Source organism: Thunnus maccoyii, chromosome 19 (genome assembly GCF_910596095.1).
Source record: "Thunnus maccoyii chromosome 19, fThuMac1.1, whole genome shotgun sequence".
NCBI lineage: Eukaryota > Metazoa > Chordata > Actinopteri > Scombriformes > Scombridae > Thunnus > Thunnus maccoyii.
Genome location: NC_056551.1, coordinates 19,327,309 through 19,615,666, shown reverse-complemented (window position 1 = coordinate 19,615,666; position 288,358 = coordinate 19,327,309). Strand labels below are relative to the sequence as shown.

General features: G+C 39.3%; 10 protein-coding genes across 26 annotated transcripts; 2 read left to right on the top strand and 8 right to left on the bottom strand.

The window, feature by feature from the left end:
* Positions 1–1,017: 1,017 nt before the first annotated feature.
* Positions 1,018–8,488, bottom strand: zgc:73226 (uncharacterized protein LOC402792 homolog). Its single transcript, XM_042395431.1, has 6 exons — positions 8,256–8,488; positions 5,003–5,153; positions 4,675–4,756; positions 3,964–4,037; positions 2,970–3,116; positions 1,018–1,777 (listed from the first exon to the last, which is right to left on the bottom strand). Exons 1-6 carry the CDS (start codon positions 8,296–8,298, stop codon positions 1,729–1,731), a joined length of 546 nt encoding a protein of 181 aa, XP_042251365.1. The 5' UTR covers positions 8,299–8,488; the 3' UTR covers positions 1,018–1,728.
* A 61,444-nt stretch (positions 8,489–69,932) lies between these two features.
* pcsk5a (proprotein convertase subtilisin/kexin type 5a) lies at positions 69,933–102,466 on the top strand. Its single transcript, XM_042395658.1, has 37 exons — positions 69,933–70,379; positions 72,004–72,108; positions 73,178–73,351; positions 73,496–73,639; positions 73,931–74,007; positions 74,265–74,353; positions 74,471–74,643; positions 77,131–77,337; positions 80,850–80,950; positions 81,039–81,142; positions 82,139–82,259; positions 82,531–82,719; positions 83,803–83,939; positions 84,072–84,194; positions 84,386–84,488; positions 84,740–84,930; positions 85,817–85,901; positions 86,359–86,462; positions 86,628–86,766; positions 87,011–87,126; positions 87,552–87,654; positions 88,227–88,363; positions 90,172–90,372; positions 90,525–90,593; positions 90,760–90,802; positions 91,073–91,215; positions 92,525–92,725; positions 93,715–93,798; positions 94,841–95,039; positions 95,821–96,035; positions 96,848–97,090; positions 97,893–98,129; positions 98,254–98,431; positions 99,049–99,266; positions 99,508–99,608; positions 100,045–100,264; positions 101,614–102,466. The coding sequence occupies exons 1-37, from the start codon at positions 70,230–70,232 to the stop codon at positions 102,081–102,083; spliced, it is 5,694 nt and encodes a 1,897-aa protein (XP_042251592.1). The 5' UTR covers positions 69,933–70,229; the 3' UTR covers positions 102,084–102,466.
* Positions 102,467–102,734: 268 nt separating this feature from the next.
* On the bottom strand, positions 102,735–113,229 carry prune2 (prune homolog 2 with BCH domain). Of its 2 annotated transcripts, none has more exons than XM_042395659.1 (11): positions 113,057–113,229; positions 111,266–111,332; positions 110,988–111,188; positions 110,623–110,799; positions 108,248–108,350; positions 105,225–105,356; positions 104,994–105,080; positions 104,676–104,774; positions 104,521–104,559; positions 104,010–104,060; positions 102,735–103,886 (listed from the first exon to the last, which is right to left on the bottom strand). In XM_042395659.1, exons 2-11 carry the CDS (start codon positions 111,318–111,320, stop codon positions 103,853–103,855), a joined length of 978 nt encoding a protein of 325 aa, XP_042251593.1. In that variant the 5' UTR covers positions 111,321–111,332; positions 113,057–113,229; the 3' UTR covers positions 102,735–103,852. The 2 variants fall into 2 exon arrangements, with proteins under 2 accessions (XP_042251593.1, XP_042251594.1); XM_042395660.1 differs by having other exon boundaries at positions 102,735–103,883.
* An 837-nt stretch (positions 113,230–114,066) lies between these two features.
* LOC121885316 (guanine nucleotide-binding protein subunit alpha-14-like) lies at positions 114,067–121,459 on the bottom strand. The gene is made up of 8 exons (XM_042394669.1): positions 120,828–121,459; positions 120,610–120,744; positions 117,650–117,834; positions 116,740–116,894; positions 116,374–116,502; positions 115,475–115,604; positions 115,141–115,294; positions 114,067–114,899 (listed from the first exon to the last, which is right to left on the bottom strand). The coding sequence occupies exons 1-8, from the start codon at positions 120,880–120,882 to the stop codon at positions 114,709–114,711; spliced, it is 1,134 nt and encodes a 377-aa protein (XP_042250603.1). The 5' UTR covers positions 120,883–121,459; the 3' UTR covers positions 114,067–114,708.
* Positions 121,460–124,626: 3,167 nt separating this feature from the next.
* On the bottom strand, positions 124,627–136,890 carry LOC121885317 (guanine nucleotide-binding protein G(q) subunit alpha-like). The gene is made up of 7 exons (XM_042394670.1): positions 136,310–136,890; positions 132,706–132,890; positions 130,650–130,804; positions 129,231–129,359; positions 126,880–127,009; positions 126,221–126,374; positions 124,627–125,434 (listed from the first exon to the last, which is right to left on the bottom strand). Exons 1-7 carry the CDS (start codon positions 136,470–136,472, stop codon positions 125,244–125,246), a joined length of 1,107 nt encoding a protein of 368 aa, XP_042250604.1. The 5' UTR covers positions 136,473–136,890; the 3' UTR covers positions 124,627–125,243.
* A 5,212-nt stretch (positions 136,891–142,102) lies between these two features.
* On the bottom strand, positions 142,103–160,358 carry LOC121885318 (guanine nucleotide-binding protein G(q) subunit alpha-like). 3 transcript variants are annotated; one of them, XM_042394671.1, is made up of 9 exons: positions 160,275–160,354; positions 158,597–158,871; positions 158,267–158,423; positions 154,717–154,901; positions 148,626–148,780; positions 148,286–148,414; positions 146,179–146,308; positions 144,149–144,302; positions 142,103–143,645 (listed from the first exon to the last, which is right to left on the bottom strand). In XM_042394671.1, the coding sequence occupies exons 3-9, from the start codon at positions 158,400–158,402 to the stop codon at positions 143,455–143,457; spliced, it is 1,080 nt and encodes a 359-aa protein (XP_042250605.1). In that variant the 5' UTR covers positions 158,403–158,423; positions 158,597–158,871; positions 160,275–160,354; the 3' UTR covers positions 142,103–143,454. The 3 variants fall into 3 exon arrangements, with proteins under 3 accessions (XP_042250605.1, XP_042250607.1, XP_042250608.1); XM_042394673.1 differs by having other exon boundaries at positions 158,668–158,871; XM_042394674.1 differs by lacking the exon at positions 158,597–158,871 and having other exon boundaries at positions 160,275–160,358.
* On the bottom strand, positions 159,961–174,782 carry hnrpkl (heterogeneous nuclear ribonucleoprotein K, like). Of its 8 annotated transcripts, XR_006092527.1 has the most exons (17): positions 174,642–174,781; positions 173,299–173,408; positions 172,506–172,603; positions 172,338–172,394; positions 171,320–171,363; positions 169,920–169,992; positions 168,168–168,281; positions 167,692–167,820; positions 166,585–166,892; positions 166,444–166,497; positions 166,149–166,185; positions 164,116–164,131; positions 163,111–163,143; positions 162,928–162,995; positions 162,648–162,817; positions 160,760–161,814; positions 159,961–160,334 (listed from the first exon to the last, which is right to left on the bottom strand). XR_006092527.1 is itself a non-coding variant. In XM_042394666.1 (16 exons), exons 2-16 carry the CDS (start codon positions 173,357–173,359, stop codon positions 161,784–161,786), a joined length of 1,290 nt encoding a protein of 429 aa, XP_042250600.1. In that variant the 5' UTR covers positions 173,360–173,408; positions 174,642–174,782; the 3' UTR covers positions 159,961–161,783. The 8 variants fall into 8 exon arrangements, 7 of the variants coding, with proteins under 7 accessions (XP_042250600.1, XP_042250597.1, XP_042250596.1 ...); XM_042394666.1 differs by having other exon boundaries at positions 159,961–161,814; positions 162,928–162,992; positions 174,642–174,782; XM_042394663.1 differs by having other exon boundaries at positions 159,961–161,814; positions 173,299–173,405; positions 174,642–174,782.
* Positions 173,421–197,399, top strand: ntrk2b (neurotrophic tyrosine kinase, receptor, type 2b). Of its 6 annotated transcripts, XM_042394656.1 has the most exons (19): positions 173,421–174,070; positions 176,361–176,427; positions 181,906–181,980; positions 182,062–182,133; positions 182,223–182,291; positions 182,383–182,534; positions 182,704–182,840; positions 184,923–185,055; positions 185,558–185,863; positions 185,970–185,987; positions 186,141–186,149; positions 186,289–186,323; positions 186,766–186,865; positions 187,948–188,136; positions 189,376–189,506; positions 189,647–189,819; positions 190,691–190,931; positions 192,752–192,910; positions 194,279–197,399. In XM_042394656.1, the coding sequence occupies exons 2-19, from the start codon at positions 176,381–176,383 to the stop codon at positions 194,462–194,464; spliced, it is 2,232 nt and encodes a 743-aa protein (XP_042250590.1). In that variant the 5' UTR covers positions 173,421–174,070; positions 176,361–176,380; the 3' UTR covers positions 194,465–197,399. The 6 variants fall into 6 exon arrangements, with proteins under 6 accessions (XP_042250590.1, XP_042250593.1, XP_042250589.1 ...); XM_042394659.1 differs by lacking the exon at positions 176,361–176,427; XM_042394655.1 differs by lacking the exons at positions 173,421–174,070; positions 176,361–176,427 and adding an exon at positions 179,117–179,772.
* Positions 197,400–199,149: 1,750 nt separating this feature from the next.
* Positions 199,150–208,227, bottom strand: kcmf1 (potassium channel modulatory factor 1). 2 transcript variants are annotated; one of them, XM_042396110.1, is made up of 8 exons: positions 208,027–208,227; positions 205,651–205,818; positions 205,276–205,415; positions 203,653–203,754; positions 203,327–203,510; positions 201,837–202,131; positions 200,488–200,793; positions 199,150–200,194 (listed from the first exon to the last, which is right to left on the bottom strand). In XM_042396110.1, exons 1-7 carry the CDS (start codon positions 208,040–208,042, stop codon positions 200,529–200,531), a joined length of 1,170 nt encoding a protein of 389 aa, XP_042252044.1. In that variant the 5' UTR covers positions 208,043–208,227; the 3' UTR covers positions 199,150–200,194; positions 200,488–200,528. The 2 variants fall into 2 exon arrangements, with proteins under 2 accessions (XP_042252044.1, XP_042252042.1); XM_042396108.1 differs by lacking the exon at positions 199,150–200,194 and having other exon boundaries at positions 200,317–200,793; positions 208,027–208,226.
* Positions 208,228–209,816: 1,589 nt separating this feature from the next.
* On the bottom strand, positions 209,817–265,611 carry itga1 (integrin, alpha 1). The gene is made up of 30 exons (XM_042395600.1): positions 265,280–265,611; positions 240,767–240,887; positions 235,757–235,866; positions 232,719–232,807; positions 231,525–231,639; positions 230,159–230,286; positions 229,262–229,410; positions 228,118–228,268; positions 227,455–227,629; positions 227,079–227,152; positions 223,829–223,976; positions 223,010–223,155; positions 222,553–222,696; positions 222,151–222,402; positions 221,925–222,055; positions 221,123–221,298; positions 220,861–221,012; positions 218,615–218,725; positions 217,073–217,149; positions 216,297–216,423; positions 216,013–216,090; positions 215,474–215,550; positions 215,230–215,319; positions 214,005–214,110; positions 213,771–213,884; positions 213,583–213,681; positions 213,381–213,488; positions 213,141–213,236; positions 212,933–213,046; positions 209,817–212,093 (listed from the first exon to the last, which is right to left on the bottom strand). Exons 1-30 carry the CDS (start codon positions 265,326–265,328, stop codon positions 212,037–212,039), a joined length of 3,564 nt encoding a protein of 1,187 aa, XP_042251534.1. The 5' UTR covers positions 265,329–265,611; the 3' UTR covers positions 209,817–212,036.
* Positions 265,612–288,358: the final 22,747 nt, after the last annotated feature.

The window sequence follows — 288,358 nt, the reverse complement described above, 5'->3', positions numbered from 1 at the left end:
ATGATGAATGGGCATTTCTGAAGCACATGTAATCATTTCATCTACCAACAAAGTGCTTCTGTTTGTTCCTTGTTGTGTAAAATTGATGCCAAAACACGTACTAGTAACTAGGCATAGTTTTCATGTGTGCGTGTGGGTGTGTTACGTGTGGATGTCTGTGAATGGAAACCAGGTGCTTGTACTCTGCCAAGGCAGGCTTGTTGTTGCATCGTCAGCTTGGTGTGTCTAGAGGTAGCTTAACAAGCTCAACAGGACCCCTCACATCAAACACTCCGCTAATGGCTGATAAACTCATTGGGCTCGGTCAGGCCGGACAACAAATGGGCACGTTTACGTTCAAAGCAGCACAGCAAAACCTCAGTGTGCTACTCAGGCCCTCCATTCAAAATCCAGGCCAGCTATTCATGAGATGTTAAGAGGAAACGGGTCCCTGGTTTATGGGAAAGCAATAAAATGTCAAGTCCTTGACTGGTCAAAGCAGCAGCTTGTTAAAAAAAAAGACAAAAGGAAGACTTATATGTGAGGTAAGGAATGAAAAAGGCAGATGGAAAGAGACAGGCTGCTTTGATGCCATAACATTTCTGCAAGGGTTCGGTTAGACAACAGGAAGAGTCATCAATGATAGAGACAGTTGAAAAAACAATGATGAAACACACACCAGGGGGCTTATCAGGACAAATCAACAAAGTGATTAGGAGTGATTCACCTCTTATGGAAAGACAAATAAATTTCAAACAGATGGTTCATTTGCAGGTTGTTAACAACACAGTAGGTTGTAAAAGTCTTCCCTTGTAGTATTCAATGATTGCCTATAAATAATCTCCATTGTAAAGTAGCCCGAAACTATAAATATATATTGAAACAGTATAAATTACAGCCTACTTCAGCAAATCTTTGTGCTTTGGTGGCTGAAAATACTTCACTTTCTCTGCATTTCCAAAATGAGACGAACATGTGTCCAACAAACACTGGCAGAATGCGTGTGGAAGAGAAAGAATAAAAGACCCAAGAGGCACATTAAGGTTTTTGAGGAGTGAAGTTTAATGGGATCATGATTGTCTCTGTCGGAGGTCAAATATTTAATTGGTTTATGGGACAAGCACAACCAGAGCCACTCCTACATTCACTCAGCCAACTAAAACTTTCTACTTTAGATACACCGTCAGAACAGAAATACCCCACGAACCACTTTCAGCAGCTCAGTCTCACAGAGGATTGTTACTTTTGACAAATGACAGACTTTTTGCTTTTTAAAAGTTTGGGGCGAAAGGCTACCACATATTATCTTTCTCATTTCATCTGAGCACACTGTTCCCAACTAACTGTTTTCATCTCCTCCTATCAAAGGAATGTATTGTTCTAGCCAGGTAAAACACTCTTTCTCTCCTTTCTCTTGGGCAATCTCCCTGATTATGCTTTAGCTGGTTGAGATCAGTGTTACTCTCTGGGAGAGTAAAAGTGACCTCAGCCTGACTCATCGGTCGGCATCCATCCGCTCCCCCGGGCCCTACGACATGCACAGACTGATAGAGAGGCTGACAGAAGGACAGACTGGCAAAGTGCTGCTGGGTAGACAGACGTACAGATGAACAGAGAGACAGATAGCCTACAGACAGGCAGGGTGCTATGGTTGCCCCATGACGAAGAAGGAAGGAGGCAATTTAGAGAGGGTGTGACCTTACTGGCCAGACTGTTAGCGAATGGGGGCAATGGACTATAAAACCGACGTCACAGCGTGCTGGTTGTGGAGGCAGCTAATCGCTTTCCTATGTAGATCCTAAAAAGAGAAAAGAGAAACAAATTGTTAATTTACTATTTACAAAATGATGTTTGTCATCATAATCACAATCAAATCTAAACATCTTAAACTAGGCACAGCAGGTCTGTCAAGCTTTGGATTTCTCAAAATGTTGAAGCAGTGCAAGAGTGATACTCTGTATATAAAGAGGGAGGGTGGCCTTTCCAAAAGCAAAAACAAAAGTGCAAAAGTGTAAGAAATGGATTAAACATGTTTATTTACTCTAACGTAACCTGCAAGCATGCAGTAGTAACTGGTCGTTACTTCCAAGGCCAAGGAGCACGTCAATAACTAACTACATAAGTTTGTGAGGTTACAGGTTATGTTAAAAAAAACCTTCTCGACTAGCAAAATCCACCGTGTAGTATTTTCTTACTGTGTGGAAGTTGGCCCTTGAAGCTACCAGAGTTTAGGCTAATGTCAGCAGGTCTGGCCTGCTCTATAATGGATTTGGAGAAGTTTATACAAACCCAGCTGTCGTAACCCAAAATAGAGTTATGTTTATGAAAAATATCAGTTAAAAGTAAAAACATACTTGTTAAAAATATGTAAGCTAAGCAGCTAAATAGGGTTATGTTAGAACAAAATAACAGTGATCTTACATTTTTCCTTATAACTATTTCTACACTGCAATAGAAGATTGATGCTATTCCTTTATTTACATGTCTTATATGGGTCATCAACTGGTGAGGCCACTGACTTTTGCCTGGAACTGGCAGAGAGATATCATGTATGTGGCCAATGTGCATATTTAAAACCCCATTTATAGAATTTTCTTTTTTAAAATAAGTCAGCTGGAAACATTAAAAAGTCAGCCACAGATGGTTTTAAACCAACTCAGGGAGCTAATGTTTAATTAGCTTGATTAAAGGTTAGCTTTACACTTAATACTATAATCTGGCAGTTGTTATTTCAGATGAAAGAAATGACCGTCTGCTTTTGTTTACTTCTGTCTGAAATCGAAGACGCATTATTTAAAGATTACCGAGAATTTCAAGTGGTAACTCTGGCACCGTTATCATTGTTAACTGCGTATGTGTTGTCTGAGAGCTGAAATCTTGACAGGCGTATAGCAACAGTAACTAAGGCCATGGGGCTACTTCATATAAAATTGCAAAAGGTGAGTCTATGCATGTGTTAGTACGTGTGAGTGTATAAATAAGTGTCTCACCCGACTCCAAGTGTGAGCAGGTGTGAAGCCAGCAGTGAGGGAACAAGGATGAGGAGAACATCGGAGGAGAAGATGCCTCTCTTCATCACCTCTGTCTTCCTAACGCTGAGGGAGCCCTGCTGCTTCGGGTGCTGAAACACAAACTCTCTGCAGAGAGAGAAGAGAGAGATGAGAGACGCAGGGAGAGGGAAGATAGAAAGGGGGAGGGGGGAAATAAACAGAGATAATGAGAACACAAGGGAGAAGACTGAGAATGCAAGAAAGGTAGTTGGAGACCATGAAGACCAAATACCTGTCATGTAGACTTATTATATTGCAGAAGATTAAAAAGGCTTAAAAAAGTACTGCAGATTATTGCAGGTTATTCACATATTTCTCAACACTCAAAGGTATAATCCATATTTTTTTTTACATTTGTTATCATTGTTGTTTTACATTATTGACACATTGATATCTGCTGTATGTTTTTTTTAGTTAAATATGTACATTTTTTAGATTTTTTCACAAACAGCAATAAGACTGTGCTGTTTTTTTTTTTTTTTTTTTAGCAAGTTTACAGGAAGAACACAGGAACTGACTGCATCTGGCTGTTGTTAACCAAGAAATAGTGACGTCACACAATGTGTTGTTTTTACATTTCTGTTTGTGTAGAGATTAAAGACACAAGATAATACTTGATAATTTACAGGTGCCGGTTGGTGGATTTTTGGACTTTGTGCAGAGCTAGGCTAGCTGTTTCTCCCTGCTTTAAGTCTGTTATGCTAAGCTAAGATAATCACCACCTGGCTCCAGCTTCATATTTAAAAGACAAACATGCAGGTGGCATCAATCTTTGACAATTTCATGTAATGTAACTGTTAAATATCTATACCTATATAACTATCTATATCTTTGAAAGTACGTGCTTCCAAGTACTCCAAAAAGCTATGGATATAATATATAGGCCTACATACTGTACATAGTAAAAAGGAACTTTCAAAGGAGCTGGTCTTACTTTGGTGGCATATTTTCAGGTCTACTGGACCAATCCCACACCCAGTCAGTGTCCCCTCGCCGATCACTTTCCTCCTGTGCACAGCATGAGGAAGAGATTAGATGATGTGTCACAGTAAGAAAATAAAGAAAGAAAAGTAGACAAACAAGAGAAAATCAGGACAGAGACAGTGAAGTGTTAACCAGATATTCACAAACATCTTGAGTCATGTAAATATTTAGAGGAAATCTCAAACAGAACAGCGTTTAGTAAGAAGAAGAAACTGCCCAAAAAGAGAAAAAAATTTCTCTTGGATGTCAGGGAGGGCAAATTGTCCCCACTGTACCAGCGTAAGCTAATTCAACTCAAATATACATATTATAACTGCAAAAAATGTTCAACCTATCTCAAGCAAGTCTCATGTCTCTGCCTGTTGATTTTTAAACTGTACTGAAATAAATGGAAATGAGTGACTGACTGAAAAGTGAAACATCAGTATAATAATCACTGTGTGCTTTGGTTAATGATCAGCAACAATGTAAAATGTACTGCAGTGTAAGTACATGGGATTTGTAGATAATTGGACTTAAAGAATAAACCATAGGTCATTTAACAACGAAATTAAATGCCTGAACTGATATTTTCACATGTATCTGTTTTGCATATATTCAAGTAAGAGCGTAAATAATCTGATGGACATAAACTTCATATGTAGTTCCAGTGAAGGTGTACCTGTATGGTGACACAATCACTGTCCTGCTCACTAGAGGGTCTTGGGGAACCAGTGGACCTTGGAGTCACCACCTGTGGGGGACTGTGGATGACAAGCAGACAATTAAAATGTGCCTTCAGTCTCACGATATGGACAGCCTGCACAACACTACAATTCAGACACAAACAACAAAGCAGAGAAAGTAAACACAACCAAAGTTCAACCGAGCACAGAACGAAACTCATTACCGTGCGAATGATTTATTTTTTTTTACACCTCTCTGTGTAGCTCAAACCCCAAGACCCCTGAACCAAACGAAGAATACACACAAACAAATTGCATCATTACCTGTCTTTACTCCTCTCACACTCGAGCTGTGCCTCCAGAAGGATTCTCTCCAGCTCCCCCTGCAGGGCGGAGGAGATGCTGTCCTGCGGTCCTGACAGACTCTCCCTGCGGCTCACGGCTGCGATCAGCTCCTCCAGCTCGACCCAGGAGCCTGATGAGGAAACAATACAAGCAGCAGAGTTTGTAATGATGACCAGGCAGGAAGCAAGAATTCAAGACAACGGTACGGCTTCATAAATATACTATCCTGTAGTGAGCCAGAGAGGAGTCCTGATGGAGAAAGGAAACATATTGACTATTTATATTGCCATGACGAAAGTCACTTCATTTGACTGGGCAGTTTTTCAGTATTACTGCCTTTCAGTTGAATCATATTGTGAGGATATTTACTGAGAGGTTCTTGAATGTGATTTCACTATATTCAGTATGATCTGAAGTAATGTGTTGCAGTTCTTATACAAAAATGCCCTTTTAACTTATTTTTGATGCTCTGGGGAGCAATTATGACATTAGGTATCTACAGATTTTATAAGTTACATTTGCATGTATTTTTGATGGATTTCTCTTTTACACTGAGTAAAAAAACATAGTTTTAAAAGGCCAAGTTAATTTAAATAGCTTACTTTGATTAGGCTTTGCTTTTGTTTCAAACAAAACAAAATAAACATTTCTTTTTAATTATGTCACGATTTCTACATTTTAATGAGAGGTTTATGACTAAATGAAAGTTTAGTCTTCACTAATCACATAAGCTAGTAGCATTATTTGAGAACTAACTGATTTAATGGATACATGTTGTAATGTTTTAGTTTTTTCAGAAATCATGGTATTTGTATTTGGTTTGTTTTTCCTTTTTTTACAGATCAATAAAAATCAGACCACATATAAAAATATAGCGATGGTAGAGAGATAAACCATTTGCCTCAAACCAAAATCTTTTTAAATACCAGGAAATCTGTTTTATATTTTGCTCCAAACTTACGAATGGTTCTTCTCATGAGTCTCCTCATTAGATTACCAAAATGTTTTTTCTGAGTCTTTCTTAGAAACAGATCCTTAGAAACAAACAAATAAAAAATGAAATAAAGTTAAAATGTGTTGCTGTGCAGAATTCCAAAACATAAGAAGTACGGACATTTACAAATAACAGCCCTTAATGCATGTAGACAACACATGAACATGAGCTGGCATTTGTTGGTGTTGGGCTGGGTGTCTTTCCCCATTCTTCATAATACAATAAATATACTAGATAAATATATTTATTAATGGCTGAAAATGCATGAAATTTTCTCTTAATCATGCAATTCACTGCTCACCTCTTCAGTTTATTCATTAGATTATTCAATTAATCGAGTGTTTTTTGACTTTTAGTACAAATTATTGGTGTTTTTTTTTAAATCATACCAACTCATTTCAATTATTTCTTTGTTTTTTCTAGAAATTACTGATTAACTGTAGTTTTTACTGTCCCCAAGTCTCTCATCCTATTCCCATTCTGAGCCTCAGAATGATGCATGTAAGCAACCTCACTTCTCTCAATACCTGATTGTTTTTGCCAGAAAGATTTTAATATTGTGATCTTGGTTTCAACCATATCACAGAGCCCTAAAAGAGACAGATGTGTGAGAAAGGTAGACTTTTTTCTTTCTAAAATGTTATTGCTTTGGTGTGGAGTGCACAAGTGTGTTGTTGTTGTGTGCTGACGTATGGTGACTTAAAAGCTGCATCACAAAGGTCCTGACATGACATTAGATGACGTGGGCGATGTTGAATGCAGGTTGAACAACAAGCTTATAAACACTGACTGAGCACTTCATTAGGTACACCTGTGCAATCTAATGCAATCCAATACAACAGCTCTGCCATAAACTCTACTCTAAAGGTGATAATTCTCCTTTATGTTTATTATTGAGGTTGTAGTGGGTGGTGGTGGTGGTGTACTGGAGTGCATTATATTTTGTCCACCACCTTAACAAACATGAAGGGGGAGAAAGAAAAAAGAATGAGAGCTATCATGAGTTCAGAAAACAGACACAGCAGATAAATGAATGGACACACAGGTTCACTGGGTACATAAGCAGAAAGATATTTACACATGCACACACAAAAACACATGCACATTGCCGTGTATGGTGTGCATGGCGTGCATGGCGTGCACACACCCACAGCCAAACAGTAGGGCAGGGCTAACTCAGGCTGACAGCATGCTCGCTTACGTAAGATCTTATTTCTGTTAGAGATTAGCCATTCACCCTCTCACTCCTCCCCTTGTTTCTGCCTCTCTTGTCATGTTGTCTCTGACACAGGCAGCATTTACAAAATATCACCACCTCATCTGCTCACTATAGTATCCTTCCCTCTCATCTGACCTCTTTAATCTTCACTTTTACGCAGGTTTATGACACTGTGTAATCACACAAACAGCAGCAGGGGGTAGAGACATGAGTGGGCACAGTGCTGGAGGGAGGGAGGGAGGGCAGAGTGGGGAAACTGTGCCATTGCCCTAGTTATTTTTCTACAGAGGGGAGTTATGACATAACAACTGCCTGACTTATCTATCCGTCGCCATTCTGCAGCACTAAATCAGTTTCTATGCTGCAATCCTGTACACGTTCATCAATGCCACACTGCCAAATCAGCTTTATGTAATGTAGACAGGAGCTGGATGCCAAATGTCTCCATGAACTGCTGCACAACAGATTTCCTTTTTGTGTCCAGCTCCCCATAACACTGTCCCCACATGTTTTACCCAGCATCCTATGTGCCAAGCAATGTGCATACATCATACTGGAGCTATAAGCGTCAGGAAATCTCCACAGCTTAATTGGCTTACAGTGATACAAACAGGTGAGTCAGGGAATCCATTAAACTGGCAGTGCTTGTTTCTATCTGTGGCGTCCTCTCACACCTGTTTTAAGTCTGACAATGCTGTTAGTATCATGTCTCCACAGATGCTCCACAGATGAGCAGCTGTGGATATCTGCACATCAGCCCTGGAAACACACTCAGCGAATGAATGGGGTCATTGCTTTCATTGTTTACATAGGTGATGGGGTGTTTGCATAAGCTTACAAAACTAGGATATAAGTCAATCTATGCACGCACAGCTTTAATCATGATTTACGTTAGCTGTCTAATAGCTACACGTGAGCAAAGATCATCTACGTCATTGCTGGAAAGGCACATAAATAAATAAATGTCATGAGATAGAGTAGCACAACAACGGCCTGGTCCCTGTACAACCGTCACTCACCGTAAAGTCCGTCCTCTGGTGTCTGCGAGCCGGACAGAGACATGCTTGGACGCCGGGGGGGCTGGGGCTGGAGCTCGGAGAGATGCTGACACTGACCGAGGAGGACAAGCAGGTGGAAATGAGTCTCAGCCCTGTACGTTTTTCTCTCAATCACTCTTGTGTTTGTTGTAGTCTAAATAAGGACATCGGGCACCGACGCTGCGCTAATCCTCCTCCCCTCCCCTCTCTCCTCGCATCACCTCCTCCCCTCTCCTCCCCCCCTCCCTCCCCACGTGTCAGGAGGGAAGAGGTAAACAAAACAAGCCGAGAGCTCAGCAGGTAAAAAGCCATTCCAACAACGAGCAGCAGCGGGTGTGTGTGCCCTGAAAAAAATGTCCTTTATCACAATTTTTTTTTGTAAAGTGGACATGAAACAAGCACATCAATAAATACTCACTTCTGATAAAAATAAAAAAAAAAGTTGTCCATTTAGATGCTTTGCTTATGTAAGAAACTTAGGCTTACACTGTAATACATTTTTGTAATACACAATTTGACAAGACACTACACAAACACCAAAGCAAAATTTAAGTCCTAGCTATACCTACCCCAAATGTTCTCCCAGCTGACTGTTGAAGATGTTACATCATCTATTTGGAGCTATTACAAAATAGGAGTTACAGTAAGGAGGTCATTTGATTTAAAGATATAGAGAGGTATATCTTTCTAATAAGGCACCACCTAGAAGGGGTTTGTAAGTTGGCTTTATTGGTGCTTAATAAATAATTTACTTGTAATTACATTAATTATGGCAACTTAAGGGTTCAGATGGTTTATAAAAATCCTTTTGGCCAGGGTAAAGATCAAAGGGATGTGGTAAAAATGCAGTTATAAAAGTTGGTATTCCTTTAATAAATGCTTATGGATTTCAGACTCCAAGTCTTGCATTACACATGTTAATAAATTGTTAATAAATTGATTTTTAGATGCTCTGCAGGCTTTTACAGAAGGTTATCATCGTGATTGTGTCAATCAACATCAACTGGCAAGTCACAGAAAAATACCGAGGACATGAACTTGGTGTCCTCAATAACAACTACAGCCCTGAACATATCCCACAGATGAGGTTACTTAATTACATCATCATTGTTCTGCAAGCTAATTGCAATTGCATAGCATTAAATTCTCTGATAATAATTTGCACAAATTACCCCTCCTTTTGCAACACAATACTTTATTAGATGCCTCAACAGCCACGTCTGTGAAGATTCTCAGTCATCGAAATCATGGTTATCCAAGGAGGGTTGAATTGAGGGCGACTGGACTTGGTTGAAGATACTTGAAGATGTTTCATCTCTCATCCAAGGGGCTTCTTCAGTTCTAGCTGACAGGTTGAAATGGTTAAATGGTTGTTAAATCTCTGGGAAGGGATGAAAGGACAGCTTGTAGGTGGGGGATAAGTGGTGTCGTAGACCTCCTCCTCTGTTGAGAAATGGTGTCTCTGCTTTGATGTAGATAGCCTCCTTCATTCCTCTTTCAAACCATCTGTCCTCCCTATCCAAAATATGTATGTTGTTGTCCTTGAAAGAGTGTCCCTTATCTTTCAGGTGTTGGGAAACTGCTGAGTCTTGACCTGAGGAGTTGGTCCGCCTGTGTTGAGCCATGCGTTTGTTTGATGGTTATTTAGTTTACCCGATATACAAGTCTGTGCATTTCTCACTGCATTGGACTGCATACACTAAATTGCTTTTCTTGTGTTTGGGTGTGCGTTGTTGTTGCGTTTATTTTCCTTTTCTTTACCACCCACAGTGTTGTTGTTCTTCCTGGATCCTGTGGCTGTTGTCACAAAGGTCCAGTTAGGGTAACCGCATCCTTCAGATGTTTGTGCTCCTTCTCTTGGGCCTGAGCACTTGTTGGCACATCATCAGCTTGGTGGTGTCGGGTTCTATAACTCCTAGCTTATGCTGCAGTGGGTGGTGACAGTCAAAGAGTAAGTATTTGTCTGTGTGTGGGTTTCCTGTATACTCAAATGTGGAAACTCCAAAAAGGCCAACCTGATCTGACACACAGACCAATATTGTACTCTGACGCAGGTATATACACACTGAAAGACAGCAGATTTATAAAGTGACCTGCAAGCAGCCAACCCCACAAAAATTAAGTGTATGTGCCCCCGAGACAGCTGTCCGAAAACAGCTGACACTAACCGCATGGTCACAACACTACAAAAGAAAGAAAGAAAAAAGAAAGAAAGAAAGAAAAGCAACCCAAAGGGGAAACGTTTCTACAGCCAAAAGGGGAAAACTCTGTATTAAAGTGTATCAAAACAGCAACACTTACATAATGAAAGGCACATGGAAATCCGGTCAGAACCAAACGTTTCCTGCAGAAAAACACATGGTGTATCTCCCAAAAACCAGAGCTAAACCAAAGCAAAATCAAAGACCGAAACAGCCCTAGCCACAAAACACGCAGCCCAAAAGCCAGCAAATCACCTAATTAGCTATGCAATCACACCATACACCCAACTGCTACCTGAGGCACAAAACAAACTTTCTAACAATCTAACTGTAATGGATGTGCCCCCATTTGTTATGACCTGGCTTCAGTGGCCACAACAAAAGGGAGACACGCTATGTCAAAGTCTCACAAAAGATAATTTATTAAATCAAATGAAACAAATTAACTAAATATTTATAATATGGGGTATGTATGTCAGTATAATCAGTTGTGCATGAGTGGTAGATGTGTGTGTGGGTGTTGTTCGTGCATAAAAGCAAAGTACAACAAAACTAAAGGAAGCCAAAATGGATAACTGGAGGGGAGAGCAGAGAGCTGCAGAGAGCTGCAATCAGCAGCAGCAACAACGAGCAGTCAGAGGAGAGTGAGAGAAGCTGCTTTCTGCGGCCAGGCTTTATGACCTGGAGTAGATAGATTTTTTTATCTTAAAGGGGACTTATTATGCTTTTCCTTATTTTCATATATATATATATGTATAATATATATATAATGTTAAAATTAAACATGGCCAATGTGTCAAATAATGAGGTAAATGTATGTAGAAGTAATCCCTGTGAGCAAAAAGCACCGGCTTCAGACTGCTCTGAACACTTGGTTTCCAAAAGTTTTTTCTACTTTTAGCCTGAGCCGACGTAGGCTCATGACAGATTTATATATATGGTTATCTGCTCGTTTTGGAAGTCATTGGAATTGTAGCCACACCGAGCCATGATTTGAGCTGCTATGCTGTGTAATATTTTTCCATTACTGTGTAATGTTTGTATAACGTTTTTTCCATTACACAGCACAGCAAAGTAAAATAACTTGTTTACCTGTTGGAGGTGTTCTGGTCATCTGCAGCTCTTCATCAAACATCAGCATTGTGGCTGTTTCTGCTTGTGCTATTCCTCCCTGCATTATTCCAGCTCCAAATATCTCCATATGTTGTTGTGTCAACTGGTAACGGAGTTCTGCTAATTTGGTCATTGTTGCCAGGTATTGCAAGAGAAACAAGCAATCAAGTCTATGGAAACTTGTACTTTCGCATTTTTCTTTTTAACTCTAAAGAAGTTGAAACAAAGCCAATTGGCCAACAAAAAAAATGAGGAATGAATGAATGAAAATGAAAGTGAAGAAGTTGCATAACTGGCCAAGTTATTATGTCAGTGAAGGCTAAACAAAGATATCTTGTTGGCCTTTTAAACAATCATTAAAAAATACACATACTGGGCCTTTCACTGACAATTAATCTCAATTAATGTATGGAAAAAAACTTGTCTATTGTCCTTGTCCTCCTTTTCTTGTCATCCTCTGTAGTTCCTCTGTGACACACTTTAATAAATTTTAGCCTAGTTTGTTTCCTATTTGTTTAATCCAAAAAAAAAAGACAGAAAAAAAGGTATCTACTACTACTATTGTGCGTTTAAATAACATATCGAAAACATCTGCTAAGGAGTTTTTCTTTTAAAGATGACATATTTAAGGCATTTTCACTTTATTAGACATTCATAGTGGAGAGAGACAGGAAGGATGGGACATAGAGATATGCAGCAAAGTGTCTGGGTCGGAATCGAAACTCAGCTGCTGTGGCTGGTACTCATCCTAATGGAATACATGGAATGTGCACTAACCAGTGAAGCACTGGGGTGCAGCTAAGGATTTTAATGTTGACCAGCACATGCTTGTTTCTGACAGCAGGCAGCAATATTTGACAACTTAGTTTGAGCTCAGTCAAACTGTCTTTAATGTGAGGCATATAGGGAACAAGCCCGAATAAGCAACTACACTAAACATGCCCCAAAAAAACGCAACCCACGACTACCAATATTTGTAAGTGACTTTTCAGAAAAACAAGCCCAAAGTCGCTTATAATAAGTTGACTTGGTAACTGTGATTTGGTGAGGAGCACATTTAATTTCCTGTAAATTCTTTACGATGAAAGTCTCCTGTTATTTAGTCTTTCAAAAATCTTTTAATATGAAGCGGTAAAGCAGTAAATGTTGGGTTTTCATCAGCAGTAACTTGACACGACTCTGATGCGGCTGCCTTTCAGCAGGGCTTCCACAAAGCTGACTAGTCAGAACAGAGTGGGCTCATTGGGCCTTAAAGAGACAAGAGGTAAGACTGCCTGTTAAGAGACAGAGGCTGAACTCAGGGGCTGCATAAAGGGCCAGTGTAAATAAGGAGTTTTTTTAATGAGCATAACAGGTCCCCTTTAAATGTCGATGAACAGATTTTTCATGTGGAAGTAGGAATTATGGTCTGATGGCAGCACAGCAGGTACAGTTCACAAAACATTAATATTTCATTGTCTTTATTTGGATATTCACTGCAAATTTAACATAAAATCAGCTTTTTTGTGTGTTTTGAGACCTCATTATAGACCAAATTGTTTGTCAAGGTTGACAGTAACTATGTTTACATGCACAAAATATTCCGGTTTTTGCCCTTTTTCCGAAAAAAGGCGTTATTCCTACGAAGCTGTTTACATGGCTAATGAAAATGAATATTTCACTAATATTCCCATTTACATGCAGGGGGTTTTCAGGGTTTCCCTCTGCTCCAGTGGGAAAGGGAATCACAAGATCTCTGCAGGCAGTGAGGTAAACCAATGAGGTGAAAAACATGCGTGAGCCTGATATTTATAATTTATATTGATGTGACTGATATTATAAATTTATAGTTACAGGCACATCCAGTACCTAGGTTGTCCCATGATGTTTACTACACTGCTGAGTGTTTTTGGTGCATTACACCAAGTCATCATCATCATCATCAACCAATCCCCTCTGTCCCCATCGTGAAGAAGGCATGCTCTGTTTTTCCAGCCCGCCCTGAACAGATCTCCACTCTGCACTCATTCCTCTCCTCTGTCTGCCTTCCTGTTCCAGTATATGTCATTTTGCCTGCACAGGGGTAAACAGGCAAGAGGGCCGTATGTTGCAAACTGCAGTAAAAACCCCAATTGAAATGCATATTCTGAATGCACTGTATACATGTCCGAAGAATGCTCCTAAAACCCAAATAATATCGGTTTATCCCACGTCTTAATCAGAAAATGCTACATTTGGAATAACGCCTAATTCGGAATATCCAAACAAAATATACTGTTTACATGACCGTATCAAATTCGGAATGTTGTCATTGTTGGAATAATAGTGGAATATTAGTGTGCATGTGCCAATTTCATGGAAATCCGTTGTCAAGATATCTCTCTCTGTACCAGAATGGGAGAAAAAAACACCAGATATCTTCTGTTTTCTGCAGAAGCCTGTAACACACATGTTCTACTGTAAGTGTTGGGTGCAAAGTTTCCGCTGCCGTGAGAACGATGGATTGACAGGAAAACTGCGCTGTTGTAGATTTGGAGTTACACGTGTATTTTATGTTATATCTCGACGCAAATCACATGTGCATTGTAAGCTACAATATAAACCTGTACTTTTTGGCTCAACTAATTCATAGCAAAATTAAATATTGTTTTGCTTGGTTATAGGAGATTAAGGATGGCTTGCTTGAGGCTGGGAACAAGCGCTTCAAATTCCTCTCTAAATTCCCCATTTATATAACAGTTACTCTGCTGTAGAGCAGTACACGTCATTTATTTGTTAGATTCATGGATGGATTATGAGACAATGGGCCCCTGGGCACATGCATGTAAAAGGTCCCCCTCATGGAGCTCTGCTTTGCAGGAAAAATTAAATAAAAATATAACAAAAGTGATTGGACTTGACATAGAAAGATACCCAATGTTATTGTTAAATAAACTTCATATAAAAGCTTTGGCATAGTGGCACCCTGATTACCTGCAATATAAATGTGTCTATGAGTATGCAATGACAACATTTTTACCTGTTTCCTTATGTAATGTTTGTGTGTTGCATCGACAATTTATGCTGTAGAAGTCCCCAGGGCTTCAAGATGTGGGAGGATTGTGATGATTTTTGTGTTGCCTTTTGATGGTGTTTGCTTCTCTAACTGCATAGTAGCACTTTGTAAACTAGTTTGATCATGAAAGGAATTTTCATGCTGAGATTTTTGCTGAGAGATGGATGAGAAGATTGACAGCACTTCATGTCTGTCCATTTTGAGCTGCAACAATTATTTGACTGACAGAAAATTAATCACCAACCATTTTGAAAATCGATTAAATGTTTTGAGTCATTTTTAAGAAAAAATGCATAAATTCTCTGGTTCCAGCTTCTTAAATGTGCGTATTTTCCATCTTCTTGAGTCTTCTATGAAGGTTAACTGAATGTCGTTTGATTTTGGACTATTGCTCAGGACAAAATATGACATTTTAGATTGCATAATGGGCATTTGGAAACACTGATCGACATTTTTCACCATTCTCTGACATTTTAAAGACCAAATGACTAATTGAGAAAATAGTCGACAGATTAATTGTTAATGAAAATAATCGTTAGTTGCAGCCCTATGTCCATTAAATAGAAACTAAAGCCAGCAGCCAATTAGCTTAGCTCCATGCAGTTTCATATTTACCATACAGACATCTAACTCTAATGCGAATGAACATATTTCCCAAAATGTATTGCTTTATAATAATAATAATAACAATAATAATGAAGTTTACAAAGTGCTTTGACAGACAAGCCTATAGCAGGATACTCAGAAGGCAATATAATAACAGAAAACCAAACAGTAAGGCTAAACAAAAGCAAGACAAAATTAAGTTAAAATTAAAACAAGAAGACAAAAGATACAGAGATATAGCAGAAGTATGATGAAAGATAAAGACAGTAAATTGTTTTTATGACTCAATATGTTTTTAATGACTGGTTGAAATGAAGAAGAGGACTTTATATAAGTCCTCTAGGCTTCTTTCCCCTCTTGCACAATTAATATAACTTTTTTTTTACTGTGTAATATTTTATTGTAACCTTTGTGTAAATAAATAAACTGAACTAAACTAAAAGAGATAAAAGACAATAAAACATCAAAAGATATAAATATAAATCAATACAAATAAAAAGGATAAAAGCAATAAAAAAAGACAACATCACATAAAAGCAAGTCTAAAAAAATGGGTTTTAAGAAGTGATTTAAAAGAAGTAATTGATTCTGTGAGCCTTATCTCCTCAGGCAGGTCGTTCCCAGGTCGTTCTGGCCCTGATGGCAAAAGCACGGTCACCTTTAGATTTAGCCTTGACTTTGACCCCAGCTGAGGCTGCACACTGGCTCATATGGGGTCAACATATCTGTTATGTAGCTTGGGGCCAGACCCAGACTTGCTTTAAAAGTGATCAGTAAAATCTTAAAATCAATTCTAAATGAAACAGGGAGCCAAAGGACAGAAGCAAGGATCGATGGGATGTGATGTCTTCTGTTCAAACCAGTAAGAAGCAGAGCTGCTTTATTCTGAACTAGTTGGAGGCGAGAGAGTGACTTTTGGTTTATACCAGAGAGGAGGGAGTTATAGTAGTCAAGTCTAGAGAAAATAAGTGTGTGAATCACTTTTTCCAGGTCAGAGTGTGAGAGCATTGGTTTAATTTTGGAGATTGTTCTTATTTAAAGGAATCAGGACTGGACAATTTTTTGATCTGTGGTTCAAAGCTTAAATCTGGACCAAATTGTATTCCCAAATTTCTGGCAGCAGGCTTTATATAAGCAGACAATTGGGACAAAGCCAACTCTCAACGAGACAGCTAGGGTTTGGGGGGGACTAAACAATATGATTTCTGATTGTGAGTAACTGAGTTGAAGAAAATTTTATGCCATCCAACAGTTGACATCACTGAGACAATCTATCTAACAGCAGCTAGGCTTTTTGAGTCACCAGGTCTCAGGGGAAGGTATCTGTGTCGTCTACGTAGCAATGAAAAGAGACACTGTGACCTTGGATGATTTGGCCGAGTGGAAGCATGTAGAAAGAAAATAAAATTGGACCTAAAATTGAGGGTAATTTGTTGCCTTATATCCTTCACTCTCATTTTTTTAAAGATTTAAAAATGTCTCACATATCTCTCGTGTGGTGTTGGTAAAATGACAGGGGGAGGGGTTGATGACCGAGTCTATTACCTTGAATAAAATTAAATAAATAAAGAAGGATGCTTTTGCTTTTTTCTTTCCAGATCTCATAAAATACATGTAAACCCATTTCCCCCCCATTTTGTTCCCTCCTCCTACTGTCTCTCTTTAATTCCTGGGTGGATTCGTTTAGTCCGGGCTGCGGTGTTCTGTTTGACTTTTGTAGGGGGTGACAGAGTCCAGGACAATCTGACAGGTGTGATTAAAAAGGGAGACCAGCTCCTCTGTGTTAGAATGTGGATCAAAGGAAGTTAAAGAAGCAGCAGTAAAAAGCTCAGAAAACTTGCTAGCAGATATAGAGTTAAAAACCTGGCAGCGGACAGATGTATTATGATTAATATGTAGTTGGGATAAAACCGAACTGGTTCTTGTATTGCCTGAATGAGGTTAAAATATTCCAAAGTATCCATAAAATCAGTGACTAAAGTCTTAGAGGGGCAGCAGACATGTATGTTACAGTCACTTAAAATAAGAATTTTGATATAAAATAAGATAATAACTCAGCAAGATCTTGAATAAAAACATTGTTTGGCCTGTAGATTATTAAAATTATCACTGGATCTTTAGAATTTACATTTCATTTTACATTACATTTTAACACTAAAATGTTCAAATGATGCAAAACTACTATGTAAAATGGGAGAGCAAATCGTTTGCTTTTAAGAATTTACACAGATCATAGAACATGTTTTTTGTTTTTTTTATTCATCAAACTACATTTACATATTCAAAAATTGTTTAGCAGCTCAAGGTCACTTTGGCCTCAAAGTTTCAACGCTCAATGCATTTTCATTTTTCCACCTGACATCATGCATTTTGTTTCCACAGCTGAGCATTTTGTCACTTGTAGCTAATAACACCCGCAGTGCATTTGACAGTCACAGACATGAGTTATTTTTATGATTTCAACCCAGTTACTATTGTGAAATTAGTTTCATACTGTTATTAGAGTGGGTTTCAGGTTAAGGTTATTGCCAAAACCTAGAAAAATATCAAAAAGCACTCGTATTACACTTTATTGAGCTGCATAAGCTGGAGAATACGCTTTGATGTGTGCCTTAAAAACATCAAATGAAATGGATTCCAGTGGAGGGAAGGCAGATTGGGATGTTCATGGTTGCCGCATCATTTTATCAGCATCACATACCTGGAAAACATATGAGAACACAGTGCTATTTTTAAGCAAATTTTAATGAATTAGATCAAGAATGTGTTTCAAATTGTTCTATTTGTATCCGTAACGAAAGAGCCCTGTAGCCAGTGATTCATCTATTTCTGTGACATTTTTTCCTTTAAGACGCTTTGGCATCAGTGACATCAGCGGCGCACAGACTCAGTGCTGGATTTCATTCATGTCGCCAAGAGCAAACTGAAATGACAGAAGAGGAGGCACACTACTCTCAAAAACAGTGTTAATCATCATGCGTTTAGCCATTTACACTCATACTTATTAATAATTAACAATTCAGGGAACACAAAATCAATCATTTAGGGTCAAATGAGTAAACAACATTTATGGGAAATAGATTTTTTTTTTCTTTCATGAATCATTTGAAAAGTATTGTAATGCAACCTTGCCCGACACTTTAAGAACAACATCACCACCTGGTGGAGAGAGCTTCTAAAAAGCACCATGTCCTGAAACAATTTTATTTACCTGCATCAAAATGAAACTGTCATATGTTATTCATCTCAATGCTGATTGAACTACAACTGGTTTTGAATCTCACTGTTTTTTTTAAATCAGTTTCTAAGTCTTATTTGATTGTAGACAAAAAGACCAAGCATTAAGAATGATGTAATGTATTGTTAGTGCCTTCTGGTACGTAGCAAAAGCCAGAAACCTCTTTACTTTCACAGTCTATCTTCTTACCCATTTATTATGTTGCCATGTAGCATTTCTCTCCTGACCTCCAGCCTTGTTTCTAGACAAGAGGACAGACACAGAAAGTCATTATTTGGCCCAGAAACAAAGCAGAAAAAGTTCCCTCATCCATCAAAGGAACTTAAGATCTTTGACAATGTCCTGGGCTCGGCTCGGATCAAAGACCGAGATGCCAGCTGTGCTCAGGTCCAGCAAATGACTGCCCACCATGTTCATCCATCATGCTTGAAACTGAGATAGCAAAATATTAAAATGTTTTCAGGTAATGGCCACAGTTAGATCTCACCATTAGGCACGTCCCCTATCCTACAACCTTGTATTGGGCTATGATTGATGACTTGATCAGAGTGTACATTAAAGGATCTGCTTAAAATTCGCTTTTTTTGTAGCCAGGCAGCCACGGAGGCAGATTAATGAGGGCCAGTGAAACGAGTAGTGTTTTTTTTTTTTCTTTTGGTGGCTCTGTAGGCACTGTGAAACCATGATCTGATTAGCTATATATGCAGGCAGCCTTTGGATTAATTTGATAAATAATAATTACAGTTCCTGGGCTCACCCCGAGAGGATGGTAACTGACTCTTGTGGAAAATACAAAGCCAAAGAAAGAGAGAGGGAGTCATATAGAGAGAAAAAAACGATTTAAAACAGCAGTGATACTTTTACTATGACTTTTTCCTGGGATAAAAATATGTTTATGTGAGTATTTTCTACGCTCTGAAGATCCAAGTACACTGATATCAATAAAATTATATTACAGAGATAATGGCAGTGCTATCAGCATATTGTCACTGTCCCGTAAAAAAAATAATGTATCTCCGACAACACCAAGTTTTCTCTCGCCCAACAAAACAGTTCTGTTTTCAGCTTTGTGACAAGACAATTTATCTGTTTTTTGTTTTTTTTGTTATCTTACAGTCCCCCCTCTACTCAGAAATGTATTTTGCTTACTGTTGTTACAGTTGAATGTTTGAGCTTCACTGTGCAGAATGATGGATGTGCAGAGTTTGACACCAGAAGGCTGTTTTCACATTCATCTCCTGAAAGGGGGAAAGTTTCTCTGTGCTCATTGAAAATCTGAGTTTAAAGGCGTGTACGTACAAGCAATATTTGTGATGTCACAGCTAGTTTGGAGCCATTCCAAGTGTGTAATGTGGAAACTTGAAACCTTCAGTGCACAAACACTGAGAATTGACTTCACAGTGAAGTAGGAGACATCTCGTGTCCAGCAGTTAAACTTTTGAAATGAAAAATATTTGCATATTCATAGCTTCTGGAACTTTTAATGAGGGAGAAGAAGATGTTATTTTAAGGATTTTAACAAGATAATTTAGCTTTTCTTTCTGGAAAAACATATTAGACACAAATTACTATTCAAAGTAGAGTATTTTATACTGTACACATTTTAAAACATATCTGGAGGGGATCTTTAAGAAATAGGAATATTTCCTCAATCCATTAAGAAACTCAATTTTTCAGTTTATCTCAAAAGTTAAAAATCACCAAATACGGAGATACACGGTTTTCACTGGACAGCCACAATATGCAGTAGGCTATATGCAATATACATCTGTAAAAAATTAGGATATTTCCATAAAACTAATATTATTTTTAAAGGGTCATTAAGTATTGTTTGCATTGTTTTTCTGTTTAAATGCAACCACATCAACAGTCTACTGTGGCCTATTAGCTTTCTTATTTTTGTTTTTCATTCTGTTTCATTTCACAGAGTGCAGACAACTACTGCATCTGTGCCTGTTGGTCTCTAAAACTATAAAGAACTGCTTTTTTAGCTCTCCCATGATGCCTCTTTTGTAATCACCATTGGGACAGTTGAGATGGCATCGTCAAAATATCAAGGACAACAAACTAAACACCACCTATAAACACTGCCAACAAAAGCTCTTTGTCATCTTTAAGCTCAAGGTCCTCTCTGCAGCCGATAGACTGCTCCTCCTGTTAGGGAGCCTCATAGAGTCTGTCCTCCTTTCATTATCCTCCATCTGCTGCTTCACCACGCTGACAATGTCCGACAGCCACAAACATATACTGATCCCAGCATCACTGGTCTTTCAGCTCTCACAGACGTCAAAGTCGCTGCAGTCGTCCAAAGCAAAGCTCTTGTGGCACATAATCCTGAATACCCCTTCAACCTATGCGTCACTCTGGTTCAGTCCAGCTGCAGGTGCAGATCCTGGGGCTTGTTCCTGACTTATCGGAATAACTGATTTTTAGTCAATGTTTTAGATTTAACAGGGTTCCTGGTTTTACTCAGCAAAGATATCCAGATATCTCAGTAATCCTGCTTCTTGTGACAGGCTAATGGATCTGCAATCAATCAATCAATCAATCAGTTATACAGTATATGAATTTTATAGGATATGTTATTTTAATCTATTCTTAAGGTACTTAAGAATAGATTAAAATGTAGCTATGCTAGCAGCATGAGTCAATGGACGGCAATGTTGCTTGGTCAGTCTTCCAATTTGGTCCAGACTGAAATATATCAACAACTATCGGATTCGATGCCATAAAATTTGAAAGAGACATTTACATTTCCTAGACAACGTATCTTATTGACTTTGGTGATCCCCTGACTTATCCTTGTGACTTTGTGCCACCATGAGATTCATATTTGTGGTTTTGAGTGAAATATCTTGACAACTATTGGATGAATTGGCATTAAATTCGATACAGACATTCATGTTCCCCTCTGGATTAATTGTAATAACTTTGTTGATCCCTTAACGTTTCCTCCAGTCAAAAATTTAATTTGTCTAATATTTTGATTAATGACCAAATACCTGGAAAACAGATAGACCTAACATTCCCTTCAGCCTCAGCTGTACTTTGTATTTAGTACTAATTTGCATAATGTTAGCACGCTAACACACTAAATTTAAATGGTTAACATACCTGCTAAACATCAGCATTGTGTCATTGTGAATGCTGAATGTTTCCAAGGTCAAACATGAACTTTCATTCTCAGAGATGATTACAAGTGAAGAGTGAAGAGTCCCATTAAACTCTCTTAATATTTATTTTGATCACTCTGTACTGCGAAAGGACCAAAAAATCCTGCACACTGTCGATCACTTGTACTTTATTAACAACGATTTGGTCCTCATACCTGCATCACGAACTGTTAATTTCACATCGTTAATATGTTAATAAAATGAGTACAAGTGGGTGTGCAGGATTTTTTAACAGTGCAACAGATCCAACGCACCTGCACACAAGATTTTCTGGAGTGCAAGAACTGTGTGTGTTACTTGATCACTGTGTACTATTTACCACCATAAATATAGAATGCATGATGGTAGATACAGTGGCACAATAAAATATATTTAAAATATATGTGTACGTTAAAGTGGTGCATGTACTGTATGGAGTATTTTCAAAAGCTGAAAGTCTTGACTCCATATTCATACTGTATTTGTTCTCATGTTCTCCATACATGACCATAATATCCCATTATGTATCAGTGTTGCATGTCCATCCAGCTCCTATGACTGTAAATTCTGTGGGAGTAATTGTGCTCTTTCCATGAAATTGTATTTCAAATTAATTCAAATGATGATTCCCAGAAACGGGGTCTGTGTATAAAAGTAGAAAATCTGAGAGATATTAAGACAAGATCCACGGGAATGTTAATATAAGTCTGATAGTGAGAGAGGAGATAGGACAAGATAAGTGATCAGAGCTGATAAAATGGGTTGAGATGTCTCAGCCCTAAAGGCATTTAGGTGTACACTTTATCTCTCTATCTCCGCTCTATAGAGTGGTTTCCACTAAAGCAGCCTCAGGTGACAACAGCCAGTGCAGTGATGATGGGGTCGATATGCAGCAATAAGAAAAAAAAAGGAAAAAAAGAAGAAATCAATTTGTTCTGGTCATCAAGCCTGGATAAAAACATCATGTTCCCCAAGTTGAGAACTTCACAGAGACGACAACCTGAGCATATCTGAATAAGAATATATTTAAAAAAGACATGATTAATTTAATATGGATTGGTGTTTTCTCGTTTAATTTGCATGCACACATGCAAACACTTACGCATGTTAATTTAGAGACAGGCCTGAAAACACTGGAGCGCTTTAACCTTCGATGACTGTGGATCTGCCTCTGCTTCAGAGGGCCATTGTCCATGTGTCTCTATTATCCTGCTGGTCACGGTTCCCCGGCTCTGCCCCCGCTCATATGGGAGATATCTGTAGAATAATTCTACCTGTCTGTTCCTATCTCCTTCTCCCTCCTTCTCTCCCCCACTTCTTCCCCCCTCCCTCTCTCTATGTATGACCTTTCTGCATTCCTCTCCAGCTGACCTTGCTGTCCTGTCAGCTCTCTCCTTTTCTCCACCTCACACTAGTAGCCACTCTCATACCCCCCCTCCATCCCCCAAACCACCTCGTGCCCCTCATTTCCACCCCCTACTGACTGCTTCTTCCTTCCCTGTCCCTCGGTTCCACCCCCTGGATCACTTTGCTCCCCTCTCTCCTCCTCTTGCTGTCTCTCTCCTTGCTCTCTGCAGCTGTACATACTCTGCTTTTTAATTAGAAGGACTCACTAGCTCCACCTCCCTCTGCCTTTTACTCTCCATCCCACACTCCTCCCCCCTCCTCTCCCTCCCTTTGCTTACAAGGATAGAAGGGCTTGCATGGCGACACCGAGAGGAGGTCATGATGGAGAGACGCAGAGAGAAAGGGGGAGAGAGGAAAAAGGAGCGACACTGGGAGAACTGAGAGGAGCATCTGAGAGGATAACTGCCTGTTTGCTCACCCTTGTCTTCTTGCTCCCCCTCCTGTCCATTCACTTTCACTCACAGCACAAACGCTCAGACAGCTAGGTAGGCACAGCGGAGCTCAGAGCTCTGAGGGATGGATAAAAAGGTTCCCACGTGAAAGGCATGAATCTACGGCAGAAGAGGAGGGTGAGATAGAAGAAGACATAACCAGAGAGAGACAGGAGAAAGAGGTGAGGAGGAGAGGAAAGAGTGAGACAGAGGAGCAGATGGACTCTACACAGAGGGAAGGAAACGGTGTGAAGCTCACCGAGCAGCAGTGACAGAGAGGTGGGAAATAAAAGCAAACATGAACGCCAGAGGGATGGAAGAATGGGAAGAGGAGACGTGAAGGAATAGCAGAGAAGAGGAGCGAGCGTTTGTGGGAGAAAGAGACAACACAGAGGGGAAACAGGAAGAGAGAGATGTGGTATGTGTGACTCAGTTCTGTGTCCTGATGGAAGATAGTACAGCAATCTCCCCATCAGCCTTCTCTCAGCATCACCATAGAGATAACGAAGTGAGAAAGATCAGAGCTGAGGACAGATTTAAAAGCATCATACATGTATCTGTTTGTATTTTGTGCAGTGGACATTGGAACATTACTTGCTGTTTTGTTTTGGCTCTTTTTGCATCCAGCAGAATTGTGCAATGGCAAGAAAAGCAGAGTGTGTCCCTGCATGCGTGCACACACGTGCATGCATACATTTTGTTTATATGTTTAGCAAGTGTGTGTGTGTGTGTGTGTATGTGTGTGTGCACATATTTATTCTGACAAAGGGGGTGTGTTCATGTGATCACAGTGTGCCTGTGTTTGTTTGTGTGTGAAATCAAGTGAAATGGGATTGTACGTGTGTGTGTGTGTATGCGTGTGTGTGTGTGTGTGTGTGTGTGTGTGTGTGTTTGGATACTGGGATTTGCTTTACTGCAGGTGTGGGAGTTATTTTCCGAGATTGTGCAGCTTTATGAGAAGCTTTAAAGAGTGAGGAGCTTAGATTGGTCTGTCAGTGATGTAGCTTTGCAGATTCCAGCAGCGTGCTTTCATTGCATATTTGTCATGAGCAGGACTGTGTGTATGTGTGTTGTGTGTGTGTGTGTGTGCGTGTGTGTGTTGGGGGGGTGTACGCAGAAAGTTTAAGGAGGAGGAGGAGGCATAGAGTGAGGGAATTCCATTTGTATGGATCTGTGTGTGTGTGTGCGTGTATGCAAGGTCCAACGCATGCTGTTCTGGCTTCATGAGTATTTAATTTTGCAGTTTCAGTAACGTGTCAAACTGTTCATGCATTTCAATAATATTACTGTGATTTAAAATTATGAGAATACATTTGGGATGTTCATGTTTCTCAATTAACTCATCTCATAGTAATCTTGTCAATGACATGCATACAAATGTAATTGCCCATGCACTCTCATATGCATGCATGCACACCGTCACATACACATGTGTGCACACACAGGTGCACACACACACACGCGCGCACACACTTTTATCTTATCTCATCAGCATGTCTTTTAAAGAGTCAGCTATCTCCATCTCTTAGCTTCCTCATTTTAATCTACCACTTAATCCTTTTCTCACATTGCTTATAAATCAGTCCTCAGTCTCCGCCACTTACATCTCTCTCTTTACCCAACAGAAGTTAATATGCTTTTCTCTTATTCTTATTCACTTTCATTTTCTTTCTCTGCGCTCTGAGAATGTGTCTGTTCGCTGGCCAGGTGTTTTCGTTAGACTGACAGCGACTTGGCTTTATAGGTAACACACTATGATGTACTCTTGGTACATTAGTTTGGACAGGGACATTGCAGCATGGCAGCCCAGCAGAGAGTAACCCCCAGGGAGCGGACTGCGCTGTATATACCTACATGTAGCGTGTTGCCGTGCACTGGACATGTCAGTCATGCCCACCTGTTCTGCTTTGTTGCTGATAATTCACACAGAGACCTTTGGAACATTTAGACTCTCTGAATCCCTTGGCCGAGTGAGGGAGAGAGACACAAAGGCTTGAGAATAAAGGGACTAACCAACCAGAGAACAAGACAATTAGGCTGCCGAATGAGTGCAAGAAAGAAAACAATGTTTACTCTGGATTTCTTTCACAGATACCCAAACATTCTCACATTTGCTCACAGTTGGTTAAGTATGCTTATCACAATCCATTGGCCTACATATAGGGATTTCATATTAGGCAGAGGATTTAGAGGGCAGATGGAACAAATCATTTCCAGCACTCACACTCTAAAAGTTAGAAGTAAACCGGCCATCCTTCAAGGAAACTGGAACAAACAGGGTGGCTGCACTGTCCTCTTTATTAATGAGCTGGCCAGTGACTTTGTAAGCGAACATTTGCGTATGACTGTGCAAGTGAGTATAATCTTGAAATAGTTGTATCCTGTGCTGTTACATGAATAAAGTGTTATATCGACAATACTGACAAATTTAGCAGTTTTGGGATTATAAAGGTCTGATGCTATAGAGCAGTCCTGCGATACCGATCATCAAAGTTTTCACATCCCGGCTGACAAAGTTAAGATCAGACATTTCATTTTTTGTGTTAATTCTGAAGATGTTTTTAGTGTAACACAGATCCCAGATTTCCAGTCAAAGTGAAGCGTAAGGGGGTGAACAGAAAATCAAAGACTCATCTGTACAACTGTAAATCAAAATAAACCAGCATGGAGTGTGCAAACCTTTAATGAAGACATGAACCTCTTTAGTCTGGTTGTAGACCTCTGAATGGCCATCCACATCTCTAATTTTTTCAGTAATCCAAATGGATATATAAACAAATTGAGGCATTCAAGCTGAGAAGGAAATTTTTCAGCCACGGCAACCTCCGGGGCTGAAAAATGAAGCTAAAAAACTGCAGTTCCTTGAATAGCCATTTGAGGCTGACTCCACAAGGAAGTCAATCCCCATAGACCCCCATGTTAAAATGCCCAACTTTACAGCAGATACGTTTTTTCCCCATTCATGACAACTGTATGTGGGGTCAATTTTTTTTTATAACTTACCTGTTTAAATTTTATTAAGGCTTAAAGTTTGCATAATTAAGAACGTGGACACTTTAAGTGACAGATGGCTAGCCCCTAGGTTGCTTGTTTCAGCAACCAGGCTTCATTCGGCCCGCCTCAGCTCCTCCCCAGCTCCACACTCTTGTCCAAATGTGGTCACTTCTCATCACTTCTGGCTCTAAAAAACCAAGATGGCTACAATCAAAATGCCAAACCCGAGGCTTTAATCCATTAGGTGATGTCATAGTGGCTACGTCCATTATTTTTATCCAGTCTATGCTAAAAACTTGCAATAACTGATTTTTTGCCCACTTGGGAGCAGCGGAAACAAGCTGTAAACATAACACTGTCATATTATCATGTCAATATGGTGAACTTGTTAGCAAACAGTTGCCTATTTAGACGTACAGCAGATGCAGAGCAACATTATCAGTCATTTGGAGTTGTGTTTCTGGCAACTTGATGAATGTAAGTCCAATATTCACTTCCTCTACCAATTCCTGAGGGAAATATTTGGCTTCTTAGCTGCTCCACTGTGTTCATCAGTTAGCTGCTACTATAATATCTTTTCTATTGTTGGTGACTAGAGCTGCAAAATTCAAATAGGCATGTATTTCTGTAGGAACTCAAAGAATATAAAGAACGCTAACAGCTAATGGTGACTCTTAGACTGTTCCTTGTCCTCACAGAATAAGAAATACATTAAACACTTGGCAACAACAGACTATCTCATGTGATTATCACCACGTATAGGCAGTAAAAAACGTGACAAACTTTTGATTTCAAGCTCTCTTTTTGTGGACGTGGGTGCTTTTTCAAAACTTATGCTGCAGCCGGTGCCTGGTGAAATATGGCTTGCTGTGATGGCTGAATGTAACTGGCCAAATTGGATGCCAGTACACAGTCATAAACAAACAAACCAGCATTTACATCTTGCAGCTATTACACAGGCGTCTGACAGGAATAACAATGGTGGTGTTCACTGTGTCGCCTCGGATATATAATTTAATTTGTGTTTGTTTGCGTAATTTAATTTGTTGTTAAGCATGATCAGGCTTAAGATTTCATCAGTCAGAGGCAACTACACTGGAGGAACACTGTTTCCTGCTCCTGGTATCAATGAAGGATTTTTTTTCATAGATTCTCAAGGGCAGATCCCAGACCAGAGAAGAAGATGCCTTTACTTGCGTGCTGTGCTCTCCTTTACATATGTCTAATAACATTTTGTTAAAGCTGCACAGTCCTAGATTGTTGTTGACTTCTGCTTCAGCATTTCTTATGTATGCATGCGGATCTGTTTAGATACAAATCTGTGCCTGTTTCTTTGTGCCTGCTATGTCCTTTATGGGCTTACATCTGCAATTTTTTTAATGTGCTTGCTGGCTTTTATTGTTTCAAATAAAACAAAACACCCCCCTCTAAGACACTGCTGTACTGTGCTACACACAAAATCCTAATCTACAAGCAACTCTCACTGAGTTGCTCTCTAATGTGAGATCTCTTCGAACAACAGTACAAACAGCACAAAGGCTCATGCACTTTGCATCTGTTCTGTGAGCTGACTGTGTCGTAAATTCGTCTGACAGAGCACAGGTATAACTCTTACCCTTCCTTGTGCTCACAGGGCCAATAACTGATCATATAGCTTTTCTTAGTTCCTCTCCAGTTCCCCCTTAAATGCCCTGACACACTGATGCTCCTGATTTACCACTTCACTGAACCCTAACCATGACATTTCCTCTGCTGCCAGGGGTTGTTCCCTCCTGCTTTGCTCCCTGTCCCCCTACCTCTGCCTGTCTGTCTCCCTCCGCCTCTTCTCCCTCCTACTTATTCAGATTCCTACTCCTCTCAGTTTGCTATGTGTCTCATAGCATCTCTAAATATAACCAAGCATGTCTACCTCCTCTCCTTCCTCTTCCTCTCTCTGCCTCCTCTTCATCTCGGTCCTGTCTGACAAATTTAAGCGTGCCTAGACAATCTGATCTGACATGCTTTTACATAACAATTCAATCCACAGCACCTTACACCTCCTCAGCACAGTGAGACCCAAAGGTGTCTTATTGGCATGGATGCAATTTCTAACATCCCTGAAAGGCTCAGAATATTATTAGATCTGCGCAACCAGAATCTTGGCCTCTTGTATTTTAAATGCATCAGATATGTTTCTCAGAGTCAGCACAGCTTTGCACAGGGAGATCAGATGTGACCTTAGAATTATCATCACACGCCGCCATAAAACCACACACGCAGGAAAGAAGATAGAGGCCTATATTCACAGTAAGCTTTCTCAGAGAGGTAGGGTGCTAGCAAGGAGGCTGTAGTAAATCTTAAATAATAACTGCAAAGAGTTATGACCCTTGCTGGCATTATGCCGTTGCACACCTTCTTCCTCCTGCCTGGTGATTTATCTCTTGTCTGCCAATAAAGCTCAACATGAAAATGTCACATGTGGGAAAGGGCTGGCCTCAGCCACAGGAGTGAGCCCATGCAGCATTAAGAGGGTCTGGATTCATTAAACTGTCAACGTAAATTGTGATCCGAGGGTAGTTTGCAGACTGAGAGGGAGGAACTGTGTTGAGGAGGTGTATGTGGGACAAAAGGAGGCAGCGGGAGAGATTGCAGCGGAGCAAGTAGTGGCGAAAGAAGGAAGAAAGATGCGAGTGACAAGGGTGAAAAGAGAAAAGGAGAGGGCCCAGATGGAAGAAAGATAGAAAGAAGGTAGGATCAGGATGACACCCTGTAGAGTGAATAAGGGTAATGGCTCTGCGACTGGTGGATGAAACTCAGAGGAAAATCTGTCAGGGTGAAGGTTGAAAGTAGAGTGCTTTTTACAAGAAATGGGTAGGAAGACTGACGACCGGAGTGAAATGGGATATTACAGTAATGAATAGGAGGAGTGGAAACCAGATTTTTTCTGGGGAGAATTAAGATAGGAAATCACCATCAAGGACAAATGGACAGTGTATATCAAAGCAGGTTAACATCCCTAAGCTTTGGAATAGTCTTCCAACAAGCTTAAGGTCCTTGGATAATGTAGACTCTTTTAAAAAGCAGCTAAAAACCCATTTGTTCAGACAGGCATTCGGATAGTATGTGCTATTTTATCTTAATTTGTCTATTTTATCTTCTCTCCTCGTATATTTTATCTGGTGTCTTTGTTTTTTGTTTATTCTGATTTTATTTTATTTTATTTTATTTTATTTTATTTTATTTTATTTTATTTCTTTGACTGTGAAGCACTTTGTAAATGGTGTTTGTGAAAGGTGCTATAAAAATAAACTTTGCTTGCTTGCTTGCGTACTGTATGCTATACATATACCTTTGCTTTTGTTTTTTTAGCCCTTGTAGTGCAGGATTCAGTCTTCCATGCCTGCGCAAATGTGTAGCTATCATTACCCAGAGTGATTTGGTCATTCCGTCTGAATCATAGTTAAGCAGCTCATCTGTATACACTGCAGCGATAAGAAAGTCAAATGAGCAGGAATCCTGTCGTTTGTTTCAGAAAACATTAATATATCTGAGTGTATATGGTTGATATTTCCCCTCAAGGCTCTGTCTGCTGTGACTTTAGTCATAATTAATCCTAATAACCATGTTTTTAGAGGGGTTGTGACAAAGCTCCTCCTCTTCAGAGCTAGAGAAAGAAAGAGAGAAAACAGTGGACGTAAATAAAAGTGGCAGCCCCTCGGGTATCTCTCTCCCTAAATAACCTGGGAGCTGTGAAGGAGTCACTAATTACCCCTCCCACAGACGAGAGGGGAACAGAGTAACGGCCAGTCACACTCGCACACAGAATTAGCCCAGGCCTGTCAGTGTCAGAGGCTATCAGAGGGAGATAACAAGGCACAGATCCATAGAAGTGTAAGTCGAACGACAGCATTACGCCTGACTGCCAGTGGCGCAGACAGGAAATGGAAGTGATATATATATATACGTATCAAGGCAATAGATCGTCAAAAACAGACCACAGAATCAGAGTGACGAGAACATACTACTAACTACAGCATGGCGGACAGACTGTCACACAGTGACCAGATGAATCAGAAAGGATGTCACCATGGCAGATCATCAAAGACTGATAACAGGGCCACAGACTGTTAAACATGGCGGAAAAGAAAAATCTGTAAGACACACGCATGTGAGGAATATGATAACAGTCACACTGTGTGCTCATGAGCAGGAGTAAAATTGAACACCACCAGTACTACTGTTGCTGTTGCTATAAGTATCCCCTTCAGCCAGTGTGAATGGGCCTTAATTACAATCTCGATTTTCACTTGTTTTGGGTGGATATTCCGCTATTGCTGATGATATACCCAGCGTTTTTCCTACACTCTGCTTTTCTTCTGCCACCTCCATCCTTTCATTACTTTTTCTGAATTGATGTCTTCTTTCTCCATTCTGTGTTGACCCTGCTCTCATGCATTTTTAAAATAGTTGCCTATCTTATATCTTCCTCATTATCCCGGAGAACAAGCACATTGTGTTTCAATGCAAATGCAATAGTATGGAAACAATTACAATCTCTTACACCTCTTCTTCCTGTCTTTGTCTTTCTGCTCTGTTTAGGAGCTCATGCTGTCTTCAACCATGAGAGAATGAGTCACCGAGAGAAGAGCTGAGAAAAGAAAGAAAGATTGAAAGAGAGCGATAAAAGGAAGGGAGTGAGAGTCAAAAAAAAGTTGAGATAGGCTATTATGGGGAAGCATGCAGGCCCAGTCCATACTTTGGCCATCCAATCCCCTGAGGGCCCAGGGGACAAAGCAGGTGGAGAAGGAGGGGCCACCAAATAGACAAGCCAATGTGATGGAAACATGGATGGATGGGTGGATGGACAGGCTGCAAGCCCTTCCTCCCTGCTTACTTGCCGGTAACCTCTACGGCTCCATCAAGAGTTAATTTCTCTGGAAAGTTACAGAAAAATGGGAATAAGGAGCAAAAGTGCACAACTTCAGAAAACACAGAACAGTTTGGACACTTCTCACATGCTCATTTTAAAGAATATTTGATGCTGCATATATTTATTTTTGTACGAGTATAAGAGTAGAGACCCATAAGGTTCTTTGGGTTGGCATTTATCACAGTGATCTATACTTAATTTTTACTTGCTGTGCTTAATATTACTACACCTTGAACTGTGAATATGGTAATCCATCTCTTCCTGAGGACAATCTTAGTTGCAAAGGAAGTCCTTGGTGTATACATCTGAGATAACCTGCGCAGCTGCACACAATCCAATAAAGAGACGACTATATCCCCAGTGTGTTCTGTGATGAAACTGGGACTCAGTCAATCCATTGTACAGATCTCTCACTGTTATAATGAATATACAGTAAAAGGGAGATCACTTTCTTTGTTGACGCACTAACACAACTAGGCCTTCACAACATCAAACTGCCTGCAGAACCTGTGGATGTTGGGGGAGCGAGAGAGAGAAGAGAAATGGTGAGCAAAGAGCCCAGCCACTTGCTCACAGGCCAAACCAACGGCAAGAGCACCTTGGCGGACAAGCTGCCTGGGACAATGACTGTGCGCTCTGTGCTGCTCAACCGAGACTCTCCAGATATCGAGAGCCGCCTCAAGCGACGCCGCAACCGCACCCACCAGGTTCGCTTTAAAGACCTGGAGGATGGCAGCAGCAGCAGTGGCAACAGTGGAACCGGAGAAAACAATAGCCATCAGAGGCCTGCCACAAATTGTGACAGCCCACATCCTCTTCGCAAACACAGCAGCAGGTCACCCCAGCCATGGACTGACAGGGATGGGCCACGGACTGAGGGTCTACCTGGTCAAACCTCTGTGGTGGGGGCTGTGCGTGGGGACATGGCAAGTACTATAGAGGTGGTGGCTGCTTTCTTAGCCAGAGCCCCTCCTCATCCATTGACTCCAGGTCCTACACGTCGATGCTGGGCACCACCACAGACTAACTCCCTAACCTTGCCAATGACACGTAAGCCCAGTACCAGCACCAGCACAGCCATCCAGACCTCCCCATGCCTGAAAAAACCCCAGTCCCTCTCTTCCTCCCACAAACGTAGCCACAGCCTTGGGGACTCTGTTGGCGTGGATGGGGATGATGAACATGACTCTCAAGATGAGTACCTTACGCACAACCATGTGTTGCTGCCTGGGACCAAGGATCAGAATGGTCCTCCAGGGCCTGCAGATCGAACTGTGGTGGAAAGGAGGTCTAAAGCCTCCAGGACAGACATTAAGTCAGCTGTTGCTGTGGTAAAAAACTCAAGGCACAGCTGTCCTCCTTCAGTCCTTCACAACACTGAGCCATGTCACTGTTCCTCTGTACCCTGCCGAGATGGCCCCAAGCGCCAGGGAAGCAGCACTCCCTCAGCGGTCAGGAGGAGAAAGCGGCTGAATAGGACAACAAGTGATCCTGGAAAGGAAGTGCACTACTGCACCACTCCCACTCAGACTGAAAGCCCCAGTCCATCCCCGCCTCCCGCAAATACCAAACTCTGTACCACTCAAGTTCAAACTGAGAGCCCCTGCCCACCTCTAAATTCAAAGTATTGCACCGCCCAAAGTCAAACTGAGAGTAGAAATCAATCTCCACCTTTGAGTGACAAAAAATGCACAACCCAAATTGAAAATGCCACCTCTCATCCAACCCTACCTCCAAATGTTGAACAGTGCACCACTCAAATACAAACAGACTCTCCCTGTCAATCTCCTCCAAATCCTCAATCTTGCACTAGCCAGACAGAAACTTACAGACCCTGTGCTTCCCCACCACTGACAGTATCAACCAATTCAATGCAAATTCAATCTGAGAGTCCAGTATCCCCAACTGTGATTCAAGACCCTTCCGCCACCCAAACAACTACTGTGCCTTACTGTACCTCTCCCCCACCTACAAGTGCACCAACACAGACCCCTGAACACTGCGCTAAACCACCTTGCTCCTCTCCAACCAAGCCAGCTTGTACCACCCCACCTCCGCCCATAGCATTGTCCATTCCTTGCTCTACTTCTGCACCTACTGTTATCCAACACCCTATTCCCTATTATACTGTTGTGTCGCCACCAACAACCCCCAGCACAGCTGTTGTCTGCTCCAGTCCTTCCTCAACTGCACCGCCATGCCCCACCCAAAACTGCACCTCCCCTATCTCAAACATAGTATCATCCACTCCTCTTACTTGTTCCACCCCTACCCCAACTGTAACCCTCAATGTGACTCCTCTTGAGCCCACCAGACATCCAACCACTGCCCCAAACATAACGCATCAACCACCACACAATGCATCAAACGCTACACCTCCTACAAATTTAACACCCTGTACGTTTGTAACTCAAACCGCCCTGTCTTGCACCTCCATATCATATTACACCACCACACATCCAGTTGGTCCACATGCTCCTCATCACACTTCTGGTTCACCTTCTTATGCCACTCTGATACAAACTGTATCTCATTGTAACATCCCATGTCAAGCTCTGCAAAATACCTCTTCTGCCAACACAGGCATACCACCCTACTCTTCCCCAGTCCCAAAACTAAAATCTTGCACTTCTCCACTTCCGCTTGTGAAAACATATGTGTCCACTCTTCCAAATGCACAACCTTGTGCAACTCCAACTAAAGCTGTTCCTCTGTACTCATCTACATTTCGTGCCGCACCACCATACACACCCCCCTCTCAGGCCCCCTACAACACTCAGGATAAGAGGGGCATTCGACTTCCACCTCCTCCCCCACCACCTCCACCCTATACACCACGCAAAAAGGGAAGTGATCCACCAGGTCTTGCAATCCGAACACCCATGCTCAGGGCAGACAGCAAGGCCAACGAGAAAGATAAAAACAGGGAGAAGGAAAAAAAGGAAGCTATAAAATGTACAGACTCACCCAAGCTCTGTGAGAGAGCCAGCTCTCTGAAGCACAGAGCTCAAACCCCCCCAGTTGCTGTGATGAAGGGAGAGAAGCAGTCCTCCTCCTCCTCCTCCTCCTCTCCTGCCAAGGCCTGTTTTAAACCCAGCTGTCTCAGCTCAGCCCAGGCTCAGCTTGGGGCACTACACAAAATGCTCTGCTCAGGAGCCAACGCCAGGCCCAACACCCCCAACAGCCAACACCCTCTCCCTCCAAGCCAGCAGGGTTGCTCTGGAGCCAGAGGCTGCTCTGCTTCTGGGGAGCGGCCTACAGCTGGACCCCTGACTGCTACCCAGGCTGACACACTAAGACAAGTCCAGGAAATTCTAGGAGGGTTGGTGTCTGGTGCAAGGTGTAAATTGGACCCGGCTAGGGTGACAGAGAAGCTCCTGAGTCCCAATGGACCCCTGCATGATATTCGTAGCCTGCAGAACCAGCTCCATAGCCTGGAGGGTGTCCTGGAGACCAGCCAGAACACCATTAAGGTCCTGCTGGATGTCATTCAAGACCTTGAGAAGAAGGAAGCTGAGCGAGACGGGTGAGGCAATATTTACAGTTATTTCGGTGGTTTACATTATAAGAGTGAAAAGGTAATGCCTGCACACTGACTCCAAGCTACACACCTATTTAATCAACAATGTTCTGAGCTCTATTAGACCTTTGTGAGATCATAATGTTTACATTACAGCATGCTTACCTCATTATTATAAGATTAACAACAGCCACATGCTGACATTAGTTTCTCTAAAGGTTTTTCACACTTGCATTTAATTAGCTCTGGGTTAACCTAATCTCTAAGCCTTTAGAAAGGCTAATTTAACTTTGTTTCAATAGTTTGTTTCAGATGTTCAGAAAGACAAATAAAAAACAAGAAAAAAACCTCAGCAGGGTTCTGATGCACAAGGCTCCAGCAAAAAAACGCAGTGTCATTTGGCAAAAAAGTTTAACGTGGCTCAACTTTTGCTGCAATGCAATGCAGTGTTGGCCAATCAAATACATGCAAGCACTATTCCCTATAGATTACTTTGCAATGTGAACATCATATTTATATAGTTTACAGCAGTCCTCACAACAAAAGATAAATGACTGCCACCATGATAACTTTCCAGTTAGTTAAAAAAGTTAACAGTTAAAGAGTCCTGTCTCATACTATTATACACTGCTGTGCAGTGTTTTGGTGTCTGGTAAGCCTTCAAACTCTTACTCAAAATGGACTTCCTGGTTCGTATTTCATTGTCTCACCTCTACCTGAAACAACACACCCCACCAAAGTAGCATGTTGTGTTGTTTTAATGCAGGGCTGTTTTCCAGGATTGACACTGACTGTTTTGTTTACTGTGTTCAGGGCTCACTGCACACAATTTAGACATGCATCTGTAACAATTTGATTGGAGAATGAAAGTGCCATCTTCACTGAATTGATGTGAGAACTGTTCTAACCTCAATTCACACAAAAATGATCTTAACCATGTGTTTTGGGGGCTAAAGGCAGGGATAACCCTGCTCTGGAGTGGGGCTAAAAATGAGGCTTCTCTCTCGCATTGTGCTAGCCCAAGTGTTAACTTGGGTTAGAGTATTCCTGGGTCAACTTTTATGTCTTAAATGTTCAAAATTTACTCCAGGTCAATTTTAGGGTTCCCCATCATACAGTAGATGACACAGAATCACCTTATTTGTTCTTTACACCACATGTCCAAGGTGCTGTTCAAAGGTAGTATTAACAGAAGTGTGAAATGTTGCATAGCCCAGGGTCGAATCAAGGGTTTGAAAAAGGGGTTTGTCTGGGTTTAAATGTACTGTGAAAGCCCTTGGCCAAACGAGGAGCTATCCCACATTTGAAGTTGTAAATGTGAAATGACTGGAAGCCTCAGGCTGAGCTGTAAACCCAGGGCTAACGGGGGCTCTCCGCCCAGGGCCAAGTGTAGTGTGAAGAGCCATCTGGTAATCTGAAGCCAACTTTTACATTCTGTCTTCTGTTATTAAATTGAAAAAGCTGCTTAGATAGATAGATAGATAGATAGATAGATAGATAGATAGATAGATAGATAGATAGACAAAGAACAAAGGGAATGAAAGAAGAAAGAGCAGTGGGACTGTGTAAATGATGAGTTGCTGTTATTTTTGAGACCTGCAAAGTAAATGTCAGCATGTTGCCTAAATACCTGCTGTTTTATTCCAAGACAGTTAATTTCTCAAGTAAGAATCTGCTCTCCACACAAAAACAAATGATGGGCAGGCATCATATTGTGAATATAGTTTTGCATTAAAAGATTGTCTCTTCACTCCAGGAATGGAGCCGAAAAGTGGGTTGTTGTGGGCATATTATTCTCCTCCAAAAAGGGAATATCCACAACCCAGCGGTAACAACCTCCCTGCATCATGTGCTATGAATATTACAGATAGATGGTTGTTGTGCCTAAGCTTTGCTGTGATGCAGTTCCTCTATTTATAGCCAATCCCAGCATTGTAAGCATTGTAAATACTTTGGCAACAAAGCTGTGTGGACAGAACACAATGTAAATTTGGTAAGAATGAGAAGGCAAGAAACCGAAAACAGCAGGGTGAGCAACAGAAAAAAACAAAAACCAGATTAAAAGCGATACAGAAGGCAGGGTAGTTATTTTTATGAAGTCTCATGTCAGTCATGCAAGTCTCAACTCTTGATATGCTAAAGAATTCATGTCATGTCAGACCACAGGGCGCCTTTTGGGAGACTGGTTGCACCTATTTTGCAGCAGCTCTTTCTTCATGCATGTATGCAGCAGGCGGGGATAGATAAAAATCTGCATTTGGCTATCATCGTGTTGGTGGTTTCATATGCTCCATGCCTCTTAGTGTAAACCCTTTACCATTCTCATCAAGTCTTTAATTAATCTGCTTCCTTCATTGTAAGCTGCTTAGTAATTTCTCCCGCCTTATCAAACCAAAATAGTACATGATGAGGAAAACTCTAGGATAGGAGACGATGGATGTGTGTCTATGAATCCATGGAGAGGCTTGACTGATATCTGAGCAGCGTAATCCAAATCACACCGTTAACACTAATGCCAATAGTATACTTTGCAAATGTTTGAACATGTGACAGCATGGCCATCTGTCTCATGAAGTGACATATCTTGCGTGTTCCAGTATAAGAATTCAGTGATGGAGCTAAGTCTAATGCATGCAGACTTGACTTTTACCTCATAAGCATTATTTTATGCCTGGAGTGATATAGTGACTCATGGTTTACGTAACAGCCTGAGCCAGTTGAAAGGGGTATCGTTCATTAAAAAATGATCAGGGGTGATTTCAGAGAGGAGATTGGTATATCTGCAGGGGTGCGTGTGCCAAAAAATCGGTTCAACAAGGGAGACAGTAACCTGAATATATCTTTATGGGCACGCACAGACACACACACACACAACATTACTATTTTACCCCTGATATGTCATCTCTTTGCTTTTCAACAGAAGACATTCATACAGAACCGGACAGGACATTGAGAACTGTGGGACCTGCAGGGACTGTGCCTGCATCATCTACAGGTATATGGCTGCATGTGTGTGTTAATCTTTTTCTGCATATTTACAGCTTGTTTTACATGTTAGCACTGAGAGCACAGTGCGTGTCTCGGTGCACAGTTATGTGCATCATGCTGTCGTTTTGAATCACATCAGTTTTGGGGAATTCAGTTTTATGGCTTGGTAGGATTGTCGTTCTGTTCTGTGTGACAGCACAGCCGGATACAGCACTTTGAGTATGGCCAGTCGTTGCACAAACACCGCTGCAGGTTTGATCACTGAACACAGTTATGAGAGATTTATTAAGACCTATCACGCACACACTCTCATGCTCTCCCTCTCAAATTTAATGAGGTGAACAACACAACAACACAGACTTAAGTCGTGCACCCGTGTGCCCACTTTGTTTCCTCACTCCTCCTCTACTCCTCTCATTTTTCTACTCTCCTTATCTCTCTTTTACACACACAGATGCACATGGGCAAATACACAAACACACACACGCGCGTGCAGAGTTACTGCATAATCATTCCGTTCTGAGATTTGAATTGAAATCAATCAATTAACAAACAGGATTTCACAGTTTACAGGAGGGTGAAGAAAGGCAAAAAGAAAAGTGTGGATTGCTATGAAATTGAAATCCCTGTCTCTTAGTTGTAAGTGTCAAAATTGCAAAAAAAAAAAAAAAAAGAGGGTTATTAGTAGGAGAAGCAAATCTGGCGGAGGGAGAGGAGAAATGAAACAGTGAAGAGAGAGGAGGGATGACTTTCAGAGTGCTTACATGCACAAATATAATTTCATTATGACTGGATTAAGGCAGCACTCTGATTATTAAAACTTTCATGTAAACACCTTAGAGGGGTTATGTAAGTCAAATTATGTCATAAATCTGAGAAAGCATAACCCGATTAACAGACCAACATTCATCATCAATCTTTTTAATTGTAAATTGGAGCTGCGAAATGTGGAGGGGATACACCTTAGCGATCGCTTTCAGTGATTTGATTCTGTGTACTCATCTACTCACTATTATTTATTATTCTGTAGCGCTAATAAGATATTTCCTGTAACTACAACGCATCCTCGACATCAACCTGATTATCAAACAAATTGTATTACTGCTGAAGTTGAGTTACTGTAAACCAGATAAATGATTCAATCATACTATTATCATAATCTGGTTATTGTCAGTAATTTATTTATACTGTGTATGCAAACCTCCTCAATCAGCGAACAGAAGAGGAAGAAGAAGAAAGCCAGTTAAGGATAAGAGAAAGAAAGGAAAAGATCTGAGGGAAAAGATCAGAGATTTAGAAATGGAACAAGAGAGAAAGAGAAGAGGGAGAGGAGGCCCATAGAAAATTATTCATTCAGAAACTAAATACAGCTTCATCTTGAAAGATTATAATATTACAGTGGGGGTTATTGCACAGGAATGACAGTATGGAGCAGAGAGTTACAGTAGCTCCTTATCTTGATGAAAGGGAATAGGAAATACAGATGCGGACTGTACAGAGAGGAAACGTGACAGAAGATAAGTGTGTTATGTTGCGCAATCTTGTGTTTCTTTCCCGAGTGGCTGCTATAAAATATTACATCCCAAGCCACTGTTTTACGGTCAGATGAGGACTTATCACTCAATCGTCTGTCAACTCTACACGCTTCTTTCATGTGTGACAAGAGGATTTTCCCACTTTGAAAGGAGAGGAGATTTTCTTTTCTTTGAGGCTCAAGTTGAGCAGAGTCTAAAAAGACAATTTGGCAGCGGTGGAGAAAAAGGTGTGGGGAGAAAGAGAAAGATAAAGTGAAGGCTAAAAAAGAGTGAGTGATGGAAAAGCCATAAAATCTGACAAGACAGACTCTATCAATTAAAAAGCTTCTTGAAGGAGTCTTAAGTCCTCAAAGAAAAGCGCAGCTCAGCACACAATATCAATCTAGATGAAAAGCTCACACAGGGATGTATTTAGAGGAATGTGAATAATTTCAGATTTCAATGCAGGAATATTTGTCCTCCTCACCCAATAAGCCACTAATAAATTCTCTAAAAACCAACTGTACACTACACGCTCAGCTTTAAATGGCAAACAGACAAAGTTAGCAACTAGCTGGTGAAAACAGTGGGGTATTTAGCAGCTAAAGAGCCAGATATTTCCCTCAGGATTTGGTGCAGACCAAAACAGAGCTCAGAGGAGAGTGAATATTGGACTCCAAATAAATGCTTGATGTGTAAGTAGACATCTGGTCAGCCATTTTAGCTTCATCAAGTAATGTCAGTGTTGTGTTTACAGTTTGTTGTGCTGTTTCCAAGTGGCAAAAAAGAAATAAAAATCAATGAATGGAGTATTAGATCAACTGATTTATTTTTTTTTGGCCATTTGGGGCAGTGGAAACAAGTTGTGAACACAGCATTGACAAAGCGTCACCACCTATGTTGAACAGTTGCCTCTTTATACCATCGACTGTGTATAAATATGGACGTCATGACAGCTCCCCCAAAGTGGAGCCAAAACATCTCGATCGCCCCCTTGGTGGCTGGCTGCAGTACAGGTCATAAATCCCGCCCCCTCCATGTTAGCGGATAGGACATGTGCCAAACAAAAAATTCAAAGTACATGTGAAATAAGATGATTTCTGTCATTTTAGGTAGTTCTTATCACACTGATGTTTGTCCAAGTGCTAATTTTTTTGATAAGTTTGACAATATAAAAAGCGGGTGTGATGTCATGATTGACACCTGTGACAGCTACTCTCAAACCTCCGTCAGGTGGCAGGACGATAAGGGTGTCCCTGCAGTCTCACAGACTTACCCTAACCCTACACAACACACCTACTTTACTACATGACACTTTAACATAGCGGAAATGGAGACGCGTCGTCCATATTTACATACAGTCAATGCTTTACACATCCAGCAGTTTTCATCATCATTCATTTAGTCGTGTTTCTGTCCACCTGGTGAATGTAAGTCCAATATTCACTCTCTTATAGCTCTGTTTTCAGTCGCTATCAACTTTGAAGGATAATATCTGGCTCTTTAGCTGCTAAATGCTCCACTATGTTCACCAGCTAGTCGCTAACTTGTTGTTTAGTGCTGAGCAGGTAGTGTCCAGTGGGTTTTTAGAGATTGTCTGTGACCGAAAACAACGTTATACAAGCGGTGAGAGTGAAATTAAAAAAGTAGATTTGCAGGCCAGACCGCTAACAACAACGAGCTGAAACTCTGTAAAGCATGGCGGGCTCTGTGGAAGAGGACCCTCTCCCTATGTAGATATAAAGGGTTCATTCTAAGGTGACAAAAACACGATTCGTATTTTCAGGTGATTATACACTAATTAAAACATACTTATGAATATTATATTCCATTTCTGCCAAGTCTGTTCTGCTAGATGCCACTAAATTCTTAACACTGCACCTTTAAGTCCTGGATTATGGCAAATTCATATATGAGACTGTCATACAGTACAGTGTGGATTTTTTTTTTTTTTTATTTAAAGAACCTTAATGAAAAAATTAAGAGAGAAATCAAAAGTATTTATTGTACTCCAGAAGTGGTAAATGGCAGGAAATAGTGAACATTTCTTAAAACATACACAAAAATACAACAAAAATATGAATATGCTAAATATAAAAACTATTATGATGACACTTTTCCATATTTTCACCTGAAATTTAAAACATAAAACACACACAAACACAAAACAAACAAACAAAAATGCACATTTAAACACAGTGTTACGCATAAAATTGAAGCATGACACAGGATAAAAATACACATGTGTTTAAGTGTATTTTTGTACACAGTTTTGTTCTCCAGTTACTCTGGACATCTTTCAGGGCAACGCTTATATAAAAATGCAAATGACACTTTAAGCATGCAAATGTAGATACTAGTGGCTACAGAACATTTTGTACCCAACCAAGGCTCATACAGTAAATAAGCGCTTCATTTGTTCTGCTTTTTAGGGGTCTCACATTACAGGAAGAATAATGCATGATGTATTTGACGTTATTTATCCAGCACCAGTGGCACATTAACTGCATATTAATATGTGAATCCGATTGTGTGGCCGTGCAGGAGTGTTAATTAGCGAGTGGAGTTGTGATTTATTCTTTTCGCTAATGGCGTATGGTGCCTGTATGGAACAAAGTAAGTAGGGAGGTCTAACAAGGAACTGTTGTGCTTAATCCCCGTGGAGTGTGTGGAGACAGCAGCCTAATCAGATCTGCACTCTGCTACTTTATCTCTGCTACTGCTCTGTCTGTTGCTCGATCACGCATTTCGCTGGAGGAGCTCGATGGGCTGCTACTCTGAGATGGATTAATGACTCTCTGGACCATACGTTTTCAGCTGAACTACAAGTCCACTAAGAGTTTTTTTTTCAAAGACAATCCGTCATCGCCTTCGCTGAACAGCAGATAATTGAGAAAAGGGTTGCTGAGGAAGCATTCTTGCTCTTTCCTGCTAGCTGACTGTTATCTGTGGGGATGCCACTCATGCTTTTTTGATATCTGTACTGTGGCCTCATTTCACTCATATTGTTTTCTCCCCTATTCCTCTCATTTACAGTTTGGGCTGACTCTGTAAGTGTTCCTATTTGTCAATGAATGCCTCCTCACATCATTGGTATGCATATGTGGTGATAGGGTGGAGGATTCCTCTGCTGAGGCTCTAATACTCGTAGGACGAAGGCTGTAGACTCACAATCATCCATTGGGAGGTACTTGAGATGAACATTTTGTGACAGCGCCTACAGTAACAACTCATCACTCGCCATTCTCACCACACACCCATCATGAATCAGCGCTTCCTGACGCACATCTCCACTGACACAACATCGCATGACAGGACTGGATACTCGCACGCTGCCCTTCGATCGCGATAGACCAGAGAGTGAGTTGGTGGAGCATAAGAGACTGTGGAGACTGGGCAGCAGGAAGGAAACTGGGATGACTCATCATGCATCTCAATATCTCCAACTTTTTTTTTCTCTCACCATGTATCCCTCACTCACTCTCCGTACCCTCTCTCTCTCTCTCTCTCTCTCTCTTTTTTTAAACAAATGCTTAACTCTAGTGTGCAGTGAAATATTCATCCACATTAAAAATTAATCACAGCGGCTTTAAAAGATTTTAAAAAGTAATAATAGTGTTAAAGGAGACCTGGAGACAGCTCTCCGTTGGCCCGGTACGGGTGAAAGATGGCTGCCAGACACGTTCGTCCAATAGATCCCCATGATGGAGCAGGGCTGCATGTCTTGCATGGTTAAGCAGCCAGTATAATGCAGTCTGATGAGTTTCAGAGAGAATTAATTCCTGGGGGGGGGGGGGGCTTTTTGTGCATGTGAGTCAAATTGTGGAGGGCTACAGAGAGAAACAAGGGAAGACGGTAAACTGAGAGAGTGCTGCGAAGTGGAGACTCTAGTAAGAGCGATGTATAGTGTCTTTGCTGCCACTCAAGGCAACGTTAAGAGCTGTGGGCTGTGGTGCATGCAGCCCTCATTCTCACTACTCCTGCCCTCTATAATGTGCTTCTATCTACTTCCCCGTCTCCAGAGTGCCACTTCTCAGCTTGGGCTCACGTTTCCTTTCACAAGCTTTGATTCACTTTCTCATGTGGCCCAGAAGGGCATAGCAGTCCAATTCTAATATTCTCCACATGGTCCCAACACTGGCCCATAGCTACTGACAGTTTCTCATTGTCCTGGCTTTATCCAAAGAAATATGGCATTTTACAGACATCAGAAAAATACGCCTTTTCCACTAGATTGCTTGTGTCACTTCCTCCGCTTGCTCCCCACCCCCCTCCGTGTTTCTGCGCTTTGAATATAAATACATTTCACACCTAAATGGGGATGAGGAGAAGTGGTGCAAACTCACAGCTCTGGAATGGGTATAGGAGCAGCAGGAAAGAGGGGTGAGAGGAGCGTTAGAGAGGAGGTGAGCAGGAAAGATTGCCTCTGCAGCTACTTACAGCTTAGCTTTTCCCTTCCACAGCCAAATGAACCAGAACCCGAGGTGTTTCTGTGCACAGTTTATTCAGGGAAACCAACATCTGCACTACAGATACAAATGAACAGAAACTTGTCCAAAATAAATCTGTGTCTCAGTGTGTGCACATTCAGCTGAGTTCCTCTGAAACACAGTGATGTGTTAGCAAATTATAGATGAACTTCTCATGTTCATGGTCACAAGGATATTTTTGAACCTGTATCCAGCCTCCAGCCATTCATTAAACATTGACAATTCTCTGCCATTATCATAACAGGGAGTGAAAAGACCTGACTGAATAGAATATAAAATGAATTCATGGGAAAATACAGAGGTTAAGAGGAAGCAGGAGAAGGAAAGTGCATCTGTATTTGAAAAAGCAATGAAGCAAAGAGAGAGACTGAAAATAGAGATAATATACATTTTAAAGGCAACTTTGAAAAAAAGTCTCTTTCAGGTACAAATCAAGCAGCTCAGTTTCCTGGGAATTACATTCATATAGGTCTATTACGCACCTCAGGATATACATCAAATGCTAAGGTTCAGTGTCAATGCCGTAAATAGTGTGCTCATTATGTACCGAGGCAGATAGTGAACGTGTGGAGGTCAAAGTGGTGAATGAGAATATAGGAAGTCCAACTTTTACGCAGGAGACAAGAGTTTGCATCCTGTCCAAGTGGAAAGTACCAAGAAGCCAATGTGGATGTACATTAAAGTGAAATGTCACACGACAGCTGCTAGTTGCTGGCTTAAAAAAATCCCTGGCTCCAAATGACTCCCATTCAAAAAGTGTCAATTCTCTCTAGAAATACTAAAGTCATTATGGTCTCAATTAGGGCTGAACAACTGATCGAAATTTTTTCGCAATATGTCCTACTGCAATTTTCAAATTGCAGGAGGTGCAATATTTGTTAAAGATATGAAGAAGAAATGTGTCAAAATACCATTTTAAATTAAATATTGTCACGTTGCAGAGATGTCCTGGCCTACACATCACATTCAACATTCTACAGGCTTAAGAAAACATCTTTGTTTGGTACAGATCCCTGCAAAAATCATGCCATAATCATATTAATATGTATTCAATGAAAATGAGAATAATGGTATAAAAATGATCATTTGCTCTAATATTGCAAATCATATCGCAATTGAAATATCAGTCAAAATAATCACAATAACATTTTTTTCCAAAATTGTTCAGCCCTAGTCTCAATTGTTAAATTCTGTCCCACTGATAAGTGTGCTGGTGGTCATTTTGGAAGTTATTGCTCTGTTAATAAGATTTAAATACTTTTGATGTCTGCATCTAGGCATTGATTGACAGCTTTGATTGACAGTTGATACACCTTCATTGATCAGCCCAGTTAGCATAATTTAGCTACAGCAGCTAACATTAGCTCAAGTATGCACTGCTTGATGTTCACAGTAAGGTAGCGTTCGCTTCAGTCCAAGGTAACCGGGCATGTTTCTAGAGCGTCCCACGATCACAAACTTAAACCAAATGCTGTGAGTGCCCAAACATAACCATAAAAAAGTTTAACATTTTATTTGCTACAAGTGGATAATGTATTGCAAGAGTGGATATTGTAGGGAAGACAAATGAAATACGCTGACAATTAATGTTTTACTGATACGTTTGACATTGACATTTTGTGACTTGTTAGATTTAACAAAGTTACATTATATTAAAAGTTAATCAGGGCAGAATAACGTTTGCTTCAAAATATGTTTGTTACTGCAAATTAGTACTACATGACTGTACTTTCAAGGAGACACGGTTGCATTTCCTGTGAATCCCTTGTATGTGGGTACACAATCCCACACAGGAAAGGTGGACTCTGCCAGTACTAATGAAAGGCACCGTTTAGAGAGGCAATTCCAGAGTGAAATTGCCTTTTCAATTGAAAATATATACCAATCAGTCAATAATACACCTATTGATCCCTGAGGTTAAGTCCCTGCAGCCAATCAAAATCAGGATAATCCTCTGACTGCAGAGCCTGGATTAGTTCCTCTCTGATTTTTTAAATGCCCGGGTTTGTCCATATCTGACAGGACATTGATCCAACACGAACAGATTTCTTCCTTGCCGTATATCTTAAACCAAAAATAGAGAGAGGGAGAAACAGCGAGAGACAGAGATAAATAGAAACCAATAGAAAGACAACAAGAGAGAAAAATAAGAGCTGCTGTACTTTCCATATAACTGGATATGAGAGGTTTTCGTTTCTCTAAAGAAAGATTTGTCAGATTCTTGTCTCTGACCTTTTGCTAACAAGCCTGTCAGAGCTTTCAGACCTGTGTGTGTGCTTGCATGTGTGTGTGTGTTTGTGTGCGTGTGTGTGTGTGTGTGTGCACACGCACACCGCTTCCCCTGTAGATGAGGCTGATAATGGAGAAGTGGTGTGTGTGAAATATGTAAAGGGCAGGGCAGGCGGTTCTTCTGCAGTAATCCATCTTTACTTCAGGGCTGAGCCGAGGAGCAACAGGCGTCTCACAGGGGAGAAGGAGAAAATACACTGTAGGCATCAACCTCATTCATATGAATCTGCACAGAGGAAATGTTCAGCCAGCAGGAGGACAAGATTTACACAGCAAGAAAACAAGAAAATAGAAATGAAGAGTATTATTTGTCCTATGTACTCTGTTTTTCTCTTGCATCACTGACAGCACTACAAAGAAACTGGCACAGTGGGATGTGCAGTGTTAGCAGTTATACATCTAAAAACTGCTCTCCTCTCAGACCATTCACCAGAGATATAAAATTGTTATATGTCCTCACAAACGTGTATCCATCCACTCATGAGTTTATTTGTGTGAGGAAATGACAGATATAGGGCTGGGTGTGAAACGGATAGAAAGGGAGTGAGAGACACACAGAGAGAAGAGGGAGAGCGAGAATCCTTGTTCGTGCCGTTTGGCAATAATTACAGATTCAAACTTGTGCCAACAGTGAGTGCCAGATGGTGCCCATCACCATTGTGCCATGTCTTTGAAACAGGGAGGAGAGAGAAAGATCAAGAGTGGCATGTGGAACAGGGAAGCACTGCCTAATGTGGATGATGTGTCATATAAATATTAATCAAGCTAGAATCACACCCACAGCTAAATTAGATCCCTAAAGCACTTTCAGTCGCACCCACTATCAATCTTCTCCCTGCTTTGGCACTGCGCTTACGTCTTTATCAGAGATGATCAATAGATTAGATATTAAATGCTAAATGCTAATGTGAGAAATATTTTTCCACTTAGTCCTTGTCTCTAATAGTATTTATGGGTACCCATTATAAAAACACTCTTCATAATGGGCCTGAAATTGTAACTAATTGCTTTATTAATGGATAATAAATCATTTGTTACTTTATAGATTGATTATAAGCATTGTTTTCTGTTGCCAGGCTGTAAAAAATCCCTTTGGCTGGTGTCTTTCTTCCATCATAAAGGTCACAGTATGCTCGAAACAAACTTGTTTTTTACGACATGTCATCCCACCTCGTCTGTTTATAGCTTTTCTGGAAAGCCGCACTCGAGATGAGATGAAAAGCCCATAAATGTGATTATTGTTAAAATGAGGATACACTCTCAGTGAGTGTTTCCTCAAAGACATAGAGTTTGTACACACGAAAAGTGACAGAAGTAATGGTGCAAAAAATGAAAAAAAGAGAGCTTGAGAAAGATGTTCAAACTACTTTCTTGTTACGCACACCTGCATGAAGTTTGTGCCTGTTGGATTGTCAGTTTCGGAGAGAAATGTGTGGAGGAGAGGGTTTAAGATGTTGTCTGACCATCTGACAAACACTTCTGTTGAAGCATATTGACATCTTCACACTTTTTGGCTACTGTAGCTCTTTAGTTCGTCAGGAAGATCTCTCCGATAGACCGTTCGACCACTTACATCCTGGAAGAGCGCTGTAGGGCATCCTGACTACAATCTGTTTGTTAACAAACTATTAACATCTAAAACTGTAAACATGATGGATTATTGTATGAACCTTTTATAAATGATTTGTTAACATTTATAATTGCAGATGACTTACTGCTATTTGCTTATGGCTTATTTAAAAGTGAGTAACTCTTTACTAATGCTGCACTAACATTTATAAATTATCCTTTTACTGATATATAAAGCATTCGTTACTGATTTATTAATATTATTAAGGCTATTAGTTAAACCCTTTATAAAAGGTTTAACTGATAGCTTACTAGAAAGTGGAAGAACCATTATATACAACAAAACTAAATACATTTATGTTGTATTTACTCCAGAGTTTGACTAAAAAAAACATCTCAACTCGATGTTTTACTTTTTTTACTAAGCTTTTTTCCAAGCGTTTTCAACCACATCTCACATTTTCATCAGTAGACGGAGTTTCCTCAGTGTATTTACACCTCTATTTAACTGTACGTACATAATTTGCATACAGATATGGTTTAAAATCACCCAATTTGATTTGTTTATCCACTCTATGAACCTCTTGTATACAATATAAACACAACTGCATTAAAAGATCTCCAAACCCAAAATAACACTTCTTAGCAGAAGTAATAAAATGAATCTAATCAAAGCAAAACATTGTTATTCTGTTAACGCCGTCAAATATTCTCCTCTTCAGTCATCCAAAAAAATATATTTAAGGGGAAATAAAGAGATAAAAATAGTTGTTAATCTGCTCTCTATTTTCTGCATCTGTGCACATATCACACAGCTCACATTAGCCTTGAATCTTCATTACCCCTAGAGACCGTCTTATCTGTCCCACCTCCAAATGCTAGAGAGGTGAAACGAAAACCACACCCCCGTCTCACACAAAGAAAACTGTGAAGAAAGCTTCAACGTGTTAGTGTTTGTTTATGAATGGGTGCGACACAGATAAAGATGGATGGATCCTCACTGCTCGTTGTTGTTGTTTTTTTCATGTGGCACACTGCCACCCTGCCGTCACACCTCTCTCTCTCAGATTTCCACAATAGCCACTCATCCATCAGAGCCTTCCGCTCCAGCAGCTATCACTCAATACCTCAGTGGTGCTGAGGACAAACAGGTACTGCGTGCAACCAGCCATCACCCTTTGCCTTTTAATTCACCTTAGCTGACTTACTCTACAGTTCCTTTGTCATGATACTAGGTGAACAAATAATGACTTACAAAAATTTCCCAGTAGTGAGGGAGCAGCACTTCTACCCATTGCTGAACATTGGATACAAATCCACTGCGGGCGGATGCTGAGTAAAAATCCTGGCTTGAATGTTAGGACAGACTGGGTAAGCACACCTCATCACATATGTTGCACTAAATTTGGCCCACAACAGCCCCAGGAGGCAGAATTGAGATTTTGGTCCAATTTTCTTAATACCAGCACTCAGCTAACGCCGACACAGACCCACACTTGGGTTTAACTGCACTAAAACTGTGCTTTTGCTCAGACTTACAGTTCAACTAAATTGAGATGACATGTTCAGCAGTTGATGGCCCACAATAACAGCGATGGTTAACCATGGTAGTTCAAAATTTCCTGCACAGCAGTTCAGAAACAGACAAACTGCAGACATATGAAAGTTTTACCGTTACAGTTGTGGAAAGTGTGGGGAGATTACCCACTTAATATCCTCTCAAATTTCAGTTGGGATTCAATGTTTTATTCTTCATCCTCCTCCTTTTTTAAAGCTGCTATATTCAATATTTTTGGTCCTACTTGACGCCCGCGCCTACTACTGTTATTATTAGTCATATTTTTATCATCATAGTTGTTATTGTTATTATTGTTGTTGCTGTGCATCACTGTGACTCTCTCCCTCTCTCTCACTTTCGACCCCACCCACCTAGAGCCCAGTTCTGTTTGAGGTTTCTTCCCATTAAAGGGGAGTCGCCGCCGTCGCCAAGTGCTTGCTCTTGGGAGAATGTTGGGTCTCTGTAAATTAAAGAGTGCGGTCTAGACTTGCCCCATGTGAAAAGTGCCCTGACACCACTTCTGTTGTGATTTGCAGCTATATGAATAAAATTGACTTGACTTGACAAATGACTACGTGTAATGTGAAGAGCCCACAGAGAATTAAACTGTTCCCCTTAGCTCTACCAAAGTTTTTAACATGTTTCAGCTCTTTGTTTTGGTTCAGTCTCAGGCTCTTATCATTGTATCTTATCATTTCCAACAGCAGCAGGCAGCTGTTTTTGTCAGGCTCGAAATAATCACAAGAGTGGTAGGGCGATGTATCCTCAGTGAGAGCGTTTGCTTGAGTGAGGAAAATACCGCGATTTTCCCCCCAAGTATGTGGGTGGAGACAGAAGCAATTGATCTCAGGCTATGCAGATCACTGACACTAACTAACAATACAGGATAAAATGAACAAGTTGAATTGAATAAATGACCCCTTTTAATCTACTATTTTTACTGTTTTTAAAAACAATATTAATTTTTATGAATTGCTTCTCAGATATTTCCCTCAGGAGACTGTGAACAGCAAAACAGAGCTAAAAGGAGAATTAATATTGGACTTTAATACAGCAGGTGTCTTAAAAACATAGTTACAAATGAATGCTAATGAGGCTGTGTCTGCTCCATTTGTAACCAAGTATTTGCTATCAACTTTGCTTGTTTCTGCTGTAGTTTTAAGAGTTACTGTAACTAAATTCAGTTTTCTTGTATCTTAGTTCTTTGATTCTTGAACTGAACCCTCAGATGTCTACACCCCCCACTATAGTACCTTTCAGACACCACATTTACTAATCAGGTTGCTCAAAGCAGCTACTAACAGATGCAGTTAGGCAACAGCAGCATGCACAAACTGAACTCCCAAAGAAAACCAGTAATGAGTGTGAATTCACAGCAAGCAACTTTTTTTCCCCATGGAGCAGATCCTGGATGCTCAGGCCTACCAGCCTTGCCCTTGGCTGCAGGTTCAGTGTATGTAAGCTCTCATTTATTCACTTTGTAAAGCATCTTCCCATGGTGCAATGAGCTCTGTAGAGTAAACAAAGCACGGAGACAACAATAGCAGGTCAAGTCTTAAGCTGGTACAGGCTATCTCTGATGGGACTGTAAGCTCCTGGCCTACATCTGCTTTTATTTCCTCATCCCTAGCTTACATTTCCCCAGTAATCAATCTTAACCTCACTTGCTCTTTATTTAGGCAGCTACTCGATGCAAAGGATTTTCAATGATCTTAAACCTTCCAGGTTCTTCGTCTGGTCTCTTCAATAAACATTTTGTGTTATTTATTCATGCACATGGAGAGAAATACAAACAAGTGTGCAATTTCTCTCTCTGGCTGTGCTGTGGGTTTTTGAAAAACAAAGCACCATGGACAGTGTCAGAGGTCAATAATAAGGTCATATTAGTAAAATCTATGTGGGTAATTGCTGTAAAAATGTAAATATTAGGCACTCATTATCACAAAATGGGAAAAGACGCAAGAAAAGGAAAAGAGAAGGAGGGAGAGACAGTAAAGCTACACAAGGTTACGTTATTCAAAATCATCTGCAACAGGTTCCTCTTTGTTTATTTTGAATTGCTGCCAAGCACTTGAGCACTTAGTTATGAAGCCAAATATATTGACCTTGAAAAAGGCCCGGATAGTTTCAATACAATATATTGTTCTGTCTTGTGCTAAGAGGTGTTGTGGCGTAATGTGATCTGACTGCTGCTGGTGTTGTGCATTTGTGCTTTTAGCATCCTATGATTAGCATAAATTATATCAAGTGGATAGCATAAATCATATGATGATGTGTCCCAGAGGTATTAGTCGTGTTTACAATGTCAGCTTCTTTCTTTTCTTGCTCAGTCACACAATCCGCTCCCAGCAATACTAACTAAAATGATGCTTTGCCTCACCCTTCTCCGCCTATTGTCAATTGTTTGTTGCCTGAGTCTTCTATCATGTTAGTGAAGCCTTCTTCATCTTCAGTTTTTTATGAGATTTTCTCCAAAACTCTGTGATGAGTGGAGGTTTAAATATGCAAGATTACTGATTTCTGTCTAATACGTGTTTTGAGTTAAGTCACATATTATCAGGCTAACACTAATCTAAGGTCGTGAACATAGTAAAAATTATACCTGCTAAATATCAGCATGTTAGCATTGCCATTGCGGTTATGTTAGCACACTTATGTTAGCATTTAGCTCTAAGTATGGCTATGCCTAATACAGCCCTACAGAGCTGCTAGCATGGATGTATGCTTAGTCTTGGGGTTTTTTGTGGTTGCTTTTGCAGTTGTTTGTTGCACATACTGTCCAGTGTTTCTAAGTGATGGTTACCGAGTTTCTGCAAGCTGTGTTTTTTTTCTGCTTGTCACAGACTTCACCTGACTGCATTGAATGAATAGGCTACTGATCAATGCTATACACCCCCTCTGTCACACACATCTATTTTTCCAAAGGCATCATATAATGACTTGCACTATGGCTACACTTGGTTACATTAAAAATATATACAGTACATAGAGACATACAAAAACAACTGAGGCGGTCCATTAATCAGTATTTGAGGAAGGTCTTTATTCCAAAGCATTTTTATATCATACTGCTTCGGAGTTTTTGAGATTAGTTTAATCAAAATTATACCCAGTTGGATAAATTACCATCTTGTGCAAGAATATCAAATATTAGATTAAGAAAATGCAGACTTGGACTCTGTGGCATTCTTTTTAAAGGGACACTTCACCACTGTGAATATGATGATTTCTTAAAACTAGGTCACCTGTGTAGTAGAAATGTGCAATTATTTTTGAAATTGGTGCCCTGTGACTAGAAAACACTGAGAAACAGGCTGTAGATTCCCCATATTGCTCTTAAGAGGGAATCCTACAACAACCAGAATGCTTTGCATGCAGTCCCGTCCAATCCTCTATTGATGGTGTGTTTACAGAAGGCAGGTGGGTTTCCCAGCAGAGCTGCTATTGTATCTCTTTACTGAGGCTTATTTTCATTTACAAAATGTTGTTCCTCATCGAGTCTGGATATATTGTATCAGTATGCAAGAATCATAAAACAAACGGTGTGCTGGAGTCAGGTATGCAGATCATTGCAAACTTACCGGGAGCTGTACACAAGCCAGAATGCTGTCAGAGCTGCTGGAGGACAGTCAAAAAACCTCAGAGTCTGCCGTCTTCATTTCAGCTTGGTTTAGGAAACAATCGTGGACGAAGGAGTGAAAAACTGCAAGCGAACACTGTTTCTTTTATTTTTTGGACGACGAGGAATGGGGACCTAAGTGCTCAAGCTGAATGCAGCCAAGTAACACAGTTGCTGATGTGCTGTTTTGTAATTAGAGTTGGCAAAGTCTGATACAATATTCTGTGAGAAAATAAAGCCAGCTTTACCACCATGAAGTTTGTTGCTGCGCAGAGTTTTCAGTTCTGTCTCTGCTCTCTCTGACGATCTTCACCGGGCACCAGTTGATGCTACAAAGCTACCCCGACTTCAACGCTCCAGTGGTCACTTTCTCCTCTATACTCTGTTTTGTCTGATTCCGCATAAGTTGAAATAGTAACGCCACATCTCTGCTCCAACATTATATTGTAAAGCTAATTGTTTTTTTGTGTCAGATTCAGCTTTTCTGTCCACCATAGGCTCAAAATTCTCTGGTTCGTTGGGTTGATGTCGGTGGAATCGAGGAGAAACTCAGCAGCTGAAATTTTTGTGTCAGGCTGTGGCTGTAACGTAGCTCACAGTGCGATATTCAGCCTCATATCATGAAACTAGTTTTCTTCCAAATGTGCTAATGTTTTAAAGTATTTAGTAGTATGATATTTCAGTGTCTGCTTTTCCCTTTCACTAGCGTAACATGGTAGATGGAGTGTTATGGGAGACCCACCTTTGATAGTCCTTGAAGGCACCATTACAGAAAATGAGGAAACATAGTTTATAGTCTAAGGCAGGTCTCCAAAGTCTGCCAGATGATGCATTTTGCATCACCAGACTTTTGCAGCTGGATGAAGAGGGATATTTTATTATAAGGAAGACAGGAAAGTTTAATGTCATTCATATATATGTACTACCCACATTAGAACCACAGGAATCAACTTGAAAATCGGTGAAGTCGTCCTTTAAATTACATACATCTCATCACACACACCACACTCCCAAATCAGTGCTATTTGGATGTTAATGCAGGTATCAAAGAAGGATCTTTTAAAGCCGGGACACAGTTTGGGACACTCTGACAGCCAAGCAGCTGGTGGGACCCTCTCAGAATAATAGTCCGAGGAGTTTGTAATACCTCAGGGAACAGCCTGTTCTCTAGACTGGTAATAGGAAGGCTGGTGTGTAGATATGTGTGTAGATGTTGAGGAGTTGGGGGGTTACAGGAGGTGGTGGAGCGTCTGCACATTTATCTGTTGTATTGTATGATGGGCACGCGCTTGTGGGTGTGGTACCTCAACTCAGATGAACACCGATCTCTTCAGAGATTGACTGCTCATGTAATTGCTGAAATAAAATGTTCTCTTTTTTAAGCATATTCAGCCTTTAGGAGAGAAAATTGCAAAGATATTTCGAGTTGATTGCCTTTGCACTGCTACATTTCTGCTGAAAATCTCTCCTCTACCACTCAGCAAAAGCACAGAGGAGGAGTGATGGAGGAGAAATGATGATCTCCTGCTGGTGCTGTTGTATGAATGTTTTATAGATGGAATGATAAAAAAGAGATGAAGCCCTGCTCAACCTCTATGCTTATATTATTTTAAAATACTGTTTAGAAATATTGTTTGCAGCTTGTCACGGTTTTAGCCCATATGCAATCTGACTGCACTTAACATCCGCATTTACAGACTGTGCCTGTCGTGACCAACAGCACACATGTAAGTTCATCTGCCTGCAGTTAAAGCTACAACACTACAGACAGAAATATGAGAATTGCAAGTACTAGTGCTATTATTGATAGTATTTCAAATGTTACTCGTAATTGTATCTGATTGTTTCAAATGTCAGCTGTGAGTAACCTTGAATTCCAGGCAAATGATGTGGTAACTACAAATCTGCTGATTCAATCCCCTCTGGAGATGCACTGGGGGTAGCGCTCTTGGGCAAGGTCGCTCTCTCCCAAACTGAATGATTAAAAATCAGGAGATTTATACGGTAAATCTCTGAGGATGGAATAACGGGTGCAAAGTAAGGTCACACAGTGGGAATGGATGGGAACTTTTAATGTTAACTTTTACAACTGATGTATAGTTGACTTTGGAGTCACTTTGATCCTCCCACTGAGACTCTGAGGTCGTAGTTGTTATCATCACAAAGATAAAGAGGTATCATGCAATTAGATCCATGTACACTAGGGGCACAAAGGCATAAAAAAACCCATAAAAATACTCTGGTTTTAGCACAACAAAGTTAAATTACCTCATTAAAAATTCTCAAAATTACCTCTACTCAATCCAGATTCTATGAATATGCAAATGTTCATCTCAAAACTTTAACTGCTGGACACAAGATGTCTCCTGCTTCCAAGAAAAGTCCAGTGTTTGTGCACTGGAGGCTTCAAGTTTCCACATCACACTTGTGTAAGTTGGCTTCCAAACTAGTTGTGATGTCACAAAATTATGCCCGTATTTCCACGTTTTTTAACTCATATTTAAGGCGAACCTTCAGTAGATGAATGTGAAATGTGAACTAACAGCGTTCTAGTGTCAAACTGCATATACATCAAAATGAAGTAACAATTAACAAATTTTTGAGTGGAGGGGACCTTATAAGTTTCCAAACCCATATGATTTTTGTTGAATTCAGAACATGAGGTTTACAATGAATACGTAACAGTATTTACTGTGAACCAACTAACTGTCAACTAACAATGATTTTTTTATCAGTTAATCTGACAATTATTTTCTTGATTCATTGATTTATCTTTTATCTTTCTTAAAATGGCATCACAATTTTCCAAAACCTAAGTGAGCATATTCAAAAGTGTTGTTTTATTCAACTAAAAGTTCAAAACCAAAAATATTCCGTTTTTCTCTTCTTCATATATGACAAACAAAAGCGTCAAATAGTCACATTTCACAGTGAAATTTTGGCATTTTTGGTGGAAAAATGACAGTTATTTGATTATCAAAGTCATAGTTGCCCATTAATTTTCTGACAATTGACTAATTGATTAATTGTTTTAGCTCTTGTTACACTACTGTTAAGATAAGATTGCAACCTTACCATAATGCACTGCCTGTACCTATAAGCTCCAGTCATCACACTAGCACAATTGTTCTGTCCACACTCCACAAACCCACTATACAGTATATTGCAGAAAACATTATTTGGCATCTCAACCACAGCTCTGACCATTCTGAAATATGGCCTGCATCACATATAAAAGGCAACTAATTTGTACACAGGCGGGACCTGAGGTGGGGTGCAGTAAGTAGCTAAAAAAGCATAGATGTGAGCAAAGGACAGAAGAGGAGCAGCGGGAAGAGCTGTGTTAGGTTCCCAGCTTCCTGCCTGCCACAGTTTGTGGGCTCAGTGTGCAGATAATTAAGGTTGAGGGTGGACAGCTCCCTACAGCGCCAATGTGGCTTGATCACGCAGAGCTGTGGACCGGGGCTATTCATTTTCACAAAGAGGGAACACAGCAGATGTAAGGCAGAGTCACTGGGGAGCTCTATAGGGAGCTGAGCTATATGGTGGCACAAATAAGGAGGCTGTGAAGATGGAAGGAATGGAGTACTTTATTTACTCTATTCATTTCAAGGTGGTAGAACAGCAGACTCCATCACTTACTTGCTTACTGACTAGTGCCTCATTTTACGCAGCTTTGGAGGTTTGTTTCAAACTGTGAAGCAGTCCCAGCTGCCACAAAGAGGTTTAGTTAAAGTGGCTTTTTTCCTACCTGCTGTAAATATTGTGGAGGGAAGAAATCCTCTCCACTGCTTTTGTACCCACTCACTTTTCACTGTTTACTCTGTCCGTGCCCGGTGCCCGCACAGTGCTCCTGTCTGGAGTTTGATGTTTCATTTGGGGTTTTTTGTGCATTAGAATACCAGTAGGCATCCAGAGTGAAGTGGTTGTGAGACTGAGGGTGTGGGAGTATTGAAGCCAGATGGATATGAATGTGAGAGTCCTCATTGTTCTTGCCTGAAAACTCCAGGCCCTACTGCTGCTGCTGCTGCTGCTGCTACTGCTGCTGCTGCTGCTGCTGCTGAGCTCGGTCCTCCTTGCTTCCTCTGCAGCACTTCTCCCCTCGTATCCTCAACCAAGGGAGTCCTCTTTATTTCCAGCATCTGTGCTGTGATGTGAAACACCAGCTAACTAGGCCACTGCATAATAAGCAAGAATAGCACCAAAGTAAAATGAATAAAAAAAAGAAAAGAGGGGAAAAAAAGAGAATAAGTTCACAAGGGGGAAAGCAAACCCAACATGTAACTGCTGACAAAAGTAATTCAGCAAGCAAATATTGTCCTTATAGGTTATTTCTTTATTGCAGATGCATTCATTTATTATTGCTTACCTTTACCTACAGCCTCTGCAGAGGTGCATCAGAGTTCACATCTCATTTCGGCAGTGAAGCCCCTAAGCGATACTGTCATGTGACTGACAATGCACCTTGCTGACTTTTCATTTGGTGTGTGTGTCAACTGCAGTCCTGATATCCCTCCTGGTGCTGCAATATTTCTGTGATACTCAGCATTTTAGCTCTTGATTCACTTTGTCAATGGCTTCATTGTTGTCTACTAGGAAGTGGCAGATGCAGAAGTCTTCACTGCTTCACTTCTTTGCTTGTAACCCACACTTATTTTTTTTTTACACTTGTAATTCTTCTACATTTCTGTGAAGTTTATACGCACCATAACTGACTATTTCCCACACTGTCTCTCTTCTTCTCTTTCTCTTTCTAGCGTAGAGCATGACTTTCGTCTGCAGGAAGGGCAGGTGGTACGCACATGGAAAGTAGACCCTCCTGAGGGCTCACCACAGACCGCCACTCCCCAGCCCACCACACCCCACCAACAAGACTCCCCTCAACCGGTGCGACCCCCTGCCACCACCAAGAAGAACAGGAAGAAATGCTTCTGGTTCCTCTGAGTGCGAGAGGATGAAGCAAAAGACATTTTGATACTGTAATGCACTGCATACCCTTCTTAAGAGAAATACAAATGATCAACTGTGGAGATCTGATTTAAAAACAAGCATGGAGTGAACTGGTGAATTAAAATGCAAACATAAAAACTGTGGGAGGAGAAAGAGTTGCAAAGGTTGTGAATTTAGCTGTTGCTGGTGGAGATGATGAGAATGGTTTGACTGGGGCGCACATGTTGTTACAGCTCTTAAAATGCCTCTTCAGCACTTACAGGTTTGATGCTGGTGCAGGGAAGTAAAAGTGCTGAAGTCAAATAAAAGCAAAAGTTCAGTCCACAATATGACTCACAGTTAGGAAGCAATTAGGAGATATAAAGAGAATATATAGCGGGTGGAAGGGGGCAAGGGGCACAGTATAAGAGGCAATATAGCGGAGAGGATGGAGCTGTTTATACGAGATGAAATGAACAGAATTTATAGGAAAAGACAGAAAAAGACATCATCTTCATTAATGGACTAATGAGGGTCAGAACACCAGCTTTTATATCCTGAGACATTTAAAGAAATTATTATGACCTGTATTTAAAACTTTTAATATACTGTAATTGATGGGAAAAAAACTACTACAAATGTCTACACGCGCATACAGCACACACACAAACACATGCATAAACAAATGACATATTTACATAAAAAGCATATATAAAATTGAGAAAATGAGTGAGTTGAGTTCTGTACATATCAGAGCTATTCTACTTGGATGCTATATTTCAGATATGGATTACTGCTCTATAAAAGTATTTTACCACAGCTGGCTGGTGTGTGTTGTCCTTGTAGGTGTTTTAAGCCATTATCAGTGATGGAAGAAGAGCCTTAACCTAAGTAAAAGTACCATTACATGAATGTAAAAATACTCTGTTAGTAAAAGTAAAAGTACTGCATTGAAAATTCTACTTACGGCAAATAAAAGTATTATCAGAAAATTAATTATCAACTCTCAAAAGTAAAAGTAATGATGGATATATCATTATATATTAAATTATTAGATTGTTAATACTGATGCATCAGTATGTAAGCAGCATTTTACTGTTGTAGCAGGTTGAGGTGAATTTAATTTTAACTACTTTACATGTAGTTAAACATCTTAGTCCTATAGTTCCCAATCTAAGGGTTGCACCCTCTCCAAAAGGGTCACAGGCTAAAATCTGGGGGGTCGTGAGATGATTAATGGGTCAAGAAAGAAGAAAAACAAAGTTCTGCTACGCAAATTTGAAATAATTTTTTGGCTTTTTTGTGCAAAATTACATAATTTTACCTCTTTGCGCCTTTAACAATTATTTGAATTAAACCTTTTGAGAAGTTCAAAGGGGAAATCTCTGTTTGGTAGAACTGCTAACAATGCTTTTTTGAGGTCATTTCAACAAATACTGTATGGCTATGCCGTTATTTTAACCCAAACCATAATCCTTCCCTAATCCTAACCAAGTTGTTTTTGTGCCTAACCTTATTCAAACCTTAACCATAGCAGTGTAGGATCAGAAAACAGTTGAAATGGCGATGCCGTCCTGCTGATCGGGGTGTCAGATCAGAAAATGCTTACATGTGTTGTCCTGGAGGGTGTGATGAATAATGTATTTTCTGTTTCATTTGGAGGTCTTGTTGGCTGTTGGGAACGGTTGGGAACCACTGGTTTTATCTTCAAAGATGCACTGTACTATTTTCATAAGCTTATCACATGTTTTTTAATGTAAAATCTTAATCTGAAAAGTAGGAGGTAACTATAGCTGAGAGATAACTGTAGTGGAGTAAAAAGAATAATATTTCCCCCTGAAATGTAAAGAGGTAGGAGTAATATAAAATGGATATACTCAAGCAAAGTACAATACCTGAGCAAATCTACCTTCCATCACTGGCCATAATCATGAGGCATTTGATCTCTCAGTTTTTGGAAGCAAGGACAGGGAGATGACTGTCAATCTCTAGCGACACAGAAAACATTCTCTACATTTATAAGATATCATAATCAAATGCAAGGAACGGATGCTTCTCAGTCCTCAGATGGCGGCTCAGACAGCCCACTTTCCTGGACACTCCAGGGCAAGTCTCAGGAAATTAAGCCTCAGCTGTTTGATGGCTGTGAGAAGCCCCAAATATTACTACTTAGTAATTCATGACACACATAAGCTGCTTCTATAAGGCTCTGAGGTGGTATGAGATCCTGGCCTAATTTATTCCAAACTTCGGAAAGTGTTAGCTCTCAGTTTGTTTGCCTGCTTGTTTGGATTTGTACAACTAGTGCCAGTTTCCACTTGCCTCAAACAAAGCAGTTAGAAACAGACTCTGGTTTTGTTTTTGTTGGGAAGTTATTGGAGGGAAAAGATGTTTCAGGCATCCGTGTTGGGCAGAAGTCCACAGTCCCTTATGCACTGGACTTGTAACTGCCACTTTTTCTTGCCAGGGTTCTCAAGGCACAAGCATGCATATGTACACATGAGTATACAAACACACAGACACACACACACACACACACATCAACCTAAGCTTGATCAACTGAGGCCCCATGTTCACCGACTTAACTCTGTGTCCTGCTGTGCTACACTGAGGTGTACAAGTTGAAAAGCTTTTGCTGTGCACGTACCTCCGCTTCAAAATAACCCACACATCTTAAACACAAACCTCATCGCGCACACACTCGCAGTCTCGCAACCACATGATTCCACTTCACGCACACACACACACACACACAATAACACAGCTAACATATTGTTCTCAGACCAACACAATGCATTATCTCCCCCGCAGTTGTTCCTCTCTCCCTCACAACCAGGCACATATTCCCTCCTAGTAGCTCTGTGTGTGCCTCGCAATGCTGAGAGGAGTGTAGAGTTGTCAGTCATTAATCTGCTACAGCACAGCCTGTAATCCTGATGACAGAGCGGAGCGGGCTTACAGAGAGCAGAGAGGATCTGAGCCCAGCCTGGAGTGGGGAACAAAGGAGCCAGAGAAGACTGGTTTTGAATCCATAAAGAGAAAGCGAGTGTGTGTGCGTGTGTGTGTGTGTGTGTGTGTGTGTGTGTGAAGGGATTCTGGGGTGAGGTAAGTAACTATTTTGTCAGCAATGCTGCAGTGCTATTCAAGAATGCTGGCACACACAAAAGGGAGAGAAGCTTTACATGGAAAGCAACCAGGACTGCCGGTGCGTCACACTGACACATCAGGTAAATGGGCTCTGCTCCAGACTGGTCATTATGGAGCTCCGAAGAAAAACGAAGGCCTGCGGAGAAGGAGAGAACAAACCTATTTTGAGGCCTCTTCAGAGAAAACATCAAGGGTCAAAGTTGGCTCACGCAATTCGGTGCAACATCAGTCGAGGCTTGACTGAAAATGAAGGAGAAAAAAATAACCATGTCTTGAGGCATCAACAAGCGTGCATAATGGGCATGTGAAAACAACTACAACTGCCCCTGCATGCTGAGAGTAAGCAGCACAGCTAATACTGCATGAGTCATTGAGCTTAGGCTGCTATAGAGATATTATGTTTCACTTTAACACATTACAACCAAAGAGGTCATTTCACAGTCAATCAGACCGAGAAGTCAGGGGTGCTGGAGACATATGACCTGTCCCCGAGTCCAGCAGGCTGCGAAATAATATTATTTGAAGGCTAATGCAATAAATGATGCAACGTTAACTGTGTCTTCTCTCAATGACTTAATAATGATGCTGATAAACAAGCCCCAAAGTTACAATGATACTTGAAAGAATTTTTCTTTTCTTTGAACTGAGATAGGAGCCTCATTAGTGACCAAATAAAAGAAAAATATGGATTGAATGTGGACCAGGGGATTCAAATTAAAAATACACCCACACACGTGCACACACAAACAAATACACACACACACACAGACTTACACAATGCCTGGGTGCATCCTCTGGCTCAGCTCCTCTAGATTTCAGAGGCATCACACACACACACACACACACACACACACACACACACACACACACACACACACACACACACACAGTACCCCAGTCATAACTACATATGTAGCACTGCAGCAGTGTGTGTGTGTGTGTGTGTGTGTGTGTGTGTGTGTGTGTGTGTGTGTGTGTGTGTGTGTATGTGTCACTGGGAAATGGTAAATAATGAATTAAAAAGTACCCATTCCAAGACGACCTGCCAAGTTTCTGAGTCAACTGCGATAGCTGCAGATTGGTTTAATAAAATATGAGCTAAATTCTCCCCTGCCACTGCTGTCACTGATGCAAAAAAGGGCCATGAAATGTAAATACATCATGGCAGAGCTGAGAAGGACACAGAGACACTGCAGACCTGCGACACCAGTGTTCAGACATTTGATCAGATGTTCGTGGCACACATGAAAAGCAGTAAAACTTTTCTGGCAAGGTACACAGGAAAAAAACTCCAATGTGCTGATTTTGTCAATATGCTGTATAAGTATTGATTGGTTTTGGACATTTTGCCTTCACCGGAAACTCCAGAGTAGCCAGGCACAGCAAAACTTTTAGGAAAGAGTGGGATGATATGCGACAAGGGCCCAGACTGAATTCAAGACAGAGATGTTGGAGGAGGTTCAGAAGAATCAGTAGGACTTCCCAAATGTACATAATTGGAGCTTCGGAGGAAAATCAAGATGGAGATGGGCTGTGTGCGCAGTTTTGACAGTGTGCTCATTCCTTCACTTGTAAACAGTATCACACTGTGCACTGCTGAGGCCCTAAATACACTCGTACATCAGTCAGTCTTGCTGAAACATGCTTTTCCGATTCTCTCGGCTGCATGTGGGCAAACATGTAGAGGGGTAGTTTGGGGACATTTATATGGCTGTTTCTTTTATACTTGTAAGTACAGCTTGTATAAAGTTTACATTTTTTAACTTCTATATTTTGGACCTTCCTCCCGACAGGAGCTAGGTCAATCAGTCAGTTTTCCTCAAGCTGGAATTATGTAATATTTAGACTTAGCCCTGTACAGCAAATGCAGCTTCATTCCTTGTAGATTACTTTGCAATGTGAACATTCACAATCATTATGACGAAACATAAAATAAGATAGACAAAAGATATCAATAAAAGATAGCCAATTGGATAACTTTTCAGAGTTGTAAAATCCTGTGTCAGAGTATTAGAAACTGCTTTAAGTGTGTTGTTTTTTACCCTCTGATATGTTTTCAGTCTGACCACCTGCTTCTGCTTCTGCAAGTGCAGGTCCGCATAATGCGTTGTTGAGATTTGGCATGCGTTTGACTCAGCTCCTCTGTGAGCCTCTGCAACCTACGTAACACCCTTTGCTGTATAGGTTCACAGGAATGTTAATATGTATCTTCATAACAAAGTGTAACCCTTAGTTACTGTACATTACATTTTGGATTATTTCAATTACTTAAATTTACCATACTAATTTATGTTGCTTATTAAGCTTTATAATCTGTAATTTTGTAATTTTGGTCCCTACCTGCCATTGTTTTGCGGGGACAGATGTGAGTGTAACAGGAACAGAGGGACATGAGTAGATAGAGTGAGAAGTCTGCTGTGAACCCCAACAGGGTGAAGTTGGGTGTAGATGGTCCTGCCGTGTTGGTGTCAATCAAACAAGCTGATTCCAAGATAAACTGAAGCCTGCTTAGCACCCACAGGAGTAACTGGAGGACGTTACCCACCAAGAATTCAGGGTTACAATGGCATTATGCAGCTTAACAAGTAACAACTGACAAACATCCCTTGTAACGTTGAGTTTTTAAAAATCAAAATACGGTAGTGTCAGTTAATCAGTGCCCGCATACCGCTTAGTATTACTGATGAACCTGGTTTATCTTATGCTTGTTATTCACATGCAAACGATCTGACAGTTCACAAGCAAAAGAGATACAACTCAACAAAACTGTTCCATCCACACTAAGGAAGACAGTGTTCATAGCTTCAAACGTGAACTTCATGGCATGTCATTTGGCAAAGCTCATGAAACTAATCAATGACAATTTATATTTATAAAACTGCAAGAAATTTTGAACAAAGAATAAATAAGAGTTCACGCCTATGCTGCCTGCAGGGCACTCAGTGCGCTGAGGAACACGTTTGACAATTATTTTCAGGGGAATGTGTCACTGTTTGAGAGGAGTTTTCTGAACATCAAAGTCAGTCTCTCTGAAGACATGTAAGATAACTTCAAAGTCCTACGACTGCTTTGCCGAGAGGTGCTTTTCCTTTGTTTTGTTCAGCTAGTTTGTTTTCTACTCCACTGTGGAGTAGATGATAAAGAGCGTGAGTGCACATTGCATCATGAACCTGTTCTTTGTAATTCACAATTCAAGGACACAGTGGACATTGAACATGACTTTAAGCACCAAAATATCCTGACAGTTTGGTGTCCAAGTAAGAGACTTGAAGAAAATGCCATGAATTGGAACGATGATACAGATTTCCTTCTGATTGCAGTGTACATTTAACCTTCTAATTAAACGTTTTCCTTTGGGCACTTCATTTCTCTCAGATCAATGGTACATATGGAAGTCCTTGAACAGTGCATGGATGGCTGCTCGTGATAGAACTTCTTGTAATTGTGGCTGACACTTGCATTTACCTGCATGTCTTCTGTAACAGAAGTTAGCTCAGAACTGGTCATACCAATCGATATCCTGCCTTTTTCTATAATTACCTGATAAGAATTTCTCCTGACCTTCATCGTTGAAAGCAAATGTATAAAACTGCATTACATACAACCCTTTTGTCTCAGTTAGCTTCTAACTATGAGCAATGTGGTTGCACATGAACAAAAAATGTTCTGCCAAAGTTAGAAAAGTTTAGTTGTTTCTGTCGGTTCCCTCGACACTGGTTTGATGTAGGCAGGGCTCAATTAGAAAATAATGACATCTTGTACTTCTGAGCACCAATCAGGATATTTGAATCAGACACTTATGAGAGAGCTGGTGGGTTGTTTGCTTCAGTTTCCAGGCCACCGTCAATCAAATCTGATCAAACAACACCCACACAGCCCTGATGAAACAAATTAATTGAGTTTTTGAGTTTTTAAACTTAAGCAACTATTTTGTGAACTATTTTGACATTTTGTGAAATATACTTATTCGCTTTCTTGTTGAGAGTTAGACAATAAGATTGATATTACTCATGTCTGTATGTGTTGTGCTGCCACCCCATATAAAGGGCAGAAGATGTTGTTTGGCAATGGAAAACTTCAAAGGGGATTTTGAAGAAGCAGGTTTCTAGGCAGGAGTATGCGCAAAAAAGGTATCATTTATTAAGAAAAATATTAATGAAACAGAGGCAAAAATGGAACCTGAGAAATGCAACTAAGATAATTTAAAATCAAAGGGGGAAAAAAACAGCTAATACACAAACTTCCCCCCATTACTATAGACCAGTGACTGGCCTTTTATCTTCTCAACATCACTTAACTGGAACTTACCATCTGCTCAGGTTACCAAAGGGTGAGTTAGACCGATACAAAGTTTTCAAAGCATTAAAAAACACAAAAACAAACATTAATATAGGATGTCTGTGTTACTGCTGATAATTATAATTTTCTGTGTGCATGCACAGCCACGTTTGCATCAAATTTAACATAATATCATTTAATACAGAACAGTTTTACTTACGTCAACTTGACAGAGCCCAGTCATTTGCTGCTTAGCACCTAATGATGCACACCTGTTGTCAGTATCACTGATTAAAACACATTATAACAACAGGACTGAAACCGTTCGACAGAATACGCCCAGGAGCGTAAACGCTACCAAACCATAGAAATAAATCTCAGGTGAAAGTTAGATTTACATTTTGTCTTTTGGAAGACGCTTTTATCCAAAACAACTTACAAGCAAGGTAAGACAAACTTATATTCTGTTGTTTGTGTAACATGACTGATAAATTATTAGACTAACTGAAACACTGGACTGAAATTAATGATTTAACACACAAAAAACACTAGTGCCTGTAGCAAAGAGGGAGAGGAGGAAACATTTCACAGTATGCTAAATATGAAACTAGAGCCAGCTAGCTGCCGGTTAGCTTATCTTAGCCTATCTTAGTTTGGCAAAAACACTGGAAACAGACGGAAACAGCTAGCTTGGTAAGAAAATCTGCTAACCATCCAAGCAGCTCTTGGTCTGAATAATGTCTAGCAGGGGGCTACTAAAAGATTGATTTATTACCACAGTAAACACGCCTACAACTCCACTTAATTAATGTTATATCCTTCAACAACATGCAATATACATCACATTATGAACCTCATTTACCTGCAGCACATATATAGAAAGTCTCCAGTGACATAATTATGTGACTAATGCGGTGGCATTAAATGAAATCACTGTCCCTGAAGATCAGTGTCAGTGGATGTTATAGAAGTGTCTCCATGATGTTGGGCTGGCACCCATTCAGACAAAGTATTAAGTGTCATAACACATCATATGTAATCTAAAAAGGATGCACAGTGTGTATAAGGCATTACCATTAAATGTTTAAACAACATTACTGTAGATGGTATGTTTAGTTAAAAATATACAGTAGGACTGCAGAATAAGTTATAATTCTACTCCAATAATTTTTCACTTGGTTTGGTCTGGTCTAGGCAACATTTCCTCTGAAGTAATGCAGAAAGATTCGACTAAAATTAACATACTAGGACATGTTGCATCACATATTCCAGTAATCCTCCCCCAGTTCTTATCAACTCCCATCATTTGCATTTCTCCATGTAATACAGTATTGTAGTGTATGAAACATGCAATAATAAGCTACTTTGGCGCTGGATGAAAAGTTAAGATTTGCTTCCTCTGTTGTATGCTACAATATAATGAGATGAAATGAAGTTCTGCAGCTTTGTAGATCATACAAAGGATTTCATTTAATTCATCTCTTCCTCCAGTTTTCTACAGTTTTCTTCACTATGCAAAAAAAAGTTGTGTTATGGACACGCACCAAATAGTCTAACTCTCTTATAAGCTGAAAATACATCATTGAATGTAAAAGCGTAAGTGTGTCAGACTAGAATTTTTGACCTGGCCTGCATATGAATGTGATCTGACAGCTAATTGTGACCCAGTTGCCACACTACATGCAACACTCTGACCAGTCTCCACACAATCTTCAGGCTGGTGATCCAGTCGAAAACAGCGGCATCAGAGTGGTAGGATGAAGAGAAGACATGTGTATCTCTGGAACTCCATGCAAAAAAATTACGATAAAAATTACGAAAAAATCTCTCATTATTCATAGACTTTATTTATTTATTTATGTGTTTATCTATTTAAATGACATCTGAAAATGATCTGTGGACACATTAAGAGTCGCAGTATTCAAGCGAAGTGACACGAGTTAAAAAGCTGAATAACAATAAGCACAAAGCTGCTCAGATAGAAAAAATCAGCTCCAACTGAGATTTGCACAGTTACAGCCTTTTTAGTAAAAAAAAAAAAAATCCCTCTTTGTGTCTTGACGGACAGTGTTTCCCTGTTAAGCTGCAGTGGAAAAAAGAGGGAATTTGGCACTAAAAAGACAGTCACTTTGAAAGATATTGACTTGATATGACTAATTTGTACGGTTGAAGCTTCATATTAGTTTCAAATAAAAATTTTAATACATTTTTGCACAGAAGGAGGGCTGTGGATTTTGTCTCCCATCACTTACACTGAAAGTGCATTAGGAAGGGATCTCTTAATGGCCAGTATGAACAGGAGGAATGATTACAGCAAGAAAACATGTGTCAGTGTTCATTTGGGCATCTGGCTATGGTTTTAGGACAGACATGAAAAATTGTGAACCTATCCTTTAAAATACTATGTTGTCACTGTTGTTTGAAATCATTCAAGTGGAGAAATTTCTCCATTCACTAACTGAAATTTATCACCACTCAAGATTCGAGTCTTTTCTATCTGTGTAGAATTGCAACATTAAAATTTAAGAATTTAAGAATATCTTGATGGTCTCCTCATACACCGTGGAGGATTTTTTTTCTGATTGCTTCAGATTGACCCAGTTAAAGCAGAGAATTTTTGAAGTGAAGGGATATCGCTTCACAATGCACAGACTGCTGTAGTGCCAAGGGGAAAGGCATGTGGCCAAAAAAAATAATCCATTGCCTCCAGGCAAATATTATTTTTCCCCCAAAGTGCTAACAGATCCTCTGGGTTAAGATTATTTTTTTTTTTTTTTACTACAAACACATAGGCCACATATACAATCGGTTTCGACAGTGGCTGTGAACTAGAATGTGTTTACAGTATGTACATATAGAGTACACATCTAAGCAGAGTGGTCACACTGGCAGAACAAGCCACTCCACAGTGGCTGTAATGCTGACTCTCCTCTTGCTGCTGCACTGGAAAGACAAAAATATAACCTAAAGGTTTGTCCAGGAGCTAGTAGGAGGCTGAAATAACCATCACATATTATTGATGAGGGAAAAAACATTTATTCCACTTTTCAGAAATAAAAGAGCAGTTTGTACACATGTGTGTGCTTCAGTACTGAGCACAGAAGTACCCTGCTTGGTCCAATGAGACAAAAAGTCGGGGTTTGTGAAACTTAGTTAACATATTGACATGTGAGATGATAGAGAGATCATTAATTAAGTTTTCTTTTTATGCTAATGTCTAATGAGTATTCATGTAGGTATGTGTAAGTACATCTGTTTGTGTTATTTGATATTCATGTAAAACATAATTTTTTACCATGTACTGTACATCAATGACACAAGAGCAGCAGTGGAATGTAAAAAAGTACTGTACCTTTATACAAATTTGAGATAATTGTACTAGGTTAATTGAGCTGTTCCATTTCATGGCACTTACTCTACTTTACTACATGTCAGAGGAAAATATTTATAAAACTTTTTAATTCACTACATTTAACTTACAGCTAGATTTTACACACAACAAATATGAGTTTATAAGACATGATGCATTGTAGATTAAACTACGTAAGATAGTATGTAAATAAGTCATAAATTAACATTACAACATTTCACATAATGCACATTATAATCTAATATGTAATAATAAAACACTCAGGTCATTTTCTACAACTAATACTTTATACTGTATATGTAATATGTACTTTTTGCTTTGCTTACTTACTTACTTTTCTTAAGTAACAGTTTAAATGCACAGCTTTAACCTGTAATTAAGTAATTTCTACAAGGTAGTGTAACATTTACTTAAGTAAAGTATTTGAGCATGTTCTCCACCATGCTATAGTATAAATGTACAAGTACTATTATTATTATTAGTAGTAGTAGTAGTAATAGTAGTAGTAGTAGTAGTAGTAGTAGTAGTACTTGTAGTAATGGTATTCACAGAAAGTCCTTACCATCCTTTTCATCTCCTGATACAGACATATTATAATATAATATTCACTTAACATTTTCCATATTTAGCTTCTTGTGTTGTTGAAAATTTATTTAACTATTGGGGCCACATAGATTACATCATAGACTAATCTACAAATTTATTGTAATTTTCAGTATCCAGCCTATATATATAGCCTATACATATATATATGTATGTATGTATGTATGTATGTATGTATGTATGTATGTATGTATGTATGTATGTATATGTATATATATATATATATGTATATATATATATATGTATAGGCTATATATATAGGCTGGATACTGAAAATTACAATAAATTTGTAATTATATATATATATATATATATATATATATATATATATATATATATATATATATATATATATATATATATGTATGTATGTATGTATGTATGTATGTATGTATGTATGTATGTATATGTATATATATATATATATGTATATATATATATATATATGTATAGGCTATATATATAGGCTGGATACTGAAAATTACAATAAATTTGTAATTTATATATATATATATATATATATATATATATATATATAAACAATATGTATTGTTTTTTTTCCATAAATGTCTTCTTAAACATGATGCACATATGTTTTTAATTAGCAGGGTAAATTAATACGGAAAGAGACGGTCTATTTGATTAAACTGCTACATACAGGTGAGGCTGCACCTCAATGTCGGATCTCTATAAAGGACGCTGTCTAGCTGATCCTTTGCTCCCATATTGAAGCAGTAATCTGATAGCTGCCGGTTCCCAGTGAAGGACAGTCAAGTCAGACTGACAACTTCAGCCGACAAGGATCCTTCCGTCCCTGCAGAACATCTGATGAAATCTGTTAATTAACCACGCAATCTTTACACCAGTGGATGTCAATTTTCAATGAAACCTTCACGCAATGAGAAACACGTTTAGCAAGAGAACAGAGTGCAGGGACAACGCATGAAACACCTGTACAGAGTCTGAATTGGAGGCAGCCTTTTCATCTCCAACAGTTATGGTGCGCTTTTTTGCACTATGGATGGGAACTGTCCTCCAGTTCTGTCATGCAAAGATTTACACCAACGATTGGGCTGTAAGAATAAGCGAAGACCTTGAGTCTGTGGACAGGATAGCAGAGAAATATGGATTCACAAATATGGGTCAGGTAAGTGTGATCAAACATATAAATAAGCCTCTTTGACAAGGACATAGCAAGCATTTTCGTTCATGATCTCAGCTGTTGTCAAAGTTTTAATTCTTTATTATTACATTTTAAAGACTTAATCATTTAAGTCTTTTACTGTTTATGTAGGCCTATAAGGAAGCTCAGAGTTCAGTTTCAACATAGGCCACATCCTACTAAAACACCTATAGCATGACAAGAAACAAATGTAGACAAAATATAGATGTACAAAATATTGTCACAAATCTAATAATATAATACTCAAAACTGATATTGAAATATTACCAGACCTCCACATCTGCAAGGTCTAAAAACAATTAAACTACAAATATCCAACTGGAGTGGTAACATAAATTGTATTTTATTACAGGTTTTGAGATCAGGTGCAATAAATGTCATTGTGTTTATAATTCACTGTCAACCATCCTTCCTTGCAGAAACCAGAGACATTTCAAGATCTTGTTAAACATTTAAGAAAACCTTGATTACATCATTGGACAGTTTTGAAGTAGCTGCGGTAATGTAGATGTCTCAAAGTGATTAAAAAAGATGATAACCCTAACTATTAGAGGTAGTACTAAACTGCAAAATGAAGTTAAAATATGAGTTTAATCATACTGTACAGTATGAAGTTTTCCTCCAAAACTGTTGTGAGTTTAACTTATGTGGAACTTTTTACATCAGCAGTCAGCAGCTGCTCATCTACAAGCCTGTCGGGATGTTCATCGGTGTGAGAAGGATACCAAGCTGCCAAAAATCACATTTTGTTCTCTCACCTCTGACCTTTATTTCATTACCCTGACCCTGTCCATATAATATTAATTATCCAAACAGTTAACCTTGAAGAACCAAGTACTTTATTGCCATCTCAATCAAGGTTGCAAAGAATTCAGTCAGTACACATGCATACAAAAGAAATAAAGAAACAGAGATCAATAAGTCAAGACTTTTAATGGACCTACAGAATGGCCAAATAAAACCAAAATCAATAAATAGTAAAGCAAATAAATAAAACAGATTGCAAGTTATAGAGTTATAGTTATATTCAACACATGTACTCCCTCAGGATGAGAGCTGTAATGAAACTTGCAGGTCCATGTTTCACTATATACGGTGATATAAACCAGAGAGACTCTTTGCAACTGAAAAGACTCAGAAATCAAGAGATTTCACAACAGAGCCATCAGGGAATAAATTAGGACCATAATTTATTCTTGTCATTCACAGAAAATGACCAACCTATGACACTTTTTTATTAAACATAAATTACTCAGAGGAGCTCTGAGTAATTTATGGGTAAAAATCGAGCTTACATTATGGCATTACAGACACGGATACGCACATTCAGTATGTGTGCCTATAGACACACACACACACACACACACACACATACACATGCAGCAGCAGCAGTTTGGCTGGAGTCTTGTGGGCTCAGGTTGCCCTCGCCTGAAAAACTATCACAGGTGTAAGGTAGCTGCCTTAATGAAAGATACCGACTGCAGTTTCATAATTTAACAGCTATTTAGTGCAGTGACAGAGCAGCATGAGAAACACACCCTCACCTGAAAACAAATTAATTTGGCTGATTTAATATCTGTTTCACCAGATCGGAGACCTGAAGAGTTATTACATTTTTCGCCACCACCAGACAGCAAAGCGGTCCTCTGTGTCCAACAAAGAGGTGACTGTTAGCGTCGCCATGGAGACCAAGGTATAGTAATGGGATACGAGGAGAACTAGAAGACTCTGCTAGATTATTAATCAGCAGCAAGTCCCCTCCCTAACTCCAAATACTAACACATAATCACACACACATGTTCATGTGCTGGCCCCTCCTACACACAAACACACACTCATCCTCTCTCCTCATGGCCGTACACACTCATATATCCACCCAACCTAAAGATGCCAAAAGTCATTATCAGAGAGGAACGAAATGCCCGGTATCACACACGACATTTAAAGAATAATTGTGGTTTATTCTAAATTGGATCTTATTTATGTAATTGTGTCCAGTATTTCTATCAGTAATGTACTCACCAGGTTAGTCACTGAGATCTGGGAACGTGATGACATATGGTCAAAAAGAAATCAGAGCAATCAGACAATAATACAGGTTTTTAACAAACCCCCTGGTTAGCCAAACTAATTTGGTATAGAAAACAAAGGCAAACAGTAAAACCAAACCACATCAGTTTATAGACCTGACTTCCTGGTTAAACTCTGACCTACCCTGTTACCATAGTAAATGCATGTTTTCGTGCTAAACTGACTACTCACTAAACCCCACGCCCAAGCAAGTTTTTCCTGATTGTACTTATAATACATTGATGCTACTAGCTCTACCCTGCAATAGAAGAACAATACATTTTTATTATTTCCATGTCTTCTACATTAATCATCAGCTCATTAGCGTTAGCCTCATTCTTTTAGTATATCATGTTTACAGCCATCAGCTGCATATTTACAGTAAGATCCATTTTACAGGTTTCTTGTTTTAAAATGAAACACTGAAACATAATTTAGTCAAAGTTGGCGTTTTCAAACAACTCATGGAGTTAACGTTAGTTTGCATGTCATAACCCTCTCTGTCTCCACTTATTTCCTGACTGCTTCTACTGTCCACTTTTCGATTATTGTTTTTTGGATGGTAAGTTCATAAACAAACTGTACTAATGCACCAGAGGTCAGCCAATGTTTGAGTCCATTTATATGCAAAACAACACTCTATATAAATGTCTAACTACAGTTGTACAAGTACCTGATGTCTTCCTTTTAAGGTGCAATGGCTCCAACAGCAGGTGGTCCAAAGAAGAGCAAAGAGAAACTACAGAACCACCTACATCTACTCCACTGACATGAAGCCCAAACACACTCCTACTGCCACTCTTCAGTCTAACCACACCCAGACAATGCACTTCAACAACAAAATGTGGAACAGCCTATGGCACATCGTGAGTCCGATTTTTTTTTCCCCTTTACTAAGCACAAGTCTGAAACACAGACACATAAACCCAGACAGGCAGAGCCTAAAATAGACTCTGATTTATTCTTTACTCCCAAGGGCTAAATTGGATGTCCCACTATTTGCTCCACAGCTCTGCAGTGATGAGTCCAAAGGCTGCCAGTCTCATATGAACATTGCAGGGGCCTGGAGGAGAGGGTATACTGGGAAGGGTGTGGTGGTGTCTGTCCTAGATGATGGCATTGAGAAAGAGCATCCGGATCTGAAGCCAAATTATGTAAGTGCCCTGGGATGGGATGCTCTTCTTGGGAAGGGGACATTAATCATAAGCAATTTGGCAGGGCTCTTAGTGTAAGAGTGCATAGCTGAGACAAATATTACAGGCAGAGCTTTTGGGCCAAAGGTTTGGAAAGGCTGGCTAAGAGTATTGGAATGGACATTAAACGTCTGATCCACTTAACTGTCGAGTGGACTGGTGAATAATGCTCTTTGTGATCTGTCTGATGAAACAGAGACAGATAGCCACTGGCATCTTGTTATGTGCTGCTACTTACTCTATCTGATTCAGGATCCTCTCGCCAGCTATGATGTGAACGGGCAAGACCAAGATCCCTCTTCAAACAATTCCAAAAATGCTGCTAACAAGTGAGAACTTCTTACAGTGTTCCTAGATTCCTCTTTGCACCTGTTTTGCAGTTTTCTTTTTCCCATCATAATTCCAACTTTAATTAATGCATGCTTTTCCTTTCCATTTTTCAGTAATTACATGCATATATGGATATGCAAATTCCCCAGTCTGAATTCTGTCTTCTCACTGGTTTGATGTAACGGAAATAGCCTGTCTTGTCCTCATGCATATGCATCTAACCTCATGTTCTGATGTTCTCCTCCTTTCTCCGAAGCCATGGGACTCAGTGTGCAGGGATGGTTGCTGCAGCTGCAAATAACTCTCAGTGCACGATTGGAGTCTCTTTCCATGCACGGATTGGCGGTGAGTTTCATGTGACGACATGAAAACTATAGCATGTCGAAGGACTTCTGGAGGTCAGAGTCTTGTATATAAGGGATTCAAACATTATAATTGGTCTTCTTCCCCCTTTACCTGTAGGCATCCGCATGCTGGACGGAGATGTGACAGACATCGTGGAGGCCCAATCACTAAGCTTCAGACCACATTATATTGATATTTACTTAGCTAGCTGGGGGCCAGAGGATGACGGCGCCACTTTGGAGGGACCTGGGCCTCTGACTCGTCTTGCTTTACAGAACGGCATTCAAACAGTGAGAGAAAAAAATGAGAGCGAGAGAAGAGTTTGTGTGTGAAAGAGGAAGAAAAAGGCTTGTTGGCTGTGTGTGTTCAATAAGATTTATCTGTCACATGCATAATTGAACATGTACAACAGCAATGAAATGAAATTGCAACAAACTTTGCAAATAGGAAACATAAAAAACTATATAGCAGTATAAAAATTAAATAAAAAGGAAAGTAATGGGGCTACGTACAGAAAAAATAACAGAATATCACAGAATCTATATGAAGATAATAAAAATAAGGTAAAAATAAAATAAGTCAGAAATAGGTGGCAAGATATAACCAATTTGCAGTGTGTATGTCAGTTTTTAAAAGCAGTTTTTCAGTGTTTATGGTCCGTATGGCCTGGGGGAAGAAGCTCCTTCTCAGCCTCTCAGTCTTGGCCATGATATGCAGAGACACTTGTTAGTAGGCAGTCACTGAAACAGTTTGTGGTTGGGGTGGTGAATATCCTTAATGATCCGGTTTGCCCTGGACCTACACTGCCTGGAGGCAGGGCAGTGTTGTGCTGGTGATGTATTTGGCACACCAGATCACTGTGTGAAGGGCTTTCTTGTCCTAAGAGCTGCAATTGCTGTACCAGGCAGTGATGCTTCTAGAGAGCACAGACCCTACTGTGTAGAAGGATTTCAGCAGTGATGTGGAGATCTTGAATTTCCTCAGGCGCCTGAGGTGATACAAGTGCTACAATACAATCACACGTCAGGTACTCAGAGATGTGAACTCCAAGATACCTGTTGCTGCTCACTTTCTACACCGGGGTCCCGTAGATCCTGAGTGATGTGTAATGGACCCTCTGCTTCTCCCTCCTGAAGTCTACTACCATCTCCTTGGTCTTGGAGACATTCAGGTCCAAGTTGTTGTCCTTACACCATGATGACAGCACCTCCACCTCGTCCAGATAGGCTGTCTCATTGTTGTTGAAGATCAGGCCTACCACCACGGTGTCATCTGCGAATTTCAGCAGTGTTACAGCTGTGTGTGGCTATGCAATCATAGGTATAAGGGAGTAGAGAAGAGGACTCAGGACGAAGCCTTTGGGGGCGCTGGTGTCGAGGGTTCGGGTGCTGGAGGCACATATTCCGACCTTCACCACCTGTGGTCTGTCAGTTAGGAAGCTCCAGATCCAGGAGCAGAGTGAGGAGCTCAACCCCAGGTGCCTGAGTGTGGATTGTTTTATCAACTCAGTTTCTGATTAGGAAAGACAGTCACCACAGGAATTATATCATCTATTAGTTTGGATATGAAGCATGTCACCACTTCTGTAAACACGTTGACGTCATCAGAGCTCGCCCAGAACATGTCCCAGTCCACTCAACGTGTGCTGTAGTGTGGCCTCTGACTGGGCGGACCAGCGTCTGACCTCACTCAATACCGGAGCTTCCTGCCTTAGCCTTTGTTTATATTTTGGAATGAGGAAGATGGTGTAGCGGTCAGCCATACCAAAAGCCAGGAGAGAGGTGGCTTTGTAACCATTCTTGAACGGGGTGTAACAGTGATCCAGTGTGTTTGTCAATGGTTGGACATGTGACATGTTGGAAAAAGTTCGGCTGTGTCTGGGTGTTTGGCATAGTGTTTGTTGATGGTATCATGTAATGTGGTCAGACCAGTGTCCATGTCCGCCTGTGGTGGAATATAAACGACAATGGTGATGACTGTAGGCAGAGCGGGCAACAGTGGATTGCTAGGTGTTCGAGGTTGTGCAAGCAGGAGTGCCACAGAACAGAAACATTCTTTGGATCATAATAGTTGTTGTTGGTCATGAAACACACCCCACCACCTTTAGATTTGCTGGATTCCTCCGCCCTGTCTATAGAAACACAGAGAGTGCTTCAGCTGGTTGAACGGCATGATCTGGCACCACAGGGGAGAGCCATGTCTCTGTGAAACAAAGGATGTTTTAGTGTTGCATGTCTTGTTGGAAGTTGACCTGGGTGCCTGATGTTGTCCAGCTTGTTATCCATGGATCGAACACTTGCAAACAGGATACCGGATAGGGGTGGATAGTATGCTCCCGCTCACAGTCTGGTTCAGACCCCGGCATGTTTCCCTCTGTGTTTCTTCTTTCTGCTTCTCCATGGATCTGTGTCCTGGAGGATCTGTTTCAGCCAAGTGGGGCTGTCATGTATAACTTCAGAAAAAAGGTATGTAGTTATAGTTGCAATGTTCAAAAGGGTGCTGAGGTTGTAGGTTATTGGTGCAGATGACTGGGAGGTGAAAGAACACAAGAAAACTACATATATATACAAGTAACAAACAAAAAGCACAGTCTAAGCGGAGCAGTCAGGACAGCGTCTGGTCTCAACCGCGCCATATTTGAGAAGAGTGTTTGTTTACGTCTGTGCCCCACCTGCAGCTGTTTGTTTTTCTTCAAGGGCTTATCTTTTCCTCCTTATCAATGTGTAAATATCATTAAAAAATTAATCACCTCTGTCTGCTTCCCCAATTAATCTCAGGGCCGGCATGGGAGGGGCTCTGTTTTTGTCTGGGCGACAGGGAACGGAGGGCGAAGAGGTGACCACTGTTCGTGTGACGGCTACAGCAACAGTATCTACACTATCTCTATCAGCAGCAGCACACGGCATGGAAGTCAGCCAGATTACCTGGAGCAGTGCTCGTCCACACTGGCGACAGCTTACACTGGTGGGGAGACAGAGGAAGTGGTGAGTAGAGGCTGTGAGAAACGTAATGAAAAAATATCTTCATTATAATTGTACAGTACTATAAGATTGACCATTACTGTGTTAAGATGAGTTGGTACGGGTAATAGAAGCATATGAGTGCTGAATTTACCTATTATTCACTCAGAACTTCATCTTAATTAAGGTGTGCAAGAAGTAGGATCCACAAATTAATATTGTCCCTGCTCAAATGCCTGCAAGCATACTTTGCATATTGCTTCTTTGCTGTTATTGAGGGGACTTTGACCCAAATCTTATCAAAAAAACACTTGAAAAACAAAAAACAAAGCACTTGACTGCAGACTACACCTCAAAACCAAAACAATCTACATGACTAGATATCACAATAGAGGTAAGTATTTTTTAAGTATTTTTTAGATGTTTCCACAGTCATTGTCATGACTGATTTAATGTCATTCAAGATTGTCTGGTAACATTTTATTTTACAGGTCAATAATTTCAGAATAATTTTCAAGGCCTATGTAATTTGTTACTATAAGGAAAAAAGAGACAGTGTCAAATTGGTAAACTTCCAATTAATAATTCCAATAAATTTCTAGTGTAACCTGGAGGGTCTTTTAAATGGATGCACAGCAAGAGAGCTGAATGTGCCAAATGTGAAATTTGTCTAAAAACAAACATACAGTATAGTGTAATATTTATGAAGAATAACATTACTAATAATTGCTTAATAATTAATGAATATTTACTTGGGTTCAAATGGAGCTTTTATTAGATTAGTTAGATTGTTCCTGTCAGGAAATCTCTTGGAAATAAGCCAAAAATTAACTGTTACTAATTGTCTTTATCTTAACCTGCCATGAAATCTGAAACATTTTAATCTACTGACATCACACCTGTAACTGCAAATACAAAAATATATAAAACTGAGAATGATAAATAAGACTACTGTGGATCAAGTCTGTCCATCCAAGAATAGCTGGATCTAATACTACACTTATTAAGGGTCCTTGCTTTTCCTGCAGCGCCAAACAGAGATTATGCAATAAATGATAATTGATGTGTTATGATATTAATTTTGCTAACACTTTGTCTTCAAGCCTCTGAGGGCGTAACAGCCGCTCAGTGCCTCACAGGGGGGCATTTCTGATATACTTGCAAAGACGTTTTTTCTCTCCTTTGACAATAACATTATATGAACACATTTTTGATAAGTTTTGTACCTTCAGTTTGTCTTTAAGGGATGTTTTAGTAGTCTAGTAGTTCTCTTTGGTGGCACTGTATGGCGTTATAAGCAACAATTGCAGGTGTGTTTTTGGACCTCACTCCCAGAGATCCTCACAGTGTCACTGTTAGGGATGTGCAGGGAGCCCAGTATTTGTATTTATATCTGTATTTGTTGAGCCAGCAAAATTATTTGTATTTGTATTCAAATAAAAGTGGAAATATGCTTAAGAATCCTTTATTTCACATCTAATTTTAGGCTATTAAAGTGTTAAAATAGGTTTTTCAATAAACTATTGCAATTTGCATTGCAAAATAGGGTTACCACACCAGGCTTCAAACCCTGATCTCCCAGACCACGGACAACTGCACTGACCATTCAGCCAAAGCTCAGCTCTGCCAGACAGACAGACCTGCACCTACTTATAGATCCATGACACAGAGACATACAGAGCGGAGCAGATGAGAGAGACAGAGACAGGAATGTAACCTCATAATGGCTCCACCCCTAGTCACTGTGCGACGTCACGCTAGCACAAGCGAATTGAAGAGCGAGTCTGTTGTGTTAGGTCCACCTACCCTCTCTGGCAGATCAACCACTGAATGATGGAAAACGCTTCACTAACTGCGCCGCTTGTGATGTGAATGCATGGCGGGAAAGTTGCCACCGACACCCGATTCATAATATTCCCAAGACTGCAAATGCAAGAGCTTTCATCAGCAGGCCATAGACTCAATCACCATTGTGTTACCTCATTGGGTGATAGATAGTGATTTAACAGACATTTATTTAAATGAAAATCTTTGAGATTATAACTTTAAAGCCAGACATTTGGTAAATGAGGCGGAGGCTGAGGGGGGAGTAGTGTTGGGAGCAAGCAAGCGACAACTGCTGCAGTTGAGTGTGATAGTCTGAGACACCTGTCAATCAAGCAAATACACCCCAGACATACACTCTATGAACTTTGTTCCTGGTACAGTAGAACAATCATTTTTAAACTCACAAGACACAGAAGTGAAGAAGTGAAATCATCGCTTTAGTTGTAGCCTCCTTTGAGAAATGAAATGATTCTGTTTCTAGGGCATTTTCACATTCACTTCAACAGTATTACTGGAGCCTAGATTTCCTTTAAAAGCATTAGAGGAGCTGCATTTTAAGGCACTTTCACTTAGCTTTCCAGCATAGACCAAGACAAGCTTCTTAATGTGGGAAGACATATACTTGTTTGGATATATAATTACCTACTTTTACCATTTTTGTCCTGATTGATGGCACGTACTTCTCTCACTTTGTGTTATTGGCAGGGGTCATGGGTAAACAGAGCTGGGTGGCTCATTAGAGTAAATTGGGTGAACTCTGAGGGCCTCTGGCCTCGGACTTACTGAGGGGTTCTCTACCTGTGTTTTCTTGTGTCAGAATCTCTTTGTTCACACACCTAACAACATGCCAACAACACACTCAAGCGCACCTGGCAATACATATCTCCAAAATCCATATTTGAGCATACATAATTTGAGCTTTCTGAAAAGGATTTGTGCAATCTGTTATAGTAGATAACCAGGACCATTCTGTATGATATAATAATGAAATTTTTAATTGTTAATGCAATTAAAAAAGAAGACTGATGGTATTCTGCAAGATAATATAATTTGGTCATGATTATGGCTATATAAAAGTGGCAATACAAATTAAAAAAGGGAGGATTAAGCATTTTTTTAAATAAAATTTTAGAGTCCTTGTTCAAACAAGCACTCTAATATACAGGTATAGTGGAATAAATGGTGTGATAACTTTCAGGTGGTTTACTAAGTAAGTAGGAGAAGGTACATGGATCATACATGGATCATGGTACATGTAATTTTGCATTGAAAGTTTGATATGCATATAGTGGTATATTCAGTTTTCAGGAAAATCAATTGAGAAACTGTTTAATTGACAAAATAACCAGACAGGAATGTCTGTTTTTATAAAATACCTGACAAATCAACACATTGATGCAAAAATCTTGTATATTTAGCATTTCAATACTGCAGTCTTGGTCCCACAATAGTCTGATACATATGAATACATAAAAAAAGGTGTAGCAAAATGTTTGATGGTAGACAAATGTACAATATATTGTTTCATGGTATATCTTCCATTCAAAATATTTCTTGTGCTGCCTTCCTCATTAGTGCCATTAGATGAAGCAGAAAAGCACAATTCTGTGTGATAACAGGAGAAAACTGTTAAGTTTTTCTTTTCTTTTGTTTTTTTTAGATATTACATAATATATTAAATATTTTTAAAAATCTTCTGTCCTTGACAGGTGACCTTGGGTCCACAGCAGAGCTGTAGCAGAGCTAAATCAGGGACCTCTCTGTCCTCCTCCATAGCGGCAGGTGTCATCGCTCTCACTTTGGATGCCAAGTACGCAGCTGTCCCACACACTTAATCCATACATGCAGACACCGGCTGATGTGAAGATGATGTTTTTCTCTGTTTGACCTTTTCTCAGCCCCTTGCTAACCTGGAGGGATGTGCAGCACATTATTGTACGAACATCAAAAACTCATCATCTTATTGCTTCTGACTGGCGTGTAAATGGAGCCGGATACAAAGGTATTCCCATTGTATCTCTGATTAAAGGGGATATATCATGCTTTTTGTGGTTTTCTGTTATTTTTATACTGTTATGGTGTTGGATATCTATGTTAAACATGGTCAAAGTTCCAAATCTTGAGGTTAATGTATGTAGAAATGCTCCCTGCAAGTCAAAGCCCAGGGCTTCAACCTGCTCAGAATGCTTCATTTGCAATGTTTTTTTATACCTTGCCGACAAACTGACATCGTCTTTATTGCTAAAGTTGTTGCTTAAGTTTCTCTACATGTTGTTTGCATTGTCCACGCTCATATTTCGAATCGGAGTCAGGTTCGAGCATGTATGGATCTATTTGAGAAGCTGACATTTAGAGTAAAGAACGAGAAAAAGTAGTGCAATCCTACTACTATAGTTTGTTTCATGGTTTGTTGACGTAGCCTCTTGAGCTGCTGGAAGTCTGCCGAGGGGCAGCTTCCTGAAACTGTCCAATTGGAACAGAGTGGGCTCATCAGGAGGGTGGCCTTAAAGAGACAGGAGTTAAAACAGCTTGTTTTAGACAGAGGCTGAACTGAGGGGCTGCATAAAGGGCCACTATAAGATAAATAAAGTTTTTTTTTAACTGTAAATCATGCAAATATATTCCAGAAGAGACCCAGAATATAAATATAAACCTGGAAATGTGCATATGTTCCCTTTAATTTCTAAATCCATACATTCTTTACTTTCAATATTTGCCAGGAGAAAATGAACAATTACATCATGTCTTTTGAATGCAATCCTATCAAGACTTACAATAAAGAAGACGAGCAAAGATAAGTTATGATAAGCATATTTTGGTAAATGTTCTCTCAGCTCTTTTTAAGCTAACTGTAAAACAGCGAGCATACAAACTAATGAGATACTGTGAGCAGAACAGTGATAAACGCCTACAAAGTCCCAGGAGTGTGTGAAGTCTTTTATAGCCTTTAATGCCCCAGCTAATGTGTAGTGTGTGTGTGTGTGTGTGTGTGTGTCAGTGAGCCACCTGTACGGCTTTGGCCTACTGGATGCTGAGAGCCTGGTGAAGCAGGCTGAGCGGTGGAAACAAGTCCCCTCACAGCATGTGTGTGTGGAGGAGGCTCCCATCCAGCTGAGCAGGTATCGCACCAACCACACTGCAAGAGCACTTTGAGTCGGGACTTCCCTTGATTCCTCTCCTTTTATCACACTTTATCTATTTCTGTCTCACATGGCTTACTCTCACACTGATTCTCACACACTTTAATGGGTGTCATTTTTTTTTTTTTTTTTTTTTTGCTGCTCCTTTCCTTGTAACTCTCTCTTGTGCTTCTTGTTTTCTGACTCTTCTCTTATCTCTCTGCCGCTCACTGTGTCTCTTTATTCTTTTCCTCTCTCCTTCTCACGACAGAACAATTCATCCAGGTTCAGTGTTGATGTTCGCGTATGAGACTACAGGCTGCTCTAGCAAGTCCCTGCAGCAAGTTGTTTATGTGGAGCATGTCGTTGTCCGTGTTACCATCACTCACAGTCGTCGCGGCGACCTTTCCATTACGCTCACGTCACCTTCAGGCACCATGTCACAGCTTCTTGCTAACAGGTAACCAAGAGCAATTATAGACAGACTGTTGGGAAATGTTTCCACACTCTCCCTGTGGCTTCATTTTTTGTTTAGAGCACAGCAAAAGCCCCAACAGTGCCAAATTCTTCAATTTGGCACATTGTCCCATTAGGGGGGAAAAACTGTGGATCTTGGCAAACACGACTGGCAAAGTCGCAGGAGTTATGCTCATATGGTGTTTCAAGGGAACTGGTATCTGGGCAAGTTTCTGGCAAAATTAATTTCTGGCAATTTTCTACCACATGCAGGGTCTTAGTTTAGTCTGCAATGCCAAAAAAACAACTTTGCTCAAATACCCTTCTCATAACTGCTTTAAACCAATATTTTTCAGCCATATTACAAACCCACAGATAATTATCATATAACTTTGCTGAAGCATTTTTCAGCTCATTGTTTTGATTTTACAGCATTCATTTTTACTTTTCTGGTTCACTCTCACAATATGATATGTGTAGAAGTACAATCTTGAGGTACTTCTGTTTACCCTACATGCTATATTTCTTACTCTACTACATTATTTGACAGATATAGTGACTATTTACAATGCAACTCATTTTTGTACAAAATGCTGCTTACATTACTGCTACTAAAAATAATCTGATTATATATATATATATATGCTGTATATCTTGTATATTTAAGTACTTTTACTATTGATACTTAAATACATTGGGCTGATAATATTGCTCTACTTTTACATAAGTAAAAATTGGAATGGGAGTATTGGAGTATTTTAATATTGTTGTATTTTAACATAAGCATAATATAAACCATTATATTGTTATTACTATTAGAAGTACTGGTAGCAGCAGCAGCAACAGCAGTACTAACAATAATCATATTAGTAGTAACAATAGCAGTATTAGTAGCAATACTAATAGTAGTGGCAATAGTTCTAATCATCACTGTAGGAATAGTAGTATTCGTAGTATTCGTAGTAGTATTCGTAGTAATAGGACTGGTAGTGCAGCAGCAACAGCAACAACAGCAGTAGTAGTAGTATAAGTAGTAGTAACAATAGTAGTAGTAGTAGTATCATGATGATGTGATGTTTTGGTTTAGGCCTCTTGACGACTCCACCGAGGGATTTCAGAACTGGGAATTCATGACAACTCACTGCTGGGGGGAGCAGGCAGCAGGGGAGTGGGCTTTGAAAATCCAGGATACTCCCTCTCAGAAGAGAAACAACTCTGAACTGGGTCTGCTCTTCCTCTTTCAGTATTATGAAACATACACTGAACTTCAACTAGAATAACAGCTCAAATACAGTGCAGGCCTCCTGAGACAAACATCATAGCTTGTTCTTTTTCTGTGTCTCTGTTGTTTCGCAGGGATGCTAAAGGAGTGGTCTCTGGTGATTTATGGCACCGCAGAGCAACCGTATCCCGTGCATCGCGAGCGAGCCCGATCAGCTGAGATGCCGATGGATAGTGACCTCACTGAAGAATACAGTGGTGAGTCATGTTCTCGACATCATGCTGGTATTAAGCTGTCCGGACAGCAGCTAAATGGACTCTAACACAGATTTACAGTGTATGTCTGGTGAGGTCATTTTTTTAAGTAAATATGGAACTAAATCAGCAAACTGAATAACTTCTCTGTTGCCATGATGGTGCAGTGACTTTGCAAGTATTTGCCCTTCCAGGACCCTGCGACCCAGAATGCAGTGACGATGGTTGTGAGGGGCCCAGCCCCCAGCAGTGTGTCACATGCTTACACTTTTTTCTCAAGTTCAAGAACAACACAAGGTTAGCATGATTACAGAGAGCACAGAGTACAGTTAGTAAGAGTGCAGTATACAGAATATGTAAATATGCACATAGTGTATATGAAAATAATCATCCATTATTTAGTCCACATGTTTATATATTATGCTAAATCATCCATTTTCACATTATAATGGTGAAAATGGACCTAGAATGTCATTTCTCCACTCTCGCTCATTTATAGAGTTCCACTTCTTGTCCTCTATGTGCTTTGGTCCGTGTCTCTCCAACAGGATGTGTGTGTCAGAGTGTCCCAGGGGGTTCTGGGGCGACCGCAGGCGTTGTAAGAGGTGTTATTCCTCCTGTGCAAGCTGCACTGGAAGTCGCAGTGACCAATGCACTTCCTGTCAACCTGGTCATCACCTGACTGAGGGAACCAATACCTGCACAGCTCTATGTGGGGATAACTACTACCTCGACCACGGTAGGATTTCTGGCCTTAAACATAACCTTATGAATTTCATAACATTATTCCTCCTCTATGCTTTAGACCACACCATTGCCTTGAGTGATATTTTCCTTTGCCATGAAGAGTTTGGGCGCAGTAGTTTGTTTAGAAATGGCTCCAAAGACTAATAACAGCGGTCACATTTTCAGTCTCCAGAGAGTAGTTACCTGTACGGCAGACACCATTGCTCATGCACAGGATCGCAATTCCATTTACAGAGCTTCGCAAGATTGTTGTGCTACATATCACAACCTCTTGACTTTGTATTACATTGTTAATTTCTCAAAGAACTTCAGTAGAAAGTCAAGCTGGTGAAGCACGGTAAATAGAACCACCTACCTGGCACAGGCTGTGGCGTCTGCTGCACAAGACACTACTTGCTGGAGACTGAAAACATGATCTCTGTTATTAGTCTCTGGAGCCGTTTCTAAACAAACTACCATGACCATAATCTTAATGACAACAGAACATATCACCCAGTGCAACAGTGTGACTCACTAACGTGTTTTTAATAGTTTTTGGACAATAACGCAGCTCTACGGTGTATAGGAATCTGATATATCAGGCTTTGGATACACACACAATACTTAGGTATTAAGTGGGATCAATTCATTGTTGGTTTGGCTCTGCACAAGACATTTGTTGACAATAATAACAATATAGAGCCTTATCTTTTAATAAGACAAGGAATATCCTCACATGAATCTTTAAGGATCCATGGCTAACAGAATAGCTGCTTGCAGCTGCATATGAGACTGCTAATGAATAGTCAGTTGATGTAACTGCGGTTGAGGGGTGAGTGAGTAAGATTGATTAATCGCTCTGATGTGTATTCCATGTGTATTGTTTGATTTCCCCACAGATACAAATATGTGCAGAAAGTGCAGTGAAAACTGCTTGAAGTGCACCTCCTACAGCATCTGCACAGAATGCAAAGCAGACACGAGGTGAACCAAATTCTCTGATGATGCTTGAATTAACTGCTCGGTAAACATTGCTACTTCTCTTCCAGCCGCTGAGAATACAGATTCTCCCTGTGCACTCAACCTCTGCAGCATCATAACAATTAGAAAAAGCTACAGTATTTTTAATATCATTTTTTGTATCCATGAGAAAGCGTTATCTCTGCCGTTGCACACACAGCTCTAAAAGCATTTCCATTTTGGCAAATATCATCAAAGCATCACGGGAGAAGGACAAAACATATCTGACATATTCACCATATTGTTGATTTAGAAGTTTCCGGAATACAGTGTTCACTGACTCAGTTCACCAAGTGCTTGTGGTGATGTGCTGTGGGTTGGAAAACTGAGCCTGCAGTCTAATGGCAGTGAGTCATCTTTACGGTGTCACATGATTGGCTGTGTGTGTCACGGTGCCACATGCTCTCTCCGCCCTCTCCAGTCTGCAGAGGAATCGGTGCCAGCGGAGCTGTGCAGCAGGATTCTACCATGACAAGCAGGAAGGCACATGCAAGCCCTGTGACAAGGCCTGTGCTACTTGTGCAGGTGAGAGTGGAGGTTAAGGGTCAGGGGTCAGCAGTAATAAACAGTATGAAAATTTCTGGGTGGTGTTTAAATGTCATTAAAATACAAGACGTGACTGTTGTTGTTTGCAGTACTCCTTTTGTGTCCTTTGTCCAACATGTTTGTTTGTGCCTCATGCGCCATCAGGTTCAGGTGTTCAAGCATGCAACCATTGTGCAGAAGGGTACTTGATGGAGGAGTGGAGGTGTGTGCCCTCCTGCAGTGCTGGCTTCTACGCCATGGAGCCAAACCCAGAGATAGCTGATGGGCAAAGGATATGTAGGAGGTGAGCTCTCTGGTGTGTGTTCAGGTGTGGGTGGGTTGTTTATCTGCTGATGGCAGGCCTTGTTCTGGTGGTTGGCTTCTGTGTGTGTGTGTGAGAGAGAGAGAGAGAGTGTGTTGGTGCTTGTTTTCACACTTTTGTTTGCTGTTGTTGTGCCTGTATGGGTGTAGTTTTTTTTCTGTATGTGTTTTGGTCAGTATGTGTGTTTGTTTGTGCATGTGTTCAGTCTCGGTGCTCTCCTCTTCAGGTGTGACGCCAGCTGTCTCACCTGTGTGGGGCCGAGCCAGGGGAACTGCAGCAGCTGTTCCAGTGGTCACAGCCTGCAGGAGGGACTGTGTGTTGTTAACACTGTGTGCACAGACGGTCAGTCAACCGTCCTCTTCGTCTATTATGTATCATCTCACTGCTTCTAGATAAATATAATGCAACCTTGACACATTTACTTCTTACTTCTCCAACTTCTTTAACTTAGCAAAGACAATTATTTCCTTTTCGAATTAATATCATATATGGACAACAGCAACTAATGTTTGATGAGAGTATAAAGTTTTATGGACTTTTATAACTTTACATGTATATATTTGCAATGTGTTATGTATTGTCATCACACTTCATTCTGAGTCAACTATAAGTCAGCTTTGTTTATCTGTAAAAACAAAGTGTGGAGCTGTTTGGTGTATACTCTATGTGCCTTCTATTCTTTGGCACCTGACATTAAGCCCACCTCTATGCCTCAGATGGTTATTCATTTCTGAGTCAGTGCTGTTCTTGTGCTGTATGTCTATCAGGAGAGTACCAGGACAGTAATGGGAAGTGCCACGCGTGTGATGCAATGTGTGCGAAGTGCACAGGGCCGCAAAGTGAAGATTGCATCAGCTGTGTGGCTTCACGGTGAGTTGGACTTGGCTTTTTAGATTCAGGGTCAGAGGGGTGAATAAAAACATTCCACTGTTTCTCTGAGTAAGATGTGGTGTATTGTTACAAAACAAATAATCGAAGACAGTAAGGCACTGATCAATTCAATATAAATGACAAAGAAGTGTGTATGTCAAATCTCCTATTTTAAACAAACAGCATCAACAGCAAAAATCAGGGGATATCCAAAGTTATAAGGACACATTGTCTAGGAACTATGAATGTATGTACCAAAATTTCATGGCAATCCATTCAATAGTTTTTCAGATATTTCAGTCTGCACCAAAGTGGTGGAGCAACTGACATTACCATCCCCAGAGCCACGCTGCTAGCATAGCTAAAAACTCCCACATAGCTTAACCAACAACGCCCACCCCTCCTTCTCTTCTCTCTGTGTCAACACATTCAGCTTCATTTGTTTAACTCTGCCATATGTTACGTGCTGTGATGTAAATGAGTTCAACTCATCTGCGTAGACATAATTTGTATCTGTTGAGTTTGTGGCGCTGCAGCTGAAAAAGTTGTTTTGATGTTTTTGTCGACCGCAGGGCTCTAGATGAGGGCCGTTGCGTGCTGGAGTGTGCCAAGGGCAAATACCAGTCAGGTGGCCAGTGTCACCTGTGTGACCACACCTGTGCCACCTGTGTAGATGCAGGGCCTGCCAACTGTACCAGCTGTGACACTGGTGAGGACTAAACAAGTAAATTATGCTGTGTGTGAGTGCGTGTATGCACAGTTTGTGTGAGAGAGAGAGAGGGATAGGGGGAATCAAAGATGGAAAGAAAAAAATTGCAAAACAGAAGCAGATTTGGTTGGGAACCAGGGAATAATACTTTATTTTCTTCTCTCCAGTCATTCTAAGTGTTATCTAATGCACAAGTGGAGAACACATCTGCCCATCTAATCTTTTATAGAATTTTTCACGTCTTCTTTAGATGAAATATTCTGATTTCAAGGATGGTTTTATCAGTAACTGATGTAGCAAGTGTCTCAGGTGTTTGAGATTTCCTTTTGATTGGCTGTTAAAGCCTGTGGCATTATTTGATGGCCGATGAGGGTCAGTCACTGAAACGTTTTCTTTCATTGCAATGAAGAAATAACTTCAAAATCACTCAGTACATTAGAAAAAGCAGATCCTGCTTAAATATAAAAATAACATACACTACTACTATTACATATTAATTCAAAGGGTTACATAGCATTAGTAGGCTAAGCAATGTCCCTAAAAATAAGTAACATGACAGTATTTTATATATTGACACATCTTTGTGTGATTTTGAGACCTGTTTTTGGATTTAATTAATTTTATTACAAACAGAACAGACACTTATGTCATCAGAACAATTTGAATGGTGCTATTACAAATTCTATTAAAAAGAAAGAACCTCGTCTTAGCTTAGATCTTAGATAATTTATTTGCTTTATAGTTTAAGAACTACCTGAATGAGGTTAAGGTTGTCGAACATGAACCTTGCATCTGGCTGGAGATGCAGCTGGAGACCTCAGCTGAATGTGGTCAAGACAAAGGAGATTGTGGTGGATTTCAGGAGAAAGAAGGCTCCACCTTCTCTGGTCAAACCGGAATGGTCCAACAAAAGAAGGGCCTGAGTCAGCTTTATTTACTGAGAGGGCTCAGATCCTTCAATGTCTGCAACCAGATGGTCCACATTTTCTATCAATCTGTTGTTGCGAGCACCATCTTCTATGCTGTGGTGTGCTAAAGCAAAGACATTAAAGCAAAGGTTGCCAACAGACTGAATAAACTCATAAAGAAGGCTGGGTCTGTCATTAGATCCAAGCTGGTCACACTGGAGGAGGACAGAATTCTGGCAAAACTGCTGGCAATCCTGGATAACGCCTCCCACCCCCCTACATAGCATGTCAGCCACACTAAAGAGCACCTTTAGCAACAGAGTCATTCAACCCCGGCTTGTAAAGGAGCGATACAGGAGGTCAATTCCTGCCAGGTGCTATCAGGCTCTGTAATTCATCTGCATTTGCCAGACCTGCTGACAGTTAACTGCTCATGAACTAAACTTGAATATGACTGAATATTTGTGTTTATGTACCTGTTGTCATCTGTAATTTAATGTATATGGCTGCTATGTCAATTTAATTTTAATAAATTAATAAAGTCAACTATCTATCTATCTATCTATCTATCTATCTATCTATCTATCTATCTATTGTTGCATGTCCTTCCCCATTCCCCCCCCCTCAATTCCTGTTATTGCTCCATTGTCGACTATCCAATAAAGGCATAAAATACCTATAAATAAATACCTAAAACAACCACCTGAATGCTCTGTAGATTGCTCTTTGCAAATTAAAAAACAGAAGATAAATTATTTGTTTAGAGATTTGTTAGACTCTCTAATATTTTAACAACTTGGACCAAATCCAAAATGGAGCTGGCTACGAGAAACGTAGTAATGACCAGGTGGTTGTACGAGCCAAGCTTACTCACATCATGATATGCTGCTTTTCCTGCAGATAAGTTTGGAATGGAGCGGTACCTGTTTGAAGGCCAGTGTCTGGACACCTGCCCCGAGGCCTTCTATCACACCAAGGAGAGGAGCTGTGAGCCGTGCTCGGACAACTGCAAGCTCTGCACGAGCTCGGCCCACTGCCTCAAGTGTAACTCCTCCTACTACATCTCTGATGGAGTGTGTGCCAAGCTGGAGTGTGGAGAAGGTAAGGCAAGGTCACAGTGTCATTTATGAGCTGGTTTTTCTTGTATCTGTTGTGTTACACAGATCTTGAAAAGCATCGTTTCACACCTCTTTCTCTGATTGTCTCTGTCGACGTATCTTCTCGCCACACTCTGTTTTTCTGCTGTCTGTCAGGGGAAGTGGAGGATCCAGATTACGACGACTGCATGGCCTGTGAGGAGGGCTGCAGGCAGTGTGTCTTGTGTAAGTCACAACTCAGTAGCCACATTGAAGTTTTCCCAAAATTAACCCTGCCGACAGCAGACCGAGCTCCCCTTCCCGGTGTGCTGCCAACCACGTTCCAGGGTTTTTTTTGCAGGTATTCCTATTTAAAAGGAGAGCTGAGGTGTTTCTTGTCTGCTTTCAACAGATAACCCCAGGCATTGCCTGTCCTGCATTGAGGGCTTTTACAAGTAAGGCTGTGTGCCTCACTGTCACCATGTGTGATCTCGCCTGTCTGCACTTGCTCTGCCTTTCAGTTTCTGCTATACTAGAATGAAAAGACCCCTTTTGCTGTGAGAGTAGAGTTTGTGTGTGTGTGTGTGTGTGTGTGTGTGTGTGTGTGTGTGTGTGTGTGTGTGTGTGTGTGTGTGTGTGTGTGTGTGTGTGTGTGTGTGTGTGTGTGTGTGTGTGTGTGTGATAGCGGGAAAACTGCAGGTATTGACTGATGCTTTTGTTATCAGTTTTCAGGATGGCTGCTACAAAAACTGCCCGGCTAAAACGTACAGCATGGAAGAGGAGATGACCTGCGTTCCATGTGACGACAACTGTGTGAGCTGCGATGAACACGAGTGCTACTGGTGTGAGACCGACCTCTTCTTATCAGGTAAAACTGTCCCACTTGGTCAGGACATAAAGTTATGAAGCATCATTTACAGTAGTGAAAGTTCTGCATTCAAAATTTTACTCAAGTAAAAATAGAGAAGTATTAAGTATCAAAAGTGATCAAAAATGCACAAAGGCCCTTTTTGTACTTCTATAATTTAGTTTTATTAAAACTAATGTTCAAACATGTAAACAGCATTTAAATGTCACAGCAGGTCTACCAAGCTTAACTACTTCATCTACTACTTTATGTCAGGTAATTTAATGTATAACAATACATCTTATTTTACAAGTTGATCAAATATTAATCTTCCAAACTGACTGGTAACATCCAGGGCCTGATTAACCTGCTTGGGGGCCCCAGAGCAAAAATGAGCAGTGGGTCCCTTTTCCATCTGTCCAAGTTAGTTTGAAATGTTTTGATCACACAAACATTTATTTAAGAACATGCACCATGGCATGATATCAACAGATCAATTTAAGGTAATAAAACTGGACACTGTACACTACATTGTAAAATATAACTTGTTTTTTCAACTTATGAATATGAGTGAAAGGGTTTCCATAAAATTTTAGCTTAACTCAACAAGTAAAAATAGTTCTTTTAACACCACCAAAAGTGCATGTTGTGTAAAGTCTAACCTTCATTTGGTGGATCTAGATCTGTCTGAAATTGTTGATCTAATCTTCAAATTAAATTTGGTTTTCATTTGCATTTGACACAAAGAACTTAAAGCTGTAGCTGCCACTGTTTCTCTGTACGGTCAGTACAAAGATATCATGCCAAGCTGCTCTCAGTGACCTTCAAAAAAGAAGGATCTCTGGAAAGTTTTAACTCTCAAACAGTGCATGCTGGGAAGTCAGCGAACATGCTGATCATGTCTCTTTAGAAACTTGATTCAAAAAGTTGAGTGAACTCAGCGGTACATTCATTCAACTCATCATTTCTAGTCAAGATACTTCAAGTCAGGTGAACTCATGTTTAATATAACCTTAATGTAGCTGTCAAATACACATAGTGGAGTAAAAAGGTATATTTCATTATGAAATATTGTTGAGTAGAAGTATAAAGTAGCATAAAAAGGGAATACTTAAGTGAAGTGCTTCAAAGTTGTACTACTGCAGTATTAGTAAATGCACTAGGATACTCTCCAATATTTAAAAGCATGTGTATATAATACTCTCACTGTGTTTGTGCATGTGGTGTAACTGCAGATGTCTCTACACTCACCTAAAATTGTTAACTTAAGTGGGTTTCGTACAATATTGATCTTAGAAAACAGACAAACTTCTCATTTTTTTTCACCTAGAGGGGAGGTGTGTTTCTATGTGTCCTGATGGTTTCTATGGCGACGAAGACACCAACGACTGCGAGGAGTGTCACTCAGACTGTGTGACATGTAGCGGGCCTGAGCTCAATGACTGTCTGTTGTGCGAGGAGGACAGGACGCTAGAAAACGGAGAGTGTGTGTCTGACCAGGAGGCCTGTCCCATTAAGACCTTTCGCAGCGGTGAGACTAATACTTATGTATTCCACTAATCCAGCTGTCTGTCCATAATGAATCAGGGATTTGGGCACTTTCACAGGGGCAGAAAAGAAATCTTTGAGGGTAATTGGTCTGTGTGCCACCGTCCCAGAACCCTATACTGACTTAAGTATTCAAAACAGTCAGAACTACTGAACGTCGGCCAGATACTGACTTTAAAATAATTGATTGTAGATGCAGAACATTTAGTTCCCCCCAAGAATTAGTTAGACAGACCTTAAAACAACATATGGCAATAATTAGCGGGAGGCAAGACATCTTAATTATAGGAACTAAAATAACTCTGAGAAAAGGACATAGGTTAATACAAAGGTTGAAAATAAACACACGGAAGTGAAGTTATTCTTTGAAACTTTGAATCTCAGAACTTGCAAAACCTTAGATTAAAGCTTCAAACCTGTGTATAACATCTGGAATAACACAATACTGCAGGATGCAATTGGGCTCTTGTGTAATTGCCAGTTGATTTAGATTGTGACGAGTCCGTTTAAGTACTGATCTTTATTGTTGTTTTATTTGTCTAAATGCAGACATTTTGGGAAATACGCTTGTTTGCTTTCTTGCAGATAGTTAGATGAGACGATCGATACCGCTCTGTGCCACTGTGTAATCAGGGGTGGATTTAGTGATGTTGGGGGCCCCAGGCAAACACTGTCTCGCTTATTTTCATTCTTTCTGTAACTGGGAATGTTGGTATTGGCAGTGAAAATACCAAACTTGATATAAACTAATACCTTTGCCTACCATCCAATCAGTTTGTATTTTCAGCATCTTTCTAATGACAATTTTTATTAAATACTTAAGTGACTGAAATATTTGGATTCCATCTGTTAGCCAGGACAGTGATATTTGCTATGATGTTCCTGGATCAGTGTCGGGTTTTCCTCTGTCATGTCTTGTGCCGCCTTCACCACTGTGGCTCCATCATGTTTGCTTTGTTGTTTCCCCTGAAGATGATGGAGAGTGCGAGGACTGCCACCCATCCTGTGAGTCCTGCTCTGGAGAGGAGAAGAACCATTGTACAAAATGTGCAAAAGGTTTGTCTGAATCTCAGTCAGTCTATTAATTTGATATCATATTAACAAATCATCCCCGTAAGTATTCTTCCAGTGTTGAACTTCCATTAGATATGAGTGATCATTGCCCAATAGTATGTATGTATGTATTGGAGATTCTCACCTGTTCCAGTTAAGAAACAAAGCCTGGACCCAGCTAGACATTATGGTGACTCCTCCCATCGGCTTGCCTTCAGACAGCTATGAAATAAATGCACCTCCTCAATGAGAAAAGCTAAATCTATTATTATTACTTAACTTCCGTCTCCAGCTCCATCTTAATTCTGGAAAGTAGTAAACTCCACTAAAAACAACAATGTTTCTTCTCAGCCCACTCAATGTCAATGTCAATGTCAGTTCCAGAAATTTCATACTGACAGAGGAAAAAGAAATGTGTTCTGCTTTTCACAAACATTTTGTTGCAGCCGGCCACCTTTTTGAAAACAAGTGTTTGGGATCAGTCAGTCCTGTAAATATATTTATTAATGATGATAACGATGATAATTCTGTACATACAGTAAACCATACCCCTCAGTTAGTTAATCTCAGAGCATATGACTTATTTTTGACTTCTTTGACTAACTTGAACAATTTCTAAAGTCTGAAGGTCGGCTCACGTTTTAGCAATCCAGAAAACCCTGATTTATTTTAACTGTGACTGTTTTTAACTTGTTTTTACTCGACTTATAATTGTATTATATTACTTTTATTATTTTTATTGTTTTTAATTCTTATTGTTGTTATTATTATAGTATTATTGTTAATTATTGTGATTGATATTGTACATTTTAAATGGTTTGTTTTATGTTTTATAGATACACTTGTGTACTCAGGTCACTCTTGAAAATGAGATCTTGATCTCAATGTGACTTACCTGATTAGATAAAAGGTTTATTATTATTAAATTAGGTGTTTGTCTGCTTTCAGCCTGGCCTGCAGCAGCAGTTTCATATTTTCATGGTCACACCACAGTGTACCCAGCTCTTTTGCAGTGATGCTGTTTACTCTTTTCTTTCTCCTCCAGGGCGGTTTCTGACCACACAGCAAATGTGTGTGTCAAAGTGTCCAGGGGGTTTCTTTGCCAGTCGGCTGAGCGGTGTGTGTGAGGTCTGCCCTGCGGGCTGTTTGCAGTGTGTGGACGGCCAGCACTGCGCCCGCTGTCAGAGCACACGTAAAGCTCAGTTATTCCTGCAGGATGGACAGTGTGTCCAACAGTGTGTCAGGTCAGGGGCCAATCCTCTTATCTTTGTTTGTTTGTATTTATGTGCTTTTTACATAGTATGACATGAGTACACTCAAAAATGTATTATTTTAGGTTTTTATATACTGTGCAGAACTTAGTTGTTATTGTTGATTTATTAATGGCCATAATTTTCACATTTCTTACTTGATGTGCAATTAAATTGTCTCATCCTTCAAACTGCAAGAACATCATGTCCCTGCATAAGAGGTCCTTGAAGCTCCATTAGCACCGAGATGACCATTTTTACTGTTTGACCATGAGGGCTTTATTTTTATTTTATTTTTAATACCAACTACCAAGCAGCATTTCGAGCAATACTTAAATGCGACATAATTGTCCGGGTAAATTATTATTTGTTCTCTGTAGGCTGCAGCAGAGCGCAGAGCAGAGCAAAATGTCAGTCTTGTTGTTTACGCCAGCAGCAGCAAACACATTCATCACAGCCTGTTTAGATTTTTTTTCCCCATACCAAAAAAATAAAAATATATGCAGCATATGTTGACACATATTCAATTAATTAAGAGACTTAATACATCACCAATTGGTTATATGTTGTTATTATTACACTTGCCATGGCCTTAAGTAAGAATTTGAAATGAATGCATATGTTTAGTGATTCGTCTAGTTTATGTCCATTACGCGTCCTGATTCACCTGCTGTGATTACAACAGAATCTAGACGTTAAGACAAGGATGAAAATGCAAAAAGTATACATGCATAATAAGTCCAGTGTCTACTTATCTCTGTTTGGCTTTCCACAGGGGTTATCCTGCAGGCCAGGTGTGTCGTAGCTGTGCGGTAGGCTGCGCATCCTGTGGGAGGAACGCCACCCACTGCCTCAGCTGTGAGGAACCTCTCCTCCTACACAAGCACCAGTGTGTGGAGGAGTGTCCTCCAGCGCACACTGTCCGGGACATGGAGTGCCAACACTGCCCCACAGCCTGTCAGGAATGCAACCCACTCGGGCATTGCACAGGTACACAAACGTAATGCAAACAAATGCTGCTGTTAAAGTTCATTCAGTCTATTCTGCAATGTGCTTTTACAGCTCTATTGTCTTCTCCAAGTTTGGTGTTTGTTATTTAGCTACACCAGTGGCATGGCTCTAGGGATGGCAGTCTTGTTTCGGTTGGTTGGTTCACCACTTTAATATTGTAAGACCTTTATTATTATCTGTTATTGGGTGGATGACCATGAAATTTGGCACATATATTCATGGTACCCAGAGGATGAATCTTAATGACTAGTGACTCCTCTGACTTACCATCTAGTGCCACCTTGAGGTTGACATTTTTTATTTTAATGAAATAATTTAATAACAGTTGGATGGATTGCCATGGAATTTGGTACAGACATTAATGTCCCTCAAAGAATGAACTGTAATAAAATTGGTGAACCCTAAACTTTTCCTGTAGCACCACCAGTAATTTCCATTTGTCCAATACTTCAGATTACGACCAAATACCTAGAATAGCTAATGACATTCCCATCAGCCTTAGCTGCACTTTGTGTTTAGTGATAATTATTCCAACTACTGTGAACACACTATTTTACTGCAGTATTTGGACACAGGAGAAGTTAGTGTGAATGTGATAACGCAAAGTTTTTAACTCATCTTTCTCAATTTTCATTCACGTCTTGTCAACTTCTTGTGAAATCTGTAACCAACAGAGAGAGGGCTTTTCTTCCTCTGCATTCCTTTCCATGACTTGAGCATACTTAGTATAGTTTCACTCGGTTGTACTCAATTGTTTTTCCATTCAGTGCTAAAAGCTGTTCTTTGTGCAGGCTGTGAGGAGTATCACTTTCTCCATGAAGGCCTGTGTGTGCTAGACTGTCCCGAGAGGTTCTTTGAGGACAAAGAGGAAAGGGAGTGTTTGCGTTGCCACCCTGACTGCGAACTGTGTGACGGCCCGAACAATAATGACTGTGATGCTTGTGTGGACCCCGAGGCCACTCTGCACAATGGGGCATGTCTGGCAGCCTGCCCTTCCCATACCTATAGGGACGCAATAACAGGAGAATGTGAAGGTACAAAATTCATCACACAGCATAAAACATGCAGTGCTACTTTATCTGCCTTCTCACACTTTGCCTCTAATCAAAGTTAAGATGAAACCAATTCATTCTCTTATTACTTGACTTATTTTTTATTAAACATTCAGAGCTCCTGTCCTATGTGGTATAACAAAGTCAGAGATGCACCATTTCTTCTGAAACTTTGTTTTCTCCTCACTGGTGCAATGTTTTTGTCCTGTAGAGTGTCCTTCATGCATTTTCTCAATTATATTCTCTACTATGTCTGAGTGTGTTTCCTAACTTTAGCTCAAACTAAAATAGCAACGCTTTTCAGATGGTTAACAGGCAGCTGTCAAACCTTGAAAACAGAAAAGCGATGACAAAGACAGTTCCCTAGAGAAAGACACACCGCTCTGGTTATTGTTATTCAAAAACACAGAGGATGTTGTGTTTTTCCCAGGAAAATGTTGTAGGCGATGCCCACTTTTGTTGCTTCATACAGTAGCTGCCAGCAGTAAGACATTTAAGAGGAAGTGCTTTGCTGCACAGCACAATGGACAATGGGTAATTTCTAATATTTATTTCCATCTCAAATGAACACAGACAATAGAACATGTTTCATGAGGCACACTTTGAAACCAGGTGGGTTGTATTACTACAGCAAATATGGTATAATTATCAGATAAACTATTACTATAGTAAATATCAAATGCATATCATATCTGCAGAAAAATAAGTTGATTCTACTCTATGTGCTACACTCTGAGTGTAACAGTGTCATTTGATTCATTTATATTTTTACTTGTTTTCCCAGACTGTGATGCATCTTGTCATACCTGCTTCGGGCCCCACCCTGGTTCCTGCAGCAGCTGCAGAGACGGTCAGAGGCTGGAGGGCCACAGCCACTGTGTGCCATCATCCAACAAGTGCTCACCTCATCAGTATGCAGACCAGGACGGGGAATGCCATCCTTGTCACAAATACTGCCACAGGTGTTCAGGTCCCGGCAAAACCCACTGCCTGAGCTGTAACCAGAGACATCTCCTGCTCAGTGAGTGGAGTTCGGTCTTTGTAAGGGGGCTTGTGAATTCTCTGAAGTCTGCATGTCCTGGAAGCTCTTGCAACATCTGTGACTGTTTGTGTAGCTGTGTGATCGTGTGTGTTTGTTGGTACAGATGGCACTTGTGTGGACAAATGCCCAACGGGCTACTATGAGGATGAGTCGGGGCAGAAATGTGAGTCTTGCCATCCGTCCTGTCAATCCTGTGTCGGAAAGCACAGCCACGAGTGTCTCGTCTGCAAAGCCCACCTGTTTCGAGAGGGAAAAGAGTGTGTGGAGACCTGCCAGCACAGGTAGTTTAACGTGCTCACCATCCAGCTGTGCCGGTCATCCATCATATTAAGTGCGGTCACAGTGTTGTCATTAATAAAAGATCAACCTAGTCGCATAATGGCATGGCGGACACTAATCCATCGCTTTTCTGTAGTTAGTTGGACAGAAGTGTAATTTGGAGGTACATGCTAATTAGAGCTGAGATTTAAATAGCCCTGTAAAAATGCTAATTAGACTTGATTTTATTTAGGGGAAGGTGATTGAGAGAGTTAAATTAATGTGCCGTTAAATTGATGTGCAGTTAAATACTCCAGAGAAAGCACATAAGGGATACAAAGGCTATTTATTCCTAAGATGTACGACCCTACATATGTGAAATCAATGCAGCATGTAGCTGAAAAAAGAAAATATCACTTTGAGTTTAAGATGCAGAACCTGCCTCACTCTCAGCAATGGTTTGAAGTGTTTTGTCATGACGACTCTGTCATGTGCACGTCTGAGTAGTTACGGTTGTGTATAGCTGTATGTGACTGAGTGGCGGTGGAGAGGAATTTCCTTTGAGAACAAACAAAGCTCTGATCTCATCTGATTTAATTGAAACTAATCTATCATAACTTTTTCACCACCTATCTGGTAGTCACTATGGAAACACGGCCTCGAGGATGTGCGAGAAGTGTGACCCGAGTTGCGGTGAGTGCATCGGGGGCGGGGAGGACAGCTGCTTGAGCTGCGTTCTGGGTCTCATCTACTTGCGGAAAGAAGGCCGTTGCCTCCCCTCGTGCCCTAAGGGATACTACCACGACGCTGTGCACAGGACCTGCGAGCACTGCCATGCCAGCTGCAAAACATGCTCAGGTATGAGCGTCCACTCAGCAGTAATTTAATGTCATGCAGATACACACACACACACACAGATCGGATGTAAGTGATTAGATATTGATGCTGCTGTTTTCTCCACGGACTGCAGATGTGAAAGTGGTTGAGTGCTCAGACTATAGGTTCATGCGCACTGTACATCCTACACAGGATGAAGGGACATTCATTGAAACAATCAATTTTTTATCTAATCCAATGTTAATTCGTCACGTATCTGCAGGAAAAGATTCCCAATCCTGTGACTCATGCCAGCCTGGATACCTGCTCTCAAATGGCATATGTGAATCTATGTGCGACGTAGGCCGGTATCCTCTAATAAAGGTAACAACATCTGTAACACTTTTTTCTAGGTTTTAATTTCTACAAATATTAACTATTTATGAAAAAAAAAAGTCTTTACCGTGTCCTTGTCTCACCAAAAGTAATTACTACTAATGTTTTGGCCCCAGGTATCATATAATGTAATTCAGACTGACTTATTACTGCACCGGGAGAAATCACGAACAGCAGAGTGAAAATTATTACTGTGTCATGATTTCAAAATAAATCTCCTGGCTCATGCCATGAGGCAACTGAGTGAAACTGTCTGACAGGTGGATGCATATTAATTGATTAAACTGAGAGGCAATGCATCGCTAATATTTAGTCCTTTAAGGAAAGTAAGTTTTGCACAACTTTGGAAATAAAGACACAGTGAGTGTGATGTGTGGGTGTGTGGTCTTTTCAGTCTCAGTCATTCTCTCCTGCTACTGATCAGGGTTCAGGCCATACATGTGAAGACTGTGACAGCTCCTGTCTGGAGTGTCAGGGTCCCGGTCCAGCCAACTGCACCACGTGTCCTGCTCAGGCCATCTTAGAAGCTGGAGGGCGCTGTCTGCTTTGTTGCCGTCATGAGGAGGAGGAGGAGGAGGAGGAGGAAGAGGAGGAGGAGGCCTCATCACAGCAGCAGGACTGTTGTAACTGCACTGAGACCCGAGGTAGGCCGTAGGTCTGTCTTGCCTTTTGTGTATCAATGAAAATGGAGGAAAACTCAGAAAAAAAAATCATAAAAACACTGACAATCAGTTTACTTTTATCATCTTTTCTGTCTGAACAGAGGAATAATCTGTAGATGAAACTTGTCTGTGTTGAATTAATCGGTTGATTATATTTACAATAAACCGATTGGTTGCTTAGTTCATAAAATATCCAAAAACTGTGAAAAATGCCCATCATAATTTCCCAGAGCCCAAAGTGACATTCGCTCTGACCATCAGTCACAAAAGCCCCAAAATATTCAATTCACAGTGATAGAAAACAGAAAAGTAACTATTTTTCACATTTGAGAACGTAGGACCAGTGAATTTTTGGCATTTCTCTTTGAAAAATGCCTTTTATCAGTTACCAAAATTGTTTCTTAAAAGGGTATTTTTAAAAAATAATGGTCAAATTGAAGCTACTAAGGCCAAGATACTCTGACTTTTAGTCCCTCTAAAAAAATATTTAAAAGTTTATCTAAAGATAATTTGAAGCTTCAGCAGTCAAATAAAGATATGTAAATCTAGAAATATAGGTTTAGTCAAATGAAGTGGATATCTTTCACAGTTACAGTCTTTTTAGTCCAGATGAAATGGTAGTTTGAGAGTATCTAACCTCTGTATAGTGACGTATTTGAGTGAAACAGGATAGACAGATGGGATAAAATGGTGCCAGGAATTTGATTTGATTGTTTAAAAGTGTCGTAATGAACCTTAGCTCTGTGCTGCTAAAAGTTGAAGATTGATTGATGGGTGGAAGTCATGATATTATCGGTTGAAATTGGTCGTTTTAAACCTACGTAAGCACGTCATATTTTCTCTTACAGGAAGAAAATATGATTGGATTTTGATATAGGAATACAAAGAAATTGATTTTTTTTGTATTTTTTGGTATATATTGTTACATAGGTGCACAATATAAGCAGGGATATGATCTACAAGGATTAAAAAGACATTTTACATTTCATCTAGGCTTTGAAATTCCCTCTTTGTGTTTCCTCGGACAGTGTTTCCCTGTTCAGCTGCAGTGCAAAAATACAGAATTTGGCACTAAAGAAGACTGTAACATTGAAAGATACTGACTTGATTTGAGACATTTGGACAACTGAAGCTTCATATTAGCTTCAAATAAACTTTTAAATAAATTTTTGCACAAGGAGGGTTGTGGATTTTGTCCCCCATCACTGAATGTGCATTATGAAGGGATCTCTTAATGGCCAGTATGAACAGGAGGAATGAGAAAAACATGTGTCAATAGACCATACAGTAGCTAGTACATCTGTGCTTTCATGTCTTTGTGGCATTGCTAGGAGAGTGCGTCCTCAGCACCAACTTGGCATTCAGGAACGAGGAGGAAGAGGAGGCCAGAGGAAACCTGGCAGTCTTCATCATCGCCTGCATTCTGCTGGTGCTGGGTCTGGTGGCAGTCATCTTCCTCATCAAACACTCCCGCTCCAAGAGAGCGCCCCCAGACATCACCCCCCGTGGCTACGAGAAGCTGGGCTCCGGCGGGGGATATGGCGGCTACAGCTCTGCTTCCTCTGCATCTTACAGCGGCCGCGCCAGCTCCTCCGGCGGTCGCTTCCAGGAGGCTCAGCTAGTTGACATCAGTGAACGCCGCTCAGGGAGTAAGGATGATGATGACGATGATGATGAAGATGAGGATATTGTTTACATGGGCCAGGACGGCACTGTGTACAGGAAGTTCCGGTACGGACAGCTGGGGGAGGACAACGAGGACGAGTTGGAGTATGACGATGAGAGCTATACTTTCCGGTGAAGCAGAAGAATTCCTCTCTTCCTTTCTCTTCTGGATCCTTCTCTCTCTCTCTCTCATTCCTCCCTCTGTGCTGTTTATCTCCTCCTGCCCTGAGGGACAGACCCATTTATCCTTCACTGAATATGAGTTGAACCAAATGAGACATGAGAAGCTATTTATAATGAGCTGAATTTTACAACAGCTATCCATTCACAAAACGAAATGTGCTGCGGAAAAATCCACGTTGTTCAATATTCTTAAGGACTTTTTACATAATTATTCTTGATTTTCTAGGCTTTGTTTGGAGTATTAGGACTTCTCATATATATCATATAATTTATCATGGGTATTTACTAGTTTTGACAGTTTCATTAATCATATTATTCATATTTTTAATTGTTGTGGTGTTTAAAATGTGATTAATCTTTGTATTTCTTCTTTTGCTTTTCTATATTCCAATGTGTTTGCTCTGAATTTGAATTTGAAAATGTGTTGTTATTCTGTTCAAATAAAGTCTTGAAAAAATATTGCATTAGAAAAGAGTAATTCATGACTTCACAAGGCCGAAGCCTGCTGATTTGTAATTTAGCAGCAAAGTAATTAAACTCCTGTTTGAAACCAAATAATAAATCAGACACAATGACTGAAAACAACTTTGAGACTTCAGTCGCTTTTTATTGAATTACTAGACAGTGATCCATAATTTCTTTGCGCATCCTCAATACACCATAGTAGAAGAGTCATGGGTGAGAGGACCATCACTTATCTATGAGGATACATGCACTGATGCACACATACATGCGTGTGGAGACACACACACACACACACACACACACACACACAGACACACACACACACATACATACACACACAGAGAAGATAATTGTGCTTTACAGAGATCCCATCTTTGTTTTTGTCTGAGGTTACTTCCTGATGATTTAGGAGAAGCTGAAGAGATAATTCCTGGTTTATGTATCTGACAGAAATTAACAAAACACACACACACACACACACACACACACACACACACACACACAGTCACACACACACATATTTGCAGAACATGGCTAAAAGGACATGCTCTCACAATGCACGGATAACTTAATTTCATATTTAACTTATTCCTCCTTGGTTTCATATTGACCTTATAAAGCTAAAATATCTATTTTATAAGCTTATTCCCCAGTTTTGGAACAAATATTAAGACAAAGGATTGGATTGTTGAACTGCAATAGTTGGTCATCACCTATGGAACAAGGTTTTTTTTGGGCACACCTGGTTCTTTCATCGTAGACTGCTGACACACATGTCGCCTCCTTATCTGAAATACTGAGACTGTGTAACCGGTAAAGGGTGATATTATTGCTTCACTGCTTCTCATGCACACAACTACGACACTATAGACTCTACAAATGGATTTGCGCAGTGCACTGTCTGGTGTGTAATTGCATTTCCTACCCTACCCGTGAACAATGATGCTACTCTGTAGGTGCTGTCAAGCATCACACTTGACTATATAGTAGAGTGGATTGCAGGTGTAAAGGTACAGTAGATGCTACAGCAGCAGTAAAGAATGAGATCTAACTCTGAATGTTCACGTGTACTATTGTAAGTTGTGTTTTCATATTAAACTCCAGTGTCTACTTGACAAACACTGACACACATACACACACAAAAACACACATACATTTGCTTTACAAGCCTTTTTCCTCCGCTTCCCAGCTTCACCCATACACTACAACAGTGAATTCTGAACATTGAGGTGACCCATCCATTTAGGATGTTTGGGTTTAAGAGCTGCTGGCACCGGCTTTGTCTGGTCTGCTGGGAAGACGAAAGAACAAAACAGAGACATTAAAAGCGGGTGTGTTTATGTATGGCTGACAGACTGCTGACACAAGGCCATTTCTCTTCCATGTGTGAACTTAGACGTCTTAGAGGACTTACTCTGTTCTGCCTGCTGCTGTTGGCTCCGGTCCGTACAGAAAACTATTCACTCTTGAATGAAAAAGGAAAAAAAATAGAGTGGTTGTCAGAGCAGCATTTATTGTTCGGAGGTGTTGAAATGCACTGGTATGTTGAGAATTTGAAGACATGCAACTTATGATTCAGTGCACAATTAATCAGCCAGAGCTTAGTGTGTGAATTCTGCAGCATAGTTCCTACATTTATTATCAGTATAATAGATCACTCTGCAATGAGGACTGGCTCATTTATATTACTGTAATGATAAATGAGATGAAAGCAATGCATTTAGCATCTTTAGCAACTTTTTTCTGTCTCCTCCCTGTAATTGCAAGCATAGCCAAATCCAATTGGTCCTCATCCAGCAGAAGAGTCCCTGTGATCTAAAAGCGAGCCATCTGATAAATGAGCGCTCCAGCCAAGGATAAAACTGAGGCAGGGGCCACTGCCTCCACAGAGGGAAGTAATGAGAAGCAGGAGAGTCTATGCTTACTTTGAGTTCTCTGCGGCTTCCTTCAGTTCCTTGTCAAGTCTAGGGGTGAGAGTTCAAAATGACAAGATGAATATAAAGTCATTTAAAAGGCAACTCAGACTTGGAGGAGGTGGAAGCAGGGTAGTGTTGGGGGGTGCAGGGTTAGAGGGACTCACCTAACAATGCACTCTGGGATCTGGATGCAATCCATGGGGATGAGTTCTTGCAGCTCATCCAGACTGCTCACATACTTTATCTTGCTGCTGAACTTGGCGCTGTGACAAAAGCAACAAGTTCAACAGGCACAGGTGTAAACACAGGCACACACACACAAGAAAAGCAAAGTGAAAGTAACCCACTTTAAAGGAACACAAACACAATCTGGGTGTGCTTTTTTTTGTTTTTAAAAACTTGTAGAAAAAGTGAAACTGCAGCATTTTAACCCAGTTATAGTTGGTGAACAAGCACATTAAAAAGTGGGATATGATTTTTACCTGATGAAGGGCTTGGTGATGGCTAGAACCGTCCTGATGAACCATGATGGATGAAGAATAATGAAGGATTTCAAATTCTTCCTGAGCCTGAAGACAAGACGTCATACGTTAGGTGTGTTTGTGTCCTGGTCGGAGTTCACTTTCATTCAGGAGAGCTACAAATTTACCGTGATATATCTCTCACGAAATCATAATGCAGTCACATAACAGGTGTAACTGAACAGGACATACCTTCTGTCAATCATCTGATAGCACTTCTTCAGCCAACCAAGGCCTGGCATTCTTCTGTGGGGAGTGGCTCCATTCAGGTACACGATCATGTAGTCCTCTGCTACCATCAGCTCCAGCGTGCTGATTACATATCTGAAGAAACACACACACACACACACACACACATACACACACAGTCGTGTTTCCATCACTCAAGAAGACATTAAAATGACTTAAGTTCATTTCCTTGAGACTTACCCTAACCTTTACCTTAAACCAAGTCTTCACTCAAAAATGTAATGATTTACATTATGGGGACTTGCTTTTTGTCCCCAAAAGTCTCCACAATGTGAGGATGTAAACAGATTTATGTCCTCATTAGGAATACCTGGTGCACACACACACACACATAAACAAAGTGAAAACCTGGGAAGATTTTTTTCTGGAGTAACCTAAGTGAGTGACTGATTGACAGAGTGTGATTGTATTTTGCCCCCAAATTATATGTTTTCACTTCTTTCATTCGCTACTGACATTAGGTTATGTTACGTCTGATTGTGATGGGCAGGCCTGCTTTGACCATCTTGCACTGGGGCCCAGCGCTGAATTTCTCATTAAAAACTAAGCCAAAAATTCATATGACATCAAAACTAAAAGTTCATTCTACATCACTAGAACTAGAACAACTTATGCCTCTTGCAAAAAAAATCTCACTAATTGGCAAAATTCATAATACCAAGAGAGAAAAAGCACTGTCACTAAAATAAAGACTATAACATTACAAATGTCAAAATGCAGGTACAACAAACATACATACTGCAAGTCATACCCTGAATTTAAAAACACCAGCAGAAGTTTTGAAATGTTTCTCCTCTCTGAAGTTTGCTATGAGAAATTCGTACAAATGTTGCTTCTTGGATGATCCGTTTAAGCTTTGAATTTCTCTTTTTCTCCATCTCTCCATCTGTCTCAGCAGCTCAATCAAACTTCTACCTCTCTAAAAATCCAATTCTCTGATTCTAACTCAAAGAAACAGTTCTCTGCATCTCATTTCTCTCCTCAACACCCCACCTTCTCTCCGTCTTCTCAGTCAGCAGGGAACTTCTTTTCTCAACTTCTTTGAAAATAAAGTTGACAATATCTGTGTCTCTGTTTCCGCAGTTAGTCCTTCCAGTTTCCTCAATAACTCCTTTAACTTCAGTGACTTTTGGCTCAGTCTGACTCTCCTCCTGATCCAATGTCATTCTCAAGCTTACAAATCAACACCGCTGATCCACTCGGTTTCGTGACTATTGTGATCATCTCCCACTGACATCAAACTGCATACCGTCCACCGCCCAGCTTTACTCCTCCTCGCAAAGATTCAGACCTCAAGCCATCTGGCATCAGAAGCTGCAGACACTATGGTTTACCTCCTTTCATTTCTATCCAAAACTCTTGGATATGCCAGCTTTCTCAATATCTTTCACAGAACAGCCTGTGGGATCCCAACCACACTGTCCAACCATGAAATGCAACTGTGCCAGCACTACAGTTGAGACATGGGGAGTCTTAGGAAACAGGCTAGACGATCGCTATATCAAGAGTTTTCTTTGCGCAGAAGGCCGTGGCTAATTAAGGAATTCAGCAGCGTCTTTGACTCGCTAAATGTATTTTTAGAATAAAAGGAATCTTTTAAATAACCTCTTAATTTGTTTTGCATCAGGTTATCAGACTAAATACCTCAATATCGATATTGCGACAATATTTTAGGGATGACTATAAGTGCTTTCGCAGAATATTTACACAATGAGATTTTTGATAAACAATCATCAGTAATGTGGATATTATGACTAATTGGTTAAAGGAAAATAATAGAACAGCTAGAGCAGTCTGGTAAGTTCAGATAAATTACATTATTTTACTGTAATGCAGCCTTTAAAACCAGGAAAAGACAACACTTATGCCATATCATGATATTATGATATCCAAAATCTAAGACAATATCGCGATATCGATATTATATAGATATATTACCCAGCTCCACGCTGAGATGTGTCAACTGCAGGTTGAGTTTACAGCAGTGGTAGGCAAATAGTAGTTTGTGGGCAAAATTTGGCCCACAAGGCTCATATTAATACCAATGAATACCTCATAGCATGTAATAAACTTACACAACGAATAAACACAAGTACATATTATAAAGTTTGCATTAAATGAAGCAGACCATTGTTAACTGTGTGTGGATGAGCTATTAGTTATATTTCTCAGGAATGTTCATGTTTATAAAGTAAATGGAATAATGACATCTGCCTCAGATAGAACCCTAAAACTTACATACATACATACATAAATACACATACTATTAATTAAAAGTAATCTACAGACAAAAAACATCTAAAAAACATATTGGCCTGTGTTTTCACTGTACCTATACAACGTCACCCCTCCCATAAAAACAGTGCTGAAACAAACTGGCCCATAGTTGAACCTAAATCTACCAGTGGCTCTGTGTAGATGTACTTATCACATCCATGCTTTTAGTTAACATGCTGATGTTTAGCAGGTATGTTTACCAAGTTCACCATCTTAGTTTAACGTGTTAGTGTGCTAATATTTGCTAATTAGCACTAAACACAAAATAGCTGATGGGAGTGTCAGTTTTGCAGGTATTTGGATGTAGATGAAACATTTAGTTATCATCAGAGATTATAATTCATCCTGAGGGGAATATAAATGTTTATCAGAAATTTCATAACAATCCATCCAATTGTGGTGCAGATTCTCAAATCATCCTCTGCGCACCATGAATGTCTGTAAGACTGTAAAACTTCATTGCAATCTGTTCAATATTTTTTAAGATATTTCAGTCTGGACCAACCAACTGGCCTCTAGTTTGCCTAAAAAGCCAGTGAACACTGCAAGAGCAATAACTGTAACATTACGTTTATAAAGAAATTGAAACAGAATTGATTATTGAATATTAGTGATAGCCTAATGCGTACTGAAAAAGTAAATTGATTTGTTGTGTGTGCAGTTTTTGTTAGCCGATGCAGAATACTCACAGGAAGAGATTCTCCATTATTTCATGGTAGTCCTCTCTGTCACTGTCTGGCAGGAAACAGGCAGCAAACACTATGATGGCATTCACTCCGTTGGCATAGTAGCCTTGATAAAAAAAACACATAAAAATAAAAGTAATAATTCAACTTGACCTTGTTCCATTGTTGGTGAGATCTTGGCCTTAATTAGCGTAGTTTTCATAATTTGATTGCTCTCTTATTTTCCTCTTTTTTATTCTATTTATCTGTCAATCTGTCTCTTTTGTCAGACTGTCTCTCTGTCCTGTTTCTTCTCACTACTTTTCAGATTAATGTAATTTCCCCTTTATTCACCAACCCATTCATCTCTAGATTTGGTGTCACTCAGACAGAGGGTCTTTTATCTAAATGACAGAGCTTGTGATTGTATTGACTTTTCAGTGACAGACTATGTGTTTCCACGGGACGACTGAGGGAAGAAAATGCCCAAACTGCTATGGTTAGCGGTGCGATTTCCACCTGTAACGCTGGTTATAAGGCTCCACAGAGAGAAGAAGAGAAGAATGCGGGCCTCTACCTGTGAAACCAAAGCTACAGATGAGTGACAAATGAAAAGATAAACCATCATAAACTGTTTTGTAATGGGTTGAGTTACCACGAGACTCCAGATTAGCGTCACCGCTGCCTAATCTTTGCCCCAAATCTCTGGAACTCTACTGGAGGAATGACAACCATTCTTTCAAAATATGTTACCTCATTTCGGTGGTTTGATGATGGCAGCGGAGAGAGCTCTGTCTAACGTGTTCGATGGGGTTGAAATCAGGTCACCGCAAAGGTTACAGCAAATCATTTATATCATCTACATACTCAAACCATTCAGTGACCCCTTCATTCCTTAAACGGAAGCATCTGAATCAATTTTCCACTTATCTATTCTGGTTTTTCTTTTAACGTATCATCTGTCTGTCTGCTTGTAGTGAGTTGTTTTGTATCGCAGCAGCCACCCTTCATTAAACACTCAGGGTATATTATTTTGAAGTGGCCTTTGACAATTTTCCACCTGAATCCTATTGCTCTAATGTGCAAAGGACGTGTGGAAATGAGACATAAAAAATTTCCACTGTGCTTTGTTTGTGGATTTCCCTTCCTGACAGCTACCGGATGATGTAAAACCATCATCAGTTGGCTTCATCTACAGCCTGAACAGTATTTCCTCATTTTTGGTTGGCCCGCCTCCATGGTTAGATGAGGCATCATTGTGCAATCTCAATAGCTCAGAAGTGGCTGTCAGCTCAAAAACAATAGATGATTGTTATACGGTACACAAGAGATCATGACTTTTAAACACTAATATGTTGTTATTTCTGGAATCAGATATTCAGGCCGAGTGAAACCCGAAACCGAAGAATGTGGGTTCCAACTGTAAACACCTCCATAGTAGTTCTTCTCAATAGATGTTGTCAGTTTCAGACATTTTTGAGTTTGATTGTTTACTAAGTTCGACAGTCAAGGCTTAAAACAAACAAGGATCATGCTTTTACTATTTTAGCTCCAACGCTGTGGAACAAACTCTCCCTCAGTATCAGATCAGCTGCCTCAGTTTTAAAAAGCTATTACAAACCCACCTGTACACACTAGCATTTGCGTAACCTTTTTAGTGTCTACATCAATGGTTTTATATTGTCTCTTTGTTGACCACTCCTTCAAATCCTTGTTTTTATTGTATTTTCTGTGTATGTTATTCATTTAAATTTAGTTTTATTTCTCCATATTCTCTATTTCTATGTTGAAATATGTATGCTGAAATTGCACATATATTTAATGGTGTTGTATGTTGAAAAGCATCTTGTATCTCAGGTTTTAAAAGGCGTTATAAAAATACTTACTTACTTTTGTATGTCTGTATCTTTGTGCCAGCAGCACTGACATGTGATTAATACCTACGGGCCAGATCCCAGCTGTCCCAGAGCTCAGAATTTGCCATGAATACTACTATATACTATAGTATTGTAGGACAGGTATTAAAGGATAGGTTCCTATGTTTTTCATGTCTATCTTAAAACAATGACTCGGCTAAACTTTCAATTCAATTTGGATTTTGTACCTCATTTCATCAGAATCGCAACAGGAAGTGATTTCTTCATAGCGCGCATGAGCAGGAGGAACTATTACAGCAACCAAAAACAGTTTCTTTTATATATGGGGATGTGAGTGTTGTTTTAAGAGAGACTTGAAAAAATGTGAACCTATCCTTTACTGGACAGAGAGAATTAAAAATGGCATTTCTTTAGCCAATACTGGGTATATCTGAAAAATATTTGCATTTGTAAATATTCATAATGATCAAGATGAACATAAAATCCATATTTATGATGGTGATGTGGTTCTTTAATAGTTACCTCCATGAGAGATGACTCTCATGTAAGGCTCAATGATCTTCATGTTGATGCGATGCTCCTGTTCCCCAATGATGACTGTCCTCCATAGCTTGCTGTCCTGACGCTCCTCCTCAGCGCTGTATGTCGGGATTGGATTGTACGGCTCACTTGTCCCACTCCTACTGGCTGCATTGGGGTCTGAAATGAAAAAAGACCAAATACTAATTTGTAGTCAGCCTAGGTGGTTTGGAGGATTACAACCCAAACCAAATAACATCAACTACAATCTCTCTGTGATAAAAAAGGCACCTCTTGCCTTCTTTAGGATCATGATGATTCAGGATTACAGGGGTTCAAACTGACTGTTTGTATTCTGAATGACCAACCTTCCCAGTCCATTTCATGGTCTGTGTAGTCGAGATAATCCCCTTCATCTGGAGTGTCGAGGTCGTCGACGTTAATGTCAAGATCATCTGGCGTTTCCCCCAAATCATCCTCACTCTGGTCCAGTGACAGGCTGATACGAGGGGCAGATAGCTTTTTTCTTTGGGTGGGACCTCCTTGTAGGGGTAGAGAGGTAGGAGGGACTGCCAAAAAAAGACACAATATTAAAAATACATATGTGCTCTGAATCAGAGCAATGGTTGACCGTACTCACACTTACCTGGTCTGCCTTCGCCCCCCTCAGGATTCATTTTACTCTCTGACACCAGGTGCATCCACAGGAGGACCTATGAGAGGATAATTACAGTTAGTCATTATGGATTCGTATTACACGACAACAAACGTGGAGAGTACTCAGACTATAGTAAATCCATCCACCGTGATTACGCTACATCTAGTGATTTGCAAACAAGAGCATTAATCTGATTTTAGAGCAAGGTAGGCCCGCTGTTAGTATAGATGTGAGGTTGATGTATTTTTCTTCACTAAAATTCAAAAGAAATACTATACTTTTCATTCCCCTACATTTATTTGACAGATTTGGTTACTAGTTATGTTACAGATTAAGATTTTAAATACAAAACATATAATAACTTCATAAAATATGATGCACTGTTACAGATTAAGCTACCCAACAGTATATAAAACAGTTAAACATTAGTCCCACTATGACCAATGTTACATGTTAATGCATCAGCAATAATAATCCAGTAGTATTATATTACAGTACATTTTACTAATAATATATACTTTTACTTAAGTGACATTTTGAATGCATGACTTTTAATGGAGTATTTATTTTTACATTGAATTATTGCTACTTTTACTTAAGTAAAGGATCTAAATACGTCTTCCACCACTGAAAACTACTTCCTTAACTTCTCTACAAGAAAAATAGTAAATAAATAAAAGTAGTCAGTCTACTGTTGTAATTCAGAAATACTATGGTGCTATCCATATGATTTTTTATATAGTCAATAAAACCTGATAATTCTCCCATTTGATCTTTTAATTTTTTGTGCATCTACACAGAACCAGAACTGAAAACCAGACAAACCTGCGAATATAATGTTGCTGACCAGAAAAAGACAAAAAATGTTGTCAGTGACTCCACAAACAACAACAGACTGTGGACTACAAAGCATAAGTAAAAGAAGCACCCAAACACCAACACGTGTGAACACATGGTGTATTGATTTTACTTGTCTTAACGGATAGATTTCCATCTCATCTCAGAGCAGGGGGGAGTAAAGACGAGAGTGGTAAGGTGGTAGGGGAGAAAGGAGGGGGAGGGATGAGGGAAATGGGAACAATTTTGAGGTTAAAGGTCATCTTCCACTGTGAATAATCCTTCTATTTAAATTGGAGCAGGGGGATGCTGAGAGGTGGTAGGAGGGGGGGGAGGAACAGGACTTGTTACATCATGACAAGCTCTCTCCCCTCCTCGCTGCCTTCTTCTATTGCAAATCGAATGCTTGCACGCTCGCCTGAGCACAGATTGGTCTGAGATGCAAATTCACAGTGAGTCACGTTTGCTCATACGTATGAAAAAGAAATATCCTTGTTCCTCCTCTGTAGAGTCTGCCTGGAACAAGGAAAATGTGTTTGCATTAGCAACTGTAACAGAAAAAAACACTGAACGGTTGATTCTGGTACAGTGGAGATGACATGTCATACCGATGATTCACAGGAAGGCGTACGTGTGCATGCACGCCCACTTACATACACACACACACACACACACACACACACACACACACACAGATTAACAAACTCTTCCATTGCAGAAAAACAAAAGCAGCATCAGCTGTTATGTGCAGCCTCCATGGAGGATGCTGAGCTGCTTCAAATCCACTTCCACAGCACAGCACAGGACCACAGTGCTGATGACAGCAGCCCCTCCCTCCCTCCCCCTCTCTTCCTGTCTGCTGGCTGTGAGAAAAAAAAAGGAAAAGAACATATCCCTCTTTCTCCTCTTTTTATTTTCACAGAATAAAAACCATGTACTCACCACTGCTGGGGCACGGGAATCTCTGTCCTCCTGTGTCTCAGATCATGGATGTACTTCCAAGTTCTCTGTCTATTTCCTGCTCCCAGCCTCTCGATGGAGATGCTCAGCTTACAAACAGCTCACAGCTTCCACCATTTTGTAGTCACATGATCTGGGCCATTACCAAATAAGGGCGATCACCTGCTATAGCAGCTCTCTGCACAGCAGCTTCCTCAGGCAGTGCAACTGAATGGGGATGTAGGAGGGTGTGTTTGTGTGTCATTATTATCCTCAACTGGGGGGGATAAACTCTGTGTATATGTGTAGGCGCCGTTGTGTTATTGCTACCCAGGAGGAATGTGGGACTGCAATTAATGCCTGACAGTAGATTTGTTAGCCTGGCTGTGAAGCTATAAGATTTTATTAGCCCTTAGGGCGCAAAAAAGCAATAACAATCAGAAACGAGAACATTGTCAGCTTCATGCACTGATAATATTCACATGCTTTACCACATGCTGGTAGAAAAATAGTGACGGATCCAAAGCAAATATCTGATGCTTACCATTCTACTGTTTGCAAGCCAACTTCAAATGTGTCCTTTATACTCTACATTAGACCTGAACTTTTCAACCCTTAAACAAGCAAATGGTAACCACAAAGCTGATAAAATCAATAGTACCTAGACAGTCTCCACTTCCGTGTGGAAACCCCCATTGTTCTCTCTCACCGGTCAAACCTCATAGAATGGCTCTTTTCACCTACCACCATTGAGCTGCAACACTTGTACAGGAAGACAGAGACCAGCCAAGTCAGACCTTTGCACATTGCTGACTATTGTTTGATACAAAGGTTGTTACCACAGCATGCCAATAAGGATGACCACGCCTGGAGCTCAAAAATAGAATAGAGACGTTTAAAAAAAAAAAAAAAAAAAAAGATTTTAGTAGTTAATCAGTGCCATGCATCTATGGTCATATATCATTAGATGGATTATAAATTTCTGTATGGAGACCTCCGTTTTTTTCATATTCTTTAATGTTAAAATAGAGCTCTGTAAGTGACATGACAGATAAGGAACACAGCAGAACTCAGTTTGTCCAAAAAAACCCCACAATTTACATGTGACTCTAATATCTGTATTTTAAAGTTAGTTTAAAAAAAAATCTTGCTGTTGTTGTACATATTAACATAAATATAAACTAAGGCACTGTAGTTCCCTGCAGGCTACTCTTTTACTTCCTCCTCCCGGAGCTGTAAGGCAGGTTGGGTTGCATTCCTACTAGATAAAACTTTGTCAGACCAGTTTGATACCATTTACTGATTCTCTGTCAAACAGTAATGCCTTCCTGTAACAGTTCAGTGTAACAATTAACTGACAATGCAGTTTTCTCTCAGGTAGTGAAACAAAATGTGTTTGTTTTGTTTTTTTAACATTTCACGATGAACTGTATTGTTGCAAAAAAAATGGCACTTATTGTACTGTCTGCTACAGTACTGAGATAAATGTGCCTTACCTGACACTGCTGTCTGATTGCCTCTCTTTGATGTTTTTGAACCAGCTTCAACCAACAGCACATTACAGATAAAAAGTCCATAAAAGTGTCACAACATTTGACTGTAACCAGCTTTCTTGCCGCTAAATGTGAAAGTGTCACTTTGTCCAGTAACCTCGCCTATTCCAGGTTGAACTTTTCAAGGTTTTCTCTGAAGAGAGTATCTTTGACGGCTTTGAAGACAATCCGGATATTCTCCGTGTCCGTGGCACAGGTGAAGTGTGAGTAAAGGGGTTTATGGCGCCCGCTGTGTTGCTCCACATACATTTGCAAGATGAACTTTTTCGCAGGTTCGGCATCACATCGAGGCCCTGTGGGAGTAGCAAATCAAGATTTCAGACGCAACCATCATCACTGAAAGTTTCAAACAACTGTAATTTTGCAGCTCTTTTTTCGTTGCATTGTCGCAATTTCATACTCAGAATTCAGGCGCTCAAATTAAATGGCGGACAGTAAACATAGCACACTAAATAGTAAATTGGGATTGATTTCGGACACAGCAATAAATGCTGTGTTAATGAACAAACAGCAAAAGGAGATAGCATGCTTTACCAGTATACGCCGGGAAGTAGGCTGCCAAATGAGACTTCATGATTTTCTCCATCAGCAGGTCTGTTTTGTTGAGGAAGAGGATGGTGGAGGACTCTTGGAACCACGGGTATGAGAGAATGGTCTTGAACAAGGCGACGCTCTCTCTCAGTCGATTCTGAAGAAAGAGGGGCAGATAATCTTAGACATTCAAAAAGTGTCAACTGATCGGACAATGAAAAATGCATGGAAATAAATAAAGGCAGAATTTTGGACAGCAAATATTGACAAGAAACAAAAAATTAAGAATCAAATCATAATTTTGAAGCACAACAGACTGAGAGGCTTTTGAACTTACATCATTCTTACTCTCGTAAAGGACCTGATCGTACTCGCTGAGGGCCGCCAGGAATATGACAGAGGTGACATTCTCAAAACAGTGAATCCATTTCTTCCTCTCTGAACGCTGACCACCCACATCTACCATCCTAGAGACACATGACCATCAAGGTCAATGGAAGGAAAACATACAATTTCCTAGATTAGTAAAGGAATAATTTGGCATTTTGAGAAATATGCTAGAGATCGATACCACTCTCTCAGTCTGTCTGGTAAAAATGAAGGTAGAGCTTAGCTTTAGCTGAGTTTAGCATGGAATGGAAAGAGAAAGAAAGCAGAGAGAAACAGCTAGCCTGGCTCTGACTCTCTGTTCAGCATGTCTAAAGCTCACTTATTAACGTCATATCTCATTTGTTTAATCTATACAGAAAAGCAAAAATGACGAATTCTGGTTTTATGAGGGATACTGCATTTCTGTTTGTATTGAATTGAATTAACATGTCAAATACTGAGCTTTAGAGGTGCCGATAAGCTTCTTTCAGACTTCTTTTAGACAGAGCCAAGCTAGCTGTTTCCCTCTGTTCCCAGTCTTTATGCTAAGCTAATGGCCTCTAGCTTCATATTTCGACTACAAATTACAACCTCCTCATCTCACTCTGAAAGAAAGCAAATAACCATATTTCCCAAAATATCTATTTCTTTGACAGATGCACACTCTTAATGTGTTATAGCAACCAATAGCTTCACTAAATCCCCACATTTCCTCAGTTGAATTTCAAAAACCAAGAGGTAATTTGGGGAGCTTGGATTTGAAGTCACTGTGGAGTGTTATAACCAATTCATGTGCTATTTTAGCCAGAAAATCATTTTCAAATTTTACTTTCTTTCCCTGTCAGTTGATAAAGTACAACACCTTACCTGAAGATAACTTTTGAAAGGTCAAAGGGGTACTCTATGATGCCAGTGGTGGGGACCCTGACCCTCAAGATGTCCTGCAGAGTGGGGATGTAGTGGGGGTCTGTGATTCTGCCCAGATCACTAAAGTAACTGTAAAGTTAACAACAATGAAACCAGTTCAATATCCTGACACAAACCTGACTAGATAAAAAGGGAACATCATGCAGAAATTTAAACTCATTATGTGCATTTAGTTTTATTCATATGAATTCAAACTCTTGAATTTGAGCAGATGAGCGCATGATTAAGCATTGAAAAAGCTTTGGTTCTCGGGAGAAGCCTTGGGTTCATGCTAATGATTTCATCTGAGATATATAAAAGTCTTACTATTTGGCAGAGTCAGATAACTGGAATTCCCTCCTGCGATCGTAGCACCTTTGAACACCGTGGTCATTCCACACTCTCTTAATGGCTTCCACCTGCCAGGACTGCAAAGTGGACACCTGGTCTGCCTCCACTTGGCTCAGCTTCTCTGCGTGGCTCTGACACATACGAAACACCCACAGGGGATTATTATATTTGACTGACCTATAAACAGGCACGAGAGGATGAAAACTGCAACACAACTCTTTCTAGAACTAGATGGTTTTTTAGACACCAACAAAAAAATCTGAGGTGGTAAAAGAGGTTTACAGATGCTCATTTTTAGCCACAGTAGCTGCATGTCTCTGTGGATAGCAATGTTCACCACTTTGATCGAGACTGATGTCTATACTTCTGGATCAAATGCCATGAAATTAGGTACAGATAATCATGGTTCCCAGACGAACTATCCTAATGACTTGATCGCCTGACCTTTCCTCTAGCGCCACCACGAGGTTGACATTTATAATTGGATGGATTGTCATGAAATTTAGTGTACACATTCAGGTCCCTCTCAAGACTAATTGTAATGACTGTGGTGATCCATTAACCTTAAATTTAGCACCATCATCAGGTAAAAATCCAAAATGTGTCCAATACTTTGGTTTATAATCAAACACCTGCAAAACTATCAGCCTCAGCTGATTATTTGAAATTCAACTATAAATATAGCTATAAAAAATACTGTCTTTTGTGATATATTGTTATTTGATCTTTTTTTCAGCATGTTAACATTGTCATAGTGAGCATGCCTCATAGAACAGCTAACATGGCTGAAGACTCTTGAGTCTTGTTAAGCCTCAAGGGGTTTCAAATGCTATGTACAGGAGCACATAAGTATTGCCTTTTTTAAAAAATGTGTACAATTCCTCACAATGTTCTGGTCATCGATGTAATCAATCTGTAGAGTCTTCATGGCGTCGATCAGAGCTTGGATGGCTGTGACGATGTTCTGAAACACCAGCCGAGTGAAACCTTTCCTGTCAGCTTCACTGTATCCACTGCCATGGATGATCCTCATCTGTTTGATGAAAGTGCTCTTCCCACTTTCACCAGTCCCTAGGCAAATGAGATGAATAAGACGGAAGGATGAAAAATGAAATAAGATCAAAGCAATGCCAAAAATAGGACATCTGTGACATGCACAAAAAAAATCATCTGAACATCAATCAGTTGCAGCTAAACAGGATTTTGGCAACAAAACAACAACAAAAAGACTGCATTCTTAAGATCGCAAGAATATTTTCAAAAGTTAAAGTTTCACAGGTTTTAATAGTTTTTTTCCCTCATAAATGTATGTGTGAGTATGGGTGCATGTATGTGTGGTTTCTTATATGTGTGGAGGAAACACCTCCTCCTGTTAACACTCAGCTGCAACAGCATATCGATATAGGTATAACAGTATAGAAAGGCTATAGAAAATCCGCATAGTAAAAAAAATGTTACAGTGGACCCTCCTCAAGCAATAAAAAACAATATATATATTAAAAAAAGTATTTGTTATGTATTTAATCATGTTTTTTTTTCTCATAGTGCTGCCAAATACAAATGTGCTGCATAGATTGATCCATACAAGTCCATATGTCCATCAACAGCCATGTGTCCTTGAGACAAACACTGAACTGCTTCCTGCTCACTTGGTTGTAAATTATGCTCGATAAGAGTGTCAGCTGTGCACCTAAAATGCCTAAAAATGTTAACCATTAGACTGACCTTTGCAGGAGGTTATTGTTCTCCAAACAGGCTAACTCAAGTTGAAGTTTAAAGTAGTGCTGACCTTTAAAGCAAAGTCCTTCATGTCTAATGTATTGTTTCCAACATAACCAGCGTTCGAGCTTCTATAAATGGGCTGTGTTGGTAGTGCAGGAGGAAAAAACAGGAGTCATCTGAAGCTGTTATGAGCTATGTCAAAATGTCGCTCTGCACTGTATGATTCATTTATTCTCTTTTTATGTTCTGCACTTTGCATTTTTTTTTAACTTACCTGTCATCTGTGTATATTTTATTGACATAACATGGCATTTAAAATGAAAATTCTCATTAGAGACTCTGATGTTGAAGTCCTAACAAAGCTACAGCCTCAATGCATGTAGGTCATGTCTATGAAAGTGAGATGTTATGAAAAAATGCAGTCTACTTTGTTTTGAATGAGGAAATAAATGAGCTGAATGTTATCAAGAAGCTGACTCATCAGGGCTCCATCAACTATTTGAAGAATGCAAGCGTAACCTGTCCCTGCTTTAAAGGAACAGTACAGCCAAACACTCATACAAAAGCCTTGTTTTGTTTTTGTGTTTTTAAAGAGCGTCATTTATTCATCCAGATACTTTTCTTGTTATTTTCTGGGTGAGTCAGCTCACCTCAATACATTGGCACTCAAAGGCACTTGACTTCAGGAGAGCAAAAAATACACTCACGTCACTATCTTTCCAGAAATAATGACATTATTCACAATCTGCGAGCCTGAATGATGTCATTGAAAACTAATTTCTACCAAAAACCACCCATCGTCTAACTCTATACTCCTGATGAGTTTTTAGGGACGGCAATGTCGGTCTATCAGACGATTGGTAGGTTTACCACTGCGGCCCAGACTGAAACATCTCAAAAACCTTGGATGGATTGCCGTGAAATTTTGACGACCTTGTTCTACATGGAGGATGAAGTCTATCGATTTTGGTGATCCCCTGACTTTTCATCAAACACCACCCTCAGGTTGACATTTTTGGTTTTCAATGAAATGTCCCAACAGCTATTGCATGGATTGCCATGACATTCAGTACATACATTCATGTCCCTGTGTGGTTGAATAATCCAGTAATAAATACACATCTTGTTCAACTGTAACTTTGCAAATCATTATGGTCATAATTCATTAAAAATCTTAAAATAAATAAATGAAAATTCTACCGATATGCTTTTTTAACAATATCGGCATCTGCCACTAAAATCACAGACTATCTAAGGCTGGGTATCAGTACTCAATACCTTTAAAGTATCAACCCAGTACCAAGTAGTATTGAAACTTCTCCAGTCAAACAATACCTGCACTCGATCCTTTTTGTACCCAGATCTAGAAAACAATGACTATTTGTGTGGTTTTGCTCACAGCCAATCACCGCAAGTGTTCTTCAATTTAATGCAACGTGTGATTGGCCCACTACTACAGCATCTACAACCCATACAGTCTGTGGTGATAATACTTCATTGTACAGTTTTGTACAATTATTTAATCAATATTTTAATGATCTAAACACTTTCAAAATGTATTCGTGTAAAAAAATAACTTGGATGGGAGGAAGTGGTGGCATTTTAGGGAACTGAATGCTTCTATTCACATGATGGGTATCAAATGAAGAAGGAAAAAAAAGGTATCAAATTAAGTTCTCTATTGGTATCAGTATCACTTTAAGGGTACTGGTATTGGTACTGGTACTGTAATTTTTACCAGCACTAAGACTATCACAGGAAATTCTTAATTTACAGGAAAATGGGTAGTTTATATAATTTAGGGGAAAAAAATGTTAGTAATTATCTGAGTTAAACCCAGCTATGCTGGACCCTTAATAACACTGATTGTATCAAAATGTAGATAATTATTGCAGTTACATCCTGTTCTGTATGAAGTGAGTTTATAGCAACCTAATTAATTTTATAGCCAAAATTTAAATTGAGAATTTTGTAAAAGAATGTCTTAATGTGCAATTGGACATCCTGAGTGCCAGTTTTTGGTGTATCAGAGGGTGAACATGTGTTAGTTAATTATTTTCAAAACTTTTCAGTCGCGGCTCAGTGAACATATGTGGGAGTTAATTACCAAACTATGACACTCACCTAAAAGCAGCAGCTTCAGCTCCCGGTGAGATTCTCTTTTATCACGACGAAGTTGTCTCTCTATCTCTCTGTGTATCCTAAGCCTCTCATTTTCTTCAGCAGACAGGCAGCATTCCTCCATGGTCACACGTACACCTTTACAAGCTGTTTTCAGTTAAACTACGGCACAGCTGACGGGCATTAGTGAAATGAATGGATAATGATTTTTTTTTTCGGACCTTGCAGGGAAACTTCTGTCCCGGAACAGGTGGGCTGGCGACTTTCTGCAGTCATTCTTCCTCATGCAAGATCCAGTTCAGGTGCATTTCACATTCCTGGTGTGCAAGGGAGGCGGGCGGATGGGCAGGCTCTAACTGAGAGGCAGTGTGAGTTTATGTGGACAAATCATGTGTATCTGCTTACAGGTTTATACTCCCATGGGCCGCTGAATTTGAAACTCTTTCCTCACAATGAGGTAGAGTGCAGGAGGGTAAACATAATGGCGTGCAGCCAGCTTCAATGTACTACAACAGCTCTGTTTATAAAATTCTGTCTGGTATCAAGCAACTGTTTATACAGCCTAAGTTTTAAGCTTTTTTCTTTTAAAATACATAACATCTGAATATCAATGTTCTATGTACACAAGAAGTATGCTTAAGTAAACACGTTTAGGGGGTAATTAAATCATTACAGACTACAACTTTGATAGTATAAAACTAAATGTAAAATCTTGTGAGGGGCATCCTCGCCCACGAACTGGGGAAGATAACCCCCTGCCGGCGGAAGAAACTCCCTTGGGGCCATTTTGCCTCACGAGTCATTTTGATCTATACAAACTTGGTATTTATGCATAAGATTAACTTCATTTTCAAATTTTGACCGCTCATACTCATACAGCATACATTTTGAATAACACATACAGAAATTATTTAAGATTTGTTTTTAAAAATTATAACTTTATTATCATTGATATTTAAATTACTGACATAAATAATACTGTTACATAAAAAAGCATGCAAGTGTGAACAAATCATTAAAATGATGTGAATAACAGGATTATTTTTAATATTTTCAAATCAATAAAACAACTTTTAAAGGACCAGTGTGCAGAATTTAGTGGCATCGAGTGGGATGGACTTGGCAGGAATGGAATATAATATTCATAAGTATGTTTTAATTAGTGTATAATCACCTGAAAATAAGAATTTTTGTGTTTTCACTACCTTTAGAAGAGAATATCTACAAAGGGAGCGGGTCTCCTTCCACGGAGCCCACCATGTTGCCCCACCATCTTTCTACAGTAGCCCAGAATGGACAAACCAAACACTGGCTCTAGAGAGGGTCTTTTGCGTTTTTCATGAATTTCGCAGCTACTGAGGGATGAGGGGAGGGATATTCAGTTGGTTGCAATCTGCAACCTCACCACTAGATGCTACTAAACAAGCCAAAAAATAATAATTTCAAATCAGAGAAACAATTTGAAGGTGCAATATATAAGAATCTTACAAATGAATTGTTAACAGCTCCACCAAATAGTGATTTTTACCTCTAAACTTCTCACATGGTTTCATTTCAATTGTTCAAATGATCCAATATTTCAACAAAAATTAAGGATTAGAGAAAAATCCAAAAACTGAAAACAGTTTTGTGTTTTAGAACTTTGTTTTTTCCTCTTTCCTCTCCCATTAATCATCTCACCACCCCTCAAGTTTATCTGGTGACCCTTTGGAGGGGCCCAACCCCTAGGTTGGGAACCACTGGACTAAACTAGCTAAGTGTATATAAAGTAGTTCAAACTAGCTCCACCTCCAGCAGCTACAACAGTAACATGCTGCTCTAACACTGATGCTTCAGTATTAGTCATCAAATGATGTCACTTATAATAGTATATCAGCCAGAGTACTTTTCCTTTAATATTTTAAGTACATTTTGCTGTTAATACAGTACTTAAATACTTAACTTGAGTAGGATTTTTCATGCAGGACTTTTACTTGTTATGGAGTATTTTTACATTGCTTGGTACTTTTATTTAAGTGAAGGATCTGAGTATTTCTTCCACCACTGCCAGATATCATCATCTTATAATGATGGGTGATCTTATAATCATCATCTATCATACGTCTTATAATGCCTGAAAGCCTGAAATCTAGATTAGGAATGAAACAAGAGGTTTACAAAATAACTACACATTAGCCAATGGATGGATGAGACTGTTTGAGGGCCCCTGTAACACTATATTTGAAATCCCCCTATTTAGCATTTATAATCAGTATATAAATGGTTAACAAATAATAACATACCATAATGTTCTTATAAGCAGTTTATTAAAGGATAGGTTCACAATTTTTCATCTCACCTCTGCATTGTACCCTGTCCCCTTCAAACTACTATTAACGGTGCACTGCACCAGTTTTATAATTTCCAAATGTTATATACTATAACTGGATCTGACTCATCCATAAGTGAATTCACTGTTATCTAAAAGGTAAAGAGGATCCTCTTGAGCTGAGGGGATGCTATCCATTATTATTCAATACAACTTTATTTATCCCTGTAAGGGCAACTGTATGCAGCAGCTTCCCACCCAGATCAACAGATACACACATAGTTGATGATGTCGTGACAATGTGTTTTGCATTATTGTGATGCAATAAAATGTAATAATAAAACAAAATTAAGCAATTGTTTTGATAATCATTTTTCAAATGTTCTGTGCTTCCAGCTTTTCAAGTGGGAGGATTTTCTGCTTTTTTCTGTCTTGAACGATAGTGAACTGAATATAGTTGTGTTCTGAACTGTTGGGCAGACAAAACAAGTCATTTCAACGTGTCATCTTTGGTTCTATATTTCTGATATTTTACTGAGCAAAAGATTAATCAAAAAATAATCAGTAGATTATCTGATAATGAAAATCATTACTTTCAGCTCTAATATTCATTATACCTAATGGATATTGTGCTTGGCTGGCATGTAGTATGAAAGATGGATATTGGGCAGATTTGGGTCTGGATTGATTCGATCTGGAAGGTGCCCAGCAGCCTTTTCACCCCTTTCATCCATCATGGCAGGTCACTAGTGTCATATACTGCTGCCACATTACTTTCAGCATCTTCCTCCAAAAATAAAGATTCTTTACCACACTACATATCTCCATGTACAACACTAAAAATATGGATCCCTATCAGAAGTGCTGCTGCAGGCACCAGCCAGATGGATGCATCACAAAGGAGGATTTCAGGACTAACACTGTTGAACCAGCTGATGGAGCAGCCAAGAAGACAAACATTTAAATGGCACACCAACCGTGTACTAGAGCTGATTTGTAAACACAGACAAGGAATGAAAACCTGAGCAACATGTGAACAGCAACATGTCTGTTTATTCAGCCAATCACATTATTAAAAACACTAAGGCTGCATAATATAAGACACTGCAGTGACAGTGAAACACAACCATAAATTAAAATGTACAAATTAGACTGTAATTATTTTTAACAAGAAGAGAGAGACTGTGTAAACATTAGTGCCATGGATATGCTCTCATTAGCTTTTTATTCATTTATATCATGCCGTTGAAAAGCATGTGAATTAAGATCAAGAATGAACTAGTTTAATGCCTGAGAGATTATTTAATAGTTCTCTCTTCAGCAGTTGGCCTTTCACATTTCCCTTGATGCAAAGGGTGGAACTAGAAAATTACTATACTGTACCATGTGATATTTACAATATGCATTCAGATAAATAATGGGGTGATCCAATATTTCACCAGAGAGAAAAATCCAAAAACTGAAAACAGATTTGTGTATCAAAGCTTTGTTTTTTCTTCTTTCTTCCCCCAGTAATCATCTCACGACCCCTCAGATTTATCTGGTGACCCTTTGAAGGGGCCTGACCCCTAGGCTGGGAACAACTGGACTATACTAGCTAACTATATATAAAGTAGTTAAAATTAGCTCCACACTCAGCATCTGCAACAGTAACATGCTGCTTACACACTGATGCTTCAGTATTAATAATCTAATGATGTCATATATAATAATATATCAGTCAGAGAGACCAAACCACTACTTTTACTGCAATATTTTAACTACATTTTGCTGCTACTTAAATAGGATTTTTCCTGCAAGATTTTTTACTTGTAATAGAGTATTTTTACATTGCTGTATTGGTACTTTTACTTAAGTAAAGGATCTGAATACTTGTTCCACCACTGCAGTTAGTCTACATTCACTTCCACAGATTCCCTGAAGGAGAGACCTAGAGCATCGCTAGTCCTCAGAGGCTTATGAGGCCCCATAAAATATATTTTCCCCTCTCAATTCATCCATGTGCATTTATACTGTTACTGCTCAAAAATGTTCACAAAGAGCTCCATAATTTTGAGTGCATACTATAATAGACTCCTCACTAAGGCAGCACTTTAATTGTCAGGACACACTTCATTATAGCTGGAGAAATCCATTTCCAAAGAGCCTAACAGGAGAATTTGAAATACATCAGTAGTACAGTCATTTGGCGACAAGCTCCGTAGTTTCTCAATTTCCTGTTTTGGATTATAGTGTTCAGCAGCAGCGTGAGGGAAACTGAAGCACTGCAGAGCTCTCTTGACTGCCAGCTGTACAAGGTAGATTGAATTACAGCGGCACCATCACAGTTTTAAACCAAGTTGTAGTCCATCAGGTTTTCCTGCAAGATGTAGTCTTTCACCGCATGGAAGACAAATCGAATGTTTTCTGTGTCTGTGGCACAGGTGAAGTGGTAGTAGATTAATCTTACTTTGTCTGGATTGAGACTCACAAACATATTTAAGATGAACTCTTTCCCTGCTTTGACATCCTGCTGGGGACCTGGAGGAAAGAGACAAAGGGCAGAAACAATAAATGAAAGTCATTTTTAGTAGTTTTATAAAAGTTCAACAATATAAAAGACGCTAGCACTCTAAAATCAAATTGTTTCAGAACATTAAAGTGACACTAACACAAAGAAAAAACCCAATTTTACAAATGAAAAGTTTAATTCATAAGCAACAAAACGTTAACTGTGTTAGCTAACGTTAGCTAACTTTATACATACTGCTCAATAACAGACATTACAGAGTCGGTTTGATGACTACTTGTGCACTATTACACTACATTTCAGCATTTACTATTACCAATAATTGTCACTTTTGGCTACTTGTGGCCCAACATAATAATTACAGGACAATAGCACATTGAATTTCCTCTCATTTCCCAAGATTTTCTAACATCAGATGTTTAAATAACATCATCATTAAGCGACCTGACAGAGACTGAGTAAAACGGGACCCTGAGCAGAAAACAACTAACATGTCTCAATGTGTTTACTTCCTATTTTACTTTTGTGATAAAACTGAAATGTTTATCTGTGATATGCCAAAACAGTAGCACAAGTAGAGAAGTGTTATAAAGTCAGTCATCTGACTCAGTAATGTCAGTTACACAGTAATATGTTAAGTTTGCTAACATTAGCCATCATAAGCCACTGGTTATACCAGACCCAGTAAGGCTGAAGCAGCAAAACCCCTGAGTGTGCTGACTTAAGGAAGGGTGCATTTTATTGCTCATGAGTTTAATTTTTCAACATTTTACAAAGAATAAATAGTTTCCTCTCACCATCATATTCAGGGAAGTAGTCGACCAAATGTGAATACATGATTTTCTCCTCCAGAATGTCTATCTTGTTGAGGAACAAGATGACTGCAGACTGTATGAACCACTTGGAGGTTATGATTGTCTGGAACAAGGCCATGCTTTCCTCCATTCGATTCTTTGAAAAACATGACACACACGTCTCAGTACAGGTAGAAATATGAATTCAAACATAGTGTTAGACAGCCGTACTTCAGCAGGGATTGTTTGTGTGAGCAAATTCAATTGGCTGTAATCTCATCAGGTGAACAAACCTCTGAGAGGTGCACTATGCTGCTGAACAGAGTGACTAAAGAGCTCCCCCTGCAGATGTACTATGCACACTGCCACAGAGGAGGGTCAACATCCAGTTTCTCATTGTGACCGAAAGAGAAAGATAGAAATAAAGATAGAAAAAGAAAGAGAGAGAAACCAGACTAGTGTTTCAGAAATCTAGGTCATTGTCTCCACCAAACAGGTTTGGCCTTAAACAAAAGAAACATGTCTCTTTGTGTCCCCACCAGTAATTTTTTTTAATCATCCCTTCATGAGCCCCTTTCTTCCCCATCTGCAGACTATTGTGCAAAAACTAAAAAGATATATAAGAAGAGATTAGCTTGTAATTGTTACACATTATTTCTCACCTCGGTGGGTGACTCAACAAGGACCTGATCGTACTCGCTGAGCGCCACCAGGAACATGATGGAGGTCACATTCTCAAAACAGTGAATCCACTTCCTCCTCTCTGAACGCTGGCCACCCACATCCACCATCCTACAGCCACAGGTTTAAGACATCATTAAAAACAAGTTATCATATTACCCATCCACAGACAGTTATAGTACTTAGGGCTTTGGTGATAATGTCAATTTAAAAAAAACAAAAAACAATATTGATTATGTGACCCTCAATATTTTGAAGATGACTATTTTGGAAGATTTTTTACACACAATACATTTTTGAGAATGATCATTGATAGTGTGGACTGGATGAATAAGCAGAGCAGAGTAATAACTTCATATGGTTGTATTAATTAACTGTGCTGCAGCATTTGAAGACCACGTAAAGACATTTAGCCTCTATCACAAGTTTACATGACCAAAGATCCAAATGATATCTCGTCTACTATCACTATTCAAGCCCAACCGATACTGGATTGTTGGGGCCGATACTGATATTAGGGAGTAGAAAATTTATGATATTGATATATCAGCTGATATTCTTTACATATGTATATATATATATATATATATATATATATACACACAGACACACACACACACACATATAAATATATATATATATAAACTTGAATTAAATAAAGAGATAAAACATACATAAAATGCTGCCTATAACTTTAAACCTGCAATGTGGGACTTTTACAAATAAATGAATATCCATTACATTCAAGCCCTTGCCAAACGAGTTGACACAATGCTGAATAAGCCTATCACTGCCAGATAAATCTCTCTTTATTTCACAGTATACATTGCTTTTAAATCTAGTGTCTGGTATGACATTCCCGCGCTGGCTGAATGAATACATACTGCGCATGCTCTATGGGCAGTAAAAGTGCACCAGAGACTTCCGTTGGCCGAGCCGAGTAACTTCTATTTAGCTCTCGACTAACTTGAATGGGGATAAAATAATTTAATCGTGCGGCTCTTCTAGACTTTTAAAATGTTACCGGACCGAATGGAGGGGGGTTGTGACGCTCAGAACAATTTATCCACCATTTTACAGCCACAACAGTAGCAATGGAGTAGGCAACAGTGGAGCCTATGATGTAAGCAGCATGTGTCAACAGTGTTTTTGTAATTACTCTCACTGCCAGAAGGGGGAGACAAAAATTTTGCACTGCAGCTTTAAAAATTGACGCATATCAGACAACATATACGCTGATACTGATATATACCATCTGTGATAGGCCAATATCGGCCGATAATATTGGCCGACCAATGTATCGGTCGAGCTGTAATCACTATATAAATATTATTATCTCTAATATCTGTATTAATGTAATTAATACTTTTTGATAAGAGTTGAGAAGCTTTAATGCTCTAGGATCTAGACACTCAGAATTCCCAGAATTACAGCCATGCAAACACAACAGGGCTTTGAGCTGAATGCTAATGTCAGCATGCTAATATGCTCATATACTAACACGATCACAATTACAATGCTGTTGTGTGTAATTTTAGCATGCTAACACACTAAGATACATCTTAGCATGCTAACATTTGCTCATTAGTGCTAAACACAAAGCAGACTTGAGGCTACTGATCTTGTTTTTTGTTTAGTATGTTGGCAGAAATCAACATGTTGGACAAATTACATGATGATGGCGCCCAATGAAAAGTTAGGATCATTAAGGATCATCAAAGCTGTTACAATTCATCCTGAGGGGGACCTAATATTTCACAAACACCACAAATGTGAACCTTAGGTTGGCACCAGAGAATAAGTCAGGGGATCACCAAAGTCAAGGATTCATCCTCTGGGAACCTGAATGGCTGTCCAAAATTTTGTGCCAATCTAGTCGATGTTGAGATATTTCACAAGATAAGTGAAAAATATGATCTCCTGGTAGCGCTAGAGGAAAAGTCAAGGGGACACCGAAGTCATCAGAATTCATCCTCTGGGCAACATGAATGTCAGAAAATTTCATGACAATCCATCCAATAGTCAGTAGATATTTAAGTGTGGACCAAAGTGACGGACTGAAACACCAACACTACCATCTGCTTACAATTTACTTTGACCCACAATATACCTTGATTTCTTAGCTATTTAGCTCACTAGATTAACCAATTGAATTTCCAGAATACATATCATGATAAATAAATCAATATCGTGATGTAAAACTAGCATGACATTAGAGTTTATCTCTTGTATGTTGGCCTCCCCTACGCCAGAGCACTTTTTCATTGTTTATGTTCTCAGCTGCAATCAAGACACAACATCATAAAACATAAAAACAACATAAAACACTCACCTGAACACCACATTCTCCAGGTCAAAGGGGTACTCGATAATACCTGTTGTGGGCACCCTGACCCTCAGCACATCCTGCTGGGTTGGCAGGTAAGCAGTATCAGAGATTCGGTCCAAGTCATTCAGGTAGCTATTGATACAAGAAGACAAAGCACAGTTAAACTAGAAGTTTGAGTGCACTCAGTAGAGTAAAGATTTCCACCAGGTGTGTCTGGCGGGCATGTGGGTGGTGAAACACCTTCTGCAACGCCACCACAACTGCCAGATGCAACCAGCAGAGATTTGCAAAGTTTTTTTGTTTAATATAGTGTAAGTTTTCTTATATAGATGCATGCAAAGTGTTTTTTGTATAGCATAGTCTCAGTTTTCTTTAAGATGCATAGAATAGTGTAATGGTATTGTAACTGAGCATCTTGGGTTCGCCTAACTGTATAAATTTGAGGAAACAATAAACATGATGATAAGTCCAAACTTCACAATTTAAACATTGTTGAATATTCAGAACACTTTGTTATTTAATTAGAAAATTTTGTTAGAACACACTCTCACACGCACACTCCCTCTCTCCTCCCAAACAAAGAAGAGTCCTCCTGAACTGTCCCTCCCGGCTCCCTTACAGTCAAGATGGTGGCAAAGCTAACAAAAAAAGGGATTTTATTCATCTTGTATCATGCCTAATTTTAGTGGATCATAACATATCAGGTATAGAATTAATCTGTAGATGCTCGGGTTCAGGATGAGACCAAACTTTTCTATGGATTTCAGTTTTTGAGCCACAACAAAGACCAAAATGTGGCCTGCAACAGACCAGGTAGGCTTGCTTTTAGCCTAGCCAATTGCCGGAAATCCCTTTTGCTATGATGTAATGCATATCATAAAATGGCAATGACAGCTGAAAAGACAAAGTCTAAGCTTTACTATAGGCTCCTAAGGAATTGTGTTTTATAGAAGGTTTTTTAAAAAATTCTTAATCGCTGCAACCACAAGAAGTTCTTTAGCATACAGTCATAAATATGCACAAAAAATATTAGGCTGATGGGTCCAGTAATATGTGAGATTAGCTGCAGACAGATACACATACACACACACGGACACACACACACATACACGACCAAAAGCATGATCTCCTTCCAGGCTTACGCCTGAGGGAGATAAAAATGGAAATAATGCCAGTAAGATAGAGGAACCAGGAGAAGAGAAGTCATGGATGTTTCTGTTGCAGACGCTTCACAATAGAGAAAGAGTGAGAATTTAAATAATATTTCGTTGTATTTATTACTGTAAGCTTTTGTCAACAACCATAAATGGAATAAACACTGAACTTGACCCTTATGAGTGCAGTAAACAGACAACTGGCGGATGAAACAGTGGAAACTATTTGGCAGTGTCTAAGGAGTTATTGGTCTCTGTTTACACTCACTATTTGGCCGAGTCTGAGAGCTGGTATTCCCTCTTCCGATTGTAACATTCCTGAATCCCCGGATCACTCCACAGGCTCTTGATGGCATCCACGTAAGGGTTTGTTAATGTTGTGACGTTCTCCACATGAACCTCATTGATAATACTGGCATTGGCCTGAACAACAGAGAGGCACATTGAAATGAAGAAATACCCAAACACTTTCAGAAACAAAAACAAATAAGGATTTATAATTACATGGTCATGTATTTGTTCTTGTGCATCTCTATTGTGACGGTATGAAGGATTAAATTTAGCTCGGATGATAGAGAATAACATTTCACTGTCACTGGGTTTACCAAGTGTGCACTTCCCATTACAGATGTGTAGTTTGATTAGTCAGGGAAAATACCAGTATACTAATCTACAATACAGCGACATTACCCTTACAGTGTGCAATAATTACTTCAGCTAACACCAAGTCTTTTCATTCAGACCTCAGTATCAGTATTAATGGGCTACAGGCTTGAAACAAAGTGCTTGTAGGTTTGTTTCAGTGTGAAACCCTGTTTCTGACATCAGAGAGGAGGTTTGTGCAGTCTACCTCAGACAATTCTTTTAACTTTCCGTAACAGACAATCCATCAATCAACCCCACTTTACAGAGCATTTTTGCCAGGTGTGAAAGTAAAGCTTTGACCCTCTCTGCCATCAAGCGTGGCCATTTGGAACAAGTATAAACACCTTTGCCTTTACATGATGTGGCTGGCGATTTTCTTTATTTTTTCTATTGTCACAAATCTCACGTACAGAGCCAAACCAACAACCCTACTTACAAGTATTGTGTGTGTATCCAAAGCCTGATATATCTTATTCTTCTGTGTCATAGATCTGTTGTTCTCCAAAAACTATTAAAAACACATCATTGAGACACACTGTTTTACTGTGTGACATATTACCTTGCCATGAAGAGTTTGTGTGTGGTAGTTTGTTTAGAACAGCTCCAAAGACTAATAACAGCGACAACAGTCTCCCGAGAGTAGTTCTGTGTACGTTGTGCGACATTTCACAACCTCTTGACTTTGTACTAGATTTTAAAATTCTCAATGAACTTCAGTACAAAGTCAAGAGGTTGTGATATGTAGCACAACAAGCTAGTGAAGCTCTGTAAACAGAACTGCGTTCCCGTGTACGCAGTTACTTTCAACCTGTGTGTTCTCTGTGAATTAGCAACGTGTCGCAGTGTATGTGTCATTTTTACAGAGGTTTCTGAGCTGCAGGCTCAGGTTGGCCCTGTCCCACTTTTGTCTTCTTAAAAGCTCAGCTTTTCAGTTCAGCAGCTTATAAAAACTTAGTTCTAAGTTCTTTACTCTGTTGGTAGTGCATCCCACCACACAGCAGCTTTAAGGCATTTTTCTGATGTTTGCTAGCAGACAGAAGTGACAAGGAGGCACCTTCACACAATACAAAGTCAATGGAGAACGTCCCACCCACCCCGGAGGGGTGGGTGGGACTTAATAGCGCTCTGTGTCTATACAAAGGCTCTCTGGATGGTGATAGTTAATAATTTAATATTGAAAATATTAAATTTAATATTGAAAAAAATGTACCTTATGTTGAAATAATTTTTTAGGGCCCCTGTCAGTCACAGGCCCTTAGAATTGCCCTAACTTCCCCTCCATACGGCGCCCCTGGCCAGCACATTTGTGTGATTTATAAGTTCCTGCCGCTGGTATTACAGTGACAGACTCCTGCGTGATTAATGGGGAATTCTCTGTTTCGGTTCCTCTTTTGTCTCCTACTTGTGTTTGGCTCAAGAGAGTGCCTGTCTTTACATGTCTGCAGAGTAACATCATGTTTACTTTCCAAAAGACAGCCTGGTCTGTAAGTAGACAGAACTCTCTGGCAGCAGGATTGCAAAACTAAACACTGTTGCAAATTACCAGAATACTTCACTGTGAATATACAGTAATACACACTGCAGGCTCTGTCAGTGTCACACTTTGGTGGGACAGTGTGTGGGAAAACCTCTGTCTCAATCTGTCTGTGGAGCAGCAAAGAAACTGTAATGTGGTCTACCTTGTTGTTTTCATACTTGTAGGGGATTTTCAGTATATTCATGGCCTGGATCATGGCCTGCATGGCTTTGAAGATGTTCTGGTAGACCAGCTGTGTGAAACCTCTCTTGTCCTCATCGGAGTATCCACGGCCATGGATGATCCTCATCTGCTTGATGAAAGTGCTCTTCCCACTTTCACCAGTCCCTAACCACCAACAGAAACACACAATTAGTGTCCACATATACAGTATATCAACATAATTGATTAAGCTGTTGTTCCTCTACATTTTTCAATAAATAAATTATCAATAAATCCTTCTAAAAGACCAAAACCAACAATCCCATCCATCTCTCAAAATGACTTTCCTACCCTGTCTGTAGCACTCAGCCCCAGCACATTAGTTCTTACTGAAGATGTAAATCTTCAAATAGCTCACAAATATGTCGTGTAGCTTCATTTCATTTTTTTAAAAAAACCTTAGTGACTTCCAAATACACCTGGGCACTGTAGTTTTTAGCACGCGTTCCTCAAACTGGAGTAAATGGTACATTTGTTTGGGACTATTTTCAGCTACGGATTAATTCGCATTTCATGCTCTAGTGAATATTTGTATCAGCAGGACAGTGAATGTGGGCTTGACTTGAAACAAACTAAAATGTGCATGTTCTTGGTTCATCACAGGAGGATTTGTAATACCTTTAATAATCCTCTGCATTTTCATTGAGCACCATCATCGGGTCCAAATTTCAATTTGTTCTATACTTAATGATTAAATACCTACAAAACTTCTGAAATTCCCACCAGCCTCAGCTGTCATTTAGTTTCATGCTGATAAGCAAATGTTAGCATGGTGAACATGTTAAACATTTTACCTGCTAAACATCAGCATTTTAGCATTGTCATTGCTAGCACGTTAGCATGTTAGCACATCAATGTTAGCCTTTAGCTCACAGTACCGCTGTACCTAAGTACAGCCGGACAGAGCTGCTAGTGTGGCTGAAGACTTTTAATCTCTTTGGACAACAATAGAGCTCTGTGGCACAGAGGAGTAAGCTTTATCAGGCATTCTCTACACAGACAATGCTTGTTAATAAGATCAATTCATTGTTAGTTTTGATCACTTCATGGAATTTGTTGACAATATGAGAAAGTCTTTTCCTGAAACTCTGTCTGTTGTCTATGTTAACAAAACCAGAAGCAGCACCTTGTGTCTGTGTTGAATATGTAATACTTTCACTCTTATGTAATCTTGGCCTTACTGTAGTTACCATAGGCTGGGCTTGGGCGTTATAGGTCTTATGTTTACTCTTTAAAAACAGTATTTTATTATCTCACCAGTAACTGTCTGTGTCTTTGAAGTATCTGAACTAAAAGGAGCGGCTGCATTTCCCCTGTAGCTGACCAAGTTGAAATGACAGCATTTATTGGCAACAGATGGAGAGCTTAGTTTAGAGAGTAAAGTGAAAACAAAGTATGCTGCTTAGCATGTCATTTTGAAATTTTAGTTATGTACACTATTATAATCTCTGTCTCATGCTAGACTAATATATTATAGGGTTTACACTTGATATCATTATCATCTGTATTGATTTAAATCTAATATTATGCGCTACAGTTTACAATTTAAGACTTCTTCAAAGTATGCAGTCATTGTTTGCTGAGCAATGAAGCTACACATCTTTTGACTTTTGAACCTTAAAGGGCGGTTTATACATTCAGCATGAGTCAATCATTTTTGAAAGCAGAATAACCATAACCAACATGACTACTTTAAACCGTACATTTACTCACAGCATTGTTGATGCATCTTTAGTGAAGTCACACAGGTAAAATGTGTGTGTCTAATCAATAGTTAGTTATAATCAGTGGTTGAAACTAACTAAGTTCTTCATACTTCTACTCCACTGCTTTGCAGGGAAAACTCCACTACTTTTATTTGACAGTTGTAAAAAAAAAAAAAAAAAAGCTTAATTAGCATAAATGATGCTTTGTTACAGATAGAAATACCTAACAGTATATAAAATTATTTAAGTGAGCTCCACCTCAACAAGCTACAACAGTATAATTGTACTTAGTCATTAATGTGCCAGTAATCATAATCCACTAATTACCACTCAGATGAAACATTTTGTGTAATTTTACTCAAGTAAGATTTTGATTGCATGACTTAAATTTGTAATATTTTACATTTTGGTGTGTTACTTTAAATAAAATAAATGATCTGAATTAAGGGTGTGCCATATCGTATTGTTTAGGATAATATTTGTATAATTTTTAATATGATTAAAAAAAATCATATTGTGATAATGGAAATATTCCGACTTGCTGGCATAATGACATCATACCGTTACGTATTGCAAAAACAAAAGCAAAATCAGCATTGCTACCGGCGCCACGGTGGAGTTAAAAAGGGGAGTGACTTCAGTAGTGTGGAAGTGGTTTGGTTACAAACCATGATAATACGTCAGAAGTGCAAGAAGACTGTTGTACCAACGAAAGGGAGCAATAAAACACTTATTTCACCACATCAAGCAGAAGCACCTGGTTTAGTACGAGGCGAGCCAAAAAATCCTGCAAGCAGTATTTCGTCACATCGTCAAGAATATCGTTATTGCAGAAATACCCTTAAATATCATATGATTTTAGGGCCATATAATCCACCCTTAATCTGAATCCTTCCTCAACTGCTGATTATAATAATTATAATATTTTTCCACAAACTGTGGTGTTGTTGGAGTTTTCTGTGGTGGTCTCTACTGTCAGTCTCAGCTGCAGCACTTTTACAGTGACACTTCTACACTTCTACAATACGTTAACTGGTTATATTCAACCTCAAACACACTCAGGGTCAATGCCTCTATGGGATCTAGAAGGATCTAGAAGGATCTGTGCCTCTATACCTCGATTTCATTCATTTCTATCATACACAGTAGTGGAGGAAGTATTAAGATATTTTACTTAAGTAAAAATAGCAATATCACTGTAAGTATCAAGTATTCAAATGAATATAAATGAATTAAAAATATTATGTTAGTAAAAGTACTTTAATGTACATTAAGTATCAAAGTAAAAGTTGTTAGAAGTTCCATCAAAATTATTTCCCCTCTGAATTAATTATCATTAATGAATTTATCATTTATGATCATTCTTTAAGAAAAAAAGGCAAAATTATCTGGTTCCAGCCTCTTAAATGTGAATATTTTCTGCTTTCTTTAGTCTTCTATGATAATAAACTGAATGTATTTTGCTAATAATACCTCTGTGCTTTAGTAGGTTTTTGAAAGAAGGGCTTTACATTGTTGTAGGTTGGTACTTACTTAAATAAAGGATTTGAATACTTAAACAATTGCTGATGGGTAGTTTAATCTACCTTGCATCACATTTTATTTCAGTTTTACATGTAAAATACTGATCTCAAATATAACTAGTAACCATAACTGTGAAATAAATGTAGTGGAGTAAAAAGTTTAGCTCTAGGGGAATAGAAGTAGAAGTAGCAGAAAATGGAAATACTCAAAAGAAATGTTCCAAAATTGTACTTAACAATATTTGAGTGATATGTACGTAGTTAAATCGTTCTACCTCTCATACAAATAATACAGAAAGTGTTTTTGGTCCTTTACCGAGCAAAAGGAGCTTGTATTCCCGTTGGAGGTCCTTCTTGTCCCAGCGGAGCTGTCTCTCTATCTCATCGCTGATCCTGCGAGCCTCTTTGGCCTCAGCGCTGAGGCAGCAAGCGCTCAAGGAGCTCAGAGTCATTTCTCCTGGATAACACTTCAGACACATAGAGCCCTGTGTATCCTAAAGTCAATGTATTATTGATTAACTCCACAGAAAACCCTAATGCGTGCGCCAAAACTATTTTCTCCTGCGCCGTAAAGAAGGTTTGTCAAATGTAAATTTGAGGAAGTAAAGTCGTTATTCTCAAGGGTGTTTGCATTACCTTGTTCCTCTCCTGTGGACAGGAAATTAACTTTGTGCAATAAGTTAAAAACTGAAGAAGCGAGTCTTTACCCCTGGTAGCTAAGCTCCGGACGTGGTGGGGTGAACAAGGCGGAGTGTCACTTCATTGCGCTACAAAATAACACAAAAAATTTGGCAAAAGTAATTCTTCGTGGCAAGAAAATGATTCCCATGCCACCTTTACTGTTTGTATTTACATGAAACTCTGTTATCCTCCTCTGCGCGCAGTTTTGCTCCGCTCCGTTCCCCTCTGTCCTGGGAAAAAACCCAACAGTGCGAGATGTGATGGAGGGCTGTGCACTGATGGGAAATCGTGTGGGCTTTCACTATTTCATTATGGGAACTAATTTCTGGTGTTAACAAGGAAACTACGGATGCAGACTGACACACTTCACCTTCACAGGAAACCAATCACAACCAGTGCATGATACATATTATTCCCAGTGGTGGAAAGTAACTAAGTACATTTACTCAAGTACATTTACTCAAGTACTGTACTTAAGTACAATTTTGAAGTACAGTATTTCCATTTGATGCCACTTTATACCTCCACTCCACAACATTTCAGAGGGAAATATTGTACTTTCTACTCCACTACATTTATTTGAGCTTTAGTTACTTTTCAGATGAAGATCTGACACAATGGATAATACAACAAGCTTCTAAAATACAACACATTGTTAAAGATCAAACCAGTGGTTTCCACTATGGGAACCACTGGACTTAACTAGCTAAAGTATGGCCGTGGGAAGTAGGGTTGCTGGGCGTGCTGCAGCATCTTCACTCCAAGGTGCAGCATCCCAAGCCTCCAGGTGGCTGGCAACCTATAGGCCCATTTGTGTTGCTGCAATAATTTATTTTTTTCTGTCATGTGCAAGCTGGTCTGGCAACAGTCCGCGAACAGTTTATATAAACCCACGTCCACCCTTTCCCGCCAGTCACACAGGTGCTGCAGCTTGATTGGCTGTCTTGATGTGAGCACCATTTGAATTTTTGAATTTGTCTCACCTTCTCGTCATACCGCCAGCTTGGTCCATGTCACCAGGTATCCCGGCATGATTTGTGCAGTGAATTAATCATTTCCCATAGACAATGAATGAGTGCGGATTTTGTCACAAGTCAATTCACTTACAGTGGGGAAGCACCGTTAAGATAGTGGAGTGGGGACCTGGTTGACACATGCCAGTTAGAATTGTCTCCAGCAGCCAAACAGAGCAGGAACACGACACAGCTTACTGTGGACATTACACTCCACCTCTACCAGTCCCTACTATTGCTTTTTAAATGATGTCAAGCAGCACAAGCTTTTATGTGATTTCTTTATTGTGTGTTGTATTGATGTAAGAGTGTTTTCTTTAACAATTTACTTTAAAAATGAAAGAGGCTGCTTTATGTTGCTAACTGTAGCCTAAATTTTTCCAGTAACGTCACTGCAGCAAATATCATGGGACATTTAATCAGCAAAACTAAAAACTGTAGTCATAAACTAGTCAGGACAGAAGAAACTCTCCAGGGGAAACAGAATTAAACTTTAAGCTTCCAAAATAAAATTTTGTAGACGGCTCTCATGGAGCTCAGGATTTATCAGGAGGACAGCTGCTTTACTCCAAACAATTTCACTGTATGAACCTTATGTCTGTGTAACAATTGACCTTTTGGATGTGTAGAAAAACAAAGAACATTAATTACCGCATCTGGAGATTTAAATAATCAATGAAGTTATACTGCTGTGCCTCAAGCGTAAATGCGCACAGCGTCTGTTAATGGGGAGCTGTTAGGGTGTAAATAGTCAACACCCCCCGACCAACAACTGAAGTCATGTTCCTACAAGTAGTTCAAACTAGCTCTACCTCCAGCAGCTACAACAGTTACACACTGATGCTTCAATATTTAATAATCTAATGATGTCATTTACATAATGTATCAGACAGAGGGAACAAATGAGTAGTTTTTACTTTACTTTAAGTGCATTTTGGTGCTACACTTTTACTTAAGTAAGTTCTTAAGTCATTGTTTACGGAAAGAGAAGGATTCCCATGCCACCTTTTCTGTTTGTCTTTACATAAAAGTCTTGTTATCTTCCTCTGCATGCAGTTTTTCTCTGCCTCATGCCTCTCTTTCCTGGGAAAAACAGTGCATCATGTGATGGAGGGCTGTACTCTGATGGGAAATCGTGTGGGCTTTCACTATTACATTATGGGAACCAATTTCCAGTGTTAACGAGGAAACTACGGATGCAGACTGACACACTTCACCTTCACTCGAAACCAATTACAAAGAGAGCATGATACATATTCTAATTCCCAGTGGTGGATAGTAACCAAGAACATTTAAAATTTTGATGTACTTATACTTTACTTGGTTATTTCCATTTAATGCTACTTTATACTTCCACTCCACTACATTGGAGAGGGAAATACTGTACTTTTTACTCCACTAAATTTATTTGACAGCTTTAGATACTGTGGAAGTGGGTGTGGTTGGTGTTCAGCTGCAGGAGAGAGAGGTGTGGAGATGGCTCAGGAGAACAGTGCCAGATGAGTTGATTGGCACAGCTGGTACTTGTTGACTAATTGTACTCTCCCTTTCAAATGCAGTAGTGTGCTGGACCTCAGATGACTGCTGCACACCACAGAGACAGACAGGCTGGATGTCAGATATCGTCTGGCCAAGCCTTAACCTATTATTTTGTGGGACGGAGACCTGACCGCATGCGCCAGAAGAAGCAGGCCAACCACAGGCACATGGTGGCTTCATGTTAAGTAGTTATGTTAAAGTGTGTGCATGCAGTGGAGAATACAAGAGTTCTCTGTGATTGATCTGTCATGTTAGTGTTGTATGCTGAGGGAGCGCACGGTAGCAGCTAGACTTGCTACAGTTACTTTCCAGATGAAGATTTGACACAATGGATAATATAACAAGCTTTTAAAATAAAACACGTTGTTAAAGATTAAACCAGTGGTTTCCAATCTTTTTGGCTTTTGACGTCTTACAAAAAGCAGTGTGTAGTCAGGTTCACATTTCAGATGTCTGAGTTGTTAACAGCTCCACCAAACAGTGATTTTTTCCCCCCTAAACTTCTAAGTTTCATATCTAACCATAGATGAAGTAGTTCAAACTAGCTCCACCTCCAGCAGCTACAACAGTAACATGCTGCTTACACACTGATGCTTCAGTATTAATAATCTGATGTCATATATAATAATCAGAGGGACGAAATTAGTAGTTTCACTTTAATACTTTGAATATATTTTGATGTTAATACTTATGTACTTTTTACTTGTAATGAAGTTTTTGTTTTTTTTTAATTTTACATTGCTGTGTTGATACTTTTACTTAAGGATCTGAATACTTCCACCACTGCCAAAAATTTATAATAGGTCTTATAATGCCTGAAAGTCTCAAATCTAAATTAGGAATGGAACAAGAGGTTAACAAAATATCTTTAAAGAGGACCTATTATGCTCATTTCCAGCTCTAAATTTTTATTTCTGGACTCCACTAGAGTAGCTTTGCATGATTCATAGTTCAAAAAACTCTTTATTAATTTTATACTGAACCTTTATGCAGCCCCTCAGTAAACACTGTCTCTTTACAGACCATTTGAGCTCCTGTCTCTTTAAAGCCCCCCCCTCTCGATGAGCCCACTCTGTTTTCATTGGCCAGCTTTACATATCAGAGTTGTGTAAAGTTACCTGATGGCGTACTTCCTCCATCACCTTATTTCTCCGTTCTGATGCTGTGGCCTTATTACAAGTTGGGTGGCTAGTTGTTAGCCCAAGGCCTCCTCTTCCTTGCTGAACATGTCCCACAATGTCCGCATGTCTGAGAGCTGCTGTTGCCTCCTCCACTGCTTTGGCTGGTCTCCATTTGTATCCAGATGCCAAGGCCAGTGTGTTGTTGCCCACCACTGAATCTCATTCAGTGTCATCTGCAGTCTTGCTTCTGAACTCCTCCGTGAGACTGGTGAAGGGCAGCTTGAGGACACCATCTCCTATGCCTATGGTGGTACGGTATCATGGAACTCTGAGCTATTTCTTGATGCATCCTGTGATTCCTCTTTCCAGTTTCTCCACTGTTGAGATCGGGGTAGAAGCCCAAACTGCAAACACCAGCTCTTTAATCTTCCAGGCAGTTGGGTATTGTTGATGGTCTGTAGGCCACTGCTGATCTCCCTCCACAGTTGTTGCACCTGGTCTTTGTCCTTCAGGCTTGCATCATCACCTTCCAAGGCTTTTAACAGGCTGTTTGGATACTGTTGGGATTGGGTCATCTACGATGAAAACTTTAAGGTCAGAGAGCACTCCCTTGACAATTGAGATGCTGTGTGACTTGGATAGTTTTATTTTCATACAGGCCCCGCTGAGGTTCTCCTCCAGTTTTCCGAGTGGTCTCCTGGTGCACGGAGCGGTGGTGGTCAGAGTTGTAATGTTGTCCCTCCTCTGAGAGGAGGAAGGCACAGACCAGAGTCAAGCAACCGTCCACCCACAACGCAATTTGAGGCTTGGATTATGATCTCCATTGCCATTGTGAATGCGAGGCTTGAGATAGTGCATCCCGCCATGTTGCCTACTTCCAGGCACTGCCAAGAGGTGGTAAACTCAGAGGTGGTGTCCGGTATGTGGAAGAAGTTGAAGGCAGACCATAGGAGTTCATGGGGCACTGAACCAAAGGCATTGGCAAAGTCCAGAGGGACTACATGGAGGTCCCTTCGAGAAGTTCGAGAAGATTGATGTCGGTTTTTCCTTGAAGACCACACACTACCTATCGCTCTCCCCAGGCAGTTGCCCCCCCCACCCCGTCAGGGACGCATCTGTGAACACCATGACATAGGAGGTCACTTGGTTCCAGCTTTTCAAATGGGACGATTTTCTGTTTTTTGTGTTATTAACTGTTGGTCAAACAAAACAAGTCTTTCAATATGTCATCTTTGGCTCTGCACTTCCAACATTTTACTGAGAAAAGATTAATCAAATAATCAGTAGATTATCTGATAATCAAAATAACTGTTAGTTTCAGCTCTTTAATTCGTTATATCCAATGGATATTGTGCTTGGCTGGCATGTAGTATGAAAGATGGATATTGGGCAGATTTGGATCAGGGTTGATTTGATCTGGAAGGTTCACAACAGCCTTTTCACCCCTTTCATCCATCATGGCAGGTTACTAGTGCCATATACTGCTGCCACATTAGTTTCAGCATCTTCCTCCAAAAATAAAGATTCTTTACCACACTACATATCTCCATGTACAACACTAAAAATATGGATCCCTATCAGAAGTGCTGCTGCAGGCACCAGCCAGATGGATGCATCACAAAGGAGGATTTCAGGACTAACACTGTTGAACCAGCTGATGGAGCAGCCAAGAAGACAAACACTTGAATGGCACACCAACTGTGTGCCGGAGCTGATTTGTAAACACAGACAAGGAATGAAAACCTGAGCAACATGTGAACAGCAACATGTCTGTTTATTCAATCACATTATTAAAAACACTAAGGCTGCATAATATAAGACACTGCAGTGACAGTGAAACACAACCATAAATTAAAATGTACAAATTAGACTGTCATTATTTTTTAACAAGAAGAGAGACTGTGTAAACATTAGTGCCATGGATATGCTCTCATTAGCTTTTTATTCATTTATATCATGCCGTTGAAAAGCATGTGAATTAAGATCAAGAATGAACTAGTTTAATGCCTGAGAGATTATTTAATAGTTCTCTCTTCAGCAGTTGGCCTTTTACATTGCCATTGATGCAAATAGGGGGGCTAGGAAATTACTGTACCATGCGATATTTACAATATGCATTCAGATAAATAATGTAGCAAATTCTGAAGTCATTTACAAAAATGATTTTTAGGATTAAAAAAAATTACTTAAAAGACTATCAAAAACTGTCAGTGAAATGAATATACACAACATTTAATTCTACAGCTTTGACACAACAACAAAAACAAAAAAGGAGTGCTAATGTAGCAGAATCTAGTAGGATTCCCTTTAAATGTTTGTTAAATTACATAAAAATATATCATTTATGCTGTGCACACAAAAAGTGGTTTAACACTGAACAATGACATCACAGACTAATGCGAAATGAATGAATTTGAAACAACACTGTGGAAATTATTATACTCAACCGAGTGAGGAACACACATGCAGAATTTTAGTACAAATACTGATGTTACGAAATGTACAGTGTGCAAACCAATAAATGTATTAAAGTAAATGTGTCATTAGTGTTGATTATGACTAGTTTCCCATTAAGTCAAGACACAAATTAAGTATTTAGAGTGTTTTAAACTGTTCAAAAAGAAAAACATGAACATTTGGGTTAGTGATATGAAGTGCTGCACTGCAGTTAGTCTACATTCACTTCCACAGATTCCCTGAAGGAGAGACCTAGTACATTACTAGTCCTCAGAGGCTTAGGAGGCCACTAAAATACCTTTTTCCCCTCTCAATTCATCCACATGCATTTATACTGTTACTGCTCAAAATGTTCATAAAGAGCTTCATAAATTTGAGTGCATACTATAATAGACTCCTCACTAAGGCAGCACTTTAATTGTCAGGACACACTTCATTATAGCTGGAGAAATCCATTTCCAAAGAGCCTAACAGGAGAATTTGAAATACATCAGTAGTACAGTCATTTGGCGACAAGCTCTGTAGTTTCACAATTTCCTGTTTTGGATTATAGTGTTCAGCAGCAGCGTGAGGCAAACTGAAGCACTGCAGAGCTCTCTTGACTGCCAGCTGTACAAGGTAGATTGAATTACAGCAGCACCATCACAGTTTTAAACCAAGTTGTAGACTTCCAGGTTTTCCTGCAAGATGTGGTCCTTCACCGCACGGAAAACGAATCGAATGTTGTCTGTGTCTGTGGCACAGGTGAAGTGGTAATAGATTAATTTTTTCATGTTTGGATTGAGACTCACAAACATATTTAAGATGAACTCTTTCCCTGCTTTGACATCCTGCTGGGGACCTGGAGGAAAGAGAAAACAGTAAATGAGTCATTTTAGTAGTTCATAAAAGTTCAAGAATATAAAAGACGCTAGCACTCTAAAATCAAATTATTTCAGAGCATTAAAGTGCAACTAGCACAAAGAAAAAACCCAATCTTCCTCTTACAAATGAAAAGTTAAATTCATAAGCAACAAAATGTTCCAGCGTTAGCTAACTTTATACATACTGCTCTATAACTGACATTACAGAGTCAGTTTGATGACTACTTGTGCACTATTACACTATATTTCAGCATTTACTATTATGAATAATTGTCACTTGTGACTACTTGTGGCCAAACATGGTAATTACAGGACAACAGCACATTGAATTTCCTCTCATTTCCCAAGATTTTCTAACGTCAGGTGTTTAAATGACATCATTGTTAGGCAACCTGACAGAGACTGAGTAAAATGGGACCATGAGCAGAAAACAACTAACATGTCTCAATGTTTTTGCAAGGAATAAACAGTTTCCTCTCACCATCATATTCAGGGAAGTAGTCGACCAAATGTGAATACATGATTTTTTCCTCCAGTAAGTCTATCTTGTTGAGGAACAGGATGACTGAGGACTGCTCGAACCACTTGTAGGTTATGATGGTCCGGAACAAGGCCATGCTTTCCTCCATTCGATTCTTTAAAAGACATGACATACACGTCTAAGTATGTGTAGAAATATGAATTCAAACATAGTGTTAGACAGCCGTACTTCAGCAGTGATTTTTTGTGTGAGTAAATTCAATTGGCTGTAATCTCATCAGGTGAACAAGCCTCTGTGAGCACAGAGGGGGGCGGAGCATTCTTGAGGGGCCCTTCTGATAAAGTCATTTTAAAATTCACAACTGTAAAATAGCTGATATATCCTATCCTCTTCTATCCTATCCTAACCATAAACACAAACTGTCACTTATTGAGCCAAGCAAGCCTATGTTTAAGAATACATACGGTGAAGACACTTTGTCAGACAAGCTTGTTCTGAAGAGCAAAAAAAGAAAACTAGCTGCCAGTCACGTTCAAATGTTTCAGCACTGAGGACAGCACACGGCGCTCTACGTGCATCGATTAACGAACCGTTCAGCGCCACTGCCGATAGATTGCGACAGGCCAGGTGCACTGTCTCAGTACCATGTCTTTCTTACACGGGAGTAACAAACATAAAATAGACGCAGCGGTCTACAACACTACACGGCCTATTTAAATACAAGGCTCATTCTCAAACCACACACAGTCTACAGGTGACTGAACCACTTATAAATGCAAAACTGGGGAAGATCCTCCTTATTCAAAGCCTCAGTAGGCCTGTCAGTCCCACTACAAGATCCAGTATATTATAGAACTTCTTCCGTGGATGAATCTACAGATGCGGAGTACTGACACATGATGCAGCCGGTTTAATTTTCCCCGGCTCCGGTGAGAGACAGGCTAGGGGAGACTGCGGCAGGTAGAGGTGGCGGCGGAGCCACAGCTGCAGGCTGCCTGCATGGCTGCCTTAAATTAACAACAGCAAGGCTATTTGATTTATTTTATTGTAGTAGCCTATATGCTCAGTTCGCAAAGTGGTGGTCTCTCTACCACACACTGAGCTATTCCTTAAAGTAGCTACACTACTTGTGTAACACATTTTTGTTTAGAAAACATTTTTTTTTTTTAAATTCTCAAATGCTTAGGCCCAGTAGGGGGGTCAACGTGCAATACAATGGCAGAAACCGTGCAAGTTAGTCTATGTTCTTAACACAACACTGTCAAAATGCAGTGCAGTGCAGTGCAGCACCTAATATACACTCCCCCACCCTCCCGGGTCAGCTACCGCCTCAGATAAGAATCGAATTCTGTGAAAAACACTGAGGGTATTCGTGCTAGAAGTAACAGTAGCTGTATTATCCGTTCCATCATCATGTGTTAAAAGGACACGCAAGATGAGAAGCAAGATGTAAGAAGAGAACAGGATGCAGTTAAAGTTTACTTTCACTCTCTCACTCCTTGCATTTTAATGCACCCAATTTTTACTTTCTCTATTAAACCTCCCAGCTAAAAAAGACACATCAACAAGATTGTTAACTTGACAGTGTGCGACAACATGATGCATTTACAGATACACAGGCTGCTAACTTTTAAAACTCCCGGCAGCCAAATAGAGTGGTGGGTCCAGATTAAGGGGGTATATTGAGGGGATGGACTGAACAACAATATAGGCCACAGTAACCCCGCCGGTGCTGTTTGCTGCATAGGACGAGAATCCCTTGGCAGTGGTGGGGTCTCGTCTCTGCTATGCAGAAGACACAGACTCTGAGTCTGACTTTTTTTTTCCCAAGACACACGAACAAACTTTATTTAAAATATTCATCTAAACAACAAAAATGCACATTCAGTCAGGTAGAAAAGAGAGAGAACCATGAGCTGCCCCCTCATCCCTTTGTGAGCCCCTTTCTTCCCCATCTGCAAACTATTGTGCAAAAAACTAAAAAGATATATATAGAGATTAGCTTGTAATTGTTACACATTATTTCTCACCTCATTGGCCGACTCAATGAGGACCTGATCGTACTCGCTGAGCGCCACCAGGAACATGATGGAGGTCACATTCTCAAAACAGTGAATCCACTTCCTCCTCTCTGAACGCTGGCCACCCACATCCACCATCCTACAGCCACAGGTTTAAGACATCATTAAAAACAAGTTATCATATTACCCATCCAGACAGTTATAGTACTTAGGGCTTTGGTGACAATGTCAATTTAAAAAAAACAAAACAATATCGATTATGTGACCCTTAATATTTTGAAGATGACTATTTTGGAAGATTTTTTACACACAATACATTTTTGAGAATGATCATTGATAGTGTGGACTGGATGAATAAGCAGAGCAGAGAAATAACTTCATATGGTTGTATTAATTAACTGTGCATCAACAGCATTTGAAGACCACGTAAAGACATTTAGGCTCTATCACAATTTTACATTACATTACTCCCTGTGTAAGAGACAATCAATAATTTACTTAATTATAAGCAGTAAACTGAGATTTCAGACAATAATCGTCATAATTTTACATTATCACAGACAGGTGTAGAAGCACAGCTGTAATTTTGCATCTAATATGGAGCATTGTATTGTGGGATTGTTAGCAGAAAGTAATGTACATGCCATGGACACTGCTTTTTATGTTCCTTTGTGGAATTTCTGACAGCACTCTCTTTGGATAAATCTATGCTATAGATGTATTAAGAGAGCTGGATAAGGCGCCACCACTCAACCTTGCTGCCAATTTGTCCCAGTGACCACTCGTGGTATTGCAGCAAAAAAATTCCCTGTGGTCCAAAAAGCCTTTTTTCCACAGACGACCAATATAAAAGAGACATCAGTAAAACTGTTGACAGGACACCTTGAACTGTCAACAGTTTTATAGACAAGGTAAATGATTACTCTTTGCGTTATCTATTTTTAATCCATAAAGGTTTCATATTTGTGAAACTTTCCCAGGGCCTAGAAAAGGGATGTTAAAGGTTGTTACGTCATCCCAATGTAAAGTCTATGTGCCGAGTGGGAATAAACTGACAGGGCTAGCAGGACAAATAACGAATAACAAATCTGGAAGCTAGAAAAAGTTTTTGGGTTATGTGTCAGGTAGGCAATTTTCATTTGAATGAACAGGCGCCATCTTTGAGTCCAGTATCCAGTTCCTGTAATACAGCCATGATTTACACACTCAGAATTCACAGGAACACAGCGAGCACAGCAGGGCTTCAAGCTGAATGCTAATTTCAGCATGCTTATATGCTCACATGCTAATATGATCACAATAACAATGCTGTTGTGTATAATTTTAGCATGCAAACATTTGCTCATTAGCACTAAACGCAAAGCAGAGTTTAGGCTGCTGAGAATCTTATTTGTTTTTTGTTTAGTATGTAGGTAGAAACCAACATGTTGGACAAATTACAGTTTTGACGTGATGATGGCGCCCGATGAAAAGTTAAGGATCATTAAGGATTATCAAAGCGATTACAATTCATCCTGAGGGGGACCTAATATTTCACAAACACCACAAATGTGAACCTTGAGGTGGCACCAGAGAATAAGTCAGGGGATCACCAAAGTCAAGGCTTTGTCATCTGGGAACCTGAATGGCTGTTCAAAATTTTGTGCCAATCTAGTCGATGTTGAGATATTTCACAAGTGAGAAATTTGACCTCCTGGTAGCGCTAGAGGAAAAGTCAAGGGGAGACTAAAGTCACCAGAATTCATCCTCTGGGCAACATGAACATCAGAAAATTTCATGACAATCCATCCAATAGTTAGTAGATATTTGAGTGTGGACCAAAAAGACAGACCAACTGAAACACCAACACTGCCATCTGCTTACAATTTACTTTAACCCCCAATTGACTCAAATACCTTGATTTGTTAGCTATTAAGCTCACTAGATTAACCAATTGACTTTCCAGAATATATATCATGATAAATAAATCAACATCATGATATAAAACTATGTACAGCATGACATTATCTACTGTATGTTGGCTTCCCCAACTCCAGAGCACTTTTTCACTGTTTATTTTCTCAGCTGCAATCGAGACACAACATCATAAAACATAAAAACAACATAAAACACTCACCTGAACACCACATTCTCCAGGTCAAAGGGGTACTCGATAATACCTGTTGTGGGCACCCTGACCCTCAGCACATCCTGCTGGGTTGGCAGGTAAGCAGTATCAGAGATTCGGTCCAAGTCATTCAGGTAGCTATTGATACAAGACAAAGCACATTTAAAAAATGGAAACAATTTAATTAGTATTTCTTTGCTTTTATTACTGTAAGCTTTTGTCAACAACCATAAATGGAATAAACACTGAACTTGACCCCACTGAATGCAATAAACAGACAACTGGTGGATGAAACAGTGGAAACTATTTGGCAGTGTCTGTGGAGTTATTGGTCTCTGTTTACACTCACTATTTGGCCGAGTCTGAGAGCTGGTATTCCCTCTTCCGATTGTAACATTCCTGAATCCCCGGATCACTCCACAGGCTCTTGATGGCATCCACGTAAGGGTTTGTTAATGTTGTGATCTTCTCCACATCAACCTCATTGATAATACTGGCATTGGCCTGAACAACAGAGAGGCACATTGAAATGAAGAAATACCCAAACACTTTCAGAAACAAAAACAAATAAGGATTTATAATTACATGGTCATGTATTTGTTCTTGTGCATCTCTATTGTGACGGTATGAAGGATTAAATTGAGCTCAGATGATAGAGAATAACATTTCACTGTCACTGGGTTTACCAAGTGTGCACTTCCCATTACAGATGTGTAGTTTGATTAGTCAGGGAAAATACCAGTATACTAATCTACAATACAGCGACATTACCCTTACAGTGTGCAATAATTACTTCAGCTAACACCAAGTGCCATATCTTTTTATTCAGACCTCAGTACCAGTCAACAAAGTGCTTGTAGGTTTGTTTCAGTGTGAAACCCTGTTTCCGACGTCAGAGAGGAGGTTTGTATAATCTACCTCTGACAATTCTTTTAACTTTCCGTAACAGACAATTCATCAATCAACCCCACTTTACAGAGCATTTTTGCCAGGTGTATGGAGGTGTGAAAATAAAGCCATCAAGTGTGGTTATTTGGAACAAGTATAAACACTTTTGCCTTTAAAGGATGTGGCTGGAGATTTTCTATATTTTTCCTATTGTCACAAATCTCATGTGCAGAGCCAAACCAACAACCCTACTTACAAGTATTGTGTGTGTATCCAAAGCCTGATATATCTTATTCTTCTTAGACCTGTTGTTCTCCAAAAACTATTAAAAACACGTCAATGGGACACACCGCTGCACTGGGTGACCCATTATCTTGCCACGAAGACTTCGTGTGTGGTAGTTTGTTTAGAAATACAGTGACCACTTTTTAAATCTCCGGAGAGCAGTTCTGTGTATCTTGTGCTACATATTATAAACCTCTTGACTTTGTGCTACACTGTAAAATTTCCAATGAATTTCAGTACAAAGTCAAGAGGTGTGACGCATCACAACAAGCTAGCTAGAAGCTCTGTAAACGGAAACGCATTCCCACGTATGCACAGTGGTGTCTGTTGTACATGGAACTACTCTCTGGAGACTGAAATTGTGATTATTAGTCTTTGGAGCTGTTTCTAAACAAAGTAACATAACCAAACTTTTGGTGGCAAAGGAACATGTCGCCAAAGTGCAATAATGTGGCTCATTGACATGTTTTTAATAATTTTTAGACAACAACGGAGGTCTATGGCACAGAGGAATAAGATATATCAGGCTTTGAATAAACACACAAAACTTGTAAGTAGGATCAATTCATTGTTGGTTTGGCTCTGCACATGAGAAAATTGTGAGGCCATACTCTTTTAACATGGTCAAGACAGCATATCAGACGACCTATTCCGTTTCAAGCATACTGAACCATTAACAGTAAGGGTGACCCTTATGTCTTCAAACAGGATATAATTCAGTACCTGATTTGTACCAACAATCTAACCAAACTTCACCAGCAACAAGTACATAATTGTGACAAACTGCAACCTTTATTGGTGAAACTAAATACAAGCAACGTGGAAGTGGAGAGTCTGCTTTCATACCAAGTGAACAGATGTCATGTTCTGAGACAAGCCAACAGACTAAAGTTAGGCTGTCTGCACAAGACCACCAGCAGAATTGCTTTTCACCCATTTGAGCTTTGTTTGCCTTTGATGAGAGACGATAAGAAGTGATACCAAACCTTGCAGCAGTGCCTTAGTCAATGAAAGATCAAATGGTCTGAACTTTAACCCCATTCACACATAGCTTCTAAAGAACATTCAGTCTCATTGAAGCTCACCAAATATCTTTAAGATTAAGTCTAACAATATTTTTCTTATTCTCAACTATTCCAATGAAAAACCAACAATGAATTGATCCTACCAACAAGTATTGTTTGTGTTGCCTCTCACAGTATATCATTTATTCCTCTGTGCCACAGAGCTCAATTGTTGTGCAAAAACTATTAAAAACACATCACTGAGCCACATTGTTGCACTGGGTTATGTGTTAATTCTTTACAATGAATGTTGGCACTGTCGTTTATTTCCCACATACACCGTCCTGCTGCTGAAAATATTCACTAACGCACCAAATCCACACCTGCAAATAGTTAAGAAGTTCACGATTTACTTCTGATTGAGTAACATTTGTTGAGAACTACAGTGCCCAGCTGTTTAAGGAAATTGGTTTAAATAAAGTATTTGTGACCTGTTTATTAAAATTTACCTCATCAGTTGAAACAAATGGGCTTGAGGCTGAGTGCCACAGGCAGGCTAGGGGGAGTTGGAAAGTACTGAGAGACAGCTGGTTTTGGTCTTTTCATAGGATTTTTGTTGACAATGACATAAATATAAAATATTGCCAGCCTTGTTCTTTAAACACATACAAAGCAAACACAGCTGCAACAATTAGTCAATTCAATGCTTAGTTGTCAACTATAAAATTAATCAACAACTAGTTTGATAATTGATTCATTATGTGTTTCATTTCTTTAACAAAAAAAAGTCCAAATTCTCTGATTCCAGCTTCTCAAATGTGAAGCTTTTCTGGTTTCTTTAGTCCCCTATGACAGGAAACTGAATATCTTCAGGGACCAAACAACTAACTGATTAATCAAGAATATAATCGACAGATTAATCGTTAATGAAAATAAACATTAGTTGCAGCCCTAAAAGAATGTAAAAGTAACTGTGTATAAGCTTTTCTTCAGCATGACTTAAATAACAGTTTTTGTTTCAGAAAATATGTTTTGTAACTTGTATGGCAATAATTCTACACCAACTCATCAGCAAAGCTCACTGATTATCATGTGTAGACTTGCTAAAATGTATACTTCACATAAATTAATCACATCAAAAGCTGAGATTGATGTGGATTTATTACAAAAACTATGGTCATAGAATTTCCACCCAAGAGATTTCTCAATCAGGACTCCAACCAGCGTCAGTCTAAGAGTGTAAGACACTGGCAGCCCTGTTCATTTTAGTAAACTGACAGAGGATGTAGCAACGATCTGTTGCACACAACATCTACAGAGACAACTTTCACCTTCTCACCCTGATATTCAACATCAGCTATTATTTCAGTGCGTCGAGTGTTTTTTCCTCTCATATGCATTCATAGATTCAACAAGCTAAATAAGGAAGTACAAAGGGTGCTTAGTGTTCCGGGTAATGCCTTGTTATGATCATTTCTTCTGGCTTTGTAAAGTGATGTCCTTTGACTTCTTGGAATCTCTATCTTGCCATTACTGCCCTAATTTGTATTTGATTAATAACACATATTTCCCTGACTGCACATCAGTTATGGACCCATGGCGCAGTCGTTCAGCCAGAAAACACTTGGATTAACCTGCACAAGCTGTTTGTGTTTTTATGGTCATTTATGGGTGAACTATTACTTTACATCTGTTTACTCTCAATTGCTGCTGCCTGGGACTTTAGTATCATCACGAGGCGGGAGTAACTGCATTACGAAATCTAGTCCACAGCCTTATTGTACAAGGTGTTGTTGCAGATATACTGCAATTGTCATTTTATTAAGGGCCAGTTATCTTTGATGTTGTAATTGTCCCCACTTCAATCAATGATAAAAGGGGAGACTGTGACTGTGGTGAATTCCAGTGTAATGAAAGACATCTGTAAACACTGTAAACGGGTTTAACTAGTTTATTACAACACTGTAAAATCTAATGAAACCGATACTATCCAAAGAGCTGTACCACGATCATACAATGTGAGTGAAACTGCAGCCAGATGTTGTATGTGTGTACAAAATACCAAGTGAAGTTTATGTTCAGTCACTTTTTCACATTTCTGGGGGCAAATATACCCTTCAAATGCCTTTTCCTTTTCATGCATCTTTTAAAATTGATTTCATGGCTCCTGCTTCATCGCTTTCATGCTTCCACTCTTCTCTTTGGTGAAATGATGGGACACATTTAAAGGTGTAGTGTGTAAGATTTAGTGGCATCTAGTGGTGAGGTTGCAGATTGCAACCAACTGAATACCCCTCCCCTTCCCCTTCCAAGAGTGTAGGTGAACCTGCGGTGGCCATGAAGCTTGCGAAAAACATGGAAGGCCCTCTCTAGAGCCAGTGTTTGGTTTGTCCGTTCTAGGCTACTGTAGAAATTAGGGATGTCAACAGTTAACCATTAATTGGTTAGCTGCAGAGAATATTTTTGACCAGTTACGCATGTTGGTCTATAGGTTAATTTGCATACACACTCCACTAACAGCTAGACAGTTACGTGTTCACAACATCAGATCCTCTTTTTGCATGGAGAAAGTACCAGTGTAACACCGGCTTCTACACGGAGTGTTGCATTATGGGTTGTTTGTAGCATTAATGTTGCTAGGCTAGCGAGTGTCTTAAAGTCTGTTTACAGTAAAGTAAGTGTGTTAGAGTCAGCCAGCACTTAAAGTGTTTCGTTAGTCCAGTTTAACATACAGGAGTTTCTGAAGACTCATGTAATATGTTTTTCTGACACGGATGAAATAAATTCATGACAAATGAAAACAAGTCCAAAGTGTCTTCTGACGTCTCTCCTGCAGAAACAGAATATGTCAAGCTGCCAAATAAAATTGTCACAGATGATAAGGATCTCAAAAAGATAAACAGGCAGTCTTATAAATACCAACATGTTTTTTTATCACTTCCCAGAACCCGGAACCCAGGAGAGTGTGAGTATGTAACTATACTATGATGTAAGTTATATTTAGAAAGTAACGTTATTTATCTTATAATCAAGGTCGTATAATTATTTATATTTGTATCTCGAGATCGAGTACGTTATGCCATCTAGAGCCACTGTGATTAAACATATATTAAAAACACTTTGAGGAGAAGAAGGATGTTAGCTCTGAACATCAACTGCTGGACAGCTCTCACAAACGAAAGCTACATCACAACTTTTCTTACAAAATTAACCTGTTAGTTACCAGTTAATGGGTGTCGGTCTGTCGAAAGCAAAATTACCCGAAACTGACATCCCTAGTGGAAATATGGCGGTGCAACATGGCAAGCTCCATGGAGGGGGAACCACTCCTTATGTAGATATAAAGGGTTCATTCTAAGGTACGGAAAACACAACAATTATTATTTTCAGGTGCTTATACACTAATTAAACTGTATTCATGAATATTATATTCCATTTCTGCCAAGTCCGTTCAGCTAGTCGCCACTAAATTCTACACACAGCACTTTTAAAGGGATCCTTATAAACTGCTGTGCCAGCCTCAAATTTTCTTTTTTTCTCCCTTTTGTTTCTGCATTATCTGCTCTCCTCAAATCAATCAGAAAAATCTAAGCAACTTTCTAATAGCTTGTTGTAGGCACATTAGCTTCTTAACTTCTGTGACCTAATAACTGCACCATCAATGGCAAACGTGCTGTTATCCTGTGAGCTTCCACAGAACTTTACCTTCACCGGTGACAAGAAAAGAATCATGCTGAGTCAGACTTGGTTAATGTTGCCAAAGGTCCATTACAGCCACATGACCCCCCCCCCCCATCACAGGACACAGGAAGTGGAATGGTCTCGCCTGGGTTTCATCTCTACCTAGACCTTAAGTGTATGTACCGTGGTTGTGTGAGCCACCACATCCGTGTGATTAATAAGCTCCTGCCGCTTGTATGACAGAGACATACTCCTGCGTGATTAATGGGGAATTCTCTGTTTCGGTTCCTCTTTTGTCTCTTACTTGTGTTTGCCTCAAGAGAGTGCCTGTCTTTACATGTCTGCAGAGTAACATCATGAGTACTTTCCAAAAGACAGCCTGGTCTGTAAGTAGACCAGAACTCTCTAACAGCAGGATTGCAAAATATCACACTGTTGCAAATTACCAGAATACTTCACTGTAAATACACAGTAATACACACTGCAGGCGCTGTCAGTGTTACACTTTGGTGGGACAGTGTGTGGGAAAACCTCTGTCTCAATCTGTCTGTGAAGCAGAAAAGAAACTGTAATGTGGTCTACCTTGTTGTTTTCATACTTGTAGGGGATTTTCAGTATGTTCATGGCCTGGATCATGGCCTGCATGGCTGTGAAGATGTTCTGGTAGACCAGTCGTGTGAAACCTCTCTTGTCCTCATCGGAGTATCCACGGCCATGGATGATCCTCATCTGCTTGATGAAAGTGCTCTTCCCACTTTCACCAGTCCCTAACCACCAACAGAAACACACAATTAGTGTCCACATATACAGTATATCAACATAATTGATTAAGTGGGTGTTCTTCTATATTTTCAATTAATTAATTATCAATAAATCCTTCTAAAAGACCAAAACCAACGATGTGTTAGTCCGTCACTCAATATGACTTTCCTACCCTGTCTGTAGCACTCAGCCCCCGCACATTAGTTCTTACTGAAGATGTAAATCTTTAAAAATAGCTCACAAATATGTCGTGTAGCGTCATTTTTTGAAAACAGCTCAGTGACTTCCAAATACACCTGGGCACTGTAGTTTTTAGCATGTTACTCAAACAGGAGTAGATGCAGTCAAATATCACAATATATTTGACTAAATACCTTGACATCGATACTGCAACAATATTGTAGGGATGAATATAGGTGCTTTCACAAAATGTTTACACAACGAGACTTTTGATAAATAATCATCAGTTATATGGATATAATGACTAAGTGGGTAAAGGTAAATAATAGAACAGCTAGGACAGTCTGGTAAGTTCAGAAAATTACATCACTTTACTTTAATGCAGCCTTTAAAACCAGGACAAGACAACACTTATATCGCGATATCACGATATCCAATATCTAAGACAATATCTAGTCTTATATCACAATATCAATATAATATCAATATATTGCCCAGCTCGAGTTGACATTTTTTTGTGAAATGTCTGGACTATTGGAATGATTGAACTATTGGATAGATTCCCATTCCCCACAGGAGGATTTGTAATGCCTTTAATAATCCTCTGCATTTTCATTGAGCACTATCATCGGGTCCAAATTTCAATTTGTTCTATACTTAATGACTAAATACCTACAAAACTTCTGAAATTCCCACCAGCCTCAGCTGTCATTTAGTTTCATGCTGATAAGTAAATGTTTTCATGGTGAACATGTTAAACATTTTACCTGCTAAACATCAGCATTTTAGCATTGTCATTGCTAGCACTTTAGCACATCAATGTTAGCCTTTAGCTCACAGTACCGCTGTACCTAAGTACAGCCGGACAGAGCTGCTAGTGTGGCTGAAGACTTTTAATCTCGTTGGACAACAATAGAGCTCTGTGGCACAGAGGAGTAAGCTTTATCAGGCATTCTCTACACAGACAATGCTTGTTAATAAGATCAATTCATTGTTAGTTTTGATCACTTCATGGAATTCGTTGACAATATGAGAAATACAGAATATTATCAGTCTTTTCCTGAAACTCTGTCTGTTGTCTATGTTAACAAAAGCAGAAGCAGCAACTTGTGTCTGTGTTGAATATGTAATACTTAACTTTCACTCTTATGTAATCTTGGCCTTACTGTTGTTACCATAGGCTGGGCTTGGGCGTTATAGGTCTTATGTCTACTCTTTAAAAACAGTATTTTATTATCTCACCAGTAAACGTTTATTTTTGATATCTTCGAAGTATCTGAACTAAAAGGAGCGGCTGCATTTCCCCTGTAGCTGTAACGACAGCATTTATTGGCAACAGATGGAGAGCTTAGTTTAGAGAGTAAAGTGAAAACAAAGTATGCTGCTAAGCATGTCATTTTGAAATTTTTAAAGTTATGTACACTATTATAATCTTATACTTAAATCTAATATTATGCGCTACAGTTTACAATTTAAGACTTCTTCAAAGTATGCAGTCATTGTTTGCTGAGCAATGAAGCTACACATCTTTTGACTTTTGAACCTTAAAGGGCGGTTTATACATTCAGCATGAGTCAATCATTTTTGAAAGCAGAATAACCATAACCAACATGACTACTTTGAACCGTACATTTACTCACAGCGTTGTTGATGCATCTTTAGTGAAGTCACACAGGTAAAATGTGGCCTCCCAGATGATTCAACTATCATGTAATGCATTTATCTACCAGAACTAATGTGTGTCTAATCAATAGTTAGTTATAATCAATAGTGGAAACTAATTAAGTTCTTCATACTTCTACTCTTCTGCTTTGCAGGGAAAACTCCACTACTTTTATTTGACAGCTGTTGTTACTTTACAATTTAAAATTTTACAGAAAAAATATGTATGATTAGCATAAATTATGCTTTGTGACAGATGGAAATACCTGACAGTTCTGCAAGAGTATTTTTACTTGTGATACTTTCATTATAGCTAATAATACTTGTGTAACTTGTGTATGATTTTGATTGCAGGACTTAAAAATGTAATATTTTACATTGAGGTGTGTTACTTTAAATAAAGTAAATGATCTGAATCCTTCCTCAACTGCTGATTATAATATTTTTCTACAAACTGTGATGTTGTTGGAGTTTTCTGTGGTGGTCTGTACTGTGATCAGTCTCAGCTGCAGCACTTTTACAGTGACACTTCTACACTTCTACAATACGTTAACTGGTTATATTCAACCTCAAACGGAAAATTACACACTCAGGGTCGATTAAGTAAAGGATCTTAACTTCTATACCTCTGAATATATTTGGGTTGTGGCTTGTTGGTCAGGACAAAACGAGATATTTTAGGTTCCATCTTTTTTTCATATTACTTTTTCATATTTTCTGACATTTTATAGACAAAACAACTAATCGATTACTAGTCAATAATTAAAATAATCATTAGTTGCAGTCCTATACCTATCTTCTTTATACTTTAAGTACATTTTGCTAAAAATACCTCTGTATTTTTACTTTAGTGGGATTTTGAAAGGACTTTTATTTACTAGAGTATTCTTACATTGTTGTAAGTTGGTACTTAATTAAATAAAGGACCTGACTACTGTAACAATTGGTGATGGATAGTTAAATCAAGTCATTCTCAAAGTTTTTCATGTCAAGGACCCCTAAACTGACACAATTTAGACCACGGGCCCCGATTAAATAAGATTTTATCCCAGGGTCCTCCATCTGATAAGATCTTTGCTTTTAGAAGATTAATTACAGAAAGTGTATGAAGCCCATGACCATAATAGTCATACATTGTGTCATTATAATCCTTATGGATGGAATTGTAGTCAAAATAAATTATTCCCCTTTTTGCTGGGGACCCCCTGGAGTCCCCTCATGGACCCCTGTGGGCCCCCCAACCCCACTTTAAGAATCACTGGTTTAATCTATCTTACATCATATTTTATTTCAGTTTAACATGTAAAATACTGATTTGAAATAGCTGTGAAATAAATGTAGTGGAGTAAAAAGTGCAATGTTAACTTCTAAATTGTAGAGGAACAGAAGTATAAGTAGCAGAAAAATGGAAATATTTGAGAGAAAATGTCTCATAATTGTATTTAAAAACAGTACTTGATTAAATTTACTTAGTTACACTGTTCTACCTCTCATACAAATATTACATAAAAGGTTTTTGGTCCTTTACCAAGCAAAAGCAGCTTGTATTCCCGTCGGGCGTCCCTCTTGTCCCGGCGGAGCTGTCTCTCTATTTCATCGTTGATCCTGCGAGCCTCTTTGGCCTCAGGGCTGAGGCAGCAAGCGCCCACGGAGCTCAGAGTCATTTCTCCTGGATAACGCTTCACCTTCCAGGGCGCAGACACATACATGTTTATTACACAGGGAAGAAAAGCCTTACGTATCCTAAAGTCAATGATTAACTCCACAGAAAACCCTCATTCTCCTGCGCTTTTAACGAGGTTTGTCAAATGTAAATTTGAGGAAGTAAAGTCGTTACTCTCAAGGGTGTTTGCATTACCTTGTTCCTCTCCTGTGGACAGGAAATTAACTTTGTGCAATAAGTTAAAAACTGAAGAAGCGAGTCTTTACCCCTGGTAGCTAAGCTCCGGGCGTGGTGGGCTGAATATGGCGGAGTTTCACTTCATTGCGCTACAAAATGACACAAAAAACTTGGCAAAAGTAATTCTTCGTGGCAAGAAAATGATGCCCATGCCACCTTTACTGTTTGTCTTTACATGAAACTCTGTTATCCTCCTCTGCGCGCAGTTTTGCTCCGCTCCGTTCCCCTCTGTCCTGGGAAAAAAAACCAACACTGCACCATGTGACGGAGGGCTGTGCTCTGATGGGAAATCGTGTGGGCTTTCACTATTACATTATGGGAACTAATTTCCGGTGTTAACAAGGAAACTACGGATGCATGTGACGGAGCAACAGACTGACAGTTCACCTTCACTGAAAACCAATTACAACCAGTGTATAATACATATTATTCCCGGTGGTGGAAAGTAACTAAGTACATTTACTCAAGTACTGTACTTAAGTACAATTTTGAGGTACAGTATTTCCATTTTGTGCTACTTTATATTTCAACTCCACTACATTTCAGAGGGAAATATTGTACTTTCTACTCCACTATATTTATCTGACAGCTTTATTTACTTTTCAGATGAAGATTTGACACAATGTATAATATAACAAGCTTTTAAAATACAACATAATGTTAAAGATGAAACCAGTGGTTTCCAACCTTTTTGTTTTTTGACGTCTTACAAAAAGCAGTATGTAGTCGGGGTCATATTTCAGATGTCTATGACTTGTTGACAGCTCTACCAAATAGTGATTTTTTCCCCTCTAAACTTCTCACATGGTTTCACTTCAATAAATGTTCAAATTATCCAATATTTCATCAAAAATTAAAGTCCAAAAACTGAAAACAGATGGGTATGAGAACTTTGTTTTTTCTTCTTTCCTCTCCCATTAATCAACCCCTAAGATGTATCTTGTGACCCTTTGGAGGGGCTCGACCCCTAGGTTGTGAATCACTGGACTAAACTAGTTAACTGTAAATAAAGTAGTTCAAAATAGCTCCAAATCAAGCAGCTACTTACAGTAACAAGCTGCTCACACACTGATGTTTCAGTATTAATAATCTAATGATGTCATTTATTACGTCATGCAGAGGGATGAAATGAGTACTTTTCCTTTAATACTTTAAGTACATTTTGCTGTTAATATACTTGAGTGGGATTTTATCATACAGAACATTTACTTGTAGTGGAGAATTTTGACATTGCTGTATTGGTACTTTTGCTTAAGTAAAGGATATGAGTACTTCTTCCACCACTGCTCATTCCTCTGTTGAAATAAACAACACACTTGGTGTAACTGTGACACAGAGTTTACTTACTCAACACCTGCAGGTACTACAGATATCAGACACAAGAGATACAGGTATGACTGGACAGAAAACACCACTCATGGACTCACAAAGCTGTATGCTCCCCTCTCATCAATAAACTGCACCTTAAGAAATCCCTTTCAAAAAACTTTAAAAATGCTTACATTGTCAAAATTAAAAACATGTTTGCAAGAATAAATTGATCTAACAGATGAGATATTAAGGTTGCATTACAGGAAGTCCATCTCGGCGAGTGGCAGAAAACAAATTGAGAGAGAAGAGAGAAAAAAATTATTACCAAACCTGTCTTTTGGCCCCATATCTCCTTCCAAGAAAGTAGAAAGTCGTCCGGGCCAATCTAAGTTAACCACTCATGAAATTACTTTGCTATGTAAATATATATACACACACACTTTTTACAGATCCTTGTCCTTCAAAGAAAAATCATAAAATTTCTTTTTTCTATATCACACTGGCACATTTGTCAAAACTTAAAGCTTAAGTTAGACATTTTGCAAACATGCTTATTCCATTTCTGGCAGAGAGTTATTAGTGAATGTTTTGTATGCTAGATATGGGGCTAAAGCTAGCAGCCGGTTAGCTTGGCAGAATGTTTTACACACTAAATGTGAGGCTAAAGCTAGCAGCCGGTTAGCATAGCATATAATGTTTTGTACACTAAATATGTCGCTAAAGCTAGCAGCCAGTTAGCTTAGCAGATAGACTAGAAACGGGGCGAAGCGGCTAGACTGGCTTTGTTGAACGGTGACAAAATCCACCTACCAGCACCTCCAATGCTCACTAACTAATACATTATGAATTCGTTATTACAAAACGAAGATAAAAACATCAATTCGCCTCTTTACAGGTTATGCGTCGGACTATTTCTTGGCTCTATACGTAAACTTCCTGGAGTCTCGGCTGGTTGCCTAACAACAGTTCCCAGTAAAAACGTAGTCCGCCACATAATCTACCATGAAATCGCAAATATACATTTGTACACTTTGATTTTTGTGCTTATTTAACTAACAAAATATCATGTATTAATTAGTGAGCTTTAAAGCTGCTGGTAGGTCGATTTTGTCAAGTTTGGACAGGCCTGTTCCCTCCTGTTTCCCGTCTTTGTACTAAGCTAAGCTAACAGGCTGCTAGTGGTAGCTTTGTATTTACTGTACAGGTGTTGGAGTTGTATTAATCTTCTCGCCTAACTCGCCACCAGAAAACAAATAAGCGTACTTCCCCAAGTGTCTAACCATTTCTTTAAAGCACCTTCTTACAAAAAGCACTTTATTTTACAGTGGAAAAGTATGTTCGATGTTCCTTAAAAATTAAAGTTTATTTTAATGGTTCTTTAACCATTCTGAGACCATGCATCTTCATTTTGGAGAGTGTGCTTAAACATTTGAGCTGGGAGAAAAACAAAAAAAAAATTAAAGTCACATAAAGTCTGTTACTAAAAGATTACATTCTGCATGCTGTACTGAAACGAGGGAGATAGGGACCGGGGGGTGGCTCACAACACCGAAAGTTATCACACAGATGAGTTTACTCCAATGACGTTACAAGAATCTCCTCAAAAATAATTACACCAGCACAAAAACATGTTACTGACTCCTTGTTTGCTGTTTGACAGCTTAAGATTTTTCAAAACTCCAACTAAAACTTGCGATGTATAGAAAGATGTTGTAACGTGTAATATTGAGGGGACCGGGCACATCTACCCAAAGCAGAGGAATGTAGGCTCTGAATAGAAGGAGCAAACAGTATGGCAGCATGGCTTCACTCTTCTTTCTTTCTTTTCTTCTTCCTAGAAGAATCGACCAGAGTACTGCTTGACACTGAAATAAGAGACAAGTAACAGTTAGGATGCTTCATGATGACATTGATAGTATTTGTCTAAACAGGAACATGACAGGGATCAGGATTTATTATTTACTGTTGTACTTGATGCTGTCAAGATTTTTTTATGCCAAGGTTAAGGCTGACAAATTATATCTGCAACAAGCAATATAACTGCTGAGACTAAAATAAACTGCCAAGTTTGCACCCAAGTGCAACTAAATTGGTCATTATTGATTAATCTGTCAATTATTTTCTTGATTGAGTAATGTAAAATGCCAGATCATAGTGTAAAATGCCCCATACATTCCCACACCCTTAGATGATGCCTTGAAAGTGTTTTTTTTCCCCCTCAGACCAACAGTCCACAACCCCAAAATAGTCTACATGACTATCAAAATAGGTTTCTGGTTCATTTTCTGTTGATCAAACTATCAATTCATCTACTAATTGTAACAGCTGTGGCAAAAATTAGCACTATTCTGGTGTTTAGCTTTTGTTACCGATTTTAGTCTACTTCTGCGCCAAAAATGAAAGTAGTAGTAGTAATAGTAGATGTATTACATGGTGAATATTACAGTTAACATAACAGGATCAACACTCACTAAACTGTGTGTTTTAAGTTTCACGTGGCTCTAACACACATTTACCCTTGTGGACAATAAAGTTAAGTTTAAGTCAACTATTTAAAGCAGCAACTAAAACACTGTTTACTTCATCCAGTAGAGGATGAGCGTACAGGCCGGCAGAGGAGACCACACCACACCAGTGTGATGATTTACAGTTTTTTGGGGGATGGGGGGGGGGGGGGGGGGGTCACAGGAGCACATGCCTGTTCTGTAGCAGGTACTGGGCGTTCTGGATCTGGTCCTGTGTTCCTGTGATGGTGATGATGCGGTCCTCAGAGCCCTCTAGTGGTTCATCAATCTTGATAGATGCCCCAGACTCGTGGCGGATCTGCTTGATCCTTTGGCCGCCCTTACCAATGATGGATCCAGCCAACTGTAAAACCACGCAGGCAAATTGATAATACATTTAGGAGTGAAATGTCTTTTCTGTATTCATTTACTGTAAGGGCCAGCTTTTGTGAGATGAGCAGATGTCTTACTTACATCTTTTGGGATGGTGACTTGCGTTGTGATAACCGGGCCTCCAATATCACTGTATGAGCCTCTGCCACCTAGGAGGTGAGTAAGTACATTTAAGGCGACTTAGACGTGCACTTGACTACAAGAAATAATCCCTTTAGGTTAGGAAACAAGACACAGGGACAATAATGATCCACCCCCACTCACCAGACTGAAAGTGCTCCCAGGAAGAATTGTTGTCTTTGAAAACATTGGAAAGGAAACAAGAAAGAGGAAAATTGAAAATACACCACAGGGACAAAGAAGAGAGATAGTATGACAGTAAACAACTAATACAGCCAGAATCTCCCCCCCCAAAAAAAGGAGAATTATGGGTTTTTTCCCTCATGGTTACAATCGGAGGACAGCTTCACAACAGATTTCAATGGGCCAAGTAACACAAGCTGTCAACTAGGAAGGTTACACATAAATATTAGTTTAACTCAATTATCCAAAACATTAATTGAGGACTATAAAGAACCAGTGTGTAAGACTTGGGTGATCTATTGGCTGAAATGGAATATAATATTTATAAGTATGTGTTCATTAGTGTATAATCACCTAAAAACAAGAATTGTTGTGTTTTCATTACCTTAGAATGAGCCCTTATATCTACATGTTGCACCGCCAAGTTTCTACAGTAGCCCAGAACGGACAAACCAAACGTTGGCTCTAGAGAGGGCCTTTTGCATTTTTTGCGAGTTTTGGAATCAGAGGGGGAGGGGCATTCAGTTGGTTGCAATCTGCAACCTCACCGCAAGATGCCACTAAATCCTACACACTGGTCCTTTAAAGTAAAGAAAATATTAAATGTCTGTTGTTAAGACCCACTGTATTGTAAAACTATGTGTTTGAACAATTAACCTAAGTCACTGCAAAAAAGGATTACGCAGATGTTAGACATTTTGGGTCATAACTTTCACATTTACTTTTGTGTTAACTTTTAAAAAAGTGGTTTAAATATTACTGAAAACCAATAAAACAGCCCATTAAATCCGTTATACAGATGTGTAAAGTTATTGTGTTCCCACATGACATATCTGAAAAATAAGACCCACTTAAAACTCACACACACACACACACACACAAACAAAAGCAGCAGCAAAAAGATGATTTTCCTGTAATGAATTGATTGTAAATCTGTGCAGAATTTACATCAATATTAAGACTCACCATATCCGCCTCCACTCTGCATTTCAGGAACAATTGGAAGGGGGAAAAAAAAAAGAAAAAACACAATGTCACAATAATAACAGCATGTCATCAGCCCTTTATAGTTCTCTGAACACTGATAAAACATACAATCAGTACCCACTCAACATCAGACTACAAAAACCCTGGCTAGTATTGGCTAGTTTTTGCATCCAGGCTTAGGATCTCAGGATCTTAGTATGTGCTGATACCACAGCATTAAGCAGTCCCTGCACATTTTCAGTGACATTCATGCTTCAAACATCCCATCCCGCTTTATCCGAAAAGTACATTATTGGTTTGATATCTGAGGCCTGCAGACCACTGAAACAATCTGAAGTAACTGTAGTAAGTGTCAGTTTGAAAAAAAAAAAAAAAGACCTTGGCCATGAAAGGATACACCTGTTCAGCAATAATGTAATGGTGATGATGTGGCGATGGCTTGAATAACGCCTGCTCAGCACCAAGAATCTGATCAGTGAACGCACGGCTTAACATTTGTAAATTCCTAGAAGACCTGCAGTTTCAGTCCGACATGCAACAATTATTGGCAAGAAAAGTAACGGCCGCAGCAGTTTAGAAATGTAAACGATAACATGTTGATGAGCACCATCTACAGGCAAAAAAAGGAATAGCTTCTGCAATTTTGACACTTACGCCACCTGCAGGCAATAAATTCTTAGAATAGTAGTTTTTTTTTTTCTTTTCATCGCTGCTGTGTGTCTAAAGTTTTATATTTTACAATTTAATCTTGCAAGAGTTTTAATAACTGTAGCATATTTCTGCCGAACACTGGGAAGACTGGTGAGTTCACACAGCCTTCAGACTTCTGGTTACTCTGGAGAAAGGAGGAGAGGAGCTCTAACCAGCTTTTATTTATTCTATTCAAATAAAATAAATCGAATACAACAGCATGGGGTAGGATGCAGATGCCACAAATAAAGAATGTACAATGTAAAAGGTTGCAAAGGAAGATTATGAAACATTTTAAGAAATATGTTACTGAAACATCACATTGAAATTAGTCACAGGTGGCAACTCGGACATGAGGGTTTCCAAGATATTTGAAACTGGGTCAAAACTTAATGCTTGTACATTTTTAGAGCAAAAGGATTCAGGAACTGTCTGGGACATATTTTTTTTAAAGACATGGTTCATCAAAGTCCTAATTTAACCAAAGAATTAATCATCCATATTTAGCACATTTATATGCAGACTAATAATTTGCCTTAACCCGTTAAAGCCATCCTCCATTCAAATTGTAATGGAAATGCCTTCATGCAATTTTCTTAATTAGAACAAGGTCATCCCCTAAATAAATGAAATATCCTAAATATATAGAAACAATATTTATGCATAATATTTTGTGTTATTTGAGCATGTAAACACTGTATCAGCCATGTTGTATTTAAAAAGCTTTGGATTTTTAGATGGCTAATATAATAATATAATAATATAGAAGTGATAAGCTTCTCTTACTATCTAAATTTATTTTCTTATCATGTTTGAGTAATTTTCTATCTCTTGAGGCTCTGACTGCTGAAATTCATTTGCATTTTGATAACCAAAATCAGAGCAGTCTTTATAGGTGAAGATAGATTTCTGCTGTGCTCAAGCTCATCATATTTGTCCTTAAATCTCAGCAATTCATTGACATCTATTGTATTTATTTAATCAAATGCACTCTTTGCTTTCTTATTCAAACTATCTGCTTGCAGCTGAGACCTGAGGGGAACCTGCTCAGGAATTGCTTTGGTTTCAGCTCAAGTTCATTTGCTAGCCTGGTGGATCTCTGGACTACGTACTCAGCTGCTCTGTGGTAACCAAGGAGACAACTGTTGCCTGGCAACAACAGGCCTAGATCAGTGTGCATACACAGTGAAAAGCACCACAGAGTCCAAGCCTCTGTGCTTGTACTACACTCGAACCAGGAATTCCAATCACCTCTTGTGAAACATAATTCACAAACACCTAACAAAAACTAGGAAATGACAAACACACATTATAGCACTCACCATGCTGTCATAGCGGTCTCCTCGGCCTCTTCTGTCACTACAGACAAAAAGGTATGCATTTATATAGTTTCTCTACTCTAGGACACTTAACACTACAGTATCAAGCGGTTTCAGCACTGTTAGATTGGTATTTAAAAAGCTGTGAGTGTGAAAAGACATGCAGACTCTACAGATGACCTGTGATCAGACTCTGAATCAGGGCCTGTGGGTTGACATTCTGTTATTGAGAAAGTTTCACTGATATCTGTCACTATGCTTTTGAGAGAAATAACTGATAATCCTACTCTGTGCTCACCTTGGTCTGTCGTCCATGCTGCCATGATAGCTGCCATGTGAGAACCTGTCTCCTCTGCAAACAGACAGGGTAACAACATTATAAAAAGGTCCAAATGTATCTAAACAATTGGGCATACAAGTAAGCGTGCGTCTTCCTCACCCTCCTCTTGGTGGTGGGGGTAGTGGAAGAGGCAGGTTACGAGCTCTGCTGCCCCCTCGTCCACCTCTGCTTAGCGGTGGCGGAGGTCCCCGACGGGGGCTCATGTCATCGTAGTCCCGTCTGGAAGGAGGCATGGGTCTGTTGCCACGAACAGGGGGCATGCGTTCGAAGCCCCCGCGCACACGAATGGGGAAGCCACCGATTGGTCGTCTGCCTCTCTCCTCGAACAACATGGTGAAACCACCGTAGTCGTATGTTTCATCATAGAAATTAGGGTCATAAGGCTGGGCACGGCCTTTTATTGGTGCCTGCGAATGAAGGGTAAAAGGAAATGGAAGGGAAAAGATTGTAAAGACTACTATGAAATAGTTGCTGAAACGTGTTAACGCTTAACTCACATGCACATTTCGGGGCCTATATTTATATTCTGAGGCTTTACTGGAATATTTTGCATGATTTACAGTTAAAAAAAACCTCTTTATTTATCTTATAGTGGCCTTTTATGCAGGCCCTCAGTTCAGCCTCTGTCTGAAACAGGCTGTTTTAGCTGCTGTCTCTTTAAAGCCTCCCTCTGCAGACTTCCTGCAGGCTACATAAGGCTACATAAACCAACAGTAGTAGTAGGATTTCACTTCTTTTTCTCATTCTTTATTCGAAATGAAAAACTTCTCAAATACATCCGTACATTTAACAACTCATGGAACAATCTTAGCAACAAAGGCTACCAATGGACAGCTGTTTGTGGGCATGCGCAAACAATCTGATGTTATCAAGAGCAGGAAGTAGCGGTAACATTCAACAGTCTGAAGCCTGGGGTTTTTGACTCGCAAGGAGCATTTTTACATACTTTCACCTCAAGTTTTGGCCCTTTGAGCATGTTTAACATAAACATCCGACATCATAACAGTGTAAAACTGACAGAAAAAATCACAAAATGCATGATATGTCCCCTTTAAAGCTGCAATCTTTTCAGTTATGATATATTAAGTTAAAATCATACACTTCAGCTTCATATCTTTTAATCACCCTTACATCTCCATGAGAGGAAACAGATGACTGCATGCAGTATGTTGAGGTTTTCAACAGATCTCAGGGTTGTAAACTCACCTCTGACACCAGCTCCAGGATAACTTTTATACATTCAATGACACGTTCTGGCTTTCCTCCCACCAAGACAACTCTGTCAGTGGAGTGTGGACAGCATTCCTGGAACAACTTGATGGTGGTCTGGGTGTTCTGGTGCATGGAAACATAAAAATGTTAGTCTTCTGTCAGGCAATTAAATTCACCATTGATTGCTTTACTCCTGAACTAAACAACGAAGCCAGCAAGAGTCTTTTCTTTATACAGCATATTAGATGTAATGTCATTACTGCTACTGCAAACCAGGATTTAGAATATTTAGGAATTTAAGATGCATAACTTAATAGGAGGAAAAATGCACAAACCAGGAGATCGTATCCATCATTAATTCACAGAAAACTCACAAAATACAAAAGTTACAATAGTGGTTCTAACAATTCATTAGACTGTTGGTGCAGAACCTCATGACGAGGCTCCTGCTAATCTGGACTTTGTCCTACCTCTCTCAGCTCCTTTATCTTGGCACCTTTCACCCCGATGATGCCCCCTGCTAAGCTCTGATGGATCAGCAGGCGAAGCTCACAGTCAAAGTCAATCCCGCTGTAATGCTGGTACTACACAAACACAACGCAAGATCAGTAGGGTCACAGACTATTCCCATTGTTCATTAACAAAGCATTTCCGTAATGACATACTTTATGTTGTCAATGTGGAAAAAAAGTAGGAAAGAATGTGTTGTTTAGACTCTTTAAAACATCACTTTTGTTCTGCAGCACAATTCTAAGCAAATTAACAAGTTGACCTGTGAAGTCTAAAAATAAAGTCAAAAAAAAAACCTCAAAAAAAAAACCCAACTCAAACACGTTTAGAGTGGAACAAAGAAAAAAGTTAAATTTCTCATATTGGGGTTTATAAATAAAATCCATATTTTTTCATGATTCGCACCACACTTGCACACACGCTGTTTGAATTAATCGATGTGGCCTTGGCCCTCTATATTAGTAGTAGAAGTTACATAAGCAGCATGGGATTAAGAAACAGATTTATAAAGATGTCAAATAATTGGCACTCAAATTGCCAGTGCATCAGTCTCTTGGGAACTCTCAATAAAGCATGACAGCATTTGCAAAACAAAAAAAAAACAACTAATGGTACCAATTTAGAAGAACAGTGGTGGCAAAGATTGAGTTATTCAAAGAGTAGTTGGAAAATCACTAAAAAAAACAATAACCTCAAAAGTGAGTTGCTGTGTGCTTCACAAATGTGGTCGTTATAGCAGAGATTCCATTTGGAAAATATATCCAAGGTTGACGCAGGAAGATGAATAATGTGAGATGCACAAGTCTTGAAGCAATGGAATCTTTTACTTCAGTGTTTGGACACATCTGAAAAATGCTAACTGCTGAATATAGTAGTGGATTGGTATTAGTGGTGGTTGCCATCGTGTGGCACAAATGTCACACAAAACAATGAATGCCAAAATTTTGGTGGCACGAGAGGAAAAGTCAGGGGATCACCAAAGGATTCATCCTCTGGGGACCATGAATTTCATGGCAATCCATGATCATCATCAATAGTTGTTGAGATATTTCAGTCTGGACCAAAGTGGTGGACAGACCAATCAACATCGCCATCCATAGAGCAACGCTATGGCAATGGCTAAAAATATAGCTTTGGGTCTCTGGTCAGATTCAGGTGCAAAATGAACTGGGTCTGGGTTTAAAGGTGCCCCATGAAGTTTTCTTGTAAACACATTCATTCAGTATTTCTCACCAAAACATATTGTGTATATTCTTGAGGTCTAACAAACGTTTTAAGTACGTTTTCTTCCTATTTAAACATTTGAAAAACTGCTTTTTCAAAATACTTTGAATCTGCACTGTTTACATCCGTGTTTCCTAGCTAGCAGTATCCAACAAGTGGAATAGCACAAAAAGTAACAACAGGATGTGAATAGCGCCAAACACATCCTTGTGCATGATAAAAATAAAACCAGGGCCCACTTGTAAGGGCTACTAGCGCTACTAGTGGTCAAAAACTCCACAGGGTACATCTAAAGCTCGTGCGGACCTCCATCAAAACTCTTAAAACTTAAAATTCTGCACATTTATGACTAAATGCAGTTTTCCATCCCTTAATTTCAACAGGCTACATATTTCATACATATTTCATTAGGCAATGTCATGTATCATCCTGGACTGCCGTCTATTCATGTACACATTATTAACAAGGTAATTAACATGATGTCTTACCTCCTCTAGAGTAGGTATGATTTTCAGCAGAATCTCTCCAATAGTGTCAATGCTGGCATTCACACTCAGGATCCTGTCAGGAACCATTTTGGCCAAAAGGAAGCAAGGCATTACAAGGAGGACAAAGAGTACAGCACAAAGCAAAACCTGATAAAAAATATGTGAGAAGCAGTCCAGCAAAAAGTTACAAGAGAGATTTACAAAAGGTTTCAAACTAAAGGAAAAATTAAGACTGCTGCACACTACGCACAATTTTAGCTATTCCCCAACACTAGACTGATTGAATAAGCAGCTGACATGCACTTAATCTAATATTATTTTCAGAGTAAGAGAAGCCTTGGGAGGATGGGCAGCTTCAGATCGGCTCAAATTAACGTGCGACTGGCCACACAGAATTGGGGGGGAGGGGGGTGTGAGAGAGAAAGAGAGACCTTCTATAACCATCCCACCACCAGCAAGTTGGGGAAAAGGAACGTAACAAACTGAAACAACAACTTGCCGTGACAATTGCGCCACCAGCACACCTTCTCATTGTGACCAGGGGGTTGGGAAGGAGGGGTGAGGTGGGGAGGAGAGGGCTTAGGGCGGGGGTGGGGGGTGGGGGGTGGGGGGGGTGAGGTGGAGACGATGTGGGCAGTAGAAAAAGAGTAACAGAGCAGAGGGTTGAGGTGGGGAAGGAAATGTGAGCGGTTACCAACTACTCTGTGGCACAGGACAGGAGCAGGGGGTTGGAAGGTGGTGGTGGGGGGGAGGGGTTATGAAAGTTTGGCAGGCAGCTCTGATCTGATCTGATGTGGCCTGAGAGAAATTTAACAGAAGGGATGCAGCACAATGAAATAAAGAGACGACATTAATGAGTGACAGAGTGGGGGACGGAGCCTCCAGACAAGAGCCGGTGCTCTCTCAGAGATCATGGACAGTGATGCTGAAAACAGTGGGGTAAAGGGTGGAAGGGAGGTGGGGTTGGAGGTAAGGGGGAGGGGGGGGGGGGGGGAGGGCCAGGTGGGCCACAGAGGACAGAGAGAGAACAGGATATCTGCTTTTTCGAAAGTTTCATGGTAGAATTAAATTTCACAGCAAGGAAAAACAACATCCAACAGCTGTGTTGCTAACCATAATATACCAACTACTTGGTAGTGGGTTGTCAATGATTCTCTGAATGGACAATAAACTGACAAGGAGTCCAAATCAATGGAGATGTTTAAAATGGACAGAAAAATCAAAAGGGAACAATACACGTTTCTTACAAGTGGAGGAGGGGGGATGTTTGGAGGGAGGGGGGGGGGGGGGGGTATACTGTCATGTATAAAAAATGTTAAAATGAAACAGAAGGCAGGTTATCAAAGACATGTGTTTGGCTGTTCTAATCAGGCAGTGAGGCAATAACTGGTGGGACATACCGCTCTGGGCCACTGCTGTCTGGGACTGATACACTGGCATTGTACTGCATGGGCCGAGGTGGTGGTGGTGGTGGTTGTGGTGGAGGTTGGCATTGGGCGGGGGCATTCAATCACAAGATGTCAAGTTAGGTGCCCGTTTAAGGAGGGGCACAGTTTATGGGCGGGGCCAACCGGGAGTGTCAGGTGGGCGGGCGGGCGTTCAGGGGCGGGCGGAGGTTGGGCCAACGTCAAGGTGGGCAACGCAGGAGGGGCATGTCGATCCAGTACATGGGCAACGGAGGAAGGTGGCCAAAAATAAAAAATAAAAAAGTAAAGGAGAAGGGAAGAGGGGGAGAAGGAATACATTTTTAATTGAATACAGGCTATACTTTGTCCCAAAAGTGAAATGAGAGACTTTGTGGTGAGTGAAGAAGAACAGGATGTGTGACCTGGGCAAAGATAAGTTTGATTAACAGTCTGGAGCACTACAGAGATTTACGTCCCTGCAAAAAAAAAAGAAAAAAAAAAAAAAAAGACACTATGTCCACTCAGGCTTTAAGGCACCTGTTGTCACATCAAGGTCAAACATAGCTTCAACACTGTGGGAAACTGGAGTCAGGTTGAAACTCACAAGAGGACATGATTGAAAACAAAATCCATAAGATCAATCTAACAAAGCCTTTTTTTTTTCTCCATCTATATCTGTCCAAAGGAAATCAAACAGCGTCTGTCCACATGACAACTTGGATTTCCTTGTTTATAAGAAACTGATCTTAACAGGGCATGTCATTTCTTGTTGTCAAATGATAAAAACCTACAGGGAGGAAATGTGCGGCTGTTGCTGTGGAAATTCAATGAATGAGTTTGTTCATTCATGGCAAATTTAGATCTGTATACTGTAATAATCCCTCAGCAAAAATTAACTGATAGCACAGTCGTTAGGTCTAAAAAGACCTGTAGCAGATTCTGAAACAGAGGAGGCAACTACATTTCCTCCTCAGCTGCAGAAATGTTATCAACATTTTATCTGTTTACTCACATCTGTGCGTAGGGCTTTTATGTTCTTGCCACCCTTTCCAATAACAGCACCAGCATTCTGTGAAGAGACAGAGGGTTTTTCTTAGAAAAAATTATCCTTAATTATGGGAGAAACAACAACAGTGTGGCCCGACAACTGATGCGGCCCACAGAGTGAACGAGTCTTTACTTTGCTCTGAAGCAGCACACGCAGCTCCACCATCTCGTCCGTGTTGCGAGAACGTTTGAAGGCCTGCTCCTCGTCCATGTCCTCAGCTGGCCGTTTACCTGAGAGGGAAGACACTTCAGGTCAGAGCTGAACCAGGACGTCATTCAGCGAGAGGTAATCAACTTTAACGCCACAGTGTAGAATTTGACAATTTCAAGCTTTGGCAGCTTTTAGTACAGCAGTTTAAATAAAGCAATGTTTGAATCTTCAAATTGTTCCACAATAATTATTCCACTTTTCTAAAAACTAAATCTTGCTATAATCTACTATAATCATATAAAAATGTGACACATAGTGGCTTTAAAACTATGGCATTTCTCTCATAATGGTTAGTAGAAAATGCAAAAAGTAACTAATTTATAATTACTAGCCAAAGCCACTGAAGGGTTAATAGAAGTGACAAAAATATGAATCAACGGCAACCCCAACAATGGTTTTCATTCAGCAGCCAACTGTAACCTGGAATATGTCCAGCTCCGCCATGTACCCTTCCTGGATTAAAACACAGGCAGATCTGCTCAGGGCCCTCAGAACAGCAGTATCTTGGACAGGAGAATCCCTAAACCATCTGACATGTCCACATGCTATGTGGTGCCAGCCAAAATTTGTCAGTTTTTTTTCTCTTCTCCTCCCTTGAGTGAACTAATTAGTAGGTATATTTACACACTGTGTTTTAGGCTCGATGCACCACAGGAAAGGCTCTGTTCATTTTCTACTAAATGCATAAGTTTATTTGTTTACATCATGATCTTACCATTAGTGTCAGTATTGCTGAATGTGATGTCTTCGTCCTGCTGTTCAATATTCACCTCCATTGTCTTGCACCTGCAGTGGAATGCAAACAGGCTCCTCTCCCTGGATCTGCTAAAACGGGGGACAAATAGTACAATCAGCTACATACTGTACATGCAAAGACACATCAGATGAAATATTTTGATTATCAATCTGCCAATCATTTTCACAAGTAATTGTAATTATTTGGCCTATCAGAAAATAGTGTTCAATCAACAGTCTAAAACCCAAAGATATTCAGTTGAGTTTATCACCAAGTAAAGACAAAGAAAAGCAGCAAATTATTACAGTTTAAAAGCTGGAATCAGAGCATGTTTGGTAATTTTGTTTCACTGATTACAGAACTAGTTGATTATTTTTCTGTCAATTGATTGATTCTCTCAGCGCTAATTATGATAGCTGACAAATAGGGCTGATGAAGACAAATCATATAAAGTCATTAGTTTAACATGCATGCAGCAGCATCTGGTAATGTTTTCTGGGTAGTTCAACATTATATTTGTCCAAATTTGGCATTGAACACTTTAAAGATACACTCAAGGGGTTTTGCATATAACTAGCCTGCATGAACCCCACCGTGCACATGCAGTCCACCTACATGCACTGCCCACTGTTGCAAAAACAGTCTGTACTCCTGTCCTGCAAGCATCACTCCTGAAGTGAGGCCTGCTAACTTACATGGAGATGCTGGTCAACGCCTACATGTCTTAGGAATTAGCAGCAACCATTTTTAAGTGAGTTTTTCCAAGAGCACCCACACCTACAACATACTCAAAAAAAGGGTTTTCTGAAGAACACAAATACATCATATGTGCCTTATTGCCATCGGGAGCAAATAGCTAGTTGTGGGGAAAGCTCGTCACGGACTGTTACTTCTTGTATCGAGCCCCTCTTTTTCGCTCCTATAAATTCAAAACAGCGACACAAGGGAACAATGTACATAAAGGATACTGCGCAATTCCTTACAAGTAAAAGGAAAACGCATTTGTCACCTGATCTGTCTGCCTGCAAACAGAAGTTAGCTGGCTTCTTTGCGCTGTGGCTAGTTAAGTTGACATGACTTTGCTATGCTAACAGACCCGCTAAGCTAGCCAGTTGCTTTCTGTGTGTTTTGCGAGGCGTGTCTACCAGCTACAGTGTACACGTTGCGACTGTACAACATCCACCAGCGAGAAATAACACGGCACAAAACAGCTATTCCGCTAATGTCAGCGGCGAAAAATTATTTCTATCGAGCATAGCTAACAAATGACGCAACGTTATATTACTCGACTGTCAAAATACAACGTTTAAAGACAAACAAACCTGCAGCAAAACCACGTTCACTGCGGTCCTCCACGATTTCCTCGCCCTGAAACGTTCGCACGTTTTCAGCATGGAGAGAAGACACAGTGGGTGAGCTCGATTCGTCGACACTGACCCGGTGGTGTGTTTATTACGTTTAGCAAGACAGCACAGGCGGGAGGGGATAACGCCACTTTAATTCGTCGAACGAGATCAGTGTGACCGTCTGGCTACGCAGAACAATTTATCAAACGCTCCCTGTCTTTTTAGGGGTTTTTATGCCCTGAGTATAGGCTCGCAGGCTGCTAACTATCCCGCCTCCTTCGGCAGACACCCACCATAACAACCACTGTCTGCGTGAGTGAAAAGGGTTTTTATTGTCCTGAGTGTTGACTGTCAGGTTAGTTAAATAAATCCTAAAAGATAAGGGTTCGTTTGAATTCCACAGCTGTGTCCCAGTTCAATAATACATATTACAGTGAGTCTAACCAGGTTTTGAGTACAGTACTGAAAAACCGACAAAAATTAAGTATGCTTAATGATTCCCTCCAGACATGTTTTAAGATGTATATAAAATACTCTACTTTGAATAATAATTTGTATCTTGTAAAAATCCTTAAAATTACATCTACTCCTTCTCCATTATTAAAATCCAGAATCTATGAATATGCAAATATATTTCATTTCAGTAGCTTAACAGCTGGACGCAAGATGTCTCCTACTTCACTTTAAAGTCCATTCTCAGTATTTATGCACTGAAGGCTTCAAGTGTCCACATCACACTTGTATAAGCTGATTATTGGACCTGAACTGGCTTCCAAACTAGATGTGATGTCACAAATCATGCTCAAATAGGCCCGCCTCCTTAAAAGTGAATCTTCAATGAGCACAGAGAAACTTTCCACTTTCACCAGATAAATGTGAAAACAGCTTTCTAGTGTCAAACTCTGCAAATACATCATTCTGCACAGTGAAGCTCAAACAGGTAAGGGTAAAACTGTCTGACTAGCTCTATAGAAGCATCAATAGATGCTTCCTATTAGAAAGTGCTTCCAGATGTGTTGGTTAGTCCTAAAACTTGATGCTTGCATTGTTTCGAAACCATTTTTTGGCTCATTGCTTCACATTATATTGGGTGGTGTGGACACATTGGTCAAAGGACAGCAGACTTAGCACCACTCTTTTATGCTGCTGAGTAAAGCTGCAATGATTAGTTCATTAGTTGATTGAAAGAAAATTATTTTGATAATCATATAGGTCATTTTTAAAGAAAACATGCCAAAGACTAGATGGTTCCAAGTTATTGTATGTGCAAATTTGCCACCTTTCTTGGCCTTAAATGATAGTAAATTGGATATTTTTGAGTTTGGGACTGTTTATTGCTCAAAAGCAGACATTTAATGATGAGACGTTGTGCTCTCGGATATTGTGATGGGCGTTTTTCACCCTTTTCTGATGTTTTAAAGATGAAGGAAATAAACAATTAATCAAGAAAATAATTGACAGGTTAATTGATAATGAAAATAGCCTTACTGCTGAAGTTTAGTACTTTAGTCTGATAGAAACAAAATGATGGCTTAAATATTATGAAACAATATGGAGTTGTGTTTACCTGTCTTGCCTGCAGAGCACAGCATATTTATGTAGTATTGAGTACAGTTGTATAAATTCTTTACAGCCGTTTTATATCAGAGGTTGTGGAAATCAGGTCTGATGAAGGCACTTATTTTATCTTCACAGAAAAGGTACTAAAGGAGGTAATGGAGGAGTGGGATCTTAACAAAATAGAACATGCCCTTCAGCAAAAGTAAGTTAAAATAGATTTTTATTATTTCTCATGGTGCACATCCCAGTGGCACATGCGAGACAATGATCCACCAGGTCAAGATAACCTTGTAATCACTAACTAAACACCAAACTCTTGATGGTGAAAGCTATTTAACAGTTATATATGGTGTGGAGGTTCATGATGACTTAAACCACAACCAACCAATATTTTCATTATCGATTAATCAGCAGATTATTTTCTCAATTAATTGTTTTGTCTATAAAATGTTAGAAAACTCTGAAAACCAACGGTCCAAAATCCAAAGATATTCAGTTTACTTTCATGTATGACACAAAAAAGCTTAAAAACCTCTCATTTGAGAAGCTGCAACCAGTAAATTTTTGTCATTTGTCCTTAAAATGTATTATTCAATTATCAACATAATTGCAGATTAATTTTCTGTTGATCGACTTGTTGCAGCTCTACACCTACACTAACTCAGAGTTTCAGCCTCACAATATTCACTGCTGGACGTTGATGAAGGCAAGTTCAGTCCTGCTCTTGTCTGGATGTGTCTGCAATAAATGAAATGTGTTGTGTCTATTGTATGTAAGTGCTTGGAAAAAGAACAATCGTGTGCAGTGTGTTACAATGTGGGTAATCCACAAAACTAGACTGAGACACAGTGGATAGTACAGGATCAGCGGGTTGAGTCCCAGCTGCGTCACTGCATGCAGTGTTCAAGACAGCTGGTTCAGGAAGAGGTAGAGATAGAGATGCGGCACCAAACTATATGTACAAAAGAAGGAAGATGTCTTAATCTGGCATGTCAAAAGTCTAAGTACATTCAATATGCAACATCTCCAAAGCTACTGGTACAGTGCAAACTCATGTTCCTCAAGAGGAACCGCAAGTAGGTGCAGAAGACTGTAACAAGGTGCAATGAGGTCAAGTCTCACTTCAGGTTACACTTTCTTCTGTCCTCAAAGTAGGAAATCCTCCAGCATCTAAGTTTCAAGGAATGGCAGATTTAAAAATATGAATTATAAAATCTGATATAAAATGACACAAAACAGAAAACAGAAACAGCATCATTTTATGGGTTTAGTAGATATTCTATTGCATTTACTAACCAAAACCAACCCCAATATAAAACACACAACATTTGTATGCCCAGACACATGTACATAGACAAGCACACACTACTTTTCTCAGCGCAGACTGATTCTCTTTGGCTTTTCTGCAGAGATAAAATGATAAGGCCATGAGATCAGACTTATTAATCCGACATCAGCGGCCAGAGCCACCACCTGACTGCCCATGTGTTGCAAATCAGGAGCCTGAATGATGTCCATACTTGATCTATTTTAAACATCCCTTTTCTCGTAGTGTTGTCATGCTCCTTCAGATATAGGCAAGGATCTATTGCAAAATAAAGAGCTCTCTTCTCCTCTCCTATACTCTGAGGTTACCATGGAGACAGATATAATTCAGTTCTTGATGTTTCTCATGAAAAAAAAAAAAAAAAAGCCTGCGTACATATTTTCATCTGCAACCATAGCGACACTTGACATTGTCCGCGCTATTTGTAAAAAGCAAGTCACCATAGCGACACTAACCATCCAGGCTGTGTCATAGATCATGTGTCCTAGCTGAGTATGCCTCCTCATTATGAGTGAAATTTAGGAATCCACTGGTAAACAGGATTTATTTGATCATTTGGAAACATATTAACACCTTGATGTTTAGCACTACACAGTAATCCTCAAAGGACTGAGAATAGAGGGCTTAAATGACATTTCTATGCCCAGTTTATGACATTAACATTTAAGAACAATTGTGTTTAAATTATGACACATTAATATATATATATATATATATATATATATATATATATATGAGTGTTTATTTGTGAGTAGGCACCCTTAAATATTGTTGACAAATACTTTAACCCTAAATCTAGGGTGATGTCATGAGATGTCTCCAACTTTAATCAAAATATAGTCTGTCCCTACTCAAAGAAAATCTTTACACATGCTTACAGTGTTTTATACTTTATATTTTTATGTAATAATCTGGCAAAATTAATGGAAAAGTAGAAGTATTTCTTTGGAAACATAAATAGAGTTATTGGGAGGAGGGAAAAATCTAACATCATAACATTTTTTTCCTATTCTTGCCCCTATATCGTGCACTGATCACTGACTGGAGTGAGACCCATTTGAAGCTTGCAGACATAGTATAGGTAATTATTTTTCATAGATGCACCCCGTCTTGTGCGTCAACCGTACGTCACACTATAGGCCTAATGGCCAACCGTACAACAGTGCTCCAATGCATGGCTCCAGAGTAACTAAGACAGATCACAACACAGGAGTTTATACATCCATATATTGTTGTTGTGCCCACCACACACATGGCATTTGACCCGCAACTGGCCACTTTGGGCACCCTAATAGGCTAAGACTGCAGCTGCTTATGTTAAGGTTTTGTTGAATGATTAAAAAAACAAAAAACAAATCCCTAAACAAATTCCTATAAATACAACTTGTTATAAATAAATCTCCAGGGTACCATCGCAACCGTCTCCCCTATAAACTCAATCCCAGTGATGGCTGTTTTGGGGGGGTGGGGGGGGGGGGGGGGGGGGGACGCGCTCGTCCTCGGCGATAATCGATAGACGGATGCAGGTAGCCTTCCTCCCCTACACACGCAGCATCACCACGCATCCTTACTCCACTGTGCAGTTTCTCTTTTCCTCCCCATCACCTCACATATGAGAAATCGCTCGTTGGGGGGGCCCCCTGCCTATTGATCTCTAAACATCTGGAACACCTCATATTTGTTTTACAAGCCAGGGAGGCGAACAGTCTGTGCCCGAGATAGAGGAGTGAGACAGCAGCAGCAGCAGCAGCAGCAGCACCAGGACGGACCACTTGACACCTTGCTTCACGGCATCGATATGCAGTAGTGTGATACCAGCTCTGCGGAGACGGGAAGGCCAGTCCATGGCATCTTGATATTAAAACCGTGGGCTCTGCGCATTCCTGACCGACGGCGTAGTCTCCCTTTTTTTTCCTGCGGAGTCGAAAGGATTAACTTGGCCAGATAAAGGCGGTGAGGGAGGAAATCTTAACAATAATTCAATTTGACCAGATTCTGTTTGGGGGGATTCATTGGACCTGCGATGGACTCCAGCGCGGGGGAATATGGCATGGCTCGTCTTGGATTGTTTTTGGTTTTGATGGGGCTGTGGAGATTTAGCGATGCTTGCCCCCAATCCTGCACTTGCAGCATCTCAAGGATTGTTTGTATTGATTCCGTACCGGGGATCGAGGATTTCCCTGTCCTCATGTTAGATGACATGGAAAACATCACCGAGATGTAAGTGTATGAAAATGATCGTGCAGACAGCTTGTGAACTTATTAGGATGCAATGCGTAAAGAACTACCCTCGATCGTGGGTCGCAATAATACCCAAGTGTTAGGATTATAATAATGATTGAGGTAATAATATCAGCGGCAGCAATATTAATAACAGCAGGCCTGGCGTTATTTCCCTCTGTGGATTAAAGATCAATAGAAATCTGTCCTCCACGCTTAATGTCAAACACTATTTTTTTTTTTTATTATAACCAGTGGATTTGTCAGATCATGAAGCATAGTGTGCGTGTGTGTGTGCGTGTGTGTATGTGTGGTGGAGATGGGGATTGCGTGTGCCACTGACGGTGTGTGTGTGTGTGTGTGTGTGTGTGTGTGTGTGTGTGTGTGTGTGTGTGTGTGTGTGTGTGTGTGCGTGCGTAATGGTCGTGAGAGTGCGCGTCAAGCTTATTTGGATTAGTCGGTGTTTCCTTTACAAAACAGCTCCAGAGGTAGTGATGGAGTAAATGTTTAGGCCCAGCGCAGCCTTTGAGGTGTTAATTCGGCTTTTTGGGCGGCGGTGTGATATAGCCTCAATATTTCCAAATTACCACATTGTTGACAGATTACACATGAGATCACATCAGTTGTATACAGCCGGCGATAAGCTACCCACAGTTATGTAGCCTTATCTGCGTCAGTGTGTAGGCCTGTGTCGGAGTGTACCTGCTACAACCCTGCACAAGTGTACAACTGCATGGCACCCACTGGAGAATGGAGGGGAGACTGGGTGAGTTTTCTGAGGCAGACAGACTGGAACTAGGTGTCACATCGACCTATAGGCGTCTGCTGTAGTTGTTAAAGCATTATTAATCTTTTCTTCATTTTTCAAATTAAAAGAAGCCTCGTAGTAGCCTCCACCTTGTGAATTTTATCCAGTTTGTCTGAGGTGGCATCATTTTCAGAGAGTAAAATGTGCAGGTTTGACAAGTAAATTCAGTATTTATCACATTTGAAGTGTAATATTGAGGAGAAAAAAGTATTGGACTTGTCAGGTGCACCTTCAAAAAATCTATCCATGGATTTAGAAATTCCTGGGGATACAGACTCTTTAAATTAAACAGTGATTGTTGAAATTACTGCAACTTGTAATATAACAATCTGCAGTTATTGTCAAATTGATTTACAGGTTATTACCTACACATAGTAACACTATAGACAACAAGATCTAAGTTGTTAATCTTTTCTGATGCTGCGAAAGGTTTGTTTACTTCATCAGTGCATTGTAATGATCATTCAAGAAGCTCAAAAATGTTATTTTTCATTTAAAACTCAACCTGTAATTCTTATAGTAAAAAAACAAAACACATTTAAATCATTCACATTTGCTACTTTGCGCTGTCAAGCCCTTGAAAATACTAGAATTTCGTAAAATATATAATGTAGTTTTGTCCTCATAACATTTTGGAATTTAAGTTCTGATTTGTGTTTTCAAAAGTGAATCAAGGTTTATTGATTATTGACTGTCTCTTGCCAAGATGGCAGATAATATATTTTATAATTGTTTATTGGTGTAATTTTACACTAAAACAAACAAAAAAAGGAACAGAATTCATTGCAGTTGTGCCATCATGGAGGCAAAAAAGTGAGTATACTTTGAGTTTTATTAAAAACAGACCTTATTTTTTTTATGTAATAAATAAAAGTAAGTTGTCATCTCTGTCACTCGTTATACTGCCAGCGTGCAAATACATGCTGGTGTACTGGTCCACATTATAATGAAAAATCATATGTGCTGCAGACCAAAACTCCCTCACTGAAGGAGTATGACAGCTGTGTTGGCAGTATTGTACATATAAGACTTAGCTGACTATATCTACAAAATGAAGATGTCACAGATGAAAACAACAATCATGCTATTTGGTTTCATAAAATACACAAACACAACCGAATGTCTTGTTTAACACTGCCATTGTGATTGTACATATAAAAAACACATACAGATATACTGTAGTTTCAGTTATTCAGTTATTCTCCAGAGCTTCAGAGCCCTGCATCCACTTCCGGACCAACTTTCCAACACTTATGGCTTCAAACTTTACATTACATGAAGGATGTGCGTAACTTCACTAATTGTTTTTTCTTATTTCTTGACAGATACATTGCTAATCAAAACAGACTGTTTGAAATCAATGACAACAGTTTGAGATACTACATAAACCTCAGAAACCTGTAAGTTTCATATGGTATGTTTTTAGTTTCACATCAAAGTGAAATATATTTTTAATAACTCTACATTTTACCCTCCAACAGAACAGTGATGAAGACCAGATTGACTTCTATATCATCAGATGCATTCTTCAACAATACAAGACTTCAATATGTGTAAGAAGCCTCTTAAAGACGCTCTTTAGTTATTTCATTGTTATTCACGTGAGTAGTTGGATTTTGATTGTTTGTTTTTTTCCTTTTAGAAATCTCAGAGACAATAACCTATCAACACTGTCATGGAAGACATTTCAGAACTTTAACATAACCTATTCGTAAGTGTCGTGTGTATGTAAAGTTGTCAGTACAGCTCTCTCCATGTGTGCAACCACAGAGTTTCTCATATGCTGTGTTTTTATTTTCTAGTCTCCTCCTGTATGGAAACCCTCTGGATTGTGTTTGTGAGAACTTGTGGATCAAACTGAGGCTCCAAGAAGAAATTGAGAATCAAGACCTGAAATGCATAGATGACAGAGGATTATCAAGGGCCATTGCCACTCTCACCCCACCGGACTGTGGTAACGTGAAACCATGTTATAATAAGCAACGCTGTGTATCTGATATTGAACATTTAGAGAGGTCATTGCCTAAGACCGAAAAGAGAGAAACAAAGACAGACACAAATCTATGTTAAGTTTTATATATCTAGTCAGTTGGTAAATTTAACTGTTTGCTTGTTTCTCACAGTGGTTCCCCAAGTAGAGGTCGACCCCACAATTGTGACCGAGATGGAGGGGGGTAATGTTCAAGCTGTGTGCAGGGCCTCAGGCTCCCCTACTCCTGAGATCCTGTGGAACCTTGATATGATTTCTACCCACTACACGGTGAGCTGGCCTATACATTTTAACTTCCTGTTTAAACCTTTGGTACAGGTCTATTACTCTGGGCTCCTGATTTTTTAAGGTTTTGCTCTTCAAGTGGATTGGAAGATATGAGGAATCTGGGGAATGGGATGCCTATGGTCAAAAAATAATATCAGATGAGCTCCAATGAAGTTTCAAAGCTACTTCTGTACAGTAAGATGAAGGGTCATATTAGAGCTATAGACTTGAGACTTGGACTCGAGTTAGGCTTCAATTATAAGTTTGGTGATACTCTATAGTTTTGTTTTTCTTAACAAATCTCATGAAAAGACCCGAACCAAATAACAAATTAATCCTACTAACAAGTGCTGTGTGTGTAGCCAAAGCCTGATATAGCGTATTCCTCTTTGCCACAGAGCTCAATTGTTGTCAAAACCTATTAAAACATATCAGTGAGCCACACCATTGCACTGGGTGACTTGTCCCTTCATTATCATGAATATCATAATTTATTTTGAGGGAGTCCCATGTACAGCACCATGCTGCCATAAATACTCACCAGGGCACCAAATGTGTATTAATCCATATTATTTACTCCTGTTTGAGTAATGTTTGCTAAAAACTACAGAGCCCACCTGTTTTATGAAATAATTTAGCCTTTTTTAGAAATGAAACTATATATTTGTATTCTATATTTGTAATCTGTTTTAAAGAGTTACCTCTTACTAAGCCTATGGACTCATAGCTATGTGCAAAAGCAGGGAATAGAAGTCAGTATCGAGAGATGGACTAAAACATTGTTGATTTTAGTCTTTTCAGGATCTGTTGATAATAAAAAAAAATATAGAATATGACTAGGTTTATCCTTTAAGTCACAAAAATGAGGTATTTACACTTAACTTGGACTTGACTACTTGACTGCTGTAAAACTAGCACGGGGCTTGAGACTCGAAAGCAAAAACATCCAAGTCCACGCCACATAGCTTGGATATGTAATTATTAGGCCTTTTCTTTGAGAGGACTTGGTCTCAGCTGTGTAAAAAACACTTCTAACACAAATTTGAAAGAAAAGTGTTCAAATCATTTATTGGTCAACATTCAGAGACCTAAACTCTTTCAATTTACTAGCAATTTGCTTATCAAGACTTGAGACTTACCCTCAAGGGCCTGAGACTCAATCAAGATGAAACTATCAACTGACTAGAAGTTAGACCCAAAATACTTAAAAACAACCGTGAGTTCAGTATACAAACACCTCCAAATATGTTCTTTTGAATTGATTTTAAACTGGATATTATTACTATTAATTATATAACAGTGGATATTGTTACATTTTTTTCATATTGAGTTGTCAATGATTAAGTTGGTTTGGTCAAGTTTACATTCATACCATACCACTTGGAGAGGTATTTCAACTATTACATTTAGCTTATTATTTCAACTGTTCAATTTTAGCCAACTACTTCAACCATTCATCAATTACTTTTAGCTAACTACGTAAACTGTTTATCCATTACTTTTAGCCATCTACTTTAAATGTATCCTTTACTTTTAGCCATTTACTTGTTTATCCATTACTTCAACTGTTAATCAGTTACTTTTAGCTAACTACTCCAACTATTTATCAATTACTTTTAACAAACGATTTCAACTGTTTATCAGTTACTTTTAGCTAACTGCTTAAACTGTTTATCTTTTACTTTTAGCAAATGACTTCAATTGTTTATCCATTAGCCGACTACTTCAACTGTTTATCCACTACTTCAACTGTTAATCAATTACTTTTAGGAAACTACTTCTACTGTTAATCCATTAATTTTAGGGAAATGTTCCATTACTTAGCTAACTATTTTAACTGTTTATTTGTTTAACTAAGCTATTTCACCATTGATCCATTATTTAGCTATGTATTTTTTACCGTCTCTGCTTGCCTGCTAACTACTTTCCCTGCAGTATCAATTGCATCATGGTGCGTCTTTAAAACTGACTGTTTGGTGGGAGGTGGGAGCCTTTTGTAGCTGGTAGTTATTGAACATATACTAAAGATCAGCATCATACCAATTTTACTACTGTATAATACAAGTACTAATGCCATGTTTACAGATTGATCCTTTGGATACGGAGAGCAGCCTCACCTTGTCAGGCCTGTCTCCTGGTGATAATGGCAAGGTGATCGTATGCAGTGCTGAGAACGTGGTTGGTCAGATGGAGGCCTCCCTTCAGCTGAATATCCTCTGTAAGGGCTCTCACTTTTCTGTCATCATCGACTGTAAATGTTAACCAGCGATAGCATACATATTTAGAAAATATATTTTCATCTATAAGTTTAATTAGTCTAATTTCCCCTGAGGTTAACCTCTAAATGACCTCCTCTAGACTGTTTTTCCAGTGGAAGCAGAAGGCTCCTCAGTTTGTTATCATTATTGTCTCTCAGCAGATCTTATTGACTCTCCATGTTTCCTGTCTATAACTCTTCCTCCTGTGAAGCTCCTCGTGCCTTGCTGTACTCCTCTGCTTGTTTAATGCCACATTTTTCCTCATTCTCCTCTTCCATGTTTTCCTGATGTCACTGTTCAAATGTTGTGTGACCAGTCTCTCTTCTCTTCCCCATACTTTAATCCCCAACTGCATCTCCTCTCTAAGCCCATAAATGTTGCTTTTCCTACTGGCTTTTCCTCCTGGTGTTTATTTCCTATCATCCCGTGATTACTCTTCCTCTACTGTTGCCTCCGTGTCAGTTGCCCCCACCATCCAGCAGCTGCTGGGGCCAATGCGGGACCACCACTGGTGCATCCCCTTCAGTGTGACGGGGAACCCCAAGCCTGAGCTGCAGTGGTACCACGAGGATGAGCCTCTCCAGGAGCAGGACTACATCCGCACCATGATCCACGAGTCCAATGAGAGCGAGTACCATGGCTGCCTGCAACTGGTCAACCCCACGCACATCCACAATGGCGTGTACAGGCTGGTGGCAAAGAATGAGTACGGCCAGGACGACAAGAAGGTCTCTGCCCAGTTCATCGACCCGCCTTACAATCATACAGGTCTCAATAAGTTGTCTTTTCTACAGGGTTCATTCATTAAGCAGATCATTTCTGAGGCTGGTTTCTGTTTTATGATGCTAACATTTAGATTTTTTTTTCTTTTTAGAAGACCCCCTCTACTACTGTAAGTAATGATTCAATTTTATAAAACCAACAATAGTCATACTTGCTTGCTTGATAATAATTGCATGAATAGTTATAAATTTAAATGAAACTCTTACCTTTGTTCCATGATGTCCCCTCTTTTGGTCTGTGCCTGCATCTTTCTTCTGCCCAGACACTACTGGTAGGTGTTTCTTTGCACAGGGTTACACACATATAGCATGACACCCATCTGTCAGAACCACAAAAAGACAAAATCAGTTGTAATATTTTTGAATGTTAAGACAAGCATGTTGATTGATTGGATTTCGTGTTTTTTTCAGACTCACCACCCCCTCCATTGGACGACAGTGTTGCAGTAAGTGATCTTCATCAGTCCTTACCATCTTAAACAGTGGTTCCCAATTTTTTGACTTGTGGCCTCTTAAAGAAAGCAATATGTTTACTTATTACCCCTTGTCACAGGTTGCAAATGTCTACCAGCTGTAACCAGTTCAACGAAGTATTGTTTGAATCATTTTTTAAAAGGTCTGAAATGCCTAAAATTGTCTAGTAATTCACAACGAAAAGTAAACAATTAGAGGAAAGTCTGAAAAACTTAAAATAATTTGGTGTAGTGTAAATATGTTTTTTTTTTTCTACTTTTCTATCCTGTAATAATCTCACGACTCCTCGAATTTAATTTGTGGCCCTGTGTGGGGATCCTGGCCACCAGGTTGGGAACCACTGATCTAAAGATGTCAGACAGTTTTTGTTGACAGCAATGTTTCAAACAATCTTTTTTTATTTTCCCTTACCAGGTGTATGTAGTTGTGGGAATCGCAGGGGTCGCTTTGACCGGCTGTGTTCTGATGGTGATCATTCTGAAATATGGAAGAAACTCCAAGTTTGGTATTAAAGGTGAATGAATTTTCATCAATCGTGAGAGTTGACTCGGTAACATTGTACTTGACTGCCAGCCCTAAACCCCCCACCTCATTCAACATTTAATCAGCAGTATATAAACAGTTAATAATTGTTTTATAACACACTATAATGCAGTGTGTTATTGTATTATGTGAGGACATTTAAGCATAGATTTTGTTGTATACATTTTAAGTGTTCTTAACAGTTCTTAATGAAGCATCCATGACTAGTGTATAAACAGTTATTGAAAGCTTGATTACATTGTATATTGTAGGTGTATGATTACACACAAACAAATTGTTACAGTGTGTTATAAAGTATTTATTAACTGTTATTAACTTTTAATACATAACAAAGCTGTTTATAGTTAGTTAATTACTTATTCCTTTTTATTTCGGGCACCACAAGGCACCGCTATCTTCCATTAAGACATTTACGGTATGAAAACAACAGAACAAAAATATTTAAAATGTTATAAGTTCTTCTGTGTACTTTCAAATAACATATTCATGAGAAAAAAATGTAAGATTATAAATGTTTTCAAAACTCATGAAGACAACTGTGCTATATTATGTTATTAAGCATTCATTAACTGTTAATACACTAGTTATGGATGCCTCATAAGAGGAGTAATATTTGACAAATAAACACTTGAAATGCCCTTATATCTCCTTACAATCACATTATAGTTAATATATACTGCTTATAAATGCCAAATTAAGTGTTACTGATGACTCAAAGCTCATTGCAGTTTACATTATATCATTGTAAAAATGACTATGAATGAATGTACTGAGTTGAGGGCTCTAATGCTGATTCAGGTGGACATCTGCTCATCACCATGTTCTTCTGATATCTTTTTTGTCACTACACAAAGCTGTATTTACAAGTCCCTCTATCTTTTTTCCCTCTCACCCTCCTCCTCGCCTCCTCCTCCTCTCCCTCCTCCACTATGACCACAATCTTTCCTGTTTGCTTTTGATCTTCGTATCTCTTCAACCTGCTACCACCACCCTCCACTTCTTCTCCGCTCATCTCACTCTTCCCTCTTCTCCTCCTCCTCTGTGGCTCCCTAGGCTCCTCCTCAGTCATCAGTAATGACGATGACTCCGCCAGCCCTCTTCATCACGTCTCCAATGGCAACAACACCCCGTCGTCCTCGGAGATGGGTCCAGACGCAGTGATCATTGGGATGACAAAGATTCCTGTCATTGAGAACCCACAGTACTTCCGCAACTCTGGCAGCATGCTGAAATCTGACACGTGTGAGTTACTGCCTCGCTCGACAAACGTCTGGTAACCTGGACCTTTTCTGATAAATCCATGCAGGGATCACTGCTGGACGCTGTATTTATTGTCAGCATCCTGCTGCATTGTGATAGTGATTCCTGCTCTGTGGTGCGACTGGACAGTTAGCCTACAGATGATGTTCAGAAACACAACCTTGTTTACAGAAGGTTCAACTCAGCAGAGTGAACGCTTCTCGCTTTGAAACACACGAATGCATGCAGTTTATAAAATGTTTGAAACCTTTTAGTAAGTGCTGAAACAATTCTAGTCAATTCTTTAATCGGTTGATTAAAAAAAATCAACAATTTTGATGATTGTTGCTGTTTTCCAGCTTTTCAAATGTGAGGGTTTGCTACTAATTTGCACCTGTTTATATAATTGTAAATTGAATATCATTGAGTTTTGAACTGTTCACCAGACAACTCAAACAAATTGAAGACATCATCTTGACTCTGGGAAATTGTGAAATTTTATATATATATATATATATATATATATATATATATATATATATATTTTATACGTAAATTATTAATTGGTTAATCAAACAAGTCCATAATGAAAATCATCTTTATTGCAGCCTTTTAAAATACATGGTTATTATTTGTGGGAACACTCCCATACATGTGAACACAGAACATCCAAAAAATAATAACAATAACCACAGTCATAAATTAAATTAAATACAAAGCAGTTTTTTCTTTAAAAGTACACAATGAAAGAATGCATATACATTTAAAGGAGTATACTCAGCAGTGTACATTAGACACGACCTATTAGTTCTAACCATGAAAAAATTCAGTACAGGGATCCAAATCTTCTCAAAACACCTTCTTTCTCTCAACCACAAACCATACCTACTGTAGATACAGAATCTATTTTCCACTCTCGTGAGATTTACTTTTTTGCAATAATTATTCCACACAAAACAACCATTTTTTCATACTTATTGGCCAAAGATAAGGAGCTTGTTACTCCAAGGATGACTGTAAGAGGACAGGGTTCCCAATGCTTCCCAAAAGCCTTGGAGGAACAATGAAAAAAGGTTTTATATATGTGTATAGTTCACTGCATGACCAGAGAGACTGAATTTTCCTGATAATAATCTAAACCTCACTCCAGTGGAGACAAAACGTGTTTTACATACACCAAAATTCAGACTAAAAAGATGCACACATGCCTTTGAGATTGATTTGTCTTATTCTGTCTCAAAGTTGTCCAGCATATCAAGAGACACAATATTGTCCTGAAGAGGGAGCTGGGAGAAGGAGCCTTTGGGAAGGTCTTTCTGGCCGAGTGCTACAACCTGACACCAGATCAGGAGAAGCTCCATGTGGCAGTCAAGGTACAGATCAGGAAGCCGCTCGCCCAAACAATCAATGCACTTGTCATTCAGTTAGTGAATTCTATTGACTAAACATACATTCTTGTAGATAATGCTTCTCACGTTGTGTCCCTTGTCTTTGTGTCTTTGCTTTGCGTCAGACTCTAAAAGAGGCCAGCGAGAGTGGCCGGGCGGACTTCTACAGAGAGGCCGAGCTTCTCACTAACCTGCAACACGAGCACATCGTCACTTTCTACGGAGTGTGTGTGGAGAGCGACCCGCTCATCATGGTGTTTGAATATATGAAACATGGTGACCTAAACAAATTCCTTAGGTAGGATCATTTAGATCAATATAAATCTCTATGACATGTGTTAAAGGAATAGTTAGACATTTTGGGATACACACTTATTTGCTTTCTTGCTGAGAGATAGATAAGAAGAGATGATGCAACTCTCAAAAATATTTGTCCATTATGACACTACAGCCAGCAGCCGATTAGCTTATTTTAGCATTAAGACTGGAAACAGCTAGCCTGGCTCTGTCCAAAGATCTAAGCATCCCTAACATGTTATATCTCATTTGTTTAATCAGTTCAAAAACTAAAGTGTAAAAATGACAAGTTGAAGTCTTGTGGGGAGTTATGTGCCAGACTATTTCTTGGACAGGAGCATTGATTTTGTCACCATGAGGTCGCCAGGCAACCTGCAGAGACTCAAGAAAGTCTCTGCTTTCAGCCAATAAATAGTCTTGCGCATAATCCCCCGTAAAACCACAACTTGTCATTTTTACACTTTGGTTTTTGTACAGATTAAAGAAATAAGATAAAACATTTTATTTGTGAGCCATAGAGGTGCTGGTAGACAGATTTTGTTACTGTTGGAGAGATCCTAGCTAGCTGTTTCCCCATTTTTCCAGTCTTTGTGCAAAGCTAAGCTAACCAGCTGCTGGCTGTAGTTTCATTGTTTATGTACAGATATGAGAGAAGTAGCGACCTTTTTTCACTCTCAGCAAGAAAGTGAAGACGTGTATTTCCCAAAATGTCAGTGTGCACTGTACATGGAAAGTAGTTTTGGATGATATAATGATTTATTTTGTAAAATGACAGAAATTTGTGCACTGGTAGAAATATTTACTTTTTGTGATGAAATTGTAGTTGTAATTTAGTTATTATTGAAGCCCTGACTAAGTGTTCTTTGGTGCAGGTCCCATGGTCCTGATGCAGTGCTAATGGCAGACGGTCAACACAGTATCCTGGTGGAGCTCACCCAGTCCCAGATGCTGCACATTGCCCAACAGATTGCTGCTGGCATGGTCTACTTGGCCTCCCAACACTTTGTCCACAGAGACTTGGCTACTAGGAACTGCCTGGTAGGAGAAAACCTGCTGGTCAAGATAGGAGACTTTGGCATGTCCAGAGATGTTTACAGCACAGACTACTACAGAGTGAGTCCGAAGAATTTCTGCTAATTTTCTCACCTTATCTTACCCCCAGTCGACATAAACGACATACACTCACAACCTTCTCATATACACACAGAAATATGGAAATGTTCCCACATACGCACAGTCTCAAATATGTAATTAGAATTTTATTCCAGTTTTGGTCTGAAATAACTGCAGCTGCAGAAATGACAATTTTTAACCAGAGGTATTTTATCTTTTTTTAATACCATTTAAATGCAAATATTATAATCTGCATAAAATTACTGTTTCTATGGTAATAAGGGCCAACAGTGCAAAAATGCATGGGCAGTTTTTCTTTTTCCTTGGGCAAGGAGTTAATACTTCTGTTCAATCTGCATGAACACACCATCATGTTAAACTATGCAGGAGTTAATATGTGTGAGAGCATGTCCACAAAAATGGTATGAGCCATTGATAGTCTTTGACTGTAACACACGGAGAAGATTACTTATTTTAATAAGGGCCCTTTGCTACAATATAGGCCAATGACAAAAAAAAAAAATGATGTTGAGGAGCAGATGGATGTATTTTATCCCCTCATTGTTTTTGTCTCAGATCCCAGGTTGAATCCCACAGTGCCCTCTGCTGCCTGAAGCCGAGTCAGAAATCTAAACACACAAACGCAGCTCCGAGATGCATTTGCCTGCATCAGATAAGATCACCATAAAGAGCACCTGTCACCAACTCCTGATATCACGTGTTTTTATCAAATAGAAAGCGAAAGCATTATCACAGCTTACAATAAGAAACTCTCTCATCTGCTGTAATGCTGCCTTCATTTTGCAAACATAGGGAATCTTTTAATAAATTAGATTAGCCAATAAAAATCAATAAAATGGCATTACGTTAGTGAACATTTGGTTTAGATTCATATGGAATTACATTTGTTCACCAATATTGACCTGTTACTTATGTGGTGTACCTGAACAGGTGATGTATAATAAACACAAGTTACAAGTAAAACTACAATGATTAATCAGCAACTATTTTGATAATTAAATAATTGTTTTAATTATTTTTAAGGCAAAATTATTTATGGTTTTCTTTGTCTTCTGTGATGGTAACTGAATGTCTTTGGGTGTTGGACTGTTGGTCAGACAAAACAAGAATACGAAGACACCAACCTGGGCTACAGGAAGTTATATATTTGGCATTTTATTAATCACAGCCCTAGTTGCACGTACTCTTGTTGCTGTAATTGAGAAGCTTTTAAATATTCTTTTTTATTTACTCTTGCAGAGCAGATTCTTGATGAATTGTTGCACTTTTAGAAAGACACAGTATTAAAGAGTAGACTACAATAATGCTGTTAGTTTCCCTCATACAGCGTTCTAATAAAACTGTAACAAAGACACAATTGGTGTCATCGTTTGACAGATTATATTAATGTTCAAATTGTTACTGAAATGGGAATCTGGATGCCATATTCGGTATAAAGCCTTGAATTGGTTTAAATGAGTAATGGTGCAAGTGAGTTTAGGTAGGTACGGTGATGGACTTGAAAGGATGGCGGTTAATATAATCAGATTGGGGGAGGGAATAAGAAAGGTAAATGCTTTCCTTAGATAGAAATTAAATGAAGCATGAATAGCTATTGAATGATTGTAAAAAATAGTTTCTGTTGACGTTGTAATGGCTAGACATCATTTAGTTTTACTCATATGTGTATGAACATGACTGAGGACTGTGTTACAGTAAAAATACCCCAGTAGCACAGTCAGTCTAACCAGCACCTGTTAAGTCTTCAGCAGGCTTTGGTGTGTTGGTTTCTGATAGAGATTGTTCTCTTCTCTCTGCAGGTGGGCGGTCATACGATGCTGCCAATCCGCTGGATGCCCCCAGAGAGCATCATGTACCGACGGTTCACCACGGAGAGTGACGTGTGGAGCCTCGGCGTGGTGCTGTGGGAGATCTTCACCTACGGCAAGCAGCCCTGGTACCAGCTGTCCAACAATGAGGTCAGAGACACTTAAAAATTACACATATTCACCAAGTTGGAAACTTTAAAAAGCCATTAAAAATGAGGGGTATGTGACACAGAACATAATACAGACAGAAATGATGAAGACTAACACTCTGAATAATCACAATTTTAAACTATTCCATAGTTTGTTCAAATTTCAACAGAACCAAGACAGGAAATTATTCTATTTGGACTGAAAAGTTATCAAAGTTTGAGCCAGTTACTAGAAAAAATTGTCCTTTGTATCTTGGGAATATTTACCTAATCTATTGAAAGTAATTTGACAAACAGAGAACATATGGTGAATGACCTTTAATAAATGTTATTAATTTATCTTAAAATGGAATTTTACACATAAATGTCATGTGCTCACCATGTTTTGTAGTACCGTACTTTTGAAACCAGTTGTATAATGTCTTCTTTGGCTGAGAAAATAACCCTGGTGATGTCATCAAGGTTGAAGACAACAATTTCTCTCATCTTTTTATTGAGGTTCTGATATTTAACTATAATATAATAATGTGACTGAAGTACAAACAGAACCATATTTTTCCACCAAAACAACTTTATGAAACATAACAACACAGCAGCTATGACATGACTACACACACACTACCAGGCTGACATTAGTACAATTAAGTTGCTAAAGTCAGCCATAGCCATTTCCAGAACCATTAGTTAGGTAGAAGGAAGTCTAAAAAAAACCCCACTGTTGGTTGCATTATAGGAAATGTAGGATCAAGTGTTTTACAAGCTTGCCCCATACTAGGGACTAAAAGTCTGGATATCTCGACCTCTGGTGCTTCTTTTTTTAAAATCTTGTTAGTCCCCCAACTTAATGAAGTACAATATTAAATTGCTTTAATATTTCAGTAATTTAGTAAATTCTGTAGTATTTTATAATACAAATGAAAGGGCAAATGAGAATGAACCTATACAGCAAGAAATTCCAAAACCAAAAAAAACAAAACAGGGAACTGACTTTTTTCAGATCTGTTTCTCTGATTGTGCTTTTCTGAAAATTATCTTTTTGTCTTTCTTCAATTTTATCTTAATTTGTATTTGTGCTTTAGCAAATTTTGCAGAATTGTCCCATTTCATCCAAAATGATGCACACTAAAAACATGTTTCCTGATGATGGTGAATTTAAAAAAAGAAGACAAATGAACAAAAAGACAAAAAAAAACAGTTTTGAGAATACTTATTTTACTACGTACTACTCATTTTTTTGTTTTCAGTTTCTTTCATGTCATCTAATGGTTAATTTCATTGGTAATATTTGTAGGGAATTTGCTACATTGCACTCTTATTCAGACACCACAGCCAAACAGCAGACAATGTATTGTCACCCTGTATCCTGCAGGTCATTGAGTGCATCACCCAGGGCCGCGTGCTGCAGCGGCCCCGCACCTGTCCTAAAGAGGTGTATGACCTGATGCTGGGCTGTTGGCAGAGGGAGCCCTACATGAGGCTGAACATCAAGGAGATCCACAGCATGCTCCAGAGCCTCGCTAAGGCCTCACCCGTGTACCTGGACATACTGGGCTGACTCACCAGTGCTCGTGTATGTACTTAGCGTCTGAGAGCATGCGTGTGTGTGTGTGTGTGAGAGCCGGGGGCTTCGGTATGTGGACAGTCTGCACATGATGATGAGACGGAGAGGAGAGAAGGAAATGAAGGTTGTGTGAGTGAGTGTGTGAGCGCCTGCGTCTGTGTACAGTTCCTGGCTGTAAATGTTACTGTAAATGCTAATCGTCCGTGTCCTCATCACATTGATAAAAGCCTTAAATTTTGAGTGATTTTGTTTAGCTTTTCCTTTTTTTTAAAAAAAAAAAAAAAATCCATTTGCAGACTTTACAGAGGCATGTTTCACAAATGGAAACCAAAATGCATACAGGATTATGTAACGTCATCCAAACCGTCAACACACCTATATGTTAAAGGCATAAAAATAAATGAAACCCAGTAATCAGCTACACTGATTTCTGGGTTATTCTGGCTTTGTGAAGAAAAAAAAGAGGTTTTTGTCTATATTCAATGCATTAAACAATCAATGTATTCCATATTTGCTGGAAATGAACAAAGGGAAAATGTGGGAATGTGTCTCCTCTATAACGGACAATGTATAGACACAACTTTGTAGATAGAGCTTTCTCTTCTTTCAACAGTGTCACACAGAGCAGCATATTCTGTTGGAAGATTAACATGTAAGGCACAGCTGAGGCTTTTTTTTTTTTTTCTTTTATAAGTCACAGACTATTTTAATATTTGTAGAATTTATAAATGTTGATTTAAATCTGTGCTTTTTGAGCCATCTACAGAACCTTCTGCTTGTCCAAATTTTAAACATATGTGTATATTATTACACACGTACGTTTAAAAAAACAGTATGAAACCCATATTCAATAGATTCTAATAGATGCCTGCGTCTGTCATATAAATAACCCAGAGAGTCCACTGAAGGACTTCCCAATGTAAAACAAATGTTGAGGATGTAAAACACAAGGGCATATAGCACTTGACACCTGTTTTCCTTTAAATAACGCCATCGTCGTTTGTCATATTTTCTGTAAATATCATATTTTACACTAAAGGTCACGTCTTTATAAAGCGGAGTTTTAAATGTTAAAGAGTGCTTTACCCATTCCACAATCTTTTCATTTGATGTATCGAAAGCACAGAGAACGAGGACTTGCCGATGTTGAGCTGTTTGTCGTTTTTTTTTTTGTTTTTTTTTCATTCACCAGCAATGCTGTTTAGCAAATCCTTGTTGTTCGGTGGCCCATATCTGTGAGTGATGTGGTTCTGTGTGCACCTTCACACACAGGGTTATGAAACGTCGTGGCTGTTGATGAGAATGTGTTTACGATTTGAGGAGAGAAGGTGAATTTATGGAGTGTCGCCTGCATTTTTGCATAAATTTCTAAGCTGGATTGAGAGGGCATTTTGATGCACTATTATATGTTAAATATACTGAGGTTTAAGCGTGGGACTCCTTTTTCAGCACTTTTTTTTGTGTGAACTGACGTTGATTATTGTTTGTTTGTTATTTATTTACATTACAAGAGTGTACTTTGAATCTTAGATTCTATATAGGCGGCTAAGTGAAAGGCGGTGAAGCACATTTGTACAGACAGAGGACCTAAATGCTTGAAAAATGGTTAGTTCATTTCCTGAATTATCATCAATAGGCGTTTTTTTTTTTAGATTATTTTAAAAAAAAAAGAGGCTAAAATATTAATGCAGTTGACAAATGCAAGTACACACTCCTGTATTCATCTTTGCAAAAACAGCTACAGTTACTCCCTCATAATAACCATCATGTATTTCCATATGGAGGCATAAATCGGTACGGCTCTTTGCTGAGACAATAAGTTATGTTAAGTGCACTTTGTAGCGTAACTTAACTCCCCATGAATGCACAACCTGAGCCGCTGTGCTCAGCACTGACCACTCTCCACTTCAACCCGACTGCACTCAGTAACAAAAAAGAAAAAAAAAACATTTCACCTTTGCTATGCTGGCCATGACTGAAGCAACTTTGACACAAATGACTGAGTTTCCGTGTCCCTCTATGTTTTTATTTGTCAGTTCTGTATAATAGTCACGTGTCTGCTGTACATATAATTGCTGTCCATTCTGTACAGTTCTGATATTTGTCTATATGAATAGTAGGCTATGTTTAATAGTATAATCTGTTTTAAGCAGGTATCATGTCAAAACTGTGTGACATCTATTGAAGACAATGTGTTATGGGCCACTGGCAATACATACTATATGTAAATACAATTTTATTTGTGCTACATTGTATAATTTCCTTGTGCTTGTTCATAATACCAGTGAGAATACAATCCTTTTTTGGCGACTTTTGATCTGCAGAGGACTTTCTTTGAACAATGTGTTTTTCTCTGAAGAAGAAGAAGGAGAAGAAGAAGACGAAGAAGAAGAAGAAGAAGAAGAAGAAAAAAAGAAAAATGATCTCCTCTTTTCCTCTCCACTGTGATGGGGAGCTTACACAGAGGCTGTTTGAGACGCTGTCTGCCCGCAAGAGGACCGTATAGACTCTGGATCTGATAAAACATCAGGATCTCTCCTTGCTGCCTGACAGGCGTCCCAGCAGACGTGTGGCAGATGGCGAGGAGGTCAAAGGTCATCTCCTGGCCAACTGCACCACTCAACCTCTGACTGACTGTAGCCTATTTTGATCCTCTTTCAGATGAATAACTGTGACTTTGCATCATGAATAGTATATTATTTTGAATGTAATCTAGAAGGGTCGGGACCTTTTTTGAATGTAATCTATCTTGAGGGGTGGGGGGGGGGTTAATGATTTTTTTTGTAAATATATGGTAAAAGAAAAAAAGATTACAGTTTTCATTCCTGTGCAGATAACAAATTTTACTTACTGTGTGAATACAAAGAGAAGATGTGTGTGTATGTGTGACTAATGTCTCTGAGATGGTGTGTGTGTGTGCATTTGCGCATACATCTGTATGCAAGAGTGTGTGTGTGTGTGTGTGTGTGTGTGTGTATGTATGTGAGTGTGTGTGTGTGTGTGTGTGTGTGTGTGTGTCTGTGCTCTCCTGGCAGATTTAATCCTGCTTTAATCAGCCAGTTCTATCAATCAATCCAATGCTTTGTGCATCATGTGAGTAGCTTATCCACAATTAATGGAGATGTTCCTTGTGATACTGTGCATTTAATAAAGGTGGTATGTCTTACAATACGCTGTGTGCTATCAGCTTTCTTTATGTTTCCAATTCATAACGTTTGGAAGTACAATTTTAAGCAAGTGTGGACATACGCTACTCACAGGGATAGTCAACATTTAGGGAAATGAGCCTATTTGCATCCTTGCCAAGTATTAGATAAGAAGATGGATACCACTTTTATATTTGTAGCTAAATATGAAGCTACAGCCAGCAGCCAGTTAGCATGAACTGGAAACAGCTATCTCTGTACCAGCATCTCACTAATTAACACATTATTCCAATTTAATTAAAACAAGTTTTTAGTGAAGTATCAATTTTACTCTTGGCAAGAGAGCAAATAAGTGTATTTCCTCTGCCTCACTTCCTCAACATTTGCCTGAATTAAATTCTTGACACAATTGAGATTGAGTCTATCATCTTTTTAAATGTATTTTTCCAAGTATGTTTTGTTACTGGATTCCAGTCACTCTCATGTGTTTTTTCATGCAGTGATTCATTTTGTTGGATTTGGCAGAGAAACCAACAAGGAGGCTGAATTGTCTGGTTTAAAATATATTCACTTTCCAGTCAGTCAGCAAAATCCAAAAAACAAACTCCAGCTAACTTCCTACTAATTTGCCCTCACAACAAGATTCATGGACAATCTGTACACCACACATTGGCTGATTGACATGTAATGTGTGTTTGACTACTGCTTATGTTGGCTGGCTTCTTTAAAACGAACCAACATGTCATGAAAGGTATCCCATGGGCACCATTTGTTTCTAACAATAACCTCTGAGGAGTGACAAGGACAGCTGCCCTAAAGGGCCTCACACACACACACACACACGCACACACACACACGAGGAAAAACCAACAGCAACAGCTAACTGTTCCTAGGCAAGATTATTACACTCATGCATGTATCGGATAGTAAAGTAGTGTCACAGTTGACATATACAAGTCTATAGACAGAAAAATCCTTCATCTACATACTGTGAGACCTACCTTTGTGCATTGCAGCATTAGCTGTAAAGAGCTCCACCATGACTGTTGCTCATAGGTGCAGACAGATTGGTGGGACAGTTGCTGGGTCAATCCATCAAGGGTGTCTTCCTCAACACATTTATCTCATGTCTTACATGAGGGGTCACCTATTGCCCTCTGAGAGGCTTTAGTGTGCCCGCTGGGTGAAGAAGAAACCCCACTTTTGTCACACCAAAGAGTGTTAGGTGGTGACTGAATACTGCTCAGCTTACTACACAATTATTATGGTTTTTGAAGCTTTGTCATGCTGGCTGTGTCTGCTTTTATACTCTATTTTAAAATGCTGTATGCTATTTTATATATGTCTTGTGTTTTTCAGAGCATTAACGACAAAGTTTATTTTAGCTGTAATTCAAAGTGGCCAGCTTTATATTCAGAGGCTGAAGGGCTCTTCAAACTGGTATAAAGTTTGTCTTTGGTGCACATCAGCTACACACAAACATCTGTGTAATCACAACATCAACAACACAACGTGCAAAAGGTGTGATTGTCTCTTGGTTTCATCAAAAGCTGTGCGCAGTTTAGATTTATTTTATTCTAAATTTACAGTTTTAAAAAAAAGTTTGCCCATGTCTTAGAACCATTATGAAAGTTAACGCACAAATTCAATATACATCTTATTGTATTTTACATAGGAGGGTAAAAGTATAGGCATGAAGGTGGCATGATTCATTATCAAGGCTCAAAAAGAATCAGAAAACAAACATGAATAAATAGAAAGTGCTATCCTTAGCAGAAAAAAAAAACAAAACTGCAGTGTGGAAAGTCTCAAGCTCCTGTTACCCAGCAAAGAAATAATTCATACAAGCCATCTAAAGCATGTGGTCTGACACTGGCCTGTACATAAGAGCGAACGTCAGAAAATAGCGTGAACGAGCGATGGACAGAGTTGGGCGTCTGCACTTATCTATGAATTATAACGTATATGGTGTCTACACAGCTTATCACTGAACATAAACATCTAGGAAAAATTCAGAGGCAAGCTCTCTTTTCTTCAGTTCCTAGTAGTCGTAGCTCTGCTGCCCGTCAGCGATCGACATATTCAGACAGTCGTCGCTGGCGAATCTGGGCAATCTGGAGCTGAGAGACAGACACATTGCAGCATTTCTTCAGAAGCTACCGCAGAGCCCAAATTGTTTTCTCTTCATTATATGTACTCGTTCAAAAAAAGAGAGCCTAACAAATTATATTGTTAGACGTTAAATTTCAGCATGTCAGTTTTGTAAACTACTCCATTTTCAATACTTGAAATAACCATTTAGAAACAGTTGAAAGCTTTGGGATATTTAAAAAAAAAAAAAAAAAAAAAGTTTTTAATGACAAGGTCATTAAAAGTCATGCACGCTGCAAATAACTGCATGCAGTAGTTATGGTAACCCATCCAAGCACTTTTTATTTATTAATAGTCATAAACACACACAGCAGCTTCATCAGAGGCGCCTATGCCCTCTTGACTTTTGAATGTGGAGTATTTATACGGAGAGCCGTTTGCATGTCACAGGAAGCAAGGGTCTGCCACAACTGCCTGTAACATTTACCTGATAAAGAAAAAAAAAAACGTTATGTGGATTGATTATCAACTTCATATATATTTTATATATATATTTATATATTTCTCTTCTCTCGCTCGCTCACTCAGTTGCTATTGCGCACTCGCACATTTATCCCACTTGCTCTCATTTATTTTTGTTTACAATGTAACAAAAATGGTGACAGGCCTGAAATTACAATCACCAAAAACAAACTCAGAAAATAGAGGGAGGGAGGGAGAGAGGAGGGTGGGCCGAGAGGGGGGGGGGGGGGCTGCTGCTGTTCCCTGCCCATCACTGACAGTTGCAACACAGAGGACACAGTCTGCTTGATGCTCGGACATCAAAGAGGAGGCGGCGGAGGCTCCTTCCCCGTAGAGCTGCTCTCTCTGAGCTGGAGGTTCTCCAGCGCCACATCTAAAGGCATGATATCCACGCAGCCCATGGCTCCGAAGTCGGCGAAGTCTCGGCGTTCGTCCTCGTCGGAGGAAGAGCTCTCTTCGTGCATCAGCGTAGACAGAAGCAGCTCCTGGACGAACAGGCTGCGGTCTGCGCGCTCTCCTTCTAGAAACTGCCGCTCTGCTTCGGACATCTTAGGTTCATTCAACCTGGTGAAAACAGTTAACATCAGTTTAATACATTCAGGTGATACACTTAAAGTGAAAATGTTTTTAAATCAGTGGCAAAGGGAACAACAGGCAACATATAAACTTGCCAATTTCATGTTAAGATGTGACTGAGACTTCCATGTAGGGAGTAGGGAGGAACCACTGATTATTTTGATTGTGATAAATCTTAAAAAGTGTTGTCAGTTAATCTACATGATTCATTGATTTACCTTTTTGACTACACAAGTCATCAAACAACTCAACAGTACTTTAGCTTTGTGGAAGTCCTCAAAAGATATAAGATTAATGATATTAAGATGGAGATACAGTTAATCGTTTTGTTACAAGAACTACAAATGTCTTCCAAGCTCTCATATTGGCTTCAGCTTTTTGGCCTTTTGTAAGTTAGAGACCCTGAACGTTTTACCAAAAAAATGGGTGTTAACAAGTCATTTTGAGAGGATAAGGCAGTTCATATTCTATATTTTCCTTCTTGTCTACATGAGAAGACCAAAACCAACAATGACCTTGATTCTACTAACAAGTATTGTGTGTGCCTGATATATCTTATTCCTCTCTGTTCTAGACCTCCGTTTGTTTGAGTAACATTTGCAAAAATCTAGTGTCCAGCTGTTATAAAGAAATGATTTTGCCTTTTTTAAAATTAAAATATATATTTGTGATCTTTTAGTGGGATTTGTTGACAGCAAAAATATAGAATATCGCCAAAGTTATTCTTTAACATCAGCACAGTAACTTACAAACTAACTGTAACAAGATGTGCAGGTTTTCCTGTCTCTAAGACAATGTTTAGCACACATGATCTCTGATGGAAAATTGTATTTTCCTATGAACATTCATCATCATGAAACTCATAATCTCTCCAAAGTCTGAGATCCTGGAAGCCAAGGTGAGGCTGAATTAACTGCCAAAAGGACATGACTCCTAGCTTTCTTTGACAGTATATTAGCATATACAGTATAAACAATGAATTCACAAAAAAAAACATGAATTTTTCCAGCCTGTAAAACCTCCTGACTCACCGTGCTAATAGGAACTGGGAGCTGTGGGACGAGGACGAGGGATTACTTTCACCCACAGAGGCAGTGTTGGCAGTGGCTGTGCTGGGTGGAGGGATGGCGTTGCCGGCGTTGCCTGGGTTGTTGCTGCGTCGTGTGGCGTGGCGGCCTGTCTCCACTTGCTGTCGTGCTGCCTGAGCCTGCTGCCGCTCCAACTGCAGTTGCATCTGGAGCTGCTGGAGCTGGGAGGCTGAAGGCCCTGATGAGTTTATTTGCCCCCCTGCTGCACGCCGCACACCTGACAGCTGAGACAACAACTCTGCAGGAGACACAACAAAAACAGACTTCATTGTTGGCCGTTTCTAAATAAGTCATGATTTCAAAAAACACTATGTAGATACCTGTAAAAAGATATGAATGACGGAGAGAGAAAAAAAAAACAGAATACAGAGATTTAGATGGGGTCAGACATGTTCATTTGACTGGACAACATGCTAGGCCAATGATGATATCATTTCTGACTTCTGTTTTCTAAAAGTGAGGGAAGAATAGATTAAAAATCATAAAAAAGGTAATTACTTTCAATTGTGTCTCACTGTCAATACTAGATTCTATCCTGGCAAACATACATTGATTACACAGTCACTGCTTTTAGCCTCACACACACAGAAAAGTGCCAAAAACACATGTAGCTTCTTCTGTTCTTTATTTAACCGGGTGAAAGTCTCATTGAGATTAAAATCTCTTTTTCAAGAGAGACCTGGCCAAGACGGCAGCATAAACAAAGACATTATAACTCCGTCTTGTAATTTTTGGGCTAAAAACAAAAAAACAGTATCGAATGAACTGTCTGCTTTGTATGAGATGTATAATAAAGTATTGCAGTACAAACAGTACAGTGTTATTATAAGAGGATATATAGTTCATTTTAAAGACATGATTATTGTGCTACATATGGACAGAGATATATAAACTAAATTCAGTGCAAAACGCAGTTTAAGCTGGAAAGAGGAAAATTTGCAGATTATAGCAGGCGTTTTCATTTAAGTATGAAGTTTGTCTTGTAATGTTCTTGACTTATTTTGTTCACGATAATGAGTCTAATAGAACTGACACCATAGAGGTGAGAAATACAAAATATTACTGTTATATTTTTATTGTAATAATTTTCATTACCGCTGAGTTTTATAGTTATAATTATTTAATGTGCTTTCTGTAAACTCAAAGGTTTGACAAAAAATGCTGGCAAAACAAATACAAGTGATGTATGTAAAGAAAATATTCAACCAGTTTTGGATATAAATTCACCCAAACTGAAAATCTGAAGCTACAAGCAGCTAAAAAAAGTTCATGTACTCATCTAAATGGAAAATGGATGCTAATCAGTCCTAAATGCAAAGGTTTTAATCGTAAATATGTAGTTTCCTCTAGCAGAGCGACCGAACTAACTGGAGGATTAAACATTACTCTGCTGGTTCTGATAATTAGTATGCCGCTGTATCCCTGACTCTCACCTGCAATGGGGTCCATTGCTTCTCTGTTACTGGGGGTGTAAGTGGAGCTTTGTGATGAGGAGGATGAAAGTCCCCCTGTGGAGCCGCTAGTAAAGTGCATATTTGTCCGCCGTGCTCTGGGACCGCCCAGTCCTCGTCCAGGGTGGAACATCCTGCGTACATGCCGAACACTGCTGGACTCATCTTAAACGAGGGCTGTTAAGGGTAAATGCAGTAAATCTGGCACATTGTTTAGTATCACAATCAATATTTTTTGGACATTTGATCAATACAAGTTAAAAACATCTAAATGCAGATACTAATGTGGTGAGACACAGAAAGGATATTAAATCTCTTGGCGCTCTGTGTTCGAGTGTGAGGTGAGCTGTAAAGTCATCTGTGACGTGGTTTGGGTCACCGCCTGGCAAGGCAGCACATATTGGACAGATCTGAAACAAGAGAGAGAAAGTTAGAGCTTCTGTGTTGTCCAGTGGACTGACTGACACACAGTTGTTTCACAAAATGTTGTCATGTCAACCAGACACACACAACACACTGCATTGCAGAGGATCAAAATGTTTTTATAAAAGAACATTTCACCACAAATGACTACTTATCTACATAAAAATCAGCATACTTTTGCTCAATGAGCCTGTCCCACAGCGCACACATAACAGTTTCTATTGTGCATCTTGTTCTCAATATAACACAGCAAATGTCATATTGTACATTAACATATACAAACACGGAGATAAGTTTCAGAGACACTTCCTCTTCAACTCCTATCTTTTTCTCTTAGCACCATTTTTCTTTTGGTTCATCTTTGAAAGATCATGTTTAAAACAAACAAACAAAAAAACAAGGTTGGCATTATTCTATATATTTCTTATTGTTAACAAATCCTATGAAAAGACCAAAACCAAGAACAAATTAATCCTCCTAACGAGTATCATCTGTGTTGACAAAGCCTGATATACTTTATTCCTCTGTGCTACGGAGCTCCAGCATTGTCCAAAAACTATTAAAAAGTGAGTCATACTGTTGCACTAAGTAACATGTTCCTTTATTACAATGAACATGGCCACTGTAGTTTATTTTGAGCCAATCAGACAGACACAGTCCTGCTGCTCTAAATACTAACCAGAGCACCAGATGTGTATTAACCCACAGCTGAAAATAGTCCCAAACAAATGCACCATTTACTCCTGTAATGTTTACCATAAACTACAGCACTCAGATTTTTTTTGTGGAAATTGCTGGGTTGTTCTACAAAATTAAAGTATACATTTGTGACCAGTTTGTAAAGATTTACATGAATAAAAGGGCTTGGGGCTGAGTGCCACAGAAAGGGTAGGGAAGCCATAAACTATTGAGAGGTGGGATATCACATTGTTTTGGTCTTTTCATGAGATTTGTTGATAATAATAAAAATATAAAATAACGCCTGTCTTATCCCTCAAAGCCTCACTGTTAAACACTGACACTATCTGCTCTAACTATTAACACTTGGCACTGGTGGGCACCTGGAGCACAAATACTACTAGTCGGCTCCACCTGTGGGCTCCAAAGGTCACTTTTTTTTTTCCATCACTGCTAGTGGAGCTGCTGTTTATCGACAGACTACCTGCGAGTCAGCAGTGGCTTGACCCTTAGTCTCACTTTTCTCAGTTTACTCAGCAGCGGACAATGCTCGTAACGCTCTGACTACAAGTAATCCATAAATGTCTTCAGCATGTACATTCTGGGAAGTTATGTGCAGCACTGAACTGTAGTGACCCCAGCAGATAAAGATTTTAAAATTTCAAGATATGTAAATGGATGGCAGACGTAAACTGCTGGAGGCTGCTTATAAGAATTAAGACAACATTTGCAAGTATTGTTGACATTATTGAGATATGGCGCCCATGACTAATAGATAAAAATACCTGTAAATGTATGCTCCAATACCTAAATGTGTGCAGTATACTCACCACCTCTGTGGAAGTCTCTGCATGCTCTGAGGTGACATGCTCCTGTAGGGACGTCTCTGTGTAGCCCATCTTCCCACAATAAGGACATGTGAATGACTGGGGTTGCTCTACTGAAAAAGTGTCTCCTCCATAATACAAGTCTGCAAGAAGACGGTAAACACAGCAGCTGTTATTGTTTGTCAATCAATATTTCAAAATACAATGGTCTCAGTACACTAATCATAACTGCAACCAGGATGGATGATTTGTAATGACATAGTAGATGACAGTCAAGTCATAAAATACAATAACTGTATACGATGCAGGCATGATGAATATGTCTGTTGATCAGTAAGCCACACAAGTTTCTGTCTGGGCTTTCAGCCAGGCCCTTACCATAGTCTACCCTGGTTAATATACACTGCATGGGGTGCTCTGTGGTGTGTCTTGTTGTTGTGGCTCCGCTCTCGTAGCACGATGCACACAGGTCGTAGTCGTAGCAAATTAAACACTTGAACCGTCTTCCTCTAAAGTTCCCTTTTAAACACGCATCACAGCTCACACCTGCAAAAAAGAAAAAAAGAAGAATGAAAAGAAGAATGTAAAGTCAAACATGTAGACCTGACAATAAAGTTACAAATTCCTTATAACTGCGCCTGTGAGACTGACTGTAAGAAAGCAATCTCTATCCGTCGGTCAGTCTCACTTACATGAGCATGTGTTTTGGAGTGGCACCAACCCACAAGTGCCAGCAGTGAAGAAGTCTGGCATTCCTGTGAACTTCACAAGCAACTCAAAAGGCACGACGTAAACAAGCAGTTGAATGCTTTTTTTTTTTCATTTCAGATTTTGTTACTCTTTTCGAGCACAGTCCACACATTTTCAAGAAAAATATCTGCTTTTTGTGCTTGCCTTTAAGTAAATGAAAGGTAGAAAAAGGAAGAAAAAATAAAAATGGAGTGCTTGTCCATTCTTTATTACGTGAAGAACTATTCAAGCACTGGCTCACTACTCCACAGAAACAACCAGTTATTTTCTGAGACATTATAGTTAGCATTATGCATAATATCCAACCTTGCTGACATTTCCCTTTAAGGGAAAAAGCATGTTGTTTGGGAAATGTTGGATAATAGGTAAGCAAATACTTGGGGGAATTTCCTCTGTTGACTCTTCTGATGTTTTGCAACAACAACAACAAAAAAACTTCAAAATATAAAACAAAAAAAATCTCCACAAAAGGTAACATTTTCTAACCAAGCAAACACAGTCCTGAACAAACAAAATCAACTGGCAATAAACAGTTATCACCTCAGCATGTTGATTAAGGGTTTGGTCGCACCATGGGAGGTTTTACAGAGGCGGACAGAAATAAAAGTTGTTTGCATTACCTGAATAGTAAAGAAACACAATATGGCTTGATGGAATGCCCTCCTCGCTCACTCACAAATGAAACCTTGTCTGCCTGGGGGATCACTGAGTGTCCTCGCCTTAAAAACTAGCTTGTCCACTTGGCTTAATTAAACAAGCCCCTTTGTTGTCCATCTTTAGAGGACAGGTTCACAATTTGTCAAGTACATCCTAAAACAGCAGTCAGGGTGTCATATGAACATTCAATTAATCATTCCTCCTGTTCATAATGGCCATTAGAAGATCCCTTCATTATGCACTTACAATTTAAGTGTAGGGGGCCAAAACACAGTCTTCTAAAACTTTTAAATGCATTTCTGCACACAATGACTGTGTGGACACACTGTGAATTTTGCCCCCCCATCACTTACATTGAAACTGCGTTTGAAGGGGATCTTTTAATTGCCAGTATGAACAGGAGGAATGGTTACAGCAAGGAAAACCTCTTTCAGTGTTTTATATGGGCACCTGACTGTTGTTTTAAGACAGACTTTGAACATATTACTTGCGTATTACCTTGGTCCCACTGTGGCTAACTATCCGTACTGTGCTCATGTTTACAGTACAACACACGGTAACACCTTCTGAGGTAATAAAAACAGGATAACCTCTCGACTGGCCTGCTACAACTAACGTTAACGTTACGGGTTGACTGAAGAGAGTCACAACTCCAATCTGGTTTTCGGTTTAACATACCGTAACTTACGGTAACCCTAGCTAGCCACTAGCTTACCAGCCAGCTAACTTAGTGACTTAGAGATTGGTTTATATTCAGAGACTGAGGCCTCAGACTTTCTGTCTTCTTCTTGATGACAGTGCATTCGCTAACAACAGCAGGTAATGTGACCAGACGGGACAGTGTGGCGCTAACATTAGAGCTAACTTACGGTTACATTAACACACACCCCATATATGAGCAAATACATATGGTAGTTTTATTCTTTATTAAGACAAATCATATTGTGCAAATAATAAGGTTATGACTGCCGGAATAAGCAGCGTCAAGTTGCAACACAAACGACTCCTTATGTTAGCATACATTAGCCTGCTCGCTAGCCCAGCTAACGTGAGGTAACGCAGCACCTAGCAACGGCTAACTGCTAAGCTCCGCTATGTTGCCGTATCATTGCGAAGCGGTTAAGTGAAGTAATAACCGTTTGCCTCGATATAAGGACACATGAGACATATGTGTACGCCACAGCTGCTGACAGCAAATACGTATGCTGGGACAAGCCTGGACGCAAGCAGCGAAAAGCGCAACAACCCCCTGACTTGAATAGGAATTAGCAAAAGCTAGCCGAGGAGCTAGCCGCTCAGGTAATGTAGCCTCCAACCAAGCCGCTGTAGACGTGTTTATCTACTCACCCTCATGTCGGGACATCCTACAAACAGCAATACAGCCCCTCCGCGGGCTCCCCAGCGCGCTGAACGGGGGACGATACAGTTTTTTGAGATACTAAACTGAAAGAAGCCTTCACCCTCGCCTCTTTTTCGAGCAAGATGGATCCGCTAGCAGCTTACAGTTTGTTCTGCTTCCCCTCCCAGAGTGTCACTTATCGCTAAATGTTGCGGCTGAACACCAGGCGGCGCACTGCTGCATCACCAGGCAGGCCATTCAGCTGGGACATCTCCCCCATTAAAAAAATACAGAATCTATAATAATAATACAATAATAATGCATTTAATTTGTCCTGCACTTTTCATTCACAGTGAATCTCAAAGTGCTACAGCGTTAGAAATAACATAAAGAAAATAAAAAGATGTAAAAGCCTCCCTAAATAAAAAGGTTTTTAAGGCTGTTTTAAAAGAGTCTAGGGTCTGTTCTGCCCTCAGATGGTGAAGAAGGCCGTTGAACAAATGTGGTGCAGCAGAGCAGAAGGTTGGAGCTTGGTCTCGGAGACCCAGAGGAGCAAGCTGCTGGCAGATCTGAGGGTGCGGATGGAGGTGTGTGGTTTTCATTTCAGAAGTTTAACTGCTGGATACAAGATGTCTCCTTGTTCACTGAAAAGTCACTTCTCGGTGTATGTGCACTGGAGGCTTCACGTTTCCACATCACACTTGTGTAAGTTGACTATAAGACCAGGATTGGCTTCAAAACTGGTTGTTATGTCACATATCATGCTTGTAGGCCCACACCTTAAAATCAGATTTTCAATGAGCACAGAGAAACTTTCCACTTTCAGCAGATGAATGTGAAAACAGCTTTCTAGTGTCGAACTCTCATAAATTCGACAGTATTAGTATGAAAATATATTTAAAGTATTGCAGTAAAAGTACTGATTTCATCCTTCTGACTGATATATTATTATATATGACATCATTAGATTATTAATACTGAAGCATCAGTGTGTAAGCAGCATGTTACTGTTGTAGCTGCTGGAGTTGGAGCTAGTTTGAACTATTTTATATACAGTTAGCTAGTTTAGTCCAGTGGTTTCCAATCTAGGGGTCAGGCCCCTCCAAAAGGTCACCAGATAAATCTGAGAGGTTGTGAGATGATTAATGGGAGAGGAAATCATGATTTGGTAGAGCTGTTAACAACTCATAGACTGAAATGTGACCCCAACTACACACTGCATTTTGTAAGACGTCAAAAGCCAAAAAGGTTTGAATTTAACAATGTGTTGTATTTTAAAAGCTTGTTATATTATCCATTGTGTCAAATCTTCATCTGAAAAGTAACTGAAACTGTCAAATAAATATAATGGAGTAGAAAGTACAATATTTCCCTCTGAAATGTAGTACAGTGGAAGTATAAAGTAGCAAAAAAAAGGCTATCAGAGCCCAAGGTGACATCTTCAAGTTGCTTGTTTTGTCCAACCAGCTGTCCAAAACCCTAAGATTTTCTATTTCTAATGATGTAAAACACAGAAAAGCAGCAAATAATCACACCTGAGCAGCTAGAACACAAGAAAGTTTGACTTTTTTGTGATGAATGAATGTCAATAGACTAACTGATTAATACACTAATCAGTCTAATGTATTTCAAGAACAAAATTGTTACTTTTTCATGTAAGAGTGAGTGTCAGGAGAGACACACAGTGTTTTAAATTTAATTGACAGAACTTAAAGCAGCATTTTTTACATTTTCATCAAAAAGTTTATATAATTCTTTGCACATTTGTGTCTAAAGAAAAGCAGAATTGAAGCACGTCTTCGTAAAAAGTCTTTATTTTTGTACATAAGATTCAGTTCATTTCTGTGCTGATGAGGAAGCATACAGTCTGACAAACCAGTGCATTACAATGAAGACTTCACAGCAGTGTAGAAGGCTGGAGTGGAGCTCACAACTCTCACATAAGTCCCACTCTCTCTTCTTTACTATTTCTCAGAAGTTAAAGAGGAGTCAAATCCAAGAAAATGATCCCAGACCACACGTTTCTATGAAAGTGAACAAAGAGAGAGTTATGCCTCCACCCTCGTGCATAAGCCTGATGTAGCCGTACAATCTTAAAATGAATCAACAGTTACACATTCTGTACACACAATTTATAACATGTGCTTAATGTCAACAGTGGAGAGTGAGAGCTGAGGAGTGTAACGATTCATTTAAATATTCTTCGTCTTCTTGCCTTCTTCCCTCAGCTTCATCGTATGACGATGAGGGAAAAACTCAAGAAAGAAGCAGAAGCTCGGTCTCCCCAATATACAATATAATCTCTTTTAACATACTGTGTAGCTGTGCAACTTCTTGAAACAAAAACAAGACAGAAAACCTGAAATAATAACTTTGTAAGGTACTGTGTACCGCATATGGGGTCACATTGAGCCTACAGTAATGCTTTGTGTACGTGTTACAAACCATCTACCAGTGAATCCCATGCAGGGTAACGGAGAAAACTGCTGGTGAATGGTGACACATATATTTCTACATTTGAGGAAATTTTACCCTCTATTTTGCAAATTAAAAAAGTTTAAATCATAGTATGCTACAGTCAGAGCTCATCTCAATCATGTTAAAGCCTTGACAACAGACTTCAAATGTCACTTTCAATCAAATGAAATACTTTTACATTTACGTCACCAAAGTAGTGGATACAAACCCTCATCTTCATGTAAATTTTCAGTAACAGAATAGTTTCATTTTCTCATCAAAATATGACAATATTTACATATTTGCATCAGCGTTTTAAATTGTGAGATCGGCCAGATCATTTTCTTGTATGTCAAAATGTTAATGTCATCATTCATGATACGTGAAGCACCTGAGCAAAATCATGTTCTCTGACCACTGATCACAAAAAAAGATAAGATTTGTGGATAACATCTCTTAAATTACATGAATTATAGCAACACAATTATGTACATTTTTAAGCATTATATTTACAGTACAATCAAAGGTTTAGATTTGGAAGGCGCAGCTCTCTGTATCCCTCAGTAACAAAGGTGACACTAAATACAAACATTTACCTCAGGAGTTGGGACATGATTATTTTGTTTTTGAATTAATTAGCTATGGTAACAAGTATAAAAAAATAAAAGGCTGCACCTTTGTTAAGCAAAATAAATCTCATGTTCAGGTCAGTGTCTTTAGCTAACATTTTGAAATAAAGGATGTGCCATGTTATATTGCTAAAACAAAAATGAAATGCTATAAAATGCTAAAAGATACAGTGTTTCTTAAAAAAAACTGATCAAGCTTTTTAACACACAAGTCTAAGCTATAAGACAGACTGCTCCAACACACATAAAGTTCACATATTGCATGTCTCAGAAGCAAATAGACCTTTGGACGTTGTTGCTGTAATGACACAGAAAGTGTGCGAGGTGGCTTAGGCAACTTTGGATCCTTATACCGAAAAACCTGAGTTTATTTTTTTCCTTTGAAAGCCGCAGTGCAGCACTTGTAGCTCTGAAGGTTTTCTAAAATGACTGTATGTGATACAGATATATTCTACTTTGCCAACAGATGCCTGGTAAGTAATAGTTTCTTCTTCCTCCCTGGTTTCTCCTCTGAACTGCCGGACCTGACTTGATGTTGCTATCTACAAGAAAGAAGCTGATCTAGGACAAACAGTATTTGCAAATACTTCAAACAAGGCATACAGTGAGTGCCAATCACTTTACAAAAGTCAAAGCAAGTGTCTTTTTAAACACTTTCTGTAGCCCCAATGTGAAAACCCAAGCAACTTAATGCCTAAAGCAGCAAAGGGCAAGGTTTAGGAAGTATTTGCAAACAATATTTGACCCAGGCCTGTGTAGGAAACAGTGGATGGTAATTGTGTTTTCCAGGTAGTCACTGTGTCGTAGCAATGAGGTGGTGGTGGGTCTTGTGGCGTCTTCTCCGTGTGTCCGACTGTCTGTTTAAAAGTCTGTCACTTCATGTGACTTGTTGGCTCTAGAAACAGTCACGGAGCTGCTTGCTGCTGGATACCTCAGTCCATTATTTCCTCCTTTGAGTAGTCCCTGGATTTTCTCTTGAAGAAGCCCAACTGAAAGAGCAAAAAACTCAGTTATAACATGACCAACTAAAATGTTGACATTTTGGGGCATTCATTTATTTGCTTTCTTGCCAAGAATTAGATGATATTGATACCACTCTTATGTTTGCCAGTTAAATATGAAGTTGAAGCCAGGAAACGGCTAGCTTAGCTTAGCATTAAGACTAGAAACAATTAGCCCGGCTCTGTCCAAAGGTACTGATGAACACGTAATATCTTGTTTGTTAAAGACACACAAACACCAAAGTGTGAAAAAGACAATTTGGGATTCTATGTGTACCTCTGTAACAGACTATTTCTTGGCCAGGGGCAGTGACAGGAGTCATCCCTGTGAGGTTTCCAGGAAGTCACTGCACCTGGCTAAGAAATAGTTAAACATATAACCCTACAAATAGTATTTTTTACTCTGTGGTTTTTGTACAGATTTAACAAACAAGAAATGACATGTTAATTAGTGAGCTTTAGAGGTGCTGGTAGGCTAATTTTTAATCTGGTAGGACAGAGACAGGCTAGCTGTTTCCTCTTGCTCTCAGTCTTATGCGAAGCTAAATTAAGCTAAGATAAGCTACGCTAAGCTAACTGTCTCCTGATTTTAGCTTCATATTAAGTATGATGTGTATGATGCACCTCATGAGAGTGGTATCAATCTTCTCATCTAGTTTTTGTCAAAAAACAAATAACCATATTTTTCAAAATGCTTAACTATTCTTTTAAAGACCATAGCAAATTGTATATGCTCTTGTCTCTGTGCAGTGGCAAAATGCTACCAATAGTCAAAAGGTGTTTGAAGATTTGCAAATACTGTGCGGGTCTGACTCAGGAAATATTACCTTCCACAGAGCGAAGATGACAAGTGCTAAAATCAGCAGACCTATCAGGATGCTGATGATGATGATCCATATAGGGATTCCTCCTAAGGTCTCCTTCGACACCTGGATCTTTACCTGATTAGCACACACATACATACTGTATAGTAAATTTACACGTACCTGCAAACACACACACACATGTGTACAATACCAAAACTTTATGACTTACTTCTCTGTAGCTGTTATCGCTGTTCAGTACAAACAGGTCTGTGTTTTTGATCATCAGACTAGCATTCACCACCATGTACACACTGGAAAACTCGGCCTGTAAAATAAACGTCCTTTAAATGTTTGGTTTCTTGTGAGTCACTCTGCCTTTTAGTTCTTTTTTATTCCCATCCATGCAAAAGCACTGGACAGGAGGCAAGGCAAGCCAAAAATAATCCTCCACGTGTCACCTTAAACCTACCTTAATGAACGTAGGTTTCCACACTCTGAATGTAACGTTGACCTCATTGATCTTAGCCTCGGGTATGGAGCATGTAAATGATGCACAGTTTTTGAGGGAGTCACAGTTCTGTAGAGCAAATCAAACACATATGGTATAACGAGAGCAAATACAGGTCAGCTGTCTTTAGAAAATAAACCCACAAACAAGCCTGATCACCCACCAGCAGGTAGACGCTGAGCGATTCTTTGTTTGGATTGGGTTTCATAGTTCCCGGGTTGAGTTTATGAGGGTTGATCAAATGCGTTGCATCACATTTCACCTGCAGAGAGAGGAGAGGCAGATATGAAGGTGGGTCTGTCAGTTTGCAGGAACTTATATGTACACATGTGTGTTTGTGTTCATTCATACCTTTGGGCTGGTGGTGATGTGTGTCAGGTACAGTAAGTCGTTCTTAAGAGGAGATTGTTGAGGATATGTCACCTTAAGGTCAAGGGGCGGAGTCACCAAATCATCTGATTTCACCTGGAGAGATGTGGGAAGGAGAGGCACAGTGAGATAGAAAACAGGCAGAGTATGTTTTTCCTAATATACTGTACCATTTATATTTACAAATCAGATATAATCTGTGCCTGCAGATGTTACCTTGTAGGTGATGATGATCTCCTCTCCTATCATACTGGTGTCATTGAATATGCTGGAATACTTCTCACCCTCCTTAACTACAATGTGATCCATGTTGTTTGTCTTCCTGGAAGATGCATATTTTTAAAAGGACATATTAGACTTTTCACTTTCAGATAAGAGCTTCAGATACTGAGAGATATTCTTAAATCACATATCAAAATTTGGTACTATGAAACTAAACCACTGAACAATACGGCATTCTTAATACAGGTATATGAGCCTTTCTAAATGACTTAAATAAAACCTGCATTAATCGATTTTTTGGCCACTTGGGGGCAGTGGAAAAAGCTGTAAACACAACACTGACATACAGTGTTATCTCCTTTTAAGTTAATATAGCGAACTTGTAAGTAACAGTTGCTTATTTCCCCATCCATGTGTCTGGCCACCTGATGAATGTAACTTTGCTTTTAGCAGGTTTTGGTCTCTACCAACTTCTGAGGGCGATATCTGGCTCTTTAACTGCTAGATGTTTCACTATGTTCACCAGCTAGTCGCTTATTTGGTACTGAGCAGGTAGTGTACAGAGAGTTTTTTAGAGCTTTTTCGCTTAAAACAGCTGCCCTCTGTGGATGAAAACGATGCTATGAGAGCAGTGAGAGTGAACCAATAGAGCAAAGTTGCGGGCTGGAAAAAGAAAACAAGCTGAAAGATGCTGAAATGCTCTGTAGATCCAAGGGAAACTTAATTATTATTATAAATCTCTGTGGGCTCAAGTTACACTTTTCACAGACAAGTAGCCATGTGATCTGTTGTTAACATAAAAATATTGATAATATGCCACTTTAATAAATGGTTTGGGGACTGGAAGCCTTCTTTAAGGAGGTCAAGGGTCAAACCATCCCTGGGAAGTGTCATTATTAACTACGAAGGCAAATTTAGTGCAGCATATACACCAATGCCTCATTATATATTGGTAACAAAATGTCTTTTTTCCAACACAAGGGAGCACAACAAACATTTAATAATAGACATTTCTCATAGTGAACGGTTGTAACTAATAACATTAATAATGGCTGCATTCCTTTTACTTTAATAGAATTCATCCTTAACATTATTATACACACGTGAGCTTTTCCTGTTATCAAAAATGATCAATATCCACTCTTATCTTGTCATTTAGTAAAGGAGCAGAACAGATGATCAGTAAGGACAAACAAATGAACCGACTTCTTCTACTCACGCTGAGAATATGAGTTCAGGCTCATACTTCACAGGGATGGTGATTTGCACTGAGTTATCATGCAGGGTAGAGGTTAACTCTTCACTGTCACTGTAGGAGATTTAAAAACATATTTGTTTGATTCAAATGCGTGAAAATGTAATATCAATGGAAAAAACTCTCATTCATACTTGACTGATCACAAAACCATACAGAATCATTTTAAAGTGTGGATGGATAAAACATATTGTGCTGATTCACTCACCTTGTTGCAGTCACATTGATTTGAATTTCCCGCTGAATGTGTTTGGGATTCAGTTCAAATTTTACTTTGAAATTTTCCTGTGGAGATTAGATTGCATCACATTTTTACTACTTAGCAGTGAAGATAAATAATACATTCTATATTGTGCTAGAGCTGCAACTAATTATTATTATCGATAAATCAGGCAATTATTTTATATTAGAAGTCGTTTGATCTATAAAATGTCCGAAAATGGTAAAAAATGTTTCCCATAGCCCAAAGTGACATCCTCAAATGTCTTCTTTTGTCCTGAACAATAGTCCACAACCCAAAAATATTTAGTTTACTATTGCAGAACACTAAATAAATCAGAAAATATTCACATTTAAGAAGTTGGAATTTTGTGCATTAAGATATTTTTCTTGAAAAAATTTACCCAAAACAATGAATTGATTATCAAAACGGTTGGTGATTAATTTTCTGTTGATCGGCTGATTGACTAATCATTGCAGCTCTAGATTGTACAGGCATAGAACTGATGAATGAAGCTGAACTAGTACCTCTACATTGCTTGCCAGGAAGGGATATCCAACAGCACACTCCACTTTGGTGTGATTCAGAGTGCAGTCCATCTCCGGCTGATAAGAGAAAAAAAAAACATGCATCATTACCTCAAATCATTATTTTTTAAGATTTTTTTTTTGTTTTTTGCATATTATGCCTTTATTGTACAGATGACAGCCAGTGACGTTGCAGTTATGCAGCATGTACAGTAACAATCTGGCTCCACCACCAGTTAATTTACACTGAAATGATACAGAGAGAGAAGCACTGGAAATCTCACCTCTGCTTTAACATAGTTGATGTTCGGCGTGAAGCTGAGGATAACCTTGGTGTTGTATGCATTGTCTTTGCTGTTTTTAACTCTGATGGTCACATCAATCTTGTCTTTGTTTTTTTTTATCACCATTCTGGAGAAGAAAATGAAAACTGTCAGCACACTTGGTTGTGATGCACATTTTCTGCCACAAGGGTGTAGTCATGCACTGGAAAGTCTATTACTATTGTGTGCTGAGAGTGACAATATAATCAAGATATACAGTACATGATAATCCAACTCCAATGTGAAAAATTAGTTGTCTTCATGTAAGAAAATAGATTCACATTTTTTCAACACTGTCTTAAAATCAATGCCTATATGTACATTTCAAGAGGTTGCTGTAATCATTCCTCTTAATGCACTTTCCATGTAAGTGATTGGAGACAAAATCCACCGTCCACAGCAAAAATGCACTCTGAAGTTCAGACATTAAGCCATTAAGGCTGAGTTAGTCTAATTAAGTGGGCATCGTTCAAAGTCACAGTCTTGTGAGAGGCAAAAAAGACTAACTTTGCAAGATAGACATTTGATTTGTCCAACACAGGCTGCTGAAGCCTCATAAACTGTGAAGTGAGGACTGTGGATTTTTTCCTCATCTCATTAGGAAGGGATCTGCTTTGAAAGGGAGCAACAACTGCAGCAACCAATAACTCTTGAAATGTACATGTGAGGCATGCTAGTATTGTTTTAAGACACATTTGAAATATGTGAACCTATACTTTAATGCTAATTCCACTTACTGTTTTACACTAGGCACTGCTTCAAGAGAGAGGTCAGCAATGCACTTCTCGTCACTCCCACAGTCCACCAAGGGAATCTACGAGATAATCAAGAAGTCAAGAAGTGAAACCTTAATGCCCCCCTCCGCTCACAAACGTCTATCACTTATTGTTACTTCACTTGGATGTTTGAGCTTCACTGTGCTGAGTGATGCATGTGCAGAGTTTAACACTAGGAGGCTGTTTTCACATTCATCTGCTGAAGGGGGAAAGTTTCCTTGTTGCTCACCTTAAATCTGAGTTTAAGGCGTCTACAAACGAGCGTGACATCACAACTTCCAGCCAATCATAGTCCAGTATGCAATGTCCACAAGCGTGATGTGGAAACTTGAAGCCTCCAGTGCACACACAATGAGAATGGACTTTTCAGTGAGGTAGGAGACATCTTTTTCATAGATTTTGGATTTTTACAATGAGGGAGAGGGTGAAGATGTAGTTTTAAGAACTTTTAATAAGATAATTGAACTTTAACTAACTATTATTTATTATTGTTTATTTATTATACATGTCTTAAAAAATGTGTGGATCTTTAAATCCATGATCTTTAAAATACTGGAACAACAGTGAGGTAAGGCTTCTGAATCTCCTCCAAAGAAAAAAGAATCAAAATAGGCTGCTGTTTTGTATTTGTTTGCACTCCTGACGAAAGGGTGCATTCAGATGACCTTAATTTCCGTTGCCTTTTCCCCCACAAGGTTTGCAGGTCACAGTCTTATTTGTTTCCATTCTCAATGCTCTCCCACTGGGAGTGACTGTCGAGATCAACAGCCTCTGCTCTCCCAAGAATGGCCGAGAAACTAGAATATCGTATCCAGCACAGTGTCAAAAGAAAAACGGCGGCTTCCGTTTGATGACTTCCCCTTTCTGTGTGCATGTGTCCCTTCTTTTCCTTTCAATAACAATAACAGGAGAGGTCCTAATAACGCTTCCTCACTTGTGTGCATCGCTGCTATGACAGATTCTGATACCGAAAGAGTCAGGATGTGCCAAGTCTTACAAACACACCACATGTGTTTACAAGTGAGGGGAGGTGCTGTTGCTACTACTCTGCATTTCACACACCCAGGATCTAATTATTTCTCTGTTGAAACTGAATTCTCATGTAAAGAGGGAAATGCTTTCCCACTCTTTATCTGGGCATATCACTCATTACAACAATTATTTGGAAATCCTACTTGTTAGAACAACTATTCATGTGGGAGTGTGGGAAGACAGTCCTGACTATTGGTGTTGAAACACTAATGCAGTCTTGAGGAAATGCTGAAGGATGGCAGTCAGCTGTTGCAGATGTTAATGTCCTGTAACAGAAGCAAGTTTGGAGCCAAACAAGAAAACCCCAGTTCTCACTCTCCGATTATAAATACAGACAGATGGAGGATGTTTTAGATGAGGTTCAAATCCTTCCCGTCTGTGACTCTAAATCTTCCTCTTACTGTTATGTGGCAGTTAATAGTTTAAGTACTGATAGAGACCATTATAATAAAGTAATATAAAGCAGCTTACAGTCTTATTGATGGACTTGGGAAGGCTTTCATCAAGGACCGGGCCTTTGTCTTCATCAGCTAACCTAAACTGCAAAGACACCATGAGAGGGTCTCTGAAGTCCAGCCGGGCCTTTCGAGGAGAAGAGGGAGGTGGAGCATGACAAGAGGAGGATGAGGAGGAGGAGGGAAGAAAATAAAAGTTAGAGGGGGATAAAGAGGATGAGAAAGAACATTATAAGGAAAAATCAACTTTAAAGATCCTACACACCGACACAGGTGTTTTCACTATTTGGCTGATTGGACCTCTACACAGGACGGTGTGGGTTCATGTTCACTTAGTCCAGCCTAAATTGCTATGGGTCTTTCTTGGGTTGGTGCCAAATTTGGATTACATGTCAAAGGACTCTGAGAAAGAGCATAACATGAGGAACACGTGCTGCATCTTTAGTAAATCACTGATTTGAGTACGGACAGATTGTGCCTGTTACTTAAACCTGCCATGACTGATTTTTTTGGCCGCCTGGAGGCAGTGGACACGAGCTGTAAACAAAACACTGACTGTCATCACCTTAAAAAGTGGATATATGGTTAACCTGTTAGCAAAAACGCTTGCTTATTTACACATCCAGCAAATACGGAGCAACTTTGTTTGCTGTTTGGTGTTGAGCAGGTAATGTACAGTGGGTTTTTAGAGCTTTTTCACTGAAAACAGCTGCCTGCTGTGTCTGAAAACGATGCTGATTAGAGCAGTGAGAGTAGACCGAAACTCTAAAGTCGCAGACTGAGAAAATATGAACAATGAGTTGAAAGATGCTATAAATCTCAGTAAAGCTCAGGGGAAATGTGGAGTCCGTTAATATTTCCCTGTGGGTTCATTGCTATGAGCGACTCCTTTCACATTACATGTAGTCATTTGATCCATTGTTAATATAAAAATATTGGTTGCAGAAGCTTTAAAACATGTTAAAGAATGACCACATTGTAAATAATGCTCTCATCCTCCAATTAAATTATTATAATGGCCAGTAAGCAGTCATTTAACTAGCCCCAGTAAATGTCATTAAAGTTCACTTTACACATGTTTGTGTGTTCTTTATGTGCATTAAATAAATGCTGTAACTGCTATTAGTGCTATTGTTCCAAGACAGAAACAGGAGACTCCTTCAATACAGACGTGGAACAGGCAATGGAAGTTTTGAATGTAGCAGTTTTGTGCCAATTTATTTTTAATCTGAGGTTTTCCTCACTGGTTTGGAGCTGGATATGGTAACAGAGGCAAGCACTCTATGTGGACGTAAAACAAACGGGAGGGACTGCCTTAGCACACACTGAGTAGTAAATACTTCTTCTGGACCTTGATTCATTCGTGAAACATTAACTTCTGGTTCGTAGAGTTGCTCTCATCCGTTCAGGTTTGTGTCTGTGTGTGTGTGTGTGTGTGTATGTCAGTCTTGATGGACTGGTACATCTTGAATGGTCACGGGTGCTTTTTGTGTCCGGTACAAATTTTCTGACCCCTACAGACCTCTACTCCGGACTATGTGGTAAGTTTCTGCACAAACTGGCATACTTGAACAGAGCAGGTATTCATGCTCGGCACACACAACAACAACAGCTGTCTCAACTGATTAGTTCCTCTGTCTCACGCCAGAGGGAAGCTAATCAGAGAAATCCACTGCTGCAGTGAATGGCTGGAACGAGAAACTCCATACACATAGCTGTACAGTAAATGTCACATTGATGGAGATATACAGTAGGTGGTATAGTTGCATAGTACAAAGGTTTCAACTACAGTATGATGAACAGTCTGTGACGTGCTTGTTAGACCACTTGAATTTTCCTTGACCTGGAATGTCACTTTGTCACATTCACATTCACTCTCTTTCTCTTATTCACTCTTTCATTTTTCTCTTTCTCTCCTCATCTCTCCAGTTCTGTAAGTGTCTCCAGATAATTTATCACTCAGAGCAGCACGGGGCTGTACTCGGCATGCTTTGATCAAAACAGGTCTGTTTCATGTTAGAAAAAAGGCCTTCCTGCTCTGCATAGACTTTCTCACAGCTTTGTTCTGTCTCCTCTCCGGCTAACGGCCCTCAAACAAAACTAGAATATAACAATTATAAATGAACCTTATCGAAAGTTTAAGGCATCCAGTTAATCTCAAATACTGCGTCTTGTGGATAATGAGCTGAATAATATAAGAAAATATAAGGTGAGAAATCATAACTGACCCCATGTCAACATCATAAAGATAAGAATACTTGCCGACATCATGAAGGTCTCCGACAAACACTTTGTGTCTCTGTCTCTGATTTTGAAGCTATTGGTAATCTTGCGGTCACTTTTATTGTCCGAGTCGTAAAACAAAGCCCTGGCTTTTGCGCGCAGAGCATCCAGAATCAAATCATAGCGTATCTCTGCAGGACAAAACAGAAAAGTACGAAGTCAAGCTGTGACAGCATCACATGACAACTCTGACAGTGACAATGATCAACTTCATCGTACTGTATAACATTGTGTGGCTCACCTGTGACAGAGTCTAAGTCCTGCTTGTCAGATTTAATGCTGTAGGTGAAACACAACGTCGTGCTCACACACACAGATTTGCGTCCACCACGTTCACACTGGTACTGAGACTGCTGCAAGTTTATTTTAACAGGGTCAAAAGTCATGTTGGCGCGGAGCTGTGCAACATCTCTGGACCTGGTAAAATCAAACAAACATAACAACATTTAGAAAGTATAAATATAGTTGTCAATGGTGCAATATGTGTGCACGTGTGTGTGTGTGTGTGTGTGTGTGTGCAAACGTGTGCATGTATCTATTTTCTCAAAGGAAGGAACAAGGAACGGATGCATCTTGAGCATAAAACTTGGCCTCAACTCCCTCTATCCAACCGTTGAGCTTTCTAAAACACGAGCCAACGGTCCAGGAAGAGAACAGCCGCCTGCTGCCAAATCTTATTTAAACTCTAAGCCACTTGGGAGATGGAGTTTTCACACAGCTTAGCTGAGCCTCTGCCAGTAGAAACTGTGGGAGAGGGTCTGCTTGGGAAGTTAAATCATGGCGTGGGCTGATCTTTCAAAACCTAGCGGGTTGAAGTCTGTAGGCTGGTCTCCAACAGCGAAGTATGTAGCCAGGGGTTTTAACAGAGAGATCATTAGGAAGTTGTTGGTCTCAAGCCTACACACCCAGTGGGAAATGAACAGCTGTCCAAACCCAGATAAAACAATGCAAAACGGAGACAGGCGCTGCTGCTGGTAATAATTCAAGTGAAATGTATAGATTTAGGAGTGTATGTTTATATCTGAGGATGGGCCATGTCTCACCAGAACAGCGAAGCCCCTCCTAGACCTCCTATAGTAACATCAGTGATTCCATCTCCGTTCAGATCCATGACTCCATGTATGGACTGACCAAAGAATTTCACCTTTTCGCCGTCCCCACCTGCTGGGATACGCTAAGGAGACAAATCAGAACCGATTAGGGAACCTTAATCTGAATAAATAGTTACAGATCAAGTAGCTCTTTGAGTGGCACTCAGTCTGTTCTCACCTGCACATATTTCTCTTTCAGTGACGTCTTATCTCCATGATAGATGTAAACGGCGCCTCTGTGATCGTTCTCAAACGGCGCACCGACTGCCACATCATTATAGCCGTCCAGGTTGAGATCTGATATTGCAGCAATGGCTGTACCAAACCGGGCACCACATGGTTCATTTTTATTAGTGCAGCTGTCTGAGTGGGCAGTGCAGCAGGACTGATTGATAGGTTTTAAAGTGAACTCATGCTGAAACTGGCCGTCCTGATGATGGAGCAAAGAAAAAAAAAAAGATCATGAACACTACAAGAAACCGCATCGTCTCAATCTTCTCTGTGTGAATTTCTGTAAAAATCTGACACAAGCTCTTTCATCAGAAGACACACACACAGCCATATTTTCAATCTTCTGTACCTTGTCGAGTTTGTAAACGTAGACTTGTCCCTGCTCGTTTCTTTCTGAGCCCATGTACATTGGAGCTCCGACCAAGAGGAGATCCGTGTAGGAATCCCCGTCCACGTCGAGAGTCTGCAGGACGCTGCCGAAGTAAGAACCGATCTGCACAGAAGGTTCAGAAATCACCTGTCACTGTTGACCCTTTAATCACTGAACTCACTCATCTGCTTCTGACCTGTATTTACTGATTTTATTCACTAAAGAACAAAGAGACTCCTAAGTCCTGCATACACAAAGGTTTTTTAAAATCTACACCATACTAAAGACTCATGGAAGCTGTAGTTGTTGAATGCTCACAAAAACACTGTCGTATCTGGAGTGTATTCATTTACGTGTATTAATTAGCGAGTACAACAGCTTTCAGATTGACAAAAGATGCCTTCTCTGCAAAAATGCCACACTGAAAAAGGCTCACCTGTTCTCCTTTCAGTATCTGTGAGACAACAACTTTGTTATTTTTATCCAGATGGTAGATAACAACACGGCCTGTGTGGTTGTACCGTGGCGCGCCTGTGATGTACAGCACTCCATTGGGGGATGATGCTGACTGAACATCATAACCTGCCGAGAAAACAAACACAAGCACATACTGTATTACATTCATTAGACACATAAACAGGCATCATCAGGAGTGCGTGCATCCACGTACACAGTAATGATGTCATTAGGAAAAAAAAAACACACCCTGGCTCTCTTTGTGGGATATTTTTAAATGCTTCTTTAGCTGACTGTTTACATCTCACTGTGAGTGGGAACACTACCGGACACTGGCAGGAAAATGTGCATACACTCACACTCACAGACAAAAACACAAAGGCTACGTCATTGCACAGTCTGCAGACAGCCCATTAGGTATGAGCATGTGCCAACAGCTGAGTTTACAGTACACGAGCCTGGACCCACCAGTGCTCTATCTAATGACATGTTGATTAAATAACTTGATATTAAGATGTTATGGTTGCTCTACAGGCCATAAAAGGAAACAGGATGGAGAGACTATTTATGTGACACACAGAGAGAAGCATCTGCTGTGAAAGGTAGCCAAATTACATATTTTACTCCTCCATGCAATAGAAACTCTTTATTTATTCTGCAGCTGTAAAATTTCACTTAATCTCTTGAAAAATTTGGCCTCTAACACTCTCTCTGTGATTTCGATGTATCTGTAAATACTGCTCCACCTTAAACACTCAGTATTTATCCAGTTTACTAACAAGCGTCTGTCCCAACTCACCGAGGTACCCAGCCAATGCTTCATACCCAGCCTCAGATTCTGGGTCGTAGAAATCGGACTTCCCCGGAATAACTTCTCCACCAGCAGTATGCATTACCACTGTCCCGTTCCACTCATACGCTCCCACTGCTCCCAGTAACACACCTTCCTATGGGAGAGCAGATGTCAGGACCATTAAGAGACAATTTTTGTTGATGAGTGGTGTGTAAAAGAATTTATCATATTTCTGTAGTCCAGAATCAGAAGTACTTGGATCCTTTACTTAAGTCAAAAGTAGCAGTAACACAATGTAAAAAAAAATTCAGTTACAACTAAAGTTCTGCATCCAAAATTTTACTTAAATAAAAGTACAGAAGTATTATCAGCAAAATATACTTTAAGTGCTCATTATACAGAAAGCCTCCTTTCAATGTTGTGGTGATAAATGGAGATAATACTAATTTACATGCTGTTATGTTGTTTAATCCAGCCATTCTCAACCAGAGGGTCACAGCCCACAGGTGAGCCTCAGAGCGCCATCTAGTGGGCCACTCAGGCAGTGGTACTGCCAAACTTTTTTTTTTGGTTATTCATGGTAATTCATTCAGGATTCACATAAATAAAAATTAAAATGCATAATTTCAACGACCAGTTATGTTTGAATATCACCGTGCCAATCACGACACATCATCAGGTAGAGACAAACGTGTTTTGCCGCTGTTAGCTAGCTGTCTTTCTCTGTGGATCAGGCTTCAGAAGACATGACTCTGTCCACCGCGTTGGAAAATAAACTGATGGAACTATCAGCAGACAGCAGCCTGAAGCTTCAGCTCACACAAGTTGACCTCGCTTCATTCTGGATGCTGGCTGCCAGTCAATATCCCTCTATGTCAAAACGTGCAATCAAATCTCTGTTGCCTTTCACCACCACCTATTTATGTGAGTCAGGGATTTCCATTGTGACTGTCATAAAATCAAAAGGCAAAGAACAAACAGTAAGCAGCTTGGAATGCTACTCTGCATGTCAACCTCTCACTCATCCCATGTCCTGATCTCATTATTTCCCTGAAGCAATCCCAAGTGTCTCACTGAGGTTAAGCAGAATATTTATATTGGTCATTACAGCTGACAGTGGCATAACACATTTACAGCCCAGTTTATTTTTCCTCCTTTTTTTTGTCATGTCATGTTTTTTCTCATATATTTAGGAAGGTGGTCCTCTGAGTTTTTTTTAACAATCAGTAGTGGGCCTTAAGTTACAAAATGTTGAGAACCCCTGGTTTAATCTATAAAAATGCATTATATTTAATTGTTAAACATATGTTTTGTGTCTTATAATGGTTTCTGCCTACAGATAACTGATACCCCGTGCCGGTGTGGATAAGGCACCGACAGGCGGCTGTCCTCTACCTCTGACCTAGGTATCGAACGTAGTTCCTAAAATCTCCAGACGCATGACCATCCTAGCCTTGCTTAGGGAACCAAATTCAGCCTGGCTTCTATAATCACCAGCTGTCGTTGAACCACTACCAACGGGCCCATTTAGTCAAGTATGTCCTGACGGCCTAGGTCACAATGAAGTGTATTGGTGCAAATAGGTGTTGGAGGTTTGAAAGTACTCAAAGATGGCCTACTAACAGGTCATCTCTGGAGGAGGCCCACTCTGTCAGTCGAGGGCACTCGCCCGGTTTTATAGGGCAGTTTCAGAGTCCTGACCCTAATAATTTAGCCAATTAGACCCCTAATTATAAAACAGTCAACCTAATTTTAGACTGAAATCATACTTCTATCACATGTACAGCTGTATATTAACCTCAGTCACTGAACCTGAACCATTACCTGTTATTCTATGAACAGCACTAATTTTTACCTTTGCAAAATTCAATACAATTTACAATCCAAACAATTTCAAAGCTAATGTCAGCCTATCCCAGGGGGGCGCCTTTTCCTACCTACCTATTGTGTAAATTCCTAAGAAATGGTGCAAGACATTCAGCTATGTTAATTTGTCACCAATTAAAATTAAATAAAATAGTTTGAAGTAGGCTTGAATGAGTTTGTCTCGGCCACATATAGTGGAACTTTCAATAGTCTAAAATCTAAACCTGCAAAATAACTTATTATGGAAAGAAGAGGAAAAAATGACGCACATTCTCCAGTTCCAGTTTATAAAATGTGAGGCTTTTTATGCTTTCCTGTGTTTTATGTCGCTGTAAATTGAATGAGTTTGAATTTTGGACTGTTCTTGGGCCTAAAAATTAGTTGTTGTAATGTTTTTTGGGGGCATTTTTTTTTTTATCATAATATATTTTGTTGACTAACCAACTAAAAAAACCAATTCACAGATAACTTAAATTAATGTAAATAATTATTAATTGCAGTCCAAAGTATAACCAACATTTTTTTTTGTTACCAGGAAACATTTATTTCATAGGAAGGGGAGGGGTCACACAGGACATAACATGGGTCATTAATCACAACAAACTACGTCAAGTGGCTCTTTCCTGCTACTGGTCATTAAAGCGAGGACTCATGGGTGTGTCGAATAGTGAAACAACTAATTTTGGTTGTGTTAAATTGGATGAGCCACTGCAGACACAGAGACAGTGTACACAGTGATTGAGAATGCGATAAACGTGAGTCAAGAGCGGGAAGAGAGGCGTAAGAAGGGAGCCTGTCTCTTTTTAAATAGACATAGGAAATACCTAGTGAATGAGCAGAAGAAGCATGTGAAGGGGCAAAAGCAAGCAAGTTGTTTCTACCCTAGTCAACAACCGTCTGATTCAGTGTCCCTCACATGCCTCATGTTTGACTTTCGATCTCTGTCCTTCCGTCTGTCTTGCACACTCTCACGCAACCAGACAAAATGCCATCAGTGTGAAGTCTGAGGCAGTGTGAGCAGACAGAACAGAGCTGGTTTATGTCTGGAAACTCCAACTGACCGAGGTGAATCACCAAAGGGGTAGAAGATGCACCAGAGATAACACTATGGTTATGTTTCTGCATGAGTTCATTTCCCGAGAAAACATCCACGCATACACTTACCTGCAACCACAATAAATGAGCAGTTCCTTGTAAATGAAACACCTACAGACTTTTTCAGTGACTTTCACATCCCAAATATGGTGTTTGTGTTCATCTGAAATGAATGATTGGATTTAGACTGTCTTTAGAAAACAGCAAGTTCATTATTTTAGGAGAACTGAGAATACACATAACTATTTTAAGGGTTCATGACTAACAAATAAATAGTATTTAAAAAAAGACTTACTTTAGAAGTATGTGCACTAAACCCAGCTTGGGACATTTCCATCTCAAAGGAGGAGGTGGAATTGCCAGTTGTAGCTGAGGAAGGAAAAGTTCATTTTAGCAACAATAAATACAGTATATAATGAAACTGTGTTACAGAGTTATATGATTGTCACATTAGTGTTTAGTAAAAGTATTTAGTTACTTTCCACCACTGTCCAAAAAGACTCAAGTGGTTAGTCCATCTAGAGAAAATTTGATACAAGATACAAATAATTTGTCGAGGAAAACTAAAAATGAAAATGAAAATAGTAATCTCTTTATATCTGCAGGGTGTATGAGGACTATAGTAGGTGAACATGTGAGCATATGTGTTGCACATGTGTTTGTTTGTATACCTTCCAAGGCAAAAATCTTTCCTTTTAGGGCATCCACGATGGTCAACAACGCCACCTCATCAGAGACGTTGAAGAAGTGGTCTCGTAAGGGCTTACTGGAGATGGACTCGATCTCCTTGATGAACATCTGCACTTCTTTTTTGCTTTTGTTCTGACGGTTGTAGTCTCCCAAGACCTGGAAACACAGTAAACTGTCTCAAAGGTATAGTCTGACAGTTATGGAAAAAATGGTATTCACTTTCTTGCTAAGAGTTACATGTTGAGATATGAGGCTACAGCCAGCCGCTGGTTAGCTTAGCTTAGCATTAAGATTTGAGACAGGGGGAAACAGTGAGCCTGGCTCTGTCCAATGGTAACAAAACAGGTTCACCAGCACCTCTAATTAACTCATCATATCTAATTTGATATCTACAATTGTTTTGATTTAATGGCTAGGTGACTAAAATGAGTTAATATTTTCATAAACTGTACAGTCACAACAGTCAGTTTGACAGCTTTATGCCACTATAAGTTGTATAATCTGCATACCCCAGCCACCCTATTCATATAATAAATAGGCTTTTCTGGATTTAGTGTTATGGGAACACAAAACTTCCTCGTTAAGATGAGAAAATACATGAATATTAGCATGATCTGTGAAGACAACACAATGGTAGTACTCACAGCAATGCCAAACCTCTCAATGTCATCATTTTCACAGGCCTTGATGACCGACACATTGTTGTGGGAGTCATGAGACTCTCCATCAGTCACAATCACCATGACTTTCTTCGCACCAGGTCGTGCACCACGCTCTGGCATGTAGGCCTCCTTCCTGATGGGCAGAAAATTTCTAGATTATTTCATAAAACACTGGAACATCTGCTGGAATTGAGCCTTAAATTTGTGTTGGCTAGTTCACTCTCATGAGAGTATATAACCTAGATGTTGGTGTAATCCTGGAATAGCACAGTGATAGCATGTGCCTCTATCAAGTAGATCACAACAATAAACTGAAATATCCTGTAACTAAACACTAAAAAAAATCAGGCAAACAAATATTAAATGACACCATATAAATATATTGACATTAACCTGTTTGGGGATCCAGGGTAAAAAAATGTCCACGACTTGGCCCCAAGAGTTCAATGTGTTAGACAGTTGATGAAACACAAGTTAAATTTGGAATAAGCACCATGTGAGAGCAATATAAAGTAAAGTCATACAGCCACATTATTAGGTAATGATGCAGAACCAACCATAGTTGATCTTGTACATTAGTGGTGCAGATTTGCTGTTAATCAAATTACCAAAACTAATTTACAAGCACCAAATCTGGGACTTTTGGGGCACCTGAATGAGATAAAAAAAAAATTTATGAAGGAAAGTTTTGGTGCATGCAGACTCAAAGATCCTCATGGTCCAAGCCTACCTGTAAAAGCCCTATTATGCAATGTTCTTGGCCTCCTGATTGTCTTGGGTCACTGAGACCTCAGACCCAAATTGTGTTCTGGTGCTAAGACCCTGTTATACTTGCATACAATTCTCGTTTGATTTACATTTATTTTAATATTTATTGTGCAGCCCAAATGCAATCTACCACTCTTAAGCTCAGTTTTCCGTACAAGATTTAAGTTTAGAAAACATCTACTGTGCTGGGTGTGATGGATGTGTTAAGTAGCCTTTCTGAGTCCATCATCCAACTAAAATTACATCATCTGATTCGAACACCTATTGAACCATGCCAAATCACAATGATCTAATAAAAAATTGTGGTCAGGTATTGCCAGGCTTTCCCAAAAGAGGGGGAGGGATTAATGTTGCATACCTGGCAGTATCAATGCCCAGGAACGTCATGGTCTTGAAGCCGGTCTGCTGAGGAAGATCTTTGACGAATTCCAACAGAGCAGCCTTGTTGTCAAACTGGCTCAGATTGACACGGTGAGTCACGGTCTCGCCATAGGACACTATGCCCACCTGGAAGACACACACACATTTTTCTTGTAAACGTTATCCTTCGTTTAATTTATTTTTCCTTCTCTCTCTTTCTATGTTCTTCTCTTCTCTGCTGTCCCCTCCTAGACAGTCTGCAGAGGATGTGGTTGGGTCTGGTGGGGTTGATATGACACAATGTTCTTTATACAGAAGGCAGAGGACTTCAGCAGCCATGGAAGATGTGACTTACAACCACTGGGCTCCACAGTGAGAAGACTTTCCAGTGTTTCCCTCTGGAAAACTCCACAAGCTCCAGGCCAGATCAATGTAACCATAATAAAAACTAACCACCCATTCGCAGAGTGATCCAAGTCAAGTGGACAGAAATATACTCAATATATAACTTACTAAGGCAAAGGCTAAAATAACTTTAAAGACTAAAAAGTCTTCAGTTCATAAAGTCTGCTTTATGACAGACATCTTACAGTTATTCTTACTGTTGGCACCATGTGGAAAATTCCATAATGGAGCGTGCCTAAGTCATCAAATATAATATGAAAAAGTGAGTTGGCAGCAAGGAATATATTCCTTCATTCATCCTTTTTCGTTGTCATTCTAATGTTATGTAACCCATCAATTTATCCATTATTGTCTGATGTTTAACACTGCATAAACCCATATGTTTAATTCTGTGGCTCAAGAGACAAGGAGACAAATTGAGTAATTTCCCACAGGAAATAACATTATAATTTCTTTCTGAAAAATCTGTTCATTCATTCATGCAACTGACCTGTGATAGTTTAGGTCCAATCTGAATGTTGTGAATGAAGCGGTCCAGGAAATCAATAATGCTGGACCAGGGGTAGATACTGTTCGATCCATCCAGAACTATCACGATGTCTAGCTCCTTTCCACACTCTGGAAAAAAGTCAGAAATCGCAGTAAATTAGAGGGTAGGTTTGGTGTTTAAGGAGCCATACTAAGTTTTTCCTCACTTACTGTACAATGTGTGAGACACATGCCTTTATATATATATCGTTTATATCTTTTCCAAAGATGGATGGCTAGTCCAACTGAACCACACATTAAAGGATATGTTCAAATTTTCAGGTCTTTATAATACTCACACACAATTCACACTGTCTGTGAAATCAAATGATGGAATTTCTTACTCAAAACACTAACTTTAGAAGATAGCCACTTGATTTGTCAAACCACTACAACAGCTGAACTTCAGAGTAGATTTTTGCATGAAATAAGGACTGTGGATTCTGTCCTTTATAAAATTGCTTTAAGAAGGGATCTCTTTGCAGCCAATATGAATGGAGGGAACGATTACAGTGACATAATGCTTACAATGTGCATATGGGCATGTAAGTGTTGTATTGGGATAGACCTGAAAATCAAATATCCTTTAAAATCACTGCTTTAACTAGGAAGAAAGAAATTATATTATATAATACATCCACTCCTCTTCCTGTTTACTTGTGCCTCGAGCAGACAAACTAGTTCCAAGTCAAATTTTTAATAATATAAAGGATAATGATGCCAGCTGTAGTTCCCTGTTACTAACCAGAAAGATCTAATATATGTCCAAATATTCCTTCAAACTTCATGCAAAGGTCCAAAAAGGCATCAATATGCAAGTAGTCAAAGCAGAAAAAAACTCTAACTCACTTTTTACTTTAATTCAGGATTGTTAAAATAAACATTGTATGTTATAACAAACTCATTTTAATGGAATTGTTCAGCCCTCTGTGATCAGTCTGCGTGTATATGTTTGTTTCTGTTAAAAGATTGGCAGATAAAATTGTACAGAAAGCGAAAACGACTGTAGACTTTTCTCATCTGTTTCATTCTAGTCTGTTTCCTTCCAGGGAAGCAGAGTGCAGGCCCGGTAAACTGTCTCCTAACTTGGTCATACAACACAGCAGAAGGGCTGGGCTGGGCCAGGCCAGAAAGGGATGGGGTCGCAGACAAGTTTACATTAAGAAGAATGCTCTAATCTCCCTCTTTGCTTAGGGAGGGTGAGTCTGGGTCCTGGGTGGTACTACTAAAGAGCAGTAGATTATAATCTCTTAGCCCGGACAGGCAATTTGAGCAGATGCTGTCACGTCCAATGCAGACCTGCTGTCGTACTTTGTCAAGCTGTGTACCTTGCACGGACGGAGCAATGGAGTTCAGGATCTGGAAGGAAGAGCTCACATTTGCGCAGACGCCTGAGATGTACTGCTGTTCCCCGCACATGTAGCCGTACTGAGGACCACACGCCTGTGGAAACAGGACACACACACACACACACACACAAACAAACTCTAATTGCTCGAGAAAGTAAAATGCACAGGCTATGAATGGTTAGCTTTCCACCAGTATGAGGTCATGGGTGAGAGGAGGTTCAGAGCTACTGAATAGAGAAACCAAGAGGAAAGAACTACTCAAACTGAGGATTACAGGGAGGCTAGTAAAAACCGCCATAGATCCCTTCAGGCTAGAGAGAAAAAGAGAAGAGGGAAACAGGGAAATCAAGCCTGCAAGGAAGCAGTGCTTTACAATTACCAACAATAACTGGAAAATTGAATAACATCTATTAATCTTTTGGCCTCATTTCCCAAGATTTCCCTGCTAAAACACGTTGATGCTTTTCTTACATCAGGACGGAAGTTGTACAAGAAAAAATAGAATTGCATAACATTTAGTAAACAATCTAGTTGGTAATTGTATTGTGTTGACAAGTTGTTTAGAGAGCATATTGTTCATTATTCATTGTGATGTGTGTTGAATTATAATATATACACACTGACGTAGTATTGAAGGCTATACTTTCAGAGTTATGTTAACCACATTAAGTGTTAAGTTAAGGCTTCAAAAGGCTTCAATTACACATGCAGCTGTGCAGGATCTGCCCTCATAGTCCAACATCATATTTTCTTTCTTGGACCAAGTAAGAAGTTGCATAAATATACAGTATATCCATTAATCACTGGTCCATTGTTTCTGTCATTTTCATGCCCTGCAAATCTCACAATCATGAAGAAATAAAGTTTTACTGGAGTTCATGACCATAAAACCTTACGGGTTTTGCCATTTCCTACATACATTTCTGCATTTACACAGCTGATTCATTTGCACAGTGGATTCACAATATAATGTTACATTCCCAGGACATGAAGCCTCACCAGGAAACAGGGAGGGTCAAGCCCACTGTTTCCATAGAGAGCAAGGGTCTAGTGAACATACACTTGCTGCTCAGTTTCTTACAGAAAATATGCAAAGTTCAGCCCTACTTTTGTTTTTCGGTATGGAAAATGTAGAATGCTTTCATATACTATTAAGAGCAACTTCCCCCTTACCAGAAATCCTCCGTTGGGATTGGTCACGAGTGTGGTTCCCATGGTCATGTTCTCTTTGACTTCACGTAATTTGGGAACTGTTGTGTTTTCTAAGAGAAATATGGATGAATAAACAGAGTGAGACAAACAGGGAGCAGCATAGAGGCAGAGCAGCTGGACAAATTCCTATTTCTGCATTTTCCCATATGAAGAGACGCTCTCCCTGCTTCCTTTCTTCCATCTACCCTGAGATGTAATGAGCACTGACATGTGGTTAAATATAGGATGTTACATTACTTTACCACACTGTCCCTCAGTGTGTAGCTTACAACAATAAAGGAGCACAAAACAAATATCCCAGCTGTTGTGAAGAAGAAACAGAGGACTCAAAATTGTCCGGCAATCACAACATGTGGCTAAAATTAGCATGTTAATACAAACTAATGCTTCAATTTGGGTAAGCTTTGGCTCCGCTGTACATTTTCTTTCCTGAGGGATCCACAAATTCTCATACACTTCAGAAAATACCGGCTATGACTCAGTCACATGACATTTTAATTATGAATCAAGCTCTTTACCAATCCCCATGACGGCATTTTGATATTTAACCATTTCTGATTCTCATTAGAAGTCAGTTAGGACTTTGGCTTGTGCTCTCCTTGTAATGTGGTGTGGTTGCCACAATTCTTCCTCTCAAATCCCTGATTTTTCCTTGGGGATGTTTATGACTTCCTGCTGTGCACAGAATAAAAAGATCTTTCTATTGTATTTAATGTTCTGTAAACAGTCATCTCTCATGCACCGCAGTAATCTTTGAACTAAAAATAAGTTGGTTTCTACACTTCTTTCTTGATTTTCTTAACTATCTGATAAAATGAGTGACATGGACCAAGATCTAACACCTCATGATACATCCACGTGGGACTGAAAGCAGCTTTGTGGAGCTGCAGAGGAGAACACATGCTTTGTCCTCGATGAACTGTGAACTCCAGATAACTATCAGAACAAATCAGACTTATCACACAATGCCTCTTGGTCTGGAATGACCTCTAGAGAATCAAAGGAATACACAGGTCAAATTTGTATCATGGCTTTTACCAGAATATACCAGTGTTTTACTAAGCAGTAGATATAAACTGCATTGTCTGTCTTTTACAGGGAGGTTTTACGTCACTATAACCGAGGTCAGAGTGGATTGACTGACATTTCTAGACAAAGAAAATATACATGTAGCATTGAAGTTTAACAAGATCATGCTCCTCAGTCATAGACACACTACATGCATAAACATGTTTGTTATTTTGTGTTACATATTTTTATTTAATATTTGCTAACTACAAGATCGGTATATAAACTGGCGTAACAGAGGACATCCGCCATTGTTAAAGGAGCAGTGTGTAAGATTTAGTGGCATCTAGTGGTGAGGTTGTAGATTGCAACTAACTGAATACCCCTCCCCTCCCCTTCCAAGCGTGTAGGAGAACCTACGGTGGCTGCGAAACTCGTGAAAAACACAAAAAACATGAAAGGCCCTCTCTAGAGCCAGTGTTTGGTTTGTCCGTTCTGGGCTACTGCAGAAACATGGCAGTGCAACATGGTGGGCTCCGTGGAAGAGGACCCGCTCCCTATGTAGATATAAAGGGCTCATACTGAGGTAACAAAAATACAACGATTCTTATTTTCATTTTATTATACATTAATGAAATCATGCTTATGAATATTATATTCCATTTCTGCCAAGTCCGTTCCACTAGATGCCGCTAAATTCTACACACTGCACCTTTAAGTAGTTTTCCAGCCTATAAGACTGCAGCTTGAATTTGCAATTTGCTAGTTCATTGTTTGTCATTTGGATACAATTTTTCCAAACAGAATGTAAACTTATTGTAGTACTGTTTAGCAGATGATCTTGGGTGTTTGACTCTTTTGCCAGTCATTCATTACAGTGTAATAGTCCTGGCAAAACCACCTTTCAGTTTTATTGTTTGGGTGGAAATGGGATTAAAAATTACAACACAACAACCACACAAATTTAACTTTGCTCATTATGGTCTGGCATCTCTCTCCTATGTTGCAATGGTGTAAACTTAGTGTGGAGACAAATGGCAATGCGAGACGAGGGTGTCGTCAGTGGGTGTGGAGTGAAATTACTCTGCAGGGATCACTAACAGGTGATTGACAGGCCCTTTCCTTCAATGATACATCAACATAAGCCCTCCCTGCTGGGTCGTTGTTGAGCTTTGCCTCATGTTCCGCAGGCTTGCTCGGGAAACAACACTTTAAATTCCCACCAACACTGGTTTCAGAAAAAATTCAAGGTAAGAAATAGTTCATGTAGTTGCTGAGTTACGCCTTGTTTCACTTATAAAATTCTAAATACAGCGCTGTTGTAGTTGTTGTCATCATGTTAACCACTCCCAGTTGTTTGCTAAGTGGCCTGGCTCCGGCTGCCAGCCTCAAATAATTCCCAGTGGATGTTTTCCAGACTAAACTTGAGTTTGTGAGATTTAAGCTTGCCCTGTAACTCATCCAAGATAAAACAAATACATCATTCTCCACTGGTGAGTGAGGGAGTATTAATGCCTGCCTTTACTGTAAATTATCAGCACTTAAAGACTACATTTACCAACAGCAGGAGAACTGCAGTGTAACTCCTGTTATTGGTTAATTCTGAGGTGTGAACAGCTGTGTTGAGTTAAACCTTAATCCCTGAAGTGAGCGTCAGTGTGCAGTTCTCCTGTGTGGACATAGACAAACACCAACAGAGGCTTTGCAGACTGCTGACCAGGAGCTAAACTGTGTTTATCTGTTTAATTAAGATATAATTATAGAAGGATGAAACATTAAAACCTTGTTTATCTACTGTCTTCCTGTTCCGATGGGCCTCACTTCCTCTCAGCGAGAGCCAGTAGTCTTAAACACACAGCAGCATATTTACACAAAAACACAGAACATACACACATAGACTTCACACACAATCACTGGACACAAGAAAACATATACATACATATATGTCCTCACTCATGCATACACAAACAGCACACACACAGTGTTCTTACGAGGCAGTTCCAGTTTAATACATGTGTTGTCCCCTTTCCCCACAGGACACTTGTAGACATCTCCTGTCCGTTTAGCTGGTTGGCCCGATAGCGGCGATCCAATCAGAACCCTGAAAAAAAAAACAAGAAAAGAAAAGGGGGGAACTGATTAGCAGTAATCTTGCCAACAACCACGCAACAGCATCACAATTTTACAATTGTGATAACAAGCACAGTTCAAATATTTTTGCAGAAGTTAAGGGTTGGCACGTTGGAAATGGTGGCTTTGGATGTTTTTCTAAGCTTAGAAACAGTTTAGATTTTCCTTAATAATCTTATGTAGTTAAATTAAACATAAACAGAGGGTTTAAATTGCCTAATAAAACTGTATACCAGCTTCTTATAATTGGCTTATGTGTCTGTGGCTGTCATATCATTATATAGTCAACCTGACACAATTGAAATAACACTGAATGAGCTCACAATAAAAAAGCACTTAATTATCACATAATTTTCACCTCATTAAATACTAATGAATGATATGTTGCAGATGTTTGCAGATGAGTACAGTATAATTATACATTATACGCATGCATGTGTGCTTTTTATGAATGTGTGTCATATTGGACATGCACTGTATGTACAGTACAGTACGCACAACTACATGCCTATCTGTGTTACACACCCATGTGTGAGTTTCAGAACATCATGTCACCCCGTCAGTAAACTGATGCTAAATAGAGTTTAGTTCTCCTAAACACTGTGGCTTATTAACATTCCTCAACTCTAATGGGGCCTGGTCACCTAAAGTGAAACACAGAGTGGAAAAACAACAACACTCTCAACTCAGTCCACTAACAACTGCCCATGAGAAACACCACAGTGTTATTGATCCATTTATGACAAATACTTAGCAGCTGATTATAGCTGATTATTCTTTTAATGTATCTGTAAATGACGTATAAATAAATGATTACAGTTTGTTAAAGACTGATAACCAAGCCATGTGTGTGGTTTCTCATCTGTGTTCTTTTTGTCCTTCTTGCATCATATACACTGCAAAAAAAGGGTAATTCAAGGAAGTCATGATATGTTATTTTGGGGTGATGAAATAATTTTCTTATCCAAGCTAAATATCCATATCAAGCACCATTTTCATCAGATATTAAACTTGTTTCAACGTCCCTGGTCCTGATTTTTAGCGGTCGGTTAGTTGGTCGGTTCCCCAACTTTGGCCCAGACTGAAATATCTCAATAACTATCTGAGGGATTGCCAAGAGATTTTGTACAGATGTTCATAGTGCCCAGAGGTTTGACTTTAACTTTGATCACCAGACTTTTCATCTGAGGTTGGCATTTGTGGTTTTGAGTTAAATGTCTCAACAACTGTTGGATGGATTACCATGAAATTTGGTGCAGATATTCATGATCCCCTCAGGATGAATCATAATAATATGTCATCTAGCGGCATCATCAGGCCAGATTTTTGTACAATACTTTAGTTTAAGAACAGATACCTCCAAACTAAAGACATTCCCATCAGCCTCAGTTTTACTTACTTGCTCTAGCATGCTAACATGCTAAACTAAGATGGTGAACATTGTTAACTACCCGCTAGACATCATCACCTGGATGAAAACATACGCACACTCTATGGGCCCCATGCACCCATGGAGCATGCTCATTAGAGACTTCCGCTGGCTGAGACAGCAAACTTTGGTTTAGCCCTCCAGCTAACTTGAATACAGATAAAACAAATCAATCGGACCGAATGGATCGAATTATGATAGTGAAATGAGAGAATTTTGTGGGGGTTGTGACACACACTGTAAGAATGTATCCACTGTTTTACAGCCACTCCTTTTCCCATGATTGTGTGCAGGAAAAATGCTTTTTGGGCCCCTGTCGGACCCACAAGTTGTAATTCCAGGGTTTGGAGACTATGTCAAATTGGCTTCAAAGCCCGGCGCCGTTCCTGGGTACTTGATTGAGAGCATGTTAGCATGCTGGTGGTATGCTGGTCGCATGCTTAGCATTTAGCTCAAAGCATTTAGCTCAAGGCATTTAGCTCAAAGCATTTAGCTCAATGCATATGCTGTACCTATAGCCTCACAGAGCCCCTCACATGGCTGGAGAAGTTGTTTTTTTCTAATCCAAGCTAAATAACCTAGAAGATGGAGAGAAGAGAGAAACTATTTTTCTGCTAGAGCTCATTAGAAAAGTCTGCATGGTTGTCAAACTACTATCCCAATACTGAGAGAAAAACTAGATGGTTTTGCTCATTTTAAGAATCAGATTAATCATAAAACTTTGTTTCATTTCTTATATGAAATACTACTAGTTTTAAGGCCAAATGTGTGTTTTTAGTGGCCTGATTTCATGCTAGTTTCAAGGAATCTTATCAAGTAAATTTTTCTTACCCAACTGACAGCTTTTGCTTATTTGATACTGGCACATTTCTCTAGATTCCCCATAATTTCTCTATACAAAAAAGAAATAATCTGTTTGTTTGTTGGTTCTGAAAAGTAGTTAGTTGATGCAACAGCAGTGTCGCATTTTTCCGAGATTTATTCCAACAGACTCGTGGGAAGACACAAAACTTAGGGTGAGTCAAAGTTACCGTAGATCGTCTCTGCCACATGTAACACATTTTCTATGTGGAGTCGATCCACCTTTCAACACTGCTGAGGTGCACTGAAGAGCTTAAGGGTGAAGGTATAAAGGAGACATCTGTGTCTAATCAGTCACCTCCCAGTCATGGCAACCCGCGTGTTACATCACTTCATGATAGCTATCATTTTTCTCCATAATTTTTTCCCACATGGGCACACTGAGGATTACATATCATCTCTAATTTTATTGACCCTCCCCCTTATTTCCCCCAAAACTCTCTCCATCATTCTGTGTTTTATCTCTTTTTTCCTCGTCAATCTGTTCTCTTTCACCCCTCTTGTATTCCCTTTGCTCTTTGCCCAAGTTGTTTCCCAAGTTCAATTTCTTCAGTAAGGCCCTTATCACAGAACTCTGAGTAATACTTATCGCTGAACTGGAACAAAATAGTGCTATCTGGAGATACTACAGTGCCAATGTGTTCTCAAGAAACATTGTGGAGGTTCATTCACAGCTGGCTTCACTGATTAGCAGTGAGTGAATTACTGTAACTGATCTCATATGAGCTTGATAAGATCATTACTGTAGAGCAGGACCAGGTACAGACATGTGGGAAAGAGTTGAGACGTGTAGTGTTGCAACAGGTTGGAGAGAAGCAAACAGAAAAATAACAACTGGAATAACTGAAACAGAGAAATGGAGCGAGAGGGACAGAGCCATTAACCACACTCTAATAGCATTTAACGAGGTTTTCACAATGTGTTCCCTGACAGTTTTAGCAAGGAGCCACAGATGCTTGGTTTCGGTGTATTTACAGGCTGGGTATGTGGATACTCTGGCGGGCAGTTTATGGTTAACAGCTAGAGTAGTAAAGGCAAGGATCCTCATTACAGCAGCAGCTGTGCACTCCCCCTCACTTAGTTTTACAGGTAAATTTGTTTGGTTTTTCTCGCTTTAGTTGATGTTGTGGAGAAGACTGAAATGACTTCTTTGTAATAATAAACATTCTCAAGTGCAGGATCTTTCTTGGCCAGGCCTCTCTTAAACTAAGCAATTAAACAACAACAAAGAATTATAAGGACCACAGGATCAGTGATACCAGTTTGTGAACAAACACATACATCTTGTCAACCACCTTCATCTGTAGATTGTGAACAGAGAAATCTGTCTTAAGCGTTTAATGACAAAGCTTAAACACCCATAAAACCCCCAAACAAGAAACTGAATAAGAAACCTTCCTTTCAAGCACAGCATTATTATGCAACAGTGAGGTGTAGAGAACGTGAGATACGTGGATGTGAATATATACTAAGCGAGAGTATATACATAACATATCAAGTCCCACTTGTGTGCATATCTGCATGATGTGACTAAACTTCGACAAACGTTAACCCTGAGCTAAAGGGAAATCTGTGATTAATATAGCTTATTGAAAGAATGCACTGTAATGTTATTCCTTTGAAGAACGGTTTGGTGTCAATGTACTGTAGGCCTTTTCAGACATGGAGTTTGTGACATTACTGGCTAATTTTATCTGTAAAGTGATGGTTTGTTGCTCCTTACTGCATGTTGGCTGTAAAAACTGAAAAGTACTGATATAAAGGAAGAAGAGTGTCGGCTGTTCTATCACAGCTAGCATCAGTGATTGATTTTAAAAGTTATTTTAGTGCTAAAATTGAAGTTATTGAACATCCTGAGTGAGAGAGATGTTTGCTGCGCTTCTTAGAGTTACGTTTATTTTCTCATAATTTCATCATTTAATATTATTATACGGTAAGTTCTGCTACCTTTTTTCTAATGTCTTGACAGTACATAAAATGATGAAGATGGTGTTAAACTGGGACTATACTCAGAATTTCATCCAGGCAGTTGGCATGAATGGAAATTGAAAGTATGGAGAGGAAGAGAAAGTGTTATTACTGTAATTGTAGTCGTATATGTTGTTTTTGGCTCGCATCATGAAAGAAAAATATATTTTTTAAAGACTGATTAGGACTGAGAAACATTTCCTCAATGACATAAAATGGGCTCATTCACAGTGTGAGTTCTCTGTGCATAAGAGACGAGACGTAAGTGATAAATTAATTACAGTGCTTTTAATAAGGAGAATAAGACATGTAATTAATTTCTCTGTGTATTTAACCTTGTGCTGCTGGAGCCTTTTCAGACTTGTGCCATGTTTGAAGTTTTACAGAAATGTTGTTTGGTCTAACTTACTAACATTGGCATTGTGACGTTTACATAAAATGACTTGAGCACTTATTCAGACCAACATTACACTTTGTTAAATTGCCATCACAGTTATATAACAAGGTGCGTGTTTGAGAGGGGCTTGTGTTTTAAATAGCCTCTGTGAGATGAGGAGGAGGAACTGTATGATGGATGATTGGCCTCTCGATAACCTCAGCTGATGACACTCACCACTTTCCTTCGCTGTTCTCAAACTGCTGCACAGTGTAGCCAAACATGTCTTCCAGTGGGCCGTTGAATGACAATCCATTCTTCTGGTCCACGTTGAAGGACAACACGCACGCCAGCAGCACTGCAGGGACGAAGGGAAAGAAAAAGGTTAGATAGAATGCCGCAGGCAGGATAAGGTTGTTGTATGGAGCCATACTGGTTGCTGTGCTGGTTGGAGTAGGATTCGTTTAAATAATCTGACTGGTGAATAAATAATCAAATCCTGGAATGAGAGAGTTGTGTAATAATTTTCTCACATAAAAATGGCATGTAGAAGCTCAGCATTAGCAAACATTCTTAATAAATATTTATAAAATATGATGCAACCCGGAAATAAGCAAAATAAACAGATCTAGTAATAAAATAACTTATTGTAATAAATAAATAATAGACATTTTGGTAATTTAGCCACAAAAATGATGTTTCGTGATATACTGTATATAGAGATGGTATACTGAGATGAGGGATAAACTGTGTGGACCATATCTACTCTGTATACACACACACACACATACACACACATACAGGGTCATTCTGGAGGACACTGGAGGAATTTCAAACATCAATGTGAAGCACTTTGGTCAGAGTCTAGTCTGACCTGCAGGACAATGACTTCTTCTCTGCAGTCTGCACAGTCTGCGTCCGTCTGTCACTGAGCTGAGTATATCACAGAGGCTCTATATAAATCCATCCATATCTCATTGTGCCTTTGCCACAATGACGCTCTTTATATCTTCAGTGCCAGGGAATTCCTCTGATATAATTTATTCAATTCCTGGACTTGTGAGGGAGTGTAGAGGAGTAGCAGAACAGTGGGATTTAAAGAGGAACGTGCAGACACAGACCACATACATGGAGACACAAATAACTGGCAGCTATTTGTTCTTTTATGATGATGTTTTGTAGCTAATGTGTTTGACCTAATAGAGAACTATTATATGGAGTCTGGATTGTGCCACCAAAGTAATTATAGACTTTTCTGCCACGCAAACAGCAGGACTCAGGGTATGAGGATGCTAATCGTTTGGTCAGCTGGTCTACAACTTTGGTCCAGACTGAAATATATCAACTAATATTGCATGGATTGTCTTGGAATTTGGTACAAAGATTCATGGCCCCCAGAGGATGAATCCTAATGATTTGGGTGATTCTCTGACTTTTTCTTTAGTGCTACCAGCAGGTTGAAGTTTTTGGATTGAAATGTATCAACAATTTTGTACAGACCTTCATGTTCCCTGCAGGATGAGTCATTAGAAATCTGGTGATAACCTTTTCATAAGGCGCCATCATCAGGCCAAAATTTCAACTTGTCCAATACTTTGATTTATGACCAAATACCAAGCACAAACCTAACAGCATTTCCATTAGCCTCAATTGTACCTTGTGGGGCCATATAGTCTTACTACTGTATATTATCATCAATGGGCAAGTGTAATATGAAACGGGTTGCTGTTAGCGATGAACCCACAGAGATTTATCACCCGACCGTGCAGCTTGATCTTCTCAGCTCTATACAGAATGTAAGCGTCTTTCAGCTCATTGTTTTTCCGACCTGCAAGTTTAATGTTTTTGTTCACTCTCACCACTCTCACTGCTTTCATCAACCTTGTTTCCAACCATAGCAGGCAGCTGTTTTCATGGAAAAAACTTTGATAAACCAGCTGTACGCCACCTGCCCAGCTCCAAACAGCAGACAGACAACGTCAGTACCTAGCTGGTGAGCGTTTAGCAGGTAATGAGCAAGATAGTTCACTCACGAGCTGGTGGAGACCAAGACAGAGCTAAAATGAGAGTGAATATCGGACTTACATTTGTCAGATGGACAGGGACAAGTCCAAATAAATGCTGGTGCTGCTCCATAACTACTTGATGTGTACAGTACATAGGCAACTGTCTGCTAACATTTGCCACAACAATTATATGAGGTGATAATATGTCAATACACGTCGATAGCTTGTTCTGCCACGCCCCAAATGGCCAAAAAATTGATAAATGCTGCTTTAAAAATGAGCAAATATGGAGGCTTTGATGGACAGCGATGAAATGTTGAAGCAGGAAAATGAATTGGGAGGAATTGGCAGACACATAAGCAAATTGTGTTCCCATTTACTTTACTTCTAAAATTTAAAATTATAATCCTTCTTAAAATTCATTTTGAGATTCTATAATAACATTCAATCTTCTTCTTTCTGACTTTATTTTTTCACCTTGAGTTTTGCACATCTTTCAAATTGTTATGGCTGTATGTGTTGCCTGTGCTTTTTGTCCTTTTCCTCTCCTGTCTACTGCTCCGCCCAGGTCTCCTCCACATAATCAGTCCACAATAAGATGCACCAGGCCCAGGGAGGAAGGATTAAAAGCTCCAGGTTCCTGTTGCAGAGAGAGGCTTCTTGTTTGTGGACTGCTGCTCTTGCTGCCTCTCAGCCTGGGATTTTATTTTATTTAGTATTTCTGTATTTTGATTGTTTTTATAGTATTGTTGGTATTGTTTTGTATGTTTTTGTTAATAAATCCCATGGTTTGGGTATTTCAAAAGGTGTTAGGGTTTTACTTTGGGTAAATAGTGGAGTGTTGTTTGCCCCATAGGGCCAGCTAAGGGTGGGACAAAATATAAACTGAATTAACCAATTTATTTATAAATTAAACATAGAAAAAGTCTGTAATTATTCACATTGAACACTTAAGACTATAGGACCAGACTGTGCCACTAAAATCACGAAAGGTTGAATATCTAGTGTGTTCTTCTGTGCATGTTACAGTAATAGGACATGCCTGGTAGAAGAAAATACAGGAAGATATATAGCAGCAGGATTAGTGCATGTGTGTAGTCCATATTTCAAGGAGGCTTAGATGCATAAATTACATAATTAGGTCTTTTACAGCCCCTCTCACTGCTTTCTTTTAAACAGAGGAGTTATAAAAAGCATACTGCTGCCAGTCATCTTCCAGTCATGTTTCGATGTTGATCGCATAGATTTCATATAAGATTACACTTTTTACATTCCCCTCGGGTAAAGCAAGATAGGCTGAGAAACAGAGAGAGAGAACCAGACCTGCACAGTCATATACAGGAATCCCAGCCAAGAAATATTATCCCCTCTGTTCCTCCCTTGTTCCTTTCTGTACTTCCTCTATTACCCCCTGTCCATCCCACAGAGAAGCTCCATTTCCTGTTCCTATTAGCCTGATTATAGACATCCCCTCAAATACACAGGTACACGCACATACATGCACACATACACACACAGCTAATTTAGCTGATTTTAGCTGAGTGGCTTCAGGCCAACCAGGCCTTTTCCATTTATCACAGTCTGGGCTCAAGTACAGTTCACAGTCACACTGGAACGTCCTCTGTCTATTGGCAGACACCTCTTTTGTGTATACCAATCTAATTTTGCTGTATTTGGTGTCTCCTGGCTCCGCTCTGCTCAAATCAAAACCAGCGAGTTATGTAACTGGCTATTTTTGTGAGCTGGGCTAACATCTGCCCTGGAAAACCAATAAGTGGACTTGTCCCTTTGTGGATGGAAATGGCCTCATGAGCCTCTGAGGTATTTGCATATAAAGTTGTCCATCACTGTCTTGAGTGCTCATATTGTACTCTATTACATATAGTGAGCCGAGCAGAAGGAGACTGAGCTTTTAGCTATGCTATATCCGTTTGTCAGTTCACCACTTCAGTTGGGACTGAAATATCTCAACAACTATTGGCTGGATTGCCATGAAATTCTCTCTACATTCATTTTGCCCGCCGGATGAACTGTGATAACTCTGGTGATCCCTTCACTTTTCATCTAGCGTCATTTTGTATTAATTGTCACTTTGGTTTAATACTCTACTTAGTTTGTATTTAGTTCTAATTATGTTAGCATGCTAACATGCTAAACTAGGATGTAAACATGGTAAACAGTATCCCTGCTTAACATCAGCATGTTAGCATTGTAATTGTGCACATGTTAGCATGCTGAGGTTAGCATTTAGCTCAAAGTGCCACTGTGCAGCCTCACAGAGCTGCTAGCATGGCTGTAGACTCCTTTTTTTGTAAATATTTTTTTTTTATTAGGTAGGATAGTAAAGAGAGATGACAGGAAATGAGGTATGACATGCAACAAAGGTCCACTGCCAGAATTGAACCACAGACATCACAGTTACATGGCACATGCCTTAACCAGTGGGCTACCAGGGCACACCTGCTGCAGGATCTTAGTGGGCATTCAGACTTAAATCAGCCTTGTATTAAAACAATGCAAGGGGTTGCATTGGTGGTGGTGTGGTGCTTCAAGTACCTGTGTGACAGGGAAATACAGTCCAGTTTCAGTCATAGGTCAATGACTGTGAAGGCTTATCAGACACTAAAACACTGCACGGAAGTTTATAATACTCTGCTACATAAATATAGCCATTTCCTGAAGTACCTTGCTGGATGATGTCACATGATGTCATTGTTTATCAGGAAAAAAAAATCTCTTTCACCAGAAATTTCTACCCTAAATTGGGTCAAATATCACAGCCTTTAGACTCCACTGACTCTGTTTTCAGTCAAGCTCCCTGTGGTCCTGATTGATCCTGGCAGTCTCTCAGCCACACTAACCCACAATAAAACCCTGCTGACCTCTCGGCCACAGTTATCAAAACCAAAACGACTCCATTTCAGCATTTAACAGTCGTGCAAGACATCAAGCCAAGTAGCAAAAGTCAGGTCTGGTTGATACAGCGAAAGCAGAGAGCAGCACAGATCAGCACCTGTTGGCCTGTGAGACATCAAACCGGCAGTAAAAATTACCCCAAGTCAGCACCTGTAGGCTTCAAAGTCACATTCAGCCACAATAAAAACACATACCTGATGAGCACCTGCCCATCTGTAACATAGCTAACCATCTATAATCAGCTTTAAAGCTTAACGCAAATCAGCACCTGTGGGCAACAAAGTCATTAAACAACCCTGAAACTAAACCTTAATCAGTTATAGTAAGAAATAAGTTTCAATTGTAAAGCTAATCCAATACAGACACTGAAAAGAAATCCTCTACAATTAACATAAGCAAACATCTGTAGCTCAGAAACTGGATAATGTTAATGTTAAAGAATGAGATGATGTTTTTTATGATGGACTGGTGTTTGACCCTTCAAAGGAATAAAGCTAAAAGGGCTTTGGGTGGGACCTGGAGCTTTTCTTCACCATGTGCTGGCATTTAACAACACACACTACTGGCAAGGGAAAGCAGCTTCATATTCTGGCATAGCCGAGGGCAGCCTAGGGCCATGGTGAAGTTATGAAGCTGAAATGTTTCCAGATTTCCTCTTTTGTTCTTTTATCTTTATCTGTTTTTCTCCTCTTCTGCCTCTTCTTTCTCATCTTTTCCCTCTGACTTTCCCATATTCCACCTCTGACTGTCTATTTTTTTGGCCTGTTCTTTGTTATCTTCTTGTCTCGTGCTCCAACAGTATCCACACTTTCCTCTCCGATCACTCTGGTTATCAAAAACTGAAATCCTGACAGATTTTTAGCTCTGCTGACTTATACGGTATGTGGATCTGCAACGGACACAGAAGGGCGTGAATGTTTGCATGTTTGTACGGAGACGGCAACACAAGAGGCCGAATTCCACTGAGTTTTTGTGATAACAGCTCCAGGCAGGGGGAGATGCAGATAAATAAAGCAAGCCAAAAACAGCATGATTAGAAACATGACTTTAGGTACTTTCAGATTGTGAGTGCTTGCTTTCTTTGCTGCTGCCGTCAGAGCTTATGACAGTTCAACTTTTTCAATTTGCCGCCACAGCTTGCTTCGGACCATGGCACCCACAGAAACAACGAGGGGAAACACATTGGGAAACAATACAGGAGCTAATTTTACTGATATGCAAGTGTCCTGACTTACACACCTCTTGAAAATGACTATTTTCAGTATTGATTGGTCTATAAAATGTTTAAAAATTGTGAGAAAAATGCCATTTACAATTTCTCTAAGCCCACGGTGATGTCTTCATATGCTTGTTTTTTCTGAAAAACAGCTCAAAACTGAAAGATACTCAATTTACTGATATATATGAAAAGGAAAAGCAGCAAATCATCTCATTTGAGAAGCTGAAACCAGATTTTTTGCTTGAAAAATGACTGAAACTATTATGAAAATAGTTGCAGATTAATTTTCTGTCAACAGACTGACTGATTAATCTACTAATTGTTGCAGCAACATCAGCAACATCAGCTTCAAAGTCCGACAATCCCATCTGAAACAATAAAGACTGAAAACTCAAAATTGACAAACTGACTTTGCCATCCCTTGAGCCATGCCCCAGCATGGCTAAAAATCATCTCCATCAACCCTGCTCGTCATTTAATCTGCTTCCTCTCCTCCGTCATTCATTAATTCATTCCCGCTCTGTCCCTCAAGAACATCATCCATCTCTCTACTATTTCTTCCTTCCATTCATCATTGTCCATCCTTCCCGTCTTCCGCCCATTCCAGCATCTCCCTTTGTGCATCCTCTCATTCATTGACTGAACATATCTGCTCGCCGGCGCTGCGGTGTCGGATTCCACTCTCTGGAACTTCCAGATGTATTCTCTGGAGCTCTACTTCCTTCACTGGTGCAGAAAACATGTAGGCTTGCAAGCTGCGACCCTGGCATGACATCATCCCCCCCGATGATTGTCAAAGCTTTCGCCCCCCCCCCCCCCCCAAAAAAATTCTCTCTCTATAATGAAGGGGTGGCTGACACTCTCCTAACCATATCCGCCTAAGTGACACATACACACACACACACGCTGCTAAAACTGCTGATCACAACAGTTTTAACATATAAGAAGCAGATGGGATGAGAGGGGGCTTCTGGGATAGATCAAACACCTCTGGAGGAACTAAAAACATATACACACACCCATGGGTCAAAGAATGACCTTCCTCCAGAATCAATAAGCAACATGCAGAAAGAATGATGCGTGTTATGGGAGAAGCAGTTAGAGAAAATACTATAATCATGCACTTGTGGATAAACTCCATATTCTTAAATCACCGCAGGTTTATTTTGCAAAGTCAGTGAAAACAAATAGAAACTTTGAGAAGAAATACAAATGAGTAACCAATGAACAAGGAAAAAATTAGTGCAGACTGTCCTCACTTATCCAGCGGAAAAAGATGACAAATTCACTCAAAGCTACGTAAGTATATGCAACAAATCAACATAATAATAACTGCATGGCTCATTTTGAATAACATGCTTTGAATACTAAACAACAGACACTGTGATACTCTAATTATAGTTTCATAGTGCAATTTATTACCACTGTCTTTAGCGTGTCTTTAAATTGTCAAGTGACAACAAGGCTTTTTAGCTAGATTCTCACTTAACAGACCAGCACATTTATCTGCATCATCCATTGCACATTATATCGCTAAAATTTAATTAGTGGTAGAGATACATGGATAGAGCGCGTCTAGCTTACTGCCTGCTGTTTAGGTAGATTGATACCATTAGTTTATAGGAAAAACAAGTGAGAATTAGTCTAATTTTAGTTTCAAGATCACCGTATGTTATATTTGTCATGGGCATTATTTCCAGAGAACGACTGCTCTCGCCATTTGAAGTGTGAACCATAAAATGAAGCTCTGAGAACAGAAAAAACCACACATCTTAGTTAAGTTCCTCATAGCAGCAGATTATTCTTTTGCCAGTTACGTGATGTTTTGTGAATAAATAAAATACAGAACAACAAGTGAGAATTAGTCTAATTTTAGTTTCAAGATCACCGTATGTTATATTTGTCATGGGCATCATTTCCAGAGAACGACTGCTCTCGCCATTTGAAGTGTGAACTACAAAATGAAGCTCTGAGAACAGAAAAAAACACACATCTTAGTTAAGTTCCTCATAGCAGCAGATTATTCTTTTGTTATGTGATGTTTTGTGAATAAATAAAATATAGAACAAAAAAAGAAAGAAAGCTATAAAGAAGAGAATCAATTATATGACTACAATCTCAATGTACACTATCATTTAAGGGCACCCTAGCAATTTAGTACTGCTCTTCTATAAAGTTGATGGACTGATTAATGAAAGAATGGTCAAAATCAACGTAGCAGAGGCCGCGATACGCTGAGTTTTAGAGCCTCGTATGGATCAAGTCCCCAAAACACTGCATCCTACACTTCCCATAATGCACCTCAACAGCATATTTCGTTAGCGTCCTAAACGCCCACTTCATTTCAACCTCACACCTCCAGTTTATAACGCAGGAGATAATGCAACCCCGATGACATCATTGCTTTAGAAAGCTACTCCAGAGCAACAAAAGACACCAGATACAGCTGTTTTCACTTGCTGAGTAGTATTCCTTGTGACATATAAATTTAACTTCATGTGTAAAATCGGTGGAGTACCCCTTTAGAGAGACTGCACAGAGCTTACATGGTACTGTAACATCTTAAAACAAACACAGTACGAATACGTTTGAAGATTTTATGCTAATATTATGTGACTGAGTTTTACTGTTGACTGACACGCAGATTTATGTGTGTCAGACAGTCATACAGTATTACAGATTCTTTGAACACTTTGAACAATGCTGTGCACAATGCATGACTGTTTCCCAACAAGTCCTCCGAATTTAGAAACAAAATACATCGTTGCACGCAATCCAGAACAACATATAGCAGCGTTTTTTTGATCTGCCGCCCCTATCGGCAGGGCAACATGTGCTAAAATCGTTAAACATTTGAAAACTAAATATATTTCATGACGTGGCGATGCTATGATTAAAGTCTGCTTAGGTTCCGGCACAAAAACCACTTGGTTAGGTTTAGGAAAAGATCATGGTTCGGGTTAAAATAAGCACTTTGTTATGGTTAGGAAAACGTCGTGGTTTGGGTTAAAATGACTACTTCCTTAAGGTTACGAGACCTCTGTTGTCATGGTTACAATAACGGTTACCAACACATGGTTAGGGTAAGGGGACGACTGTCGTCATGGTTTAAAAAAAACAGTGTTGACCCGCGGTAGGAAACGGGAACCAACAGCAATCTCCCGTCTGAAAATCAGTTACTGAATATTTATTTTAAAATTTCTAGATCCAATCTCTCATCCATTCTTCAGAAGCATCCATTTCCTTCAGTGTGGTTCTTTTAGCATCTGGATATCTCTAAAACGTAATTTTTCCAATTCTAAAATCATGAATGTGAAACACACTGTACATGGCTAATAAAGAAATAGATATATAGGATGAAAATAAATTAACTAGTGTTAGCATTTTTCGAAAAGATCATTTTTCAGAGGTGAAAAACTCCAGCTTAGTGGGGTTTGAAACTCATAGAAAAGAGAAAAAGAATTTTTTTTTTTCAACATATCCACTTTAGTGTGGACATGGCCTCAGCAGGAGTCAATCCCACGCCCGTCAACATACGCCCCCCACCCCCGTCAAATACACAGATGTGTTCACAAAGGGTCACAACTCCTCTTGATGTTTTGTTTCTCCACTGTTATTTCAGGGCTACTCAAGAACAGTAAAGACAAACTGCACAGGAGACAAAAACACCCACTCTGAAGATAAACTAGCTAAAAAAAAAAAAAATCCAACCCAAAAACTTAAGAAATAAGGTCAATCAGGGACGCTAGAATAATACTGGACTGTAATGATGTGATGACAGAAATAACTTTCACATCACTTCAGTTTCTTCCCAAACCATTAAAGTATTTCTCACATCCAAAGACCAAAAATCCCCTGAGGCAATTAGGAATTTGTCACATGAACTTGTTCCCCCGCAGCTATCAAATATATTTCCTCTCTGCCGATGACATCACGCTGCTCTCTTCACACGCACGACACTGAGTGCGTGTATTTTTATATTTATATTTACATTTTATTATCATGTATTTTCTCAGAGACTCAAACTGTCTAGCCTCAAGATCAGGAATCCTGGCTTCACAGACTTCAGACCGCTATATTTACAGGAAAAAAGACCTTGTAATAACAATAAAACTGCACATACTGAATGAAAATCACACTTAAAGATTGTGATTTTCTACCAAAATGATATAGACTGAGAAAATATCAATGTGCAAGAGAGTTGTATTCATGCTGTTGCATGTGAAATGCACAAAATATTTCTCTTCTTCTTGCAGGCATGTGGCCAAAAGTAAACGATTCGATGCCACATCAGAATATTTTCAGCCCACTGCTTGAGGGGAAAAAATTCAACCATCAACTATAAATGTCAAGTCTGGTGTCTAACTAGTCATAACTAACTGAAGTGATTACTGTGAAATGACTGTTTGTGTTACTGTGTTTCTCAGATGGGGGAGATAGAAGGGGGAGATTGGCACAAAAAGTAAAAGAGAGGAGCGGGAGGGTTAATGAGTTTTGGGATGGGGGGAAAGGGAAGAACGAAGTTTTACTTAGATATAACCTTTTCTGTCATGTTGCTGGACCTGTTCAGGAAAGGAACAATACTTTATATATTTGATATCAGTTGTATATGTTTACATACCTGTATATACACATATATATACATATATCTGCACTTCATGTCTGTTTTCTCTAATTCTATTGTGGCACATGCAATGTTTCCATTTCTGTCCATCCCCCAGAAAAGAAACCAGCCAATAAAAACTAGAGAAAAAGAGATGCAGTAGACAAATGTGCAACCAGTGATATCAGGGATAAATGTTTTTGCTCCCAATTCCCAATATGAGTCATTTAATATTGATTATCTGCTGTTAATCCATAAAGTCCAGATTAATATTATATTTTCTTACATCTGTAAGAAACTCTGCTCTGCTGTATATATTCCTGTCAGCTTGTTTCGTCATTGAACTAAGATGCTGTACCCAAATGTGACTAACTGATACCGTTATACGTATTATAATGGTAGAAGAAGAAGAATCAGCCTCATCATGTAGTTATGTGCTGATCACCTACCTAAATATTCTGCTCTCATTCTAAACTATCTTACCGACAGCACACTGACAGCGAAACATTACAAACTCCCAGAGGTTCAGAAATTTTAGTGTGGGAGAGTAGCATCATGAGCACCCTGGCCGTTCGTGTTGGCCTCCTGTTGGAGAGGTTAATGTGAACACGTTGCCCCAGGCAGACGCCACAGCTCCACTGCTCCCTGTATGATGCCAGTTTGATGGATGGCTCTGGCCCGCCGCTGGCCTACGAGAGAGACAGGGCGGGAGGAGCTCGATGGGTCTGGTGCACAGATGCAGCGTTGCTCTGGCTGCAAACACACACACACACACACACACACACACACATAAACACATACATCCAGGATCTGAGGCTATCAGCACTTAGCAGGTACTGAGAGCCCTTGAGGACTACAAGTATGTGTGTGTGTGTGTGTGTGTGTGCGTGTGTGTGTGTGTGTGTGTGTGTGTGTGAGTGTCAGTATTTGTTATGTTTCTTCTGGCAGGACGTTCTGGGGTCTTGGTTGGCACACATCAGCAAAAACAAGGAAATTATTCTGAAGGCCTAAATCCTGTTTTACAAATATTTCAGTTCACAGTCCACGCCCATATAAAACAAAACACTTCTTTCGATTTAAAAAAAACAATACAGACACTAGGACACTGCAGGAGACAAATTATTTTCATTTAAATGCAGCACAGTATTATAACTACAGTGATTCTGTCCAGAAAAACAACAGCACTAGTTGTTTGTTACACTTTTAAAACTCATCTTTTATGTTTTCCACACAAGCAACTTCTTTCAGTCAATAGCTGGATTTCTATCCAACTGTAGCACAGATTTTAACCAAATTTCCAGAAAATCAAAAAGAAAATTCTCAATAATAATAATCTACTGGCGCTTAGTGAATACTTGGAACTGGGTCGTCGAGATAACTTTATTGCTATATTTTGAGATTTTTCAAATTTTTCTGCATTCACACTCAGGTTTTCACAGGTTTTCTTATTATATGCAAATTGAAAGTGCAAATAAAATTAGGTGGATGGAAACGACCATTGTCTCTCAGTAACAAGAAGTAAGTAGCATGACTTTGTTAAACGTACACAAAAAAAGTCTTGAGTAAAAGGTCGGCAGTCTCCGACCAACAGTTACTGTTGGTTCCTTTTAACAATGAGTAAGCAAACAACAATGAGTAAACATAAGCAATATTTCCATTAACTAAAAGACAAAGTAAAAAAATACGAAATACGAAATACAAAATACATTTTACAAGTTCTAATCCTGTTCTTCTGTGTTCATAGTTCAGTTATCTTTTGTTACATGCCAAGTATATGTTATTCATTCAAAACTTTATGTAGATAGGGTAGGCCATTGACAGCGAGCTTTCTTTTACAAGGATATACAAATACAAATATAAAATATAAGGAACAATAAAAGCAATATATAAAAGCAATAAAACATATAATATGAAAACATATTAAGGCAATATATGCACTTAAAAGTTAAAGCTCAAATAAAACACACGCATTCACACTGCCCTATGTCAGCTAAAAGAGATTTAAAATGATTAAAATGAATTACCTCGTCTAATTTTACTCTCTTCTGCAAGTTGTTCCACTTGCGTGGAGCGTAATATTTAAAAGCTGATTTTCAATGTTGATTTTCAAGGACCACATAGTCTTGGGATGTAGCACAGTGTGAAATTGAACTATAGTTAATAAGACACATAAGGTACCCAGAAAGTTTGCCAGGGAGAACTTTGCATATAAAAAGGATGCAGTGCATTTCTCTTCTCACTGCCAATGACTGACACCCAACTTTCTGATATAGAGTGCAATGATGAGCTCTAAAGCCATCCCCTGTTATGAACCTCAGAGCAATAAACTACGCCGAGAAGTTTATGAGTAGAAGCAGGAGAGTGCATATAAATGACATCACCATAGTCCATAATGGATAAAAAGGTCGACTGAACAATTTGATTTCTATAATTCTGGGTAATAAATGCCTTATTTCTATAAAAGAATGCCAGTGTTGCCTTTAAAGACTTAGTCATTTCATCAATTAGTTTTTTATAAAATCATTTCGAGTGTTTTTATATCAAAATCCCTCCATTTTCTCTTCCTGTAAAATGTTAAAATATTTTTGATCTCATACTTGGAGGCGTATTATTTGGGGCAGCCAGCAAACCTCACCCGTCATAAAAACTTCACTTGACCATTATCTAGCTAGTCATAATACTTAGCAGAGTAATATCACAGTAGGAGGATGGTGTTTGGATCTCAGTTGGCAAAAAGTTTCCAAAGAATGTGACTGAGGTCAATTTTATTCATTTCTTTCTCACTCGTCTCCTTCTGATCTCACAACCCAAGTAAGGGAGGTGTGGATGGAGGCCAACAGTCTTCCACAGCTACATATATCTCCACAGCTTTGTATTACTGGATTTGCTAAACCAGGCCCACTTTTGAGTGATCCAATCAAATCTGAGGGATTTGATCGAACCTCTCTCGTAACTCTACCCCTTCACTCAGCAATATATGTCACATTACAGAGGCTAATGATGCTTTCACTGTGACTTTAACCGAGTAGTTTTAGTTGATTACATTTAATCTTACCTCAACCACAGAAATAGCAGAAAATGTTCATATGAATGGGAACAGTTGTACAGGGTATGTCATTCTGAGAGACACAGACAAAAAAACTATTTATGCACAAAAACTTGCTGACCGCTGTAAAGTCATATGAAGAAATTACTAACCCTGTTTTCTGTTTGAAAAACAGAAACGGTGGTTGTCTGTTCTCTTTAACCCTTCAACCTTTCACTCTTCTTCTTGTTTTTGCTCAAACTGGAGATAATGTAATCTCCTCCCACCACATATTATCTGAAATGGACTTCCCCTTTGACTCCCTATCGTCTCGCCAGCAGCTTTCCTACCCAGACAACCTCTTTTACACTTTCCTCTTTTGCACCCATGCCCTACTGCCGCCTCTTTCTCCTCCTCCTCCTTCTCCTCCCTCTGTGCCCCTGATGATTCACAACAACTGTGCAATGCTGCATGACTGAAAAATACATCAGCACACACAAACTATCTGTTGACATGGCACAGTGTGGCTGATTGAAGAGATAGGTGTAAATCCCTTAGAATAACTGATGACCTGTGCTTGTCTATGCAGAAATGTGGAACTTCATTAAAAACTAGCTACCAACTAATGATTATTGTCATTATCAATTAATCTGCTGTTTTCTCTATAAAATGTCACTAAATAGTGAAACAATAATGCCAGCTATAATTTCCTTGAATCAAAGATGACAAATGACTTGTTTTGTCCAATCAAAAGCCCAAAAATTCAGTTTACTATCATGCATGACAAAGAAAGGCATCAAATCTTCACATTTGAGAAGCTGAAACCAGCAACTTTCCAGCATTTTTGCTTAAAAAATTACTAAAACTATTTTTCAATTGTCAAAAACGTTAATTTGAACAAGTGTAGCCCTATGTGTTCCCATCAATGGTCATTTTCCTTTTTATCTATCTTATCCTTAAAATATTTCAGACACACCTTCAATATTTCTTCTACATGGCAACAATAAAACCAGTGCTTATTTGTAACAAATTGTAACGAAGAGAAAAGTGCTGACGAGTGATGGACTGTGAAACAGATGCAGAATGCTTTTATGAGTTCAACATGTGTGTCTGTGTGTGGTTTGATCTTCTCTGGAGGTTAAGACCTTGGTAAGCTGACACGACCTGTGATGTCACACCTTCACGGGAGTCTTGTTTACGTGAAGCCCTTTTATGACAGATATCGGTTTCTTTACGAAGTGTGTGTATGTTGTCGGGTGAAGTTTGGGGATTATTCTACACTTGTCTCACTTTCATGCGAGTCTCTGAGTTTATTTTAGGGCTTAGAGGCTACTTATAGGATGACATTCAAACACTTCATGGAGATAGTCCCTGCTATTCAAAACCAATCACAGTAATCGTCTGTCTGTCAACACATGTTAACTGTTTACATCTACGAAGGAAAGGGAAAGTTAAGTTGTGTATGTTACTGCTAAAACCATAAGAGCACTGGCGATGACTTCACATTCTCAGTTAAAAAACAGACAAAGTTTGGCTAAAGCATCACCGAGGCAACCCTGAGTTTCCTTTTACATCTTACTCACTTCCCTGTCTGCAGCGGTGGCACCGAGAGGACATAATGATTCAATGATGACTCAGTTCTGTGGCAGAACTCAACCCTAGTGTTTTCCTGACAGTAATCATTCATAAGATAATCATTATTCACATTTATAAAAGCAAAAAGGGTAGCTGCATTAAATTTGCATAAAAGATCTTGTTTGATAAATGGAAATTTGTGTTTCAAACACGTCATTCATTCATTGGCTCTCTTAACAAATGTTAGTTTGGGGGTTTAGAAAGCTTTATCTGGAGCTTAAAGTTTATCATGGGACTGAAATCCGACATTTATGGTGCAGTCAGACCAGATTTCACTTCCCATGTAGAATAAGGATGCACCGATCTGACTCTTTCAGTCCTGATACCGATACTTCGGTTTTGGGTATTGGCTGATACCGATCCGATACCAGTGTTTAATTAATAAGCTTCATGCATCACTGTGTGGAGGAGACTGGGATCAGTCTTTTATGTGTAAGGCAACATCAGACTTGACTTAAACATTGCTTTCCTAACTGTAAAACAGAATGTAACAAATAAATACAAAGATATCAATTGATACCCAATCCAGTTATTTGAGTCAGTGTCGTACTGATAGCTGATATCAGTAGCCGTGCATCTCTAATGTAGAGACACATTTGCCAGGGGTTACCAGGGGTTGCAAATTAACTCACCTCTTTCGCTTTTGGTTGACTCTGATTGAACTTTGGTTCACAAGATCGTGAGGCTCTCCGATGTGCAGCCAGCTTTGAGAGCAGAGGTGAGATTGTCCTCTCTTCTTGTTTAATAACTGCACGGTGAAATAATATACTGTAACAGCAAAGAAGAGACGCTGTATGGCTCTAATGATTGCAAGGACAGTAGCAGAAGTTAACAATAGTAAACTATTTTTTTTTTTGTGTGTGTTTCAAAGCACACTTGACCTGCAAGCAAGGAGATCATTAATTCGATTTTTCTTGCTTGTACATTACTAGACAAAGCACTGTAAGTCTGAATAAATGTATCTCTTAAATGTTATACTAGTTCTCATGAAAGGTTAAATGACCAGACTTGAGGGTAGAAGGTTTAAATCAGCTTAGACTAGATTTTTGCTGATAACATTCATGGCAACAAATGTTTCTACTAACTATATCTATGTGCCATTAATGCCAGAGCTGATGTCATAAAATACATCAGCCTTACCTTGAGCATCTGTCAATTGTTAAATGATAGTTTCATAATGCTGTGCTGCTCACACATCTGTGGTAGGCTGAGGCTACAGAGTATGAAACCAAGTCATGTGGGTGGCCTTTGCGGTTCAGACTTGAGGCTGAATCGTTGCTGAAATGTTCCTTTGAATAGCACAGCTCTGAAAATATAGGCTCTTGTGTTTTATGTTTACCCAGAGAGTGCAACTTCCTGACAAATTATCATTTGTGGCCTTTATGTGCACCCAAGATGCACAAACATGTCTTTATCTGAATGAGCTGAGCTTCATGTGATACTGCACTGATAAACTCAGTGCTAATCAAACTCAACGCCAAGTGAAGACAGGAATTTGAAGTTAAACGTTGACCAGGCAAACATTCCCTAAAACATGTTCCATAACAACCATAATAGTATATAATTACAAATGGGTTTGGCTAGGAAACTCTTTATTTTCTGTGAATGGAAGACCCAAATCTTTAGACACACTGACAGATCACTGAACACTTATACAGAACAATTGGCTGCTAATTCTTAATTAGCACCTCATTTGTGCCACATGTGTTTTCTGTGTGTCTTTGAAATTCAAGTCTGCAGCTCTGTGATGTCTGCAACAAGTCAGTCATAAGAAACGAAACCCCCTCATACACCTTACGAGCAGATGTGGATGACATTGATCTTAGTCAGTATAGAATCTTCTCATCTTTTATGTCTTTTTAACCTTGACTGGATAAAAATGAGTTAATGTGAAAAGGTTATTTCTTTTATGAAAACATCTGCTTCTTCTTTTTCCAACAGTCCAAACACATGATGAGGTGGTAAACTTGTTGCATTTTCCTCCTTAGTAAATCCATCACTAAAAGCCAAGTAAGGACGTTCACGCCGCTCCTTGGTTAGTTGCGTTTGGGGTGAAAGCAGGAACGTTAATACAGGAAAGTCCTGAAGAAGTCTTTGGGCCAAATAACAAGAATGCAACTTACGTCTTTGTTAGTCCAGGTCGGATCCTGATTCACTTTCCTCTCGCTTCTACCAACTGCTGATTTTGCTCATCCGCATCCCAGTATGCAAAGCGTTCCTGGCTACGGGAGCCGTTTAGCTCAAACTTGCAGAGTACGCCTAGAAGTTGGGTCGGATCAAACGAATGAGAGAAAAACAAACTAGAGTCTGATTCAACCAGACTAAACAAAGCAGGTTTGAAACCCTCAGATCATCGACAGAGTCTGAAAACCCGTCTGCACATATTTTTGAAGTCTGAATTGGGGAGCCGGCGTCTGACAATTAACTGTCCGAAACAAACAAAAACTTCATGCTGCGATTATCCAGATGTGTAGAGGTGTCAAAGAAACCGGGTTTTGAATTTCTCTCTTCACACAACTTCTTCAGTCACTTTTAGCGTGAGCAACCGAGTGCAACATCATGAACGCCTTTGAGGAGAGACTGTAAAAAAAAAAGTGTGCGTTCATCTCCTCATTTGTCTCCTCATCCAGACAACAAAAACAAACAAAAGACACTGAAATCTTGGAAAGAGATTAGGGAGGCAGCAGAATTCAGCCAGAAGGAGGCTATGACCTCTGGCTTTTCACCCACCTTCAATCATGGCCATTCGGAGCACGTAGGAACACTTTTGCCTTCAGAACTGGTCCTGGTGATACTTTGTAAGAACTAGTTCATTTCAAGCATATTAAACCCCTTCACCATGTGATAGAAAATGCATGGAAGACTATAAGTTGTTCCTTGCTTGAAGAAGGCTGGCAGCAGCGACTTTCTCTTTCTCTTTGCAGTGACTAAATGTTTGCATTAAGAGGGCTACGTATTGTCTCACAGTCACAGCAGCATTTGTAGCTGACAGCTACTGTGTCCAGCATAATTTCTAGAGTGGTTGATCAAGATTTTCAACATTTTTTAATAGTTGCAGTCAATTTTCATTTATGTTTCTACAAGCAAGTGCCAGTTGATGTTAACACACAGACTTCAAACTGTAGCTGGAGCTCATTGTATGCACTCACTGACACAGAGCATAAATTTGCAGATGGCAAACCACAGTTTCAGTTGCTGCACGATGGGGTGCTACTGTGGTCTCACCATCACATAGGCACATCGTTTACCTGCAAGGCTGCATAAATTTTAGTTTCACCACTAAGATAACTGATACATTCACACAACTACTCCATAAGTTCATACAAAGCAGTATTTGAAATGAGTCTTTCTGTCATTATCTGCAAGCTCTGTTGCTTCTGTTTAGTGTTTGAAATTCACAACGTCAAACACATTTCTTTGAGGCTCCAACATTTCCAAGTCAGTGGACAGAACTATCTTCCTGTTTGTTGTCTCTTCTTTGCCAAAAAAAAGTACAAAGTGTCATAGGTGACTATATCTCTTTGACAGTGAACAGTCAGAGATCTGTTGTCTCTGTTTTTAAACGCTGTATCCTCTTATTCATCCTCTTCATCTTATCTTCATCTCAAATCTGTAAACAAAAAGAAATGGTCTCCTGACTTGAACTAGCCTCTTTTCTGTTTTAATAGCTTCCAAAGAAAGAATGCAGGTATAAACAAACTGACATTATCATACAAGATAAGAAATTGTATGATTTAGACCTAAAATAGCATTTTAAAATATTTTGTTCTGTTCATTCCTTATTTTTTTTACTAAATACTGCAAACAGCAACATCCAAATAGCTTCATAGTGATGCAACTAAAGGCTGAAGCAAGTGAACATGCATGGAGGTTATTCAGATACATTCATATGGCTGCTTCTTTCACACTTGTATGGATTGTGAGCACAATTTTTACATGTTTTACATTTCTTTTACCATTGTAAACCAGCCCCCCGAAAGGAGTTGGATCAACCAATCAGCTCACTTAACACTCAAATCTTTATGACATGTTTTCAGTGCATTTCAGCCTGTGAAACCTACAGATAGTCATGACACACCTACAATAACTGTAAAGACCCACAGATACATTTATGTGTATCTTCTGAGATAATTCATGTTTAAGTTGCACAAACATTTTCAGTTGAAGTTGAGGATGATGCAACCTGTAGCTCTGAGGAAATTCTGTCGTAAATTAGGAACACAATGCTGGTGAGTTACTGTTATGACACTAAGTTACATGTAAAGTTCGTGACCTCGGGAACAGTATGTATGACAATCTCAAGTCAAAGGTCAAAAACAACGACCAAGAGTCAGCAGATGGCCGGAGAAAGATCAAAGAGGCCATTTACATTAATCCTTGAACCGAGACGGGTTACTATCTCTCCCCATATACAATCCTTTGGTATCACATGACCAACCTCACACACTTAGTTCATGTAATGACACCTAAGCTAGTTCTAGTTTGAGATGGACACTGAAAAGTTATTTTTCTGACAAGTCAGATAAAGACGGTGAGATCAGAGCTGATGAACAGAATCACACCGACGTTGTTGTCACACACTCAGAAAATCAGGAAGCGTAACCAATGAGGTAAGTGTTAGTTTGTATGCACGTATCTGAACTGTAAGATGTGTGAGAACCTTTACCGCATCAGATACAATAACCAGAAAACTGTCTAGCCAAACATTTATGGGAAAGACACGCTGAAAAATGCTATCTGCGTCATCTGCATCATCAGCAGATTATATTGGAGAATCCAAGTTCTACTTGAAAGATTTTTATGTATTAAGAATTTGTTTTATTAAGCTCTAAAAGTATCAGCTTTATTTTAACTGGACATGATGCTGCTGCTGAAATGCAAGTGAGGACATGCTCCTGCTCTGACAGAAAACATGACTGTATTTTGTCATCCAGAGAAAATATTACTTGATATTGGTATTTCATCCTTTGCAATTAATAATTGCTCTGTTGAATGTCTACAACACCAAGCAGTCACTATTCATACATCCACTCTCTATAATATACTTACTGCATGCATTCAATGTATTCTGGGTATTGGGGTGCTGTAAATATCAAAGTCTAATTCATTTTCTTGGAAGAGACAATTAAGCTTAAAATTTCAGATTCTGGGTCAGATAAATTTAGCATCTATGGTGTTTTGTTCCCTACTGCAACAACAAAGCATTCTCAATTTGGCACAGCACTGATTCTCATTACATTCTTCATTACACCATCCACTGAGTCTCTGGGTTTTGCAATATTTAAAATCACTTCAAATACCAAGCTGACAGGAAACGTATTGCTTCTCAAAAACTAAACTAAAATAATTAAAATTGATGGTCATAACATAAACTGATGAAGTTTATAAGACGGAAATGTTAGCAAACAGGGGTTTATTTATACATTCTGCAGATGTGAAGCAACATTAGCATTTATTTGGAGTTTGGTTTGTATCCAGCTGATGAATATAAGTGATTTTCGCTCTCCTTTTAGCTGTCTTTGGGCTCTGCTGTTTGGTGCAGAGCAGGTAGTTTATAATGGGTTTATCAGAGCTTGTTAGCTGAAAACAGCTGCCCACTGCATCTGGAATCTACACTGATGAGGGCAGAGAGAGCTAACCAAAACAATAAAACCATAAACAATGAGCCAAAAGATGCTACAGAGCTCCATAGAGCTGAAGGGAACGGCAGAGTGATAATATCTGTGGGTTCACCAGTGAGATTGACTCCTTCTTATTGCACATAGTCATTTGATCCATTGTTGACATAAAAATATGGAATTATAGCAGCTTTAAATGATCCAGGACACATGATTTCAGAGAGTCAGAGTCAGTCTCTAGTTTCTCACGTGAAGACAAGATGTTATTCTAACTGGCAGGTGTCTGACAGTCAACAGGATTCAAGGCAATCAACCACATTTCCTGTCACACCTTTAAAGTATTAAATGTCAGATCTGTCAGATCTGTCTGAGGTAATAACTACAGAAATTGACTGATTGAAAAAATAAAAGTGAACACATCAAATAGGCTGAGGATGACACAAACACAGAGAATCAGCAAACATAATCAAATCTTAATTACTTAGCATTCCAGGGAATCTGTCCAAAAATGCCAGGAGACGGTTTATGTCAAATTAGTGCTGATTGCTGTGACCCAGGGAGTGAGCTGATTCAAATGAAAGATAGAGGAGCTAGTGGAGGGGGCAGGGGGTGTGGGGAGGAGATGGAAGAGGAGGAGGAGGAGAAGGAGGAGGCATATTGCTAATGACGGAGATGGCCGGTGTTCAGTACTCAGTCTCGCCAGGCTCATAAATTAGATTCAGCGCTTTAATGTCTGAAGACTTATATCCCTCGACCTTACAGCTTTGAATGAATTAACCATTGACTCCGGTCATCTACTGCAACATCCCATGTGGTCAAAAAAATGTAGAGAAAGACAAATTCCCAAATCTGAGATGTGAGAGACTGCAGGAAAAAAAAGCATCCCAGTCCTCCGAGGAATGCTGAGGATTCTAAATCAGTTTGTGTTTGACTAACCCTTCACCTCTTCTTTCCATATTTGTAGCACACATAAGACCAAGATATTAAAAACATTCCTAAGTACGAGGAACATGTCGTCTATATTCTGTATTCCACGTGACGAGCCAGCTGAACATCTGCTAAATTAATTAAGAGACACCTTGACATACTACATACTACAGTAAAAACAGAATTCAACTTGAGAGCTTCAATCTAATTTACATCTTTCTAAACAAGCGACAGGCCAAAAATAGACAAGTTATACTGTGTTAGAGAACCATATGAACTCCACTGTGCCCTATGGCTGTTTCTCACATCTCATCATGTGTGATCTGCATGATTCGCTGCATTTAGGAAGGCTCACAAAAAGAGCTTTGGCTTGTATCATTCACAAGGACAACAGAAAGAAAGAGTGAGGAGAGATGGAAAGTCTCAAGTAGTGTTGAAATTAATCAACAGAAAAATAGTCAGATTTATCTTTAAAGTTATTTTTCAAGCAGAAATACCAGAAATTATCTAGTTGCAGCCTCTAAATTCTCTAAATCTTTTTTTTTTTTTTTTTTTGGTCTTATATCATGAATATCTTTGAGCTCTGGACTTTTGGTTGGACAAAACAAGCAATTTGATAACATCACCTTAAGCTTTAGAAATTGGTGATGGGCATTTTTTTTTTCACTATTTCTGACATGTATAAACCAAATGATGAAGTGATTAATGGAGAAATTAGATTGATAGATAAGGAAAAAAAATAGTTAGTTGCAGCCCCAATCAACAGCAAATTTCATTATTGTTAAAGTCATTTATCAAGCAAAAAATAACTGCTGGTAATTTTTTAGTTTCTGCTTATCAAATGTGAGGATTTGGTTCGTTTCCCTGTTTCATATCAGTAAATTATTTATTTTTGACTATAAGCAATTTGAAGACTTCCTCTTGGGGGCTTGGTGAAGTGATGATGGGCATTTTTTTCTATTTTACTCACATTTTCCACATTTAATGACAACTATATGAATCAAAACAGGAACAAACAGATGAATCAATAATGAAAATAATAATAATTAGTTACAGCCTTAGTCTCGAGTATAGTCATTCATGCTGTTCATGTTCTTAGTAAATTTGGTCACTCTGGTCCGACACATAGGCTACTGATTGAAGCCAGATGCCCCCTTTTTTTTTGCAGTACCAAACTCAAACCACCTGTAGCCCCATCTCCGTTAGGAATTTACAGAGATTAAATGCTGCCACTACAATAACCACATGTGGGCCTCTGAGGCAGGCTGAGCTAGCTCCGATAGCACAACACGGGATCTCCCAGTATGGTCTCAAACCCCAGTATAACCCAACTGAGGTCATACTCCTCAACAGCTCAGAGTCCAGTACCAGCACCAGTAGGTCAGAGCAGGATGGGACTGGTTCAGTTAAGTAATTGCAGCCAGTCTCATTCACAAACAATCAGCTTGAGGGTGCACAGACAGAGCCAAGATCATTATTTAATGGCCAGAGGGTGGAGGGTGTGTATCTGGCAGAGATGCAAGTGGCATGTGTCAGAGCATCGGATATGTTTCGAAAACTCAATGACTGACCTGCAGCGTTCTGACTGGAGGAGTTAAACGGGGGCAGAGGGGGCACCTTACTTCTTGATGTGATGATGGGATGGTAATGATTTTCTATGTGAGCTTCTGGTAATCCAGAAGCCACAAACACACACACACACACACACACACACACACACACACACACACACACACACACACACACACACACACACACATCTATCTCTAGCTCCATCTCTAACTCAATTCTCTAATGACCATCACAAGCCAGTATCACATGTAAGCGTAGGAATCTGAGAATTAAAGAGAGACATGCTCTGTTTACTTTGCTCTCTTTCTTCTCCTTCTCCTTTCTCCTCCAAACTCAGAGGAGGGGTTCATTCTACTTTGCCGGTACTTTCCCTCATGTTTGAACTACTTGGACATGACCTAGAAGTTAATTCACTGCTGCTGCTCTAAGGCTGAACCTGGGAGCACAGCATCACTAGAGGGACTCCCCAATACCAACACACGTATCAATTACTAACACAGAGCCCACGCTGCCTCTTAAAGCTGCTGCTAAGTTTACTTTTCACCCACTAAAAATTAAAATCTAATTACTGAGAAGTCTTGGAAATCCCCTCTCCTGCACATTCATCAAAATATTCAAAACACAAGGTCTGGGAGCTAACATAATTTCACATGACACATGCCTTGCAAAACAGTCATTTCTGCTGAAAAATTGGGAAAACACATGACACTGCAGAAATGTTTGCGTCGAAGTTACAAAACCCTCTTTTCCAAAAAGCCTTGACACTTGTGTGTAAGCACTGGCATGCCCAACATCCAATTAAAGCACCATACAGCAATTTGACTGACTGTAATGACTATTATATGAGGCAATGTCATTGCTTCTAAGACCAAACTCCAGCACATAGAAACAATTAAGTGCCTTGCGGTTTCCCTCAGTAAGAATAAATAACCTCTGGGCAATACAGACGGAAAGTCGCCTATTTAGGGGCAGTTTACGAGGACACTGTGGTGCCACCACCTTTAATGGGCGTGAAGGGAACGTGAGTGCCACACCTAATGGATGCTTTTAGTCGATTTAATAGTTAATTATGCAGAGTGCGATGATGTCAGCTGCTGTCCGGCGTGTGCGCAAAAGACGCGCTGGAGACCTTGACGCGGGAGAAAAGGCGCTCTCTCTCTCTCTCCGCCTGTCACTCATTATTTCATCTCATAATAAGCACAAATTCCTTTATTAAAGGTATCACTCACCAGCAGCTGCCGCCGTTGTCAAAGTGAAATGTTGACTTATCCCGAGCATCTTGACGTGCCAAGGATGTCCCGTACTGTAGCCGTATTTACTCCACGGACTTTCTCCTTATCACGATCGCTGTTCAGCTCACCAGAGGACCCCCCAATGAAGTGAAAATCGCTAAACGACTAACAAGAGTCCACAAGGCATTTCTTGTGCTGCAGCATGCACGGTTTAACAGTCTGAAGTCCCGTTTCAAGCTGATCTCTGGGATGAGCTCTGTTCCATTGCGTGTCGTCTCCGCCGAGTCGAGCTGAGTGGGACTGACAGAAACAAGAAGGAGGAGGAGGAGGAGGAGGAGGAAGGCGGTGGGAGAGTTGTAAGGAGTTCACTCCTTACAACCTTATAAGCTATGTTTGCGGGGGCTTGGTCTGCCAGTGCATGGGAAAAAATTTACCAGTCAAATAACAGCAGTGCACTGATGTCTGGAGACGGAGAACAACTGTCAGGCGCTCAGCAATTAGACCAGAATAGTCTCATTTTAACAGAATATAGTCTGTGACAGCTGATCCTTCACTTGCATTGTTCTTAACAACACATTGTAAGACCAGATTCGTTATAATAGCACTAAAATTAGATTATAATTGATTTATGACGGTATCAGAGAATGTTATGAATGCATCACACTGTCCAAAACATACAAACACTCTCATTGTTGTTTTCCTCTCCACTTCCTCTCTTTTGTTTTAGTAAATCTAGTAACCGGTTGTGGCGGTTCACCCACTCTTCATTGAAGCCCCTGTGTTCCAATTCAATTGATATTTCCAGCTTTTTACTACTCTTAGGACTTATATAAGTAATAATTTAAAGTTTCTTTTTCCTGTGAGGTCCATATTCATTCACCAGCTGCTGTTTTCTGATGAAAAAGCAGCTGGACGTTTTACCATCTTGGTTATACATTATGTATGATTTATTTTGTGGCATCTAAAACATGTTTCGCATCTGTCAATTGAATGTAGTCTCATTCCTCGATTGATTAATAGTTACTTAAACCTGATTTTAATTGTTTCCCATGCATTACCATATACAGGATATGCAGTATGACATGTCATGCACAACTGTTCTACCATGTAAAAGAATGTGTGTACCCTAAATTATCATACTTCAATCACAGTGATGTTTTTGACCTTACTTCAAGCAATGTGATCATTAAGTAAAGACGTCATCAGTTTGCCACACTAACAAGACTTTAACAATGAAATAATAAAAATGTACTTGTATTACTTTTTATATTTAGGTATACAAAGTGTCTCACATCTCGAAATTTGATGTTTCAACAAAATAAATATGGTAAACAATAACAGTTTCCATTGGTTAACATATAAAAGCTTTATCTGACCTGACTTTTTCTGATTGTTCTGGCATTTTGCAGCTGTTACTCTGAGACGCCAGATTTCAGTGGTGCATGTCTACTGCCAACATGGACATAATCAACCACAGTTGCTACAAATTCTTTACCAGTTACCAAAACAAATATCATTTTAATGGTGCAGGCATGTTACCAAAACAAATATCATTTTAATGGTGCAGACACAATGTGTGATACATTCTGTTTGTCACGTAGTTTATTTGCACTGCGAGTTTTTGGCTTAGATGATAAAGTGACGTCTCGCCGTCTTAAATAAACATTCAGAAGTTTAAGATGGAAGAAACAAAATGTGAATGTGACATTTTGGTGGATTTAGCTGCTTGTGTTTGACTAATAGCTTAATTGCTGCACTGGAATGAAGAAGCCATTTATGGCCACTCATTCCAGCTTAAATCGTTACGAAAAGAGTAGGGTTACAAATGATGGTGCCGAATCCAGGGGCCACAGCTGGAAAGGACTTGCAAAAATCCCAATAAGATTCTAATAGGGAGGGTAGTGGACAATATTTATTCATGGGTTCCCTGAGCTGGATCCCTTAATTACAACCAGAAACACAAGTGCAGTGTTATCCTAAAATACTCGTGGTGTCATTTAAGGAGGGTCACTTAAATGATACCCCGAGCTGTTATCCTGTAGTAACGCCTGCCTATACCTCCGATTTGTAAATGATCATTAGACCTAAGCTTGCCAATTTTGCACTATTTTGTGTGTTACTCTAATCATCTTGGGGTGGTTCACAAGTAGAACATCCAAATCCTCTGATGACAGGGTTCCAGCACGCCAAACTAGGGGAGAAAACCACTGGCATCAACCTCCTAGTGGTAATTACAAGTGGGGAAACCACGTGTCATGGCACCCTTGAAACAGCCAGTATTTACCTTGACAATGTGTACTGACACCCAGCAAACACTGTTAATCAACTGCCAACCATTTCAGGACAACTAGAATTGCAGCTAGTTACAGCTCTCATTGTAATCCCCTATCAGCCACAATTGAAGTCTGTGTAAAGGAAAATCAGACGTTTCTTTTTAAGCACATTATACATGTTAGAACTATGTTCTATGTATTAGAACTATGTAGAGTTTTGACCATTTTTGTGTTCAGGATTTTTTGGGCAAGTCTGAAATGGTGGCTCGATGACATAGAGGGGTTACCAGCATGACCCCTCCCCGGCTACATAAACACTAGAGCACACATACTCATAGTCACTATTTTTACACCGCGTAGTTTTATAAGCTTTCATTGGAGACAATTGGGATTTGATTTGGATAATCCGCTGTTACTGGTTAATGGGGCCATTTTTGGTCAACATTAGCGCTCAAGGAGTTATTTCAAATCCAGCTGAAGCGTCCGTTGACTTTGGCTTCAGCACTGGCTGTTCAGCTGGGAGGAGAGTTAACTGACGCAGCGCTGGCAGCTGACACCGGCCGCCGTCGGCCATTGCCCGCAACTTCGGCTTCAGCACCAGCTGTGTGGCTGGGAGGTCCCCAGCCGGAGGGAGAGCATTTGCCGGGCAGCACTTAACCAAAAAGCACAACGTGAGAGGCAATTGCGATGATTGTTGATGGTTCGCTTGTTAACGAGTCAATTATGTTACATTTTTACTGAAACAAGTCCACATTTACCTACAAAATAGGTGCTGAATTAAACAGTGGCTCCTAATGTTACTTCATTTTAAAAATATCATCCATGTTGCTTGCCTTACACCTACAAACAAGGCCTATTTTAAATTGCGCAATTTTATACAAGCGTTTGGTATGAGCATTGTTAAGTCAGAGGCCACTCAGTGAACACGCCCCCAGCATTTCAGAGCACAGAATACCACTTACTTTTCCACGATTTTGACACCTAATTTTATATACTCTGCAATTTTTTTTAATCATTCAAATTTGACTGTGTGATTAATTACACATTTTTCTGTGGTGTGACAATCTCAGAAGGGATAATGTACAGCAAGCAGGTCATTATTGTGAAATGAACCCCGACAAGGTGATGCAGGACTTACATTCATTTCCTGGAGACTTACTCTAACCATAACCTTAACCACTGACACAAAAATCAGCTTTTTCCCAATTGGGGACAAAGCTGTTGTCCTCAATTGGACAACCCGTCCCCAGTTAACTGGTCTTTAGTCTGAAATTTGTCCCCAACAGTAGCCTATCACACACACACACATGCACGCGCACACACACGCACACACAACCACAGATACAGAAACACATGTCCTGTTCCCCAGCTGGATAGCAGTGTAAAGGCCGTGGCTTTCTCATGCTTTATTTTTCACATCTCACCGCACAGCCGGCACAGTATGCACATTTGTAACGTATAAGAAAATATAAACAAGCTATTTTGGGAATTATTTTATTTATCACATCATCTCATGGTCTTATTTGCCTGTTCTGTTCATCATAAGCAATAAAATAGATAAATTGTACTTATTTTAAACTAAAAACGATTTGTAAATTGTAAGTTAAATGTGGGCTAAGGTACATAAAATATCAAAGTAAGTATATATATATTATGGTTATTGATGAATAATAAGTCACTTAGCAGATACAACATCTTACTGGATGATAATAAGTGTTTTTTTCTATGCGTATTAATGAATTTAAACACGGGTCAAATTTAACCTGTCCTCATGATTTTCTTCCCTCCCATGTAAGGCTGGGTGATATTGCAAAAAAATCAAATCTCAATTTTTTTCAAGCTTGGGGTAGATTCAAATGCAGGCTTGAAACATCATATTTTTTTTTAAGACAGTTGAGCAAGAACAATTAAAGACTTGCACCACCTGAAAGGCTGTCTTCATTATGCATAAAATACAGGTTATCCCACACAGCTACTGACTGTCAGCACCAGATGCTTCAACTAAGTAGAACACGGGCGTCCAGTTTTATGCCATTTCAGCACAGATAGAGCAGAAAGCTCCACTCACTAACTGATCTGCTGTTGTTTGCTTTTCTTAACAAGACATCAGTCTGATATTTGCAGACTGCTGCTAGCCAGCGTCAACTAACACAAACTGAGAACACAGATCAGTGTACAGATATTTTTAGCCTGTCTTCCTCGTAGATTCTACCGTTAACTTCACTACGAGACAGCCATCTGGAGTCACGACAGTCCTGTAAACTGCAGCAGGTGTGCATGTAGTTCAACTAATCACTTTTTGACGTGGAAAAAATAACCTTTTTGTGCACATTGTCATAGGCGCCTGAGCAGTGGAGCAAATGCATCCTTATTATTCAGTTAATTATTCAGTTAATTGCTAATTGTTTGCCACAGCATGCTTTGGCTGTCAATCACAGTCTGTCAATCCACACAGGAGTCTGATTGTTTACAAAGGTGAGAAACATGCCATTTAGCTTAACTGCGAACATTGAAAATAGAACATAGGAAAAGATAAGCTAGCGTTTGTTGAATGAACCTGCTTGGCCCACTGACTCCAGCCAAACTTTAAATTAGCTAAAAGTAGGATTGTACTGTCGCTGAAATGCTGTACCAGTCAATGTTAGCTAACTTTGCTAGCCCGCACTACTAACATTAGCTCACTGATTGGACAGGATTCAGCTGTGGAGATGGGACGTTCACAAAGAAGTCGAATCAGAGTCGGCTCTTTTAAGTGTAACGTGGCTATTAACAGGGCTGCTCTCATGCATTGACCATGACACTCACACAACTGACTCTTTTCACACGTTCTCAAACCACACGTCCATTTCCTCAAGCTTACTCAAGAAAAACAATCTCATAAGATGAGATACTGTTCTTCATTCTATCTTGGTTTTCATGGTACTCTCAATCTAACTAATCTCGACTATGGCAGATGGCTGTTTCTTGACTTAATCCACAAGGTTAGGTGGTGTAGAAATGCAGGAAATTTGTCTATCTTTCCAAGTTTGCTCCCCCATTTTAAAACATAACCAGGCACCCATGCATATTGTAATAACAAAATTTTACAATTAAGACATTTTAAACATCAAGCAAAAAAAAAAAGTATTAATTGAATTAATTCAAGATATTGCACAGCCCTGTACGCTGATGTCTACTACCTACATGCAATGTCAAACAATCATTACTATACTGTATGCCTGTGTCACAATCCCCACACAAAACACTCTTACACACCTGCAAGATTGTATCTATTTCTGCAGTCACTGGGTAGCAGTTATCCTTCTCCATGTCTTTGTATAAATATTATGAATCGCTTTATATACAAAGAACTACAAACACCAAGATCATCTCATCAGCTAGCATGCAGAATGAGTTATTTACTACACACACACACACACACGCACACACACACACAGTATATCCTGTTTTAGCCTGCCTTATTATATAACTATGCACACGCACACACACTACTTTGTGTTCACTGTATGCCATAGACATACAAAGAATACCGTGGGGTTATATGAGGTATGCAAGCAATACATATACACTTAAAATGTACACACAGACACACATTTGTATCGCACAGAGTCTCTCAGGAACTCCCAGTGAATGAGACTGTTTACAGGAGTCCTTCCTGTCTTCGGCCCTACAGATATCTCTGACTGAGACTCAGGAAGACGTTGATTAGTTTTCATGTATTTCAACATACCCTTCCCCACCCATCTCCCTCCCCCCTTCCTCATTCTTTTACGCACCTCGGCCCACTCACATGCTTTTTTTCCTCCTGGTAACAATGTATAGGGAGTGTAGTAATGGCACTCCATGTTTTCATTTTGACCCCTACACAGTTTCCTCTGCTTCCTCAGTCCCCTGTCTTTCATCCTGACATGCAATATTCCTCTATTAGCCGTAGAGGTCTATTCTAATGTGTTTTTCTTCTCTCTCCCCCTTTAAATGTCTGTATACATACAGACAGGAAGAGAGCATTAGGAGTGTCCAAGATACGAGGCTCTCTTGCTCCCTAATGAATCAAAGTCATCTTCATTCAATTTCATAAATACTTTCTTTGAATATTCTTTTCTAAAAAACAATCAGTGTGGCTTTATTGAGCTGCTGTTTTTGTAGCTCCACTAATGTAATAAAGACAAACTGTGTATCGCAGGCACAGTAAATCCCTTTAAGTGAAGGAAATTAGCTTGGTTCATACAGTCTGACAGACAATATTTATTTGCAGACTGAGTCAATCATTAGGTCATGCTAAAGCCAAGCGGTAGACTCTCCTTCCCCAATAACAACCCCTCCCCTGCAGTTAAAGCTATTTACAGTGAGCGTCTAAGGAATCTGTAATGTATACAAATGGATAGTGCTTGTGTGTGAAGGTAGATGACAGTTCAATGTAAACATATACTGTGTATGGTATTCGCTGTTCATTCATTGAATACTGATTTGACATCTGGAAATTTGAGACTATATTTCACTAATATGACATCTGCGGACAAGTGAACCCTTATTGGGGAACTAAAATCGGGGAACTCACTAGAGACAGATTAGAGCTGCACTAATGAATAGTATTATATTAACAATGGATCAAATGACTAAATGTAAAATGAAAGTGAAAAACCCCTGAGAGAATCATCACCCAACTCTGCGGTCGCCCTCAGCCTCTTTTAGCTTATTGTTTTGGTTTCGCGGCCTGCAACCTTACTGTTTGGTTCAGTCTTACTGTTCTCATCAGAACAATTTCCAACCACAGCTTCTTTCAGCAAATGCTCTAACAAAACCCCCCTTCCCAGCATCAAATGGCGTGACAGACTAGCTGATGAACATAGTGAAGCATTTAGCCGTTAAAGAGCCCGACATACAGTATTTCCCACCAGAGCTGTCCAAGACCAAAACAGAGCTAAAACAATGTTTAATAATGTTGGACTTACATTTGTCAGGTGGACAGAAACGCGACCAAATTAATGCTTGTGTCTGCAGTACGTGTAAATGGGGTGCTGTTTGCCATAACAACTGTAAAAGTTGTCTGTGCTGTCTTTACAGCTTGTTCTGCTGCCATCAAGTGGCCCAAAAAGGAATTACCTTAATCCCACCGACTGGGGTACCCGCAGACCCTAGAGGAATACTTTTTGTCATATCTCACAGGTGCTTTATTCTATCATACCAATTTTTTCATTACTTTGCCAATCAATTTGCTCTGAATAACTTCATATAATTGTTTTCTGTTTCTGTTTTGATTAGTGCTTTTTAAAAATACCAAGGTATTGGGGTCCAGGGCGTTAGCTATACTGACGTTAGCCGTTAGCCCGCTAGCTATAGGGATAACTGCTAACGTCAGTATAGCTAACGCTAACAGCAGATTAGCAACAGTAATGTTACATAACTTGCTAATACACAATATATGTACCTTGTGTTTAGAGGGTATGGGGCTATTAAAACTCACCTGGAAGAAAACAGGAATGCTTTCAGTCCTATTTAGAACATGGGGTAGTGGTGCACTTGTGGCCCCCTGTGGCCGAAATGAGTATTACATCAACAAACACTGAAAAAAATCCTGACAAAAAAAATATTTTTTCACCTGCTACTTTCACAGATGATGAAGAAAACAAAACAAAACTTTGTCCCCTTGTGGCCGAAATGAGTATAACAACATCAAACAAACATATTTTTTCACCTGCTACTTTCAGAGATGAAGAAAACAAAAACAAAACTTTGCCCTCTTGTGGCTGAAACAAGTATTACAACAAAAAACACTTAGAAAAATCCTGACAAAAAAAATATAAAAATTCACCTGCTACTTTCACAGATGAGAAAAAAAAGCCCTCTTGTGGCCCGAAATGTGTATTTCCTGGCAAAACTTTTTTTTTTTTTCTGTTTCAGAAGAGAAAAGAATTTCTTAGAAGAAATAAGTTAATATTTTGCTATGATGGTTATTTCTTACAATAGTTTATTCTCCAGGAACCCCAGTTGGTAGTCCTTGTATGTTAAATATGTTGGTAGGATAATAGACTCACAGGTCAGTCTCTAAATGCTTCGCTCATAGAGACTGAGGACAATCTCCCAGATTTTGTTGTTAAAACTAGTAGGAAACAATTAGAGAGTTTAAAGAAAAAAAAACGGCATTGCAGAATCAATCCAAAGTCTTTAGGGCGACCCTTCATATTGGGGCAGTGACATGCAGTTCACTACAGAGGAGAACGGGTGGGAGAGCATCATTTCTGGTAAGGCTTGACAAAATGTAAGGGGCGTAGGTTTGTTAGCAGCCTTTCTCGCTGCCGTTCAAGCAACTACTGTGCATTTAGAAATCCCCAGACTTTGGTGGACAAGATCTCTGAATGTCTGGTATCGCGAGACAAGTAGGCGGAGGGTTAATGCAGCTTTTACAAAAGAGCAGCCAAAATTGAAGCAGCAGAGGTTGAAATATCCTAACTTTCTTTTCTATTGGCATTATCGACAAAACCAGGTACAAAAGCCCATTCTGCCAATTTTTCTCTGAACTGCTCAATTTATTTCTTCCTTTTTCTTAATCTCCAATAAACAGTAAAGACAATGAATGTGTATGATAAGAGTACTTTCTCATGGTTACGCTCCATGACTATGCAGCTCCGTTGGTGGTTGCTCTCAAGCGTGACTTAGCAATACTACTGGGGGTGAACTTCAGGGAAAAAACTAAGTCAGCTCAGAGAGAAAGCAGATCCTTCCTTACTGATTCCTCTTTGATGAGAACAGCATTTGACTATGTTTTTAACTCGAACATTAACCAGACCAAGGAGGAGAGCAAATGGAAATATCTTGAGTTCAACCCCCCTATGGTCCTCACTCTTTCTTGTTCCTTTCTTTTATTTATTTAGTCTTATATATTGAAAATGTGTCTATAACAGATATTTGGGAAGCCATCAACAAACAGGAAATGACTAATAAGAAACAGATGGAAACCAATGTGATAATTGGATCTGTGCTTTATTTTCTGTGTATAAGAGATTGTCTCAGACCATTAGGGCTCATGGTACACTACACTTTAAATTCAAACTATGCAAAACTTGTAAAACTTGAATTTCTGCCAAAAGTACACAAGTTTTTGGCCCTTGTATACCCATTGTAAACCCAGATCTAGATTTTTTTAAACTTCTTTTTCTATTAGGGAACTCCATGAAGTGTAAAGGCAAAAAAGTTAAAGGAGGGCATGTATTAGGCAATTGCCAAAAAAGCAAGTTTAAGCTGGTCAATCCGTTGTTTATTAATTCCTAATTCAGACTTTGATGGTTGCATGGGAGCATGTGAGTATAAATTAGCACACTATCTTCAAAGTCAACCTCCAGTCCCCCCTAGGCAGGCGAAAACAACAATCTGACACATGGGCATCAATTAGCGGTGTCTTCAGTCTCCTCCTTCCTGGGGATCTATCTCCCCTCTGACCTGCTGACAGGACTAGGAGCTTCACTTCACTCTACAAAGGGCCAGAACAGGGTGTCGACCCTTTGACTCCGTCAACATGGAGTCAGAGCTTCAGTTACAGCCTGGCTACCCACTCTCTGTCTCCCATAGACACACATTACAGCAGTGGCAAATCCTTCTTCTCTGGTGAGCATAGCCATGCACAACACTGAATATTTGAGCCCTCATGACATGTAATGCCATTTAATATGCTTTAAATTAAATTCTGCATCCCAGCCTTTCTGAATTCATTTTAAATTTCCATGAAATTAATATATTCCTATCCGCCACAAAAATGTATTCAAGGCAAAGGACTTGAGACAGGCTGCTGTCCATTTTAAACATTTTTATTCATGTTTTTGTTGCATTTTGTTGCAATCTGACACTTTACTTGAGTCTCTCAATTCTGAGTGTGTGAATACAATTTACCTTTTGAACCTAAAAGAGACAATTCTCAATACAGTACTGTCACACTTTATTTAATGCTCAGATCATGGCACACTCGACACAGACATACAAGCTGCTGCTGCTGAGGAGCGAGCCCCGAACACTGGTGCGAATACTTCTTCATCTCTTTCTTACCAACCTCTAGTAGTTGTTTTGACAAAGGTTCTATCAACTATCTATTAACTATCAACAATCTATCAACCCATTTTGCATAATGAGTACTTTTACTTTTGATACTTTAAGTCAATTTTGCAACTACTTCTGTACTTTTACTTAGGTAGGATTTTGAATGCAGGACTTTTACTTGTAATTGAGTATTATACTGTGGTATTTCTACTTTTACTGAAGTTAATGATCTCAGTGCTCCTTCTACCACTGCTCAAAACCCAAATGGCAACTACCACAGCTTGAAGTATCTTAAAGTGCAATACCACTGACAGCTGCTAGATGCTCCCACTGACTCCCATTCAAAATGTGTCAATTTCTCACTAGAAATACTAAGTCAATAATGTTTTGTCATTATGGTCTCAATCGCTAAATTTGGCCCCTCTAATTAGTGTGCTGGTGGTCATTTTGGAAATTATTGCTCAATTAATAAGATTTGAAGACTTACATTAGCTTTGATGTCAGTCGTGGGTGTCCATTGACAGTTTGGGACTTGCACTGAGACAGACTATTGTTGCAATATTTAAGTATGTTTAATACAATACCAGTGTGTTAGCATTATTTAGCTAACATTAGCCCATGTGTGTACCTGGTGTTCCCAGTAAGCTAGTGTGGTAGTGAGGCATATTTCAATAACGTGAAAGGCAACAACCCGCACTCCTTATTTGGAAACTCCTGGCTCCAAACGGGAAAACTGCAACTCTGGGCTTCAAACTGCCTCCAATGCAAAGTAATGGGTGATGTCACTCTTTGCTACATCCATCTATACAGTCTATGCTCAACACCTGTCACTATGGTGACACAAAATGATTATTAACCATTCCCTCCAGGAAACTGATTGATTGATTTGATTTATTGATTGGGACAGTGTGTAGTTTTAAACATTAAAGATGCACTGCACCGGAGTTAGCTCAAAGCTAATTTGCATCCGTAGTCCCCCACAATCAAAACATACAACAGCACAACAACACAAAAAAACAAAACAAAAATAAAACACACAGAACACACCAAAAATGATGCATTGGTCAGACAGCAAAGATGGACATAATCTATCTAAAAAATAAAAATGGGCACTTTCACGCCCAAAAATGAAACTATATTTTTATGTTAATGAATTTATTTCAATGGCATTATTAATGGCATTTTATTTGGTGCTAATGTTTATTTAATAAAGGCTTATAAATGGAACTCAAGTATAGTATGTTCTTTTTTATATAACTTTGGTTATATATAATGGTTCCCATGTTCAAAAAATAGATTAAAAAACTGAAATATAGTTGTTTCTGTGATATGGAGTATGCTTTTTTTTATCAAAGGAAGTGATTACATATGAGTCTTCATTGGTAGTAGTTTTTTTTGCTTGCAATTTTTTCCCATTTCCCACAATGTTACCACAAAAAGAACACCTCAAATATCACAAATTGTATCACAATTTTTGAGAAAAACCACTGCAAAATCCAGCATTTTGGCCACAATAATCACAAAAAAAAATTTGCGGAATCCTGGAGGGACTGATTTATTGTCTGAAATCTTGATTTGCTGCTCACTACTGAGTCGACTACTGACTGTCTGTCGTACAGGGAGTAGTGAATGGGTGAAAGAGGGAGTGATTTTGGACAAAGCCATAGTTTTGTTCCTTCCTGTGTCCCTGACAAAACTAAACAGCTTGTTGTGGAAGTTAAGTCAAAAGTCAGAAGCCATTGTGTTGTAAAATTCTGCTCTGTATGGCTTTGACTGCCTGACAATGACAGGAATGTGATTTCTGTCAAAGTTTGTTCCCGGACCCTGGTGTCAGTATATAAAATTGGTGGGGGCTTCGCTCAGTGGAATGGATTGTTTAAAGAATGATGAGTGCCAAAACTGTACTGCAGTCACTCCCTGAAGGCAGTTTCAAACTAGTTTTCCCTTAAAACGTTATAGCATGTAGCCTTTGATACCGTGAGAATCTGCTAATGACAAATGAACTGCCATAATGACTTTTCCCTTGTATCCCAGTAGACAGACATACTTTCACGTATGTCAGTAGGCATGTACACAAGTGCGCACACTTGCACAGTTGTTTCCAGCATGTGACATCGCATTCCTGGCATATTCACATAGCTATTGTGATTGGAGGATATCATATTCTCCTCAGAGTGCAGTAATTTCTTGGCGTGACATTTGACATGACAACATTGTAGAGACGGGAGGAGACCGGAGTGGGGGTCACGCTGGGGACCACCGAGGTCGATTTCTAAAGTTCGGTTCACAATTTAGCACAAGATAGTGCTGTGCGTGATCCATGCCTCAAGCAGCATGCATCCCATTGTTTTTTAATTTTTTAAAAATCGATCATTGAACCCCCCAGTCACTGATATATCAAGAGTTGCTTTACAGTAGATGACTGTAGCCATCCACCACATTTCACCAACTTATCATGATTTACAAACTGGAGACAAACCTCAAACTGTGCTTCAGTATTTCTTGCGAGCAACAGAGAATCCAGACAACAAAAGCAGTAATTCTTATGTCTCAATCACTAACCATGGCTTTAGACATATTAGAAGGGAACTTGCGCAAAATTCATAGCAGAAACAAACTCCCAATAGGCCTTTTTCATGTTAAAACATTTTAACTTGTCACAGTAGGAAAAGCACAAGTGTAAATAATGAAATGAATGATGGTCACAGCTTACTGTGACACCTCTATAAAACAGAGCCATTGTTAATGTTATTAGTAACACCTGTGCTTTTCCTACTATGACAAAAATGTCTGCTATAAAAAAAGGCATATTGTGTTACAAAAAGGCTTTAAGACTTGGTAGAAATAATTACCAAGTAAAACAACTGTATGTAGTAGGTAAGAGGTCTGAAGGCGTAGATAAGCAGTCAGTCTACCAACCATATAAACATCAGAGTTTAACATTTTAGCCATAGACTTTAATCGACGATAATCCAACGCTGGGGAAACGCTGAGTCCAGTATCATCTGCAAAATAAGAAAATGTATCTTTTACATCTTAAAAATGGCTCATTTAGTGTATTTTCTTTCTAAGAGGCTTTGAACCACTTCCACTTCCTCCTGCATTAGAAATAATAATTATGTGTTAAATTCATTATATATTATATTTATCTGCTTAGTAAGTGACAGAGTTTTATAACAAGACTGTATGAAGAATGCAATTTTACTCACAATATCATATATTAACTTACAGAACTTTCTATTATTATATACAGTGCTTTGTGTTGCAGCTACTCAACAGTGAGTTTATGGTATTTTCCCCCATATGGTTTCAGTGTAATACTATAGTGACTGTTTAAATTGTATAGGGTATGCTCCTGACTTTTATTACATTCTATTTTACCAATTCAGTCTGTCCATCCTACCCAGAGGCTCTCCAAAATAACAGGGAAGAGATTTGTTTACCAGTTGGCTGTCACAGGTGGTAAAGCTGAGTACTGTCAGCGAAATATTCATAACACACCCACATCAGGGACTCTACACCATATGTAGCAGTAATGTACAGTGAACAGCATATTCCTTTACAGTCAAAATATAGACAAGGAGTTTTAACTTTGCTGGCAGTTTACTTTTTGTTTGCGAATACCTTTTTTATACCAGTTAATTTTAAACAGATTTAGTTTTGCTTATTGTGGCAATAGGTCTCCTATGGTGAATATTAATTCAGGGTCTGAGAGGGGCTCAAATGCTCCAGTTCAGACCCTCAAGGGGTCACATCTCCTCAGGTATATGCTGTGATGCTCACAGGGAATATCTGGTGTGTGCCTGTTTGTATGTCTGCGTGTGTTTGACCCTTCTATACTCTACCACCCCCTTGAGTAACCAGATGATGATTAAGATCATAAGGTCTCCATGCGCCCTCATCATGTTCACTTTGACTTGACTTTTTCAACCTCAGATCCCATGTTTCAGGGTGAACATCAGTTGGCCTCTGCCCACAAGTCATCTGGTCAGGATTATTAGCTGGCACTGCGTAACTCGTCTGTGAACCTGTGTATCATCAACACTTGAGGCACTTTTACATTGTATAAATTTAAACTGAGAAAACACTGCCTTGAATACTTCATCACTCCTGTTGAGAAAATAAACCAAATGTTAAGCATGAGGTCATCTGTGCTGCTGATTCATCAGCTGTTCCCGCTCTCTAGATACTTATCAGAAATCTCCTAACTGAACAATGTTGGTCAACAATCAAGCTGGTAGTTTAATCATACTAACAATAAAAGTTTCTACATCATGCTCAAGTTAAAGGGTGACTGCACGCTCACTTCCTCTGTGTATACTGTAAGTGTGTGTGTGTGTACGTGCAAACATAGACGTGGTCACGCATGTGTGTCTGTGTGGACTTTCTTACCGTACAGCTGGGTTTTAGAACCTCTGGAGGGGTCCCATTGTTAAAGACTTCCTGCAGAAATCTACCGGGGAGAACAGAGGAAAGGGAGGATCACACAAATGATGGAGGCTAAATAGAAAAAGAACATTTTCATTTTTGGCATAAAAAAATAACAACTGTTAGTTTGTGCATTAGCTAAACAATAAGTGAATCAACCCACACATTTTATTGTAACAATGAAACTAAAACTAAAACTTAACCTGCAGTTGTAATCAAGCTAACTCTAGATTTAGATTTAGCTTGAATTGTTGTAAGAAAAAATTTGAGTCATTTTTTTCTGCATCTGGCTGGTCCTGAGACAACGACTTCATTCAGCCGAATGCACGTGATAAAACACTTCCGTAGTCCGTTGACTGATCAGTGTCCTAGATACAAGGCTTTCAATACATGTATTCAAGCCTCTGCTGTGAAGTGAAATTACTCGTTGGTCAATCGAATTATATACTGTAGATGTATTGCCTCATTGTTATGTTTATTATTCATGTCAATGGGAATGGGGAAATGGCAAAGCACTTCCCGTAATTGTGCAGAGTTGGAGCAGATGTTGAAAGAGACATTATTTTGTTGCTTTCTTTCTTTAACTTCATTATTCTTCATCTGTCACTCTCTTTCTTGTTTTGTATTCTTACGGTTGTGGCTGTGTCTCTGGCAAACAGCCGTATTTATAGCCCACCTGGCCCCGGACCAAGTGTGCTCATGTCCTTGGATGTGCTGCTATTATAATAGCACTGTGAATTGTCCCGAGCTTCTGTTTCACCTTCAAGTTTACAACAATATCAGCTACAGAGAAATTTGCAGATGTATCCTTTTATTCTGCAATTATTTAGGCCTCCTCTCCTATCTCGTTTCTCATTATTGCAACAATCTGCGAGAAAATTGGGAGGATCTTCATTTTCGAGGCCTTTACACACGATCCCAAAATTGTGATTCTGCTTTTTCTCAGCCTTCTAGTATTCACTTGGGCTTTCCGAATATCACAAGCTATTAAATATAATTATATTTTCTCAGCCATTATTCTCCAGTGAGATGCAGTGTAGTGCCCTATTGAGAGATTCAGTAATTCACTTACTGCAGTGCAGTGGTAAGTGACTCCCCTAGTTCTCTCTGTGGGGGTGTTGTCTTAAAAGACTGTGTGCATGTGTGTGTGTGAGTGCGTTCTTGTGCATTTATATAGAGGGGGGCACTGAGGGTCAACCCTTTGCCCACTCCAGAGACAGGAAATGGCTCCAATATGGGTCTGAGCGTGGCCTCCTTTAAAACTCTGGGGAGTGATTTAAGCTTCTTGTCAAGACCAGAACTCCAGGATCAGTGAGCAAAAATGTACAAAGTGAAAAATACAGATGTTTTGTTCGGGCCATTTGAAACCATAGATCTCTGCTAGGCTTCACAGGGACCCAAAGGTTTATTAATCGTGTCGGTGGGGAAGCAGATGATGAGCTGATATGTCAGAAATAATTTATGTCCAATCTAATATTTATATTTTTAAAAGATGGTGGTTTTTCAATGGATGGAGCTCTAACTTCTGCTTGTTTTCATGCTTTTAAAGATTTTTTATTGGAATCTAGTAACATGTATTTAGTGTGTTTGTGTGTTTAGGCAAAAAAAACAGAAATCATTTTTTTCTTTCTTTTCTTATCTTATCGTTATCGCCCTTCTTATATTAGTTTTTTTTTCTTTTTTGTTTTGTTCTTTCGATTTTCTTCATTGGGAGGGGGTTGATGTAACTGTATGTGTACATACAGTTCCACCTCACATGCGTATCTGTATATGTATGTATGTGTATACATTCTTTTAGTTGGATCTCAGATTAATATTATGCTGAATTAATATTATTTATATTATATTATTTTTAATATAAGTTTCCATTAAGGAAATCTAAATTTTAAAGGAGCTGTGGGTGAAAAAAATTCAGATTCTGTCCCTAATGTATTATATTTCAATGAAAGTCGATGCGTTAACAGACAGTAGGCAAGCAAAAATGAACTGTGCTTGAAAAAAAGGCAGTATCTAATTAAATCTTCAATACCATTTTCAGCTCTGTTTACATCTGTACACACAGATTTTAGCATGAAGACATTTGCCACGAGACTATTTCCAGGCCTGATGCTTGTGCATCTTGTCATCTTGGACTGCGTGCAAATATGCTACCTAGATGGTCAGAGTGTCGGTCGACTGCCTGGCTGTGATGGTAGTACAAGATGGTTGTTTATACAGAGCATATTTCCAACCGTCTGGGGAAACATCTCTCCAAGGAATTTTTAGAGCCACACTTAAGGGCTCTTTAACGTCAGAAAGGAAGACAGTGTTTATTACTTGTAGCCTGTTTGTGATGTGTTAGTACTTTCTTGGCAGAATTCGCCTAAGATGAACAAAAGATTATTTAACTAATCTGTGTGATGCAAACAGTTCATATATTCACAATACACAATATTCAGGGAGATGAATGTATTTGCTCAACAGTGGTGGAATATAACTGAGTACTTTTACTCAATTACAAGTAAAAATTTGAGGTACTTTACTTGAGTATTTCCATTTTATGCAACTTTATACTTCCACTGCACTACAATAAAATGGGAAATATTGTACTTTTTACTCCATTAGGCCTACATTTACTTGCCAGCCATAGTTGCTAGTTACTTTACAAATAACGATTTTACATACAAAACGTAGGATGAGTTTATAAAATATGTTGCATTGCTCCACCTTGACAAACTACAACAATAAAATGCTTATCACACATAGATTCATCAGTATTGACTCAATGACATAATAGCATAATTCTTACAGGGGCTGTTCTACATTGAGTACTTTTACTTTTGATACTTTAAGTATAATGTCATATGTTTACTTAAGTAACACTTTGAATGCAGGACTTTTAATGGAGTATTTTACTGGCAAAAAGAAGGGTAAACTAACAACAAAGTATAACATAGGAAAATGTTGTGAACAATAAATTATTAAATTGGAAAAAATGTGTAAGAAATATTTATAGAGTAAGAGGTTATCCTAAATATTCTCTTCAGAATGGAGATATGCAGATGCTAGCTCTTAACAAAATAGCTGAATAAGGTATCACAGGCGTGTATATGTACTGTAGCTTATGTACAGTTATATCACATTTATACCACAACAACAAAAACAAAGCTTCGGCTTACTTTGAGCAGAACCCTCCCAGGGCCTCACAAAGCAGGATTAGTGGGTTAACTACCTTTCTTTACTGAAGCTTTTAGGTGTCACGAAACGGCTCAAGTTCAAACGGAAAACGACCCCCTTCACCATCCAGATGGTAAGAAAATGGAGTCACCATTCCTCCCAGTATGGATAAAACTTATATTCACATTAAAGTGATATGTAGGTATTCAAGAGCACTATTGCCATACCATTGTTCTCTCTAAATAGCATGTTAGTTGCTGGAAATTTAGCTTAATAATAAATACAATTTAGTCAACTGTTGCATATTTATTTCGCTCAAATTAATATTATTCAGTAGGGCTGCAACTAATGATTATTGTCATCATCAATTAAACTGCCAATTAGTTTCTTGATTAATCATTTAGTTTATAAAATGTAAAAATAATTGTGAAAAATGGCATTCAAAATTTCTCAGAGCCTGCAGTAATGTCTTTATTTGCTTGTTTTGTCCACCCAACAGTCCAAAACCTAAATATTTCTAATCTACTGTCACATATGATAAAGAAAAGCAGCAAATCATCACATTTTAAAAGCTGAAACCAGAGAATATTTGACCTTTTTGCTTGAAAATTGAGAAAAAATCAAATGATTATTTGATTATCAAAATAGTTAAAGATTAGTTAGACTAATCGATTAATTGACTAATCATTGAAGCTCTTTTATACAGTGACTGACTGTATACTGACTGTATACTGTAGCTCTGGAGAGCATGGGCTGACTTGACAAAAAGAAATTCTTTTTATAGACCTTTTAATTATAAAAAGAGAGAGAAAGAAAAATGTATCTGCTCACTGAATATGAGACTGGTCTCAGACTTCCATCATCAATAAAGCATCAATTTTTGTTCAAACCTTTTTATCTCCACTGTCTGCAGGAAATAATCCAGCTGAACTCTCTGCTTCAGCTGCAAAACAATGTTAGTACTTATAGTGTATGTTTTTCACCATAATATCTTTTATACTATAATATTTTTTGTGAAAAAGAACACAAATGTTAAATGTTAAATGCACTCTAAATCACTAAATATTTTTAATGTCAGCCAGATATATTTACCTTAATAATAAATCCACATCCACTTATTTCAGTTTGTTTTAGTATGTAATTATTGTGATGTTTTCCACTATTTTTATTGCTTCTTTTTATATCAGAGATTTATGCTTATGTTCTGTATATTTAACCTCACTGAATCACTGCTTGGTGCTGCTATGACCTCATTTCCCCACAAGGATCACCAGTTTCATTATGATCTGTTGTTGCTGCTGAATGTGATCAGAGGCTTGTTTCAAAGCTCCTCATGTAAATAAGCTAATATCCTATAACAGCCTGAATAATTGAACTCACATCCTGAGACACACACACACACACACACACACATCACCAAGAGCAGATGTGTGTCACAAATGGTTTGCATTCAGAAACTGAACATTATAGAACAATGTTTATCTAACTGAGACTCTCATAACATAATAATGAGTCTTATTGAAAAGTTTGGAAGTACCTCACTCTTCTTTTTCAGTCTTGGAAGATTTTCTTGTTTTCAGGGATTCAAATCTTGAATCTTTCACACAATTCCTTCTTTCAGCTCAGAAATGTTGTAAAAAAAAATCATTGAGAAACTTTTCCATATGTGTGATTTTCTTTATTTTGTACAAACTTTAAAACCTGATATTTGAGGAAAGGAAAATCAAAGCAACAAACTGAGTAGTCATGTGTTCCCACAGCATGTTTCTGTCTGTCTGTATGTAAATTTATCACAGCTTGGAGAGATTGAGTTCCTGATACCTGACACAAGTGACCATACAAGGACAGCTACATCTCCCAAGGCCAGTGTGGGACTCCTCCTCACTGACAAATTGAATGCAGGCTCACCACTTGCAGCAGCAACAGCCACAAACTTACAGTTTTCAACATTGATATTGATATGATACACAAATTCCACTGAACAAATTACCTTTGTTATTATCTTTGTCTGTCTCTGTCACTACTGTAATTTACGTCAACAGTTAATTGCTGTAAAAAATTATAACAGTATTCTGCTGTAGACTGCGATGAACAGTTTCTTACTGTAAATGTTACAGTAAACAAATGAAAAGTTTTCCTCTTATTCATATTAATAAAAACAACAATAAATTGCAGATGTATACTGTAAATAACAATGTGTCTTCAATCTTAATGGTCCAGTAATGAGATCAATTTTACATTTAAAAACATATAACCATTAACATCTGGCACAAAAGAGGATGAGACAAGTCGCAGCTTTGAGGAACTGGACATTTATTCAAAGGCTTTCAAATATATCAAGTATATTCAAGTATGTTTGAAAAAATAATTCTCCAGGCTCATGTCCTTTCAAAGGGGGTCGATGACCCACAATGTAAAATGTAAACTGCCAGCAAAACTACTGTTAAAAAAATATAATAGCACAAACAGATTGAAGGATGAACAATTTGTAATGCCTTCAAACGTCCTCCATTATAAATAGCAGAAGGTCATCATCCAGACTTCCAGGCTCGCAGCTCACTGAGCAAGAAAGAAACAAGGATGAAAATCGAGCACAGAGTGAGAGAAAGGGAAATGAAACAAATGGGAGTGATAAACATTTTAAACAAGGACAACTAACTTCCCTTGTTGAAGTGACGTGTTGATGTTCTTCAGAAGAGTGGTGATGAGAATTCACTGTCAGCTTTCCTGTCTTCTTAGGAATTCATTTGTTAATTCCCGGCTGGCTCTGTTTCCCTCTCAGAGATAATCACAATGAAAACAACTTATAACAAATCACCTAAAATGTCCCATGGTTTAGTACAGCTTGGCAACAAACTACAGTATCTTTGCGGCAAACTGCAGCTTAGAAACACACTTGGGTTGAGCTAAGATAACCAATATAACCATTCTGTCTTTTGGGGTCCAGCAGCAAACATATCTTAATCAACTTGGCTACATATATGAATAAACTTCAATTATATTGTGCTTTAGAAAGTAGGCTATTATTAATTATGAAATGCAAGTAGGATAAACAAGGTGTACGTATAGACCAGGCTGGACTAACATTAGTATTCACTGATGTGTAGTTCAAGAGAAAACAACCATCCTAAAATAATCTTTAAACTAGACTTACAAGCAGCAGTGAGAATAATGTTTAAATACCAGTAATACAAACTTCCAACTGAAGAATACTACCTAAAAAAAAGCTCTTTTGTGCCTGCCAGGTGCTTGCTAGGATTATACCAACTGAATGTTAGCAAAAATTAAACGTAGTCACTAATTGGGTAACCAGATGCACAAATGCAATTCTATTTTATCAGTCTGATGTTAATGACTCTTTGGTTTGATTCCACAAAGGTGGATGAACAATGATTGTATGATGTCGATGATTGCATGTGGCTTCCATTACTGCAGCAGCGAAAATGAAAAAGCTGTATTTTACCGTCAAATCTTACAGTAGCTACTGTTAATGTCTGTTCTTGGTTTTGGCTCCAAAAAGCATAACATTTCACAGTATTTTACCGAATTTAGAAAGAACAGTACCTTACTGTTAGAATTTGGCTGTATTTTTACAGCAATTTATTACAGTGTAGAACAATTTTATATTTTGTGCATTTTTGCAGTTTTTTCTATATACATACATTAGAAAGAAACATGTCAGCATGTGTGTTCTTTAATGACATGTAAAAGACGTAGATCACAATTGCTCTTAAGATGGAAGCACAGGACATTCAACTCATGAATTAATGTAAAACATGACGTTACTCTGGGAATTAGGGATCATGCAATATGAAGTATGTTACTTTTTGTGTATTGGGATAGGATTATAGGGTTTCTGCAGAGAAGAAGCACCTGCAATTTAATGGCCTCTGCAGTATTTTTACAGCCATGCAAGACAATACTGCATTAATCACCGGTATTCCAGACATGAAAACAGTTCAATGGGGCCTTTCACTGTTACTACTACTTATTGGACCTCCTTTCACATCTGCTATTGTTGCTCTTCCTGATATGTACTACATTGTCACCATAGTATGCACTGTACTACACAGAAAAACATCCAGCCTCTATGTACATGGCCGTACTATTAATTGTTGTTTTTTTTGTTGCTATTTATAGTACTAGTCAAAGGTTTGGACACACCTACTTATTCAAGGATTTGTGTTTCATAGTTTTAATGTCTTCAGTATTGTTCTCCAACGTAGAAAATAGCAAAAAATAAAGAAAAACCCTTGAATGAGTAAGTGTGTCCAAACTTGACTGGTACTGTATTTTATGCCTTTTTGCATAAAATTACCAATGAGCATGTTCTAGTTCTGTAGGTAAAACACAAACAAACATAGCATATCTGAGATATTACATACATAGTTATATGTATTTCCATTAAAACCTCAGTTTCTTGTGATGTGTAACAAAGGTCTTTTTTTGAACGGAAGACATGTAGACATAATAGCAGGAAAAGCAAAGGACTAATAATTATGGCTGCACTCAATTACAGTTCCAAAGCACCTGGTGCTGTGCATGCTGGATCATTAATATTATAGATTACACCTGTGCATTCCCTGCTATACAGCAAAATATCAGCCATGAGAAAGATCTATAAAACCCACTGGCAATCCAGCCTGTGTCCATGGGTTTTGCCCAAAGCTTGCCACAACTTCCTTTGTGACGAGTCCAATCGCAAAGGAAGGAGGATATGGGAGGTACGTGAGGTGAAGTGGAGGACATTGGCAATTTATCTGCTACGTCATCATCAACAGTGGACCTGTGCCAACGATGAAGCGGTCGTGTAGCTCAAGCCAACAGTATGCAGCCTAAGAGGTAATATATATAGAGAGAGTATATACACAGCACAGAAAGTCATAAAAATCATAGAAAATAACACTGATGTGATGTGTGAACATAAATGAGCTGGTATTTAGCTTTGTTAAGGTTATTTAAAGTTTGTCTTCAGATGATTATATAATCTATATTTTTTTTGTCAGTGGTTACAATGTGCCCTCCTTAATCCCACCAACAACACAATTAAATAAATTAAAAAAACCCAGACATTTTCCTGAAGAAGATGTTCCTGCGCATCCTCTTTTAAAGGAGCACTCAGCAGCGTCAGTTTCAAGGAAAGGGAGAGGAGAGGAAGACATCTATTTCCTGCACGCAGCCTGCCATCTTG

Bases quoted from the DNA above. Each gene is read 5' to 3' on its own strand.
- zgc:73226 (XM_042395431.1), bottom strand. From the start codon at position 8,298: ATGTCTCTGTCCGGCTCGCAGACACCAGAGGACGGACTTTACG. The intron at 3,117-3,963 runs GTAAGACCAGCT...CTCTCTCTGCAG, and splicing joins CCTGAAAATATGCCACCAAA to AGAGTTTGTGTTTCAGCACC. The intron at 1,778-2,969 runs GTGAGACACTTA...TTCTCTTTTTAG, and splicing joins CTGCTCACACTTGGAGTCGG to GATCTACATAGGAAAGCGAT.
- pcsk5a (XM_042395658.1), top strand. From the start codon at position 70,230: ATGGTGCGCTTTTTTGCACTATGGATGGGAACTGTCCTCCAGTTCTGT. The intron at 72,109-73,177 runs GTATAGTAATGG...CTTCCTTTTAAG, and splicing joins GCGTCGCCATGGAGACCAAG to GTGCAATGGCTCCAACAGCA. The intron at 85,902-86,358 runs GTGAACCAAATT...CGCCCTCTCCAG, and splicing joins GAATGCAAAGCAGACACGAG to TCTGCAGAGGAATCGGTGCC.
- prune2 (XM_042395659.1), bottom strand. From the start codon at position 111,320: ATGCACCTGGTGTCAGAGAGTAAAATGAATCCTGAGGGGGGCGAAGGC. The intron at 111,189-111,265 runs GTAAGTGTGAGT...TTTTTTTGGCAG, and splicing joins GGGGGGCGAAGGCAGACCAG to TCCCTCCTACCTCTCTACCC. The intron at 105,081-105,224 runs GTATGTCCTGTT...TCTTGTCTTCAG, and splicing joins TATCAGATGATTGACAGAAG to GCTCAGGAAGAATTTGAAAT.
- LOC121885316 (XM_042394669.1), bottom strand. From the start codon at position 120,882: ATGACTGCAGAAAGTCGCCAGCCCACCTGTTCCGGGACAGAAGTTTCC. The intron at 120,745-120,827 runs GTCCGAAAAAAA...CAGCTTGTAAAG, and splicing joins GACAGAAGTTTCCCTGCAAG to GTGTACGTGTGACCATGGAG. The intron at 117,835-120,609 runs GTGAGTGTCATA...TCATTTGCCTAG, and splicing joins GCTGAAGCTGCTGCTTTTAG to GGACTGGTGAAAGTGGGAAG.
- LOC121885317 (XM_042394670.1), bottom strand. From the start codon at position 136,472: ATGTGTCTGAAGTGTTATCCAGGAGAAATGACTCTGAGCTCCTTGAGC. The intron at 126,375-126,879 runs GTGAGAAATAAT...TGTTTTTCAAAG, and splicing joins TTGTTGAGTCACCCACCGAG to AATCGAATGGAGGAAAGCAT. The intron at 125,435-126,220 runs GTGAGAGGAAAC...TCTTTCCTCCAG, and splicing joins CTACTTCCCTGAATATGATG to GTCCCCAGCAGGATGTCAAA.
- LOC121885318 (XM_042394674.1), bottom strand. From the start codon at position 158,402: ATGACTCTGAGCTCCGTGGGCGCTTGCTGCCTCAGCCCTGAGGCCAAA. The intron at 148,781-154,716 runs GTAGACCACATT...TCTGTTGTTCAG, and splicing joins ACAAGTATGAAAACAACAAG to GCCAATGCCAGTATTATCAA. The intron at 146,309-148,285 runs GTGAGTGTTTTA...CTGTGGCTGTAG, and splicing joins CTGGAGAATGTGGTGTTCAG to GATGGTGGATGTGGGTGGCC.
- hnrpkl (XM_042394663.1), bottom strand. From the start codon at position 173,359: ATGGAGGTGAATATTGAACAGCAGGACGAAGACATCACATTCAGCAAT. The intron at 167,821-168,167 runs GTAGGACAAAGT...TCCATGCACCAG, and splicing joins AGATAAAGGAGCTGAGAGAG to AACACCCAGACCACCATCAA. The intron at 166,186-166,443 runs GTGAGCACAGAG...TTTTGTCTGTAG, and splicing joins AGCATGGACGACAGACCAAG to TGACAGAAGAGGCCGAGGAG.
- ntrk2b (XM_042394655.1), top strand. From the start codon at position 179,576: ATGGACTCCAGCGCGGGGGAATATGGCATGGCTCGTCTTGGATTGTTT. The intron at 182,535-182,703 runs GTAACGTGAAAC...TGTTTCTCACAG, and splicing joins TCTCACCCCACCGGACTGTG to TGGTTCCCCAAGTAGAGGTC. The intron at 190,932-192,751 runs GTGAGTCCGAAG...TTCTCTCTGCAG, and splicing joins ACAGCACAGACTACTACAGA to GTGGGCGGTCATACGATGCT.
- kcmf1 (XM_042396110.1), bottom strand. The intron at 205,416-205,650 runs GTAAGGGCCTGG...GTCTTCTTGCAG, and splicing joins ATTAACCAGGGTAGACTATG to ACTTGTATTATGGAGGAGAC. The intron at 203,755-205,275 runs GTGAGTATACTG...CTCTTGTTTCAG, and splicing joins CAGAGACTTCCACAGAGGTG to ATCTGTCCAATATGTGCTGC.
- itga1 (XM_042395600.1), bottom strand. From the start codon at position 265,328: ATGCTCGGGATAAGTCAACATTTCACTTTGACAACGGCGGCAGCTGCT. The intron at 227,630-228,117 runs GTGAGTACTACC...CTGTGTTTCCAG, and splicing joins TTGAGAGGTTTGGCATTGCT to GTCTTGGGAGACTACAACCG. The intron at 213,885-214,004 runs GTAACATCTGCA...ACATCTCTCCAG, and splicing joins AGATCATCATCACCTACAAG to GTGAAATCAGATGATTTGGT.